Consider the following 288,358-nt stretch of genomic DNA (forward strand, 5'->3'; position numbering starts at 1 on the left):
CGTCTGCTTTTAAGACTTGCAAATTGCAAAGTTCTTGTCTATCTTCCTTTCATCAAATAATTTTATATGAACAATTATTTTTTTATGAACACATTAAACTGATATTACGTGCATGTAATTTTTCACTAAATTACGCTAATTTTTAAAGAACATCATACATCAAAGCAACATCTAAAACAAATTATATAGTGGTGATTTTTCGTAGCCTGTCATCGTTTTTCTACTTTTGCGCTTTTGAAATGCATTGAATAAAAGCCTCAAAATTTTTCCAAACAGCAGAAATACATTTAAAACTGCAGCAATCCATCTAGCTTCTGAAATACTCTCAAATCTTAAAACATTTCACTGTCAAATTTCGCCTGACATTTGAATTTTATTGCATTTTGAGGGATTGCTGACAGAGTGCGTACAGTTTATCAATAAGCGATTTGAAGTGGTTTACTTTTAAAGGAAAGTCTTTGCTTACTACATGTGACGGGCAGAGAGTTCTAACAAGTGATTAGCCCAATACTAAAGTAAAATTTGATAAATGATGCTTAAGTAGCATCTCTACATCATTCTGATGTAAAATAATAGCTTTCCTATTTATATCGAAATACTGCTACTCAGCGAAATTATAGGCAAATTTCATGTATAAAACACAATATTGCTTCCCAGAGTAAACACTCGCTATCAGAGACTCGGGGAACACCATGCCAGTAAATGATGTTAGAAGCGATAAAAAATTATGCATCAATATTGTGAACCCTACCCCATTATAATGGCACGTGCACACAACAAAGGAATATTCAATACTAAACGTTTTGCACTCTTTGGAAATAACTTAAACGTTTTGCACTCTTTGGAAATAACTTCTCATAGCGCGGTAGCCGGCGCCGGCAATGGGATATTAGCAAAAAAAAAAAAAAAAAAAAAAAAAAAAAAAAGACCGATTACCTAGATAGATTCAACAACTAGCATTCCATATGGCTTAGAGATAATTTATGTACATTTATCTTTCTCATTGATTACCAATTATGCCAGCGGTCTCTGTGGCATGTTTTGTCTCAAAGTAAGTCAGTCAAACTCATTATAAGTAAGTCGAACAACACTGTATTAATTGAAACTTAACAAGTTACATAAATATCCATAAACGTTTAGAATTACGTAGTTTAGTGGGAATTCCGTGAATTTACAATTTTTACTCTCTCAGATTACAGTTTTAAAATGTTGAGAATCTATTTAAATGATTAGTTTTAACGCACCCCTGCACCCGGCCTCCAGAAGCAAAGCACTGTTAGAATCTTCTCGAAGATCTCTTTTGTTGATTTCCTGTAGGTGTATGTTTCTCTATCATTTTCATTCCTGCAGTTGAAGAAATTCGATTTAACTATTGTAAGTTTTTTCTCGTTACTATGATTGTTTTTGCTTATTATTAATTTCATTTAACATTTGTTCTTTGGTGTGTTCTCTTTTTTAGGTGCTGCCATTGTTTACTACGATCTATATATTTACGCAAAAACTGACAGAGTGATTCTCGTTCTTCAATTGTCAATTACCGTTTCTATCTCCCTAACTGGATCTCAAGTAATGACAAAGAGGTTGCTAATGGAATCCAGCCCGTTATGGACTTCAGGGTAATGAGGCCACCGATTATTTGACTAAGAAGGAAGCTTCTGTCCTTTAGACATCACAACTTGGTTTCCCCTACAACTTCATAAAGACAATCGTTAAAAAAACCCAGAGACTCTTTTTGCCAAGAACTCTTAGCTAGAGATAGAACTAAGTCATCGTTTAGATAGAATTTTGAAGTATTCAAATAGCCTATAAAAATATGTCGCATTGTTCCGTTCGTCTTATATCTGGCCATGACTGCCTTCATAAGCACCTCAAAAGCATCAATATCGCGAACTCTCTTTGCCACTTATGTAATCTCGTGGAAGGCATAAACTTGTGACATCTCCGCAAATGCTCTGCCCCTCATTGCATTTTGATGTGAGAGCACTGCTGGATGGTGAGGAACGTCTGAGTTTATACATATCAGTTTTCACGTCTTTGTTTTGTATTTTGTTTATTGTTCAGCTGTCTTATAACGTGCCACTAGAAATAAAAAAAATGTCGCCATAGCTTGATAATATGTAAATGCTACTTAAGCTTATGATTGCAATGATGTTTAAATTGCATTTATAGGAATAGTGATGTTTAAGTTATAAAAAATGCTTCCATTTCAATATCAGAGAGCTTTTTTTATACTTTTCTTACTTTTGCATTTCACTTCGGTTTCTTTTAAACTTAAACTGAAACTGTAAAACACTATTAAAGGGTAAATAAAGAGGCGATAACTCTCATTGTTTTTACTGCATATACCTGATCTGAACTACTGTGTTTGACACCTACATTTCTAGTCCAGTAAAATATTTAATGTGTTATTTTTTACGAATAAAAAATAATTAATATGGACTTAAACTAAGATGCCAGTGTTTTTTTTTTCAAATGAGACAGTTATGGTTAAAATAGTTCTTTTCTTTTAAGAATGGGTTAGCAACTATTCAAAAAAATTATTATAGGCTGAAATATTCCCAAAAAGTGTAATTGTTTCCAAGTTTCATTAAGAGCAGAATATTTAGTAGTAATAAATAGAATACTTATCTTCTAGTATGTATTAATCTAACTTACGAAGAATTATCGTATGGCAATAGGTGCAAGTGTTGTTATTAAAAGTATGATTCGCACATGTGAGATTAAATTTCCTAATATGAAAGAAAAAAGTGTTTTTATGAGATTTGGGATTCATAAATTATTTTTGAATCAGAAACTTGATCAGCAATTGTATCCAGCTGATAAAAAGTTACAGCAATATTCGAACAATACCTGATTGGACAAAATTAAATAAATGACGATATTTCGATAGTTAGTGAATGCAAAACGTTTTTAAAAGTTTTTACATAATTACCTACCTTTCTTCCTTGAAAGTCTCTTAAAAGAAACCGATAAGCATGATGACTAGTTTTACGTAGACATATTAAATCTTGAAGGAATATATCAAGGCAGTTCGAATGCTCATATACTTTGATTCGTGCAAAGGTGAAACAAATAGAAAGTTTTTCACTAGTCTGGTTTTGAATTTCAAACCTTGGCTCATTATTACCACAGCTGCCATTCCTAACGATCATATCGAATATTATATATATCTTCTTTCGCATTTCCAAATACAAGTTTTGAAATCTTCCTAACTTCTTTTATCGCAAATTTTTTTTAAAATTTGAACGACTATGAAAAATTCTTTTACTCAACATATCTTCCTTTGCTGTACGCAATTATTCTGCTTTCAAGGAAACCTTTGACAAGGTAAATAATAAATACGTTTTGACTAATCTTTTTTCCTCTCCAAATGTCTTAGCCGACTTCAGCTTGGCCACCGTTAAGGCCAGAAATGTTAGTCACTTTATTATAGAGGTGATTATTATTATGGTCCTAACAAGTAGACCACCTCTGCCTCCTCTGAAGGGACGAGCAGTTACGACCATACCTTTTTGGGATTCGAACCCGGGCCTTTTGGTTTCTCAGGCAGCTTCCCTAACCACTGTACCATCTAGGCATCAGTTTTGACGAATCTTAAAACTACGAAAACTCGTATTGAGCCAACTGAGTGTACAATGGCCCTCAGAGTTTCTGAAGATGTTTCAGAGAAAAAAACGGTTTACATATTAGAACCCCTAGAATTTACAAAAGTAATATATTAAAGATGTTTTAGAAGAAAGTTAATGAGTTAAATAACAGTTACTAAGGTAAAAATTAGCAGATACATTGCCTCAGACTGCAGAACGAAAAGTATAAGAACAATCTTAATGTACGTATAGTGAGCACATTTCTGCATGTGTAAGATGAGTATATTTACAGGAAAGCATTTCAAAGCTAAACGAACACAGTCTAGCATCTGGACTAATACAGGATTTGTAATTATTTTGATTTGAGCCTAATCAAATTGTTATTAGTGCATGGGGGGTTTGTCCCTGAGGGACTATTGTTTTCGCTTCGCGATTTCGCATCGAATCACTCTGAATGTCCGTTTCACTTTCCCAACTGTTGCCACCAAATATTATATCCCTGTATTATATTTGAAGAAATTAAATAATGAAGAATATGCATAAATGTATGCATGTTTCTCGCATTGTAATAAACCAACGGTACCTCGCAGCGGTACCTAGAGCCATCCAATTTTGAATAATCCTACTGCGATTATGGGCATCTGGAAGTCCAAATTTGAAATTTGTTTTATTATCGATTTCAGATTTTGTAAACCTTTAAAGAATTTTTGATTAACAAACTCAAGGATGTCAAAGCGAGCAATGGCAACGTTGTACAGAAAACACAGTTTTATCTCCACCGCGTGAGACTGTGTATCGGAAATTCTAAAGATGTGCTCAATTTAAAATTATTTTGCGGTATTGCTCTTGAACTGAATTTTATGGTTTAGGAGCGAAGTGGGTTAAGTGCGTTCATGATATTTAATAATTAAAGGTAACACAGAAAATGCTACAAAAACGCCCCTTTGGTCGTAATTCAAAGTCTGAAATCTTTCAAAAAAAATGTTTTTTTTAAAATTTTTATTTTTAAAATTTATACCGTGTGGCAGAAAGCTAATATTATAAATTAAATTTCTATTAGCTGCAATATTGTATTAAAAAGTGAAAGCCTTGAACTATGGCAATCAAAGAATGAAATCCAAAAGATGTTTATTTTGAGCAAACTGGGCAGCAATTTCCAATTTGCTTTGTATCCTGAGTAGTCCTTACTAATGAGGTGAAGGCTGGAAAAGCTTAGAGGCCGCTTTCACTGGAAAGAGATGTTCGATCCTTTATTAATATAAATCGCGATACGCCGGGAAAGTTTCAGACTCTCCAATCGATACTCCCATTCCTATGTTCATTGGGAAGTATGATAGGCTTCCTTCCTGCCCGAAATCCCTGGGAAGCAATTCTTCGTTTAAGACTGCTTGATATTTTCGTGAACGATTTTGAAAAAGGAGACCGGGAATAAATGGATGCGCACGCACACCCTTGGGGCTGTTGCGTTTGAATGAAGAAGCACTTTAGAGCGATAGGGGAAGTTTTAGACCCTTTTAAATTTTCCCAGATAAAAGGAAATGAATGAGGTCTGTAAAGGTTAAGGCATTGTAAGTGCATTTTACTATCGATTGCTTATATTGACAACTTTAACTTTAGTAAATAAAACCGTACATAATAGCTAAAAAGTAAACTTTTAGCATTCCATAATTGTCTTTGGATTGTTATGGGAATACTAGGAAGACTATATAAATGCTCTGTTGCAAGATTTTTCAAACAAGCAGTTATCTGATTTGAAAACTGTGTCACATGCTCCTTATTTCTAGGCTACATTTGCACTCTAAAATATACGGAAAATTTGGTAAATTATGCTCCGAAGTTATTGTCGTACAAATAAATGTAATAAATGCAAAACCATATCTTCGCTGTTGACATATTGCGATAGTTTACTTTTAAAATAGGTAACAATTTCATTAACTTAATAAATTTCATGGATGTTGTGTCTTTCTTATTACTCGTACCAGAATGAAATCAATATACTGCATATTTCAAAAACGCAGTCCGAATAATATTTGAATGAAAAAGAGTGATGCACAAAAACACTTATAATACAAATACAAAATCTTAAATTTCACAATAATAGAGATATCTATTTTAGAAGATTGCTCACCTGCTTTACTAAAATAACGTGTAACCATTATGATGCAAATTGTTTTCGTCGTGAACCCTATGCATTAACGCTGAAACGTTTCTTTAAGTGAATTTTGAAATGAATTTTAAAACTATAGTGGAAACGCGCAAAACATTTTGCATTTATAATGTGGGAGCAATTTTTGACTTTGAAAACTTTCCTTGACTACCTAGCATTTCGTCTATTTTCGTCTTTCGAGGAAAAATACTGCAATATAGTATTTCGTCAGGTGGTGACGAAAGACGAAGTACTAGATTGTCCACTGTAGTATCTTGTAAAAGGAGCTGATATGGGAATCGCTCGTTACCCCTGAATGATAACGGAGAAAGAAAAGCACTGAAAGCTTCAATAAGAGTATCTTAGACATTATCTTTCGTATGAGTGAAACCTAAGATACCTGGTTTCGGCACGAAGATCTCAGGAATTGAAAACAGAGGATGTTTTGGAAGCTAGCATGAGCAACGACAAAATGATTTTGTGAGAACTGACAAATAAGCTTATATATATATATCAAGTGATAGGAGACTAGAAAAGTATAAAATCTTTGCGAAAGTCTACAAAACATTTTCTGCAACAAAGAAGAGGAACTCCATGTTAGAAAGCTGGGAAATATACTCTACTGAAAAGCAACCTGTTACAAACAGTAATGGAGAATATGTTACTGTTTGAAAGTAAATAAAAGTGTTTTGCAATAATAACAGAATTCTTTGATTGAATAAGAGAAAAGCCCTTGCATACACCTAACAAATTCTTAAAAAATTAATAACAAGCAATGAGGAGCAGAGTAACGGGACACCGTTTTCAATGTTTATTGAATAAAAGTTTATCTTAGAGATAGACCAGTGATTGATTTCTAGTATGTTATAAGGTATTTCTCCCACCTTCCTAGCATGCCTCGTGGTGTAGTGGTCAGCATGCTTGACGCGTATTCGAGAGGTCCGTGGTTCGAATCCCGGCGAGGGCATTGCTCATTTTTCATCTCTCCAGCTTCGACATAACCTAATAACTAATAACTCTACAATGTAATGTCTAAATTAAGAGTGGAATAAAAGAAGCTCAAAGTATTAATATAAGTAGTTGAATTCCTAGTCGCGTGTCTTTCGAGTGATAACAAGTAGAGAGCAACTATTTGACTTCATTAAGCCAACAGTATTATAGCCCTGTCAAACAATAGCAAATTCCAAATATCTCGATTATCCAACACTGTATATAGATACTTTAGAAAGAGATTTTGAAACATTCATAGGCCATTATGTTAATCTAGCTAATTAGTCAGTTGGTAACTTATTTAACTCTCAGTACACCTCAACGTACACCTGCCTCAGTACACCTACCGGAACACATATGTTCCAGAAAATATATGATCTCCGCTTTAAGCAGATATAGGACAAAACAGTCTAATTGATGCAAGTTTTGGAAAAGGAACAGTTTGTTTCCATGCCCCGCTACTTAAGCAGGAAATTTCATAATATAATTGTTCTAGTATTATAAAATTAAATAACATAAAAGTCTTTATATTAGAACCTTAAAAGAAAATTAAGTACTATTTACAGAATGTATGACAGGTACGCATTCTGTTTGAATAATAATAAAAAAAAGTTTAAGCTCTTTTGATATGAAGGACTAAGAAGTAAATTCGTTTCCTATGAAAATGAAATTTATTGCTTTCTAATTATACAACGAAAATTCCCAAATAAATTACAAATAAATGTAAATCCATATCTTCGCTGTTGACATATTGCGATATTTTTTTCACAAGTGTGCGAAAAAGGTTGTAGTAAAAGTATTGGTCACTTGTGCTAAGAAATGATGATAAATCATTATTCTCGTTTATTGTCTTTGTCGGATATAAAAAACAAAATTCTTGAAGCTTTTATTATTTGTTTCAAAAATGGAATTTATGAAGTAGTAATTTTCAGATGAGAGTAAGAATACATAAGATAAAATTATTTGCTTCAACATCTGTATTTAAACGATGTAATGAATCGATTTATTTATAGTTCATTTGTTTGATTTTAAAGGAAGTTCCCTGTACTGTTTAATTATTAAGTTTAATATTTTAAATTAGCCTAGGGGAAGACTAAATATATATTTTTAGTCAACTGTGTATAATCGATGGAAAGAATTTCACGGCGGAACCTTGTCGTAAATAAATCCAGATAATAATTAATTTAGTATATAAAGTGATACAACTTCGAAAATTCAGACAAACTTTGTTGTATAGATGAAAATTTCGTTGAGGCTAAATGTGATAATAATTACAAGCTTTAAAGAGCAAAGTATTTTAATGGGTTGTTTACTAAGGGTACTTACGCAAAATCCCGTCGACCATTTTTGCCTATTAAAGAAAAGACGCCAAACTACGCGATTTTTCGCCAAAAATGGAAAAGGTCTTCATCAAACACGCTGGATTTGGTGTAACCTTGATGACACGTTGTTAGTTATTATTCTTGAGTGAATTAAGTTAGTCTAACGCTTTAGTTATTCTTCAGCGAAATTTGGTAGGTGAAAAATTTCTGATTTTTTATTATTATTTGAGGCGAAAAAAAAGTATTTCGCGAGACTTATATTTTCTGGCGAAAATTAAAACCTAGCGAAAATAATTGCTTTTTTCAGTATATCTCCTTAATAAAAAATAATGGAAATTTTTAATGAAAAATTAAATATAAATAAATGATAATATAATAAATTTGAAAGAAAAATAATAGAATGTTTTTTCTTGTATTTAGTAAATGGGGGGTTTTTTGGTTTGGCGCTATTGGTGCTATCCCTTGTGGTTGACGGGACTTTCCTGAAGTACCTTACTAAGCTTTCTCAAACAAGAATAACTAATTTAACTATCCCTTGTATAGTTATTATGCATTCAGTCATACTGTAAAGTATGTTATTATATATCCTTAAGATGTAGTTGCAGAAATATGTTTATGTCGTGAATAAATTTTCCCAAATGTGATAGTAGATTAGGAATTCACCATCATATAAACCGCTATATTTTAAAGAAGTGTAAATCGGCTTTAAAAGACAGTTATTGATAGTAAAATGGTTATATTTTTTATGAGAAACAAATTGCTATTGCACTAATAGCTAAATATATGTTTCCTAAATTTTAAGTATTTATGAGTTTCAAGTATTTATATTTATTAGCAGCAATTCAATTATGGATGTTAAAAAATTAAGCAACTATTTGAACAAAAAGTGCAATTTATTGTTGTTTTAAAATCACTATAATTTCGACAGGATTCGAACCATAGATCTTCCAGTTGGTAACTGGATATATCACGAGTTACCCCACAAGAATACACCCAACGGAATATGATATTTTCCTTAGTAGCTTTAGAGCTACTAAGGAAAATATCATATTCCGTTGGGTTGTAGCTCTCTTGTAAAAAATATAAAATCTCAATACTTCGAAGAATTAGAAATCATGACAGAAATCATTTAAGTAAACAAAAGGAGATGGCGAACAATATTATTAGATAAAATTATAACTATATGTGTTACTAAATAAGTTCGTAAAAAGCATTGTAGCTTAATGTTGATCATAATGACGCATGCCATACATGGAATCGGAGTCAGATAACCAAATATGCTTTCTGAAAAGATCATCCAAGAACTACAACTATGAAAGAAGATTCTTGCTTGCATTGACAGTTACATTGACAGTCTTATTTACAATGCAAATCAGCGATTCAAATCCTATATTAAAACACAGGGATATAAAAATCGCTTTAAAAGGACAAAAAAGCTATAGTACTTTTAAAGCAAAAGACCTGTGTTGTGCCATGACATTTATGATGATATACCTTTCTGTCATCTAACCACTATCCGTCATTTGTGTCTACAAACCTTCAGTACATTATGATCACAGCATGTAACATGATCATTTAGCATGATCATTGCAAGTAACATGTATTATTATGGAAAATCAATTACGTAAATTATTCATATCTAGGAGCGTTTTTACTGTTTCACAATTGTATTTTCTTAATATTTCAGAAACAATATTTATAAATAAGAAAAATGAGACATTTGTGTAACTGAAGTGAACTTTAATTCATTATTTTAAAATAAAAATTATGCCACTTAAAAGCTGCTTGCGTAACAGAGAAAGTATGGTACTTACGTATTATCGCAACCAGGTTGGCGCTATTTGTAAGTTTGAGTAAAAAAGTATGAATAGAAAGAAAATGTACATTTATTATTTACAGATAATTTTTAATACAGTTTTTTATATTATTTTGTTTTAAAATATAAAATAGTGATTAAACCCTTCCGGTTTCGAATTTGAATAAGTTGCAGAATTATTTTTTCGGCGGAAATCTTTTGGCTATTGCTTTTAGCACTGATTGAAAACCGTATTCGCCATAACCATGTACACGTCGACTTACTTTTACTTAAAAAAAACATCCCAGAATTGCACAAAAATGGCATTGCGCACACTCTTGACTTTATCCATGTACACTGCTATTTTCTCATAAATTACAAAAATTTGCACGAAAATTTTGTAAATCTCCACATGCTCTTTTTACAAAACTACGTAGTATATGCTAATTCAGAAGTCAAACAACAAAAATCAGCGTTATACCTACAAAATTTTCACAGCTGCAAAACCGCAAATGAATCATTCATTTGCGGTTTTGCAGCTGAAGATGATGGTTCGGTAAAACCATCGAAACTAGTCCTGTGAAAATTTTGTAGGTATAACGCTGATTTTTGTTGTTTGACTTCTGAATTAGTATTTATTCGGCGTGTTTTTGTGTCTTAATTACGTAGTATATGGTTTTCTCCATGTGTAATAACGTGTATACGAGCCAGTTTCCCTTAGAAACTCCTCCACGAAGGCATCCCTCCTCTTAGGCAGATAGCCCTCGAGGCTTTGCCATAATCACACACACACACACACACACACACAAAACTACGTATAACACGTAGGGTTGCCGTAAGTAGGGTCGCCAAATTTGGCAATTTATGCGAATTTTGGCCTGGTTGCGTTAATAAGTAAGTACCGAAAGGATTATTGTGGATTTTAAAGGGTTTATCAAATTCCTTCTCAAAAACGAACCCATGTATCAATCACTCAAAATTTTATTACCCTTAAAGATACTCACGGAAACTCCCGTCGACCATTTCTGCCTATTAAAGAAAAGACGCCAAACTACGCAATATTTCGTCAAAAATGGAAAAGTGTTCTTCAAACACGCTAGGTTTGGTGTAACCTTGATTACACGTGTTAGTTATTATTCTGAGAGTTCGTGGTAGTTATTATTCATTTTTTATGAGAAATTAAATATAAATAAATGATAATGTAATAAATTTGAAAGCTAAATAAGAATAGAACGTTTTTTTATCGTATTTAGTAAATGGAGTTTTTTTGGTTTGGAGCAGTCTCTTGTGATCGACGGAATTTTGCGTAAGTACCCACTTAAATTATAAATTAAAGTTAAAAACTGATTATTTTTGTTTGGAAATACACTGCTATCTAAGAATAAAAAATAGATTTTAAAATATAGCAATTATGATAAATATGATTTAAACATAAAATTTAGCACAAATATATGTAACATAATCGTTTACTCTATTTTGCACTTCCTGTAAGCTTTGAAAATTAAACAAATTATGAAAAATGTTTTTTTAAAAAAATAATATGAATAATAAATTTATAGTACATATGATTACAAAAATTAAAATTTAATTAAAAATACATCCATTTATGGTGTAAATGTAAACTTTACAACTCCTTTCTATGTTATTAATTAATTTATCAGAACCTTGAGTTCATCTTATATGCTTTAGAATAAAAACGCCCAAGATTTATTCATCCCAATGCACATTGCTGGTAGCTGTAAACATGTATATATTTTTATGATGTGTTTTTGACAAGGATTATGGACTTTGTTAAAACTATGAAAAGTCGTTGACAAAGCTAAAGGACTTTGATTTTCTTTTATTCTTTCTGCACTTTTGCATTTTTATCTTATAATTATTACCACCGATTTACTGCGAACTTCGTTGGTTCAAGTTATGTGCATACTGTGAACTCAAAAATATTGACTTACAAGATTAATATTAGTGCTAGTATTTTTGACACAACTTATGGACTATGCAGAACACTCTGGTAAGGCTGGAAGGACATTGTTCTTAAAAGTTCACCCATTCAATCTAATTTATTTTAATAATATATTGTACTGTAAATGTGATCTCGTCATATATTTTGCTGAAATGACTCCTGCACTCATTCCTTAATTAAAGTTACGTGCACTACTGTGAACGCAAATGATTGTTACAAGATTAGTTTGGTACTTAGTGTTTTTGACACAGACTGTGTAAAACACTCTAGTAAAGCCGGAAGGACTTCATGAAATGCTGTTTACGAACTTTCGCTACTTGAAATAATTACCAAACAGACGCCGAAATCTTCATCTGTTGCTACTGCAATGCTTATCTCGCGAAAGAATGCTGATTGCTTACCTAATTCAAACTCACTTGCACAACTTGCTTGTTTGACTTTGCCATTACTGACTCTTTCTCCTTCGGGTGTGGTGCGTAGCATCTTGATTTTTATAACTACTGAGAAAAGGCTTTAGGGCGCATTTTGATTTACTGGCAAAAACTCAAAGTTGTTCATTTTAACAGCAGAGTTTTGGAACTTTGGAACTTTGCGGTTATACTGGCTTTCAGCAGGAAATTAATGTCCTTCTCTTGCCAGTTCCTGATGTGATCCCATGTGGGGCCTGACAGAGTAGAAACCTGAAAGAAATTTTCTCTCGTGGAGGTAGAAGTGTGCTGGAGAGAGAAAAAGAGAAAAAGAAGCACTTTGCTCCTGTACTGCTACATCTTGGATGGAATCCGCCTAGCAGGGGCCGGAGAAAGAAACTTCGGATGACCTGTGTAAGATAGCCCGAATACTAACTGTTCATTCGTCGGAGCCAGTTACGTGGGAGGTCACCCTCCCAGAAACTGACCCCGATCGATGCTGCTTGAAAACCAGAAAAGTGGAACTTAGAATTCTGAACTCAAGAGGTGGGCGGCAAATGGGCGGAGGTTTTTGTCTTCAGCCAGGATTTCGTAGATAAGAATGTCCGTGAAATTAGCGGGATTCACATTGATAATATTATTAAAAAAGTTGTTGTTTATTCTGCTGAGGTAGTCCTGAATGGTATCTATTTTCAAGTCGGAGTGGAGAGTCCTATTCCGAACATAGTAAGGAGCTTTTGTGATGATTCTTAGCACCTTATTTTGAAGCACTTGGAGTTTGCTAATTTCGTTTGCTTTGTAGTTTGCCCAGGCTGGGGAAGCATACGTGAGAATGGGTCGGATTACAGTTTCATAAATCCTCTTTTTCAGTCTGAGGGTGAGGTTTTCATTCTTTAGGAGAGGAAAAAGCCTGAAAATGATCCCGTGTGCTTTTCCGCTTACTCTAAGCATATGATCCTTCCAATTGTAGTTCTTGTTAAGGGTAACTCCCAGGTAATTAGCTTTATCAACTGTAGGGATGATTTTGCCAAAAAGTTTAACCTCAGTTCTGACCCTTTTCCTCTGTCTGCGATTTCGAATGAGTAGAATCTTGGACTTTTCTGGCTGAATGCACGTTTTCCAGCGACTGCACCACCCCTCAATAGCAGGGATTTTGGCCTGAATTCTTGACAAGGCATACTCTGGGTTTAGAGACTTGGTGGCTGCGAGAACATTTGTATCCTCGGAAAAGCAAGGGAAATCGTTGGTATAGATGATGTAAAAAAGCGGGCCTAAAATAGACCCTTGAGGAATACCTGCGTAAATATTTTTGACACATGAAGTTGCATTTCCAACTCCAACGGTGTAAGTTCTATTTTCAAGGAAGGACTTGATAATGAGTATCAGATTTCTGGGGAAACCGAGATGAATTAGCTTATAGATTAGCCCTGGATGCCAGACGCGGTCAAAAGCCTTTGCCATGTCTAGCATCAGGATAGCAACACTCATTCTGTTGTGCATAGCCGCGCCGATGAACTCCATGAGCCTGACTAACTGCGTTGTGGTCGAAAGTACTTTCCGGAAACCGTGCTGGTGATCAACGAGAAAGTCCAAGTTTTCTTGCATTCTGAGATAAATAATACGTTCCAGGATCTTGCTTATGGAGGACAGCAGGCTGATGGGTCTAAAGTTTGCCGGGTAATCCTGTGTTTTCCCTGGCTTAGGAATCATCAGGATGCTTGCTTGCTTCCAGAAAAGCGGGAAATAATTTTGATACAAACATGCATTGAGAATGCCTGTTAATTTGCATACGGTCTTAAAAGGCATGTTTTTCAGCATCTGGTTCGTGATCTTGTCCTTTCCTGGAGCTTTCTTTAATTTAAGTCCCTTAATAATGTTCTGCACTTCGTGCGGCGTGGTTAGTTTGATAGAAGGTTCCGTAGAAGGGGAGTGCAGCCATTGATCGTTAAGGTAATGAACTTGAATGTCCGAACTATGATCTGGGGGGAAGGAATTTGGAATGAACTGTTTAGAAAGGTGTTCCGCAAAAAGTTCCGCTTTGTCTTGATCAGAGTAAGCAAATCCGTTATCGCATTTAAGCGGTTTTCTGGCAGAGCAGGGGCGTTTTAGTGTCCTTGTATGACGCCAGATGGCGCCAGGTTCGTCGTTGATCTTTTCCATCTTATCCTGCCATAAGCTAGAACGATGGTCCTGAATCTTTTGCTTGATCTTCCTATTAAGCCTGTTAATTTGAGTTTTGATAGCAGGATCCCAGGTGAGATTAAATTCCTTTCGGAGATGATTTCGAAAGCAGATTATTTCACGAATATTGGCAGGAAGCGTGTGCTCATGTCTGATACGGTCAACCTCAGTCGTAGCTAGGGACTTAGCAGAATGCAGGTACGAAGTAAAGTCTGTTATAGCACGTTCAATATCCGTAGTGCTTTGTAACGAGTCACAATTAAAATCAGTGGTCATCAAAGTATTATGATAAAGATTCCAATCAGTATGCTTAATTGGCGGTAGGTTCTTAGCATTTTCCACTCCAAGGTAAGCAAGCACAGGTACATGATCAGAAGACATGTCACATGTTACCGTAATAGCCATTGGAATATTGAACGTCGTAATAAAAATATCCAGAATGTCAGGCCGATGGTTGAGTATATTTGGCCTATAGGTAGGCTCATCCGGCACATGCAGAAAGACAGGGTAATTACACACAAAATCATGCACTATGTGTCCATTATAATTCGAGTTGCGGCATCCCCAGTCGAGATGCTTGGCGTTTAAATCGCCACCTAGAAAGGTGGGGAAGTCTGAGTTAATAAGTCTATCCAGAATTTCAGCACTGAGCTTGTTCCCAGGGCGGTTATACATCGCACAGAAAGTGACATCCCCAATGTTGGGTAGATTCACCATCACTTTAACACTTTCCATTCCATCACAATTTTCTGCACTTATCAGATATGAATCAAATGTCCTTTTAACATAAATGAGCACTCCGCCACCACGGTGGTGGAGTCTGTCACTACGGTAGCTGAAATAATTGGCTATCCTTAAGGAGTGCGAAGGGTTAGCATGGGTTTCTGTAATTAAGCAGATGTCTACGTCATTTTGCTGGATAAATTCATGAAGTTCCGGGATCTTGGAAGTAACGTTCTGCGCGTTCCAGAGCAGGATCTTAACAGGAGAACTTTGCCGGGAGGTGGGATTATCCATGGTTGGGGGAAGCTGGCCTGACTGTGTCCTCTATCACAGAGGCGGTAGGAAGTGCCTTCGCTACATCAGCAAACATAGAGATGGCTGTTGTGAGCTTTTGAATTACCGCATTAGCTTCGTCGAGCTTTGCTTGAAGCTCACTGAGTTGTGGGAAGATTGCTTGTGGCGCCATCTGTGGGGGAGTAGCATTACTATTGTTGACTACTCTATCTGCATATGATATGCCTTTTTGCACAAAGGATGAGCGAGGCTTGGGGTAGAACGAACAACCTTTAAAACTGGCAGTATGAGGAAGTCCGCAATGACAGCACTTTGGTGGCACATCCTTGGGCTTGGTGCAGTCACGAGACTCATGCCCCTGACCACATTTGACACACCGTGGTGCGTGACGGCATTGACTTTGAGCGTGGTAAAAGTTTTGGCATCGGAAGCACTGCGTGATACCGCGTCTACCTCTGTATCTTTCAACTGTTATCTTTAGCCTCATAAGATACTTTAGATTATTAAAAATGTCCTTGGTTTTCTCATTCCTTTCTAGCAAGATCAGAAATAGAGGCATGGGGGCAATTTCAGGACCTTTTCGGCGAGACATTTGTACAACCTTTTTAACAGCGTATCCTTCTGCAATGAGAGCATCTTGGATATCCGTAACTGGGGTGTCAATCGGAAGGCTACGAATGACGACTTTGATGTTTTTGTCTTCAGCAAGCTGATATGAATGAAATTTAATCTTTTTGTCGTCAAGGAGGTCAGTGATGTTACGATAAGTCTCACTGGAATTTACTTTGATTTCAAATTCATCTACGGCTTTCATCTTTGCATTAAATTCACTGTAGCCGGAGTTATCCAATAGATCAGTAATATCCTTCCATTTCCAGTTTGAATCCTTAATGACAATCGGCGGAAGCTTCGAACTTCTTTTTGGAAACTTAAATTCTTCAGATACATGAGCATCACTTATTTGCCCAGCCGGGCACGTGACCTCATCTGTATTTCCAATAGGCCGCAACATGCTTTCCGTCAGGGACGTACTTGCAGCCGGCTTCTCGGAGGATTCACTAGATGGCGCCACTTTAGCGTGGCTACTGGTCGCTACTTTAGATGGGTTTGTGGAGGAGATTTCATTCGGCTTTTTGGATGAATCATCAGCTTTTGCAGCCCTCGGTTTCATCCTGCGTTTTACTGCAACATCGCCTTGGGTAGTTGAGTGAGTACTCCGTTCAGTACCATGGGTATGAGCTTTTTCGGGAGGAAGCTGAGTTAGCACATGGTATTTGTTTTTCAAATCCAATTCGGCTGACTTTTCAGGGCTGAGCGGCCGTTTAACACTGTGGCTGGGGGTAATCCATTCCATGCTTGAATCCACATCGTTAGAATGGTTAGACTCAGATTGAGAGGCCAAATCTCTTTCCGTGTTATTTATTATATCCATAAATCTGTTCAGGAATGCCAATTCAACTTGCTCATAGGGGGTCAGGCTATCATTCCTGGAAGTCAGTGCATGAAAGCGATCCACAATTTGCTGAATAATTGACATTTTCCAGATCAAGTCCAAGTCAAGAAAATTAGAGCTAGGCAAGAAATAGGGCACGCAAGGACCTTTTACAGTCCCCAGAACACAAGGTTCAACGGGAACAAACCTTCTGTATGTGCCAACAAGTGAAGAAATATGCGAGCAGTTAGCAGAGTAACGGCAATCAAGAGCGAGGAAAAAGTCGTAACCACGACACAATCAAAATCCAACCCCAACAGCAGAGTGATGATCAGTGATCCTTATTATGTCTTATATGCTTTCTTATCGAGCGTAATGAAGCTGACGACACTCTGCACGTAATCCATGCAAAAAGCTCATAGAACAAGTACGGAAATTTTGCCTACAGAAACGTTATAACGCATGAAGTTAGACATTCCCCTTTTTGTTGACAAGAAATTATCTCCAGTGAACTGAGACATTTTTGTGATTTTTCTTTTCAGGATCTCTGGGTTAGGCCACATTTTTCATAAAGATTTGCAGGACAACTAGGAACTGCTGTTCTTGAAACTGCAGAGTCACTAAAAGATTGATTATTTAATCTTTTAAGATCTCTCTACGGTACAACTCTGATATACGCCCTAATTTCACCAAATGTGACGATATGTGTTCTCGCTGGTTTTTGGTGCGATTGCGTGTTGTATGGCAAACCTGTTGACGTTGAAAAATCTTTCGCTGGAGTTCGTTGGTTCGCGTCATGCTCTGTGTCTGAGAAGCTAGGGGGAAAGATAAAATGGTGGAAGTTGTTGAATTGAAGTTCGTCAAAAAGAAATATCGTCGCGGCCATCCTGTTGAAGGGCAGTGGGTATTTGGAGGTGTGGAAAGAGGGTCTGGGAGATTATTTTTAGTGGCTGTGCATGATAGAAATAGGGATTTGTGATTATTTGTTATTTTATTGATTTGTGAACCATAGTATTAATTTTCTGGATAGTGTGTCTGGCTGTCATATAAATACGATAGTGATTACGTGGCGGCATGTTAAAGGCGGTATGAAAGTGGTATTTTTGCTGTTCGAGAAATCATTAATTCATGGTAAAGTGCATTTTATTTTATTCTTGTTCTTATTTTGTAGAATGTTATGTTCATTGTTTTTTCAATATGAATTTCTGTCGTTATTGTTGTTTTTTTTGAATGGTTTGACATTTATTTTAGTTATTTTGTTGATTAGTGCGTACCTTCTAAATTGTGCAATTCGTAGATGTTTTTTAAAGTTGAAACAGAACGCTGTATACATGGTATTCTTTGAAATTTATTATTGTTATGTTAATTTATTAAAGTGAGGTGTTCGTAGATTCGTTTGTTGCCTAAATTGTGCAATTCGTAGATTTTTTTTAAAGTTTAAACAGGATTCTGTGTACATGGTATTCTTTGAAATTTATTGTTGTTATGTTAATTTATTAAAGCGAGGTGTTCGTAGATTTGTTCGTTGCCTAGATTGTGCTATTCGTAGATTTTTTTTAAGTTAAAACATCGCTGTGTACATGGACTCTTGTCAAATAATTTTGGTTAGAAACTTTACGGTTTTTCTATATAAATTTTTTGTTTTTGGTTCGGATTTTTAGCTTAAATTGTGTGTTCAAAACGTGATTTTTGCATTCGCGAAAACCGTGTTTTTGGAGATATTTTAGGCTTAAAGTTCGAAATGTAGACAAAAAATTTAGATAGCAATATGGTACCGTGGAGTTTCTCGCCAAAAATGTTTGGCGAGAAATTTGGCGACTTGAGGGCGAATATCAGAGTAGTTCCATCTCTAATATTAATATTTAACTTTCTTCCTGTTTCAGACTGTGATTGGCATATTTTCACTTAGCCAATTACTCGCAATATTAGTAAATGAGATACAGTGCATAACAAAGTTTTAATATCTCCTGAGAGGATTTTGCAATCAAAGCTTATGTACTTGCAAAATTACTAGAACTCCACGGCTTTAGAATTAAACAACCAGTCTCTTCTTATTTGGTGATCATCTCCAGAAATGTGAATGATTTTTTAAATTTGGATTATTTACGAAAAACATTTCATGAATTATCTTATTGTTTCTTGTATAGAAGGGAAAGCTTATTGTTTCTTGTATAGAAGGGAAAGACCTGTTTATTATTTTCCATATCACAAAATATCAAAGTGATATTTTGTTAATTTGTAGCTAAATAAATGTGGAGAAAATGGTTCTTTCTTTGTTATTTTATTATTATCAGTTATAAGGAGATAGTACTCAGATTATTAATTCTAAGATTCTTAACAGCACTTTCAGAGCATTACAGTTGTTTTTCAACCATTGCTAGAATTCTTAGATTAAATGAAATTCAGATTCTTAATAAGAATTAAGAGCATTTTTGTTATTTATTTAAATATTTGTGATTGTTTGTTTGCATTTTTTTATATTTTTCAATTGTTGTGTATTTGTTTATATATTTATTAGAACATTTGTACTATAATTTTATGTTTATTGATTGCATTATTAGAGTTATTTTTAATTTACTGCCACTAAAAATATTTGCATTTGTTTAAAATGTTTCTGTTTTATTGCAAAATACGTCATCCTGGGCAGAAGATTGTTGGAGTTTTGAAAACAGCTTTGGACATCGGACACCACTAGTGGTTCTTCAGGCGTCAACCCCTAGTAGCTTTGACTTCTAGTTGGCGCTGTGCTTTGAGACTTTGGCTGGAAATAGAATAAGCGCTTTTGTGGTACTTAGATTAGTATCTAGATAAAACAAACGTAAAAATGTTATTTGCTATATGGAAGCATGCATAATAAAGTTGAAACTTAATAAACATAGATGAAGTAAATTCAATATCAAGAAATTTTATTCTTGCAATGAGGACTTGAAAATTATTTGCCAAGTTTAAATGAGCTAATACTATAATTATGAAAATGCGTTGAGAGTAAATAATAAGGGTTGAAGTAAGGTACTATAAAATCCTATTCCCGCTTTGGAGAATTCAAAACAAAGGTCCGAATACTTTGACATTTAAATCACAGTCTTTAGTTTAATATCTATTTCTTTGATGAGATTTATTAATTATCAGTATGGAGAAAAACGAGGTGTAACTTTAGTATAACAGTTTCCCGTGCTATGGTTGCGTATATTTGATGTATTAGAAACAAAGTCCATTTTCAAAATCAACTAATGTTTCTATTAGTTCAATTCCAAGTTGGATTTTGTCAACAAAGGATTTTGAATTTTTTTATGATTGCACGAGTGTTTTAGCTTTCGTACGCCATTCCGTCATTGGTACGTTGGTTTTTTCGGAGCTTGTAGTAAAAGTTTCTTTGCTGGTTGGAGTGCGTTCTTCACGAATTGCTTCAGTATTATTCCTTGCCGTAAAATTCTTCCATTTGGATCTTTTGTGGCTTTTGGCAGCGCAGGAAATTCTTTTTCATTTTTTATCTGGTATAGGATTGGGCTTATTTGGTGATGTTATTTTACTTTTTGGCTTATTCTGAGGATATTAAGGACAACCTTTATAAGTCGAAATGTGATTATCGCCACAAAGTGCGCATTTGCCTGGTCCCTGTTCTTTTATATGGGTGCATTCTCATGTTTTATGGTATTCCGCGCATTTCATGTGTCTATATTTGTTATAGCATGTCGCCTAGCTGTGTCCATATCTCTGGCATTGATGACACTGCGTTGGTCCTGGTTTAGATTTATCAATGCGAGTCATAGCCTTCCACTATGACTCGCATTGATAGGAGATATTGAATTTTGAAAATACGTTTTACTTCGGGTGTTCGTGGTACCTCAACCAGGAACATTGAAAGCGGAATAATATTACCCTCTTGGTACTTCGTTAGTTGTCTTATTTTCCCGAACGGGATATTGAGTGTTTTTAGCTTTCGTCTTCAATATCTGCTATTTCAGTATTAGTCAGCAGCTTTTTTATGACTACTTTAATTGGTTTTTCATATTTAAGCTCAAATGTATGGAAAGGAATTCCGAGTTTCTTTAAATGTTGGGTAACACTCCTGTAATCGTCGGCCTCTTAAACTTTTATGTTTAGATTTCCACTTTTCAAATCACATGTAGTAGGTTTTGCGCAGATCAGCTCAAGCTCTTTCTAAAGTTGTTTCCAATTAATTTCTCTCTCAGAGATAATGATGATGGGAGGTATTTTGTAAGCAGTTTTCCTTGGCTGAATGAATTTTGATGTATTAGTTTGCTCTTCCTTTATTAACCTGTCCCATATGATCATCGTCAGATAGAGATTCAGTTACAGAATTCGAATCGCTAGTTTTTCTCTTATGTGATTTCTTAGGAGTTTCCCAATCACGCTCATTATTATTATTAGGCTCTGGAGCGGTTCGTTTGACTTTTTGCCTTATTAAAGTTTTGCTACGGGAAAGTTTGTTAGCTTTCATTTCAAGTGTCGGTGTAATTTTTGTCGGTTGTAATGCCTTTTCTAATGTTCGTTTCGCGTTACACAAGTCCTGAAGAGTTTTGCTTTCGTCTTCATAAAGCTTTCTTTTCCGCTTCAATGCGATTAATTTGAGTGCAGCATTGAGCTAATATATTTGCTAATCCTTCAGTGGTTAGATTAGTCAATTCTATCTGACAGTTAGCCTCAGCCATAATCCTTAAACAATTCTTAATCCAGAAACCGTAAAAAGTAACATAGAGCTCTTACCTGAGCAGATGCCGAATTGCTACCACCAAGGTACCAGACTATATCCGCAGCAAGCTTTCAACATAGTCTCGGTTTTAGCTAAGAACGTTCTCATAAATTTGGCAAAAAATCGCCAAAGGTAGACAAGGTTTCTCGTCTGAAACACAGAAGGTTATTACATCAAAAACACATCTATAAGAAAAGCAAATGTACATACACACTGTATAGTGTCTATAATACACATTTCAAAAACTTCGAAATTAAAAATGCTAGTTCCGTGATTGCTATGAGAAACTTTAAGAAGTAATATGATCACTACATGCTACAGATTCCATAATAAAGAGTTTATTTCAATTAATTACCCATTTCTAAAGATTTGTTGCATATGTTTTCAAGAAATTACTTCATATTATTTTTATTACAACTCAAGTTTAATTCTAAAATTAAACTAATTATGGTTTCCTATATTTAGTTGTTTCTTAATTTATCAACGGAAATCTAATTCTGCTGTAACATCTCACCTAGAACAAGAGCATGCAGTTTTTCACTTTTTTATATTTTGATCTTTACTTTAGAACGTGCAAAATAAAAATTGTTTTTTGCATATTATTAATTAACAAGAAGTTCTGTTGTTGTTCAAAAATTATACTTGAAATATCTGCTTTTCACTGTTACGTATTAAATCACTTAATAATTTAAAATTGATTAAATGACTACAACTTCATTCACGAAAGCCATTTGGTTACAATTGGATTCCTTTCAAAAATTCAAAGAAGAAATTTCATTTTGCGTTCTCTAATGTTTACTATTTGTTGATGTATGTTACAGCTCAATATTTAAAAAAAAAAAAAAACCAAAGTTTTTAATTTTGACGCACAGAAACGGAAATCTGTCAACACATTTCAGAAATAAAATGCATCCTTTATCGACAGGATATATATTATTTGCATTTTCTGAAATATTTCTTGAGGTTTTGAAGTAAAATTCTTGAACATTTTTAATATATATTTCAAAATTGCTACTTTTGAATTTTCCGCCGAACATTTGCTATTAAAAGAAATTATTGATTAGCTTTTCGTGAAAGATTTTACAGTTAGTGAAGTACTTCAAAATGAATTTTCTAGAATTTTATTAATTCGATAAATTTTAAATTGTATTGGACTTTTTGTGGAAAGTTAATTCAGTGTCACTAACATTGTGAAAAAAATTATCACCGATAAATACGCTAATTTTCAGCAATTAAAGATCACAAAACACATAAAGTTTATTGGTTTAGTTTATTTAGTTATGGTAAAGCACTCGAGGGCTACCTGAATAAGAGTAGGGATACCTTTGTGAAAGGCTTTCTAAGGAAAACTGGCTCGTATACATCATACACATGTTGAAGGCCACGAAAACATCTATGCACCTTGCCTGTTCGCCGAGATTGGAGCCTCGGAACGAACTACCAGTGTTCAGCGACATTAACGTTCGGCCGCAGCTTATGTGCACCATGCAAATGGTGATTAAGATATTAAAGTCACAAAACACAGTTTTTCTTTTATTCTGTTACCGGGTTTTAAATTGGCTGACTGCATGAAGTTTCCATTGCTTTCTTCACGTTTAATTTAAATACGAGTCAACTGATTTTAGAAAGGCTTCCACGAATACATTCTTTCTCATAAGCAGAATGCGTTCTTTGCTATTTCTGACTAGATAAGCATATGTAGAGTTCTTAACATGCTCAGCCAAAGCAAATAACGCAATCTTATCTACTCAGATTTTAGTAGAAATACCTCAGACATAAAGTATAGTAACAGTAAGAGAGATTTGCATTTTAAAACAGTATTTAATGCACACTGGGAATACAATGTTCAGGATCTGCGTATTCCACCAGGGTTAACATTTCTGTATTCAGTACCAAATAACAATCTGAAAGCATCAGGAGAGGAAAAAATCGTGCACAACTTTCAAGTAATGTATTCTGCAGAAAAATATTATGCATTAAAATTCTTTTTAAAGATTGTTAATAGATGAAAGCTGCGTAAATCTTTAAGTTTCGTATTTTTGTAGTTTTAAAAAAATAATTATCCAATTTTCTACTTATATTTTGACGTAAGTTTTTATATTTGCAAATAAAAATCTTTTTTTTTTTTTTTTTTATTTATTTAAAATTTTTCTGATATCATTAGAAAGTCAAGTAACTTGAAGAATACCTTCCTAAATGGATCGGCGCTTTCGTGTAAGAGGTTATAAAACTTTGCGGTTATACTGGTTTTCAGCAGGCGATGTGTTAGCCTGCTCTTATCAGTTCCTTGGGCCCACCAGCGGCCGAGCGGTAAAGTCGCTGAACACTGGTAGTTCGGTCCGAGGTTCGAATCCCTCGAACGAGCTGGCTGCATGGGTGTTTTCATGGTTTTCCCCATGTGTAACGTGTATACGAGCCAGTTTCCCTTAGAAAGTCCTCCACGAAGGCATCCCTCCCTTTAGGCCAGATAGCCCTCGAGGCTTTGCCGTAATTAAATAACCTAACCTAACCAGTTCCTTGATGTATCCCAAGTTGAGCCTGACGATTGTGATTCCGTAAAGTGATTTGTTCTTGTAGAGGTACACAGCGGGGAAAAAAAGGGGGGCAATTCAACATTTCTCCGTTGTACTGGGCCGATTGACGAAATTCAAATTGCGTCTTCCATGTCGCAAAAGCGCGACTGAGAATATATATTAGATTTATATATACCATTGTTATAAAATAAGTATTTTGACACAAACTCGGACTTTTTCTGAAATGACCTGGCAATTTGTTTCCGTATTTTGAAGCAATCCAAATATCTAATGCAAGAAAAGTAAAGGAAAGGAAAACAGAACTTGTCTTAAACACACGAATGTTGCATTCATAAGGATAAATACTCTATGCTATATTTACGTCCTTACTTTTCAATAAACCATTTTCCTAATAAAAGTTATTCAAAAAGTTTAGAATGCCTGCGTCTGAATATGAAGAAACAAATTTGGTAAAAAGTTTCTTCCTAAACTAAACACGGCGTGTATTACTTTTCTTAGATCGTATATCAAGTCTAGGTTTACAATTTGTGCTCTTGTTACTATTTTTACTGTTTTATTATCTGGCAAGTTAAGATAGTTAAACCAATAGTCAAAACTAATAAATTCGTTTGACAGTGAAGATTATATTGATTTTTTAATTATATATAATAAAAATAAGGTGTTTCAGAAAGAAGTATGCAAATCTTCATTTCAGTAAGAACTAAATGATAAAAAGGGTCTTCTTTGTAGTGCCCGCAGCGGCATTGGTAGTTCAATAAAGTTCAAATCTCGGCGAACAGGGTGGGAGATTTTGTGGATGTCCTCATGTATATTATGAATAATGAGGCAGTGTCCTCCACGAAAGCATCAGTCCAATTACGCCGATAAGCCTCGAATGCTTGGCCATAACCTAAGTAATCTTCTATCTACATATAATAAAAGAAAGAGTCTGTCTGTGTGCGTGTCTTTCGTTAGCGCTGCGCGTAAGCTAATAGACCCACGGCTACAAAATTTGGTACATAGGTGCATCTACACAAGAGCCAGTGCACTTCGAAGCGATTTCTTCGAATTCGAATTTTTTTTTATTTCATGTTTTGTGACGAAATCGCTTCATTTTGAGACATAATGGGCTATAGGAAAGCGAGATTTTACTCTACACACTCCATTTTCACATCGTCATGAAACGTAGGCACTTAGCTATTTTACGAACTTAATATAAATTTCGTGTTTTAATAAATCGATTAAATACGAATTTATTTAACAAAGTGAGCTTAACACCTTTTCAACGGGATTTTTTCTAAAAACGTTTATTTTTAAAAATGTACTGTTTATTTTTCTTTGATTTTTGGGCACGTTAAACTTTCATCCTTGCGACTTTCCAAAAAGAATTTTGGAAAAATGATAATATTTTGTATTTTTAAAATTGTTTTTAAATGAAGCTTCCGAGTACACTTCTCACATCTCACATCTTTAAAAATGTGATTTTGGCAGCAATTTTCCTTTCTTATTGTTGTTGATAGATTTTTGATGAAATCGCATCATTTTGAATAGTTTCATTCTTTTAGAAATATGGGTTTGGCAACAATTTTTCATCGTATTTCTTATGTCATTGTTTTTAAGAAATTTATTTCATTGTCATTTTGTTATATATATAATACATTTTTATTGATTTTTTTGATAAAGTTGTTCTGCAGAGTAAAATTCTACGCGGAATTTTTTGCGTTTTGAGTTTCTTTCATGTTATGTTTTGCTTATTTCACTGTTTGTAAGATATGGAAAAGTTTTGCATGATTTTTTTTCTTCAACGAAAAGTTGATTAATTTTTTCATATGTAATATATTTTTTAAATTTTTTTCCCAGAAGTTTTCTGCAGAGTAAAATTCTGCGCAATTTTTAAATTTAACGTTTGGTGTTCCCTTCAGGCATTTTTACGGTACATTTAAAAGCCAGACGAAGGCTGGCAGCGTAGCTGCTAGTAAAATATAAAAATAATGTATTATCTGTCTGTTACTGCACATGTGGAATAAGACTGAAAGTTTTCAATACGGAGAGATTAATATGACTGCATCTGGTAATCCCACGCAATTGTAATAACCGAAATCAGTTCCTTGCAACAGGCTGTAGGATGTATTTTAAGTATTTTGAACAATATTGGTTACAATTTTCTGAAATGACCTTTTAGAATAGTTTGAAATAGTATTGTAATATAGTGCACACATACATGTTTCGCGAAACTTTGGAAGGTAAGCATCTAACGATTTTTTTCCATGAAAAGCGTTTCCAGTTATGATTTCAAAAAGAGGTCGTCAGGTAGCTGCTTAAGGCAGTTTTCATACTTGATGTTAAAAATACAAATATTTTATTCAAAGTAAACAATTTAAATTTATTTCGAGCTTTTGAAATAATTTTGTTTGTGTTTCGACAGGGTTACCAAATTAGTCACTCTTGATTTGTTGTCAAAATTGATAATACACTGATTACTTATGGGGATTTATAACTTGAGAAAAATCTAACTTAAAAATATCTTAATAATAGAGGAATGACATAAATTCCGAGTATTTTCTTTGCAAAATATGGAAAATAATGTACTTCTGATTAAACATAATTGATTTACTATAAGCCCAAAGAGGCAATTTGCTCAGAGGGGCTATTAATTTCGCTTTCAATTTTTGCGTTAGTTCACTATAAATGGCGATTCACTTTTAAAATTGTTGCCACCAAATATTAGAGCCCTTCATTGTATTTAAAGAAATTAAATAATGAAGAATTTGTATGAATGTATGTAGTATGTTTCTCGCACTGTGAAAAAACAACGGTACATATAGATATCAAATTCTGAATAATGTAGTCCTCCACTCCAATATGGGCACCTGGAAGCTCGAATTTGGAATTTATTTTATTATCTACTTCATATTTTGTAAAACTTTAACGAATGGTTGATTAACAAACTCAAGGATTTTAAAGCGGGCAATAGCAACACTGTACGGAAAAAAAAAAAAAAAAAAAAAAAAAAAAAATTATCTCTAACGCGGAGACTGTATATTATTGGAAATTCTAGAGATATGCTCTTTTTAAATAATTTGTGATATTGCTGTTGAATTGAAGTTTATGGTTTAAGTGCGAAGAACGTGACATTTAATTAATGAAGGTAACACAAAATCGTTAATGAAAACGCACCTTTGGGCGTGATATAAAAACTGAAAGCTTTCAATTTTGTTTTATTATTAAAGGAATTATTTTCAATCATTTATCGATGGATTGTCTAGTTAAGATTGACTGATTAACGGATCATATTCGTTCGAAGTTAGTCATTCATTCCTTCAAAACATGAAATTTTAATAGAATCCTAGTGAAGTTGCGGTTAACATATGGATTTTCTGCTAGCAATGCTCCATAAACATGGTAAAACTTTCTGTAGGTACCTGTAGAATTCTGCTGGTTACAGGAATGACATAAATTCCGAGTATTTTCTTTGCAAAATATGGAAAATAATGTACTTCTGATTAAACATAATTGATTTACTATAAGCCCAAAGAGGCAATTTGCTCAGAAGGGATATTAATTTCGCTTTCAATTTTTGCGTTAGTTCACTATAAATGGCGACTATAAATGACTGATGTTTAATGGTTTCTCTTAATGTTGTAAGTAGAATATTACTGATACTATTACAATCGATGCAGCGTTAATACAATCGAAACAATGCGGTGTTGGTACAATCGAAATCATGTGAATAATTATATGGGTTTAAGCATGGATTTTACTGACATCAGTAGACCTATTTCGCAAACAATGAAATAATGATGAAATTAACGCTGGCATTAGTAATGCAAAAGTCGTTGCATTAATATTGTTCACAGATTCTGTAAAATTTTTATTTACTCAATTACACAACAACAAAATTTCTAATGCTATCGATAGATGACCTTTTAAGCGATTTTAACGCATGAATATAACGATGATTAAGTTATAGATTCTTCAAGATAAATCATATACTGAATAAGAATAATGTCGGGAATATTCAGAAAATTATACTCGGGATATTTCGCTTCCGTTCACAAAATAAGTGACTTCCTTTCCTAATTAAAGCACAGTACAGTACACCTTTTAAGTACTATCTATTACTCGTAGGACTTAGAACTTTCCTCTTTAAAACATTATTTTTCACTTATCGATTTCATGAAGTGCTGAATGCTAGGTTTCTAACAAAACTAAATCAAACGATTGATAGCGAAAATATTTTTAAGCTGTGTTGACAATTTCATATTACGCCTGAAACTGAATAAATCATTTAAGAGCTTATCGATTAATTTCGGTTGGAAGCACTAAATAACTTTGAAAAGGATAATAAATTCTATAGGCGACCAATTCATCGTTATCGGTCTCATACCGACTATTAAATTTTATCTTGCAAATTCGAATTCATACATGCAATGAGTTGCATATGCAACATATGTATTCACAATCACAGAAATATACATTGACGAAATTGATCCGGGCTTTGTGGAGTAAATAAAATATTAGTACATTTTTCGTAGTACTTGATAGTAATTTCGTAGTACTAAATTGATAGTAATTCATCTTAAATAAGGCGTTTGAAAACTATGTGGTTTAAAGAAGTTATTTTATTAGATTCTCACAATTTAGTGCTTTCTAAGGAGCTCTTATTTTCATTATTTTATTAACTGAAAAATATGACGAAATTTTCTGGCAAAACACACCTCAGCCCATTCTTATCTTCAACATGCAGAGCTAATATTTAAAATATAAGAAGTAAATTTTCACCAAACATTTTATTTTGAAAGAAAACATTTACTTACTTTTATCTTAAAATATAACATGAACATCAATTGATTAACTAATTACCATTCATGAAAAGAACTTCAAATATATCAAGATGATATACGTGAAGCGCTATAATATATGCAAAAAACTTCGAGAAAGCTACCGTGCCTTTAAGTTCTTTTCAGAAATTTAGATTGCACTACATGCTACTCTAACTTTTATATCTGAGACAATGCAGTACTTCTGTTTTGGAATTTAAAATACTGTACTTACGTATTTTCCCTCTTTTTTACTATTTTTATCTTACGAAAATCAGGAGGGGAAAATTATGTTAATAATTTAATTTTCATAGGACGCAGTTGCATAAAGAACATAAAAATTGAAAAGTAGTCATGCATACCGGTAACTGTTAAAATATTACTTATTTAAAAGAAAGAATTCAGTAAGAATGCATAGCAGTGTTAGTACTGTAATATTTAATTAAATACTTTCATTTATGTCTACCTGTATTCTAAATCTTTCCAGCTCTTATTATTGTCCATTGCTACTCCCTAGTTTTCAGATCGCTTAATGCTCTGGAACCTGCTGTCTTGTACTGTCCGCTATAGCTGTCATGTCATTACCATCATCGCCGTTGTTATCACCTTTGTCCCCCTTAAATCTGTCTTGCCATGTGCAGTGAACTTCAGAACAATCAAGAGAATTAGCTATCCCTTTTTTCTCGAAACACTGCTCTATTATCGCTTCATCAGTCACAAACCTTGTGCTGAAAATCAATGAACGAATCAATTAGTAAGATGAAAACAATCACAACGTATACGAATTTCTTTTAAAATATTTGGTATAGATTAAACTTAGCATTTTGGTTTTATTTACCATACATTTATGTCGAATAAATAAGCTGTACCAAATGCATTGCAAATAAATTATTGCAAAATGTACCAAGAAGGAGAAATTCATCTGTGAAATTTTTATTTACTTCAACTAACAACAGTTAATGAGCGTTTTCTAATTGACTTATTGAATAATTCTAAGAAAATATGCTTTCTCTCCAGCATGTGTAAATTAGCTTATAACTGATTAGCAAGATCTTACTAATGAGAATCTTAAAATTTTATTGTATTATTATAAGGGAAGCAAGCTCATATTAATGTTATCCACAGGAAAAACCACGAAGATTTCGAGTAATTAGTTCTTGCATTGGGAGCCAAATTTGAAAGAAGAACCGATATTGAGCAGTCTAATTCCCTAGGCCTGTGGTCACCAGTGGCCGCATGCAGGGTACGAAGTAATTTTACACATTTTCCATAATTAGCATTTTTATGATAAAAATATTTAAAAAATTTAAAAGTTTTAATGACTTATAATCCAGATTTACATTATTTTCTTTACCAGGAACGAACGTCAGTAAACCTGAGGAAATAAACCATTTGCGAGTATATTTATGCGTGAAAGATTTTTTCCGTAGTTAAAATTGAAGTAAATAATATGAAGAAACAAAATTGCCCATGGGCATCTGTATTTCGTAACGAATATAGTTTCTAATAATTTTTCTCTAAGGTGTTCTATTTCTCGAATTTTAACAAATTTGAACACCAAAAAGCGTTACAGCTGACAGCTATAGTAAAAAATACAATATTATAATTATTTACATACAAATCTATGCCTATTTTTCTGTATGCATAGAATAAAACCGTAATAATTAAAAGAAAGAGGTTGTCATTATTTATTCTCATGTTTGTACCTGCTTGGTAAGTTTTTGTAATTTATTTATTTTAATTTTTTGAGCAAATGCCAGTCTAAAAGTTTAATATTTAGCTGTCAATACGTTTGAATTATAAGATATAACCAACAGAAATATTTTTCAGAAAATAACCTTTTTATTTAAGTAGAAATTTGTATTTTCTCTTTGCGTCATTATTATTACTACTTATGTATGTTTTGTTAAATATTTATGACACCAAATTTAAAATATTGCTTGAACATTTGCTTTGTTAAAAAATTCTGGTCCGTCACCTGCTTTCATATCCTGTATGCGGCCTGCGATCAATTTTAGACTACTGAACTTGGCTTCTGATATAACGTGTTACTGAACAAGTTTTTTATTTGTGAAGAGTAAACGAATTACATTTCAGTTTCACGGTGACTCTGATATTATTATAGATAAAAAGAATCAACACAAGTGAGACTTTATCTAGACTGGCTAACGTACAACGCTCTGTTTTGTAAGAGGATTGTTAAAAATGCGCCTCCTTTTGCTCTAGCTGCTTCTCTGAAATTGTGCTCTCTTTGTTGGTCTGGCTCTGGCCTGTTGCTCTGGCTGCTTCTCTGAAATTGTGCATGTTCATTTAATTCAGTAAAGATAATTAATGATGTAATTGATGAGATATACAACATTTATTTAAAACATTTTCTTTTTATGACGCTGAATTTTGAAATGTGACGTTCTGCTACATCATCTTCAATTCAACAGCTCTAGAAGAAATGCAATATCATGTAAAATATCTGAAATCCAAGGGGAAAAATAGCTATAGACCTTCCACCGCTTAAGTTTAGAGTTCTTTTGTTGCTTTAAAAAGTTTTCGAGAAAACAATGTCTGAAGTTGCAGATTCCTGTCGAAGCTTTTCTCATTGATCATTGACGTAGTCTTCCCTAAATCAGATAACAATCTGAGCTTCCCATAGTTATTAGTCTTTAGGTTCTGATACTGCGAAACTAGGATTTCCCACGTCTTCCTTAATGGATTGGGTTATATTTTTAAGATCATGGTGAATCAGAAAAGATGTATCTGTCAAAGGGAAAGGATACTTGGATGGAGGATGTTTCAAGGAAAACTGGGTCATATTAACGTTGCGCATGGGAGACACTGTAAACTACAGTCAGCCTATTCGCGAGGATCTGAACTTGAGTGGAACTATTAGTTTTCAGTGGTTTTTCCGCTATACCGTTGGCGACCTTTTCATTAGTGAATTAATATGATAAATGTAAAGTCTTTAAAACTGAGATATATGATTGTAAAGAATTGAGTGATAAATTATAGAATTACGAAATGTTTTCGAAAAGCGTAAGCATACTATATGTATGCCTTAGTTAAATAATCTAAAGATTCTGAATAAATGATACGATTTCAAAGATACTGAATAACTGATAACATTAAAAAAAGCCTTGACTCTTGATGAACTTCAGTAATTGTAATTTTTATCGTGCAGCATATACTGTAAAAGGGTTGAAATTCACAAAAAAAAATTAAGCTTAGTTACAGAAATGTAGAAATGTAAACGGTTACTATACAAATGTAATTAGTCTAAACAATACGAAGAGGATTAGTAATTCGTACATAGGGTTTCTGTTAGTTTTTACTCTGTATCAGGAACATTTTCAGGCATTTATTGAGGATAGAGATATAAAAAGTCTATATTATTTGAAAGCATCTGACACAGATTTCTGTTATTATAGCAAAAGTACATTTTAACGTAATACATTTTGACACATGACGAAGAATTTTTTCAGAATTTCTTTAAAGTTGGAGTACGATTGTTTTAATAGTTTAACTGTAATAATTCTATCATATATTTGTTTTCCTTTACAAAAATATTATATTTATTAAACTTCATATTAGCAACTAGAATATTACAAAGGAAGCAACTGTAACTTTTACGGACACACTATATGTCATTATACAATGACAAACATGTTCTATTTACATAATTCTTGCAGTAATATTAAACCAAAACGTCTCTAATCTTTACAAATATATTCATTTGGTATTTTAATGATTAAATGTTTCCCTTATGTAACTGTTCTTAGTAACACTGCAGATTAATTAACTATAATTTTCACAAAGTAGTTCTTGTGTACAAGTAAAATGCGCATATTATAATGATATAAATAGTCAATAGCCTTCCAGGTTCCATTCATTTGTTTAGAAAATGGTACAGACTCTGTTTTACACTTCCATCAGGAATATAAGCTTTAAATCGCGTTCTAATGGCATTATTAAGTACTCAGCAAAAATATACAGTTTGTTAAACGAAGTGAAAGGAAAGGAGCTTTGTTTAAGGAAAATCATTCAAGCATGGCTGATGCGTTATTAATTACGCATTATTGGTTGCCTAGTGACCGATATTTTTTGAAAGCGTGCGTAGAAATTTGTGGTTTGAAAAAATTTATTTTTAAAATTTTAAAATTAGCAGATAAGTTTTCGAAATTCGTTTTCAATTATTACTCGCTGCGGGCAATATTTGATACCGGTAACTTAATTATTTTAAATTTTCAGTAGCTGAGCTATACAATATCTAACTGATTGAACATTAATGCCTTTGAATTTAATTAATTTCAATATGTGATGTTATATTTCTAAGCTGTTTAATTTATGCTGATATGCAGGAAGACAGTTTCGCTTACATGACTGATTCAAATGATAATTTCTTTCTTCTTGGTAAGAATATCGATTGTATCAAAATTTAGGCTTATATGTTTGATTCTGTATGAAAGCGATAACAATTATTAGCTTGTATTTCTCCACGAATGCACATATGTGTTCTGCTAAATTCTGCATTAGAAGTTGTAGAGTCATTAGGTTAATTGGAAGCAGAAAAGATGAAAAATATGGAACCGCCTTCGCCGGGAATCGAACCACGGACTTCTGGAATCCGGCCCAGCGTGCTACCGTTACACCACGAAGGCACGCTAGGGAAGTGGGAGAAATACCTTATATACTCCCCTTTTTAAAGGGCGACTAGGGTTTTAGGGGACCTAGTCGCCAAATCCTGGTTGTTGCGTAGAATCACCATCCAGAACCCTTTTAGTTCGGGCGCCACTTGTAGAGTCATTAGGTTAATTGGAAGCAGAGAAGATGAAAAATATGCAACCGCCTTCGCCGGGAATCGAACCACGGACCTCTAGAATTCCCGTCCAGCGTGCTCCCGTTACACCACAAAGTCACGCCAGGGAAGTGGAAGAAATACCTTATAAAGTAAGCTAATGAGATCAAGTCACAGTTCAGTTTAATTCACATTTAGCGTTAACATTACTGATGAGTTTTCAATAATTAATCATCTTTATGCATTAACACTTGCTCTCCATATATCTCTTATACGTTAATTATATAACGTTCATCTGTTGGTTCTCAGCTGATACAACATAATAAGCTGCAGATAAAGACTTATTTATTTTATCCCTACTTTATACGTGCCTTCGTGGTGTAACGGTAGCACACTCGATACGTATTCGAAAGGTGCAGATCTGAGTACCGGCGAGGGCATTGCTCATTTTTCATGTACTCCAGCATCAAAATAATCTAATGAATCTGCAACCTTAACGATGTTTTATTGAACTACAAATAATACTACCATATTAACAGCAAATTCTTTATTTTTCAATTCTAGCAGTAAATTTGATTTTTTTAAAACAAAATTGTGGTTACTGAAAAGAAATCTAATACAGTGACAGTTTTCAAAAAAGATAACGCACTAATATGAAAAGCTCGTTGCATATCCTTTAATTACACAGATGAGAACAGAGTTATTTACAGCTTCGTATTTTTGCTACATTTATTTACTACTTCCTTTTTTACATTTGTTTATTACATTTTACAGTTTCGTATTTTTGCTACATTTATTTACTGCTTCCTTTTTTACATTTGTTTATTACATTTTATTTACTTAAAGAATCAAAACAAAAATAGCGAACTTTTTTATACGTTTTCAAGCCATAATTTAGACTTGAAACATCAGTAGGAAATATCAGTAATACACTGAAATTAAATTTATCCTAGAATTTTTTTACCTTAAGTTGTATAATTTTAGAATGGTAATTAATTATGACAGTAAAGATGTTTAGTTCGTCTTTAACTTCTAAAAGAACAGTTTAAATAAAAAGACGAAATTCGTAACAAATAAAAATCTGTGCTTTGGTGAATTAAAATGCATAAGATTTAAAACAATATGAAAAATAAAAATTAAGATTTTGCAGATAATGGTTTTCTTTCAATATGGCAAAGATCTTGCTATATTGAAAGTTCTCTATGCAATATGTCTATATACTCTTGCTTACGATAAGTGCAACACCATGAAGAAATTATGCCTATAAACTGAAATTTAACAAGAAATGCAAACCAGGATGTATATGCAAATGATCAGAATTCCAGAGTGGGAGCACATACCTAGGTTGAGCAGCTTTCTTTGAGACTGTGAAGTTTACTACATAAATAGAGGGCTGTAACTTAATATTATAGGCAGAGTTTCATTATCTGCCAGTGGTAAATATTTGACAAGATGTCTTTTTGCCTCATTGACGACAAGGGACGCAATATGAACAACTTACATCCTTTTGAACGAAAGCTAATGATCGGCCTGTAAGAAAGACGACGTTCCTTTCATTAAATCACAGCTCGTATGGGGCATAATGTCTTGTCAGTGACTGGTGCGTGGAAAAAATGGTTTGAAAAAAGCCGACAAGTTGCAAACATGATAGTAGATAAAAAATATTACGTTACCATGGCATGACAGACATCGCATCAGCACAGTGATGAACGGTGCAGCTTCATCTTGATAAATGGTACAATTTTGGTACGGAATGGTACGGAAGATTCCATTGTCTAGCTGAACAGTTTGCCAGTGTCTGCTGCACAGTGAATTGTGTACAAGCATTCCTTTTGCACAGGATTAACCTGACGCAAAACAATGAAGACTAAGGCTTCAGTGGATTTACTAGTATAGCAGTACAGATTTACTAGTATACTCCAATTGGCAACATATTACCTATTCCGATGAATCTTGCTTCAGTCTGGGAAACAAAAGTGGGGAAGTACGAAATAGGGCGCTATGAGAGTGAACGCCATCTTCTGGAATGCATTGACCAGCGTAATACTAGTCGATCGCAAAACATGATGGTTTAGGATATCATTTTGTATGATGCGCGATCTTCTCTACAAAAAACTGAAAATATTGTCATTAGCAACCACTATGTCAGGTAGGCTGTGGAGACCGAAGTCGTGTCCTTCATTCAACGCATTCTAAGAAGTGTATTTCGGCAGGACAATGTCCATCTACATGTTGCCAAAAAATGTTAAGACGTCTTCTCTTAACATATCAGATAACGTTTCTTCGACCTGTTTATTCACCAGACATATCACTTGCTAAACATCTTCGAGATTTCGTGGGCAGGGAAAGCACTTGTGAAACACGTTTGAAAACCAATCCTGATGAGTTTTGTGTACGGATAGAGCTGAGGTTTGGCATTAAACATTCTAAAATTACCCTGTAAATTTAAATTTCTTTGCATCGTTGCAGATAGTATGAGAAAAATATAACATTGTTTCTGACGATTACTCCATCACGTTACAACCTTTACATAATAGCATATTTGCTTAATTTTTCCAGTTACTTTTAGAACATTATCTGCTTTTGGATATTTTCAGATAAACACTACGTATAGCACAAAATAAAATTTTCTTTTACAAATCTCAAAGAAAGCTGCTTAAGGGTTTAAACTCATTATATAATACGTATTTTTATTGAAATACAATACCAAACCAAATATATTAATTAAATATAAATTTGTCTTGCAGATCTGAACAGATTGTTACCGACAGATTTTCTGATATTATCATTAAATATTTTAATATTTATATATATTTTAATATTTTAATAGGAATTTATATTATGAACTGAAATCTCAAAATACATAGAGATTAATAATTAATTAAAAAATAGAGATTTAATTAATTAAAAAAATAGAGATTAATTAAAAAAATAGAGATTTTATTTTAGAGTATAAATTTCTACTCCGATCTAAACGGAACATTACTTAACAGCTTTTTTTGCAAATTCAAATTATCATTAAATACTTTTAAAATGCATTTAACGATAATTTTAATAAGAGATACTTAACTTTCAATTTACCAACTTCAGATGAATTTAGTCTTAAGTAATAAATAAAATTTCAAAATTATATGATTATTTCTTTTTTAAAAAAAGATGACAAGAAAATTTTTAATATAAAAACAAATATGTAATATAAAAACTATGCAAAATATGTAATATATATTCTACGCAATGTAAAAATAAGACAGGAGAATTCTTCAGGAAATCAACTTTTCCTTTCGTTCATACATATTTCGCTATAATAAGTTAAATATTTTTAACTGATAATTAACGTACTGAATCTGCTCATTTTGTTGCTTTATATAGTCTTGTTCATTGTATTATTTGTAGTAAACAAGATTTAATTCAAAATAAGAAAGCTCCAGAATTTCAAAATGAGATGCTTAGGGCTATCTTTAGCCCAAAGGGGCAATTTGCCTAGAAGGGCTGATTAATTTCGTTTTGGCATTTTGCGTTGGTTCACTATAAACAGTGTTTTATTTTTCAAATTGTTTCCCCCAAATATTAGAGCCCTTCGTTATATTTAAAGAAATTAGATGATGACGAATCGACATGAAAGTATGAATACTTCTGGCATTGTGAAAAAACAACGGTACCTAGATCCATCAAATTTTGAATAACGTAGTCCTTCACCTAAATATCGGCACCTGGAAGCCCGAATTGAAATTTGTTTTATTGTCTATTTCACATTTTGTAAAGCATTTATGCGTTTTTGATTAACAAAGTCAACGATTTCAAAGCAAGCAATGGCAACACTGTACGAAAAGCAAAAACAGTTTTACTTCCAGCTCGCGAGACTGCGTATTGGAAATTCTTAAGATATGCTCTTTTTAAATTATTTTACAATACTGCTCTTGAATTGAAGTTTATGGTTTAAGTGCGAAGGACATGATATTTAATAAATAAAGGTAACACATGTTAAAAAAGCGCCCCTTAGCGCGTAATATAAAATCTGAAAGCTTTCAGATTTCTTTTATTATTTTCCTTTCTTTCTTTTTTTTTTTTCTTTTTTCTTTTTTTTTTTTTAGTTTGAGTATTTCTGACGATAAGTATTCAACCAGCTGAGATCGCAATGAGGCAGTGAATTTGTAAAAAAATTTATAGTTCTGGGTCTTCTGTTAAAGTTTGCACAGGAACTTATCAAAAGAAAATTTACGCGCATGGAAAACAACGTTACTGTTAATCCATCAGTGAAATTTTAAAAACCAAATGTCCCGAAGGAAAATGCCACATAAGCATTGTAAATTGTAACATAATTTGAAAAAAAAAAAAAACGTACTGTATATAATTTTAGTTTATGATTTGCTTTCTTTTTCTGTTTGAAGCGTTTGTTAAAATCTATGTACTCTACAAGAGAGAAACAGTTATTTTGAATTTGTGCTACTTATCGGAAACATGTAAAATGCCAAATCAAACCATGACTTTCAATGAATTACATTTACAGATCCTAGAGTAGAACATTTGAAGAGTTGTAAGACAACGTAGATTATTGAGTCTTTGATGACACATATTTAAAATAGTTTGAATTATCCAATATCATTTGTTGATTACTCTTCAAAAGCAACTGTTAATATTTGCATTGTTTCATGAATTTAATCAAGAAAGCGATTGTGATGTCTTCATAGTTCCGAATAAAATGGCTGGAACAAATCTACATATCCGAAGATGAAAGCAAATGCTAAATGGTAATTTAATATGAAAGTTGATGAGGAAGCTGTATTATGCATCTTGAGATTCTACTGTAAAATAAAGAGCTTGAGCGTTTACGCGGCTTGTCATGAAATTGTATTCCTGGAAATTTGTGCAAGGTTTCTGCCAATTAAAAAGAACGGTCTTGAATTTTCTTCAGCAATTGAATTACAATTAAAATGTGAATAATTTAGTGTTATATATTGTGTTCGAAGTACGATAATATTATGTGGCTTATTCGTTAGGCGAAAAGAAATAAAATGTTGCTGCTTTATGTCTATTCTGTTCAATAAAATATCCGCTTTGCTCAGGAGATATGGAACTTCAAGGCCCTTGATGCAATTTTCTGACAGATGAATAAAGGGATACCATGATATCATCGCTGGCCTCCACTATCGAGGAGATGAACAGAAGCCTATCACGATTGAATGCCTGCGAATGTCGACAGTATCGCTATTTGAAGGAAACAGCACAAACGTAGGAAAAATAAAAATAATTGGACGAACACGTAAGGAAGCGCTTCGGGAAAAACTTTCATATCTATCAGAAATTCTTTTGGTGAACTCGGTTAATGGATAAGCTGTTTCGGCGTAATGTGGAATGTAATCTTTGTAATAACTGCATAGTCCTAGAATGCTTTGCAATTGTTTCTTTGTTTGAGGTCTAGCTAATTTCTGGATAGTGTCCACTTTCTTTGGATCAGTACGATGACTGCCGGGACCGATGATATGTCCTAGATATTTAATGTGAGTTTTAGCAAAGGAGCATTTCTTGAGATTTACTGAAAACTTTAGTTCTAACAGTTTCGAAAAAATAATGTCAAGATGTACGAAATGTTCTTTCCAACTATTTGAATAAACTGTTATGTCATAGACGTAGGCTCGAGCGAAATCTTTGGATTTTGCAAGTGCTTGGTTCATCACTTTCTGAAATGTTGCAGCAGCGTTACGTAGCTCGAAAAGCCTGACTTTAAATTGATATTGAGTTCGATGTGTCTTAAAACATGCTAATTCTTGACTTTCTCTTTCTAATGGTATGGCCCAATAGCCTTTGAGTAAATCAATGGTGGATATCACGTTGGCTTTTCTAATGTGGAATAAGAGCTCTTTAGAATTTTCATAAGGAAGTCATCTGGTTTCGTAACTGCATTAAGAGATATAAAGTCAACGCAAAGGCGAAGATTACCGTCTTTTTTCCATGACTCATACAATAGGGTACGAAATTTCAGCGTTGGTTTCTTCAATCAGTCCCATTGACAACATTTCTTCGATTTGTTTATCTACTTGCGGCTTCAATGCTTCTGGAATTCGAGAAACATATGGCTTCTTTCTTTCAGTGTCATTTAATCTTATTTTATGTTCTCCTACTTTGGAAATTTATACCTTATTTATAAATAAATTGTCATATTTTCTTAACACGTTCATCATGTCATTTCTTTTATCATCACCTAAACGGGTTAAGTCTATTTCGATAAGATGAAAATGATCAGACCTGTCACTCACAGTGGGTGTGGGATGGACTTCTCCTAGTTCCTCCTTGTTCTCAAATATTACACCTACTGCCTGTACTTTTGGATTAAATTTTCTAATTTTATTTACGTGTTTTCTTCTTACTGTATCATCTGCCAGTTTGACTCTGTAAGAATCTGGATTACAGCGAGATACTATTTCTGCAGGTCCTGTCCATCTGGCATATAATTTATTACTGGAATCTGGAATCAGCAGATACACGATCTCAGGATTGAATTCTTTATATATCGCCCTTCGATTAGAATATCTTGCATACGCACCTTGTTTCAGTTCTGCCATTATGGATGCTTTCTTTGCTGCTATTTCTAAATTCCATTTTAGCTTCTGTAGATAATCAATCAACAGCGCTTTTACCCAATTTTATTAGTAGGGCAATTTCTCCTGACCATGACGATTTGAATACTGACAACGGACCTCTTTCCTGTCTTCCATACATTAATTTTTAAATGGTATTACTCCCACAGTACAATTTGGAATTTCGCGGTAAGCGAATAACAGGTATGGAATGTTAAGACACAATAACACGCCGAATAAATACTAATTCAGAAGTCAAACAACAAAAATCAGCGTTATATTTTCAAAATTTTCACAGGACTAGTTTCGATGATTTTTCTCGATGGTTACATCCTAATCTGCAAAACCGCAAATGAACAAGATAGGAAATAATGATTAGATAAGATAAGAAAACCTGAACAAGAATAAGAAAGTGGCGCCATCTGTTGATGAAAACAGAACTAAAACATAATTTCTTTAAAGGCCGAAGGCAAAGTTGGATTGGAATTAGGATCGTTAACTAGAACAGAAAGATTTTTTTAATGTGAAATTCCTCTTGAAAATCCAGTTCTCCAATGGAAGATGTTTTTTGAATAATTTTGGCAGCAGAAAAATTGAAAGTGTGATTTTCGGACCAAAAATGTTGAGCAACAGAAGACTTCTGTGTTTCCTTTTTTCTAACATATGCCTTATGTTCCTTGACGCGAAATTTTAAGGCTCTCTTAGTTTGGCCAATGTAAATTAAGCCACACTGGCAAGGAATCCTATAAATACCCTAGGAATTCATATCCGAAATGGGGTCCTTGAATATGGAACTCGGAATTTTATTGATGGGAGAATAAACGACCCGAAAGTTAAATTTCTAAAAAATATGTGTAACTTTATAGCTAATTGATGGAAAGAAGGGAATGACAACATAATGTTTATAATGTCCTAAAACAAGAGTGTGTTGAGATGAGAATTTATTAACTGCTTGATTAATAATGTTGAGTGAAAAGCCCCTGTCAATAGCTATTGCTTTTAAATAATTTAGTTCTTCATCAAGGGATAGTATGGAGGAGCAAACTTGAAGAGCATGGAAAACATAGGAATAAAATGAAGCTAACTTTTGTTTAGTCGGATGACATGATTTAAAGTGTGGTGGAAGGCAAACCGATGAAGGTTTACGGTAAACCGTAGTACTGAAGTTGGATGTGTTACGTGTGACCAGAATGTCGAGAAACGGAAGAGAATTGCAAGTCTCAAGTTCAAAAGTGAACTGAATAGCAGGATCAATAGAATTCATTGTTGAAAGAACTTTATTTAAATCATCTTTATTACCTTCAAACAAGGTAAAAGTATCGTCTACGTAACGGAACCATACCGGGAAGTTTAAAGTTTCAAAGAATTTTGATTCATAATAATGCGTGTACTAGATATCAGCCAGAATGGGACTGATGGGGCTTCCCATGACTAATCCCTCAGTTTGCTTGTAATATTTATTTTGGAAAACAAAATGTGTTTGTTTCAAACAGAGTTGAGTGAGAGAAACTAGCTCATCAATTTCGATGCAAGAGAAATGAAATTCGCGAAGTTTGGTTTCTACACATCTTCTAGGAGAAATGTTTTTAACCTTTTTTACAAACTCTATTGTTCTTTTATGGTGTAAATGTTATTGTCTTCTAGAGTTGAAAATCTTGAAACTAAATGTTTAGCTAATGGATACGAGGCAGTACCTAAATTTGATACAATAGAGCGGAAAGGAATACCACTTTTATGAATTTTGGGAAGCGCTACTTGCTTATTCTTGTTCAGGTTTTCTTAGCTTATCTAATCATTATTTCCTATATTCTTTATATGCGGTTTTTCAGCTAAGGATGGAGGTTCGGTAAAAACCATCGAAACTAGTCCAGTGAAAATTTTGAAAATATAACGCTGTTTTTTGTTGTTTGACTTCTGAATTAGATATGGAATGTGTTTGTTCCAATTTTCAGAGTCGTTTTGAATAACATGATGCAGCATACGTTTTAGAACTTCGTTATACGTTCAACTAATCCCGAACTTTGTAGATATCCTGGTGTTGCAAATCTAGGACTTGCTCTTAATCTGGAATGAAATTCTTGCGTTAATTTTGCAACAAAATTAGTGCTTTGGTCGCTAGCTATTACCCGACTTATGCCAGTTCTCATTGGCCACCTAGAATGTTGGTCGACTAAACATAGTACATACTTGTGTTTGCGTGCTGATGGAGGTTCAATTGGACCGGTTATATCTATATTCACTGTGTCAAACGGAAATTCAGGTTTCGGAACTGGTTTCGGAACTTTATGGGTATGCGATCGCTGATTCTTTCTCTACTTTGTAATTGACAGTCCGTGCTAGTTTTACAATACTCTTAAATATCTTGCGACTTGTTTGGCCAATAAAATGAATAACAAATCCTCTCTTTTGTTTTTCTCATCCTTAAATGATCTGTAAAAATAGATTCGCGAGCTAATTTTAAAATTTGTTCCCTTCTAACTTTAGGCACTACGAATTGAGTAACTTGTTCTCCGGAAATTCTTTCGGTATGATAAATCAAATCATCCATTAAAAATATTTATTTTTATTTCTTTGCGCGACTTTATAAATATTGCTTAATGTCTCACATTCCCTTTGCTGTTGTTTAAAATGTTGTTGACCCACATTTAATTTATCCTCACTTTCGTTTTCACGCTGAATGCAACTAAGTTTTGCTTTCCTTGTGTCATAAATAAATCAGCGCGGCTTTCATCTTCGAATTGCTCTGAGTTAAAGCTGCTCCTATATCGTTATGTATGAAATTATCATTATGAAATTTAACCTATTTGTACAATCCTAGATCTATTAATCACTTTCAGTAAATTTTAGAATCAATGAATTGTTTAAATAAAAACCTTAAACCACTCTTGAAAATATTTTATATTATTTTATGCATTAGATTAAGCTAAAATGTGACGAGACTGTAGCATTTTATATTATATTATAGAAGTAGGAGAAGAAGTAAAATGTAAGAAAGAAATGTTTGAAAATAAATCGTGTTCTTGCGTGGAGTCGAGCACAAGATTTGAGAGATCAAGTTCGGTACGGCAAAGTTTTCACCGCAAGAGCATTTAAAAGGAATATACTTGAAGTATTAAAAAAAATAATTTCTTTGACATATTTTCCTCGACATACCACGCCAATATAAAAAACATTTTCTCTAATTCTTTCAAGAAGTTAAGCCCATTTAATTCCCTGTAGGTTACTATCTCTGTCAGATATCTACGAAAGTAAAAAATATTTCTGAGACTCTAAATAATTATCTGTGACAACAATACAATACTGTTATCTAAGTTTAACACTTCCTAAAGTGAACGAGACCATGATATAAGTCCTAATGTAAGAATCAAAATATCGAGTTTTATTGAAACTAAAATGTTTTATATATCTGTTATTAAATAAAGAAAAATATATTTATGTATATATTTATGTTTATGCTATTGTGAGAAGACAGCGGAACCTTCAGCCACTAAATTTTAGCACACACGTATTTACATTTATTGTTTCATTTTCCAAAATATTATTCACGTATAAATTTCAGAAAATTAAATATGAAATCAATATTTCCCATAATGTTCGATACATTATTCGCCATTAATCCTAATTAATTCGCTATTTTATTAATATAACGGTATTAATAAACCACTGCACTCGAACTCTGCTTCCACGACTTTCTTTAAGGAAAATCGGATATTCGCTATCATTGACAGTCACTTTCTCCGAGACAACTGACTCCACAGAAGACAAAAATTACTGGGACGACGTGTGCTCCTCGTTCCACCACGTCTTTCCACGTGGTGGAAAAGTCTGTCTGGACCCCGCAAAATTGTCCTTGAATTTCACTGAATCCCTCAGGTGGTTCAGAATAACTATAATGTGCTCTCTTGTAGGGTAAATATTTCTTGTGGAGAGACATTGAATTCTAGAATGGACTGTAGAGAGAACACATGAGGAAATCTAGAAAAGTTTCGGTGGAAGAAAAAATCTTTCTATATAAGTTTTGTGCTTATGTAATTTAATGGAGGTTTGATTTATATGAGTACGTCAAAGACTCGAGAGCTGTGTGCGTAGGGGGATTTTCCTCGGAACGAACTACCAGTACATACTTGTGTTTGCGTGCTGATGGAGGTTCAATTGGACCGATTATATCTATATTCACTGTGTCAAACGGAAATTCAGGTTTCGGAACTGGAACTATGGGTATGCGATCGTTGATCAGCGACTATCAGCGACTTTACTGCTCAGCCGCTGGTGGGCTGTAATTTGATGGATTGCAAACTAAAATATAAGTGCTTCCATGGAAAGGCTATCGATAGAACTTAAGGGGACTCATACACCTTAAAACCCATAAGATGTTCGAATAGGTGACTGTCGCAAGAATTGGGATAACTTATTTATTTTAAAAGCAATTATTACCAACTTTTTACAGCTGACTACGTAATATAGCTGCTTTCTGAAATAGTAATCAGAAAGTTTGTGTTGCCACAAATATTTTTATAATTTAATCCGCTTTGTGACAACATTTTTCGTCATGTTTCCAACTTGCGCGCACAGTTTAAAACATTCTGTTTCATAATTTAATTCCAGATTTAATATATAGCTTTTATAACATTTAAAAACTAATGTGAACCTAAATTTCTAAAAATTTCATGTTAAATTTTTATTTTATTTGGAGTCGAGTTTATAAAATGTATTTTATTAAAAAAATTTGTAATGTTTCCGTCCATAAAAATTTTAAATACTAAAATATTCATCAGATTGTTGGTTCAGTTATAAAATAGTGCCCATAAAAAGAATTCCATCCAATTTCAAGTATGTACCATTAACCATTTTTAAAATATCATGCGCGCAAGATGGAAACATGGCGAAATATTTTGTCACAAAGAGGATTGAATTACAAAAATATTTGTGGCAACACAAACTTTCTGGTTACTAGTTTCCAAAGCATCTATATTATGTAGTCATCTGTAAAATGTTGGAAGTAATTGCTTTTAAAATAAATAAAATATCTCAATTCCTGCAACAGTCACATATTCGAAGATCATGAGGGGTTTTAAGGTGTATGAGTCCCCTTAAGGAATGTATTCATATAAAGGTATTTACGCTCAAAATTTTGATCAGATATGGTTCACAGATGAAAAAAAAACGCCTTTTGTTGTAAGTTTAGAAACTCATTTAAAAATTCCTCCCTAAAAAAGCACAAATCTTCAATCCGAGAAATACTTTAAAAATAAATCAAATGAAAAAGTCTAATTTAAACTTCACAAGCAATTACAACCCTCTTCTTTTAAGAATAAAAATAAAAATGAGGAAAATTGAGTATATCGGAAGTTAATTTAAAATTAATCTAAATACAAAGCTTTTATTACTTTTCAAAGAAAATGAAAAGTCTGGATAAGGGAATTAGCTTTTTCATAATATTCGAAATAAATTACAAGTTTCTAGAGTTTTTAAATTCTCTATCAAAATGAGTTTTTCTTCAGACTCAGCGCTACATAAAATCCCTTATTCTGAAAATGCAATTTGTCTATAAAGGCAATTTACGTAGCCTAAATCACACGATATATGAATAACAAAGAAGCTCATCTCAGTTCCCTCTTATGGCAGTCGGAAAAGAATGAATGATAATCTTATATTACACTTAATATGCTTTGAACTGAGGGTTAAATTTTGTTTAGAATTAAAACAGAGGATTAGTTTTATATGTTTAATGCTTTAACTGCTTTAAGCAGTTAAGAAATTAAATAGAAATATATGTCATTAATGCTGTTGGCAACAAAATATCGAATTAAATGTCTGCAAATGAGATTGTGTCATTATACTACGATTTATGGAATTCGGAAGCAGCAGCACTGATTAGTAGATGTTAAAAGTAGAGTTCATTAATAATAATTAATTTTAAATAATTAAAATTAATGACTCTCTTGTTTTGTAGTATGCATCTGAAATGTACAGTATAGCAATAAATTTAAATTAGAGATACCTTTTCTCATGCGTTTATTTCATAACACATGTTAGATTTATCTATGTCGAAGGCTCTCTGCTTGTTTGGGAATACCACTCCTAAGAAACTACTTTAGATTAATTCTATAGAAATTGTCTTTACACAAAATTATTAAGTAATTTGAAACATTTGCATTTAAACAGATGGGTTTGAGAAAAAAATAATTATTTCTCATCGAAACAGGGTTTCAAATATACAATTTACGTGACAAGAAATGTTAATAAGTTATTTATATTACTAAGTTATTAGAACTTTTAGACTTAGTTTACATAATTGATGATAGTTTGCTCCTAGGAATTTACACTCTTATTAGAAATCTTAGGATTTCGTGTAAGTGATGGTGGTGGTGACTTCATCTGTGGAGTCAGTTGTCTCGGAGAAAGTGACTGTCAATGATGGCGAATATCCGTTCACTTGTTGACACTAACATCAGAAGAAGATTATGAAATTCGTAGTGGCAAGGAATGCAAGATTGCACCTCTCGTTGGCAACAGTCTCGAACACTATACAGATGACAGTACGACCTCACTCAGTTCCACCCGCAATTTTGATGCAGAGAACTGCGAGGAGGAAGAGTCTGAGGGTCTCCCACCCTCGCCTTCCCTACCACTAACCTCTCGACAGGATTGTCGGCTCACGGCATGTTTGTAATGCCCCTATGCCGCACGGACACTATACATTTAGAAAAATTCATGCCTTTTCCGGGATTCGAACCCTTTGGTACCGCAGTAGGTACTCCTAACCACTATACCATCTGGGCGGCTGGCATAAGACAACAGAGAGAATTCCACCCCCCACAATGGCCGGCACTTGCATATAACAGCATTGGCCATTACTAAGGCCAGAAGTTTTGACCATTTTGTTGTGGAGGCATCTAATGTGTGGCCACTGTTGCCTCCTGTGAAGGGACAGACAATTTTAAATCTATGCATTCTCCAAGATTCGAACCCGTGCCCTTTGGTATCGTAGTCAGGCTCCTTAATCACTGTATCGGCACATGGAGACTATAGACCCAATTATCCTTGTATTATTATTTCATTGCCGGAAACCTAGGATCCCTGTATATAATTGACGATTGTTGACAGATGTTGAAATTAAAATATTTCTAGATTAATTGAATCTGTAATAGTAAACTATGATGCGTTCATAAGAACCAGAAAGGAAATTTTTAGAAAGAATTTATGGGTGAAATGGCTGGATCTTCAGCTACTATGTGCCTAGAGATAATGTCGTCTACAATAATAGAAAACTGCTGATAAGATCTTTAATAAAACAAAAGGCAAGCTCATTAATGTATTTTAACAAGAAGAAGGAACTTTGCAATAAATCATAGGTAATTTTTTTTGTACAGATGAATTTTATTTTAGATATACAGTGGATGGACAAAAATATGGAAACACCTTGTGAAATGCATGTTTGAAAAGAAAGATTGATTTTAATGAAATATGTAGGTGGCGCTGGCGATTTTGAGTACTGACGCCACCTATACAACTTCGTAAATGTGCTAAACAGTTCAGTTGTTGTCGGAGTACTGTTATGTGAGGTTGTCATTGCGTTATGTCAGAGTTAACAGACTTCGAACGTGGGCAAATTGTTGGAGCACATATGGTAGGTGCTTCCGTAAGCAAGGTAGCCGAGGTGTTTAGTGTTTCAAGAGGTACTGTATCGAAGATTTATTCCGCACATTTGAAAAGCGGAAAAACATCATCTGCTAAATCACAGCGTGGACGAAAGTGTGTCCTGTGTGATCGTGACAGACGATCATTAAGGGCAATTGTGACGAAAAATAAGAAGACCACAGCTGCAAAAGTTACTGCTGAAATGAATGTTGTGTTACCGAACCCTGTGAGTACCAAAACAATTAGAAGGGAGCTTCATAAACAGGGAATTGCTGGCCGTGCTGCAATTGAGAAGCCACTCATCAGTGATGCTAATGCCCGTAACAGGAAAAGGTGGTGTTTAATAGGTGGAAAAGGTGGTGTTCTGGACTATAGAGCAGTGGAAGCGAGTAATATGGTCTGACGAGTCTTCTTTCACATTGTTTCCCACTTCTGGCCGAGTTTACGTCTGGAGAACGCCATCTCAAGCCTATAATACAGACTGCTTGTTGCCAAGAGTGAAACATGGCGGGGGTTCTGTTATGGTTTGGGCAGCCATATCGTGGTTCTCTGCTAGCCCCATGATAACTGTGTCAGGGCACATGACTGCCAAGACTTATGTGAACATTTTGGCCGATCAAGTTCATCCCATGGTACAAACTTTGTTCCCCGATCGTGATGGTGTCTTCCAAGACGACAAAGTCCCTGTTCACACAGCTTACATTGTCCAGGACTGGTTTTCTGAGCACGAGGATGAGTTGTCCCATCTCCCCTGGCCACCACAGTCACCAGACCTGAATATTATCGAACCTTTGTGGTCTACATTGAAACGGAAAGTGCGTTTTCGTTATCCACCACCAACATCGTTATCTGAACTTGCCACCGTTTTGCAGGAAGAATGGTATAATATTCCCTTGGCAAACATACAGGAACTGTATTTATCCATTCCGAGAAGACTGCAAGCTGTTTTGGATGCCAACGGGTTTCCTACACCATATTAAGCAAAGAAATATGTTTTTTTAAAGGTGTTTCCATATTTTTGTCCAACCCCTGTAACTATCAGTAATAATTAAATAATATTAGTGCTGAAAGAAAACTATTTCCCTTTCAATAAATGAATACTACATGTAAATAATATGATAATTTTGGTTGTCTTTTTCTCAAACAAGTTTGTTTTGACTTCAGAGAAGGAAAATAGTATGCTAATCTATATTTATGTCCTATGACGTCTAAATGTTGCATATATTTTAATTTAAGTGTACACGTTTGATTTTAAAGAAAAGCTTAAGATATCTGTACTATCCAGATATTCTAGATTCTAGCGAAGCGAACATCATTGTGTTGTTTCTTTACCATCGTGTTTATTCTTATACCTCATAGTGTTGTTACCTCTTTACATGATCATAATAATTATAGTGGTGTGTTAGATGTGCTTCGTTTTGACATTGTGTATATACGAAGGAATGAGTCGTTTGGGAGGTCGAGTATTTACAACACCTGTAAGATCTTAATATGTAAAGTTGAAGATAAGTCGTTAATTAATATTACCAGCAGTTAAGTTTTAAAATTTATATTTCTAAAATAATAATTTAAAAATAATATTGTTCTTTCATCATTACGCCATGTATTCTACTTGTATTAAACATGTATTAATTTAATATGTGCAGAATTTCTTTGTGATAATAATATTAATTCTGTCGCTTTTGATAAAGTTTCTCTTTCATTTTATTTAATTTTTAGCACTTTTAATTAAACATTTGCCAACCAGCTGCCGAGCGGTAAAGTCGCTGAACACTGGTAGTTCGGTCCGAGGTTCGAATCCCGCGAACGGGCTGGCTGCATGGGTGTTTTCGTGGTTTTCCTCATGTGTAACGTGTATACGAGCCAGTTTCCCTTAGAAAGTCCTCCACGAAGGCATCCCTCCCTTTAGGCAGATAGCCCTAGTGTGCTTTGCCATAATTAAATACACACAAATACACATTAATTAAACATTTCTCAAGATATTGTTATAACTTTTTATGCACATTAAGAAATTACCACCCTCTATGAGGTAATTATTTTTAGTTATAAGCATTTTGGGATTTTCATTGCAGTTCACACTATATACATTAACATAATTAATAATATGACTGCGAATATATTTTATTGCTAACAGAATATACTTATTTCACAGTCTGAAATAAGTTTAGAAGAACGTTCTAAAGTAATATTGAGTCATTTTTTTAAAAGTAAAATCTATTATTTTTTATCCTTTAATTTATTAAATTATTATTTACATTCTGGTCCCAAACAATACTTATTTAAATATTACAAGAACTTCAAAATTTTGATAATAATTAGCATAATAATTGCTTCATGAATTTTTTATGCACTTATTAAAATTACATGTAATGCATACGTACTTACAAATTAAATAATATAAAGTCTGAATAAAATGTTTTGAAGAATCTGTATATTCTGAAAATTTTAATGATAATGAACCTAATGGAATACGTAACCCAAGCAGAGAACATTTTTACCTTTCCAGAGTTTGATATTTTATATGACAATAATCTTTAGGACTGTAAATTTATGAAATAATACAAAAATTGTTTATAAAAGTGCAATAAGAATAAAAATAGTAAAATCCTCGAGAAATTTAGAACAATAATCATGTAAGAACTCAAGAAACGGAACTTTCAAATGGAGCTTAAAGAGAAATATTATTCTAATTATTACACTCTTCCAGTAACTATAATCTGATATCTCTTAAAAGATTCAGGAAAAAAAAAATACTATGCACAATCCAAGAATAAATTCAAAACTTTTAAATTTTTTTACACAGAAAATACAAATATTAAAATTCTTATTTAGGTTTTCATTGAAATAATATCAATAAAGAAACTGATTTCAACTTTATCGTCAGTATTTATTGTGCGTAATCTGATTGCTAATTATAATATTATTAGCTAATTATCATATTTAGCAGATGTTGTTGTTTTCCTGACTTATTTCGCTTGTCTGACAGTAACATCAGAACAAGCTGACGAAATTCATCGCGTCACTGAGTGCAAGATTGCACTTGTCGTTGGCAAGAGCCTTGAGCACCACACATGAAACAGTATGACAAATTTGATTGACAGCAGCCTCCTGGAGGATGAATTTAAGCATCTCGTACTCCTCTTTCTCTACCACCAACCTTTCGAGAGGGCTTTTGGCTCCTCACATATTTAGAGTGCTCCCATGCAGCACGGATACTATATACATTTATAAGCGTCCATGCCTTATCCGGGATTCGAACCTGGGCCGTACGGTACGGCAGTCAGCCACGCTAACTACTATACAAGTTGGACGGCATTTAGCAGCTATTCCCAACGGTACTACTCACATGCCATGACAGCGAGAGATGGAATAGCAAAATGTAATCGCAAAGAAGACCACTGGCATAAATTTTACCACTCTTGGAAAACGCTGTGAAAACTCAAAAAGCAAGCAGTAAGTATGTAGCAAGAGAAACAGCACAATTCACAAATAAATTCTTTCTGAAGGTTAGCATGAGAAGAATAAAGATACCGCTCTTAATTTCACTATCAACCATTAATCATGGAAAAGTTCCAATTTTTTTTCAAAGATTTCTTATTCAAAATTAAGAAAAGGCTGCCTTTGAAACGGATGTACTCCACTATATATATATAACTGTCGTTTTTGGAAGAGAGAAGAATGTTCTTTCATAGGTCACTGACAAACATAAGTCCAAACATGATTCTTCAAATTACGTTTTGTATTAAAGGACTCAGAGGAATTATAATCTTATTATAGAAAACGAATTTAAGGTACTTTTCAATTTATATTAAATTTATATGTGAATTATACGTGATATGTTTGTATCATTGCTATCATTTCGTTACTTACCTCTCTTATATTTATATTCATAGTCGTATTTATCAGAAATATGTAAGCCTGTTGTGTTTTTATCAGGTATCTAAAACGTTCATGCCGCGGTTTTTAGTGAGGAATAATGACGTCGTAATTTCCCGCAAATGGATTTTATTTAGCAAAATAATCTTCTTCAGCTTTAATTGCATGTATCTTATGAGATGGTTAGTAACATTTGTAAACGTTCTTGTCCCTAGAGCCAAAAAAATATCCTGTGGCCTTGTGCAACATCATCTCGGTTTCGGAATTGTTACTCGCGCAATTATTATCCATGGACAAACCAGGCAATAGTCAAATGAAACAGTATTCGTGGAGTAAGGAGGATGAGGTAAAACTTGATCAAATCAAGCGAATTGATCACTTTCTCGGTCCTTTCGCCGTATGAGGTCTGGTGCTCTCTTGAAGACTGGTTATTCCTTTCTTATTGATTAGTGCTGGCTACTTCTGATGAAGTACAGCTGCAACCTTTTGCAGCTATGAGGAGCACACTTCAGCTGCGATGCTTTTGCCAATCTTTGGAATTCAAAGTGCGCAAACGAGCTACGATCCACCAAGCACTGAGTAGTAAGTTCTGTTGATATTTTGTTGGGAGCAAATGGCACAGAACCAGGGGACGACCAATATTACTTTCTTTTACGGTTATTATATAAGGCATATTTCTCGTCACAGGTCAATATCTGGTACATGAAGGGGACTTTCCTGTAGCCTGACAGCAATTAAGAGGAAATGGTGAGCCGGGAAAGTTTGCTTTCTTCGGCTGAAACATGAAGAACACGCTTATTGCGCTTTTATATCTTCTCAATGTTCTGCAGATGCAACCGAATGGTTTACTCAGACACTCAAAATTTTTGTACAAGTTCCTTGTACGTTTTATGTGGTTTACGCTTGATAACCTTCTTCAGTAGGGCTTCATTGATAGTGGATGGATGCACAATTCGAGGTTTGTCATGAACGCTCTCATCTCCCAATGCAAATTCACTGAATCATTTTTACGCTGTACTCTCGCTGATGGCTTTCCAAAAACGAAGCATATTTCCCGACTGAAATTTCAGCATAACTGCCCAGTTTTAACTCCTGAAATTAACAGAGCCGTAAACCATTCACCAAATCATCCTATGATTAATAGACCTAGACAAAAGAGCTTTCAATAAGATTTTTTCGTTAGCGTAGTAAAATATTGAAGGTACGTTAGCAAAACCCATCGCGAAATGCTAAAACCTTGCTGTTCAACCTATTCGTGAAAAAAACATGTTTACGGAAAAGTTTCTCTTACTGTGTTTTTGTGTTCGTAGGTTTCATTATATCATAAGCTTCAAGCTAAATGGAATCCTTAGTTGAGCATAACTCCTTCTTCAACTGATTTATAATTACGTTATAATGGATGGTACCCTATTTCTATATATTTTCAATCATTTCCAATAATAATAATAATAATAATAATAATAATAATAATAATAATAATAATAATAATAATAATAATAATAAGAAGAAGAAGAAGAAGAAGAAGAAGAAGAAGAGGAAGAGGAAGAGGAAGAAGAGGAAGAACGACAACATCAACAACGCCGACGGCAACGTCGACGACGGCAACGTCGACGACGGCAACGTCGACGACGGCAACGACGACGACGGCAACGTCGACGACGACAACGACGACGACGGCAACGTCGACGACGGCAACGTCGACGACGACAACGACGACGACGGCAACGTCGACGACGACAACGACGACGACGGCAACGACGACGACGACAACGACGACGACGGCAACGTCGACGACGACGACAACGACGACGACGACAACGACGACGACGACAACAGCAGCAGCAGCAGCAACAGCAACAGCAACAACAACAACAACAACATATATAATAACAAAATATATATATATAATAATAACAAAATATATATTATAATAATAATAACAATATATATATATATATATATATAATAACAAAATATATATATATAATAATAATATATATATATATAACAATAATAATAAAATATATATATATAACAATAATAATAAAATATATATATATATAACAATAATAATAAAATATATACTATAAAAACTTTATAGTATATATATATATACTATAATGTCTTTATAGTATATATATATACTATAAAGACATTATTTGACAATGATGCTAGTTAGGGATTGAAAGGAAAGGACTTAACCTCTTAAGTTGCTCAGCGAAAGGATTACGAAAGGTCACACGATTGCCTACCAGTCAGACATAGGCATTACTCTTTGTAAGCATGAATATACACTAATCGTCTAATCAAATTTGTTTAAGAGTGTTTTTTAAACTGAATTTTTATTAGCATTCCTTAACAATATTACTTAAAAATTTGCTACATGACTTTGCACACGTTGTGATTATTTTGATAATCATCCAAATGTAACCCATAAACGTGGCTCTACTGAAAATATTTTGGCTCCTGCTTGAAAAAGACCAAAGAATTTTCCACTGTTTGTTATATTATTATTATATTTCGTTATGTTATTTTGTTTAAATTTTATTTTATATTCCTCCTGTTAGTTAATTTACCATCATTATTGGTTTAATTATTATTTCTTGATTATATGTGCACACATACACACATATATACGTTATGTTTATATATATACATTTATCAATCAATATATATTCTTAGCTCACTTTCTTAATAGCTGAAACTGAAATTATATGGTATTCGGAAAATAAAAAGGAACAGAATAGTAGAGATTACAATCAGTCTCTATTTAATTTAAAATAAAGCTGTACTTTTATTATATTCATATCTTAAGGATGACTCGATATATGCCGATACTATCTGATTAGATTTAAATTGGGACTTCAAACGTAAACATCTTAAAATTAAGAAAAAAAGGAGGAGAAGAATGATACAAGACGAAGATAACATAATGATTCTGTGTCAATTAAACATCTCTTCTTTTCTTTGCTATTCTTTTAAGTTCTGTTTACTTAGGTCTTTCACAAAAGAAGTCGCATTTTATACGGATATTCTAATTAAAGAAAAGTAATTGTATTAAAAAAACATGTTTTTATGGCGCTTTAAAATTTGGAGTAAGTTCGTTTTATCAGTGTTTTTTAACTGAAGTGCTTTTTCATTTTCCTAACTGCACAAAATAACTAAATTTTGCCCTTTTTTCTACTTCTTTTCATCTTGAAGCTAAAAACAAAATAATAAAGCTGAAATCTGTTTTATTGCTTTCATAAAAAGTAATCATTAAAAGTGTACAAGTGGACTCTGAAGAGCAAATATTTAATAATGCAGAAGAATATAAATACGGCCCTGCGTGTGTGTTTAATGGTATTGAGAAGTTCCTCGCAGATAGATCGTGGAATTATTTTTCGAACTCATTAAAGTTCCACTTTCTCTTTTCGTGACGTTAAGATGCCTAGGTACAGCACGCACTGGCAGTTTTTTTCTCTTAACTTTTGCTGCTCAAGAGAGAACAGAGTTTGTATAAGATTATAAAAAAAAAAGCCGAAAGAGTACAGAGAAATTAATCATTAGAGATAAAACAAATCTTTTAAAATTTTATTAATACATTTTTTGCAATAACATACATTAATAAATATTTGCAGATTTTAGTTTCATTTATTATTAATTAAAAATACATCGACTGATAATTAAACATTAGTCTATAAATTATGAAATTGTATGATTTCTTATGCAGTTCAATTTAACAATTTTAATTTTCAACTTTAATTAGTTTTTTTTTCGTTTTGCTCCTACTTTTATCTTAAGGAAACAGTAGCCTAAAAGTAGGGAAAAGGAGATTTTATGATCTGAATATCGCTTCAAGTATCGGTAATGTAAGAAATAGTACGGATATGAAAAGACTGTACCTAACCCTTAAAAGACCCGAGCATATATGAACAGCCTATTGAGAATCCAGCCTACGTAACTTATTTAGCAGTGCCTAATACTAATATCCTAATAACAAAAGCATCGAAAAATAATTGTGTCAAAAATTTGTGGGCGTGAGAACCATGTATTGATTACCTCGTAGCAACAGAAGTAAGCTTATTTATGAAGGTGATTCATATGATATAGTTTGCAGGGTTTTGTGGCATACTCTTTTTAGCATACACCACTGATCTTCCTGCAGTTGTTCTTCATTTGTAATATGTACCCATTTAGGCACATTAACTATCCTGTTCATACTACTGCACAATATAAAATATACTTCACGCCACTTCCCAAGGACCCTTAAATTAAAGCTATTTCTTAATATGAGAAAATTTAGATAGAATTCAATGATGAGAAATCTGGTAATCGTGGTGGATGGATTAGATTGGTGGTGGATGGATTGATCAGTGGTAGAACAAGAAATATTCTGGAAAATAATGTAAATGAAACTCTTCATCTTTTTAAAACTGAATGCAACAAATTGAAACTGACAATAAGTGAAGAAAAATCAAAAGCTATAATTTTCCATAAAAAATCTCAAAAAAATCACTCGACTACCAAAATTTTCAATAGAAAATAATAGAATAAAAATAGTTCCAAAACTTAAATTTCTAGGCATAATCATTGACAAAAACCTCAACTGGATTGAACATCTCAAATATATCAGAACTAAAACACAAAAAATAGCAAACAACTTACGTTATGTCCAAGGACTAAATTGGGGACTAAATCCTCATATTCAAAAAATATTGTTCAATACAGTAATGACAAAAATAGTCTTATATGGTGCAGAAATTTGGGCGCAGCCTATGACTGTTCGGAAACAAAAACAACTGCAAGCCATACAACGTCGATTCCTTCTCCGGATCACAAAATGTTATAAAACAACATCAAATGCTGCCCTATGTGTACTTTCAAGAATAGCACCTCTTCATACTTTAGCACAAACTGAACACGCAAAAGCCACAGTTCTCAAATTAAAAAAATCCTGCATATTACATGATGAAATATTTAATCCAAACAATTTTGAAATTTCAGTCAATCCCTACAGAAGACATCCTGCCTCTAATCCTAAAATATATAGCACAGTAAAACCTCCAACCAATCATATATCTCCACCAATAATATATACAGATGGATCGAAAATGGACTTAGGAGTTGGCTGTGCATGTATAATACAAATTGATCAAACCCAGAAAATAACTCTCCAAAATCGTCTCTCTAAGGAAAATAGTATCTTCCAAGCAGAACTACACGCAATTCGAATGGCAATATCGATAACAATTTACAAAAAAATCAATATTTTCTCGGATAGTCAATCAGCAATACTAGCTCTACAAAATCTCAAACACACATCTGAAATAATTCAAGATATTTTTAACAAAAGTATCCAATATCCTCAAATATCACCAAACATTTATTGGATAAAGGCTCACGTCGGAGTTCTTGGTAACGAAGAAGCCGATTCAGCAGCCAAATCAGCTACTACCAACAATAATATCCCTTCAAGAAAAATCTCCTGGCCGAAATCATACCTCAAGAAATATCTACATAAAATCAGCCTCCAAATGTGGGAAGAAGAATGGACAACAATAAATACAGGAAGAGAATTACATCAAATAGCACCTCATGTAAATGATACATGTACAATGGTCAATGGTTATATAAACCGCTTTTTAACTGGACATGGGCCATTTCCTACATACTTCTTCAGATTCAACATCTCAAACTCTGAGCAATGTGTATGTGGAAATAAAGGTGATCCAATCCATTATATTACTCAGTGTCCCTTAACAAAGTCAACTCATATTAAATTCCCTGATTCAAACATCAATGCCTTCCTTCGTTTTGCAATTACCAACAAACATTTAAAAAATAAAATAGAAAATACAATGAAATATCTATCTTCAATAGGCAAAAATTTATGTGAGCACTAAAGTAATTAATGTCAAAACTCATTTTTGAAGCTGCAATTCATCTAAAACATTTCTTATCTAATTATCTTAAAAGCAAACCCTTGCAATAATACTGATATAGTAAAAAAAAAAAAAAGAAAAAGAAGAGGAATAAGATACAGATTCATATAATAAACTTTATCTCAAGGAACTATTATGAACTGTTATAAATTATGACTGTTAGCCTACTATTATTATACCTATTATAACTACTATAATTATATCTAATAGATATATCAATCAAAATATCGACATACTATTTATACTGTTGTATTATGTTATGTTATACTATGTGTTATATTATATTATGTACCATTTTGAATGTTACTTTAAAAATAAACCGAAGTGTAGTGGGACTATACCTACATTACTTATAGTAAACATTGGGTGTCCCACTACATTTCCACCTGAACCTGAACCTGGTGGATGGATTAATCAATCGATATACTAACAAGTCACTTCAGATATTGAAGAATAATCCGTTAAATGTGCTAAAAATTGTTTTGGTATCCTAAAATCATAAATAGTTTTTAACTCTCATTTTTCATAAATAAAATAAATGTAAAAAGCGAATAATACGTGATTAGACATAACTGAAAATATCTCATTTTCTAGATACTCCGATGAGAACATGCTTACGTATTCGGCCTTATTCTTCGGTAATCAGACAGATCAACCAGTCGAAATAAAACCAGTGGAAAAGAACTATTTGGCTTTAACCTAACTATATTTTATCGAAAGTTATCTAGTAGCGACGAGAACAACTTACAGGCAGTCGACTTCTAGCTGCAATGAGGATAAGTTCTTAATTATTATGTATCGGTAACTCTAATTTTAAATGTTAAGATTTCCGTTTCAGTGTATGTTCTGTTGCATATTTTCTTTGTAACTGTTTCTATGCTCAGTTAATAAATGCTTTTAGAGCTAATCGTCGTTTGTGTTTATAGAAGAACAGTTACATCAGGAAAATTTGGTTTGAATTAAATCTTCATTTTCTGTCCGCTCAGAAATATTTTAGTCTAATGTAGTAAAATACTATTGATCTGTTTTTGCTAATTTCTACATCGGTTTCAGGCATGATGCAATTTGAACTGCAGCGAATGTAACATGTTCAAGTACACCTTCATCGCAAAAGATCTTCAAACGCCAGCCAAGCTGAGCGGAGAAGGAATAAATTTCTCTGAGGCCAATCCAATCGATGCCGCTATTTTGCATTTATGCTCAGATTTTTGTTTTTGTCTTTAATGCTCAGAAGAATTGCTAGCGTTGATGGAGATTTGGATTTTGAAAGATTATTATGCTACCGCTCTAAATATGGGAATTATATAAAAGAGAAAAAAAATCTGAAAGCTTTCAGATTTTATATTACGCCCAAAGGGGCATTCCTTTCATTTACACACACATACACGTTACGAGAGCATTTGGGCTAAAAAAATTAAAAACAGCATATCTTTAGGATTTGTAATTCGCGCGCTGGAGATAAAAATGCTTTTTTACCGTGCAGTGTTGCCAGTGCCCACTTTCAAATCGTTGAGTTTGTTAATCAAAAATTCGTTAGATTTTAACAAAAATATGAAATAGACAATTAAACATATTTCAAATACGGGCTTTTAGATGCCCGTATTCGGATAAAGGATTACCTTATTCAAAATTTGACCGTTCTAGGTCTCGTTGATTGTTTTACAATGCAAGAATGAAAGAATACATTCATGCAGATTTTTCATTAATTTCTTTAAATATTGTACAGAACGATAATATTCGGTGGCAACAACTTGAAAAGTGAAACGGTCATTTATAGAGAACCGACGGAAAATGCCGTTTCGAGACTAATGGCCCTTCTGGCCTAACGCGTCATTTAGGCTAAAAAACTCTAATTTGGAAAAGAAATACAGTGATTGATCGGTTAACTAACATAATCTGTTACAAGACTAAGTTCGCTATCCGAATTGTTCGTTAACCGATCATCGATTTACTATATATTTTTTTTTTTTTTTTTGTGAAATCGATTATTTCGTTCTGGAGATCCTAAAAATTAAATTAAAAAAGAAATGTATAAGTTCTTAGTAAGTTTATTAAAAATAATATAATACATATATGCACATAGTCTTGCATATTAATCAGTCCTTTTCATTTTTTTTAATGGGGCGTAACACGTCATATGTCGAATGGAATTCGTCATTCAAGACTACGTATGGGACAGTGAATGAACGAGGGGGGTGCGCTTAAAATGAAATCAATTTCGGTTTTGAATGAAATCAAAACCCAAACTGATAGTCTATTTTGGCTATAAATATTCTATTGAAAAATAAACAATTTTCCAATATAGAAATTTGAAGTTTAAAAGGCAAGCAACATAATTTAAGAAAGATGAAAAACGATTTTTGGTGTTTTGGGTTCGGCAACCCTGCACATTATGCTCCAAGAGCCGAGAAGTGTTCGTTAGAATCCGTTTTAGTTCGTTATCCGAATATGTGTTCGTTGTCCGAACACAAAAATCTTTCTTGAAAGTGTTCGTTGTTCCATTTTTTCGCAGTCCGAACTGTTCGTTAGCCGATCACCCACTGTATACTGATTTATGTAGCAGAGGAATCAGAGATTTTTATTTTATTTTCAAATCGAAAATTATTTGCTTGACAAATAAGCAAAGTCTGTGTATTTGAATACCCTACAAATCGCCCTTGTAAATTTTGAGCGTCGGAATTAATTAATATGTTATTTTAATAGGATAGAGTGGTTTGGAATACCGTTCCCAATTTTTAGTAAAAAGTGTTCTTGCGAAAGCCTTCTAGCTTTTGTTCGTCGCAGCTCGGAGTGACCGCAATGGGAGTATCCTTTGTGAAATTGATTCTTTTTTTTCCCCGAACTTCGTTGAAGCTCATCGGCTTTGCCTTTATACACCTTTTTAAACTTAATAGGAGCAGAAAGCTTCCCTTTGAGAGACTTCCACTTGCCAAACAGAGCAACATCTAAAATTACTTTGGGAGGAAATCCGATCTAGGACAGCATAAAAGGAGATTGGTAAAGTTTGATTACTTTGCATTACATATGAATAAATCTGAAAGAAATCCTGTCTTGAGCCACAATCAGTGGTAATTTCTTCAGTGAGTAGGGGTTTTATTTCGTACGCGGTTTTTCACGTTCCTCCTAAGCTATTAAGCAGGAAATATTTTGACTAGATTAAATAATTAATAACCCTATTTTTTAATTATTTATCAATATTTTCGTAGCTTTTTTGGCAGCACACTTTAATGATTATTTAAACTACAAGTACCAAATTTATGTTTTTATTGTATTTGTTTCGAATATTATATAGATTGTACTTAAATGAATAATGGATTTTGAAAAATATGGCCGTTATTGCAGAAATTTTGTTACCACAGTTGTAGCTGAAGCCATAATCTGCTATCACCCTGTAAGGATCCTTTTAATTTTATAATTCATTATTTTATGTTTATTCCCTTTCCTATCAAATCTCGTTTCATTTCTCGTTCAAATTTCCAGCGCGCGCGAAATTCAAATTAGGTAGAATGAAGGAAGAGTTTGGAAGGTGAAATGAGAGCGTGTCCTACCTGTTTGAAGTCCACGTTGCTAATTTTTATTCTCTAACGATTAGAATTCTGTGGCGTTGAGTTATTCTTGCCATTAGGCGTGTTTTGGCCGGCTTCGATAAGAGCTAATTTGCGTGCTAATTAAACTGTGAAGTCTTTAGGCTAGAATTAAAATACATTAACCGAATGTTCGTCATGCATTATCATGCTAGTTCGTACATTATCTTTGATTTTGTGCCAAAAGTGTTGGCTTCTGTAAGCACGAGTTGATGCCATCTGTTAAACTTTATTTGAGTTAATATAAGGGTCCTTTACACACTTTTCCTGTCTTTGTGGTACTTACAAGGCATAGCGATAATTCACCACATGTCTTTTGGAGTTTTGGTCTAGTATATACAACTCTGTAACGTAATTAAAAAAGTATATTCCTATTAGAAATTAGTCGGCAGAATAAGATAGAGATCTTATAAGGAGTCAGGGTCAAGTCGAATAATAAGGCTTCTAACAATGCATAAAAAATCGATTTTTCATAAAAGCAGTCTCACAGACTGATATTACAGAAAATAGCATAGCATAAAATAGAGCAGTACTACGACATCGTAATAAGTACATCCTTATGTCAAGTATAAAATTTTCGTACGAGCTCGACAAAAAGATACGTTTGAAATTCTCTTACCATATAGAGCCGTTATTCTCACATTCACATGTGTATGTGAATATAAACTGTATTAAACTTTTTATTTTACAAATCTGTTTATAGTAAAAAGTGTTAATGTTTAAATTCATTTGATTTTAGACTTGGTTCTTGACATTTGTTATAACTGGCAGCTTGAGGAAATCAAAGGCATAATTAATTAACATTTGGAAAGTGGAAACTAGTTACAGTATAGCTTTCTACGAAATTTTTGAAATTCATAACCAGACATTTGCTAAAATCTTGTTACTTGTGTGGCATAAATGGCACTTTTATAGCATATGTGGCATAAACGGCAAGATAAATTTAAAAGAAAAGCCATGGTAAATGGACTGTTTTATTTGTAATATTTCCCTGCCCTCAACTATTCTGTCGACTTTTAGCCTTAACTTAACCACTTCTATCTTGTTCAGTTTCAGTGCAACTTGTTCATAAAGCTACATTTCAACTAAAACCCAGCGAAGGGCGTTGGCTACAAACTATAGCAGATACATTAGCGTGATTGCTGAATAAAAACATTTCCTTTTTGCTTGTTCTCACTTCCTTTTCATTTCTCTGTTTTCTACTCAAACAATTTTGAGTAATTAATATCCAGTTATACGATTCAGAAAATATACGTTTTTGCTCTGCACGCTTTTATAAAGTGACATATGTCTACGTTAAGTTTAGTGTGAGGTATTTTTCATGGAATTTGTTTGTTAGGCTTTTTCATTCTTATCGGAGCTTCATTTTTTATGTTGATCTTTCATTTCAGTAATATTTTTTGAGGAATCTGAAATTTTGCTTACTATGAAACTAATGCTTTGCATTGTGCGTAGTTACCTTATTTTCAATGGCCTCAAATTGCGTGTATTTTTTGATTCAAAATGCAAATGATAGTTAGCATTACGATTGTAATAAAGTAATTAGTTTGTGGTTATGTACATAACGGAAAGGTGATGAAACAAGGAGAAATGCTTCTAAAAGAAACGAGTACTTGAGTATATAAAGATCATTATTTCGTCCCAAGTTTCATTTTAGATAAACAAGTTGGTGGCACTAGCATTTCGGTTTTCCCCATACATGTCATCAATATGTACCAGATTCTCTCGGAAGGCTTTCCATAAAGACATACTAACTAAAGTTGACAAGCCCTACATGTTTGGTTATAATCAATCAATTATATATCAGTAGACATTTTTTTTCGTGATTCAAGAAATGGCAGTAACAGAAAAGTGGTATCTTGTAATAAGATAAATTAATGCTGATTCAGAATTTGGGGTGAAAACATAAGAAGCAGCAGAAGGAATGTAAATGCTGATTGGAGACAGCGATTCATTAACGCGAGGTCGAGAGATGAAAAGATGTACATACATGTACATATTTTTCTCGCATTAAATGAAAAATAGGAACAACCTAGAGCCACCAAATTCTGAACGCATAAGTCGTCCACTAGGACGTGTGCAGCTCAAAGCCCGAATTCCCGTTATTGTCTATTTCATATTTTTGCGAATTTAATGAGTTTTTGACTAACAAACTCAGTGATTCAAAAGCAATGTGTTACCACTGCTTTTAGCAGAACATCTTAATATTCAGCACTATAGTCTGTTATCGTTACTATCGTTCAAGACTCACTGCAGGTCTATGACAAGGTTAGTCTCTCATAACCGCTTATGAAACATTTTGGTGACTTCGAGTATCCCTCCATTGGGTTTAAGCCTTGGTTACTCGCACAGGGACTATTCCAATACAGTCCGCAGCCCTTCCTTATACAAGATATTTATTGGCTAATTTCGCTTTTGTGTAATTACTTCTACAGGCAGTTTGCTAATGACTGTTCCCTGCGACAGTATTGGGTAGTCAACGGTACCTGCACCATGAAGATGACGTTTATGACCCTGCGTTATGTGATTATTATGTGATTTCGATTTGCCTTTGAGAAATCTATCCGTCCCAGAAGCTTGCACACGCTGCATTGAAACATCCTGTATATTAAGTTTCATTTCCGCATTTATAGAGTACTAAATGTAGTATGACTGTTATGTAAAAATAGTGTGGTGGTTATTACAATGTAGTACAAACTTGGGGGAAATTCAACAAAAGGTTTTATACACTATATTTGCATTTAAGGCAGATATAACGACTAAAAGCAATTTACAGTAACACACGACATCAACAATAATTTTCCTTCAATCATTAGTACGTGCTTTAGTAATACCATGGTAGGAAAGAAAATTCCATAAAAAGATGCACTGAGTAACCTTATGAAATATTAAGCAGGTGTTTGAATACATTCGATTCACCTTCTAGACAGAATATAAGCCTGTATTTTTAAGGTTCTGGAAGTAAGAGGCATTAAATATTAAATGTGTTATCGCCGGGATTCGAAACGCGGATGTCCCATTTTAGTAGCTGGACAATCTTACTATTTACACTTGGAGAATATGAAAGGGGAAAGCCGTAACTCTTTACGTTCTTCCCTCTTAAAAGATGACTTAAGACAAACACAAGACTTGATAAAATTCCATATTTTTTACAGAAAAATGAGAATATTAATCGGTCTCATACCTGTGTGTGAAAGTGTCTCATACCTGTTGTGTGAAAGTGTTTTACACCCTTTCAAAACAAGTTATGATGTGGACAGAACATGACTTCCTTGTGCATCCTATTAAATTATACATGTGTACAGAAAAACTAAAACACCAAATACAGTTAAAAAAAATTACATTTTTTTTACAATTAAAATTACAGTTTGTACGCAAAAACAAGCATTGCGGCCGATGCACAGAAAGACAAAAATTCCGGTGCACAAAATTGAAAGTTTACTTTGGTCCCGCCCACCAGCGGCCGAGCGGTAAAATCGTTGAACACTGGTATTTCGGTTCGAGGTTCGAATCCCGCGAACGGGCTGGCTGCATGGGCGTTTTCGTGGTTTTCCCATGTGTAACGTGTATACGAGCCAGTTTCCCTTAGAAAGTCCTCCACGAAGGCATCCCTTCCCTTAGGCAGATAGCCCTGGTGAGCTTTGCCGTATTCACAATACACCAATACTTTGGTCCCACTGAGCGAAAAGGTACTGAAGTTGGTGCACTAACTGACTTAATTTACGGTTCTACTAAGAGTTTCAAATATAAGCAAATGGCCGCCTCATTAAGCCTAGCGCTAAATTTTAAATTGCTAATAATTCTAAAACTATTGCTTGCAACAAGAACACAAGAAAAATTTAATTCAATGATTTTTAAAGAAAAAAATATGCACAGTTTACCAACATATAGCTCACCAAGCCATGTAAGAGAATGCATAAATATACACATATATTTAGTGCTGCTGATTGCAACGGAAAATCAAGGCACGCAACTATATGTTATAGTAGTTCCATATATAAAATTTCAGCGTTCTATGGCTAAACGTTTTTAAGTTATTCGAGATACGTACATACCTACATATGTATGTAAGGCACCATGAAAAAATCCCTTCTGAATCCATTCTGCAATCCATTTTAGAAAAAATAGTCCTTTCTTCTATCCGTACGTACAATATGTGATGCAAACTAATCGTCTAAATGGATTTGACAGCGGTCAAAATGGATATTTTCGGTGAATTACTGTACCCAAAAGTTTTTGCAATTACAATACTTCTTTTCCATCGTATAAGGAAGTAAAACGCTCGCAGTTAAATGCTCTAAATACTCATTTCGAAGTAAAATTGAGTAATGTAAAGTTAAGCGAACTAGTGTAGAGTTTTTAAATATATTATTTCAGCGTAAGGTTGTGGGTTCAAGATGAATACGGTTTCTAAAAGGGAAGTTTAAAAGAGAGATATCATCTTATTTTTATGCTGATGACGTAGTTTAGTGGTAAAACAGTATGCGCCTTAAGCTCCTGTTGAATATTTTCATGCTGTAATAATCTAAATAAGAATGACAGAGGTAAATAAACCTAAAAAAAAACTAAAAATAAAAAGTTACTGACTTCCACAACCTTCGTTATGCAGCACGTAAATTACAGACTAAACATATTTAATTTGTATAAGACATTTGTTTTTACTTTTATGCTGCAATAGAGGACCCTTGCAATATGATGTCCGCCCTTCAGAAATCATAACGACATTTATTAAGTCCAAATTAAAAAAAAAAGTTTACAGAGTCACATCTAGATAAGGGATACAAAAAACTATTTTGGATACATATAACATTCTTGATTGCATAGATTTTTAAAAAAGTACTCAGAAGTAGAGAGCTACATAGATACAACACTGCTTTGGGTAAAACAAAACCAATAAAATTCAAGACTAACAATGTAATTTCCAAGCCTGCAGTTATACATCGCACTGACCTACTATTATACAACTATACACTTACTGTTATTCCGCACATTACTAAAACACATAATATGCATCACATTACTAAGAAGACAATTCTGTACATGACGCGGAACTGTAACATTAAAACTAATCAAAAGAAAATTTAAAAATAACCTTTTTGGGAACAATCACAGTGAAAATAAAGAAGATAATATATTGTAGCAGAGCTAGGTTGCTGAGTCAATTAAAAACATTAAATCCAACAATACATTTCTACATATTTACCAAGTTCTACAACCAAGAAAGTCTGGTTCAAGACTATTATTATACATCACGCTTACTTACCATTATAAAACATTAAACTAACTACTATACCCCACACTAATAGAAAACAAATTATATAACACACTTAATGGAATACTGTACATACACTGAAATAAAATAGTGAATACTGCGACTACGTATATCGAATAAAATTACCATGCTGTCAGCACATTGCTTATAAACCGCAGTGTCTTAAGCCGCTGCTAGGTGCATAGCAAGTAGTTAACTCGTTTCCTTTACAGTATTTCTTCTTTTCTAATAAAGAGTTTTCAAAACCTCAGCAACTATTTTCTGAAGAATGAATTTAAAAGTAAAGTAACAGGAGGATTAAAAGCAAATTAATTTGATAAGCGAAAGACAATTTTATATTAGAAATAAGATTGAGAGCGTTTACATAGAAGAATGGCTGTCAATTGACTACGAAACGAAATGAAATATCAGCAGGAAGTTTTGTATTAACAAATAATAACTGCACAAAATATTAACCACTCTGCATTAAGCATAACGCAGTGTGGTGTGTCATCAGTTGAGTTTTTTGTTAGTCCCAGTTTCATCTGTGTCAGAAAAGTCTCCTTCCTGCCTTTAGTTTTAAACTGCTGTTAGACTGGACAGCAGTTTATACTCAATACCTAATCCAAGTTAATCTCTTTAAGAAGTATTTGTCTCCAGAAACTTTACATAGTTTTGTTATATGATTCTACCTTTTTTTCTGTTTGGTACGTCTATGCAAAACACAGGGTCAAATTAAACTCACTTGCGATAGACATAAAATATTTTAGCTAAAACGCTGTCGTATAAAGTAATTCCGGGGAAAACGTTCGTAAGGTTTATCTTAAGTTTTTAACAGTTATCTTTAGTTAAAGCTACTTTCCTGTCCCTTCTAATTTCAGCTTACAATTTCCTGCCAGAGTATGTTTTTAGAATTGCGGTTAATGCAAATGAAGGAAGAGCGGTACTTCAGTCGAAGTTCCACTGACTTCATTAGAGAGCCAGAGAATTTTGATAGCTTCGGCTATATCCTTTCAGTTACGTATTAGTTAAGTTTGATTTCTTAGTACTTTTGTGTTCAAGCCCAAGTGGAGGCTTTCTGTACTCTCTAAGACAAGAGCCGATTGTAAATTCTTATTTGAGAAATAAAGGGTAATTAACCCTTCTTGGGTTTACGTTTCTGTTTCCTGAGCTAAAGCGAATATTCGCTTACCAGTTCTCGAGGTTCCACAAACATAGCTTATGAGAAGAGGTTCGAACCTTTTAAGTTTCCAGGTAAAGTTTCTCATTGCTCTGAGAGTCTGCTGATGAAATACCGACTTTATTACATACAGTACTAAATGATTATAATGCTACTTGATGCATTGAGTTTGGGGTAACTTCACGGGTAATATCTGCAACAGTGCGTAGTACGTTGCAGATAGAACGTGCAACAATTAATAAAATCCACACTAAGCGAGAATATGGAAAATGCTGTCTCAACATATATAAATACATTTAGATGCCTATATTCTGACTAACGTATAAATAATACTTGCTGTAGCTCATGCATTGTTCTGTTAACTTTAGACGTATTTGCAATAAAAGGCGAAATTTATGTGAAAAGAAAGGTCAAACTCTAATTGAAAATTTCAGAAAAAAATTATTTCATAAAATATATATACATACATCGCATGCGCGTACCAAGTAAATGAATAGACATAATAAAGTAACTCTGATTTACGTTTGCAAATGCACGTATTTTATGCATTTTATTGCTTTTTACTGGCATAATTTATTATTCTAAAAGACATAAAAATATCTTAAAGTATTTTATGTAATTTGTTTTCCTGTACTTATAACAATTGACTTTTTATGTATGAGACTGAAGTAATTCTGGATCCAGAATACTGTTTTGATGAGCAAATGCTAAAGTTTAAGTAATCTTAAATTCTTAGGTTCTTTTTAATATTTAAATTTAATATTTTACCGCTTTCAAAGTCTGTTTTTTTAAGTGGTATGAAAGAAGAAAAGATCAAAATAAGCTAAATGAAAAACTACGAACAACTAATTTAAACAATATAAAAATACAGGATCTAACCTAAAAGATACAAACAATTTAAATATGTATAAATGAAAAAAGTATTTGCTTTTACAAGGATATATTTTCGTGACATTTTGTAAGGAAGTCTAAGTTTACGTCTTATCTTTTTCATTTGATTTTATGATGCCAACGTCACGTAAACACTCATGATATCAAGTAAGCAGTGCAGCCGGTTATCAGGTAGAAAAGCCTTTCATGCACCTGAATGACAAAACAAATAGTGTTATTGTTGGTGTGGAGTGTATTTAGAACATGATATAAAGTATTTACTCCATCCTTTCCGCATACCTTCGTCGTGTATTTGGAAGCATAATCTACGCGTATTGGAAAAGTCCAGGGTTCGAGTCCACGCGATGGCATTACACATTTTTTCACATCTTCAGCATAAAAATGCCTAATGACTGTACAGTGATCCCGAACTAAGAGAGTGGTTGACATAATTCGTCACCACCAGGAGTTGGCGATTGAGTGCCCTAATCCTTAGTCGCCCTTTAAAAGAGGAAATATATAAGGTATTTTTCCCCTTCTTTCCGCATGCCTTCGTGGTGTTATTTAGGGCTAGGTCTCTAATCTCGGCGAGTGAACTGCATATTTTTGATATCTTCAACATCAAAAATACAATATAGTAGTCTAATCGACAATTGTATAAACAAAATTCTATCTCTGCCTTAGACTGGGTGTTTAACAGTCCATACCTTGGCTCTGACATGTTAATAATTAAGAAATCCGATTTTTAACACTCTCTGCCTACTTCTTATGGGGAAACAACAAGGATGAAGTTTTTGTTCCGCCCCTTCTCACAACGTTTGCACGGAATTTTACTTACCATTGCAACTGCTGCGAATACTTTTATAGAGAAGAAGGTTATTTGATGTAGCAAAGCACACGAGGCATATCTGCTTGAGGGCAGGGGGCCTGCTTCATGAAGGATGTTCTATGTTAGACCGTATGGTAATCATGATACATGTGAAGAAACCACAAGAACCAACAATGCATCCTGCGCATTCGTCTGAGATTGCGAGCCAGTCAAATTCCTAGCATTCAGCTGCCTAAACCAAAAGGCTGCCAACCAGCAGCTGAGCGTTTAACACGTTGAACGCGGCGCCGAATTCGCTGTCCTTTACGTTCAGCCGGCAGCGAGCTAAGCCGTATTTTTGTTTAGAATGTTTCAACACATTTCATTAAAACTAAATTTGATCACATTTCATTGAGACTATATTTATTTTTTAACTTTAATGCTGCCGGTCCCGCGGACCGACGCCAGCCAAACGAAAATTCCAGTGCCGGTCTCCAGGGACCGACGCTGGCTACACAGAAAGTTCACTGCCGGTCCCCAGGGACTGGCGCCGCACTCAGCGTGTTAAAAGCCGCTGAACCTTGTAGTTCAGTCTGTAAATTGAGTTATGGCAAATGGACTGGCTGCATGGCCGTTTTCGTGTTTTTCCCCATGTGTAACGTGGATGAGAACCCGTTTCCTTTTAAAAAGATCTCCACGAGGCATCCCTCCCTTTCCGTGTAGTACCCAAGGGCGAAGCACGTAATAAGTAAATACAAAAAACAAGAGCCTACTGGCGAGACTGGGCTGATACAGACAACTTGAGAACTTCTTCGGAAGAATTTGATTGTCGCATAGATATACCGTCGTACAAATGAGTCACACGTGGAGGATTTATTACTTTGTCATGTAAACCTATCGGCACATTTTTCTAACAATGTAAATATTTCAATTAAGCAGCCCAGCCTTAGGTTGGATCGACAACAAGACACTTAAGCTGCTATTTCAAAATATCCTTCGAAATTATGGAAAAATAACTTTTTAAAATCCCTAAATCAGTTACGTTTCATAGCTAAACTTGAGAAAAACCAGACACGTTAATGTATCAGAAATGCCTTCAATAAAAGTTATTTCAAATAAAATAAATATTTTTAATATAATTTATTGTGATAATATCATGTTAAAATTCTAAAGGATGAAGCCCCAGTCTAGACCCAGTATTACTGCAGAATCCTTAAATCAAAGAATTCGTTTCCGAAGGAAGGAATTTTTGTAATCATTAATGAATTAATTAATTTATTTTAGTAATTAACTTCAAGAACCGCGAAATAAATTATTCTGTGGCTTCTTCAATGATTTTAATTAAGTCCATTAATTTTGCTTAATGGAAATAAGTTTATGCTTCGATAGTAATCGATTTCTTCATTGGTTCAATTCTTCAATGTTTCGAAATTAACGAGTTTTAGATGACGTATCGAATTTTCTTGATTTCAGGCCATGCTGGCTTTACCTGTTAATTTGGCAGGAAAAGCGTAATTATAATAATTCAATTAAGAAGACAATAAGCTTAATTTTAGTTTGTTAGAATTTCAGGAAATTGGATAGATATACATTCAATTTACGCGGAATCCAGAAGTTCCGAGTTCCATTCATCCAGGTCGCTCGTTCTTCTTTTTAGCAAAAATATCTCTTTGTTAATCTATTTAAATGATTATATTTTCAGTTCACTTAAAGAATGGAAAATATTAGACAGAATAATAAATAAATTTTTAGAAGCTATTACATTATTCAGATAAACAATCTAACAAGTATAGTGACCTGCGAGGTTTAAAATTTAAAAGAAAGAAATTCGACTCGGATTCTTGAAACTATCTATATCTATTTTGAGTGTAATTAAATATAGAAACCTCTCCTCCTCTCGACAGTAAAAGCTTTTTGCTCTAAAATTGCTTTTTATTTGCTCAATTTTAAATTGCCCGAAACCAATGTCAAAAACCTGACCTAAATTTTATGACGTCTTCATAAAAAAATAAATGTAACCGCTTGCCTGCGGTATAATAACTATTAAATTTTAGCAGTAATAGATGGTTGATGTACTGAATTTTCTATATATCCTGTACCTCAACGTTACCTGAAGTTTAAATCATTTCTCTTTCCGTTTTGTGTAATACGTTATTTTCCAAGTATTGTTCATTTTAGTTTTGAATTATTTCTTATGTAATTAGTTTTAAACTTTTAACTCTTCTAAAGTCGTGATTGTAAAGCAGATTTGACACTACGTAGATGAAGCAAAGTTAATGTCTAACAGTGTATTTATTAGAAGTGGACTATTTTAAAGCGAATTTAAGGGGTGGTGTGGTATATTTAATTATGGCAAAGCACACTAGGGATATCTGCCTAAGCGGAGGGATGCCTTCGTGGAGGACTTGCTAAGGAAAACTGGCTTGTATACACGTTACACATGAGGAAAACCACGAAAATACCCATACAGCCAGCTTGTTCGCGGGATTCGAACTTCGAACCAAACTACCAGTGTTCAGCGACTTTACCGCTCGGCCATTGGTGGGCCACGAATTTAAGGGCTAGATATTTCAAGAAATTATTTTAACGAACCTTTATATTTTTGAAATGGGAGAATAAATTGTTAGATTTATGAAAATAATAAAGAAATGAAATAAAATGAATTTAGAAGCAGATATATTTTTATAATATTTCATTTTCTGTAAAGTTTTGTGATTATACGTAGAATAATTGGCTACTTTTGGAAAATCAGTGAACATTAATTTTAGCGAAAACAGTTTCTTATTAAGTGTAATATCTGACAGGCTTGAATTTGTACATCAAACATAGAGAATAAGAAAAATTAAATATGGTGATTAGAAAAATGTAAAGGCAGATTGCAGAGACAAAATTAACAAATTCTGTAATGGAATATGTGTGTTTTGTAATAGAATGTGCGCTCAGGGGATGCATAGAACTGCTGAGAGGAAGATAAAAGCATTCAGCTTGCGTAAATTGGCATTTCTCGTATGGATATGAAGCGGTGTATATTTTATCTGTAGGAGCAGTTACTGAAGAGAGGTACACTGAACGACTGTAGTGTACCTCGTTTGGGCAGCTGGTCCGTTTCTAGCAGAAGCCTTATATGTATCGTATCGATGATCGTAAATCATATCGGTGAGTTCTACTTTCGAGTAATGATGCATATCACTCGAAATCTGCACGGGTAATGATAATTCATTCCTGCAGAACACTTTTATCTGCCACCTAATAGCATCTTATACCATCTCAAGGTGATTTTTTGCATTACACGTTCCATTATAAGATCTGTTTGTTTTGGTCTCTCCTATATATCTTTAGGCCCACCTGCGGCCAAGCGGTGAAGTCCCTGTACACTGGTTATTCGGTCTGAGGTTCGAATCCCAGCTGGCTGCATAGGCGTTTTCGTGGTTTTCTCTATGTGTAACGTCTATACGAGCCAGTTTAGCTTAGAAAGTCATCCACATGGCACCCATCTTCTTAGGCAGATAGGCCTCGAGACTTTGTTGTAATTACGTAAACCAAGCCTTTACGTTTTTGTCAGATAATATGCCAGACGAGCCCATTGTATAAGACATTTAAAATGTGGAAAGGGCATTTGAAAATGAAACCTCTACTTTAAAATTTGTGCTAGTGATTTATATTTACTCCTAGCTAACTATTTCATTGTATTATATGTTTTATTATTGCTTTCAAATAGCTCTTCTGAGCGCAATTTTTTGAAAAAGTAAAAATTTTCCTCAAATTTAATTCCTGTAAAGGTGACTTACAAATAGCCTTAAAATAAAACTTGTTTTTCTAACGGTCAAATTAAGATGGTTTTGGGATGTGTTTAGTACTTTGACAAATGCTGAGATAATAGGAAATTGTCTTCCAAAAGTGAAGGACAGGTCAGTATCTATCAGTGCAACGTTTATTCGTGACAAATGCCGGAAAAAATTTCTATTTTAATAAAATCTGTGTACAGTTGTTTCATGAATTTATGCAAATTTCTTATTTGTATGAATTCTGATTTTTAAAGAACACGAATTCTTCAAAGTAAATTGAAGGAAAAAATAAATGAGAAACTTCGTTATTTTCGAATTACGAACAATGAAATTCAAAGATTCTCGTATCCCTTTATATATTTCTTATGAAAATTTATAAGCGGGTAATCTTTAAAAGGATAATAACATTTGCATGGGTTCCATAACAGATCTTTTCTCTCAGTTAGGTTGAAATATGCATCTTCTTAATTCTTTATTTCCTTTTAAAAAGCTGTTCGCTATAGTTCATTTAAAGAAGTGATGCGATATTTTGAAATAATTTGTCACAAATTTACAACAAATGTTTTTAAATATTTTGTTATCAGTTTTAGCAACAATGTTTTCTGAAATATTTTGCTACCTAAAATTATATATTACAGAAAGAACTCATTGTGTGTATACTCTGTGCTAATTTTAGGGATTTAAAAAATGCCATATATTTCCGTGTATAAGCCTAGAATCATTAATAAATTCTTTACTAATGATGTTTGGAGGTCCTTTCATCACGAGTTCGAAATGGCTTGCAAATAATTCGATTACATATACAAGTAATTGAAAAAAAATCTGAAAGGCTTCAGATTTTAAATTACGTCCAAAGGGGCGTTTTTTAACTTTTTGTGTGTTACCTTTATTAATTAAATATCATGTTCTTCGCCCTTAAAATATAAAATTAAGTTTAACAGAAATATCGCAAAACAATTTTAAAATGAGTGTATCTTTAGAATTTCCGATACAGAGTCTGACACCCTGGAAGTAATTTTTGTTTTTCGCACAGCGTTGCTATTGCTCGCTTTGAAATCGTTGAGTTTGTTAATCAAAAATTCGTTGAAGCGTTACAAAATACGAAATCGATAATAAAACAAATTTCAAATTCAACTAGGACTTCGACATGTCCATATTCTATGGAAGGTTACGTTATTCAAATTTTGATGGCTTTAGGTATCGTTGTTTTATCACAGTGCGAGAAATATACATACATTCATGCTGATTCTTGATTATTTAATTTTCTAAAAAAAATAATACAGGGCGATAATATTTGGTGGCAAAAATTTGAAAAGTGAAACATCGCTCATCGTGAATCGACGCAAAATATGCCAAAACCAAATCAATAGTCCTTCTGGGCAAATTTCCCCTTTGGACTAATAAAGTAATAATTAAAATATTTCATACAATAGAAATTAACTGAAAAACAGTATCTTTACTTTATTTAATCATAATATTTAATCAAATTTCTTATTCTACTGCTCGGAATTTTCTAGCCAATACTGGGAAACATTGTACTGCCACAGATAAGTTCAGGTGACATCGTTCTCCATTTCACCGTTATCATCATCGTCATTTGCTTTGTAGATAATGTTACCTTCAGTTCCGTCCGTAGCATGCAACATTTTTAAGCGACTGTTTTTAAGTGACTGTTCGTTTCTGTCCTATTTCTTGAAATATGAAAACTGGGTTCTCAAAAGTTCAGTTCATCTACAATTTATCTAAAATAGTACATCAGGAATAATAAAAGTGTAGACGCCTAAATAACGAAGTCTAATAAGCATATCGTATTGTCAAAAGTAGAAGCCATTAACTTTTGTAAATTTATCAAGAGCGCACCATAATTTTATTATTTATTTAGAGATTGAAATAAACGAGTATTCAAACACATGCAGCTAATTGACGGCTATATCAATTACAAAGCATTTGGTATATTTGTGATTTAATGGTAATTATTATTAACATGTATCCGTCAAAAATTAAGCACCTGGAATACATGACTTGTGTAAGCCTATGATACTTTCAAGAAGTAAATTGTTATTCATTGAGGCTCTTAAAAAAATACTGATTTAGTTTGTGAAGTATCCAGTAATTTTTATTTACTTTTGCCTATATTCCAATTCCATAAACGTCCTTATCTGGTCCTTATTATTTCAAAAGAGGCATTATTCCCAAATGAGATATTAGTCTCGAAAGGGCATATAGCGTTGAATCACTATAAACGACATATCACTTATCAAATTGTTGCCATCAATTGTTATCACTAAGTATTATAATTAAAGGAATTAAATAGTGAAGAATCTGCATGAATACATGCATGTTTCTCTTTCTGTGCAAAAACAACGGAACCTATATCCATCAGATTTTAAATAGCATAGTCCTCCACCCGAATGTTTGGAACCTGGAATCCCGAATTTGGAATTTGCTTTATTATCTATTTTATATTTTGTAAATTTTTAACGAGCTTTTTTATTGACAAACTCAACGATTTCAAAGCGAGCACTGGTAACATTCTACGGAGTGGAAAAAAAAAAAAAAAAAAAAAAAAAAAAAAAAAAAAAAAAAAAAAACTATCTCCAGCGTGCGAGACTCTCTATCGGAATTTCTGAAAATATGCTGCTTTTAAATATTTTGTGATTTTTGTTCTTGAATTTTACGTGACGTAAGCTCCAAGAAGGTGATATTTAATGAAAAATGAAATGACACAAAACGTTAATAATAATTAGACGGAGAAAATTTTGTAAAGCTATCTTAGTAAGAAAATTGTACATTGATAATATGAACTGAGAAAGGACTGAAACAAAATGTATGCCAACATATAGCGTTGCATTGGGAATTTCAAACGTATACTGCTGCGCTGCTTTTGAAATTTTGGTAATTTTGCTGTTGAGCTGTACGTAAGTACGAAGAAAATGATGCTTAATAATAAAGCCAGGGAAAAAAAGGAGGGTTAGTAGGAGTGAGGGTAACATCAGACTGGTAGACTGTGAGCTCAGCCAGAGCGTAAAAAAATTTAACTAACTCTTCTGGGCGACCGTTAGAATCTGAAACCTTTCAGACTTTATTTATTTATTTTTTGCGCAACCGTTGGTTATAGTCATATATTTCCATTTAAAAAGATATTTTAAACTATGCGAATTGTCATGGTTTTGCATTTTTAAAGTTTTAACACTTTGGCATTTAAAAGTCAATTTTGCAAATATTGCGAAATAACTATTTATACGATGTTGTGGTTGCTATAGTTACATTTAATAAGAGCATATATTCTTTCAAAAAAGTGAAATATGGCTCATTCGACCTTTGTACCATGAAAAATCTACCGAAGTATTTAAACTTCAGCTTTTTATTAAGGGCGTGGGATTTTTATGGATTTTTTACAAAGCTAAGAAATCGAATCCCCCCCCCGTCTACGACGGGCAGTTTAAAAATAAATTAGAACAATTCAAAGTTGATTGATTTTTCTTTTAATGTCATTCAATAAGATTATAATGCGATTTTCTGATGTGTAACAATCTTTTATTAATAAGTTATTTACGTATGGTATGCTGAAAGCGTTTTAAGTGAAATACTAATTTGTAATTTTCAAACGCTAAAAATACTTCAAATAATACTCACGTGGAAATTTATTATTTAAGGAACATAATCTAATAGTTATGCTAAAATCTTTATTAGACTAGAAATATTTTTTATTTTTCATTATCCCAAATAATCTTATGAGTTGGTTACGTGTCAACACTTGAAGTCTGCCTTCATTTTCTAGAATACGAATTATGCAAGTGAATAAGATCTCCTTTTGGAAAACAAAAGAATCGAATTCATAAAATATTTCCAAGACAGTCAGCATATGAACCCTTGTCAACTAATCTGTTAACATCAGATCACAGTTGAACTGTTAACATATACTAAACTGATACATTTTGCTCTTCAGGTACTCTATAAGGTATTTCTCCCACCTTTCTAGCGTGCCTTTGAGGTGTAGTGGTTCTGCACGCTGAGTCGGTATTCCAGAAGTCCGTGGTTTGATTCCCGGAGAAGGCGTTTGCTCATTTTTCATCTTGCCTGCTTCCAAAAAAATCCTAATGACTCTACAGTGGCGCTTGATCTAAAAGGGGTGTGGATGATGACTCTCCACACCCAGGATTTGGCGACTGGATTCCCTAAAAACTCCAGTCGCCCTTTAAAAGGGGGAGTACATAAGGTATTTCTCCCATCTTCCTAGCGTGCCTTCGTGGTGTAGTGGTTCTGCACGCTAGGTCGGTATTCCAGAGGTTTGTGGTTCGATTCTTGAGGAAAACATTTGCTCATTTTTCATCTTGCTTGCTTCCAAAATACCTTAATGTCTCTGCAACTCGACCCTGCAATTCAGATAGCATAGTCTGAAATTTTAAAAAATTAAATACCTTTTTAAATGTTTGCCCCATTGGACTCAGAGTTTTTAATTTGCATTTTCATTATAAGTATAAATTCTTACTAAATATAGGCACACAGGGACTATATTTAATATAAAGTTATATATGTATAAAGTTACACTTTTTTTAAACGCTATTTTTACAGAATTGATTTTTTTCAATTAAAAAATATTGCGTCATTTAAAATATTTTAATAAATGGATGTATTTGATTACGGCAAAGCACACGGGGGCTACTTGTCTAAAGGAAGGGATGCCTTCGTGAAGGACTTTCTTATGAAAATTGTATCTTATACACATGAATAAAATCAGGAAAATACCCACCATACAGCTAGCCCATTCACCGGGATTCGAACCCCAGGCAAAACTACCAGTCTTAAGTTTCTTTACCGCTCCGTCGCTGATGGGCACAGACTACATGAGCATTTGGGCTTGGTGTAAGTTTCAAACTTTTGTTTGCTGAAGCACATGGCCAAATACGTTATCAAAGTGAATCTGAAACTTGCTGGATATATCTGGGATATCTATAATTTATTACCAATAAACTTAACAACTGATTAAGAACCCAGAAAAGTTTGTAATTATTTCTGGCAAATAGTAAATGTTGGTAATTTCATTTGGCCGTTGCGACAAAAAATGTTAACTTAGAACAGACATATTTAACAATTGAATAAAACGTCCCAGTTAAACAAACTTGTCACTTGGTGTTACTTTACTTAACTGAGAATAATAGTGAAAAGAAAATTTAATTTTGAGCTTTCTTATAGTTTATTTCCTAGCTAATGAAATAAAATAGCAGAACCATAAAAATAAATAAGTGATTGAGTCAAAGCATTAAAAAAATTAATACGTCAGCTATCGAAAACATGAGGCGACAGCTAGACGTAATGCTTTTTCTTTCGTTTACGTTTCTTTTTTTTATGAAGAACTGCCATACAAAATTTATCTAGAAAGAAAGTCCATTCCGATATTTCTATCTATTCTAGGAATTTGAAATTTTCACTTCTGTGTAGGTTTATTTTATTGTAGCTAGTTTATTAAAATATTTCTTGATTAAGAAAACAGTGTATGAATACAATAATTATAATATTCTATTCAAATAAATCTTCAGATCTTTGTTTAGAAGATTGAGAAATATCGTTCAACAATTCTGTGCGATATATAAACCAAACCAATAAATAAATGGTGCAGTAGAATGTGTCATCTAAATTTCAGATATAATAAACAACTCCAACTATCCGTACTTCTTGTTCACTTCTACACAGATTCCATGAGTGCCTTAATGTCATTGAAAAATCACGCTCAATGTACTCATCCAGTTGCAATCAGAATCCTAAAGTTGAATCACTCTTTAAAAATTCGGGGATACCAGATTCTATATTCGTGGATCCCTGGACACGTTGCCATTAAGGGGAATGAATTGGCAGATATTGCAGCTAAAACTGCAACCACAATGTACAATCTTCAGATTCCACTAGCAGACATCAAAGAGTTTGTCAAAAGCAAAACCCTCAGCAAATGGCAGAAGCAATGGGATGACAGAGTATATAACAAGCTGAAAAATGTAAAACCCACCATTGGATACTGGTCATGTATGGCTAATAGAAAGGAAGATGTTCTCTTGACTCGACTGAGAATTGGCCATTGTCGCCTGACCCATGAGTATCTTCTGAAGGGAGAAGAGAATCCCAGCTGCCCAAACTGCAATGCAGATCTGACAGTCCATCATATCTTGGTGGAATGCCAGAGTTTTAATTACTTTCGCAAAAAAAATTTTAATTGTTCAGAACTGGACTAAAAAAATTTAATTGGAAAAGCACATCATCGTAATTTGTTTCTGTTTTTAAAAGATATTGGCTTTTATAATAGACTTTAATCTGTCTCTTACCTAAGCTGGAAGTTTTTACAAATGACTAATTGCATTGTTACCATTTGTCTGGCGCAGATAACCTTGACAGGTTTTGTGCCAAATTACAATAATCCAATCCAATCTTGTTCACTTTTCTAGGAGAAATGATATTATAATTGCGGTTAATTTATTTAGACTTAACTAATGAAACGTGTAATTGACTTAGCTAATGAGCGTTGTAATGTAAAAGGTGTATTTTTCAAAAAACTGAATTTAAATAAAATGTTCATGGTATGTATACTGGATCTATAATGTTTAGCAAATAGATGTGAGGTTAAGGCTACTGAACATTGGTATTTCGTCGCATGAAATCGGAATAGACACGCGCTTTTGCGATTTTCCCAGTGTAAATATAGTTCGACCGTCTCAAATGCCACCTTGGCTGGCCCTCTGCCAAAACACGTAGACTTGTCCAAAAGGGGTGCTATTGCTTGCTGCGATGTGAAAGGTCACGTGAAGACGCCCGGAAGGAGAGAATTTATATGCCCAAGGGAAAGAAAGTTCTATTCTTCCACCCTATTTTGAGAATAAATCGGTCCAAATGGTGCATGCGTGATTGCGCTCATGGTCGCGGATGAGGCGGTCGAACTATACCAACCAATTTTCCTTATAGCGTTTTCCACTATAACATTCTTTCCCTTGAGTAGATAGCTCCCTTGCCCTTTGCCGTAGACAAACAAGCAAGCAAATCAACAAATTTGTAGCTTTAATTAAAACATTCTACAATCGGACCATTTTCTTATTTACTGAATGAGGTACGCTGAATTGTAACAAGCACTATTTTTCTAAAAGCATCCTAACATAAAAGATGAAGTTAGGTCGATTCCTTCTTAAGGCAAAGTGGGTTATATAATATTGAGTATAAAAATGTAATATTTATTTATGTAGTTAATTATATTTATTTTTTAACTGGATTATCTTTGTTCAATAAAATTAACTTTTATTTACATAATACATATTTTCACACGAAAATTAATCTAATTTTTCGAATCTTTAAAAAAATTACGGACAGGCTTTGATTCCAGTTTGTCTAGATATTTGAAATCCTACTAAACAGTACTGATAATTAATTTAGTGGAAGAGTTGAAGTAAATCCTATGTATCCTTTACATTAATGCACATTTATATAAAACAGTTCTAATAACGTCTAGAGATATTACTAAGTATTCAAATCTGAATTATTTCTATAGATCAATTTGTACAGAAGATGTTCGCCCATTTTTAGACAATTTTCATTCTATTCACAAAAAGATTTTACCTAAAACTTTCCATTTGCAAGGTTCTGTTTGGTGACCCTTATTCTTCATTATCTTTCTACATCATAATTTCCAAGATAATAAAGCCTTTTGTAGTATCGAAAGAGGTATTTTATAACATTCCTCTTGAACAAATTTCCAAACGGCAAGGAAAGTTGTTCGTCGACGTTTGGTAACAATCCCGTTAACATCCAAGGATGGTATATCAAGAGACTTATCACGGACGTTGAATGAACAGGATGGCCTTGATACACGCTTCTTGTTCCATTTTTCCAGGAAATTAACAGTGGATTTGGAAGCGTGGCTACTTACGTTGTCTCAATGCAGTTCTTCTGATTGTGGCGCTGTGGGTGTCAAGTGAAGTTATTTCATACTTAAAAATTAGGTATAAAATAAATTGCTGATAATATGTGGAGTTTGCCTTAACATTTGTCTCCAGTCTCTTTATTTTTAATTTGCCGGTGTATGAAAAACCAGTAACAATCACAAATCCCTTTGAAAAGTTTTCTTTAGATTCTTTGAACCATGTTTTACGACTTTTTTCTCCTCTTTGATGATAATAACTGATATCATTTATATCAGTCATTTAGATATACCCATGATTAACCAAGTAACAACATTTTCCATTTTTCTCCCGATAAATGGTTCTCATAAAGGATTCTGCAGCGTATTCTACGTTAGGTGATACATCATGGAAAAAGATGATCCTCATTATGTTTCTTCACTTTTATAAAACTCAGATCAGCATCAATCACTTTGATTACAGTTGACACTGAACATTTTAATGGTTTTACAACTGTTTTCTTGGTAGATTTTTTGTTTAACATTAACGATCTTACCTTTTCAGTATTCAATTCATTCCGTTCTTTCCTTGGATATTTATTTAGAACAATTTTTTCCAGTTAAAGTCAAAAAAGTCAAATAAAAACGAAAGGGGAAATAAACGTCATTTGACTTTTTATTTCCCCTTCCTTGCTGATAATTCTACCTATCGTTGTTTTAGATATCGAAAATCCATGGCTTTCATAGCTTTTATTAATAATTAGCTATGAATAATTTTTTTCGGAAAGAGCACAAGCATAGTTCTGCATCCATGGCTTCTATGAAAAAATCATTTGGCATGAAAACAAAACTGTCAAGAAGCAGATGATAATTTATACTTTCAAAAATATAGTTTGAGTTAAAAAATTTCCAAGCTGACGTCTTTTTTATAGCAGAGCAAAATTGTCTAAAAATGTGTGAACAGCCTCAGTAATATCTCAGAAAGAAATTTTTGTTCTCTTCGCATATTTCCAAAAAATTTACATACATTCCTTTTTATAATTAATGTTTTATTTGGCAAAACACTGTTTTGGAATATACTCATTCATGTTTGGAAGTATTCCTGGTAGCGTTGCGCTCCTCCAACTTGCACGCAACCAAGAGGTGACTGTGAAAACTGGATAAAAGACAAAGTCTTGTTAAGGGTTTAAGTCCCTTTTTATTCAACGTAATAAATTACAAGTGCGTGCTCTTGACGCTCACAAACTGCGCCAACTCGGCGGTCAAATAAAAATAATAACCTGAAAAGAAACTAAAGACAAGACTCTAACTACGAGGCTCTCTAAAAGTAACTAACCTCACCGCGTTTTACAATACCGCTGCTAATTCAGCAAACTTGAAGATCACTTGAACGATTAACAATTCTTCCAGGCCAGCACACAGGCCGAAAAGCGGGGTTCTTCAATTTCTGGCTAACTACCTCCGCGCTCGTGAAGTAGGAACAGCACACCTTGAACTCGTTTCCTTTCTATTTAACTCAGAATACTTTCGCTGATAATTGGAATCCTTGCGCGTTCTACTAAAATTTACATACTCTGGCATTGGCAGTTCCAGGGGAAAGTAAGGCTTGACAGGAAAGGTAGTTTAAACTTAAAATAAATGTTAGTTAAAATAAATATAAACCCTACATTTGCCGCTGCCAGAATTTGGAAAACTTGGAAGCAGGTCCTACAAACGACCTGTTGTAAGTTTCTATAATTCTGAACTAACTCTCGAGAACCTCGTTTACACAAAAAAAATCTTATGTAACAAATTGTATACTAAAATTCTGTGTATACTTATAACTCTCTCTTCTTACAGCAACTTTTCCTGGACTTCATCAATCAATCTTGGTCATTTCCTTCCAGCATCTGGAAGGAATAAGTATCAGTATCTTTCTAAATACATTATAATTTACACTTTCTTGACACAATAAATTTTTTTTAACCGATTCGTTTTCATTAGTTATTGCTTAATTCACATTCATTCAATTTTTCAAGCATTATTTACCCTGGCTCTCCACCATGTGTGGTGTCAAACGGGAATATTCGTGTTTTAGTCTTACAACACTTCCCCTAAGCGCCATGATTTGTTAGAATTCAACGACCAAATATACACACCTTACTCGACATTCTACAACTCAATGAGCTACTTTAAAATTCTTAAAAATTCAAGTGTAGGTGGAAAACCCTACAAAACACATTCATTCTAACTTCCCCCTCATTCATCTTTAAACATGCAGGCTTTCGCTCTAAAGCATGACTTTATCTACAGTTTAATACTTAAATTTTGAATTTATTTCTTTTGAGCATTTTACTTTTAGCATCTAAAATTTTATGCTTCTAGACTAAATTCTACTTTTACATAACATTCAAGTATTTACGTACATTTACAAAATTTTAATACATATGATTTTTACAATTTACCATAAAATGAATAAGAGAAATAAATTTTTACTTTACTCATTCTTCGCCAAGCTGGCGGCACTGAAACTAAAATTCTTATTAATACAAGAATACGTTTTTTATCTTCGGCCAAATTTTGGCTTTAACATAACATAATTAGTCTTTCGACCAACAGAAAATGCTTGTTCTTAGCTTTTATACTTAAAGAAAATAATACTTTCGCCTTAGCTAAATAAAGTAAAACAAAACTAAGTCTCAACCGAGACATATTGACTTTCGTCAAAACATAGAACTTCGTACTTATGCATAACATTTCGGAAAAAGAGAGAAAAAAATTTTATAGAAGATTTTAACTTATCTTTGAGTTTTCGATGCTTGAAACTCCGTCATCCGTTTTTGGCAATATTGTTTCCAAGTTATAGGTTTCATGGACGTCACTCTTCTCCTTACTGACCTCCGAGTGTCGTCCACATTAGTTTTTCTTTTGCGTCCTCTGCATGCTGGCCTCTTGGCGGAGTAATCGTCTGGTTGTTGTAGTTTCCGTTTTTCCATGGGACGGCTGGTCTTGACGTCCTCCGGTCTGGAGTCCTTCTTGAATTCCTTCTGTTCCTGGTATTTTTGTTCCTCCTGTTGCCGTTTCAGTTTCCGGAACGGCGGCCTTGCCGGCACCTGACTCTCTGGCCCTGGGCACGTTCTCCTTGATGTATAATTTCTCCTGCGATCCGTTGTAGGTGGTGTTTTGCTCTTTACGCGGTGCATCTGTATTCTTGTTTTTCTTAAATGCTGGAGTTTGAAATTTTTTATTTTTTATTTTTGATACCGTCTTCCGGGTTGTAGAAGGGCTAGGTCTCTCTTCAGTTCTCTGCTTCTTGGGTGGTGGAACAGTTGTTGTTATCTCTGGACCTTCTACTTCGTTTAGACTTGAGTCCTGCAAGAAACTTTTAAGGATTTCAAAATCATTTGGATTATAGTATTTTTCACCTGGTCGGGACTTGCTTTACAGACCTCCCCTCTCTCGTTCTTAAGATATAATACGACACCTTTGATTTCCTGAATTACATATGGGCCTTCAAATTTTGGAGCTAGCTTTGCCGTAAAATTGTCTGGGGCACTTGATAAAAATTTCCGCTTCAGTACTTTATCCCCAACTTTAAAATCTGCTTCACGGCGTTTTCTATCATAATATGTTTTTTGCTTATTTTTTGCCGTATCTGAGCTTTTAAGCGCCTGATCAATCAGTTTTTGCACATCTTTCTGTTTAAACTCTTGCTCTCTTTATTGCACAAAGAATAATTTATCTAAAGGCGTAATTAACTTTCTGCCTAAAAATAATTCTGCTGGGGTTTTTCCCGTAGTATCGTGATTTGCCGTTCTTAAAGCATAAGCTAATTCATTTATGTAGCCATCCCAGCGCTTGTGATGTGTGCTCACGTAACTGCGAATTATTTTTACTATGTTTTTATTCACTCTTTCTGCTATGTGTGCCTGTGGTCTATACGGAACCATTTTGATATGGCGTATACCAAGTCCATTGCATATGTTTTCAAATATTTGACTAATGAATTGTTTTCCATTATCGCTAATGACTTTTATCGGTGCACCGTATTTTAAAATGTATCTGTGTAAGAATGCATCTGCGACTGTTTTGGCTGACGCGCGTTTAAGTGGAACAATTTCTGTCCGTTTTGAAAAATGATCTACTATTACTAAAAGAAAGCGATTTTTATTTAACTCGCTCTGGGGGAAGGGACCAAGAAGATCTATGCCTAAAATTTCATTCGGAAATGTAGCGCGAATGCTATTTAAGTACCCGGCCGGGCTGTAATTAATATCATTTATTAACTGACATTGTTTGCAGGACCTGACATACGCCGTTACTATTTTGTATAATTGCGGGAAATATACCGCCTCGCGTACCCTTTTTAAAGTCTTTCTGACCCCTAAATGGCCCGCTGTTTTCGCGTCGTGTAATTCCTTCAAAATGCTTAATCGAAGCGAGGCTGGGATGACTGGTTTGTACTCAAGGTTATCGTTTGTTGTTTTCGTATAAAATAATAAATTATCTATTATTTCATAGTTTTCTGCTCTATTTCTTATCGCATCGATATCTGTGTGCTCAAAGCTTTTGGGGTCTTTCAAATATGCATAGATATTCCCAAATTCAGGATCAGCTTTCAGTTCAGTGATAATCGTATCTCTAGAATCTAAATTTTTTAAAGTCAACACAGCGCATTTAAGTTCATTTCCTTCATCGTCCAGTTTTATACGAGAAAGTGCGTCAGCTACATTGTTTTCCTTACCCGGTTTATATTTTATTGTGATATTATATTCTTGGAGTTTTAAAGCCCATCTTATTAACCTGGGCGTTAGATTTTTCCCCGAGTAAAGTCTACCAACAGCCGCATGATCCGAAAAGACTGTTACTGGCGCTTTGCCGAAATAAACTCGAAATTTGTGTACAGCCATTAATACGGCTAATTTTCTCTTTCTGTAGCTGTATAATTCCTTTGTGTCTGATTCAATGTTTTACTAAAAAATGCCAGAGGATGGCTATTTTGCATAAGAACCGCATCCACCGCATAGTCTGACGCATCTGCTGCAATTTCCAGGTTTTCGTCCCCCTCCAGGAATTTTAAAACAGGGGCATTGATGAGCGCTTCTTTTAATCTTTCAAAAGCTGTGTTTGCTTCCGCTGTTCACGTAAATTTACCTTTCTTTCGATTACTAAGAGTGGTTCAACAATATTAGCGAAATCTTTTATGAAATACCGATAGTAAGAACATAACCCAAGGAAAGAAGAAAGTTTCTTGGCGGTGTTGGGCGGTGGGAAATTCTTGATGGCTTTTATTTTTGAATCTTGCGTTTCTATACCCTTTTGCAAAATTTTATAACCGAGATATTTAAGTTCTTTAGTTGCGAACTTGCATTTTGAGGCGTTAATTGTAAGACCGGCCTCTTTTAATAATTTAAAAACTTGTTCTAGATCATTAATGTGTTGTTCCAACGTACTACTCGTTATAATTATATCATCTAAATAAATTAAAGTTGATTTTCCTAGGACAGGCTTTAGAACAATGTCCATAGCTCTCTGGAATGTTGATGGGGCCCCACACAACCCAAGGGGCATGCGTAAAAATGCATAAGTGCCCGATTTTGTTATAAACGCTGTTTTATGTACGTCTTCGGGTCTCATAGCTATTTGATAGTAGCCAAAGTCCAAAGTAGACGTTAAGTCCAAAGTAGACATGTATCTTGTCGATTTGATCTGTCTAATGATTTCCTCTATAACCGGCAAAGGTAAAACTGGAAATTTAGTAATACTATTTAGTTTTCTGTTAGCGATAGCAAACCTCCAAGCCCTTTTATCCGAAGGAGGAAACTCGTTCTTTTTCCTACATAGTACGACTGGACTCGCGTACTCACTATTTATGGGCGTTATTATTTTATTCTTTAACATCTCCTGAATATGTTCTTCGATGATTACGTCTTTTTGTTTGTCGTACCGATAAGGTTTAGTCCTACAAGGTTTTTCGGCAGTTACTTGTATCTTATGCGTAACTATCTGACAATTTCCCGGTTTTTCTGAAAACAAATTAGCAAAATTACTCACCACTTGCTGGATGGCTTGCCTTTCATTGTAATTCAGATGGCTAAGGTCCACTTGCGGTGTCTCCACAGGTTCCACCACCCTCTGGTCCATCTCCAGCACCACGGAACTGTCTTGAAAATTCAATTTGGCCCTCGCGGCCCTTAAAAACTCCATACCTAAAATAAGAGAATTTTGCAGATTTTTCACTACAAAAATTAATACTTTGAGGCTTTAATCTTTTACCTATATGTTTAATGATAATTTCCCGATGCAGTGACATGTTTTTCCTTACGCCGCTATAATTTCCGTATTTTTGGTTTTAAATAATCGTACCCTATAAAAATTCTTTTTGAAGAAATTTTCGCTCATAAAATTCCTTTCTGCTCCTGTATCGATGAGGGCTTCTACTGGTACATCGCCAACCAGGACTTGTATAATTGGTAGATGTGAGTTTTTTACGATGACCGTATTTAAATGTCTTTTTGAGGGTTTTTTTAAAACTTCCGGGGTCTGGACCCTCCCTTTCACAGGCCCCTCTACTCGTTTAAACTTTCCTTTCAATCTGTGCCTTCTGAGTACGCGGATGTTTATTTTCGAATTTTCTTTTTGGGCCTTAACCTTCGAGTTTCGATGAGTTAGCTTGATAGCTCTTTCCTCCATATGAGCGATTTCCATTTCTGGTTTCCTCATTTGAAGATTTCCTTCGGGTACTTTGAGAATATGTTGCCCCTCTAGCTTTTTCCGCTATTCTGCGATTTTGAAACTTCGCCGCCAATTCGAAGATCTCCTGCAATGTGCTTGGGTTTCTAATTTCGAAGTAGTCTTGAACAGCGGGTAACAATCTTGGTAAGATTATTTCAATAATCTCCGCATCGGGTTTCTTCCCATACAGCATATCTGTCAGCTTAATTTTTCGTAGAATAAAGTCCGTCAAATCTTCTATATCCCGTTGATAGAAACTATATAGTTCGGCTTCCAGCCTTGCTCGATCTTTCACTATGGGGAAGGCCTTTACTAACGATTTTTTGAAATTTTCAAATGTATATGTCTGGCTTCCAAATTCCCCTAATAAAAATTTGCCTATATTTTTCCACCATAGCGCGGCCTGTCCTCTTAGTGCGGATGTGGCGATGGCAACTTTTTGTCTTTCAGGAACAGGGTAGAGCTGAAAGTGGTTTTCTAGACCTTCTAGAAATACCGCCACCGAATTTTTTCCGTCGAAATGGACGTTTGGCTTGATTGACGCTCTCAAAGTCTGGACCAGGTATCCAAATCCTTCCAATTGGCTTGTCATTTCTTGGTGTTGTCCAGCGGCTTCCATCGAATTTTCGGCCATTTCAGTTCGATAAGTGTTCGGGCGCCAATGTAGCGTTGCGCGCCTCCAACTTGCACGCAACCAAGAGGTGACTGTGAAAACTGGACAAAAGACAGAGTCTTGTTAAGGGTTTAAGTCCCTTTTTATTCAACGTAATAAATTACAAGTGCGTGCTCTTGACGCTCACAAACTGCGCCAACTCGGCGGTCAAATAAAAATAATAACCTGAAAAGAAACTAAAGACAAGACTCTAACTACGAGGCTCTCTAAAAGTAACTAACCTCACCGCGTTTTACAATACCGCTGCTAATTCAGCAAATTTGAAGATCACTTGAACGATTAACAATTCTTCCAGGCCAGCACACAGGCCGAAACGCGGGGTTCTTCAATTTCTGGCTAACTACCTCCGCGCTCGTGAAGTAAGAACAGCACACCTTGAACTCGTTTCCTTTCTATTTAACTCAGAATACTTCCGCTGGTAATTGGAATCCTTGCGCGTTCTACTAAAATTTACATACTCTGGCATTGGCAGTTCCAGGGGAAAGTAAGGCTTGACAGGAAAGGTAGTTTAAACTTAAAATAAATGTTAGTTAAAATAAATATAAACCCTACATCCTGTTTCAGTTTACAGTATCATTACTTCTATGCTTTTCTTTGGATTTTGTCTTTACTTTAGGATAATGTGTTAGTGTTTGTCACTGCTTTGGAAAATTGACTTATCGAACCTTTATAAACAGATAAGATGGAGTTCTATATAGATTATTTTGCCAACAAAACATTTCTCCAAAGCTCTGAAAATCATAAACATGTGGAAACAAATGTTCAAGCAGCTAATAATAAGCATTTAGGATTAGATAATATAAGCAATCGTAGGTTAACGCGGATTTTGAATAAGTCTCTCGATAGCTTGAGAGATTTGTTCAAAATCTAAGCCAACTTAAGGTTGGTTTTTGCTCTAATAAAAATTTAACGTAAATATTAATTAATCAATTATCTGTAACTTTCATAAAAGCACTTTCAATTTAAAAATATTTAATGCGAATGAGAAAGTTTTGCCATATAATTTAATAAGCTGACTTTCCAGCTCTATTTCGAGATCCTTAGCTCCGTAAGCTTTTTCTATACGCAACAGTTGCCTATAGACCTGAAATTAAAAACAATCGCAACTAAGTGGATTTTTAAAAATTATTATTTGTTACATTATTAAATTGAGAACAGCTTAGCAGCTTAACTATTCACAGTTTAGCAGCTTAATTATTCACAGTTTAGCAGCTTAACTATTCACAGTTTAGCAGCTTAACTATTCACAACTTAGCAGCTTCTTTGACTACTTATCTCTGAAGTCATCATGCATAATTTAACTAACTCTTAAGCACCAATTATTGACATTCATCTGTAACAGATAATCAGCTGCAAAGTACAGAAGATTTGTAGATCTTGATCAAGACTACTATTTAGACTATAACTACCTCTAATCTTCTTTGTGCCCTTTTTTACAGGATTTTATTATTTATGCAGTGAATAATTGCAGAATAAGTATAGTATTTAAAGTAAAATAGGATTTAAACACATAATTTAAATTGAAAATAAAATCATATTCTCTTGTCGATTACAGCAAACTCTCAAGGACATTTTGCCTACAGACAGGAATTATTTTTTGAAGGATATTTTTATGGTTTCCTTTGCCATTTATAAAGGATATGTATTAGACATTGCGTGTAATATACAAGCTCATATATTTAATGAAAATTTTTACTTATTCATTTGTATTTAATCAGAACCCCCCACTAGAATAACCGGAACATAGCAACAATATCCCCCTTCCACCAAAAGAAGAATGTAATGAATCCCTCTGAGATGGTTATGCACTGTTCCAGACTGATTCTAGTTTTCTGTTAAAACGATGGATACAATCTGCTTAGAGAAGATGACAATCGATGATAGTGATTATCCATTTTTAGTTTGAAAATAAGCATGAGTATTTGAAACACTATTGGAAATATGAATCATATATCCTGTTGTTACATTAATATTGGTGTGTTACACTTTAAGATCGGAAATGAAAAAAAAAATGACATCAGAAAGAGAAATGTGATGAACAAACTAAAAATGTGCTACATAATAGCCGTGAATTTAGCCTACATGATAATTTACAATGATGGACAAATGTGATGATGACACATGATGTGGATGGATTGAAAAGGAATAAAATTAAGGATCCACTAATGATGAAATACTACTTTAATTAAGAGCACTTTTGCAATTAGAGTAAGAAATTAAAGTTTAAATTTTTGATTTGTTTATTCCAAAAATATTAAAATTTTATAGGAAAGCTAGAAATTTTGTCGGCCCTCTTATGGCATATTTGATGTTTCAGTTAGTCCCTCAGTAATGGAGTGGAAAGACCTCTGAGTACTACTAGTTCGACCCATTTTCAAATTCCGGTGTTTGAGTTGTTTGCTGAGGCACTTTTGCAGTTTTCTTATATGTAAGGTTAATGTAAGCAGAAATTATCGCGGAAAACGTTCCTCGAAGGCACCATTCCTTTTAGGTAAGTAGTCCTAACATGTTTTCTCATAATTCAATAGCTGGGTTGAGGAAAAGCCGTTTAGAGAATAACTGTTAATATTTGTCAATTTAGTTACGTTTTCAGAAATACTGGCAACTTCAAAACATGGTCGCCTGTTACATAGAGATATTGTTCTGTTTTCTTGAAAGGAATGATGATTTAGCAGAAGTAAGATGATTTCCGTTATTCAGTTTATTCTAATTTTGAATTTTGTTGCAGCAAGCTGAGTGATCTGCAACAAGTGAATAATTTCACAAGCATAGACATGACGACATAAGTTTCAACACTAAGCATTGCGTGAATAAGACGTTATATTCTGTTACCCGTTACTGGCATTAGCAAATTGATCAGGCTTACTGAAGGACACCCGCATCGAAATGTCAATATTCTCGTGCTTCGAGGAACCCAATCCACTAATCCGGATGCCGTGAGGATCTGCAACGAATGTGAATGAATCGGAAGCAATTCGTCGTAATTGTAACTGTTTGCGTGACGCTACCTGAGCGCTAACAGACAGAATTAGGTATGCAGGTCACACATAGCCACTTGCAAAGATTAATGGCTTTATTTTGTTTTTGCTGGACACTTGTTGTATCATTCGTTTACTTAGACAGAGCACATATTGCACGAGAATCCTACACTACTGGTAATTATTATTTCTTTTCGTGTTGTATGATCCACACGTTTTCTGAAGCTAAACTTCACATATGAGTAACAAATGTACGACCTGATTGCAGATAACCTTTTATGCACGCAATTTAAAAATAACCAAACAGCGCCTTGGTGAATTCTTTATGTCATTAGGCATCACGCTTCCATTTATTACGGAAATAGCTCAATTTTCATTTCATTCTATTGTAATTGTACATGATACCCGAAGTAAGGACTTAAATGAGTATTTTTTATATATTAATAAGTTATATGACAACGAAAGTTTGATTTTTAATAATTTGATATAGTTCCACGTTTTCTATGTTCAAAACCAGTTTTAACTGGATATTTCTTTGAAAGCGGTTTAGCCCGTTTAGCTTTTAGGTAGCTTACAACTTCTGAAAATTGTAAATGTGGACTTTCCTTGTATTTATAATGTATAATCAGAATTTAATTTTTATATTGGATAAATGATCATATTCCATAAATGCTCAAATGAGATACCCAAATAAGCGCAATTATATACCTAATATTAGTATAATTCAGCTATCTGAAATTTTTAGCTTTTCAGGCTATAGAATTTAAAACCATTCAAATGCACTTCGGCTTGGAAGTAATAATTAAAAGGGATGGTGGGCTTTTTATTTTGCTTATTGGTTTTAACAAGGTATTTTTACGATTATAAATTAACCGTTTCCCTTTCATAAATTATATTTTATTGGCAATTACAACAATGGGACTTAAGTATTTTCACCTTGTTTATATCACTATTTTGGCTATATCCGTAGCTGTCAAGCATTATTATATTGTTACGAAATGTACAGGCGTGGTAAGATAGCTTCTCCGCAAAGCAGTTTTAGGGTTGCCATAAACAGCAAGGGAAGGCAGGGTTGCCACATTTGGCGAGAAACTGCCAATTTGGTGATATTTGGCGACAAAATTGGCGTATGCCATGGAAGGATGGAGAACCTTCTGGAACGAATTCTTACCGGTTTAGCCCAGAATGTTCTCGAACACCAATCAAAAGCTATATGCACCCTGCTGGTGACAGTTACTCAGTATCGAGTTGGTGTCTCGTCTAGCGAGTCAATTCCTGCGGAGTCGATGAGTTGACAGCCGGGCAGCGAGTGCCGAATGGGTCGCCGAGTGCACCGAAGGTGTCTCTTAGTGTATCGCGGTTAGTGCATCGTCGAGAGAGCGTGTTGAGCTCCGGAAACGACTGAACCGAAGAGTCGGGAGCCGTGCTCTGTGTGTCGTCAAGTGAATCGCAAGTTGTAGCATGGAGAGTCTCGAGAGTACGTGGAGTTCCGAGAACGACCAAGGAGAGTCGAAAGCTGTATTTTGGTGCTTTGCTGTAAAGCTGTCTCCACCGTGATAGCCTGATAACCTGAAGGCTGTGTCGCTGATCGTGTCAGCGTGTTTATAGTAGTTCATCGGCGACTGTAAAGCGTGTTTTGGAGCTCTCCTGACAATACTGGCAAATAAAGTGTGTTTCGACACTTCATCAAGTGTCGTCGTTATTCACTCCAAATCTACGAACCCCGTACGAACGTAAAGGAAAAAATAACGTAACAACTGGTGTCAGAAAAAAAGAAATAACGTAACAATATATTTTATATATTAATTATATATATTTAATGGGCTGCGCCAATGTCTTTAAATTATTTAAGTAAGTGGATAAAACTGTTTTCAGAAAGACTGTAGGGATTATTTTAATTTCCTAATAGTTATTCATAATTTTGAAACCCTTTCCTTTAAATTCTTATTTCTCACCTATAGCACCCTACCAGAATGAGCTTTCAGTATCGCATTTTATGCAAATGAGGTAGAACCAGTATTTAATGGGAAGTTCAGTCACTTCCAGAGAAGAGCTTAGAAGTTTTCAGAAGAGCGTGTTCTGCCTTCGGGCCACGTCGTTACTTTAACTATCTTACTACGTAGGATCTTAGTCTTACGTTCCTGTTAGTATTCGCCGGTGAGGTTTAACAGCTTCGGCTAAAGTTTAGTTAGTTAGTTAGAGTTAGTTTCTTTTCTTTTCTTTTTTTTTTTTTTTTACTTTTTTTTTTTTTCTATTTTAGGTTAAAGCCCAAGTGAAGGCTTTCAGTTGTATGTAAATCATACTTTTTTAGTAAGTAAAAAGGTATTTTAACCTTTTCTTGGACTTTGTTTCTGTAGCTGTAACAAGACCAGCGAATACTCTTCTCTAAGTTTCTAGTTGCCAAAGACATATAATTTAAATAGAACTTTATATACTTTCATGAACATTTTAAACTCAGTTTGTTGCACCAATGGGTTCTAAATATGTAACTGTACTAATAGCTGCTAACATAAAAATATGTAAATCATACGATATCCTTAGTTCTAAACTTATAAAAGATATTATATATGTTATACTGCGAAATTCACAGAGTAAGTACTTTTTATACCTAAAGACCTTAGATCAGAACTTCTATACCAGTTCTAATTAGAGACTTAGTAAGAAATTACCTTTAAAAATACCTCCATACCAGATATTACATTATTTATTTATATGATAGGAACAGAAGTTGTATGTGGTTACATTATGTAATACAAATACCTGCATATTTATTCGTAATTTTGAAAGTCGTTGAATTACTAGTGAAGAAGACTCAAGCATAAGAAGGGCGTTTTCACAGACAAAAATAGATATGGGTAAGAAAGATTAAAGAATAGAATGGTTGACGTTCATATGCAGTTTATCCATTTTGTGATTGATAAGAGGATATGATTTTTGTTGAGTAACGTATTTTATGTTTTTGAATTATGTAACAAATAATCACATGTCATCGCATTTTCTTTAGGTGCAAGGTATTTATTTGCATTAAACCCCAATTATGAAACTGAAATTTGAGGTTAATATTTGAAAGCTAAAGAAGTTCGTTAGCTGGAACCGTTTCAGAACGGTAGTACTAAGGTATAGGGGGCATTAATACAGAAAAAAGTATGCAGCACAATTTCAAATCGATAGGTAGATGCAGACTGAGGATTTGTTATGCATTCAGTATGTTATTTACGCATAACTTAATTATTTCACTTTGGAGTAACCTACTATCATGTTAAACTATCACAGAAGTAATCTTGTATTTTCATTGCGAAATGGAAAATCTAATTTCTTAAATTTAACACATGATCCAAATTTTAAGCTAAAGTTTATTATCAGTACTAAAGCAAAATATTGATACACATGTATTTAGGAAAGCTAGAAAAAGAGACATAGGCTTCTTTTCATTCAATAACTTCTTAATACAGCTATTTTCAGTAAAATACATGAAAGTGTAGTTACAGTACTAACCACATTTAAAAGCATTTTGTTTTAAAACACTTTTCTTGTTGAACACGTATTTTCAGGATATGGTTTGGTTTAGGTGATTACGGCAAAGCCTCGAGAGCTATCTGCCTAAGAGGAGGGATGTCTTCGTGAAGGACTTTCTAAGAAAAACTGCTACACATATATACACTACATATGAGGAAAATCACGAAAACGCTCATGCAGCTAGCCCGTTCGGGGGATTTGAAACTTGGACCGAACTAGCAGTGTTCAACGACTTTACCTCTTGGCCGTTGGTGGGCCTTTCATGATATGAATGGAATTTCCAGGATGTGAGTAAAATCTCACAATTGGTTTAGAAATTATTAATGGATCGTTAGATAATTAAATCTCTTTTGCATTCAAACTTTCAATATTTTTCGAAAGTGGAAAAAATATTAGTATGCGGCCAATGAAACATATGGATTAGAAAATATTGTAATGAAATGTCGGAAATAAATGTGCTTTTAATTGTGAATTTAATACCACAACTCGTGATGAGTGACATGCATTAAGTTTATTTGTTGCTGTGACTGACAGTAACATCAGAATCAATCTACGAGTTTTACAATGACGAAGAGTAGGATTGTGTCTGTCATTGACCTTGGAAACTTTAAAGGTTACAATATGACTTTATACGATATTTTCTGCTTTTTTTCCGAATGCCTTTGTTTTGTAACTGGAAGCATATTCGACTGGTCCAGGGTTCGAGTCCCATTGAATGCACTGCACATTTTTCTTGTCTCCAGCTTTAAAAAAAAACCCTAAAGATTCTACAAGTTTTTTAAGTTCCGTCCCAAGTTTGAATGAGAATCCCTTAAGAAACTTGCATGAGGATCTCCTGCTCCTTTCCTCCTACCAACATTCCATTCGAGAGGACTTCTGAATCGCTGTGTATTTTTAATGTTCCCATACCGCAGAGACGTTATACACTTACGAACATCCCAGCCTTCTCCGGAATTCGAGCCCTGCGATACGGAAACCAACAACGCTAACTAATGTGCAGGTGAAGGCGGATTAATTTTGCGTATGGTGCCCAAGATATCATGAGGGACGTAATACGTCAGGTTTCTGAAGACGTATGTATAAAATATTCAACCTTTCTATCTTCGATAGATTTAGTCAACCCATTTCTGTTATAATGCTCACAAATCAATAATATCTCAGGTTTCATTCAAAAAATTGTATGCGCTTATTTTACAACATGTTGGAGAGTTTAGATTTTTCTTTTTATAATTTTGCAAAAAAAAAACTAGCGCTTTGCCAATTTTTTCTAATTGAACATATTCTGTTAACGCACTTATAAATAGATAAAATTTATAGTGAAAACATTTTTTTCTTTTTGAATCAAAGAAATAAAGAACAATTGTAACATTTCGATAAAATAGCTGCAACAACACATTTCATGCAATGCTGCATAAATTTGATGTAATACGTACTTTTGTTCCAAAATTTATAAAGTTCTTTTATGGCAATATCACAGCTTGCTACGTTTCGTATTGAATTCGCACTTGGACTAAAGTTTTCATCAGAGGGAAACTAAGAATAAATTAAAGTAGTTTCTATATCTATTACTAGGTACTGGTGAATTAAATCGTACGAGAAACAATGAGAAATCTCTTAAGCTAGAGCTTGACGAAAGTGATCAATACAGACGAATCAATACAGACGAAAGTACAATTTAATACCACAACTCGTGATGAGTGACATGCATTAAGTTTATTTGTTGCTGTGACTGACAGTAACATCAGAATCAATCTACGAGTTTTACAATGACGAAGAGTAGGATTGTGTCTGTCATTGACCTTGGAAACTTTAAAGGTTACAATATACATTCACAGAATAAAGTATTAAAATTAAATCAAATCTGTAAGTAAAAAGGAAATAGATTGTTATATAAAAAAGAAAATTTAAGCCACTTTGTCTTTTTGATCATCAGGAGGGCTGTCATTTTAGTAATTATTCAATCTAGCCCAGTAAAGTCACTAGGTCCCTACTAGGGAAAGCAGAAAGAATGAGCAATATTTTACTTCATATAATATTCACGAAGCATTATGTAAAAGGGAAAATTTAATCCATTTGTTCTGTAGGTCATTACGCGACACTAGTTCCTATATGGCCAAACAGAAAGAACCAGTAATACTTCTTTAAGCTACGCGCTATAAAGCCAAAGTTTTGGAAACCATTTGCTTCATACCAAAGACATGTGAAATCTACAATAAAATTAAAGGTTGAACAAGACATCTGCACATGCAAAGAAATCAAAAGAAGTCGGCATTTCTGTAGAAGAAACATATTAAAGTCAGTGCTATATCTTCCATTCTTTAGTGATTTTAGCGAGTTGTGTTCTGGCGTTGTGCATGGCATTGATAGATAAAATGTATATCAGTAAATTACCGGTTGCACTGACTCATAAAAATCCGTAAAGGATGTCTGTGGAATGTAAATTCATCATATTAAACCTACATCTGGAATAGGTACTGAAGCTGTCATACAGGATAATCTTCGAGTAACCATATTTTACAGGCACTTAATAGGGGACAAATTAAGCCCCCTCACAGGCAAGGAAGAATTGCTACATACTAGTTACACAGGAAATATTAGGCATCGTCTGAGACGTTGAGGTGTCAGTGCTTTGTTGAAAGGACTGTTCCAGGAAGGTTTTGTGAGAATGAATAGAGGTGTGATTTCTAAAGCCCACTTCAATGCTGACTGTTTGAAGTGCCCTACGAATCGTAAAAGGCGAAAACATTATGTTTCGACTCCAAACTATGTGGCTCATACTAATAGGACTATGACGAGCAGTGCTGCTTTAAATATGCTATTTCTCATTACAGTGGTATGTCTAATTGTCATATTTCCATAGCCTCTAATGAGACTTACCAGAAAAGATGATCCGCACGCATTCAGCATTCCAGTAAGTTATCTTTTTTTAGCCCTTTGTACCATTGAAGTTGATGACGCCTATGGTAGAAATACAAAGAGGATCACAGTAACTGTGTAAGGATCTTAAGTTTTACTAACGTTTATTTTATTTTAAATCTTTACTATCACTTCTTATTTTCTACTTCCGGCCAGAATTATAAGCGTTAAGGTTTTTATGCAAAGTTTGTCTGGCGAACGCCAAGTATTTAAGTTGTGGTTTTTTGCCAAGCGAGAGAGAGGAAGCAGTGAGTCGAAGCAGGCCGCTTACCTTAGAAGTTACGCAGTTGCTTGTTGCCTTCCAGGCCAGAGGTTTTAATCCTCTGGATAAATTTTAAACGTATTGTAGTGTTCACAGTTCTCTGTACTACATACGCTTCCTGTTAATATAAGGCCAATCTTCCACGTTTATTATTCTAAAGTTAAATTAGAGTTTAGTTTTATTTTTATACTTTTACGTTTTGACCCCAAGTAGCGGGTCGGTGTATTCCGAAGTACGGAAGTCATTGTAAATAGAGAAAAATAAAGGGTTTTGTATACCCTTCTTGTGTATCCTGTTTACTTCCCACAGTTTTGAACATAGCTTTAGTAAGCTCTCTGTTCCGAGTCAGGTCCTTGCATGTTCCCGAAGAAGTCTAGAAGGAACATTGAACCTGATAGTGGTGCCCAACGAAGAAGAATAACCATGGCCGAGTTTCAAGAAGAACCTGTGCTGCCTGCAGAAACGGCTCAGAATCCAGAAATGCCAGCTGCCGCTCTGGAAGGATTTGGTTACATCGTCCAGACCATGCGCGCTTCGATGAAACCAGAAGCAACATTTAATGGAAACTCACCGGTAACCAGTTTTTTGGAAATTTGGATGACCACTTCATGCTCTACCCCGTGCACGAGTTTCAAAAAGTTACCTTAGCTACCAGCGCTTTGAGGGGCCAAGCGCTTAACTGGTTCAAATGTATAGGCAGAAGTCTCTTGGGCCAAGCAGGAAGTCCCACCTATACTTACGAAAATTTCAAGACTGCCCTACTAAAAGCCTTCCCTGTTGTAAGGGATCGTGCGAAATTAGAAACGGAACTTTTTAGTATATATCAACAAAGAATCGAAAACCTCTCAAGCTTTATTTTAAGAAAAATTCACGTCTTCAAGCTCTTGTATGGAAACCGTCCGGATCCTGAAATAATTCAAGTGATTTTGCCGAGGTTACTGCCCCAAGTGCAAGACTTTATTGAATTAAGAAATCCGACTACACTGGAAAATTTATTTGAGCTAGCAATCCAGTTTGAAAGTAGAAGAACGGCAGACGTTGAAAGAAGACGCCAATATCAACAGCGAAACCAATTTGGTACGCCAAGACTACAGCAAACTCAAGCACACGGCTACGGAGGCAAAGCGAATCAGTGGGCAAGGAAACCTAAGCATTCAAAAACAGCCGGCGAACGTCGACAGTTCAATAGCAATCCAGGAAAAAAGTCTCAAGGCCAGTGGAAAAAGAAGGAAAGCACGGAAACGAAAAAGGATTTAAACTAAATCGGATTTCTGCTGACGAGAGGGTGCGGAAATCCAAAGGCCACGAAAACCCCTCTTTCTACAAGTTAAATACAGTAATGGTGAAAAATCTGACTCTTCCGAAGATTGAAGTGTTGGTGAATAATATCCCAGCCACCGCATTCCTGGATACAGACGCGCGGTGTTCCTGTGTGGCAGAAGATTTTTTTAGGAAGTATTTTCGTAAATATCGCATATATAATTCGGATAATACGACAGTGTTAGCTGCGCAAGGAGAAAGATGTAAGTGCATAGGTAAATAGATGTAAGTGCATCCCGAGAAAGTGTAATAACCGAACTGGGTAAGGATCCTGAGTTTGGAAGCATTTATGAGTATTTAAAGGATCCTGAAAATTTTAGCCACCAAGATATTGTGGCGATAAGAAATAGGGCGGCCCATTACGAACTAATAGATGGTCTATTATTCTATACAAAAACTACGAATTCCAACAACGAATTTCGACCTGTTATCCCAGCTAGTCTTAGATTAAATATCCTGCAGGAGCTCCATGACAGCCCTTTAGCTTCTCATGCTGGTATTCGAAAAACTATCCAACGCGTACGCGACGCAGTCTACTTTCCTGAACTGCAAAAGTTAACAAGGGCGTATGTCCAGTCCTGCCCAACATGTCAAGCAGTTAATTATATTAATTTCCGCCCGGCCGGGTTTCTAAATAGTATTAAATCCGAATTTCCAAATGAAATAATTGGCATCGATTTATTGGGCCCTTTCCCCAAAAGTCAGTTAAATAAACGTCGCTATCTCCTTGTTATGGTTGATCATTTTAGTAAATGGACCGAAGTTGTTCCCTTAAAACGAGCCTCCGCGAAATTAGTTACTGATTCTATTTTAAATAAATATATTTTAAAAAACGGGGCGCCCCTAAAAGTTATATCGGATAATGGTCCTCAATTTGTAAGTAATATATTTGAAGACATGTGCCAAAAACTGGGCATACGTCATTTAAAAATGGTCCCGTATCGGCCGCAATCAAATATAGCGGAACGGGTCAATAGAAATATAGTGAAAATTATCCGTAGTTATGTTAAAAATTTTCATAAAAGCTGGGATAACTATGTCAATGAATTTGCTTTCGCCCTTAGGACCGCAAAACATGATACAACGGGCAAAACTCCTGAGTTATTTTTAGGCAGAAAGATTATAACGCCGTTAGATAAATTATTTTATGTGCAACAAAGAGCCCCAGAATTAAAAATAGGTGATATAGAAAAACTAATTAAGGAAGCAAAGAAGAATACGGAAGTAGCACAAAGAAAACAGAAGCTCTATTATGATTTGAAACGACGGGGAGTAACTTATAAAGTAGGGGATGAAGTTTTAAAAATTAAGCATTCACTTTCTTCAGCACCAGAAGATAAAACTGCCAAATTTTTTCCACGATTTGAAGGACCATATGTCATAGAAAAAATAACTCATGCTGTAGTAGTGTTAAAAGCCAGAAATGGTGAAACCTGCTCCGCAAACATTGATCAAATCAAACCCTACTTCGATCGTAATAAAATGCAAATATTTTCAGATCTTTTGCAGGATCCGGCACGGCAGATACCGCAGGCACAAGCTCCAGAGGTGGAAAAACGACAAGTACAAGGGCAAGCCATTAAGAGGCAGGAGCAAGTGAAAAGAAAATTTCCCCGCGGAAAAATTGAAGGTAGCAAGAAAAAGAAGCCGTTCCACCGTCCAGAAAAGAGAGTTCACGAACACGCCCAGAATGAAGAAAGGAGAAGGACGACGGTTGTGAAGAGAACCAGGAGAAATGACGGCAACTATAACCCGGCTCTAAAACGGAAGATCTACTCATCCGACAGGACTCTCCGCAGCAAATGTCGCCGAACTGCGGAAGGGCCATCAGCGGCGGAGGAAAAGTTACAAGGAAAATTTGAACGGCCAGCAACGAGGTCCAAGCAGGCACACGAAAGAAGTTTCCCGGTTCCGCCAAGACCAGCTGCCATCAAACGGCCAAGACCACAAGCAGAGGAGAAGAAGAAGGTATTCAAGGGTGACCGAACTGGTGAAAAAAGGAAGCTTCCAGAGGAAAGCACTGAAGGGCGAGCCCGTAGAAGAAGGAGGATAAATCAAACAACTATCTGCAATACCTTTAAGGACTGGGCCCAGAAAAGGATGTCCGAATATCACAAAGATAAGTAAAATTTTATGTTACTTTGCAAACTTAAGTTAATCTTTCATTCTTACTGCAAGTGGCAGATTTCAAGAAGTTTTACCTCATGCGAGGTCTACCTTTATCGCCAAAAGGGCGAGAAATGAGTTGTTACCGATTTTGGTATTATGTTTTTCAATTACTCGCGCGTAAAACTAAAGTTGATGTATAATAGCGTTGTGTAAAGACTTAAATATTGTAAAAGTTATTGTATAAATTTTATTTAAAACATTCTAGCGGGAAAAAATTTTAACAAGTTTAGTCTGAAAGACTTTTTTGAAATGTATTATTTCAATGTAGAAAGAATTGGCACTTGCTTTGAAAAGAATAGAAGTTAACAATGTACTACTAATGTATGTTTTCAAATGTGTAAAATTAACAGCATGTTGATATGTTCTTATATACAATGTGAACTGTTATTTTAAATCTTAAGAAATACCATGATATGGTAAAAGTGAATGTTAAAATTTTTTTATTCGTGTGACTGTAAAAAGACTAAATCATGATGAATATGTGTTAAAGGTTGAATGATGTAGTTAGGCTCTCTGACGCTACACTTCAGAGTTAGCCACTTTCAGAATAGTACCTCAGGGTTTAGAGTTGGAATTAGGGTGTGTTACGAGGTCTTGGCATGTTGAATTTTAACACGTTAGTGTTTTGATTGTAGGAGGAAGTGTGGAACACGTAGACAGAAACACATTCGTGTTTGGTGTTCTTTTACAACACATGTCAGAGAGCACGGGGAGAGATAATTAAAATAGTCATGAATGAAATAAGAATGTTAAGAGAAATATAATTATACATGTTACTTGCCATTTCATTGTGTAACATTTCATTAAACTAGTTTTCCTTCCAGATCTCTGGAAGGAACCAGAATTGAATAAAAGCTCCTGTTTAGATGCAGTACAGATGAAAAAAATTGTGTATCATGGGAGCTGCTATTGTAAAAACAAATTTCTTTCTTTTAAATTTCTAGTTTCTAGCGAAGTATGTTTGTAAAAGATTGGCCTCGCGTTAGATTCTAGAGCTAAAAGTTTTCAACAAGGTCGTTCTAGACCTCAGTTTCAAACTAATTAACTCTGGCGGGAAGTATGTAAGGATCTTAAGTTTTACTAACGTTTATTTTATTTAAAATCTTTACTATCACTTCTTATTTTCTACTTCCGGCCAGAATTATAAGCGTTAAGGTTTTTATGCAAAGTTTGTCTGGCGAACGCCAAGTATTTAAGTTGTGGCCTTTTGCCAAGCGAGAGAGAGGAAGCAGTGAGTCGAAGCAGGCCGCTTACCTTAGAAGTTACGCAGTTGCTTGTTGCCTTCCAGGCCAGAGGTTTTAATCCTCTGGATAAATTTTAAACGTATTGTAGTGTTCACAGTTCTCTGTACTACATACGCTTCCTGTTAATATAAGGCCAATCTTCCACGTTTATTATTCTAAAGTTAAATTAGAGTTTAGTTTTATTTTTATACTTTTACGTTTTGACCCCAAGTAGCGGGTCGGTGTATTCCGAAGTACGGAAGTCATTGTAAATAGAGAAAAATAAAGGGTTTTGTATACCCTTCTTGTGTATCCTGTTTACTTCCCACAGTTTTGAACATAGCTTTAGTAAGCTCTCTGTTCCGAGTCAGGTCCTTGCATGTTCCCGAAGAAGGTTAGAAGGAACATTGAACCTGATAACTGATGCTATGGAACTTTGTGTGAGCAAATGTTGGTGAACAGCACTGGCATACATCGCCTTGATCTTTTATTGTCTTTCGTTATTGTAATAATATTGCGTATGCTGTTGCACTACCCATTACAGGCATGCGTTATTGGAGGTTTGTCTTTCAGTTTCGATGTAACACTGGATTGGTAGACGTTTTAGATCTCTGCTTTCGACACATCAAACTCTCTCCAGTCTACCACTTTCACATAGCTGTTCTCGGGTTTTCACCTGATACGGTCAGCGATCTCATAAGAAACAATCTTTTCTTTCTTTTCATTAATTCGTCATCTTTCAATGTCCATCGACGTGTCACTTATGTTCCGCTTTGCTCTAAAGCGTATTTGCATACACTAGAGAAGATTAATACTATATAAGGCACTTATCCATTCATCGAGATTTCTTTTTTACAGTCCTTTTTCATATCCATCTGATTCGCTTTCAACCCAAATTTCGTGCTTGTCATATTTGCAGCTGAACATGTAATTACTTGTATTTCGCATGACATATTGCATTCCATCTAGCGTAGATCTTGTTGATCTGATAATATTTTGGTACTGCAGTTTCACTGATTATCCATAGACGAACACGAAAAGATTTTGGCGTCTAAAATACGTGCAACAAAACTGAGTCAAGTCAATCTATATAAGTAAATAAAAACTAATTTTATTTCAACTGGGTGCAAAAACAATTACTAAATGGAGCCGAATTTTAAGGACTAGTTTGTACGATTTTATAATTGAATAACATTTATACAAATTTCGACAACGTTATGTAACAATTACATTTATTCTTTGAGCTATGTAATAATTAACAAAATTATAATGCGAAGTAAGTTTGATTAATTTATACTCACTTTCTCTCTTGCAAGGCAGAAATTATGTGAAGTGCATATTACTAGAATTTAAGGTCTAAATGAGAACTTGAGATTATTAATTGAAACTTACTACCACCTGCGAATCTGAGAAGAATCCTCCACTTCTGCGTCGATACTTCCCAAGCACAGAAACTTTCGATCGATGGCCAAGCATCCATTGGGGAAGTTTATTAGCCTTTAATGAGAATGTGCCAGAACATTCAGAGAGGACTTCGAATGGAAGGCAAAATTGTTTAGAGGTGTTAATTGCTTCCCTTGAGTGCTCGGCAGAATATACCTCGAATGCTGATATCGTCTGGTGCACGTGGACGTGAAGTGATGTAAGGGCCTTCTGCAAATTCCTTTACTACTATCCCTAATGGTAAATTTCCCGATAGTGGATCCTCTGAAATATTGAATGATCGAATGTTTACCATAGTGAGAAAGAGTGCTAGATAGAGATTACAGCCGCACTTTTGATTAAGTCATTGCCATCACCTGTCACGTAGTATATAACTGTGATATTTTCTTTACTTCCGGTAAACCTGAGTTCGATTATTTAAGATTACGTAAATGGTAGTAGGTATGAGAAATAAAGAAATCTTCTAGGTTTCATAATCAGTTAAGCTATAAGTTGCAGGGTATTTATGTTGATTAACCGGCTATTTTATGTTCTGAAACTGTACTGTCACTTCTTCGTTTCCTACCAGAATCCAAAGTTACTCGAATGTATTTAAATGAAGGTTTGAGATTGTTTAGACAGAGCGTGTTACGCCTGCTGAAGACCACGTTGCTAGTTTGTTATACTAAAATAGTAACTGTTCCTGTCTTCGGGGTTATTTTATTCTTGCCGATAGTGCTTTCACGCCGGTATACGCTTAAGAGGCCACTTTCAGCGTTTAAATTGCTCTGCGTAATTTAGATTCACTTAGAATCAGTTTTCATATAAAATTCTATGTTGTGGTCACGTCATGATTACTGTCTTAATTTGTAAGCATTAGGTCTGTCTTCTGTTCAACATATTTAGTTTTAAATAAATAGTTCTCTTATATTAAAATGATCCATATTAGTTTGGACCATATTAAAATGGTCTATAAATGGTCCATATTAGTTTTTGACAGACATAGCGATAAGTCGCTTTACAGGCTAGTGAGGACTTGCGATAAGTTAAATTACGTAGAAGGCATATTCTCTTGAAGTCAATGAAAATGATGTGGAAAGAGAGCACTAAACAAATTAAAATTTTGTACCACGTTATTGTAATTAAATTGTGACTACAACATTCGTAATCAAGATTTGGATGGAAATAAAGAAATTTAAAAACGATACATTTTCAGCTGGAAAACCTACTCATCTGCATGGGTACAAAATTAAACTGCTGAAGGTCCATAATGCTTCTTTAAGCTTTAAAAACGATGAATATAGAACTAATTTCTTAACGTCCTTGTGAATATTGTTTTATTGTAAAATGCACAAGTTAATAATGTAATTTATTTTACATATGTATGGTTTTATAAATGTAGTATTTTTAGGTCTTTCATTAAATTGAGAATCAAACACAGGGCCCTTCGTCCGTTCTTGAAAAGATTGCTGATGTTTCGCTAAATCCGTTGCCATCTCTCTATTCTTTTCTTACCGCCTTTGTCCTTGAAGGACTATTGTTTTCGTTTTGCATTGAATCACTATAAATATCCGTTTCACTTTTCAAACTGTTGCCACAAAATGTTAGAGTCCTGCATTATATTTGAAGAAATTAAATGATGAGAAATTTGCATAAATGTATATATAGTATATTTTTCGCATTTTCATAAAACAACGGTACCTAGAGCCATCGAATTTTGAATGACATAATCCTCCTACGAATATGGGCATATGGAAGACCAACTTTGAAGTTTGGAATTTGTTTTATGATCGATTTCATATTTTGTAAAACTTTAACGAATTTTTGAGTAACAAACTCAAGAATTTCAAAGCGAGCCATGGCAACGTTGTACGGAAAAAATATTTTTATCTCCAGCGCGTAAGTGTCTGTATCGGAAATTCTAAAGATAGGCTCATTTTAAAATTATTTTGCGATATTGCTGTTGATGTGAATTTTACGGTTTAAGTGCGAAGAACGTGATATTTAATAAATAGAGGTAACAGAAAAAATGTTTCAGATTTTAAATTACGCCCCTTTGGACGTTATTTAAAATTTGAAACCTATCAGGTTTTTATATTTTATGAAAACAAATTTGCTTTCAAAAAATTGTTCTCCCCTCACAGTGTACATATGTATACATACCTAGGGATATTTTTCGAATCCAATTTGAATCGATTTTACAAAAAGTTTTGGAAAAAAGAGCCCATTATTGTGTCCGTACGAATAGACGTCATGAAAGTAAATGGTTCAAAGGGATTTGGGAACCGTCAAAAGACAAAATGGATATTTCCGTTGAAATATGTTATCAGAAAATTTTCGCTATTACAATACGGTGTTCCAACAAAAGCGCTGGACTTAATATGCTTAATAAATAACTTTTCTTTCAGAAAATGGGAAATATTTGAACCTGCACACAACAGGTGGCAATTCCGATTTGAGGATGAAGAATATGGCATATCTCCTCTACGACATCTTCCGCAGCACTGCACTCTCACGATGAAATTCATAAACGCTTTTTCACGTTATCTGCCTATCGAGATGGATGGCTAATGATTCTATCAATTTCTTCTTTATATTTTTACACCAGAGGAGCAATTTGACAAGAAGAACTATTAATTTCGTTTTCGCATTTTGCGTTGGTTCACTAGAAACGGCGTTCCACTTTTCAAAGTTTTGCCACCAAATATTCGAACCCTGCATTATATTTAAAGAAATTGAATAATGAAGAATTTTTCATGAACGTATGTATGTTTCTCGCACTATGAAAAAAAACAACGGCACCTAGAGACATCATATTTTGAATAACGTAGTCTTCCACTCGAATATGGGTATCTGGAAGCATAAATTTGGAATTTATTTTATTATATATTATATAATTTGTAAAACATTAGGGAATATTTGATTAACAAACTCAATGATTTCAAAGCGAAAACAAAACATTACGGAAAACAAAACATTTTTATCTCCAGCGCGCGAGACTGAGTATCGGAAATTCTAAAGATATACTCTTTTTAAATTATTATGTGATACTGCTGTTGATTTGTGTTTTATGGTTGAAGTGCTAAAAACATGATATTTAATAAATAACCGTGACATGCAAAAACAGTAAAAAACGCCGTTTCTGAAAGGTTACAGATTCTTTTTTTTGTTTCTATTTAAAATCGTATTCTTTGTGACTTGAAGTAAAACTGTGACGCAAAATAGCGATGTTTTCATCAGACCAACTCGATCGAGAACGTGGTGATTTCATATCTATGGTCAAACCCTTGACCTCAATTTCCTTTACTAGTCTAAGAACTTACTTATTAGATGCACTTTCATGAAGCTTTTTAACAATCTGTGACTAACCAATGTCATTTTTGCAATAAGTTTGCACAAACAAAACGTTTTGTTCTTTTGTGTAGAGTTCTGTGTCGACTAAGCTGCAACGAAACTATGAAAGGAACTGGAAATGTAAAAACCCTAATGTTATCAGTAAATTATAACCCTAATATTATAGTAAGAACCACTTTTCTATCTTCTAAGATGACAGCTGCAGAATGTGTATAAATCACACAGGAGAAGGGTTAAAAATACCTTTTATTAAATCTTTAAAATTCACAATGCGTCGACTTGACGCTAACACACTATGCCTCACTCGGGCGATCATTAAACAGCGTCTACTGTAAGTAATAAATTCAGCAGAGAAATTGATAAACTTTTCGTCGCAACTTAATTGGAGCTTATTTAAAAATATTCTATTGTTAATTTTTAAGTCAAGATATAATAACTTGATACTTTAATTATCTAACTTTCAAAAACACCTTTATCAGATCAAGCTAATATAAGTAAGGTCATCTTTTGTGTAACTCTTCCCTTTTATATCTAAAACACTTCCGAAATTCACTATTGTCATTAACGCGTTTTACACTAAGACTAAACGGGTACACATACACATATGATTCAGAAAAATGGAGGAAAGAGACTTAATAAATTAAAAGTCAGAAAAGAAGAGCTGTTTGCTTTGCTTCTAGGAATAAAATAGCTAAGAAAATAACTGCAGCAAAATTTCTTAAATTAATATTTATATACTCAAGGAGAAAAATGAATGAAAAAGCGGGGAAAATGAGTAAAAGAAGCCTAAACGACAAAACCTCCTTTTTTAAATATAAATAAATGTGAAGAGAGGGGAAAAGAAGCGTATTCATGGTATACTATTGGTCATCATCAGAAAGCAGCTGCAGTATTTTTTAAAAGTTCATGGAATAGGAACCCGATACTGTAAATAATTTTAGTAAAATTCATTTCTGTTAATGAATATTTGCAAAATTATTACCTTATTAGATTATCATGTTACCTAATTTTTGTCACAAAATTATTTAAATTTCACCCAGAAACTGAATCAGAAAAACGGTAGCCTACGTTATGCTCTGGCTACATCCTGATGACGACTAGCAACATAATCATAGCTATTTTTTGTCCATATATTTGGATTAATAGAAAACCTTTGCTATTAAGACTTCTTTTGCTTGTTTTCCTTGAAGTACATAAGTACCGATTTAAATAACTTGGGTATTTCCCACTTATATTTGGAAGCGTCAGTATTTAATTTTTTTTAACACATACAATTTTCCAGTGCACAATAAATGTACAACAGGGAGCTTACAAAAATAAGTTAACTAAGCATTATGCATGCATAAATAAAACGAATAAAAACAGATAACAGCAGTCTGGACTTCAGAAAAACAGATAAGTTCACTGGTCAAGTCAAGCCAAACTTTTTCAAATTGTTCCACAAGCATAATCTATGGCCATGGAAGGCTGGGCAGAGAAACATTGAATGCTCCTCATCTTGAGGCAGTTTTTTGAACACTCACATAAATTATTTGATTTTAGATTAAAACGCAGCTGGTAACTTGCAAATTTACTGTTACCAGATAAAAAATGACATATTTTAAAATTAATAAAGGGGAAGACTTTGAATGCAATCTACGATAAAGAGAAGGAAAGAACGTTTTAGTGTCCTCAGATAATAAAGGACTTCGGATAACTCTTTGGAATGGTAAATTTAAAGCATCTTTAGCTAAGAAATCAGCTCCTTCATTTTCATTGAATCCATGATGACCACTCATCGTTTCCCTCTATTTCTAAGCGAACTGACAGCTAATAGAGTTTTGGTTACTAATTTGTCGCTCCTGGTAATACTGTCCAAAAGGTGAAGCTAAAAAATTAATCAGAACATAGAAGGCACTTGAGAATGCTGTTCCATAATTCACAATGGTTTATATTTTAATTTGCTTTTATATTTTTTACAGTTTTATACTCATGAAAATTTGCGAAGGCCGAAATCTTTAAATTTGTGATTTTAATTTAGCAATTAAACACAAGCTGAACATCCAGAAACTTCTAACCGTATATTTATGTAAATTGTGTTACATTTAAGTCCCTTATATTTATTTCTTATAAGGCGATTCTATTCGCTTGAAATAAATGAAAGCTGACTAATTAGGCAGTTATCTAAGTTATGATAGTTATTCTTACATTCTGCATCACTATTCCATTTGCTATGTTAGACTTATTTATTTTTGTACACTCATTAATGTATATTATATACACTTATTAATGTACACATATTTATTTATTCAGCTAACTCTTGAAAAGCAGTAGTCATGAAACTATTAGTTTTCGCTTTTTTCGCATGATACGAGTTTGTTTTCAGCAGATTCAAAGAAATTGAATAAGTTTCGGAAAGAATTTAGAACGCATTTGTATCTAAGCTCCAACTGCAAAAACTTTAAATCTCATAGAAATCCGATCATGTTGACCAAATGAAACTTTTATTAAAGAGGATGGATAAGTTTTATCTGAGATCAGTGTCCCGGATTTCAAAGATTCCGAAACAGCCGTGGAATTTCAATCAAGGAGAAGGATTAGGGCTGAAAACGAAATGGAACTCTTTTGTTTGCGGGTAAGATTTTCCAGATTATGAAAGAAATTCTCTTATTTTCCGACACTTAAAAACTAGTGGCCATGACAAATCTCGTCTGCTGAATAAACTGTAACATGGATTGTTTACGAGAAAAAAAATTGGGATAACCATTTAGATTTTTGAAAACTTGTTTCCGAAATTTTAGGACATAATTCACAAAACGACGAGTTTAAATATTTGGACATATTAATAGAGCTTTTTATTCGATTTATCCATACCTTAATCGACTCTTGGAATAGTCTTTTGCTTGTTTTCGCGGTTTTCTGAAGTTCTGGAATACCTTCAAAATTGCCCTCTTCAAGGTGAAATTTGATTTTAAGAAACCAAAATAGTTTACAGGAGCCAAATCTGAGGAGTAAGAGGAATGATCGAAAGCTGTTACCCATTTGTTTGCAGAGATTTGCTCGGCGAAAGTTGCATGACACCATTGTCTCATTTTCATTCTTAGATTACTGAGTTTATGATGGTAGGTATTGCTTGCGTAAAATTGAAAAACAAAATTCATTTTTAAACTCACTCTGTAAGAGCGCGATACTTAAATGAAAATAAGTTGATATATGTAAGTAAATATTGCCACTAGTTAAGTTACAATTGCAATCGATTATCAAATGGTAACCTCAGCGAAGCTTTGCAAGCTTTATCTTAAATTTCATCTTCGGCCTTTTGATGCATGAATGATGTCTGCTGATATCCTATCGGTCAGCAATATTCAGGGAAGATTCATTCTTAGAACCATACAACTTTCTCCAACGATATATATTACACCTTCATTTTCAGTTACTTTATGGCAGTTTCAGTTCTTAGATTTTGAAGTTACTTTTTATTTTAAATGTATGGCCATTGTAATCGTATTAAACTCATTTCAAACGGAAGTTATATTTTATAAAAAAATGAGTGACTTACCTCATTAGCTTAGGTTTTTCCAAAACCTTAAAAAAATTACGTTATAAAATGTAGACAATTGTCCTATCTGTAAAAATCGAAAAATAAAGTTGATTTTTAAAAACTTGTGGAGTTTATCTAACAGCTAAATGTGTAGGAAGCTCGTGAACAGGTAAGCGAATATTCGCTTTAGTTCAGAACACAGAAACCTAAAACTCAAGGGTTAATTACCCTTTATTTCTCAAAATATGAATTTAACAGATGGTCCCTTTCTCAAGGAGTACAACAAAGCCTCCACTTGGGCTTGAACTCGAAGTAATAAGAACGTTTGGGCTCTTTTTTCCATTTACAGACACATATATGTTTCTAGAGCATTTGGGTTTACCCCGCATTGGGCTAAAAATGTTTAAAAACAGCATATCTTTAGAATTTCCGATAAACAGTCTCCTGCTCTGGAAATAAAAATGTTTTATTCTTTACAGTGATGCCATTACTCGTTTTGAAATCGATGAGTTTTTACTAAAAATTCATTAAAGTTTTACAGAATATGAAATAGATAATAGAACAAATTCTAAATGCGAGCTTTGAGGTGTCCATGTTCGGGTGGAGGACTACGTTATTCAAAATTTGATGACTCTAGGTACCGTTGTTTTTTCACTATGTCAGGAACATACATACTGCCATGTAGATACTTCATTATTTAGTTTCTTTAAGTATAATACACGGGGGTAATATTTGGTGGCAGCAATTTGAAAAGTGATTCGGACATTAAAAGTGGTTCGATGTAAAATACCGTATCGAGATTAGTAGCCCCCTTGGGAAAACGTTCATTTTGTATAATAAGATAATTTACTGCTTATAGTTTCATAAATAATCAAACATGGATGTTTATTTTAATTTATAAAACGTTCATTGTGTTAGAAGACATTGCGTTTTTATTACACCGGAAAAATGCCTAAAGGGAATACCAAACGTTAAATTTAAAAACTGCGCAGAATTTTAGTCTGCATAACAACTTTATATATATACGTATATATATAATAAAAAGAAATTAAAAAAAACTATATGACATGTAACAAAATTATAATGAAATAAGCAATATCCCTTAATACAAATGTCCTTAATACAAAATGTTTATCACTTAGTACAAAATGTTTATTATCCTAACATCCGTTAATACAAAATGTGTCCCTTAGTACAAAATGTTTATTATCCTAATAAATAAATTAACCAACTTCCCGTTGCAAAATCTTAAGAATTCAAATGGGATAAAGAAAATTAAGAACTCAGTTTCCTAAAAAAATCATGCAAAACTTTTTTTATAATTAAAATTATATATAATTAAAATATAAGATAAAAACATTACAATGAAATAAGCAATAAATCTCATATTTTCAAGAAAAAATCTCAGCAGTCCAGTATCCAAAAAGTGAATGAAAAACAATTGCCAAAAGCACATTTCTAAAAGAATGAAACTATCATCAGAAAGCAATAAACAATCAAAATTGTGATTTTTTGGATGACAAACCCCATTATATACAAACCCCATTTCCTTTAGTTAATAATAAAGAGAGAGAGGAAAGAAAAGGAAATTCTTTCTGTTGTGCCTGGCGAGAGACATGCGCTTCAGAATAAGAAGATTGCGATGTGCGTGTTGTGTGTCCAAAAATAAAATTAAAAAAAAAGCAGCATTTTATCTCATGTATTCAACAGTCGGTAACCCAGTATTTCAAAGCAATGAATGAAAAACTGTTGCCAAAGCCACATTTCTAAAAGACTGAAATTATTCAAAATGATGCGATAAAATCGAAAAGATAAAATAAAAGAAATCTGATTTGGAATTTTGAAAAACTCGCTTCGAGTTGCCCTGGCTCTTGTCTAGATGCACCTATGTACCACATTTCGTAGGCCTGTGTCTACTAGCTTACGCGCAGCACGAACAAAAGACACACACACTCTTTCTTTTATTATATGTAGAGATGTGTAGTTATAGAGTGAACATTATTATTAAACGCTATCTAACATTAAGCTATGCAATTCTGTTATTAATAAAGTATGCAAATTTTTCAAATTATTTTGAAATTTTAATAAATTTTACGCATAAACTTTATGCGCACGATTTATAAAAAAAATGTTCTTAAAATTAATGCGTACACCATATTAAATTATCAAAAGCTCATTATATGTTATCAAAGTAAAAACTTATTAGCGAAGCATTAAATGTTTGTCAAAATGCAATGAACATCCAATGAATGCCACAGTATTTGCCATATACGATGAAAGCCACAATTTAGCGATTGTGAAATATAACACTTTCGACAGGCCAAGTACATTTTAAACGTATGTGTGCGTTAAAGGCTGGTAGGGCGGTGTATCGATACAAATATAAGGCATTTGTTGTGTCATTAATCACATCTGCAAATGGCAAATTATTATTAGCAATTAACTCTTGTGGGAGTAGGATGTGTTGACTGGAGCTATTAAGCTTGCTATGAAAATCATTTATGTTATTAGATTCAATTACTGCAAAAGTCTCATCATCCAGAATTTCAGAGGGTACAATAGCTGGGAATTAGAGCGGGAGGCTTAGAGTTTAGACAGCATTCTCAAGAGCTTTCATTGTCAAATTGCCTGCAACTCTGAACACGGGTAAATACATAATCCATTAAACAAAGCATGGCTTAAATTAATATAACAGATATAATTACTGATGTCGCATCAGTTGCCGAAGCATACTGTAACAGAAATGCCATTTTCACGGATGAATCGTTTGAAGATCTCAGTTGAACAACAGCTTCATTTTAAAGAAACACTTTTCGGCGTCTTCTGTTTAAAAACAAATAGACGAATGAAGACATTTTTTATATATAGTTCCAATCAAAAAGAAGAAAATATGTAGTTTTAAAATATATTATCTTGTTTCTTAAAAACTGTAGATACTCAAAAGGAAATTAAAAGAATGTCGCAGCTTTATTGACGAAATCTGATCTACACTATGTCCAACTAGAAAATGATTCGTTTGTAAAGACCTAAAATAATAAAATTGCAACTATTTCCCACTAAGACAGCATTCAAAAAATTAAAAATAAGGTTAAAAAGTTTTAATCATTCCATTTCTAATAGCGAGCTTTTTTCTTGTAGTTTTTACTTCATTAAAAAAAGCATTACATTTTCTGTTTTAAAGAACTTCGAAATTAAGCTATGTATTCTTACTCGCAAATTTTTACTTTAGAAATACCATAGACGAAAGTAGCCTAAAATCTTATATTAATTTAAGAAGAAGACCATAAGTCTAAAATAAAGAGATAAAACCATTTTGAATGATACATTTTTCATACAATACAGATAAATTATCATTTCTATAAAAAGGTTAAAAAGCTTACTTTTGTATAAGATATTTCCGACCATTTTGTATGATGCATTTTTCATACAAGACAGATGAATTATCATTTCTATAAAAATTTTAAAAAGCTTACTTTTGTGTGCGATATTTTGGCTAAAATTCCATATGCGGGGTAAGTTGGCGCCAAACTATTTTGGCCTTCAAAATTTGGCAAATTGTTTAGGCGCACTAAATGAAAGTACTAAAGTGTGATTTTTAAACGTAAACAATATAGTAACTTTAAAGTTTTGCAGTAGTGAAACGCCGTTTTTTTACGTAAACAGAATAGTAAAATGAGATGATAAAATACTAGATGAGTAAAACAAAGTCCAACAGCCTTGCAAGTAAAAGCATACTCCTATATATATGTAATTCATCATAAAATAGTAGAATGAACAATTCTTGTAAATAATTATTGAGTAAATAAATGTATACACTTATCATATCAGAGTACTGCGAAGTCAGTTTTAAACGTAACAGAATAGCAAATTATGCGTATTCAGCATCATAAACTAACTAAAATATTCAAGTTACTATCGTCGTGGAATTCAACACACTAAACAACTTTCGTTCAAAGTTTTAAATATTCCACATTTTTCGATTGCCACATGCAAGAAACAAAACTTAAAAAAAATTAACTAAATAAAATTAAATGAAAATATTCATAAATTATAAACTTCATGTCATATGAAATCCAACATTCTCCCACCAACAACAGCTTAACCTTCTGCAAATATTTATATAAATATAATATTAAACATATATATAACAATAATATTAAACAGTACAACTTTTAAAAACAAATACAATATTTCAAAATTAAATTTAAAAATAAAATCTGCCTACACTAAATTCGCGCTCTTACAGTTACCGAAATAAATCTCTAGGTTTCCCACAAGAACACATACAGCCGGAAACCACAACCAAATTAATATCGTGCCAAATAAAAAACTCTCGCCAAGCTTGGCGTTCACCCCGATTATGGAATTTTAACCGATATTTTCGACAGTATATTATCATTTAAATATATTTTATTTTTGTTTTCCATCTCGGAATATTTAGTTAATAGGTTTAAACAATTACTTTTATAAACATCTTCGGCAAAAAGTTTAAGAAAATTTCTTTAAATGTTTAAACAAATTTTTGTAGTGTTAATTCTGTCATGTATTCTGTATTTTTTAGCTATTTTTAATAGAATTAATTAAAATTGTTTTATATTACCGTGCAATGCAGCACGAGACTTATTTGAAGAGAAAGCTACGTCGAAAAAATTAAAAATACAAGAGCACGCGCATTTAATAAATAGATATCACGTAATTAATTGTACGCTTTTGCTTTCCGGAAAAATCGAGAAAACAGGAAAATATTTTCGTGCTGATTAAAACGCGGGAGGAAAAGATCTGAGTTCAGTTGTTTTGTGAGTTGTTTAAAAAAACTGTTGTTGTTTACTGTAGCGCATTCGCGGCTAAATCGGATTAGCTTTCTCTACGTTTATCTATGTTTTGAATTGAGTTCTATTCAACGTTTTAGTAGCCTAAAATACAACTACTGCGAGATATTGCAATATTGTACTAATATCTCTGTGGAAATTTTAGCAATTTGTTTTTATTTGTTGTGATAAGAATAAATTTTATTCACTTTTTATCGGACTTCTGCATTCAATTTATTGCGAACCCGTACGCACGCAACAATACTTGACTAATAAAATTATTTGGTTTAATATTAAAACTAGCATTTTAATGAATAATATTTATTTATGATAGAAGGTGTAAGTTATTAAAAGTTTTGTTAATTCTGATTAAAATACTAAAATTGGCGATAACTTTAATTGAGAGATAATCATAAATAGATTTAATTATTTTGAAAGTAGAGATTTTTCTTTTATCAGGAAATATGATATTGCAGTTTTGAAGGGTAATATCGAAGGAATTCCCATTATTATCGCGAATGCTATTTTTATTAGTCCAAAGGCGCGTTAGCCTAGAAAGGGCTGTCAGCCTCGAAACGACATTTTGCGTCGTATCACTAAAAGCGTTGAATCACTTTTGAAATTGCTGCCACCAAATATTATCGTCCTGTATTATATTTAACGAAATTAAATAATGAATAATCTACATGAATGTATGCATGCTTCTCGCAATGTGGAAAAAAAACTTTATCTAGATCCATCAAATTTTGAATAACAATGTTCTCCACCAAGACAGTGGCATCTGGAAACCCGAATTTCGAATTTTGAATTTGTTTTGTTATCTATTTCACACTTTGCAAACTTTTAGCAGCGAATTGACGAATTCAAAACTGAACAAATTCAAAGTGAGCAATGGGAACTCTGTGCGGAATAAGACATTTTTATCTCCAGCGTACGAAACTGTCTATGGGATATTCTAAAGATATGTTGCTTTCAGATATGTTTAGCCCAAATGCTCTCGAAACAATGGGGTGTAAATAAAAAAATGTATGTGTGTGTACATGAAAAAAAAAACGGCCGCTTTGAGCAGAATATAAAATCTGAAAGCTTTTATATTTAGTTTTTTTTTTAGTCCAAAGGGATTTGAATCCCGAAGGACTATTAGTTTCGTTTTGGCATTTTGCGTCGGACTCATAAATGTCGGTTCACTTTTCAAACTGTTGCCACAAAATGTTAGAGTCCTGCATTATATTTGAAGAAATTAAATAATGAAAAATCTGCATAAATGTATGTATATTTCTCGTATTGTGATAAAACAACGGTACATAGAGTCATCGAATTTTGAATAACGTAATCCTCCAACGAATATGAGCATGTGGAAGACCAAATTTGAAATTTGAAATTTGTTTTATGATCGATTTCCTATTTTTTAAAACTTTGACGAATTTTTGATTAACAAACTCAAGTATTTCAAAGCGAGCAATGGCAACGTTGTGCAGAAAAAACATTTTTATCTCCAGCGCGTGAGTCTCTGTATCGGAAATTCTAAAGATATGCTCATTTTAAAATATTTTGCGATATTTTGCGATATTGCTGTTGCACTGGATCTTATGGTTTAAGTGCGAGGAACATGATATTTAATAAAGAAAGGTAACACACAAAATGTTAAAAAACGCCCCTTTGGACGTAATTTAAAATCTGAAACATTTCAGATTTTTTTTTTTTTATTTATTTATTTATTTTTAATTTACATTCTTACGACAAATTTCTTCGCATTTATTATTCCCATTCATTTAAAGTCGTTAACTGTAGTTTTGTTGTATATGCATCTAGATATATGTTAAAAATATTTATGAATATTCATGTTATTCATGAATTTAGAGTCTTTAATACAAAGGAAAGGGTTGCGGATAGCTGTAGATTAGTTTTTGTCCACGGCTGTGCAATTGATTTGGAAGTTTAATTTATTATTAAAGTAATTTTTGAAAAGCTACACATTTCTGACAATGTGTCCTTTTGATAATTCTGTAAATTTTACAATTTCAAGAAAATATTCAGTAGTGAAATGAGGCTTATATACATTAAGAAGAAGAGTTGCAAAACGATTTTCTGGAATGCAGCAACTAATGTTGTCTACTTTTTGTTCATGAATTACTTCGATGTTAGGTTTCTTATTTTTAAGATCTTATAGTTATTTTTTTATTCCTACCTGAAGAAATGAACTGTAAAATGTTTTGAGAAAATTTTCAAAATAAATATAAGTGAGGAGTTAGGATTATTAATATTACAGGCTATAAAACTAAATTTTATTGTTGTTTTATATTTGCTTTAAGCTTACATAAGCCAACTTTTATCTGTATTAACTACTACATCGTACTGCTGCTTATGGACGTTTAATCGGCTTTTAATTGGGTAGTTCAGAGAAATCACTCATATAAGCAGAAAATTCACATTTTTATGAAATCTGAATGGAAAACGTAATTTTTTTAAACCTTGTCAACACCGTACTCTCTTAAAATTAATATGTCAAGTGTAACTGTGAATTTGTATAAAAAAGTGCACAAAATTATTTTATATATTATTTTATGTAAAACTTTTATTAAATTAAATTAAATTATTAAACTATGCAGAATTATTAATTTAAATCAACTTAATGCAATACAGCAAGACATAATACAGTCGTGTAAAGAAAAATATGTCTTGACGGCTGTGATATCTGGCGACTGTTTGACGATCAACAGAGCATGCTTGGCGCAGGTAGCTCTTCTTCGAGAAGGGTTAATGTATTTATTAGGAGTTGCATGTTAGCCTCGGAAGAGGAAGGTAGTAGATTGTACTATGCGGTAGGAGCGACGTACTGCTCTGAGTAACTATTATATTATGCTTTGAATTATATATTTAATAAATGTTTGTTTCGTCTTGCTAAATGGTGCCTTATTAAACCACGAAGTCATCACAACACGCTCTCTTACGAGAAAACCAGAGAGGTTAGAAGCTTAGAGCGTTGAAAACGGAAGAGGCGTAAAGTTAAGCCTAACTAACGAAAGAAGTGTTCATTTGCAAAAGAGAGTAGAAACGTGAGAATTATTTAATCGAGAGTTTGAAAGGCTTGATTCTAAAGGAAAATAGAAGAAAATGTTCAAAAACGCAAAGAAAGAGGATTTAGTAACAGTTCTATTGGAAATTGGCGAAGAAGCATCCCCAGATTTGAAGCTGGTAGAACTGAAACACAAACTCCAGAATAGCAAGGAATACATCGAAGATGCTGATTTCGTGAAAGAAATTCTGATTACTACAGTGGAGAATAGAAAAAGAAAAGAAGAAATGGAAAGAATGCAAATGGAAGAAGAAAGAATAAGAACAGAAAGAGAACACGAAATAGAACTAGCGAAGATTCGAGCAACTCAAAATGAAGGAAGTAGAAGTCCAACACCTTTAATCCAAAACACAGAACGAGAAACCGAAATTTCACTGGACAAGCTGATCAAAGGAGTAGAAACACTGACTATACCAGTACCGAAGAGAGCAGAAGAATGGAATATATTTTTCGATTCTATCGAAAGAGCATTTAAGCACAAGAAGGTTCCTGAAGAATACAAATCAGAAATATTATTGAAATTAATTGGAGAAAAAGCTTCAAATGTTCTTGTTTATATAAAGGAGGAAGATCTGCAAAATTACGAAAAAGTGAAAACTCTTGTTCTGAAGGAATATCAACCTACTCCTCAAACCTGTTTAGAAAACTTCAGAAAAACTAAACGTTATTCCGGCGAAACGCATATCCAGTTCGCTTCAAGACTAACAGCTACATGGGACTATTACTGCAAGTCAAGAGAAGTAAAGGATTTCGAAACACTCAAGGAGTTAATTATTTCCGATAAATTATTCCAAGCATTAGATGAAGAAACAGCTGCACACGTCGCAATACGCCAAGGAAATAAATGGCTGAAGCCTCAAGAATTAGCTACAGAATGTGATATTTATTTCACGGCCAAAGGAAAATCTTTCGACGAAGTTCGAAATGGAATTAAGCGATCACCGAGATTCCTGGATACAACATGTGCACACGACAAATATATTCCACCACCCATGAGAAAAGAATATCCAAAACACGAAAGATTTCACGCGAGAAGAAAAGAATGTTATATTTGTGGAAATTATCAACACATCGCGAGAGATTGTCCAGACAAAAGAAGAAAGAACGAAACTGCAGTAAATAAGAAGGGAAAGGATGATTCCAAAACTCAAAAAAATTCAAACAGAACATCAAAAGAAGAAGCCATCGTAGCTAAAGTAGACTCATCCCATCTACGATCTGAATTCGCAGAACGCATCGTTCAACCACTGCAAAAAGTAGATATTTTTATTAACTCTGAGAAAATCGAAGCTATCGTAGACTCTGGAACGCAGATAACGATCGTACATTCATCGCTCATTCCAAATTTAGAGGAGAGAGAAGGAGGTAAAATATTGCTAACACCTGCTTTCGGACAACCAATTGAAGCAAAAGTTTGCCGTGTACCTATTTACCATAAAGATCATGGAAGCAATATATTTAATTTTGTGGATACATTAATTGCAGTGACTGATAAGCTAAATGTGCCTTGCCTAATAACTCCAGAAATATACGAACTGTTGATTAATCCTGCGGCAGAAGAACCAAACGCAGAAAGAAATAATTACGGAAGCGAAAACTTACAAACTTTATTCGCCAATGCACAGTCAAACGACAGCGTCGATTCCCCCCCGCTAATGCTTATGGAGGAGAAAAACGAAGAGGAGGAAGTCAAGAAGGCGAGTGTTTATGTAAACACAGACTTATCGTCTGCTGAACGCCTACGCGAAGAGCAAGTTAACTGTCCCTCGCTGAGAGAAGCATGGAAGCTAGCAATAGAAAAAAAAGGAAACTATTTATTTATTGATCATCTTTTACATCACCAAGAAAAAATATTAGGACAGAATGTTTTTCAGTTAGTGCTTCCACTTAGTAGAAGAGCACAAGTGTTGGAATTAGCACATAGTTCCATTTTCGGTGCACATCTTGGGATAAGAAAAACAAAGGAGCGAATACGATATTCATTTTATTGGCCTGGATTAGCACAAGATGTTGAAACCTTTTGTAAAACGTGCAAAGATTGTCAGTTGAAAAGTCCAGAAAAGCGATCTGACAAGATTCCCATCACACCGGTCAGAAGGCCAGGATTACCTTTCGAAACAGTTAACATCGACATTATTGGACCTATTGAACCTTCCTCTGCTAGGAAACATAAATATGTGTTATGTCTGGTAGATCAACATTCCCGATGGCCAGAAGCCATTCCACTGAGAAGCTTGACAGCAAAAGCCACTTGCGACGCGCTTTTGGAGATTTTCATGAGAACAGGAATCCCTAATAGAATAGCTAGTGACAACGGAAGTAACTTCGTTTCAAAATTAACTAAAGAATTCCAGAAAAGACTAGGTTCTCACCCTAGGTTCTCTACACCTGCTTACAGTGCTTCAAATGGATTAGTAGAAAGATGGAACAAGTCCTTCAAGCAAATGTTACATCATGTCATCAGGACTGATCCTTCGAATTGGGATAAGCACATCCCATACCTGCTCTTTGCATACAGAGAAGTACCAAACTGCACCACGGGTGTCTCACCATTTCAGCTGATGTATGGAAGACAACCAAGAGGTCCTTTAGCAGTACTGAAGTCTTCATGGTCAGGAGAAATACCTATACCACCTAATCTAAGTGAATCGGCAGTGGATTACTTACAACTTTTAAAAATAAGGTTAGAACAAGCAGCCGAACAAGCCAATTTAATTGCAAGTGATAAACAACAAAAATATGCTGAGTACTTTAATCGGAGATCAATACCAAAAAATTTCAAAATCGGAGAACAAGTTTATTTACTCATACCAGATTCAAATAACAAACTCTATGCACGATGGACTGGTCCAGGAGAAATCGTGAATCATTGCCCACCTCATTCCTATAAAGCAAAACTACCTGATGGAAAGATCAAACATGTTCATGCAAATAAAATTAGAAAATTCCAAGCTAGTGTCAATGCAGTTGGAGTGATATTTGAAAATGAAGAAGAATTTGGAGAAATTATAACTTTACCAGGAAAAGATCTCTCGACCCCCCTGGAAGATTTTAAAATAGATGCAAATCTGAATTTAGAAAATTTGAATCCGCAGCAGAGAAGAAAATTGATAGCTCTTATCAACAAACACCGAGCACTATTCACCGGAAAGCTGAAAATAGCTAAAGTTGAAGCTCATAAAATTAGATTAATACCCAATATGGAGAGGAAGAAACCTTACATTTATAGGATTCCTGAAGCATTGAAACCCAAGGTCGATGAATAAGTAGAAGAATTATTGAAATCGGGACTAATAGAAGAAAGTAATGCAGAAATAGCTCATCCAGTAGTTTGTGTAAGCAAAAAAAAAAAAAAAAAAAAATGGAGATATCAGATTGTGCTTAGATTATCGAGCTTTGAATGCAGTGACGAAGCCAGATGACTTTCCTATGCAAAATGCCATTGATTTAATGTACAGTATAGGAAGAGCCAACGTCATAACAACTTTAGATTTGCTGAAAGGATATTGGGCAATTCCCATGGAGGAACAAAGTAAAGAGTACACATCGTTCAAAACTCATCGAGGTCAATATCAGTTTAAAGTGCTACCTTTTGGATTAAGGAACGCAGCAGCAACTTTTCAGAGAGTAATGAATAACGCGCTGAAAGAATTTCAACAATTTTCAAGAGCCTATATTGATGACATAGCTATATTTTCCACGGATTTCGACACTCATCTCCAACATCTGGATAAAGTTTTTACCAAACTAGAGTCACTTGGATTTACTATCAATTCGAAGAAATGTTCGTTTGCAAAACCTCAAATTAAATATTTAGGACACATCATTGGATCAGGAAAACATCAACCAGATCCCGAGAAAATAGAGGCAATCAAGAAGCTGGAAACGCCGAAAACGAAAAGAGATCTTAAAAGTCTGTTAGGATTATGTAATTATTATCGCGATTATATCCCAGGGTATGCAGAGATCGCCTACCCACTCACAGAACTCACGAAAAATAAACAACCGGAAATACTCGAATGGAAAGAAATTCATGAGTCAACATTTCAACAACTGAAGGAACGATTAGCGATGTCAACGGAGCTGATCACCCCAACACTGCAGGATCCGTTTGTCATTCATTCTGATGCATCCCAAATCGGAATAGGTGCATGTTTGTCACAGCAAAGGGGAGAGAAGCAATTTCCCATCTGCTACGCGAGCAAGAAATTATCGAAACCTCAACAGAGCTGGCCGACTATAGAGCGTGAAGCTTACGCTATAGTACGGGCATTGAAAAAGTTTGAACCTTGGATATTCGGTTCATCAGTGAAAATTGTGACTGATCATAATCCTCTAGCCTTTATAGTGAGAAATGCTCCGCAATCGTCCAAATTACAACGATGGGCCATAGTTTTGCAGAAATATAATCTCGAAATAGAACATTGTCCTGGAAAAAAAACTGTCAAACGCGGATGCATTATCCAGACTTCCCACTTGTGAACTTTGAACATTAATTTACTGTTCATCTTCACGAACATTTTGTATAGTTAATAATTAGATAGTTTCTTTGCTTTTCATAATCATTTTACAATTTTGTGCAAATAAGATGTTTATGTAATTTGAAATAGATAGAGAAATTATTGGACAACAAATATTCGAGGTAAGTGGTAAATTTAGATATTTGTCTCCCAAGGATTTAAATCATGCTGCAGCATCATTAATTAAAAGGAATGTTAAGAATATAATTTTATATATATATAAGAAACTTAATAATTTTACTGTCATCATTGGAATAATACTAGGGTATATTTTAACATGTTTATAAAAGAAAATATCAACTTGGTTTCTTTGAATTAAGAATTGATAAATTGTTACAATAATAATAAGGTTCGGAACAAGTGAAGTTAAAAAATGATTTATCTATGTTTATATATAAAAATGTGTTATCTATGTTTATGTAGTAAATTGAGGTATGTCTATAGTAATTGAGATTTGAAAATTAGGAGAGAATGTATAAAAGTATATGTAGTTTTTTTTTTTTTTTCTTTTTCACGTTGATCGCAAACAGTTGCTAGATTTTAGTTTCCAGTAAATAATATCAACAACAATCTTACGACGGGGGAGTAATATCTGGCGACTGTTTGGCGATCAACAGAGCATGCTTCGCGCAGGTAGCTCTTGTTCGAGAAGGGTTAATGTATTTATTAGGAGTTGCATGTTAGCCTCGGAAGAGGAAGGTAGTAGATTGTACTATGCGGTAGGAGCGACGTACTGCTCTGAGTAACTATTATATTATGCTTTGAATTATATATTTAATAAATGTTTGTTTCGTCTTGCTAAATGGTGCCTTATTAAACCACGAAGTCATCACAACGGCGAACGGCCCGATGGCGAAACGACCGATGGCGAAACGGCCACGGCGAATAGTCCCATTCCAAGTACACTTCGCCTTTGATTCATATGGCAGTTTCTCAATATTATTTTTATTTTCTACCAAATAAAACTTATATTGAGTTTATTAAGAATTTGTTATTAATCGGGAGATTTATTGAATGTTATTTTGTAGTATGTGTATATTATATACCACAACAAAATAAACCTGAGAAATCAATATTTCCAGAAAAGTATCGCCTTAATAAATAGTTTTCTGTCTTTATCATATTCTCACTTTTGAAGTTGCACATTATAGTGTATCCTATGTTATCGTAACTTTAGACAATTTATTGATAATACTAGTCATCTGTTTAAAACCACTTACATCCCCATTGTTTTAAAGGATACATTTATGCATATTACAGTACCTAGAAATAAAAATTAAAAAGCAAAGATGCAAAACGAGCTATTTTTTAATCATAGGTTTAAAAAGATTCATGCATTGATAAGGAAGCATCCGCAGTTAAAATTCTCACTGCCAGGCCCTTAAAGGTTTCTCCTCAATTACATCTGTATAAGCCTTTAGCGGTAGTCTTACTTAAAAACTGTGCATCATGTTGCAAGATTTGTTATAGCAAGTTAGATGAAATCAATAACACTGCTGTACTGGCTGCATAGCTTATACAATACTGAATCATTACCCTCTTCATAAATTTTTGTGGCATTCAGAATTACGTTTATAGTTATATTGCAGGCTTTTGTACACTGCAGCCTTAATATATAACATGTGTTAAAAATTCAATTCGATGTCTGATATTTCCATTAAATAATCACAAACCACCGAGTTTACGACAATTCCAACAAGTTGCAATACTACTATTACATATTCAGGAAGATAAGGTTGCATCTAAAGAGGTTTGAAGCAGGTAGTCACAACATCTGCGTTCAGGACAGTACTATTGCCAGGACTGCTATTCCTTCTAATTGCATTTAGATAGGAGTAGGGAGCTTACTCAAACTATGCTCGTGTGTGTGCAGGACAAACAACATCAATAAGAAGGATTAACTTTACCCTTTATTTCTCACAGCGTTCAGTCGCTCCCGCACTTCGGGATACAAAGACCAGCACTTATGGTCTAAAATGTAGAAAATAAGGAAGAAACTAGCTTAGCTAAATAAGAACTAAGATGCTTTACAGAGACTAGTAACACGAAGACTAGCCTTTTGACACTGCGCATGTAGCGAGCGAAATGTAGAAACTACAATACGCCTTCAAATACAAGCAGGAACTAACTTCTATCCTTAAAGGAAGAATGAACTAACTCAGAAGCACGTGCGTGGTAAGTTAGCAAGAAGTCTGTCTGATCTCTTGACTAAAAGTCACTTCCTAAATACCTATACAGTTTGCAACCTCATTAGCATATAGAATTCTACTCGCGCTTGTTCTGGGCAGAAACGGAAAATAAGAGAGGATAGCAAAGTTTTAAAATAAAATAAACGTCAGTAAACCTTAAAATTGTTATGGTGAAATAAAATGGCACCAATAAGGTTTCCTACTCTGTTGACATAACACTTAAAATTTTTCAACTACAGTAACATACTAACATCAATAAGCCCTGTACATTTTGCGTTGTGTTTTCGGATTAACCCTGAAATCAATTTGAGAATGAGACGGGTGAAAATCATTGAGCACACACACAAAACGAAATAAATAAACATTGACTGAACTAGAAAAGTGAGCCTATTTATTAAAATTTTTAAGAGTTACTAGTCCAGTAATTTGTAAGCAATTAATATTCAATCAGTACTGTTAACATATTGATTATTACACAGTGCAGAATTAACTTAGTAAGCAAATCATATTCAAGCTGAACTGTAAAATATTGCTTTCTACAAAATGCATACCTCTACAGAGTAATATTACTTCTATCTTAGACTCAATAATATCAAACTATTATTGCTATTACATTCAGATAAATATGATTAGATAAAACTTTGGATAAATTAACAATACCCTCCCCGGGGAGAAAAAAAAAGAATAATTAACAAGTTATACATTCAAAAAAAAAAAAAAAAAACATTTCACACAGAGTAATCAATACCAATGTAATTCTGGTTATTGCACATAGTAACTTTCTATTTTCAAAAGAATGATTTAACCGGGTAATATGTTAATTAAAATCAGCTATTACCAAGCAATTTAATCCCTAAGAGGAGCAAAGAAGCTCAACTAATGACACCTTTACCAATCAATCTTCACCAAGAAAGAAATTCACAAGTTCAATTAAATAATTTAATGAAGAATAAATTTCCTTAACCAATCTGACTAATTTACATTCACAGTTTCAATTAACTAATTTAAATAATGATATATTTCCTTGGCCAATCTAATAATTTACTTTATGGACAACAAAATGATTTCATTAGAATTAGGTTAGTTTACTCAACTACAAAATTTTTAATTCAACTAATTAAGTTATTTCAATCACTATTAACTATTTTAATTGTTAGAATTACTTATTAGAAATGTCTAGTAAACTTTACTATAAGAATTGCCTATTATAAATTTTTCCTTTTTTTTTCTTTTTTAAATATCCGACCAACAAATAAAAGAAAACAAATAAAAGGAACTTATCTTATGAAATACAAGCTGCAGATGAACAGGAGGAGGAGAAATGCCCTCATATTTAAAAATTATCAAGATCCCAAGGAGGACGGCTGCTGAGCGTAGTAGCAAATGAGAAGAGTTCGTGGATGGATAGTTTTCCAAAAAGTCCGGCAATTTCCATTGATTTAAGAAGCACTACGGAGGTTCTCTTTGATGTCCAATCCAATATTGAAGTTAGCATTTTTGTCGTGGGACACCGGAGCTAGCGATGCAGAAGACTCTTGATGGCGGCAATTAATTCTTAAAGATTAGGAAGGTCGAAGCAGATGGAAACTATTCATGGAGGAGAGACTGAAATTTCTTCTTAACGGCACTAGAACTAGGCATCACTCTTCTTTGCATTTTCCTATTTTAATTATCTTTGAGTAACTTACATATTAAGGCACGGCAATGAGGAGCCTATAATTTAGTCGAGGTCATAATGCGTGCAATTAAGTCCCTCGTTCAAAACTCCAGGGCAAGAGGCCCGTAGATCCAAAGGCGGAAAAATGCATTTTCCGAGATGAAATTCTGCTGCCAACGAGACAGCGTCAGATGGTAAGTAGAAAGTGCAAAAAAGTGTAAAAAGTCAGCTCGTCCCCTAAAACAACCCGTTAAAAGGGAGAGCGCCGGACTACCAAGTTGGCGCAACCCATTTTTCGCCGAAAGTTGAAATAGTTGCAACCACAGCATACCCTCATGTTATCAAACTCGCCAAAACCACTATTTTGAAACCTCAACGGAAAATCTATGTCGCCAAACCCTCGCCAAATAACCACCACCTGCGACCGGGGGAGATTAGGAATTTCAACAACCCTGCAAGGGTCCCAACGAAAGAACGCTGAAAACTTGCAAAAAGTGACTTTTCAACCGGAAAGAAGGCATTTCATCCCCCTTTAACTAAATCACAAGCGAAACGAAGAAAAATCTACTCATTAAAGCTCATAACTGAAATGCAATTAAAGTTAGAAAAATGAAAGTTATGCCAAATTAAAGAGCTAATTTTTCTGCAACTAATGATATTAAATACTAAGAAATCAAATTAATTTTTGACATGAAAAACTGAGTTTATTACGTAGAAACAAAAATACTTATCCATTGTTTGCGTGTACAAGATTGAAGACGCAGTTCGCGTAAACTCGGAAAGCCACAATATATTACACTAGAATTAATAGGCCCAAAAAGAATATAACCAAACTTGTGTAGCTCAAATTTTGAATAATTACAAATTAAAATTTTGATTTTTATGAATCACTTAATTAAATTAAATTCGCTACACAACATCCCTCCGATGATCGTGAAAAAAATTTTTTTGGCGAAGCCAAAAAAATTTTAGGACCCACAGACAATGGAAAAGTTTTACATAAGTTACTAAATACGAAGAGGAAAAAAAATACATAATGGTACCACATGTTAATCACCAAACTAATAATCAACTCAAAACTAGTTGTCACGGAGAGCAGTGATAAAAAAAATTAAAATTCAATTACAAAGCACAAAGTTTAAATCAATTAAATTCAAAATCTAATTCCAACTCGAATAACCAATTAAACAGCAGCAGGAGTGAAGTGTCACAAAAAAAAATCCAATTGCAAAGCAAGTTAACAAAAGTACAGAAACCACAAAAAAAAAATCACAAGTGAGTGAAAATTACACCTTAACAAATCAGGCAACCAACAGTGACACAAAAAAAAAAAAATCCTAAAAAATTACACACTGAACTGAACCAGAAGCTGAAACAAACGGAGAACACCCCAGGAACGGAAAAGAGAACTTGACCAAAAAAATTAAGCCGAAAAAAAAACTAGAACGCATCTAGAAGCAAAAGGGGAAAAAATTTAGACAAACTTACTTGGAAACAAGGAAATTAAAATTCGGACCAGCCGAAAAAAATCCTTAAAAACAAAACACTATTGTGTCAAGAACTCGAAACCGAAACTAAAAGAAATTCACCAAATGCAGACAATTCCTAGAGCAAACCAGTTGTAAAATACTGAGAAAAACCTTTAACTAATCTTTTCAAGAAAACAAAACAAACACTCTTCAAAAAAAATCAAATTCATAACCCATTCAAACTCAAACCCAAAAAAAAAAAAAAAAAAAAAAAATCAAATTCTGAAAATAGCCAAAAAGAATTCAACAAAACAGAACTGAAGCAGGTTACACGCTGAATTTACATGTGAACAAGAAGGTGCCCAACAAAAGGTTTGCCACAATTTTTAAAGAAAACAATGCTGCCCCAATGTTCTCAAAGTCTAGATCCTGGAGAGTAATTAAAGAAGATGAAGAGTATGCATTGCACTCTAGGTAGCAATCGTAAGCATGACTACTTCACAACAAAACTACAAAACTGCAGGCACAAAAATGCAAAAGCAGACAAGAGGGAAGTGTTTACACAGAAAAATCTCAACTCAAAATCTCAAAATCCATAAATCTCACAAAACTGAATTCTATATTTCTCCTTAAACCACTTCAAAACAAAACTCCTTGAAATACACTAAGCCTCAAGAGCAATCACAAATTTTTCAGTAACCACACAGTATAACCAGAAACCAGAAAAGAAAAGTTTTTGAAAGACAACCAACTTGAAAACAGAAACTCAGTACAAACTCAGTGGAGTTAATCACTCTTAAAAATCTTAAAATCAAATCAAAATCTCCACAACGCTAAACTCACATAAGTAATTTCTAATACCACAAATTCAAGAGTAACTTCTCAAAACAAATTTCACTTCCACTAGTATCAATGTTTAAATTTCCAAACACATTTCACATCCACTTTTAAATTTACTGCAACACTGCAACAAGTTCAGCCAAAGAAAAAAAAATTAAATTCAAAATCAAAACAATAAGCTATTAAGCTCAAAAATTGACAAACCAAAAAAAATCACTGTTAAAACCAATGTTACACCACACACAAATAACCTCACTATGAATTAACCTTTAAAACTACTTGAAAAGCCAAAACTATGAGTAAGAATAATATCTTTTAACTACATTTCCAAAACTTCCAACAAAACCAACTCTACCTTTCCAAAAAAAAATCTTTTTTTTTTTTTTTTTCCAAAATTCACAACTCAAAAATTTTTGCTGTAAAATGCAAAACTCTCTAATTTACTGTGTTCACCCATTTCTCAGACAGCAATAAATGTTCACAAAATTCACAAACTAGGGTAGAATATTAATTACTCAAACTCATAAAAGCTAAACAAGAAACTTCACTCCGGCTGAAAATTAACTTCCAAAAAAAAATCAATCAATCCTTAAGTAAACAATCACTGGTCCCGCGCAACTTTACAAATCTAACCAAAATTATCTTTATCAAAGAAACAAACATTTCAGATTTTTCAACTTTTCAAAAATCCAAATTTTTTTTAACTCAATTCAATTAGGTACTGATTCCATGGAAAACAAATCCAATAACGCAAAAGTGTGAAACAGTAATCCTCAAAATCAATATGTAAACAAGCAATACAAAATTTTGCACAAAACAAAATACTTAACTAAACAGGTACTGCGTGAAAATGTTTGTGTTGGATACAATAGTTTTAAAGTCCAAATGTGTATCAGTAGTACATATCTGGTATGCAACCTCAAACCATAAGTATAAAATAAGCACAGTAATACGACCACTGTATAGGCCTGTCACTGTAACTAACTAACGAGTAGGGTTTCAGTAAAAAGCCTAGACATGTGGAAGAAAACTTTCACATAAATATGCAATAGTGCACATGACAATCACCAGTCTCAAGTCAAAATTAAGTTCCACTATAAGCGCAAGCCAAAAGTGATGCAAAAATAAACAGCACAACAAAAATTATTAAGTGCTAAAAATTTGGTTCGAAAGTTCACGGCACCAATCTGTTATGGAGAAATCATCATGGCACCAATATGTTATAGAGAAAAAATAACGGTACCAATAAAGTTATGGTTTCCTACTCTGTTGACATAACACTTAAAATTTTTCAACTACAGTAACATACTAACATCAATAAGCCCTGTACATTTTGCGTTGTGTTTTCGGATTAACCCTGAAATCAATTTGAGAATGAGACGGGTGAAAATCATTGAGCACACACACAAAACGAAATAAATAAACATTGACTGATCTAGAAAAGTGAGCCTATTTATTAAAATTTTTAAGAGTTACTAGTCCAGTAATTTGTAAGCAATTAATATTCAATCAGTACTGTTAACATATTGATTATTACACAGTGCAGAATTAACTTAGTAAGCAAATCATATTCAAGCTGAACTGTAAAATATTGCTTTCTACAAAATGCATACCTCTACAGAGTAATATTACTTCTATCTTAGACTCAATAATATCAAACTATTATTGCTATTACATTCAGATAAATATGATTAGATAAAACTTTGGATAAATTAACAATACCCTCCCCGGGGAGAAAAAAAAAGAATAATTAACAAGTTATACATTCAAAAAAAAAAAAAAAAACATTTCACACAGAGTAATCAATACCAATGTAATTCTGGTTATTGCACATAGTAACTTTCTATTTTCAAAAGAATGATTTAACCGGGTAATATGTTAATTAAAATCAGCTATTACCAAGCAATTTAATCCCTAAGAGGAGCAAAGAAGCTCAACTAATGACACCTTTACCAATCAATCTTCACCAAGAAAGAAATTCACAAGTTCAATTAAATAATTTAATGAAGAATAAATTTCCTTAACCAATCTGACTAATTTACATTCACAGTTTCAATTAACTAATTTAAATAATGATATATTTCCTTGGCCAATCTAATAATTTACTTTATGGACAACAAAATGATTTCATTAGAATTAGGTTAGTTTACTCAACTACAAAATTTTTAATTCAACTAATTAAGTTATTTCAATCACTATTAACTATTTTAATTGTTAGAATTACTTATTAGAAATGTCTAGTAAACTTTACTATAAGAATTGCCTATTATAAATTTTTCCTTTTTTTTTTTTTCTTTTTTAAATATCCGACCAACAAATAAAAGAAAACAAATAAAAGGAACTTATCTTATGAAATACAAGCTGCAGATGAACAGGAGGAGGAGAAATGCCCTCATATTTAAAAATTATCAAGATCCCAAGGAGGACGGCTGCTGAGCGTAGTAGCAAATGAGAAGAGTTCGTGGATGGATAGTTTTCCAAAAAGTCCGGCAATTTCCATTGATTTAAGAAGCACTACGGAGGTTCTCTTTGATGTCCAATCCAATATTGAAGTTAGCATTTTTGTCGTGGGACACCGGAGCTAGCGATGCAGAAGACTCTTGATGGCGGCAATTAATTCTTAAAGATTAGGAAGGTCGAAGCAGATGGAAACTATTCATGGAGGAGAGACTGAAATTTCTTCTTAACGGCACTAGAACTAGGCATCACTCTTCTTTGCATTTTCCTATTTTAATTATCTTTGAGTAACTTACATATTAAGGCACGGCAATGAGGAGCCTATAATTTAGTCGAGGTCATAATGCGTGCAATTAAGTCCCTCGTTCAAAACTCCAGGGCAAGAGGCCCGTAGATCCAAAGGCGGAAAAATGCATTTTCCGAGATGAAATTCTGCTGCCAACGAGACAGCGTCAGATGGTAAGTAGAAAGTGCAAAAAAGTGTAAAAAGTCAGCTCGTCCCCTAAAACAACCCGTTAAAAGGGAGAGCGCCGGACTACCAAGTTGGCGCAACCCATTTTTCGCCGAAAGTTGAAATAGTTGCAACCACAGCATACCCTCATGTTATCAAACTCGCCAAAACCACTATTTTGAAACCTCAACGGAAAATCTATGTCGCCAAACCCTCGCCAAATAACCACCACCTGCGACCGGGGGAGATTAGGAATTTCAACAACCCTGCAAGGGTCCCAACGAAAGAACGCTGAAAACTCGCAAAAAGTGACTTTTCAACCGGAAAGAAGGCATTTCATCCCCCTTTAACTAAATCACAAGCGAAACGAAGAAAAATCTACTCATTAAAGCTCATAACTGAAATGCAATTAAAGTTAGAAAAATGAAAGTTATGCCAAATTAAAGAGCTAATTTTTCTGCAACTAATGATATTAAATACTAAGAAATCAAATTAATTTTTGACATGAAAAACTGAGTTTATTACGTAGAAACAAAAATACTTATCCATTGTTTGCGTGTACAAGATTGAAGACGCAGTTCGCGTAAACTCGGAAAGCCAAAATATATTACACTAGAATTAATAGGCCCAAAAAGAATATAACCAAACTTGTGTAGCTCAAATTTTGAATAATTACAAATTAAAATTTTGATTTTTATGAATCACTTAATTAAATTAAATTCGCTACACAACAAAATCATTACATTATAACAAAATATGGCTGATAAAATTATAATATTGTTATGATTGATCGTAGTTTGTTCACGTTTCTCTTGCTGTTGATGCACTACTAAATTTGCAAGTACCTGTAGGATATCATTAAGTCATATTTTTATGTTTTCGAGCAGATTTGCGTTTAATTTTATAGTCGTAAATGACAAAAATAGATTAAAATCTACATTTTTAGCATTTACGACTTTTACATTTGAAAGTCTTCTTGTGTTTTACCCATAAGCGATCCAATACAAAGAAGAAAATTAAAAGTTTTTTAATGCGCGGTCTTTTTGCCACATTTTTTTCTTTCAAATTGTGCAAATTTCGAATACATTTTACAATATATTTATTGATAGACTCTCGCGTAAAAATCGACATGAGTAAAAATTACTTCTTGTGTCTGCATTTTACTGTACAACATTTTATGGACTACATTTTACTTTTTTTTCCATATTAGGGTCTACATTCTTTCATGGTATATATTTATATTTTTACTCCGCGTTATCTTTTTGGTGTAAATGATTTCGACTAAAGAGATCTCAGGAATAAAAAAAGCGATAATAATTTAGAATAAAAAGGATTAAAAGGTTTAACCTTTAAAATTAAGAACTATTCCATGTATTTCTTTATGCTTTAGTGAATTTTCATATTTATATTCAGAAAATTGTTACAGGTGTTGCAAAAAAGTTTTTTGTTAACACTACTCTAGAAACTAACTGTGAGGAAAATTGCACGGCAAAATCTGTGAAGTATTTTAATCTGTGAAAATGCGTCACAGATTAATTCACAGAATCTGTAAAATTACAAAAGTAATTCCTTCAGAGAACATACAGGTTTTTATTAATTATAGTTTTATATCATAATTTAATATGTATTTCCTATTTTTAATGACAGGAAACTTACGATTAAACTTATTTTCTTTAAATTTTATTTAATTATTTAATATATGTTTCATATTTTTATCGATGGGAAACTTATGAATGATCCAATTAAAATAAAATAAGAACTTTAAAACTCTAATCCTGGTAAATTAGCTTTAAGCTGCTTTCTTTCACTCTTTGGCTTTAATGTTGTTTTTGCAGCTTTTTCAATACTGAATTGCAGTGGAAAATCTTCTATTTTATAAAATGTTAACACAAACGTTTCGTTAAAGATTAAAGGAGTATTTTTTTTTGTTAATAATTGAAATATATAGATAATTTTAATTATCAGTGCATGTAATAAGAATATTATTCTCTTTCTTAGCATAATAAGTTTATAAAATACTTATTATTTTAATTCTACATTTAATCCCATATTATACGCATGGTTCTCCTTATTCCTTCGTTTACTAAATCCCGAAATAATTACATGGGATTCAAAATCTCTCTATTCAAGATTGCTTTATGATGACATTAAAAGACTTTATTTAAATTAAAAATTATATTGAGCAGATTTATTAAATGAACCACATATAATCGCACTTACATTTTATAAAAAAATGCACAATTTAATTATATATGTAATACCGGTTTTATGAGAAATAATTTAGCTGGCTTTTTTTCCTCTGTAAATAAATTACTTTCAAAAGCATAAATTAAACTAATAAAATGTGTACCTTAAAAACGCTTTCCATCACAATGCATCGGAAAATTTTACACTTTTGTTTCTTATTTCAGTGAACGAAGTTTTTATAGAGAGCTTTTTTGTAGCTTTTGTTTCTCATGGAGCTTTTGTTATAAGCTACATTTCTTGAGAAGGCTTTTATTTCTATTTCGTACATAATTGTACAATCACTTTCTCTCGAAGCCTGTTTCTTTTTTTTTAACGTTTGAAACAATAATTGTGCTTTTTATTGAAAGCTTCGTGAATAAGAGATTTGGTGAAATAAAGACAAAACTATGTATTGAATATTGAGATCCTTTATATAATAAATAATCACTAAAATCTTTAAATTATGATTAATTATGACTGAATACTCCAGTATGACAATTTGTACGTACGAGATTTCACTCCTGTTTATAACAACAAAGATATGATTTTACATTCTAAATCTTGAATTTGTCAGGGATTATTTCTTAAACTAAGAGGCTTATAATTTAAAATTGTTTTAGTCATTCTGCTTAAACCAACATAAACTTTTTATACTTAATTTTTTTAAATTTTAAAATTAAGATTTAAATTTTTTAAACTTTAACGGCGTTACTTCAGTGGCTTTTGGAGGTGACCAATTTGAAAGTAACCTTGAAATATCACCTAACAATTAAAATATTTTTTAAATTTATTTCTTTAAAGATCTTATCTCTTGTCTGGGTAACAGGTAAATTTCCTTGCTTTTAGTCCATGCAGGTTTAGGTTTGGTTTATGTAGATTAAGGCAAAGCACACTATAGCTATCTACCTAAGGGAAGAGATGCTTTCATGGAGGTTTCGTAGGTTCATTTATATTCATTGAAATGGTGGTCGCTTTTAGAAGCAGTCGTCTTATTGTAAAGGTTGCTTTCATAGGGTTCACTGTATATAGCATTTAACAGCTAGATACTATCGATCATATATATATATATATTAGTAAGTTAAAACTGCAAGCCTTTTGAGTTTAACACTTCGAAGTAGTTACGATTAAAATTTCAAAAACATAAAAAAGAATAAAAAGAATTGAACTTTATGAAAACAATGAAATGAAAACAGAAACTGAAATCTGATCTTGACGTACAAATACTTGAAACAATTTTAAGCTATGCACTTTTGATAGATCTTCATCTTAAGCGTTATTCTTTAAGAAATTAAAGGATATAGATATTAAATCTTGCATTTAAAATGAGTTATTCAAAATGGGAAGCTCAAATGAAAAAAATCTATCATATTATTTCACAGAAAATTAGCGTCACATTGAAAAATGCTCAATTATTTAATAAAGATAAGATTTAGTTATTCAAGTTCAACACCAAATACATCAACTAAAAAAAATAAATATCTCGAAAACTTTCCTTGGACGTTTTAGGCAATAATAACAAAAATCAAAGCAAGCCAGCTAGATCCCATGAGAAATACTCCACCACCATACCGTAATTTCTAGTAATGGATACCTCATAACAACATAGAGGGAGAATGCTACTTTGTCCTGTCTGTTACTTTGTAGTTGTCCCTGTTTGTTACTTTGAAGTTGTCCTTGTCTGTTACTTTGAAGTTGTCCTTGTCTGTTACTTTGTAGTTGTCCCTATCTGTTACTTTGTAGTTGTCCCTGTCTGTTACTTTGTAGTTGTTCCTGTCTGTTACTTTGTAGTTGTCCATGAATTTCATACCTTCTTTAGCCTTGCGAGAGGCTCAAGGAGGTTGGACATCTATTTCTACCTCAATTGAGGAAGAGCATCCGGGAGGGGCTGGGGTTCAAGAATCTGAAGTCCGTATAAGATTTATTTTGTAATGCTTCATTATTTTATTTCATCTAAATATATTGATCTAAGGTAGATTCATCTTAATATAAATACTTGAACTGTTAAATTTAATTAGTACCAAAAGTACGGGCTAAATTGTTGTTTAAAATTTTGTTAAAATAATTAATATTTAAAATATTTTTTATAAATATTATAGCAAAATATTTAAAAATGAAACTAATCTATAAAGTAAGTTATTAAGTTATGCATTTTATATATTAAAAAAATCATATTTCTGAAATCAATGCTAATCACATGTTAGCAATTATTTCACTGCTGAAATATGACTTTATCTATTATTTTTGAAGTAAGGACGAATTTATTTGAATTAATATGTTGACATAATATGAAACATTTTACCACATACAATGCAAAAAATACAATTTTCGCAAAGATATGATTGCGCGTGAAGATGTATTCATGGATAAAAATGGGGCGATTTTAAGAATTCCGAGAAAACGTCCAATGTTAAAAGACAATGCATATCCATGCATATTTAACGGCTGTCCAATATATGTGACGAAAAACTCACCGACGATCAGAAGAAATGACCAGCACTTGTCTAAAGTTCCATATTACTTCATTTTAAAGTTCCATTCAGCAGTCTTCTCTAGGTATAATCTAAAATTCTTCTCTCTCAAAGATCGTGCAATAGTACAGCAATAGAGAATTCACCAATACATATCATCTCACATAGCTAATGTTTGTAAGATATGGTGCTTATATAGTCCTGCAATTCAAAACATTTCAGAACTCGGTGCGCTGCTTTCGTTAATTGTTAGGCAGATTCAGCAATAGTTTTATTTCATACTCGACGTCGAATGTCATCTGTACAGCTTGTTCTGCAACGAAGAATTCCTAAAGATTACTTTGCATGTTTGGTTCCTATGTGCGTTTCATATAATTTTAAAATCCATTTGCATTAGGCTAGATTGTTCTGCTCTGGCTCTTTCCACTGCTAAAGCAGAAGTTAAACTCTGAATCTATAAATAAAGTTTTTATGTTCACGCCATTGTATTTTTTAATAATTCATGTATTAATAAACAGAGAGAAGTTATTTTATGAATTTTATAACATATTTAATAAAAATAAAATAATAATATTAAGTAACAAAACACGTCTGAAATTTCCTTAATTAGAATTAATATTTTTTGCCTTCAATTGAAAATAGGTTATTAACTATAAGCAAATACTTATGAAATTTCGCGATTCAAAATGTTTTTACCTCTCACTCAGAAGTATTTTCTGATAGGCATAATTTCAATAGTATGCCAAAAATTAATAAATTGATTTAATTTAAAAAATCACCATAAGACTTCTTTGCACGGATTATTAAAATATACTAAATTTTTCCTGCATTTCATTTAAACTTATTGAATTGATTTAAAACTACTTCGGCGATAACGCATAAATCACAAGAGAATAAATGGATTAAAATTCACTATATTTATTTACCATAGCGACACTCTGGAGCTAGGTTCACATAAAATATCTCATTCATTTTAAAACTCAGAAAGAAAAAAAAATATATCATCTGAACAATTATCTAACCGTTGGCACATGTTCTGTTCAAATAATAAAATAAATCTAAAACAATGTATAAAAGAAATTAGACACAATAAAAAAGAAATAGTTATTGTTGTGAAGTTTAGTTTCTTTAGATTGGCAACAAATCCATTATTCTACTAAGTTTCAAATGCAAACAAATATGGCTGCTATGGGAAAAAATTAGACTTAGTCGCACTTAAAGAACATTTAAATTGTTGATAATTCTACAAATATTGCATGCAGGTTAACTAAAGGCATAAGAACCTTAACCGAAAGATAAAACCAACATAATTAAGTCATTTTTAAAGCAAAAAATGCCTAATTTTTGGAGCCAACATATAAGAACTAAAAACTGAGCTCATGGAGCCTTATGACAGAGAGGGTATATATATATATATATATTAATTGAAAAAATCTCTTCTGAATCCATTTTAAATCAGTTTTACAATTCGTTTGGCGAGAAAGAGTCCTTTATTCTGTTCTTACGTACAGATGTCACGCAAAGACATCGTTAAATTGCAGTCGACAGCGGTTAAAATGGAAATTTTCGTTGATATATGATACCCGAAACTTTTCGCGTGTACAATACTTCCCTTTTACAAGGAAATAAGTATATTTAAGTAATAGTATATTTCGCTTTTGCTATTTTTATTTTATAAAGGCTGCATATTTAAAATTTGGTTTCCGCCTTTTATTATGCATTAGTATTGTTAAATATTTTGTATATTTTACGCATATGTTAAGCAATGGTTCGGTTCCTCCGTTTTTCACAGTTTCGGTTTACAGGAACGGCTGTCTTCGGAAAGTAGAAGGAACGTGATATACTATCTGTTATTATGAGGATAAATAGTTTATGCGAACAAGTTTTATTTATTTTACAAGCCTTTATGTGGTTTGCTGAAATTAAAGAAATCAACCAATCAGCAATTCTTAATTTTATTACTTTTATGATAATAAACAACTCTTATTGAAAACAGCGAACGGAATTTTAAGTAACTCATTTAGACAAATTTGAGATGTATATAGATGTAAACTACCTGCTTTCACTATAAAGTTGGATGTTTCAGTTTTGCATATTAACAGAGTCAGGTGTTTCAGTAATCTATGAGGATCACAGTTCCAGTGGGCGAAATGTACTGCTAAATTATAAGAGGCATCTGACAGCGATATTATTATCATAACTGCTTTAATATTTAAATCCCATCGTGTATTAAAAGTATTTAATTTTATTTAATTGCTTTTCTGACAAAATCTATCCAAGAATAACATTCTAATATAGGTTATACATTTTAAAATATATTTCAGGCTAAACGACATTCATAAAGAAGTTGTTTTAATTTTTAATTTCCAAAATACACGAGATAATCATAAATTTAGCTTTAGAAAGAGATGGAGAAGTTTCAGAAATTAAGATACAGGGAATTTTCTCTGATAGCATTAAGACGTTTATATTTTAGAAAGTATGTTCTAGCCAATATGTGATCTTCGGTTTAATATGTGGAAGAACGTGGAATAACAAATGACCATAATTGGATAATTTCCACTGCAATCAAGGCAGAAAACTTGTTCATCATGTTTCAATCTGAAACTTTCCGTCACAAAATGAACATGTCTGAAATATTAATCCGCTTCCCAACTTTAACACGAATGCCGCTTAATGACTTTTGCATATTTTAGATTGTTCTTTCCCCCCCTCTCTTCTCCTCTAGCAGGATTACATTTTAAGTTTTACATTCATGCCCCCTTTTCGGGATTCCTTTTGAAGTTATCCCGTGGCAGTTTTGAATAAAATAGTTTAAATTGTAAGATATATCGTTAGTTATTAAGAAAGATGACTATGGCACTGGTATTTTAACTGAAGCTTATCTAATAATCTCATTTCATTTATGAAGGATTAAGTAAGTTAGGCTGTGTAATCAAATTATGGAAAAGCACTTGAAGTTTGTGAAGGAAATGGATTTAAGTAAACTGGTGCAGATAAATCTTACGTTATCTTACTTTGCATGTATATACGGCAAGCCTCTGAAATATTCCTAATATTCTACAGGAGGAAAGCGGAGAAAGTTAAATTCAAATTTACAGTGGAAAGGCAATCTGAAGAAGGAAACGCAGAGCTCATTTTCTCGGACGCTGCGATGTACTGCTATGACGTAATAAATTTACTCCATTAAATTACAACATTTATTTCAGTCTCGCATTATTTCAGCCTAGCGCACAAATGCAAATTATTCAATCATTTAAAAGTATTCTCTAAATATGAATTTCTAGGCACTTACTAATATTATATTATATCACGTTTCACATAAATGTCCTTTTGTCGTAGCAAATGGGTCACTGTCTGAGATATTTCATTTAGACCTGCTGACACCTTAACAATTATCAGGTGAGTGATATTTGACTTAGGAAGATTTCAAGAATTTTGATACCTATTGAAATTTGATTTTGATGATTTGAATAATGTCTTCGATTTAGGGTAATTATTGGGACATCATTCTGTTTACAAAAGATCATATATACTTGCGTTACTCGTAAATTACTCATATTGCCCGGAAGATCTTAATTGTACTGAGAATTTAGCCATTTGATTGTCTTACAAAACTGAAATATTTACTTCTTTTTTTTAATCTCTTTGAGTTAAGCAAAATACATATATACACTAACTACCAATAAGTATTTGGACACCTGTCATAGAAAAGAAAAACTAACTTTGGCCACTGCCGATTTTGGGTACTTCAGATCGCTAGATATGTCGCTTAAGAATCGGCCACATTTGTGATACCCGATAATTATACCTTTCTCAAAATCAGAGAGCTCCGAACTGCGAGGCATCTTGCATGCGACTAAAGCTGATGCTGTTTCCTACACGATATATACTGGCGAAGTCCGTGACGTACCTTAGGACCGAAGATATCGTCATTTGCATAGGTGTCCAAATATTTATTGGTAGTCAGTGTATACACATATGTACGTATAAAATTGAGCTATAAAAAAAGAGATACAGTTCTAAATGTCTGCTTCTACTGGGCCGATTGACGAAATTAAGCGTGCGTTTCTCATTCAAAATCAATAGTTGGTAGAGCCTCCACGAGAGGTAATTACAGCGTGGACCCTCCGGGACATATTTTCCACACGTCTTTGTATGACAGCTAGTGGTATTTTCTTCCACTCGGCTTGGAGAAGACATAGAAGTTCCTTCAAAGATTTTGCACGGGTAGTGCACCCCTGAATTCGGCGATGCAACTCGTCCCAGAGGTTCTCTATAGGGTTCAGGTCTGGACTCTGGGCAGGCCAGTCCATTCGATGAACTCCATTGGCACCATACCAAGCCTTGGTTAACCTCGAAACATGACAACTGGCATTGTCGTCCTGAAAGTAACACGGGTCCAACCCGTAAAACTGCCACAACGTAGGAAGTACATTGTCATCCAAAATAGTGCCGTAGGCATGGCATCGGAGTTCAGCTTACCATGAATGAGGACCAAGGGTCCCAGCCCATACCAGGAGAAACACCCCCAGATCATAATTCCACCTCCGCTGAACTTGACTGTTGGCACAATGCATTCTGGCAGGAGACGTTCTCCAGGTAGACGCCAGACCCAGACCCTGCCATCCGAACGGTAAAGGGTGAACCTTGATTCGTCACTCCAAAGAACCCGTTTCCACTGATCTACGGTCCATTTTCGATGTGCTTTGCACCACATTAAACGAGCAGCGAGGTTGGACTTTGTGATCAAAGGCTTATGGGCAGCAGCACGACCATGAAAACCAAGCAGATGTGCTTCCGTACGGATGGTATTCATTGAAAGAATACTCGCAGATGCCTCTTGAAACTCCTCGCGGATGAGGGCCATCGGTTGGGTGCGGTTCTTCCGAATTTCTCTGGACAGCACTCGTCGGTCTCTATCTCCAAGTTTCGTTGGTCTGCCGACTCGGGACACATTCCGACAATCACCGCTCACCTTCCACTTCTTAATCACATAGGCCACTGCCGATTTTGGGTACTTCAGATCGCTAGATATGTCGCTTAAGAATCGGCCACATTTGTGATACCCGATAATTATACCTTTCTCAAAATCAGAGAGCTCCGAACTGCGAGGCATCTTGCATGCGACTAAAGCTGATGCTGTTTCCTACACGATATATACTGGCGGAGTCCGTGACGTACCTTAGGACCGCAGATATCGTCATTTGCATAGGTGTCCAAATACTTATTGGTAGTCAGTGTATACACATGTGTACGTATAAAATTGAGCTATAAAAAAAGAGGTACAGTTCTAAATTTCTCCTTCTACTGGGCCGATTGACGAAATTAAGCGTGCGTTTCTCATGGCTCGAAAGCGCGACTTAGGATAGGTATTGTTCTAATATAGGTATTTTGACAAAACATCGGACTTTTGCTGAAATGGCATGTCAGTTTTGTTTCATATTTCGATTCTACGACTCAAATTATGCCAAACTGCCAAGTGTTGTAAAACTCACGAGCATAGTTTTTAAAAAATTAGCTCTCAAAATTTTAACGCCTCGTTGTTATCTCTTATTATATATATATCTATATATTTATTAGTATATCTTTTTTATTAAACTGATTTCATTCCTTCTTTCAAATGTCGAATTCTTAATCCAAATAATTCTTCCAGAATTATTAATACAAACATAATTCGCACATTTTTGATGATTTACTTTCAAGATTTTGTATTTTTAAATATTTAGTCTAAAGGGGCTTTATCAGTGGAGGACTATTATTTTCGTTTTGCGATTTTGCGTTGAATCACTATATATATCCGTTTCACTTTTCAAACTGTTGCCACAAAATGTTATAGTCCTGCATTATATTTGAAGAAATTAAATAATGAGAAATCTGCATAAATGTATGTATATTTCTCGCATTGTGATAAAACAACGATTGTGATAAACTGTACATAGCGTCACCGAATTTTAAATGACGTAATCCTACTGCGAATATGGGCATGTGAAAGCCCAAATTTGAAATTTGGAATTTGTTTTATGATCAATTTCCTATTTTGTAAAACTTTAACGAATTTTTGAGAAACAAACTCAACAATTTGAAAGCGAGCAATGGCAACAATCTACGGGGAAAAAATCCTTTTTATCTCCAGCGCGCGGAGCGGTGTATCAAAAATTCTAAAGATAGGCTCATTTTAAAATTATTTTGCGACATTGCTATTGAACTGACATTTCTGGTTTAAGTGCGAAGAACATGATATTTATTAAATAAAGTTAAAAAACACAAAACGTTAAAAAACGCCTTAACGCCTCTTTGGACGTAATTTAAAATCTGAAACCTTTCAGATTTTTTTAATATATATTTTTAGAAAAGGTTTTGTATTGTAGCATGTAAAAATTTTAGTATCGTCTTAAATTAGATGCATTTCTAAACATACCTCTAAAAATAGCGTGTTTTATTAAAAATTTCCTAAGATATACTTGAATTTACATATTGGCGGGTTTTGAAATTTGGCATATTTCTTATAAGCGATAATAATGCCAAAGGTGGTAATTGCTTGAAAGTATGAATGAAGACCTTTTTTTCTTGTCGTATACAATGAAAAAAAAAGGAAAAAGAAACTAAGTTGCTATAAATTTAGAAGTTCGCCAAGTGAATTATTCTTGGCCCAAATTGAAAAAAAATGGGTCAAGAACAATTTAAAAATTTCTACATAAATTTCTCACCAAAAATTACAAAATTTAATATCTGGGCATAATTTGAGTCGTAGAATCGAAATATGGAAAAATATTGGCATGTTATTTTAAAAAAAAGTCTGATTTTGTGTCAAAATACCTATATTAGAACAATAATTTATTTACTATATAATATTGATTATATTATCTCCTAAGATTAATTAGAGTAGAATTATCTGAAAAGAGTGAATCCATACATAGTAAGTTCTATTTCGAAAGATGTTTTGAAGTAACTTGAATGTAAATTGTTAAAAATGTTTAACGGGGACTTGAATTAAATCATGAATAACAAAATTTCAATTGCAAAAGGAATAAATTAAAAGCAAGTAATTAAATTAAATGCAATTAATCATTGCCATTGATCGGAAATTTGTTGACTTTTCAAGGGGAACAAACCAATTCCCGTTCAATGAACAATAATTAGGAAATAAATACAAAGGTGTTTCGTCCTTTACTCGAACAATAAGGCAATGCCAAACCGGCAATTCAAGCTAGGCCAAACATTTCTGTGAATAGAAGGGATTAAGAACCAATGTAGAGAACCAAAGAACTCATTCCTATTAAGCATTTTAGCTAATTCAATTTTGAGAGAAAAGCAATTTCTGCAGTAAAATTGAGATTGCTCGAGTAACTGTCCCCCGACACCCCCGTGTTTATGCATTTTAGTTCAATATTATTTGTAAAAATTAAACATTGGAAATTGTCATTATGAAATAGAATTCAATGTAGTTGAAATAAACATTAGATAATTACAAAATATAAGAAAAATAATGCCTTCTTTGTAAAAACAAATCAAAAAATAAAAAATAAAATTTTAAAAAAAAATATATAATAAGAAAAGTGAATTTACATGAATATATAAAGGCCAGAAAAGCATTAATTAACTTACGTTCTTTCTAGTGGGGAGTGGGCAAAAGTGTTCTCTTCGCGTCTGACTCAGAAGGGTTGTGTTTCAGAAAATTCTGTAGCGGCAGCGGGGCTTTGAATTATATCAGTCGGTAAGACTTGTGTGAAGTAATTTATGGTAGTGAGAGGGACTAGAAATTCTTGAGGGACGTATGCTGTGGAGCTTTTACTTGAGTGAAATCGTCTGTTAAATTTTTTTTTTTTTTTGAAAACACTAGTGAATGGAAATTAATTAATTTCTGGCTAATTGTCGTGTCGTAACGATTAAGAAATTAAGAAAAGGAAGAAAGGAATTTTCTCTGTCAAAGAGCTATTTGACAGACTACAGATTATGAAATAGGCCCATTTTTTTAGTAACAGCATAAGTCTGAAGACAATTAGCTTTTTACATTATATACAACTTAGTAATTACACTATGTACAAATCCTTCAACTGACAGTCATCCAACTTATACCGCCTTCTCAGGTTTAGGAACAAATTATCATATACCTATCAGTTAAATGATTTAGAGTGAGTATTTAACGCTTGCTCTATTAAGGTAATGGTTAATAAATTGATTGGGTATTAGATTATTTTTGAGAATTTTAATAAGGAGCAAAATTTCTCGTTGTAGATCTATCGTGTCTTTGCAGATATTTTTAATTCGTTGTATTTGATTTATTATAGTATTGTTAATTACTTTTTTGGATATGTTGGAATTCCAATTTATTAATTTGTTAGCATTGAAATTGTAGTTTCTTGTTTTGTCAAAAAGTGAATTTTTTTTGTAGTTAATGATTTGAAGATCTAGATAGTCTATACTATTTTGTGAATTAATTAGTTTTATTCAGTGTAAGACAATTTGGATAAATCTCGGAGTGTTCAATTTTATTAAAATTATTAATTGTAATAAGGTCATCAATATATCTGTAAGTCTGCTTGTAGTAATTTAATTCTTGTGCTTGTGGTTGTAGATGTTTTTGAAAGTTAAATTTTTTGATAAATAAAAAGATATTACGGAGCGAGGTACTGGAATGTGAGCCCATTGGTAGACCTCTGACTTGTTTAAAAAGTTGATTTTGAAATTTGATGTAGTTATGAAAAAGTGTGCATTTTAGGTAGGTTTCCCATTTGTTAAGATTCATAATCGTGAGCATATCAGGGAAGAGTTTAGGCAGATCTAGTAGACTAGTATAGATTTCTTCTAGAGGAAGTAAGGTATATAAGTTTTCAAAGTCATAGCAGTTAATGTTTTGTATGTTAATTTTTTGAATGGTATTAATGACAGGAGTGTTATTATGGATGATCCAGCAATAGTTATGATTAGTGTTACAATCATTGAAAATAAATTTACAGATTTTTTAAGTTGAATTAAAAAATATTAGTCTACATTTTTCTTGTAATTATTAGTTCCATAGTTCCATTTGCTATAAATATGAATTTTAATGGTGTTTTATGGAATATGGGAAGTGCATATAGGTTAGTAAATCTGTTGTAGTTTGGATTTAAAGTAATATTTAGTTTTTTATGAAAAGTTTTAATTCTGTTTATTACAGATGTTTCTGTAAGGTTAGCTAATTGATAAGTAGTTACGTTTAAAAGTTCTTTATGAATAATTTCTGCGTAGAATTGTTTTCATATAATGCTAAAGTTATTATTTGCTTTATCTATTTTTGTAATAGTAAAAAGTTTTTTTAATTTTTTAATATGTGATGTCAGTTGCGACCAGTTCAATGTACTTTTAAACTTGAGGTGACTGATTTCGGTGGATATGCGTTGAAGAATTTTATCTTTCCATTTTAAAAAGGTATCTATAGGTTAAAATCAGTTGAGAGCTAAGCTTGCTTTAACTACAAATTCTTTGATGTTGTTTTCGAAAGTCTTGTAACAGTAATTTTTAGTTATGTTTCTGACTGGTCTAAATTTTGCACCATAACTCATTAGTGTTTTTAGTTGATGGTTTTGCATAATATTAAGGTTGCCAGTAATTATGTGCTGGTGATGAAAATCTACGTAAATACTATAACTAGGTGGCTTACAATGTCATTCTGCTGTTTCATCTATTTCATGGTGGTTAGTTAGCAAGTTGTTTAAGGTCCTTTGATATTTAAATGCAACTATTGGTATGGTATCTATAGGTTATGATTGTAAGTTTGTAATGATTGTAAAGTTTAGCTAGGAAGTAAACTTTACAATCATTGATGATGCTTGAGAATCGAATATAGTCAAACTGCGGATGCAGAAAATTGACTTTAAAATAAATTTTGCGTTGAGTTAGACAATTAGAAAGTCTAAATAAACAAAAATCGAGAACTATGTCTTTAATGATTTGTATTTCGTCGTAGCTTGAATGAATTTGTTTTAGTTTAAGAAGGAATTTATTAGTATAAGAGTGTAACCAGTTGAGAAGTTTCTTGGGGAAGTTTTCTGAGTCAAAAAAACATTTCAATTGTTTTTTTCAACGCAAGCGTATCCAAAGTGGCTAAAAATCTCGTATTTTTTTTTAATTTGCTTCCTCTTTTTCCTCTTTACGTTTTGTTGCTATAAAGCTTAAATTGGCTGAAAATGGAATTTTTAGAAGTATCTCTGTGACTATGTATATAAGTGTTAAGTCCATAGGGATAAAGTGAACGTTGTTTTAGTATATAGAGTGATTCCTGAAAAATTCGTGTTTTGTGATTGGGTATTATATCTAATATCTGAAGTTGAATAGAGTTGAAGTCATGGTGTTTAAAGTTCTCATTGAGTTGTGATGGTGTACTTATTTTAGTGCTATATTTTGTGCGTTGAATTTTTAATTTGAGCTCTATGGTTATTGATCCGAAAGTTAAGATTGTTTTTAGTCTGTCCTATATATTTAATATGTCAGGTGCCGCAGGTAATCATGTAAATACAGTTAAATGGTTGTCATAGAAACTGTTTTTTGGGGTTGCCTGTAGTCATGGCGTTAAATTTTCAAGTTTGTCATCTAGTGGAATGACATTTAATGATTTTAATTTGAGATAAACGAGCAAGATTTAAACGTAAGGAGGCTGCTAACCTTCAATACAGTAAAGGTTGTGTAGAAAAACTTTTAAACTTAAAAATTAAAAAAAATAAAAATAAAAGGTGGAGATAATATAGAATATAGTAAGTATATAATTCTAATACATATTCCAAGTCGCGATTTCGGTACATGAGAAACGCAATTTGAATTTCGTCGACCAGTAGAACGGGAGATATAGAACTGCCCCTTTTTATATATGATTTTAAATATAATACCCGAATAGTTTCCTGATTACAATATTTTATTTACTTCATATAAGGAACTCAAAAAGTGTATGAGTTTGTACTTATTATATGAGTACTTATTATATGCAGTGTGCAACGAAATGTTAAACCTAATTTCATTTGAATTATTTAACTTTCCTAAGTTGCAAACGAAATTTGTACTTCAACTAGATGTTACTTATTAAAATCATAGCAAATATAAACCTTCACTTTTTACAGGCTAAAAATACAACAATCGCTTGAAATATTTACAAAGGTCATAGTGAAGGGCTAGAATTCACCGAAACAACAGTATAGCTATCCAGTCGACAAGTGAAATAATTGAAAGTTACAGCACTAAACTTAGTGGCTAATATTTCCTCTTCGTTGACTTACACATCCTATTTAAATTCGCTCAATTTGTGTTCCTAGCATCATTGAGAGAAAATCCAAAAGATCACGAAAGGGTAGGAAAGATTCAACATAAGAAAAAGTCTGATTTGGACATTACATGACTTCCATGTACTGCCTTTTGAATTATACACAATTTTTTATGCATTTTATTTAAATTTATTTCCACAAATTTCATTAGAGATATATTTCTCATTCGATTAATTCAATTCTCACTTCGCGGAAGGCAAAAATGCAAAAAACTCAAACATCTTCATTAAAAATTGTAAAATACAGTAAAGCATAAAACACCAAATACAGTTAAAAACAGTTTTCACAATTAAAATTATACTTTGTACGCAAAAACAAGCAATTTGGCCAGCGAGAAAGCAAGGCAGATTTTTCGCTGCACAAAATTGAACACTTATTTTTGGTCTCACTCGGTAAAAAGACACTGAAGATGGAGAAACTGATTTAATTCACTGTTCTACTAAGCGTTTCGAATGTGAACAAATGACAGCTTCGTTAGGCTTAATAGCACTTAAACAACATTTAAATTGTTCATAATTCTACAACTATTGCATGCAGATAAACTATAACGTTTAAAGCAAAAAATGCATAATTTAACAATATATAAGAATAAAAAAATTTAGCTCACTAAGTCGGATAACAGAGTGGGTGTATATATATATATAAATGTGTGTGTGTGTGTGTGTGTGTAGGATCGGTACTTACTGTTCAAGAGTATGATGTCTGTGAACTCATTTCCGAGGTGGTTATCTAGAGGCTAATAAACTAGTCTGATTCAAAAATAACTTGAATATTTAATGAAACATGAATAGTTGTTGCAAACTATAAAATGATTACATGAGTGGAAGGAAGAAGATGAGATTATTTACAATAAAGTAACCGTCTTTTACATGCAAATGTCTTTCAATCGCGTCGTCGTCGTCTTAATCCGTAATCGTCTGTGTTCTCTTTGATTTGAAAAAGATTTGTTTTCGCAGCTTGCCGCGTCAACCGATTATTATAGACGATGCCATCTTACACACACATATATAAATATGCACAGAAGTATATATATATATTCTGTTGGTGCTGCCGATTGCAACCAAAAGGGAGCTGTTCAACTACATGTTATAACAGTCCCCAATGTACAAAAGTTTAACGTTCTGAGACTACTCGTTTTTGAGTAATGCGAGATACGTACATATATACTTACGTACAAACGTTACGAAAAAAAAAATCTCTTCTTAATCTATTGTAAATCTATTTTCCATCCGTTTTGGGAAAATGAGTTCTTTATTTTGCCCGTACGTACAAATGTCATGCAGAGAGATCCTTCCAATGGATTCCAGAACGGTCAAAATGGATATTTTCTTTGAAATATGATACCCAAAATTTTTCGCGACTACTTTTACAAGGAAGTAATAGCGTGTAAATTAAAAGAAAATTTTTAAGTATTCTCGCAGTAAAGCTTCATTATTGTTGAATTTAAATAAGATTTTGTAAAACTTTCTTAAGGCTTGAAACAATTACGAGAAAAACGTGAGTCTTTTCGTCAATCAGAATATAACTTTTATGTAGCTTCTAATTATAAAATTGTAATTAATCATATACAATTATTACATAACAGTTGTTTGCTTACAAAATCGTCATAGAAAAGATAATTTTAAACCCGAAATCCATACTAGAGAAATGTCCAAGTGAAAGATACTTATAAATTCACTTCTACCAGCTTCTGTTAGGTAATGTTGAACGTGAAACTAAGATAACAGCTTTACGATACCAATTAACAGGCATGTATTCTTCAAAGAATAGAATTTTGGCTTAGCATTAGTATAAATTCTCGATGAGTTGAACTTACCATGTGGCTTCAAATTTCCTATAATATCGGATTGTGATATGCAAATTATACGAAGACAGGGCTATAGAACTCCATTTCCTACACCGAAACTCTGAGTAGTTAGAGAGAGAGATGAGATTCTGTAGTACTTGAAGTGCAGCTTTTCAGGATAGCTATCAGAGTGGAATTAAAGCTTATAATGGTAAGCGATAATATCGTAATCCGTTGAGCCTAAGTGACTGGCATTAGAAAAGCGCGCTGAAGCCTACTATTTTCCGGAACTTTCGAGGACTCTAGATTAGGTGTTACTAAAGGACGAACTACTCAGAAGATCTAGTTAAATTAATAACCTCCTGAGCTGCATAATGCGGAATAAAATGTTAAGTTTGAATTAATGCTATTGCGTTAGACTAATGCAATGAACAGAATAAATATTGTTATTGATAATCCAGTTTTTTATTTCATCAGGTCTTCTAAATTTACAGAATTATGGAGCCTCATTGCTTATTTTCTTGAATTCATGGATTCTCGTAGAGTTTTGGGAATCATTCAGATTCTTAAACTGTCATTTTAAGAATGTAAAGTACTTATTTTGAAATTATGCTTAGGTTTTAAAATATGCATTAGTGCTACTGAAAAATATTTCTAATTGCATAGAAGTGTAGCAAACGCTACATGGTTATTTTCACCAACAGCAAATCTGGTTCATATTTCGTTTCTAAAAAATGTGTTCTCATATGATTTTTAATTCAAGATCTTCAGATATTACCATTTTGCAGCACTTAGAAATATAGTGAATAATAGCTATAGGAAAAGAATTTACTCCTTCTCGTGTTTCTTGTTATAAAAGAATATTTACTATGAACTTATGGATTAATATTATGTGTAACATCTTGAAAGGTGAAATGGTTGATATTTCTTAATAAATTGCCATAGACAGATCCAAAGTTAAAACAAATATCACACTGCATAAAATAATCTTTCAAGTTTACTTAATACATTAAGTTATAAATATATCCAGAAGTGGTCAATTCATCATATTTTAATATGGCCCACTTATAACCAGGTAAATAAGGCTTCAGAACACAGGTAGTTCGATCTTCAAATTCTCGGTACTGTACTGGTGTTTTCACATATATAACATGAATATGAATTAGTTTCCCTTATAATGCCCTCCACGAAGATATTTTTATCCCTAGAAAAGTAATCCTAGTACCTTTTGTGTTGAACGCTCTTGAAGGTATAATCTCAAAGGCTTTTTATGTTTACTTGTTTGCTTTAAACGTATTCAAGAAGGAAGGTTCTGAAATCACGCCAAGGGTCCTAAATGTCGAACCTCTGAAACTTCCTTTAAGGGGAATTCGTTACAAACAGCTCCTCTAAATGTTTTCGAGTATGTATCCAAGACCTCTAATTTCATACATGCATCCAAGACCCTTGACGAAGACGTATTCACTGATATACCGCTGAATATTTACAGAACCACCTAAAATTCACAGGCTGTATACGCAAAAACTTTCTACAGATAATTATATGTTTAGCGTAGAACTTTCAATAACGTGAAGAAAGATCCAATTCAACCATAGGGACTCAGCTTGAATGCTGTCTGTACATTGTCAAACGCAGACATCTTATGTTTAGAGTGAGCCAAATACAAATAACAGATGTTTTAAAATATTGAAAGGGAATTTTTGTTTTTGGCGAAATTCAGAATGCAGAGCAAATCTCGCCATATCATGTGCATACAGTAAATAAAGTCCTGTGCATACAACAAGTAAAAAGACAGTTGATTGTATTATCATTTACCTGTTTCTGTTTGATGCAAAAGCATAAAAGCATTAAAATGGTTTTCTATTGCATATGGCTGCTGTGAATGTCATCATTTTGAATAGCGAGATATTTTGTTTTCCTAAAGTATTTCTTCAGTCGGAAGAGGATATTTAGAGTACAGACAATACTTTTGCGGTAGCCTTTGGGACATTTCTGATTAAATTCATAAGAATTATATTAATCAATCGCCTTGTGTTTCCTAAAACTATTTAAATGCTTCTCATAGTATAAGCACAAAAAAATGGAAATTTACTCTCACTAATTGAGTTCACATTTACAGTAATCCTTGTAAGTGTTTAAATTCCAAAATTATACTGCACACTCATTATTAAATTGTTATGGTATTGGATTAAACATTTAAAATGACAATGTCTTTAATATATTTTCTCTATCTGTTTTTTTTTTTTTTTTTTTTTTTTTTTTTTGCTTAATTTCTTTAATACATCGTTCTAGATTTATTATAGTATTTGAATAGAACATGTGGCAACGATTAGATAATTCTTCAAATGATTTAAATTTTGTGGATTCTGACTTATTATGTGAACGAAATATAACGCTGTTAAATAAACCTAGCGCCACAGTGTCGCTATGGTAAACAAATATAGTGGATTTTAAAGAGTCCATTTTATTCTATTGTGGTTTATACGCTATCGACGTAGATTTTATTCAGTACAGTAAGTTTAAATGAAATGAAAGAAAATGCGTATAATTTAATATTCCGTACAAGGAAGTCATGTGTACACATCAGATTTTTTTTTTTTAAATTACCGAGTTGATTTGAATATTTTAATTTCCTGGTAATATATAAAGGTATTAATTAAGACTGAAAATTCCTTAGAGGATATTTACCAAAAACATTTTCAAATACGAAAACAAACAAACAAAAAACATATGTATATGCATACATATATATAAAGAGTGCGTTTTCTGCTTTCGTGATTTTTGATAAATACATTACTGATACGGACGAACAAGGCTTTAAAAGGTGATTCCTTAAAAGGTGAATTAAACTCTTTAAGTTTTATGAATGGCTTTAAACATTGACTAAAGATCTTAAGGTATTAGCAATATTTACGTAAGAGGAACGTCTAAAATTCTAGCCATTGCAGGTGGGTATTTTCAGAAGCTACCGAAATCCGATTTTCAGACATAGAATATAAGTTTGCAAAGGGTTTTGCAAAGAAAATGCCATTTTATATATTCGCCAGAATAGTAATTTTTATTTAATAATCCGGAAGCATCTTCTGCGACTTAGATAGTGAGATAGCTATTTTAGGCTGGTTTCCAAAAACTAAGGAAAAATCACAAAAATAGTGATAGCTCGCTCAAAAATAATCCGTATAAAATTTAAATATATATTAAAATGAGAATTGCTGAGTAAAACTGCAGTATGCAAATTAGTGGATCTGCAATTGAAATACGTCATCTGAGAGGAGCATAAAATTGCTTGTTTAAAAGCAACCTTGTAAATTTAGCTGTGATACTGAGATAACAAATCTGGGATAGCCAATTTGTAACAATGACCTCAAGGCATCATTAGCCGAAGAACTGAGATGGAGAGCTACTCTGAGACTAAAGGCAGGACAAAGTCAGACAGAAGTAGCCAGATGGTTAAATGTGAGTCCTTCTGTGGTCCATAAAATTTGGCAACAATTTCTAACGACAGATTCGACAAATAGAAGGTTCAGCGAAGTATGGCTAATCGCTACGGCGGGCGCTGATGCATATTTGTTGTTATGCGCAAGAAGGAGTAGAATCTCAACTCCGACTCAAGTCAGATCCTCCCTTGTTGCAGCCACTGGACGGTTGATGTCAACGTCAACCGTGCGTAGAAGGCTTCCCGAAGGAGGTCTGTACCGAGGCGACCAGCTATTTGAGCGCCGCTCACCTCACTTCAAAGAAGGGAACGTCAGCATGTTCATTGCAGATCTGATCAATGGTGTGCTTTACTCTTTGCACCTGAGTCCAGGTTTAGCTTCTAAAGCAATAATAGGCGTTATTTGATTTAGAGAGAGCCTGGAACCCGTTATCATTTATCAAACATCTGTGAAAGAGACACATACGGAGGAGGCAGTTTAGGGTGGTATCTCTTTGGATGGACGCACAGACCTCCATGTCTTTCTACGTGGAACTATGAATGCTCAGGCCTATAGAGGTGACATCCTGGATGCTTATGTGCATCCTTATGCCGGGGCAATAAGTGATAATTTCCTACTACAGGACGACATCGCTATACCGCACAGGGCTTGCATCATGGATGAATATCTAATCGTGATTATTAAGATCTGAAGTCTTCATCAGCAAACAATTCAGCGTATGGAGTGTCCAGCTCAATCACCGGAATTAAATCCTATTGAGCATGTTTGGGATGCTCTAGGAGGCTCTGAGTCCTCCCTCAGCAGACCCTATCCACGCTTGCAACTGCTTTTCAAGAGCACTCACTTTCTACGGAACTAATAGACTGCATAATTGACAGCATCGCATCGCTGTATGTGCTATATTGTTTCTAGGGTAGATAATACTCTGATGGTAATTTTCCTCTACCAAACTGATGCATCCGATTTGTTCATTTTATACATATGCAAATTTCTATAGCAGCATAGTTATCTGGTGAAGTCTTTTAATGTTTTTCTATCTTACTCTATGTTGTATTTTATGAATCAATTTCATTAAATTCTTGCATGTAACGTTTTGAATAAGCGTCATTTTTGTGATATTTACTGAATCAGTGATAACCTGTGTACTTACAGTACTTCTCAATATGTTTAGAATTTTTTGTAGGTACTCATTAATGTTGGTATTTCAGGGCATTCAATGCACCTTACTTGTACGGATGAATTACTACTCGAATTCAAGGAAGAAACTAGAAATTATAAATTTTGTCAAAATTCCTTGCTTTTACTTTTTTTATGAACGATAAAATGAAATAAGTTTTTTACCTATGTCGCATTTTTATTAAATGATGACTAGAAAAGATTTCGTGTAATAAAATAGGACCTAGTTGAACTACTCTATGCGCTTAGAAATTTGTTATTAAGATTTAACAAATCAGCTTTAATTTTTTCTTGTATCCGAATTTGTTAGTTTTTCTAATTTATAATCTACTATTTTTGTCAAACCTATGTCTATAAACCTAAAATGAAAGTACTAGAATGCAGTCCTTGAGCTGAATTAAATGATATGTTCAAGTCAGTTATTTAGAGTTTGGTGATTAGCAGTGAAGAAATAATTAGGCTTGAAAGAAAGCGAAAGTCTTTAAAGTGAGTGCATTTTACTTTAAACACATTTTTCCGTCCTTATAATTTGGTCTCTTTCAACTTGTTACGGTTTCAAATATGAATTCCGCTGGCCTTATTATTGTCATAACAGCAATTCTAGTTTACTTATAAAAGTCGTACTCAGCCAGATAACATTTTCGCATCGGTAACTTCTGAGATACAATTTCAATTTTAAGTAGAAATCATCGGAAGAAGGTTTGTCGCTCTCTATAGTCAGAGCTAGTGAGCACACACTCCTGCTTGAGAAATAAGTCCTTGATTTGTGGTTTAGTCGTATCCGCAAGCTTCGGAGCAGTTCTCGATTAATGTACAGCCTCTGGCAAAAGAGGAATATATAATTAACGTTACATTCAGCATCTTCACATTACGTCTAAGTTAGAAGAAGGGATAAGTCAGATCATATTCGATAGCCTGTAAAACTTTTAAATTAATTGATCGATTATAACGGCACCATTTCAAATATAAATTATCGGAAGTTGTTTGCCTTAGTTGTGATAAATCTTTTCTTAAATATGTAAAACTGAGTTATACTCCCAATTACGAAAGTTCGCTAACGCCACTTGTACGAAAGAGCACTTATATGACTATCTTGTTTCATTAATCGAAAGAAAGTTTCCGTAAAAATATAAACATACATAAACTCAAAGAAGATAAATATAGAAGGTGCACATAATTGGGAGTTTCTTGCGAACTGTACTTATACAAACACGAAGTGGTTAACCGGTCTTCTTTCACTTGCATACTGAAGTGTTCTATCTTACACCGAACCATGCTTCGAAGTTTCAGCTAAACATCATCATACCTTTTTCATTTGAGGAAATCTGTATCATACAGGTTTTAATTTTTATATATTAGTGCTATTTTGGGTTTCATGTATAATTGGATACATTTTTTGGAGATTATTTTCCGGACTTATAAGTTGAATTTTTGAGATGGTTTGATTTATATTTTCATATAAATTAATATCACATTCGTTTTACGATATTTTAGTTTAGGGAAAATTTCATGGGAGTTCTATTCTTTTAATAAACATGTTTAGCCTATGTGTGTCCTCCTAAATTACGGATTTAATTCCATGGAACTACATTTTAATGCTATAAACACTATGCATTCTTTTAGAATCTGATATACCATATTTAAGTAGTTATTGCTATTTTACACATACATAAAATTTTGCTGGACGCAGATTAGCTTTATTGTTTTAGTTTGCATTCTGTTACATGCCTATCTTTCTCTTTCTGCACTACTTCTAACATCGAAGGAGCCCTTAAATTAGAGGTACCCAATTATTACTAATTAGTAATGATGTGTTTGAAATGGCTACCTTACGGCGAGACATGTATTCAATAAATATACGGAATTTATACGGCTATACTCAGAGCTAGCGAGCACACACTAGAGGTGTGATTTCCCAAACGTCTTCTACAATTTCGCATAAATTTGTTAAGAACGCTGGTGGTGAAGGACGGGCTTACCTAGGATTTTGCAGAGGTCCCAAAAATGTTCAGTAGGATTCATACCGGGCTTTATGACACTTAAATGATAAAAGGGGATTAGTAGAATTCTTTTAAAGCCAAGGCACTCGAATCTGCGACAAGAATAGCTATCCTGTTCGTTCATTTAACTTTCATTCGGATGGCAGAAAAGTTTGAAGGGATGTTAAATAATCGTTCGGCAGATTTACGTACTTAAATGCAGTGAGCGTGCTTGGTAAAAATACCAGAGATCCAAAACATTGTCAAGAGGGAACAAGTGACCAGTACTGAAAATAGATATGATCTTGTAATGATAGAATCTGCCACGATGGATTCAAGACTTCATGAGGCTTGCGCATATTCTTAGCTTATCATCAGACTGATGCAGCGGGCGTCGAGACTCATCACTCAGTTCTACTCGCTTCCAGTCGTCATTGACACATTTACGACCATTTTATGAGTGAGAAATGATACGGTTGTGGGTCCTCGGCTTCTGAAGGCAGTACGATAAAGCGAGCATACAATCCATCTGCAAACTATACCACTAGACACTTCATTTAGTTGATTGGTTATCTGGCCTAAGGTTTGATGCTCCTGGCCACTTATAATACAGCTGAATTTCTGAAGATCACTATCATTGGCTGCTCTTCTTTTGCCGCTTATCCGATTACTCTTTTTGTTCCCGTTCTTTTATACACTCTAACACTATTGATAAACTATGGAATGAGAAAACAGGAATTCTCTCACAGTTGCTGAAATTTGCGGGTAATTACCCATGTTTCCAGCTCTTATTATTAGTCCTCGATCGAGGGCGCCTAAATCGCAAGTTTTTCCCATCACGCAAATTTTTCACAGTTTCTTAGAGCAAGCTACTCTTAGAACTACATCATTCGTACGGTAGCGTTTTACATGTGCAGAAAATGAAATAGCAGCTGTATGCTATTCGTATAAAGCTGTCGGCGCTTAATTTAATGGAACTTTAGTGCAGTTTCGAAAACTTTCTATGAGTTTGAAATGAAGCATCAATGGAATTATTTCTGTTTAAATTCCGGTTAACAGTAGAGCTTACAGATAAAATATTTGCAAGACTGAATTTCGTATTCGTACTAAAAAAAGTTACAAACTAAAACTATTTTTCAGTGAATGTTCATAATGAATTAGCTATCGCAAGGGTCAGTTAAAGTAAAGCAAATTTGATGGGCTCCGTTTCGAAGTCAAAAAGCAAGACGAAAGAGAATTCTACAAAATGGAAGCATACATTTTGGAAACTAATGTATTTGGGATTTTCCTGTATTTCTATTAGTTTCCCTTTGGTAATTTGATTTTCAGTAAGTTGTAGAGCTATTAGATTATTTTTGAAACAGGAAGAAGTGAAAAATAAGCAACGCCTTCTCCAGGAATCGAGCCACGGACATTTGGAATACGCCTTCAGCATGCAGACCACGAAGGCACTCTAAGAAGTCGGGAGAAATACCTTATATACTCCCCCTTTTAAAGAGCGACTGGGGATTTTAGGAAACCCATTAGCCAAATCCTGGGTGTGGAGAATCCATCCACCACCCTTTTAGTTCGACTGGAGATTTTAGGAAACTCAATCGCCAAATCCTGGGTGTGAAAAATCCATCCACCACCCTTTTAGTTCGGGCGCCACTGTAGAGCTTTTAGGTTATTTTTGGAAAGGGAAGAAGTGAAAAATGAGTAACGCCTTCGCGGGGAATCGAACCGCGAACCTCTGGAATACGCGCCCAGCATGCAAACCACTACACCACGAAGGCACGCTAAGAAGCCGGTAGAAGTATCTTATAAAGTGATGCTATTCTTCAGAAAATATGTTTTCGGTATATATTACTTGCTCAATGTATAATTCTTGTAACTTCCTTTTTGCTTTCTTCTTAAAGTTTCGAAGCAGTAGAAAAATTTAAATAATGCATGTAGTATACGTACGTAGTATACGTTAGTTTCACAGCTTAGCTGCCACCAATACTAAAGAAATTCTCTGTAACTTATTTAATATTTTTGTAGCAAACATAAAATTCAAACTTAACCTCATAAAAAAGAAACTCTTAAAATCTTCACAGCTATCTGTAGGGAGAAAAAATTTCAATATGTGCGAAACGAAGAGCATAAAACTTTGAGGCAGATGTGTTTTAGATTTCGTAAACTTAACGAAAACAAAGATGTCGACATGTTTTTGCCCTTGCTCTTCAGAATCGACCTGACAATTTCGATTGAAATTGAAAATACAAGAAGAAATAAAACATCATGATCGAGCGCTGAAACAATCAGAATTTCAGATTGGACAAAGAGTGTATATCCAATGGAAGGAAGCAAGTGATTAAGAAGCAAATATAAAATAAGAAACAAACAAAAAAAAAAAAAAAAAAAAAAAAAAAAACTTTTAATGTTATCTCATAAATATATCTATTTGTCAAAGTTTCTTTAAGAAAAATTTCCATATCTTAGTTTTATGGGCAATAAAATTATCCTTTGGGTCCCGAAATTAAATTACGTTCCACGAAGCAAAATTTATTTTCTTAGATCTCTATTAGCATGTTATTCTCTGGAAAACATAAAACGAATAAGTAAAGGGAAATAAGTTAATTTTAACTCATTAAAATTATGCGTTAATGATTCAATTTTTATTTCCTATGTTTAATGTACTGAAATTATTACAACATTCATCAGCTTGGTTTTTATTCAATTTCATGACAGAAACAGTGAAATACAATAATGAGACAGAAACTTAAAAGAACCATGTAGAATATTTAGAATAAAATTCAGTTAATTTGAATAAAGCAGAATGATTATAAATGTGCCAGAAATGCTTAGGATGAAAATGAGTGCCAGTCTCCAAATGCCGCTGCAATTTCAGAATTCAAGATGGCCAAGCTATTGCTATCCTTTAATTTTCTTTGATTCTGAATTCTTTGATATCCTTAATTTCCTTACATTTCTGGAGCTGCTACAAGCATCACAATGCCAGGTTTTTAGGGTTCTATTATTTTTACTAATTGTTATTTTAATTCGTTAGCCTTTTGTGTCCTTTCTGATTTCCCTCGCGTTTCCTTGCCAGTATGTAAATGTGAGTTAGGGCGAAAGAGAATGCATTTAAACTGAAGTAGCAAAAAGGTTAGTCAGAGCGTATTTTCGCTATTCAGTTCGCAGTTTCTATTGCTGCCAGCTGTTTGAATTTTGAATCTCGGCTTCGTATTCTTGCTGCTGAAATTTGTATTTCGCAGGTGTAGGTTCCTGAGTCAACCGGTTGGGTTAAATTAAATTGCGAAGTCTTTCACTACTAGTTATCTTTAAATTTAGCTCGTTACGCTGCCTTTAAGTTCCTCACAAGTGGCTGGTGACAGTGTAAGCATGTAAGGTTTGTAAATAATTGTGTTAAAAAAGGGTTTTTCACACCATTTACCTGTTTCGTGGCCGGTCTGGCAAAGCCATAAGGCGAGCTTGGGCTTGCCAGGAGGGTGAACCGCGCCATACCTACCTACTTTCCTACCCTTCCCCTTCTATATTCGTCTTCAAGTCTTTGAGAAAAGTCGCAACATATACTTTCCATTAAGTATAATTACAGTCTCTATTAGCAAAGAAGACTAGATCTTACAGGTTCAAATTCAAGAGCAAATAACCGGAAAAGTGTCTTCTAACGTTATGTTGTTTATGTTTAGATATAGACACGTGGAAAATCATGGAAAGAGCGTTTGGCCAGTGGTTGACTGAGAGCTCTGGATATTACCGGTGGCAGAAAGACATTTTATGAGTAACTCCATGTCATTTTGACTAATAACTGCCTCCAGGAAGCGTAATGGCAGACCGCACATTGAGTTGAACAGTGTTAAACGAATGTCGCATACTGCGCATGCCCAGAAAACAATTTAGCGTAATTACTATGTTGGCGCGATTTGAAAAGAAGATAAATACGGTATATGGTAGATGTACCGCCATCTGTTTGTAAACAAAACTGGCGTTTAAATCTTCGTAGAGTTTAATGTAAATGTAAATTAATTACTGTGTTAAAATACTATTTTTTGCTGTACTCTCAAACAACTAGACAGCTGAAATTATTGCGAAGTAATGTGAAGCAGTGTTTGCATTCAAAATGTAAAATATAATACCTATGAAATTCTGCACATTCCTTTGGAACTGTACAAATTTTCGTTCAGAAAAAGACTGAAATTTAGGATATATTAGTTGAAAATTTATTCATTATACTTTTAAGCAATAAAAACAATTCAGGATTTACCATACGTTCCATTCGTACATACATAAAGAAACACTGAGGAATATAACAAGTGCTTGCAAATAACACTGAAGAAATTTTACAATTCCTTAATGCTAGTTATTAAATTCTTTGAAATGAGAAAATAAAAGCGCGAATATACGCTAACAAACTAAGCGAGATATTCCAGTTTACAATTACTGAATTATAAAATGTAAACAAATTGCATTTAAATAACGAATTATTACGAACATATGTTAAAAAATATTAAATGCATATTGACAAATTACAATGAAAGATATATTAGAAAATCGGTATGGACGTTAAAATACTAACTAATAATCTAAGTTGCACAACATTTTACAGTTGTAAACATCCTTCGAACACACTCGACAGCCATGGTCATCACGAATAAGCTAGCGAAGGGTTGCTTAGTCGCCAATACCTCTCCCCGCGCCAAAGGTACACCATCAAGCATGCGCAGTAAGCGAAATTTGCTTAACATTGTTTAGCTCAATGTGCGGTCTGCCATTACGCCTCCAGGAACCTGCCGTCGTACCCTTATTACTCTTAAAACCAACCACAAGGGAAGACTCAACGATCAGCAGATTTTAAAAGTCGCAAAATGCACTATACAATTACAAACGTCGTACCAGCTCTGGAATTTAAACTCGATTTCGGATGATTGGTAAGCGGCATTGTTAATTACCATAGTGGTTGGGGTATTCATGGCGTTGTGTTGGGTAAAAAAATAATTAATAAGATGGCGTTTAAGGAATTTAGGAAGCAGAAAAAACATATACTTATAAAGTGAAAGAACTCAATTTCGTAATAAAGTAAACCTTATTTTTTTTTTTAAATTGATTAAATGTCAAATGAAGAAGAACCCTCTTCATCACAAACATAATTTCTTTACTCGAACTCCTTTTTTTAATTTCATGAATGTTTTATGAATAAAAACCGATATTAGCTATAAATGAATTTATAACTAATGTAATAAAATATATTTAAAAAAAAACAAAAAAAAAATCTGAAATGTTTCAGATTTTAAATTACGTCCAAAGGGGCGTTTTTTTAACGTTTTGAGTGTTACCTTTATTTATTAAATATCATGTTCTTTGCACTTAAACCATAAAATTCAGTTCAAGAGCAATATCGCAAAAGAATGTTAAATTAAGCATATCTTTAGAATTTCCGATATACACAGTCTCGCGAGCTGGAGATAAAAGTATTTTTTTTCTATATAACGTTGCCATTTCTCGCTTTTAAAGCATTGAGTTTGTAAATCAAAAATTCGTTAAAGTTTTACAAAATATAAAATCTATAATAAAACAAATTCCAAATTTGGGATTTCAGATGCCCATATTCGCAGTAGGATTTCGTCATTCAAAATTCGATGGCTCTATGTACCATTGTTTTATCACAATGCGAGAAATAGATAATCATTTATGCAGATTTTTCATTATTTAATTTCTTCAAATATAATGCAGGGCTCTAACATTTTGTGGCAAAAGTTTGAAAAGTGAACCGACGTTTATGAGTCCGACGCAAAATCGCAAAACGAAAACAATAGTCCTTCAGGGACAAAGCCCCTTTGGACTAATAATAAATGTTAGAAAAAAGGTAATATTTTCTGTTCCCAGTATTTACGGTTTAAGATGTTCTAGTTCGGGTAGAAGGTTTAAGATGTTCTAGTTCGCCACTGCTTCGCGTAGCGCTGAAATTTTTTGGCACGTATCTCTCGCGTTAAAAAAGGTGTTATTGTTTAAATAAGAACATCATCTCTGAAAGTAACTAAATTGCTGTATCTTAAAATTTATGCACTTATATACCATTGAAGATTCTAAGTATTTTAGAAGTCAACAAATTACTCCGTAAATTAGACAATGAAATTAGGTTGTCACATGGTCAACATTCATTACAACGACTGCTCAATATAGAAACCGTTCAATTATATTGATTCTAGTTCATGAGAATGGATTAAATTCACTTTCTGTGTGTGGCCACTCCTAATAACGACCCTTTTCTTTAGGGCGAGAGGGTCGCTATAACGATTATCGACTGCCTAAATTCTTCTAGCTCGAGACATTACGACAATTATATATTAAATTGAGTTTCCATTATTAATATTAAAAATTATATTAAATAATACTATGGTAAATATTATATATTATATTAAATATGATATATAGTTAACTATTATTACATTAAAAATTGAACTAAAATCAGAGTAAATTAAAATTAAACTAAATTTTACAGTTTAGAGACAGCCATTTTTAAATCGCATCAATTAAAGAATGTTTTAGTAGTATCTTCATGCAAATGACAGAATGTCTCGTGAGCAGTAATTTTCATTTCAAAAGTAAATAAAAATAAAAACTATTGCTATTAATCACTTCATAAATATTGTCAATTTTAGTATTAAATATTCCTTGTTATTGCAGAAAACACTGATTGAGTATTATCTGAATTAGGAACCTGAGTATTTCATGTTGACTACACAGTATTGAATCTTTTCCAGCGATTTAATAATTTATAATTTTGAAATGAAATTAGTGGAAAACGCTATGTCGTTTCGTCAAAATATTCCAGCCGAAGTAACGTCATCGATAACGAGAGTATATTGGATGATGGGATTGGGAATATTTAATTTCCTGAACTCTTTATTTTTCTTAACCATTACCAGTTTCAAAATTATAATTAACAAAATACATAATCAAACCTCAATATTTGCTTACATAAGGAAGCAGCGTTCACGCATAATCATTTCCGAAAATTGGATTTTCTGTAATTAAATTTTGATCAATCGCACCTCGGTTCGAGATAGTTAAATAGATCGCTACTTTTCTACGGATATCTGCCTTGCGTTGACAGGTGTGAGAAACTATAATATTTAATTAATGAATAAAACTTTAATTTAAAACGAACTATAGATAAAATGAGAAATCTAAACGTTTCTCATTTGTTCGCTTTCCATTGAAAATGAAAATTGGTAACCATTTGTTATGTACAACTGAAGAATAAGGAGCAAAACGATGAAACAAATCCTCTCTTGGCTTTACTAATAGGTAAAACAGTGATTGCGTCTTTGTTTAGGTTAAGAGTTTGTTAGTTTAGCTGGTTATGATAAACTGGGCGCAGATCAACTCCCTGATGGGAGAGATGCGTTTGTAAAGGACTTTCTAAGTCCTTACAAACGTTATATATATATATTTTAGTTGGATAAATTACTGTATTAGTTCGAATTTAAGCTGAAAATAAGATTTTGAAATTAAAAAAAAAAAAAAAAAAAAAAAAAAAAAAAAAAAAAAAGAAATAGCTTTGAATATGAGCCATATCCTAATTTTAGGCTTCAAGACTTTGGATGAAGACTGCGGTATTTCTAAAATTGGACAATATTTTGATAACATTTAATTTTTAAGTTTATTAAAAAAGTTAACCCTTCCTATACATTGTATAATAGAAATAAAATAACACGAGAAAAGTACGAAGCTTCAACAATTCAAGAATACTAGCTTCAGAAATGGAGGACATCTCTTAATTAATATTTTAATTTATCAATAATTTTTCATTAAGTTTGGTGCTGCATTTCATTTTTAAATGCCAAGTAAGCTTCCATGAATTGCGCTGAGTCGTCAAAACAGAAATTTAAGACAGAAAGAAGACATTTAAGATAGAACAAATGGTTTGATTGTAAATGAAACTCATATTAACCAGCTTATACTGATTAACTGGAGATTCAGCTTAGAAGGCGAGGCTCCGTAATTCTCTCCGCCAGTTTCAATAGTTAGTATATTGCTAGAAAACTTTCAGCTAATGAGTGATTAGTTCTGTTTTATTAGTTTGTGTTTCTTGAGAGTAGCTATTACAAAGGAACTCACAATTGTGGTGTTGCGACTAAACTCGCTAACTTGCAACGACATTCATCGCGGCAAGATTGCGCCTATCGTTGGCAAGAATCTTGGGCATCATACAAGTGATAGTACACTTTCTCAGTTCCGCCCTAAATTTTGAAGGAGAACACCCCGGGGGACGGGTCCGAGAGTCTTTTACTTCTCTTCTCTTTCCCTACCAGTAAGCTCTTGATACGACGTTTGGCTCGTCGCATATTGAGAACGCCCCCTGCCGCGCAGAAACTATTAAATTTACAAACGTCCACGCCTTCACAGGGATCCGAACCAGGACCCTTTGGTACAGCAGTCAGAGTCACTAAGCACTATCCCGGTTGGACGACACTCATAATTGTCCAAGAATTAGTTCTGCCTCAGTTCCAAACAATTTAAGAGTGTTATAAGTTTTCTATGCAATGAGAGAAGTACGTTGAGTTTTATTACCTTGTTGATATACAGCATAGCTTAATATATCGTATTTGATTATATGTACCTTTCACTTTGCTTTATTTTATAACATGATAAATGTATAATATTTATCAATAATTCATTCACATTGAATATTTTTAAAGTTTCTACCTATCAAATGAGATGTCTGTAAGCCAATTGTTAAGTCAAATGGCCTAACCTGCAATTGTTATTCCCGATGACGAGGCAAGTTAGCTTCGAATGAAGTTAGAGTGAAGAATAAATTCAAAGGAACCTCAAGGGACTTGAAGAAAATAGCACAAACTTCGCTTTATAAAATGCAAAAGTGAAAAAAAATTGTTAGAAGTAAAAATGCCTTAGCATTTATTCGAGAAATATGTATTTTTGTGCAATCATGAGATTTTTATGATGGAAAATTTAAAAATAATTTTCGGAAAGTTCTTCACATCTTGAAACCTTTAGTATAGAAATCATAAAAATATACTTTTTAAACTACAGAAATGACACATGTTTTGTTTGAGACAGAAAAGCTTGTAGCTTACGATGATCTAAAATATTAAGGTTTTTAATGACAAAATATCTGGGAGTGGAAAGATGTTAAAAATGCATCAAGTTTACTAAAAAAAAAAAAAGGGGGGGGGAGGGGGCGAATTCAAAATTCAAATTTCAGGCTTCCGATAAAAGTTACTACGAAAAAAACTCGCTTCGAGGCCTCAGAAATGCTTTGCTCAGAGCTTCCGTAATTAAGCTAAAGGATCGAAAAGTTTTCAAATGTTGCCCGTTTGCAGTTAAAAATTATCGTGAAGTCTCATATGGAACGTTTACATATATATCTTTGATATTAATTGAGGCATCTTTACAATTCAAGTGCCGATCGACTCAATATAATGCAAAAATAAATCACTTGCAAACGCAATAAATGGCAAGAAATTCTATTAAAGTAAAATATGCAATCAAAGTTTTACATAAAACGCATTAAATAAAAAGGTTTGAGTGTATATTTACATAAATTTTCAAAAAATATCAACCTACGTCGTTTACGAATTACCTTCTTTTTCACGAATGATCTTAGTTTCGCTAATTTATTTTTGACTCAAGTATGTTTGCTCATAGATTCATTTAAATTAAAAGGATAATAAAAAGGAAATCCCACATAACTAATCGACAGAAAAAAAAGGAGGGGGGAAAACTATCTTCTTCATGAACAAAAATTATCTTTAAATACTGTAGATGCCAGATTAATAGGATTAATACCGATAATACGTCCACAGCTAACCCAGAACCACGGTTATTTCGACAGCAGTTTAAAAAAATGCTGATGTGTGCACCACATGACTTCCTCGAACGAAATATTAAATTATACGTATTTTTTCATTTCATCTAAATTTATTTCCTCGAATTTCATTAGAGATATATTATTCATTCAATTAATTAAGTTCTTACTTTGCGGCAAGGCAAAAGTACATAAAACTTCAAAATATCTTTATTAAAAATTGAAAAATATAGAAAATACAAACCACCAAATACAGTTAAAACAATTAAAGAAAATTACAATTAAAATTAGCGTTCCTACGCAAAAACAAGCAATTCGGCCAGCAAGAAGGCAGATTCTTCGGTGCACAAAACTGAAAATTGACGTTTGGTCCCATTACGCATAAAGACACTCAAGGTAAAGTAACTTACTTAATTCAATATTCTGCTAAATTTCTAACGTAAACAAATATGGCTGCTTTGGTAAAAAAATTAGATTTACCCACACTAAAACAACTTCTAAATTGTTGATAATTCTATAACCATTGCATGCAGATTAAATAAAGGCATAAAACCTTAACCGGAAGATAAGAACAGCCTAATGCAATCATTTTTAAAGCAAAAAATGCGCAAATTACGGCATATAAGAATAAAGCAAACTGAGCTCAATAGGCCGAGTAACAGAGTGAGTATATATATATATATATTATATATACTTTTGTTGCCGCCGATTGCAACCAAAAACGGAGGTGCACGACTTCATATTATAGCAGTCCTATATACAAAATTTCAATGTTCTGAAGCTACTTGTTTTTAAATTATGCGAGATACATACATACATTTTTGAGTTAGCGAGATACGTACATACATACAAACGTACGTACGTACCTACGTAGAGACGTCACGAAAAAAAACTCTTCTGAATCCATTTTAAGTCAGTTTTTGAAGTCTTTTGGGGATAAATTCCTTTATTGAGTCCTTACGTACAGCTGTCACGCAAAAACGTCGTTAAATTGCATTAGATAGCGGTAAAAGTGGATACTTTCGTCGAAATATGATACCCACAATTTTCATGATTACAATACTTCCTTTATTTCGTATAAGGAATTAAAAAGGGAAGGAAAGTGGAATAAGCTATATTGTCATTAGTCGAAAATTCTTTAACCTCGTTTTTAAGCAGTTTAATTAAGTGTAAAACGTTTTAAAATAGTAAAGTCATGTTGATTACTCTTGCATTTCGACAAAGCTCAAGAGTAAGAAAAGACTAGCTGTTGTACACCCACTTGCTTTCTCGATTTACCAACTTATTTCAAAGATGTTTCAACAATGGTTATTTTTTCCATATTCTGTACAATTAACTTTTCCACTGTTCGGATAAACATAGTTCCTGAATATTGCGATATCATTTGTCATCACTGCTGCTGTGTCATGCATATTCCCTAAAAATTGGCTTCATTCTGATGGTTTGCGACAGTAATTTTTGCATTATCCGGCAATAAACTAATTTAACCTTTATTAGGCAAGGCTCGATTAATTTACAACCCGGTTAATAAGGAGTTGACTGTAGCATTAAATCGATGACCGCTACCTATTAAGAGATTTTTAGAATACCAGTGTTTTTATTTTAAGAGCACTTACTGACTTTTATTATTTTCTAGTTTAGCAAATCATAACTGCAAAAAGTATCAAAATATTATGAAATAATGAACAAAAATGGAGATTCAGTCTTTTGTTCAAGAAAATAGTAGAATTTTTATAAACTTAGACGGAATCGTAGGTTTCAGCAAAAACTAAATTTAAAATAGTCTTGTAGATACATTAGGTTATTTCGAAGCCGGAGAGAAGAAAAATGAGCAACCCCTTCGCCGGGAATCGAACAACGAACCTCTGAAATACGCGTCCAGCGTGATGACCACCGCACTATGAAGGCATGCTAAGAAGGTGGGAGAAATACCTTATATACTCCCCCTTTTAAAGGGCGACTGCAGTTTTAGGGGACCCAATCGCCAGATCCTTTTGGCGGAGAATCATTCACCACCTCTTTTAGTTTGGGTGCCAACTGTAGAGACATTAGGTGTTTTTGGAAACAGGAAAGATGAAAAATCAGCAACGTCTTCGCCGGGAATCGAACCACGGAGTTCTGGAATACGCGCCCAGCGCGCTGAACGCTACACTACGAAGGCATGCTAAGAAGGCGGGAGAAATACATTATAGTTTTATAAAATATTTATGAATACTATGTATCGATAGCAAATTATGATTTTATCTTAGATTATTCTCTTTTTCTAGAAAAGAAAAATTATTGTCTTCATTTGAGGACAGGTGTGCTTTTGATGATTATTCAATTCTTAGAACTAATTTTGGGAGAAAAAAGAAGGCAAGAATGTGAAATGCAGTAAAAGATGTGGTAAAATTCACAGTATTGAACAGATTTATTAAACTGCATTAGTATTTCCATAGATAAAAAAGAACTATTAAGGAGAAAAGGGGTAAGAAGGAATGTCCTTCTCTTTTCTTGAAGACAAACAAAAGTATGTGAAGCTGCAGAAATATACGTCATTCAGAACTTCCTTTGTCTCTGCTGGTTGGTCAACAGAGAGTGCCAGAAGGAAGTGAGCTAAAGTTTCTCTCTAGTTGGTTCCACAACAAACATTTTCCTCCTCAGTGTCTACTGAAGTTGACCCACTTTTCCTCCGAAAGAAGAAAACGAGTGCAACTTACATTACGGAGGTTAAAAAAGAGAACAGCTCCAATTCTGTCTGCAGGGAATGTTGTGTGATGAATGGGCGAAAAGGGTTTAATCTGGAACTATGAGACGTATGGGGTTTCAAAGTTGCTTAAAATTCTGAGTGGGGAGCGTGTAGTTGTGAAAAATTTCAGCGAGAGGTGTTGGCATGTTTCTGGAAGAGATACGTTAAGAATGTAGAAACTTGTGATCTGAATTTATATGGGAATTATTGATTTTCTTGTAATATAAGTTTTACTCTTTGAATTTAATGGCATTTGTGATTAAAAGTTTGGCATTTTCCTGGGGTATCATTAGCAACTTCTCTGTGCATGTAGTACCTATCTGTATATATAACGAATTGTTAATTATTTGGTATAATGTTAAGGAAGTTTTCATATGAGATTTAGGATTTGAATGAAAATTGGCAAATTGCTTCAATAACTTAAACTTTAGAGATGTTATGTTTTTCTAGAACCAGGAGACGTGAAAAAACGCGCAATGCCCTGACCGGGACTTGACCCTGGACCTCTCGAATAGCGCCAAGTGGGCTTCCGCTGCACCACGAAGACATATTTGAAGGAAGGAGAAAATATCTTATATAATCTCCTTTTTAAAGGGCCGAGTGGGGATTAAAAGATCAATCGCCAAATCCTGGTAGTGACTACTTATTGTCCACCACCTTTTAGTTCGGGCGCCACTGTGAAGTCATCAGTTTGTTTTGAAGCAGGAGATGTAAAAAAATGTGCAATAGCCTCGCCGGTCTCGAACCTGGACCTCTCGAAGCGAAGTGTGCTATCGTTACACCCCAGTAATTTGCATTTTCTTCATTATCTCCAAAGCACTTTAAATACTGCAGTTGACTAATTGTTTATATAGTTAAATTCATATATATGTTCCTTGAATATTTTAGAATCCAACGTGCTCTGCAGCTACTGGTTCGTAGATTTAAATTAAAGAGTTGGTATAGTAGAAGTTTTTCGAGTTGCTAGTAAATAAAGAATTATTTAACATTTCAATGTTTGGTTACAGGTGAAATTTGGATAAAGATACTTCGGCAGTAAATAATATTAAACAGTATTTTATTGTAATTGTAAATAATATAGCGAGTGTTTCAACCCTGAAGGTTCAGGTTCTTTTAATTTGTGATTAGTTTCAGTAAGCCATCAGAAAGAAGTTGCATTTTACATTCTTCAGTCTTCTATGGAATTTGAATTCAACATTAATTTTATTAAGGCTTATATAGGCTCTAAATGTGGTTAGCAGTTAACTTAACTAAATATAATCAGAATGCCCTTTATAAAGATAAGATAAACACGACCTGAGAAGGAGGTATGTTGTATTTGCTATACTTTGTAAAGAATGAGTTTAAAACACCCATCTATATATGATTTTTAGTTTTCACGCAGAATGTATTCTGTTTGAGATATTCTCATTATTGCTATACAGCACCACTGCGCGAGTGCGTGTATACATATATATGTGCGTATATATATATATACTCAGAGTGCGTGTATACATATATATGTATACACGCACTCTGAGAGATCTAGATAGAGTAAGTAACATTTCTTCTATGAAACCTTTTCTGAATTCATAACCGCTTGTGGATATATCTTAGGCCCTAAAATATGACAAAACAAATATCGTCAAATTTAAGGTAACGGGATTAGTTAAAATCAATTGGGAAAGAATTTACATTTATTTCCCGCGTAGCATACGCGTAAAGCTTAGAAGTTTACAGCGAAAAAGTAGGAGAAATGTTTTGCGGAAGCTTTGTAACTAGAAAAGTCCAAGAATGAACTTTCGAGAAAACTCTATTTCCGGATGATTGCATTACGTAAACAACACGATGCTGTTTTCTGAAATTAAATTTATTGCTTCCTTATTTAAAGTATTTTGAAAAGAATTCCTTCAACATCCTTAATCAGTGTTCGGAAAGATATCTATCCATCAACGCAAGGTTAAAGTACTCTTCAATTAAATAAGGACGAAAGTGAATGGCGAACACAATTTGAGCGGCAAACCGTTGCAAATTCAGTGAAATCCTTAATACGTCCAACAAAATTTGCAAAATTAAAATTTAGGATTATGAATTTTAACATGGAAAAAGTTTTTATATTGTAAAAGAGGATTACTAATTGTCAAATAATTAATAAGCAAAACAGAAAATATGAGTTCTATAAAGAAGAGATTCGATTTAAAATATGGCCATTGCAGTTTATTTTTCATTTTCTGATCGTTCATCATGTCATTTTTACTTCCTTGTACGAAGTAAAAAGGAAGTATTGTAATCGCGAAAAGCTTCAGGCTGCATATTTCAACGAAAATATCCACTTTGACCGCTTTCGAATGCAATTTAACGACGTTTTTGCTTGATATCTGTACGTAAGAACAGAATAAAAGACTCTTTTCCTCCAAAAACCTAAAAAAACTGCTTTAAAATGAATACTGAAGAGAATTTTTCGTGGCGTCTGTACGAACATATGTACGTACGTACGTATCTCGCATAACTCAAAACCGAGTAGCCTCAGAACGTTGAAATTTTGTATATAAGACTACTATAACATGCAGATGTGCACCTCGTATTTTGGTTTCAATCGGCTGCACCAAACGTATATAAATATATTTATAAATATATCCACTTTGTTACCCGGCTCAGTGATCTCAGTTTCTTTACTCTTATATGTTTGTAAATTGTACATTTTTTGCTTTAAAAATGATTTAATTATGTTGTTTTTATCTTCCGGTTAAGGATTTTATGCCTTTAGTAAATCTGTATACAATATTTTTAGAATTATCAACAATTTTAAAATTGTTTAAGTGCCGCTAAGCCTAATTTGATGGCGGCCATTGCTCTTGTTTACATTTGAAACAGCTGAGTAGCGGATTTGTTGCCAGTCTAGAGAAACTTAGCTTCGCAACAACAAAGATAACGCCTTCATTTATTATTTAAATCATGCTTAATCCTTTCTGGAATTTTTTCGAGAAAATAAGCGTTTAAGATTTACTTCGTAATTTTTAATACAGATATTTTGAGTTTTTATGTATTTTTGCCTTGTCGCGAAGTGAAAACTGAATTAATTGAATGAGAAATACTCAATCGTCTGTAAAAAACTGTTTCTGTTTTGTTTTGCTTACTTAATTTCTTTAATACATAGTTTTAGCTTTATTATAGTATTTGAATAGAACATGTGGCAACGATTAGATAATTCTTTAAATGATATAAATTTTGTGCATCTGAGTTATAATATGAACGAAATATAATACTGTTAAGTAAACCTAGCGCCCGAGTGTCGCTATGGTAAACAAAGTGGATTTTAAAGAATGCATTTATTCTATTGTGGTTTATGCGCTGTCGGCGAAGTAGGTTTAATTCAATCTAATAAGTTTAAATAAAATGCAAGAAAAATGCGTATAATTTAACATTCCGCACAAGGAAGTCATGTGGTGTACACATCATATTTTTTTAGAATTATGTATGTTGTAACATGTTCGTAAAACAAAAAATGAGCTAACGCATGCAGCAAACCGAGCATAATTGCCTGAATGCTGTTAATGCCATTGTAAGACTAGAAAGGAAGCAGAGTTATTTCAGATAAGTGGTGAGGTTTTAGTTCGCATTTTGAAAGTTGGCTTTCAAAATGATAATTATCTAATTAACATATCTATTTGGGTTAGGATATTAGGGAACGGTCTCCTATTTAATTATCTGTTTGACTTCCTTAGTTTATAAATCGTTTTGTTAACTATTCAGTCAGTTTTAAAAATTGAATTTGTCCTTTTATCTCATTTAATCAACTGGTTTCTAGTTGCCAAGTCCTTTATTTTTGAAAAAAAGTAAGTTTTCCATTTCAACTATAAGTCTTTATATTTGAAAATATATTTTACATTCTGCTTTTTCGGTCCCTAGTTTGCGAGATTTAAGTGCTATGAGTATTTGCGTAGCAAATTTTGTATTTGGGGAGGAGTAAAATGAAGTTGCGGAAACAATAATTTGAGATGCATAAGCTATAAGGTATTTCTCCCGCCTTCTTCGCATACCTTCGTGGTGTAGTGGTCTGCACACTGGGCGCGTATTCCAGAGGTCTGTGGTTCGATTCTGGCGAAGGCGATGCATATTTTTCATGTCTCCTGCTTCCGAAATAGCCTAATGTTTGTACAAAGCGAATTGCCTGGTTGAGAAACTAGCAGGGTTTATGGAACAGGAAGTTCTTAGCATTTGTTGACAGAATTTCAGCCTTGCAGTTGATACAAATATTGTTTGTAAAACTAAAACTAAAGTAATGAACCCTAATATTTTAATAAAATAACTTTATTTTTTTTAACTGCATGGTAAGCAGTGTACAGATAGACTTTAGTACGTTGTCCTTTGCAGTTGTAGCATCTAAGAGAGACTTATTTCTATTCTGTAGTACATAATTCCTTAAGAGTTACATAATTAGGAATTATATAATTTCCTCGGAACCCTGATATAATTTCTCAGCAATTAGGTCATTCTCCCACGCATGTACAACTAATAACTAGAAGATCCTTGGTACGAATTTCGGTGAAGCCAGAGCTGATTTTCCTTGTTTCTGACTCTGTAACATCTAATTTCTCTACAGGTAGCGATTAAACTAAAATGACATATTTACTAATTTGCTTTGTTTGACAATATAACCAATTAATATTTTAAATGCACCTCCAATGAGGATTCTCGTGGCCTCAAGGGAAATGCCAGCTCTATAGACATAACTGCTTACCAGTATACTGTTAGCCATTAGGTGTCACCTATAATAATCATAGACAAGTTTCTTGTCTGGAAATGGTTTTCTAAAAGCTTAATCAAAATTTGCATTGAACCAAAGAACTAGATACATGACTAGAACAGAAACACGCTAATGGGACAATCAAAATCATAAAAACAACCTTGTATTTAGCGGAAGTATATTGAAACACTCAATCGATTTCGAGGGCAGCTAAAGGTCCCTAACAGTAAAATATTCTCGAAAATGCCGGTTGATAGCACAAACTAGACTAGAAGAGAAACACGATAATGTGATAATCAAAATCATAAAAACAACCTTGTATTTAGCGTAAGTATATTGAAACACTGAATCGATTTCGAGGGCAGCTAAAGGTCCCTTGCTTGACATACACCCCGAGAAGTTGGCATATTTTACTGATACCATATGTGCGCGCAGGCTCGTCTGCTTCATGAACAGGTCTTCTTCTTCCATGTAACCTCTTATTTATCTTTATCAACCTATTGTAAGTAATGACTTAATAAATGTGTGTGTCCACAAAGCTGGGGTACTTATTCAAGACAACCCTTCATATATATGCAACATTTTTGATAGACCTATTATATATATCTTTTCCGCCTTCTTACGTACATCATTCGGAGGCCGTTAACTGTCTATGATTTGCTAATGTTCGCCGAACATCTTGGTAGTTATGCTGATTGTGAAGAAGTTTAAATAAGTAACCTAATTAATATTGCCTAAATAAAAGTTCTTTCTTTCTTTTTGATTGTTGTTAATGTGAATGATAACCTCCAACATTTAAAAGTGTCCACTTTTAGGCAAAAAATTCACGACTGCGCAAATTGTTAAGCAAAACGTAGCTTGGACTAGCATTAAAATCTCAAAAGATTATATAACCGCTGGGTATCTCTACGATATATCGAATATCGGAAGCCCAGGAAGACAAAGGGGAAATGTTTCGACACCAGAAGAGAAAAAAGTATAAGGGACGCAGAGATTGCAGTTACGCCGGAGAGATCGTAGTAGGTGTATCTATTATCACTTGAATGATGTCTTACCAAAAAAGCTGCTTATACTCGAACTTTGTGGTGACAAAGGCTTAGAAGAACTTTTACGATTTATTTTACGATGATTTATAATATTTTTCTAGGATAGGAGAAACTTCAGTGAGTATTTCATATAAATTGTCCGTTAAGCAACAGAAACTATTGTGGTTTAAGTATCTACATCATTAACGTTTAGAAAGAGATATTAGCAATTCACATTTATGCACTAGACTCTCATTTGAAATTTTGATTTTGAGCAATGGGTAATTATTTAAGATATATGTAAAATTATTCATGCTAGCTACAAAAGTAAAAGAATAATAAACTTGAATACAACTTAAATATTTTAGTATTGTAAATTTACTTTAAGGCATTACAAAGTTTCATATGATGACGCCAAAATATTAGAATTGAGTATTTTAAGTGGGGGACATATTAAAGAAAAGATATTTGTATTTGTGAAAAATTCAAGAAGAACTAGGAAGATGTAATGGAGTTCAAACCACTGTAAATATAGCCATAAGCAAACTTATAGTATTTCACAGAATTAGTAACTGTAGAACAGTTCATAGATATTTCCTTGAAAATACACGAATTTAGTCTGAAACTGTGCAATAAAAATATTCTACAGACTCAAATTATTTCTGTATTTTTTAAAATTTATTTATAAGGCATATCTAATAAACTTCTCCCAATTAGTCCCTTCCGAATTTAGTTTTAATTGTTATTCTATTAATTAGTTTTCTTTCTTATATAGGAAATTAGTAAATTCTAAATTTTTCTTGGATATTGCAAAAAACTCATTTCTAATCTACGCATAATTTTTAATGTTATATTACTCAGCAGCTATTTTATAAGCTTTAACATGAAAACAATTACTGCAGAGTAGCAGTTTACCTTGAAAATAAATTTTACTAGAAGGAAGAAACTACATTTCACTCTTGTGTGATGAGATAATATTTGAATTATGGGTTTATTTTCCCTTACGTTCATTATCTTACCTGGCGAGTTACTAATATTTTATGATCCTTAAATCAATTTTAAGCGGTGAACACATAAATTATATACGTGCAAATGTCGGAAGTACGGTGTAATAAATATGTCGCGATCGTTATTAATAAGTTTCAGTTTTTTGAAAACTGTTTAAAATGCGTCTTTTAGAGATTCTTCAAAGAAAGTTTTATCTCCCTTCGTAAAGCATTAATTTTAAGAGACTCTGGCTGAACACAATAAAGTTAATATAACGTTACGCTATCTAAGGCTCGTTAATGTGCAATCAAGTTATTCATAAATATTTTACTAGCCATCAACAGGCTAGTATTTCGGGAATGTTAATAAGTGAAACATCACCATGAGGTATATTAATAGAATATTGACCTTTAAAAATCACAATAATATTCATTTTGATCTTTTTGGATGTGTACTACGGAGGTGACTTTGAAGTTTTTGAGATACGCGCAGACGATAAGTAGCAGATATGAAAATATGAACTTTTTAGCTTAGCAGACGATTTTTTTATTGGTCAGTTGCAAGTAGTTTAGTGTAGAATAAATTTAGAGCAGAAGTCAAAATGGAGCTGACGTTATAAGGTATTTCTCCCGCTTTCCTACCGTGCCTTCCTGGTGTAGTGGTTCTGCACGCTGGGCCGGTATTCCAGAGGTCCGTGGTTCGATTCCCGGCGAAGGCGTTGCTATTTCTCATCTTTCCTGCTTCCAAAAATTCCTATTGTCTCTACAACGTGAGAATTTTATCGTGCTGTGATTTTAAAGTGAGATTAAATCAAGAAAATGCTTTCAACGTCCACAATTAGCATTTGGAAATGCATTGCCATTAAGTCCATCTCGTACTACTATATTCAGATAGTTTACAGAATTTTACAAAGATCGCAACTCTCTTCAAGATGAAGAACACGTAGGATGGTCATTGTTAGGAGTAAACCCCGATTACTCTAGCCTACCACACGGAAATCGTTACACCTACCAAATGATACAGAAGGAACTTAACATTTGATACGCTGTTATACATTAAATGATTCACGAAGAATTGCATATGAAAAACTAGTTTGCCGTTGGGTTTTTAACTTAGCAACAAAAAGAGGAGCGTATCAGAATCAGTAAAGAAACCTTTTAAGCTACCATCTTTCTAAGCTCGCAACTGGTGATGAAAAGTGCATACCATTTTTGGACTTCCCAACATGTCAAGACAATAAAACGTATGGATCTTTGAAGATGATCTCTCATCCACAATGGTAAAAAGAAAACGTGATATGAAAAAAAGCAATGTATGCCATTTTCTTCAGATGTACAGGACTGCTCAAAGCTATCAAACTGGAAGGGCAGAAGACAGTCGCAGCTAAAAGGTACGCCAATAAGTGCTTTCTAAGAATTCTTCAAGAAGTTTATAAGGTATTTCTCCCGCCTTTCTAGCGTTCCTTCGTGGCGTAGTAGTTCTGCACGCTGGGCCGGTATTCCAGAGGTCCGTAGTTCGATTCCCGGCGAAGGCTTTTGCTCATTTTTCATATTGCCTGCTTCCAAAAAATATCTAATGTCTCTACAAGTTGATTCATGCTCCCCCATGACAATGCATCTTCACATTCAGCAAGGTTCACAGTTGAGTTTCTTGAACAAAAAACGTCAAAGTGATAGAACATCCACCCTGTTCATCCAATCTAGGTATGTGTGAATTTTGGCTATTTTTAATTAAAAAATGAACTTATGTGAATGTCGCTTTCATTCCGAAGATGAGACTGATGAGGCTGTAAATGCTTTTCTTTCACCGATTCCAAGAAATGAATAGCTTAATGCATTTAATTGTTGGAAAATTCATCAACAGAAGAGCATTGGCTCTGAAAGAGACTTCTTTGAACACTCCTAAAATTTCGTAAGTATAAAAAATCTTATCTGTGTATAAAACATTTCAGAGTGCCTATAGTGTAACGTATTATTGTTAATATACACCAGTTTACAAATAATTGTTTTCTTCCTTCTTTGTTCTGAAATAAAATTTCTAATTTATTGCTTCCTATTATAATGTAAGGAAATTTGCAGATGTATGGATGTAAACCGGTATCCAAAATAAAGTAATAAACACATTTGTATTAATTAAAAACATTTAATTTCATATTTCTTGAAGCTTCACCCCATAAATCAACTTGCATGATCATTCAGCTGAAGAATTTCAAAAAAGAGATATCGAAAGTCTACAAATTGCCGTCCGTTGAAGTCAACTTTTCATACTTAAGTCTCGCAAGTTTCAGATTGAGGTTGTCCAATAATAAAACATCTTCAATAAAGTAAAAAATATCTAGGGAAAGTAACATCAGAAAGCAAAGGTAGATGTTCAAAATGAGGTTTCTTAAGAGTAAAGATCCTATCATCCAAACACAGGAACATGCATTGCCATTAAGTTTCTCTTACAGGACAGTTCCTTCCTAAGGTCACTGCTGTTTGTGGGCAAAGGATGGAATCTCACTACTGGACACAATTCCAGTGGGCTGTTTTGTATTCTGATGTGTGCAGGGTGATGCTGCACAAATTAATTCTATATACTTTTTTTGTCCAGAAAGCCAGTGGAAGGACATCTTATTTTCAATTTAAGGGAAAGAACTATGGTGACTGCCATAAGCATACATGTTAAACACTCATTTCAGATGAAGAGGGTATGACTAAAAGAAATTAAATATATAAGATTCTTGCATCCTGCAGAATACTCTTCTGATATGTAGTCAGATCCCATACATTTTTCGCGGATGATCCGTAGAGTTTGGCGATCTGATTCCGTAGATCCATAATCTGCTCTAGAATCCAGAAGATTTCTGGAGATCAAGAATCAGGGAGATGGTTATTTCTCAAATAAAATATCTAGTTAGTGGTCTGTATCTTAAATCTGTACAGCGTATGTGAGAACTAACTAAAAGGTCAAATTAACTAGTTAATTTTGTTCCAGGATCAGGTTTTGAGGAAAAATAGAATATCTTGCTATAAATTATTCTCAACGTCCTTGCGAACAGTATGAGGCTCATGAGAGATATGTGGCTATCCACGTCAGCACTTCCTGCATGTTCCTGGAATATATGTAGCCCATTATTTCTATCAAATTTATCAGGAACAGTTCGAGATACTTCGCAATTTGTTTTATCATCCAGATTTTAAATACCACTATTACCAGATTTTATATACCAAAGTGCATGATAGGAAATCCCGTTATCTAAAATGAGATGTTTAATCACGAATTGAGACTATTTAGCCTAATATTTATGATAAGATTTTATGAAGCTATTAATTTAAATAATGAATGAAAATATGACCCTTTATAATAATATCATAAAAAGTTTTATATAAGTTAAATAATGCTAACTGATTTTTACTTGATGAATACAGTGATCACGACGCAGACTTTTAATAAATACCTTTAATTGGCTTTATTTCTATGTCACATCTTTTTCATCAGAAGTTAAAATTTCTTCTGTGCTTTGTAATACCAACGACAGTAGAATCCAGTAAACTAATTTAGGAAAATAAGAGAGGAAATAAGAAAAATGCTAGAAATATAAAGCAGAGAGGCTTTTAGTGTAAATTCTGAATCAAAATTAGAATGGAGATTATGCAGATATCATTCATGCTTTGCTATATCGTAAACAAATATCCCAATCGAAAGAAAAGAGGGAGAAAATAATTGAAATATAAACTAATATATCACTTTTCATTTCTCTTAAATACACTTAACTGTATGATTTAACAGTCTATAGCGTTATTTTAATTGTTAAAAAATCACTGCGTTATTAGATTAAAAAGATGGTAAATGAATTAAAGTGATAAAATAAATTTTTAATTAAATTACTTCCTTTTATTTGCAGAGATGTATAAACGCAGAGAGAAACTGCAGATTTCTACAGACACACCCTACATCTCAGATTATGCTTCGTGTTTACTTTCTTGTACTTCTCGTTTCTTATTTTATCCTTATATGATGTACCTGGTAGTGCCGACAGCAATTTCATTAGCGTTTACATTTAGTAATGTCTTTCTTTACGCCGAGAGGAAACAAGATAATTAGTTTTGCTGAACTCTAAGAAAAACGATGTGTATCAAGTCTCTAGTATTATTTTACGTGAAAGCATACAGATTAATGTTTTCTAAAAATAATATTTGTTAATATCTAAAATTGCGCAGAAATTATAACCTCTTTCTATGTTTCCATTTTATTACAATATATTAAAGTACTCTGGTACTTCGGACTTTATTTTTGATATTCAGTGGTAACATGTGCAGTGTAATCAATGACAATAATGGTGTAATATTATATAGACAAACATTTAAATTTTTGCAGCTTGGATTTAACATTAAAGGTATAAAAAGCGTTATATTTTATATGAGTCTGTTATTATGTTGCATGTAGAAGTATGTTTAGCATTGGACAAATAAACGGATAACTCAGTAACAAGAGGAACAGCATTTCGGAAGCAAAATGTTCTTTCCTAGAAAAGAAATAAATGTATACATTAATTTATATTATATGTTTAACCCAATACTAAAATTAGCATGCCATTTATTGAGATATGTTAGCGTAATATAGTGACTAGCTCCAATACATCTCCAAGCTACGGATGCATGTGTTTCACAAATGACAAAATATTACCACACAGTTATAGAAATATATTCCGATTTAAGCTATAATACCACATTATAACCCTTTCTTTGTAGCAAGCATAAAGTCTTATTCTACGCACTAACTTATTAAGTATTTTGTAATTTTGTTCCTATAGAATGCTGAATAGTTCATTTGAAACATCACACAATAATGTATAGCGTAACAATGTATAATAATGTGTAGCTAAATGAACTGCCAGACTGATATGAATATACTTTCAAGCATTTTCTTGTTATTCCATAATATTGCTAGGATCGGGAGATTTCTTTGTTAGCAGTTGTGTTTACCAAACTTGAAGTGCGAGTAAACTCTTTCGATTAAACCATAAAAAGGCTCTAGTGTAGAATTGGCTGCCCCTTCGATGAGCGACAATTGTTCTTTTAAATTTTGGCGATGAAACCTCATTTCTGGTTACTATGATAGTTTTAGCTTCCTGATTTTTTTTTTTTAAATGAAAATAGGTTGATGTGTACATGTGCAAAAATAAGGCAGTGCTAGTTTGTGCAATCCTGGGATGTTTTTTAAGTGAAAAAAGATCGATGTGTACATGGACACAGAGTTTGTGCAATTCTTTGACTGCTTATTTTGGTTTTGTGTAGCGTCCATCTTGAAATCGTGCCGATCTTGGCCTTAAAAACAGAATCGCCAATAAACAAGGGGCACCCAATTTTAAACTTTTACTCATAATATTTCTATCGTTAAGCCGGTGAGTTCAAAAACCTTACGCCGGTAAAAACAGCGTTTTTTTAATCGCAGTACCTTACACATCAAATTAATACATATTTAGACTCATAAGTTAGCCTATTCTCATAAGTTAGTCATAGTCTATTCACCTGACCTTTACATGAAAGATATATGTTCTGGTAAGAGGTTTTCTGGTAAGAGGTAATGCGACCATTGAAAAAGTTGTTAACAGCTGCCATAAACCTTTCGAAAGCGGAATATTTCGATAGGACATTATAACAAGGGTCGTTTAAAAGTTTGGAAATATGCCGATAATGATATATCATGGTTTTCATTGTTTGTTTGCAAAGATATACCATGTAAGGCTTGCAATAATCATTTAGTTATTGAAAGCAGCTTTTTCGAAGATAGCCAAAGGTTTTCAGGTTTATTTCTTTAGACCATTTTGAAAATGAAGGACATCTTTACCAATAAGTCAGCTCAATCTAATATCTGAAAGATAATACGGCTAGGGAAATTTCGAACACCGACCGCGTTCACTTTTTTTGTTTTACTGCTCCTTTAAAAGGAAACCAGGTGCTCATTTTTCCATTAGCGTTGTTCTTTTCACTAAATAGTATGAGACTTTGTAATTCCTTTAATTCGAACTGTATCCTTGTAACTTCGAACTGTATATTTTGTAACTATGTTTGTACACCTATGGAGTTTCCAGATTATTTCTAGTACTAAAGAAAGTTCAACCTTTCGCACGAGCCTTCATTAATCTCTCAGAAATGTTGTATGCGTATCGATATCTCTGCAACTGTTGCTTTCAATGATTCGTCGATATTTTCTCGTCACTATGAAAAACTAGTAAATGGTAACACACACGTAAAATTAGATCTTTAGAAAACTGTATTCACGAGTAGGGTGCTTAAAAAAGCTTTAAAATCCAACGAAATAGGACGCATGACCTAGAACTCAGAGCTGTGAAAAATCATCTTGCGATTTCGTTTGAAATGAAATCTAAAATCGTATTTAAACAAATATTTAATTTCACTTTATGCCCATTTAGTTATGTTCATCTACTGGTGAAATATGACAAAAAATAATGATTTAAAATGAAGAAGCATACAAAAAATACTGTTTTATTGTGAGCTAAAAGTAGAAAAGAACTGTGAAATATTTTCTTTTGTGCCCAATCCATCACTGTTGTATTACCAATAGGCAAAGTTAAAAATAGTAAATGCTAGTAGTTTTGAGAGGCTTTGATTCCTTGAGTACTGTAGAATCTGTCACTTTTTAAATGAAAATTTATGTTAACGTTTTGTGAGTCTTCCTAAACTAGATTTCTGGCAACAAAATATGATGAAAGCACAATATTTCTCTTTATTTTCGATACATGTAATATAGTGAAAAACGTTTACCTAAAGAAATTCTTCCGCGAAAGCATCTTTTTGGAAGCATGTAACTTTTGAGCTCTTTTCTGTAAAAAATAATTTACCTAACCGCAGTCGAAACTGCACAGCCGAAAATGATGCGATTTTCGTATTTGTAATCTAATCACAAGCTAGTTTTCGTTAAAAGTTTTCCTCCTCTGACAGACATCAATAAATAATTTGCTACATGTAATAAAGTAATAAGCTACGCAAATTCGAAATAGTGGTTGAGATTTTTTTTTTCAGTTCTTTTCCTACCCTGAATGGAAGATGGTAAGTCACATATTTACTGTACCTTTGTTCTCAATATTTTTCTCTAATTTTCGGAGTTCTAATATATCATCTTCAGCTGTTTGTAGCTTTACGTTAATGTGCATCAAACATTTTAATATAGAAATCAGAAATTACGATATTGCATTTGCGCTATATTTACATTTGTGCTTCGGAGCCTCATAGAAAATTTTCGGATACGTACTTTTGTTCTGTACTTAAACATAGTTAATTACTGCCCAAAAAGGAAGAGATACAGAAAAGTAATCTTAGCCTTCACTTCCAACTATTGAAGTGGTTTATTGAGGATGTTTATTTACTTATAAAAATACCCGCTTTCCCTCAATGCATTTTCTTAGTCTCCATATGTAATTATTTTCAAAACTCATTAATTTGAAGTTAATGAGTTTTCGAACCAGTAATACGTTTCTACTTGTTGCTTTCAATATGAATGACGCTGCAAAAACATGAGTTATGAGAACAGCAACTGCAAAGCTGCTGTATCAAAATAAATTTCAAAATGATTTGAAATCATCAAGACTAAGGAAAACTGTTTCCCCAAAGACAGATACGCAGAATTAAAATGTGTATACCTGCGGTCCAATCAAATATAACAAACAGGAGCTATATAAATAACTACGAGTATTTATTTAACATTAACAATATTAAAAACCATGTTGGAGCAAATCTCTTTAGAAAATCTTAATTAAGAAGTTTACTTTGAAAACCGATAATGCATGCCAAAGAGATAGATGATTGTATGGACTTTATATTACGCCCAAACGGGATTTTTTTTTTTTTTTAATTTACAGACACATGCATGTTTCGAGAGTATTTGGGCTAACGTTACATTGTGCTAAAACATTTAGAAACAGCATATCTTTAGAATTTCCGATAGATAGTTTTACGCACTGACGATTAAAAATGTTTTATTCCCTACAGTGTTGCCACTGCTCTCTTTGAAATTGTTAAATGTTTTCCAAATTCGGGCTTCCAAGTGTTCATGTTTGAGTGGATAGAACTTTAAAATATGAATAACAGATCTCAACTACATTTCAAATACAAAATAATTAAGAAGCTTCTAGCTATTTCACAAGAGAAGGAAAACATCATATTTTGGAAATATCTAAAAAACTTAATTAATGATCCTTTAAATACAAAGTGTTTATAGAAACTTTAATAAAGCATCAACTGCAATAGATTACAGGTCAATAACAGGATTAAATGCAAGTTGACGTCATTTCAGAATCATTTTATTTGAGACGTATTTCAACTATTCTCCCACCAAACGCAGCTTATTGTAATAGGGAAGCAATTTTTTCTTTAGTATCCGACGAGAAAAGGGAATAGTTGTTCACTTCGCCGACTTTTCTTTCTGGGTAACTGAAAATGTGCTGTTAGACCAATAAGGTTAACTGTAACTCCCTTTTCTTTTAAACTTACTTACTTTTCACACAATTTGCAGAGTTCTCTCTCCAGTTCAGTTCCCATGGCGGAGAAAATTTTATCCAGCAATTTAGTTTCTGCTTAAAAAAATTGCTTTTATCTCTAAATGGATAAAAGAGGTTTCAAATGGCGTCGCAAATGTAAAATTTTACCCCGATCCCTTGAGTCAACAAACTTTTAGAGCCGTTAAAAACATCTGTTTGAAGTTTTACTTTCTTTATTTGAATTTATTCTGCTTTGGATGGCTACAGTGGAAGTTAAAAGTTTGGCCCTCTGCTTGCTTGTAACAAATTGATCAGTTTGAAGTCTTGTAAGTTTAAATTAATGAATGCTTCAGCCTCTTGGTTATTTAACTCATGACTAAGCTCACATGAGGGAGAGAAACTGTCTGCACAGTTGTACCTCAAAGAATATTTTTGATCAGCTTTAATACGAGTGGTTTTTTTAAAAAAAAGGATAATTTTTAGTCCTCCGAAATGTTTGAGTTGGAAAGAAAACAACCTACGATCCACCATGAAGTTTTCAAGAACTGGTAGTGTCTTAAGGTTAATAAAGCATTTATTTTTAGGATTACTTTGAGCATTTATTTAGATGTTGTAGAATTGAGTTTCCATGAAGTGAAGCTCATATAGGTCACACTGGCAACGACAGGGCGGACATTTTAGCTAAAGAAGCTGCAAATGGTAACTATTTAATGGAAACATATATTCCTGGTTCTAAGGAAGGTGGCCGTTCTACCAGACTTGTGCCATCTTAGAAGCTATAGTAATTAATAGTTAGATTAACTTCTGGAATGACTCGGATACAAATGAAGAATTTTTTGATTTTTTTGAAACAAAAATGAAAATAAGATTTTTATTCAACTGATTACAAGTCATGGTTGCTTTCCGTTTTATCTTTATAGATTCGGCATACAAGAAAATCATAATTTCTTTTTTGTAAAGTATTTTGAGATAACAAACATTTTTGTATGGATGTTGTCTAAATGCTTCGTTTCGCCAAGGCTTAAGATTGCCTATACGGAAGATTTATAAGAATAATCATAAGCCTGCTCGAGACATGATAAGATTAACAGTTCAAAAAGAGAAAGAATTGGAATTACAGTTTGAGTTCAAGTATTGATTATTCGAGATTTTGTTCTGAGTATTTGGTTTTATGTTACTTTTTATGTGTTGTCTTACTAAACCTTTATTTTTTTGTTAATTTATTTTGTTTCGTTATGTGAAGTCTTTCTGGATTTTACAGTTTTGTAACTTTGATTTGCTGTGGCATTTTTTATGTTTAGTTTATTTTGTTAATCGTTTAGTTTATTTTGTTAATCGTTTAGTTTATTTTGTTAATCGTTTAGTTTATTTTGTTAATCGTTTAGTTTACTTTGTTAACTTTTTTTGTTACTCGGGCTCAGAGTCTCGCTTTCCAGCAGCGGTAATTCGGTTTTAGGAAAAAAATCTACAGGAAAAAAGCCCACAGGAATAATGCTCACAGAATAAGAATAATTTTTTGGTGTATATTCTGTTTCATTTATCTTCCTTCCTCCTCTCTTTTTCCTAATTCCAAACGGCGTATTTGTTAATCTTATACAGCAACTAATTCCACACATAAGTTATACAGTTTTTGATATATATATATAGATGTTTTGGTAATTTAAATAACTTTTCCTTGAAAAATTCAAGTAGGTGTACGATGTTTAAATCGATTAATTACTGATTGATTAATGTAAGGATATTTCTACGTATCTTATTTATCAGTGGGTTTATTTCCATGTGAGCATATATCTATATGAGCTTTTTTCCATGTGAGCATGTTTCTAAGTGAGCAATTTTCCATGTGAGCTTTTTTCTATGTTTGCATCTTTCTGTGTGGGCGTTTTTCCTGTGAGCATTTATACCTGTGAGCATTATTCTGTGAACATTTTTCCTGTGGGCACTTTTCCAGTCACCCGGTAATTCATTTATACCTGTTCGTGTTAATTGTTTTAGGACGCTGCCGTGTCTCTGGATGCCGTCGTTTGTGGTTTGATTTGGGCGCACCTTTTTGAGTCATAAGATGAGCTTTGCTCCTTAGGCGGGTCGGGATGCATCCTAATATGACTGCCTTAAGGCTTTGAAACTTAAAATAAGGAAATGAGCACGTTTTCAGAAACTAAGTTTATGCCATTTTAATTGAATTTAATTAACAAGTTAGTAGTTAATTGTAATCTTTCCTTTTCCTGGTTTTGTCACGTACTCGCTCAGTTCAGAGACATATGCAGATTTCATGTGTGAACGGTATAGTATAAACTGAGGGAAAGAGTTTAATTGTTGTATAGTCCAGGACACTTACTTTTTGTTTTGTATGATTTAGCATTTACAGTTTGTAATGTAGGAAAAAATAAGTTTTATTTGTTTGTGCGTTGTGTATTCACAGTTAAGTTAAACTTAACTCGCATTATAGCTTAAAGACAGCAGTGAAGGATGAGAATTTGAGTTAGGTACACAATTTAGTTGAAATGCCCGTCTAGTGTTAAAAATGTGGTTCACAATTCATGGAGTTTGTCAAACAAGATAAATTTAGAAAATTTGTAATCTTATTTTTAATTAAAATGTATAATAATTAAAATTTGGTGAATATTTTCCATGAATGAAATGCATAGAAACAGCTAACAGAACCAAGTTTAAAGTGGGAGCATTACAAATGCTGCATTTTTGTTCATCTGTGCCATCACAGTAAGAGACGTAGAATGCTTTCTGTCCTGTTTTCCTTCTTAGCGTAGCACCATTGCTGTTGAAAGGCGTTTATCTGCGTGTTCGATGATGAACCTAGAATAAAATAGTACGAGAAAAGAAGGCTGTCCGTAGCTTCCTGCGACCTATATTAAAGCTAGTACTGGGCTTTCTGGAACTGTAACACTACTGCCGTAGCAGCAGGGATATTTGTAATATCTAATAAACAGCTTAACTTCGCAGCTTAATGTTAGCTGCCGAGAAAAATACAGGTATCTCTCCCAAGCGGCAGTCTATTATCAAGAATAACTTCTATGCGACACTTTAACATCACTCCCATCCTCAAAAATTGGATTCTTGACACTTAGGTAAGATGATCAACTTGTTCACGGAGCGCTGGAAATTGGCTTGACAGTTCAGAATTCAACCAAATTTAGCCCTGCCACCACACGTGTTTTATTACGAAGCTATTCTGGGAAAACTCCTCTAGAAAGCAAGACAGTCAGATTATATTCTAATTTAACATAATTCCAATGAAATGAAGCCAGAAAATCTAATATTTCCGATGTCCGGTTAACGGTGAAAGTTTTCTGATGAAAGTATCTAAATCGTGAATTACTTCATCAGAAGTATTCTCGAACCGCCTTAAGCTTGCCTGATTTATAGATGAAAGATCCAAGATGGTTTTTACTAACGATGTTGACTATTAACTTTCTGTCACCATATCGCTTACACAGTTTCGCCCAAGCTTCTCAATAGGTGTGTTCTGAAACAGGGGTACTATGTGTAATTAATTTTGTTGCACCTTTGATCAACAAACTTCTAAGTTTTTAATATTAGATAGTGATTGATTATTATGAACTGTTGATAGAAATACATCCTTAAATGAAGCCAAGTTTGATAATTTCCTTGAAAAGGCTTAATATTTCATCGCAAAATGCTAGACCACAAGAATCCACAAGCTTTACATCAATTTTTTGATTAGCACCAGAACATTCTGCTAATTTATCTAATGCGTTTTGATAAAGTGCTCTAACTGCGCAATCGCAGTGTTATCCTGACTAAACAAACAATCATATTTTTCTCTTAATGCTAACAGTAGTGCAACGAAGCAAAACCTGTGATTCCATAGGTGGAGTTCTGCTGCTCCGTCCATTTTTTACTGTCCCTACTATCCTCACTTAACAAAATAGTTATATTTTTCATACTAAGTCATAGCATTATGCCACTTTAATAGTAAGGAATAAATAATTTTTAAACAAATATTCATTAAATGCACTGTGCAACCTAGTTAACAATGCCTTAGCGCGGCCACAAAACCTTCTAACAATACTTTCATCCGTGCTATACGAAAAATAATTGGCAGTAAATTAACAAAATCTGCGAAACAAACTTGTCTGTAGTCCTATTTGACATTGCTGCTTTGGTGCCTTCTGTTCAGTCATGAACCTAGAATGAAACGACAAGTATGGAACGAAATTCTATAAATCAAACATAATATTTATTAAGCTTAAGAAATGTAACTTAAAACAAAAGAAATATAAAGGAGGTGGTCCTCAGCTATTGCGATCTACAGTAAAGCCAGTACTGGGTTTTCTGAGTAGAAGCAATATAGCTACAATAACGTGTCTAGTTTTACATCTAACGCGTCTAGTTAATAACGTGTCTGCTAGTTACTACTAGTAAATAGGTAAACTTTGCAGCTTGGGATTAGCTGCAGGGAAAAATTTAGGCGTCGCTCCGAAACGGCACTCCACTACCAGTTATACTACCAACAAACGGCACTGTTCTACCACGGTTATTACAGCCGAAAACATCGCGGGCGAAAACATCAAACGAAAACGAAACTTTTTACCACGATATTTTGACGACGAAGTTTTTAAACTGCGAAGTTTTTGAACCTATTTTCGATCACGATGTTTTGCACTACGATGTTTTAGAACTGCGATATTTTCTCTTTGGAATATTTTGTCCCGCGGTGTTTTGTACCACGACGTTTTCTCCTTGCGTTTATTTCCCCGCGATATTATCGACAGCTGAATATTTCTTTGTTATTGCGTAATTCATCTAAGCATTGCTGTATGAATCTGTGCTTAAGAAAGCGTTTTCAAACAGACTATGAAAAGAAGTCATAAAGTACAGAACATATACAGATTCGATTGCTAATTACGTGCAATAAAATGACGTGTCAATAAGAGATTCGCCTGCGGCTTATTAGTTATCCATTTAAAGTGTTCATGATTTTTTATTCTCTTGAGAAATAAAATCTTTTTAATACGGAAGAAAAGCTTAGAAATATATCAAAATATTGCAATCACGTTTCTTATAAAATGAATTCCATGTAAAACTGTTATAGTACTTTAAGAACGTCTAACACTGATGAAACAAGAAACGAGAAAGCTCTAAAAATTCAAACAGAAGACTGCATAGAGACTAGTGAATTTCCGAAACCTTGTAGCTTTCTGCATTCACACATGTCACATCAGATAAACTTAAAATTCAGCATGTATGTAGACTTCCTTCAAAAGTTATTAAATAAAAAACATCCTGCTACTGTGATGTATTATTTAAAGCTTTCATTCGGGTTGGAAAATCCATGCTGTATGCGGGACGATGTTGGGATGTTCGAAGAGTGGCAAACAAGTTTTCATTAAAAAAAGTGGACCACTGGGAGAAAATCTTCTTTTAGATTCAGAAAGGGAGCTTTACTGCGTTTTTAGTTTTCCGTATTCTTTGAATGATAACGCGAGTAACAACAGAAACTAAGTTTTTCTGAATTGAAAAATGAATAATGTGAATAAGAACCACCAGAGATGAGGTAATAAAGCTATCTACATCTTGATTTAGAGTTGAATGGTTCATGGAAATATGGTAGGCAATCAGGAAGAGGTTTCTGAAGAAACCGTTAATTATCATCAAAAAACATGATGAGTTTTCCTGAGATCCGATATGAAAACTAGAAATTTCGTTTTTATTGCCTCAAAATTTCAAAATTTTCTTCTTTCTGTAGCACATTTCACTACAAATATTATATCGTATTGCTTCAAAACTAGAAATCCGAGGCATGGGTAAAAATTTAATGCCCTCCGAATTACTTCTTGCTGTGGCTATTCATCTCATTAATGTGTCAACTTCTTTGGCGACGACTGTTCGATTTGTCCTTGCACGGCAGAAGCTCTTTATTCAATTTGCTGTTGGACGGTCGAAATTCTTACTTCAATTTGTTCACTCGCAGAAGAAACTCTTTCTTCAATGTGTCCAACTTTATTTTCAACCGCGTCTATTCGACCTTCCATAGCTTCAAATTTGTTTTCTATTATGCAAATAATTTCCTTTTTCATTTCTTCTTGACCTGCTTGAACCGTTTCATCTCCTCCTTAACGGATTCTTGACCAGCATCTATCTTTTCTTTCATTTCTTCTTTAAACGAGGCAAAGGCTGATATCAAATGCCTTAGTTGCTCTTCCATCGCTCTTGTTATTGGCATTCAAACCCCACTCCTGACACCAAAAATTGTTGCTTGGGTACGGGTTCGTTATGAATTGAATGCAGAAATCCGATGAAAAGTGAATAAAATTTATTATTATCAAAACAAATAAAACCTGAGATATTAGTACAATATTCCAATATCTCACAGTAGTTATCTTTTAAACTACTAAAATGTTCAACAGAACTTAATTTTAAACAGAGAAACGTAGAGAAAGCTAATCCGATTTCACAGCGAATTCGCTACAGTAAACAACAACTGTTCTCTAAACAAAACTCATAAAATGACTGAGCTGAGATGTTCTTTCTCTGGCATTTTATAAGCTTTTTAAATCAAGCACGGGAACATTCTGGTATTTTCTCGATTTTTCTCGAAAAGTAAAAGCGAGAAATTTTGAGATATCTATTTATTAAATGCGCGTGCACCTGTATTTTAAATTTTTTCGGCGTAGCTCTCTCTTCAAATCCGTTTGCGTGCAGCATTGCATGGTGAAAGGAAACAATTTAATAACAATTCTATAAAAATAGCAAACTAAATAAATTTTGCAGAAATTTAACTTTCGGCTCGTTTATTCTACCATCAATAAAATTCCGAGTTCCATGCTCAAGGACCCAATACTGGATAGGAATTCCTGGTGTATTTATAGGATTACTTGCTAGTGTGGTTTAATTTACATTGGCCAAACTAAGAGAGCCTTAAAATTTAGTGTCAAGAAACATGAGGCATATGTTAGAAAAAAGGAAGCACAGAAGTCTTCTGTTGCCCAACATTGTTGGTCCGAAAATCACACTTTTAATTTTTCTGCTGCCAGATTTATTCAAAAAACATCTTCCATTGGAGAATTGGATTTTCTAGAGGCATTTCACATTAAAAAAAATCTTTCTGTTCTAGTTAACTATCCTAATTCCAATCCATCTTTGCCTTCGGCCTTTAAAGAAATTATGTTTTAGTTCTGGTCTCATCAACAGATGGCGCCACTAACATATTTTCTTTCCAGGCTTTCTTGTCTTATCTGATCATTATATCCTATATCGTTCATTTACGCTTTTGCACCTGACGATGCTGGTTCGGTAAAACCATCGAAACTAGTTCTGTGAAAATTTGAAAATATAACGCTGATTTTTGTTGTTTGACTTCTGGATCTGCATTATAATGTTAGTAAATTATTAGCGAATAAGGAAATGATAGTTAAAAAAACTTTCGAAAAATAAACTAACTCTGACCTGAAAATATTGATGCACTTTATCACATCAGATGCAGCTGAACTCTGGTAAAAAAGAAACAAGTAGTGAGAAAATTCAGCACTGAAAAAACAAAATTCAGAAATCTGAGATATAAAGTCAGGTTTTTGTTAAAGACCGCCATATTACGAAAATCTCTATTAGCTGCAAGCTATGCTATTGATACGAGTTGCAAGATGCATACACACCTCTATAAGTCATCTATTGTGCATTTAAATTAAAATGACCATTACAGTCTTTTTCCGTCATATCAGAAAGCAAAATAAACTCGTCATACAAGGACAAGATAAGTTCTTGTCAATTACGCGACATCTTTGATTTTTTTAAAGTTAATATGGTATGTAGTTTATCATGAATCTGCAGAACAATCAGTGTGCTTTTTCATAATCATTGAAACATCTCTTTGCTGAAAAAAAGTTAGCTATTATGCTTTTTTATAATAATTTAGTAGTTTTTAATCAGAGCAGAATTATTAACAAAATATTTGCGTTTGAACTGAGGATTTAGTAATAGTTTCATTCGTATTTGTATTTAACAAACCTGATATCATATTTGTTTACCATATGCTCTCTTGAAATTTATAACACATGACAATTTGCTGTTGCACATGACTCTTTGCTATCCAAATACCTTGCCGATTTTATAGCAGTAAATTATCAGAACAGATTAATGTTCTGGTCATAACGTAACGAAACTAATCTTTATACATAAATGTACTTTTTGTGACAAATAAAACAGATATTGATTTAAGACCTATGATAGGATATTAAATTAAATAAACCTATGATAGGATTCTCAACTTTTTTGTCATTAAGGACATTCTAAAATATCTGTTGCACCGCGGGCACTATTTACGTTTTGAAGGTGAATTTATAGTATGATAGAATTAATAATACATGCACATATAAAAGACATCGGTCGCAGTTCGCTTTGTGCTGGTATCTGTGCTGGGCGCAATTTCTATTTCATTAAAAATGAGAAAAACTTTCACGTAGAATTTTATTGAAAACTAAAACATTTTTATTGTGATTGCACAGCGGCGGGCACACGTTAAACCATAGGTGGGCGCCAGGGTGCCCGAGGGCATAGGTTTGAGAACCCCTGCATTAAACTAAATAGAATTGAAACAAAAATTCAAAGCTTGAGAAAGGAAATTGGTAAACGCGAAAAATATCTTTTAATACATAATCCAAATAAATAATAATTCAAAATGTTAGAGTTTGGCACACAATGAGAAAATAATGTAATTCTGAGAAGAGTATTTAAATTGCTGGTAACAGGCTTAAATTGTCGCCATTTTTGTGGAATGTACACGAATGCCAAACTAATGTTAAGCGATATATGATTTCGTAGATTTAATAATTTTACAAAGCATTTTATATGTTTTCAAATGCAAATTAATCATCTAAGAGAAACATATTAGGTTAATTAACTGGTAAACTGCAAATGTAGTTTCGTGGTTTTCATCATGTATTAAAGCAGAGAAAAACCAGATTCTCTTAGAAAGTCCTCAAGAAGGCATTATTTAACTTAGGCAGAAGTCCTTCTCGTGTTTTGTCAAATAAATTAAAAAACAATTAGACTAACAGCTAGGTGATAAATCGTTCAGTTTACGAAAACTTAAGGCAAGCATTTTTACAATTGGAATTCTCCCACTGAATCAGAATGCATAAGTTAGGTGTCGAAGATTGCAATTCATTGCAAAAAGTACTTGTATTTTTCTGAGATATGGAGAGAAGTTTTATTTATATTTTATTTATATTTTTATTATATTTTTATCATGATTACTTACGAATCAATTGCATTATCAAAAAACCAGCATCGGAGGTAAATAAATTTTCAAAAGTTTGTAATTCACAAAATGTAGCTCAAATGCGTTTTCTTGCAATATTTTTTTCCTTAAATTTATTTCTCATGAATTATTCGTGAAGTTAGCTAAAAATATTCATTAATTTGGAAGTAAATGAGTTTTCAGGCAAATTCTATATTTCTTTTCCAGCACTTACTACGCAATATATAATCAAATTCTTTTTCATGTCCTCCATAAATTAATTTAGTCTTTATTTTTCGTTTGATGAAAAATTCTTTGGAAAGAATTCTCTTTTTAAATACGAACTTGCGTTTAATTTCCTGATGCTTTCTTCCCTGTGCATGAATTATTTCAAAAAATTGAGAAGCGCTTTTAGGAAAAATGGAAATCGTGTTTACTAGACGATGAAGTACTAAGTCTAGACAAATTTTGGCATTAGAGTGATATTAGACTTTATAAGATTATTTTCTAGAAAATCTAACACAGACGTTAGTAGATTGCATTTCGTAAGTACATCACTGGTCTTGGAATATTTTTGAACTTATTATGTATATATGAATATAGTATTGTCATCTCTATCTATGTCAGTCAGAAATTTTTCTCATAAAAAAGTCTGCTTATGTTTAAAGACATTCCACTATTAATTTTTATAATAATAACGCTGTTGCTGGCAAACCATTTTACCATAGATTAGGAATATAATAAAACAGATTGTTCATATACCAAACTGTCAAGTTTTGTTTTCCTCTTCTTATAAAATACTTGAATAGTCTATACAGCTTATTTAAAAGAATTAAAGACATCCCTTCTTAAAGATTTTCATTGTGAAAAACAGGTTTAAAATTTCCCTTCAGTGAATATATATGTTATGAGAATGGGAAAAAAGAAATTAAAAATCTTTTAATCAGATTCAATAATGTTCCATCGAATTTTATTTATATTTTTTAGTTCTAAACTTATCCGAAACGCTTCTTCAGGTGGTGAATTACATTTCTTTGAAACTTTTCACGAGTCACAAAAAGACGTCTCACAAATCAGCAACATGATGTACCTGCGGCTATAAAGCGAGAACAGCTGCATATGAACTTCTTCATAGATATCATAAGCTTGAAACAATCACAGAATTTATTAAAAGAACATAATAGAAATTCTTTTCTAAAGCTGTCCAATGCGACTATGCGAACTATTTCTAAGTCTTCAACTACGAAATACTCAATGAAGACCGCAACATAAGACCACTTGCTGCTCATACCTTCATGTGATGAGACTTCTGCATCTTCTCTTGCTTCTCAATTGGAGGCGGTAATTTCTTTCATTTTATCTGACAAAGGCAGTGCTGTACTCTAAGTTGTTTGGATTGCTAGTGTGATGTTGTAACAGTCGTTGTATATTGATTTTCTGCTGCATCGGTTGAACTTGTGTAGTTTTATAGTAGTATTGAACTTTGGCTGTTGCTGTATAGCATTTTGAACCATGTTTTGCATTTGTCTTTCTCTGAATTGTGAAGGTTCCGTTTGGATTTTCTTCATCTTGTCAAGTTCCGTTCACCTGCTAGATGCCTTTGGCCTTTTTCCTTTTGGTACCCCTTCATTTTTCCTTTCTCCGTTTTCTCATCCGAGATGTTTTCCATTTCCTGAATTCATTATGTCATGTGCCCTTGGGCTTAATTTAAGGAACCGGCAACGTTGCACCTGCAATAGCTCGGTAATATAGAACTGTCTAAGTCTAATGGCGACAAGTGTTAGCATTGTAAAAGACAGAGGGTTATCACGATTAGACCAATGGCATCATGTCTGAAAAAGTTCTTGGAATTTGACAAACGAATTAGAAATTATATTTAACGTATGTGTCCTTAAGAGAAATTCTCTGTTTAAGTCAAATTTCTATCACAGACTATATTTGGACATGAGTCAGTCCCGAAACAAAACGTATTTTACAGGTACAAAATCTAAGACTACTACTATTGCTGCAGTTGACAAAATGTAATGTCCTACACAGATGGGCTAACAGAATTTTTGCTGTGAAAGCCATTGAAAAACTATGGATTTGGGGTAGACTCAAAACATTTTAATCTCGGCTAAGCTGTTGGTAAATTCTGCAATAAGATAATAGCTCTAATGACGAAACAGCTCCTCTTTCTTTACCTCTTGAGAGAATTGATAAGATAATGGTGCCAAATGTTGTTATATTTATTGATTACCAGCCTACCATTAAGGAACTTACTTCGGTGTCCCTTGGTGATAAAAACAAATTTATGACTGGAGGAATTTTCTTGAATTTATTTTGAAAGCAGATAACGCTGTTTTTTTATTTTTAGGCAGTGGGTCTCCATCCATTGCACCTTTTTTGGAAATGACTTGCGGATGTCTTGGTCATGGTTACTTCTGACTTACCTCAATCACCTTTCCTTGTTAATTTTGCAATAGATAACATATTAATTATATCAGTTTATTTAGGTGAAGCCTTACTCAAAAACTGACTCGGAGAAGTTCCTGGGTTGTTTATTAAAAACTTAGATTTACTATAACCATCCTAGAGTTTTTGGTGTATTAAATTGTCGCCTTAGAACTGGTCATGATTATTTTAAAAATCCTGTGCTTCGGATGGGTTTGGTAAACTACCAAAGCATTCGTTGCGGGATTTGGCTGACGTTATTAGCTGTCATCTATACAATTTCCCTGATTTTAATGAAATTGAAAAGAGTAATTTTTCAGAACCAGTTAACTTTTTGTTTGTCCCTTGCTTTATTGGGCTGCTAAAAAGAGACTAATAGTTGAAAAGCCAAAATCAGGCGTTGGTTTAAAAAATTTCAAATCTATGAAACTTGTTTAATGACTTTTCAAACTTAGTTAAACCTACATTTTCAAGTGCTTGAAACTTGTTTTCCTTCTATTTTGAAATAATTTTTTAAACTTTTTGTTCAATAACGGGCGTAACGAAGTCATTGGTATTTAAGGAGAGAGTATCATAAGATTGTTCGCAGAATATTACTACTTGAATTAATAACTCACAGTTTGACAGATCTCACATTTACTTGAAATACGTATGAAGCAGGTTGAATTTTGTTTAATGTTAAAGAAACTATTACGTGATTATCTTTGCTAACAGTGAATTATTTTTTAAGTGAATTTAAATACCAAAATTCAAGCATTAGGCATTATTTTAAAACTGTAATATGAAACTTCGCTCATTGTTTTCTAATAAACAATTGCTGATGTATAAATATTGCAAATATTTCTATACGATTGTTATTCATTTTGCATAAAATCCGTTAGTTTCATACGGGTGGCAGTGAAAAATATCCGCAAAAGCTTTCTTTGTATAACATTTCCTTTAAAATAATTATTTACTGAAACAAAAATTCCTTGAATTTATCAAAAGAAGCTTTTTATCTTAGTCCTATCACAGCCAATATTAGTCGCTATATCACACGTGTTCTGTTATAAAGAATCCATGAGAAGTAATGTAAGAAAACATTAATCTATCGCTGGATTTTCTTTCAAGACAGATAAGCGTTATTTTCGTATATTTGGGGAAAGACGTTTTCAGAACATTTCAAGAGGAAAGACTTTACCAAATGGGGAAAGTTAATGAAATTGTTATTGATGCAAGCAGGTGGATCATGCACAAACTGAAGAAAATTGCTGAAAAGATGACAAAGTCAAACTACAGGGCGTGTCAACGGAAAATTCACTTTCTATTCCAGTGTCTTTTTATAGTTTTATTTTCTTTCCATAAAGATAAATTTACTAAAACACTGACAAAAATGCGAATTACTTTTAAATGGATTGAAAACCAAATCTTAAATTAGCTGTTAGTTAAAAGCATCTATTGAACAAGCTCCATTAACTTCTACTTTTGCAGGTGAAGACTTGTCGAACGAGGACAATGAGTAAATCACCAGCAGTAAGAAAATATACCGCTGCATATATAACACTATTGAAATTAATAGAATTACAATTAAATCTCGTTGATTCGAACTAAGTGAACAGGACTGCTTTGGGTAACCAATTTCTTTGGAAAACTCATGGCCAAGCTTATTTTTATAAAAAGTGAAAATTTTTCGTAACTTTCAATCTCGATAATAATGTCATTTTGAATATTTGTTAAATTAAATTGTCCTCAAAACTTTCTTTAAACGTTTTATACTTAAATCTTAAGCCAATTAAATTTATCTGTTCCTCGCAAATAATTTGTAATTTTTTTTCTGTCGAAATTACCTCTTTAAACGTTTTGTCCTATTGACAAAAAAGGAAAAACTGCAGAGGGAAGTATTATAATACTAAGGTATGAATGTCTGTAAACAAATATTAATTTTGAAATACGTCGAAAAAATAACTCTTCATAATATCACATTAACTGCAAATTAACACTTTAACCGGAAATAGTATTTACCTGCTATTTTCGAGTTTGAGAAAATCTCTTTGAAAACATTGTGACTATCAAGGATCATTATTAACAATTTTATAGAGTAGTCCCTATTTTGATTAACATAATCCATCGATGAATGTAAGTACTTGGAAATCGTCATATTATTCTCCACTAATTTTGCGTAATCTCTATATTGAGATAACTGTTTACACGATGAAGTGTGTGTAATTATCATTATATACAATTCATCGTCAGAATATCGAATTATATCTTCAGATCGAAACGAAACAATTAAAAATAGTTAGTTTAAAAAACTGGTAGCAATCGATTGCATAACTCATTTCATATGTTATTTTTCACAAATTCTTCATCTACGTCAGCGGTCTTTAAACTTCGTAGATTCGAGAAGCTCCTAAAACATTAATTTTCCTTCTTTAAATCTTTATCATACACAGAAATAAAACATGTCATATATCACACATATATAAATAAGTACTGAAAATATGTCAAATATATGAATGAAAGCATATAAAAATATTGAAAATATGTCACAATTTTTATCATACTCAGAAATAAAAATGTTAAACAAATACCTAAAATATATCAAATATATCAATGAAAATATATTAATCAATCTTTATCATACTCAGAAATAAAATTTTAAATAAATATTGAAAATATATCAATACTCAGCGTACTTCAAATGGAAATGAAAAAAAATATTATTGCATTAAATGCTCATAAAAATTGATTTTCTTTATGTTATTTTAGGAAATTGCAATAATAGGAATAAACACATTATTGAAATAATTATTATAGGTAGTTAATTTTGTGATACTAAAAATTGTCTCAGATTTTTATTTTGACTTATGGAATACCTAGAGGGATATTAGGATTCCAAAGTTCCTCGAATATAGTTTATAGACAGCTTACATTATCAAAACTTAGTTAAGCGTTAAAATAGAACATGAAATACTAAAAATAAATACTCCGTTTTTCATCCTGCGGGGGAAAAAGAATATTACAGTTCATTATCTAAATAATCACTGTAATGCATTTGCTGAAACAATAACATGAATATAAAATATTTCAAAACGCTTAAAAATATGAAGAATGTGGAAGACATTATCATCTTTTAACTTTCATGAAATGAAGGAAACGAAAATGACGCAAAGTAAAGATGAAATTGCCTTTTATTTATATGGTAAAAAAAAAAAAAAGAGTTTTGATTATTTCCAGGTCTTTAAAAACGGATATATTAATAGAAACACACATCTTATAATTCTAAATAAAGATATTATGAGCTTATAACTACTAAAAACGTGACAAAAACTGAAATAGTGTGACGGGAACAAGAAATTATTACAATTTATAGGAGTTAAAGAGAGGTTTGAGAATTGGCAGGTTTTCAAAAGTAGATAGATAAAAAAAATCTGAAAGCTTTCAGATTATATTACATCCAGAGGAGCGTTCTTTTAATTTATATATACATACACGTTTGGAGAGCACTTGGGCTGATGTTCCTTTGGGATAAAAATATTTAAAAACAGCCTAACTTCAGAATTTCCGATTGACAATCTCGCACTCTGGAGATGAAAATGTTTTTTTCCTTACACTATCGCATTGCTCGTCGAGTTTGTCAATCGAAAATTCGTTAAAGTCTTACAAAATTTGAAATACAGAATAAAATATTTAAAGACATCATATCTTTAGAATTTCGTATGGTCAGTCTTGCGGGCTCGAAGTAAAATGTTTTCTTGTATAGCTAGTTTCTTGCAGCTAGAATTTATGTATTGATTTTAATATCAATAAGCCGAGCTTGTTTCCCGAACAGTTAATCCTCTGACCGCAGATACAAAATTCATAGTAATGTAAAGAAAAAAAAAAGCTTTCAGATTTTATATTACGCTGAAAAGGGGCTTTTTTTTTAACGTTTCATATGTTACATTTATTTATTAAATATCATGTTCTTCGCACTTAAACCATAAAATTGAAATCAACAGTAATATCACAAAATATTTAAAAGAACACATCTTAAGAATTTCCGATGCCCAGTCTCGCACGCTGGAGATAAAAATGTTTTATTTCGTACACTGTTGCCATTGCTCGTTTTGAAATCGTTGAGTTTCTTAATCAAAGACTCATAACTGCCGTACAAAATATGAAATAGATAATAAAACAAATTCCAGTTTCGAAGTTTGGGCTTCCAGATGTGCGTACTAGGGTGGAGACGTATGTTATTCAAAATTTGACGGCTCTAGGAACCGTTGTTTTATCACAATGCGAGATTTGTACGTGATTATTTACGTAACTTTCAAAATGGAACCTATTTTTATGAGGAAAATTTTAGATTGCTGTAAAATGTTGAATAACTGTTCGGTATTGCATTTATGGCCATTAAACTTAGTAGCACTTGAATACTGTGGAAATTTACCATAAGCTTCCATTAATGCTGCGTTTTTGGAAGGGCTGCAATTTTTTTCCCCGTCTGGAGGTTTTTCACATAGTTTTAAGATCTCTTTCTTTAAAAGCCTTGTAATCCAAAGAATTGCTTTTCTGCTTAAAGTGGAGAAATGTCGGTGGAGTTTATAGTATCGTTTGTTAGATTTAAAATAAAATTTTGACATGTCTGATCTGAGAGATCCTTTATATGATGTTCTAATTTCAAAGACGTAGCGAGATGTATCATACATGGGGCCTGATTTGAATAATTATTTCACACTTTGTTTCAATCTCAGAAAGAACACAATCTTCTTCATTGTACTTACGGCCTACAACAAGAACATTATGTGCTAGGTTATTGAGTCGCCACATCATATTACGTTTAGCAGAGTGTTTATAGTCTTTCAGGAATTGTTTGAATACAAAGTTATTTCTAAATTATGCGTTTCGCATGCAGCCACTATTTCCTTGCTGTTGCACCTTTCTTTCAATAACCTTCATGCCAAAAGTAGCTGTAAAGCTCGGTAAGAAAATTTTTCTCAAGTCACAAATTGCGAAATTGTAGGTGGATAGTTTCGATTTATAATAAAATGACGAAATTTCTCCATATGTACTTTACTTGTAAATTAAAACTACTCCAGGTCGAGGTACCACGGAAACTTACTTGCATATCAAAATATGATACATGAAAAGAGGGATTAATGCAGTTTTATCAATTATCCACGTCTCTTCGTTTATATTAATTACATACCTTATTAACTCTCATACGACAATAAATATATTTTCGCTTTTCAAAACACTACAATAACTGTACATTTTTGACACGGATCTCAACAAAGTAAATTAAATCATTTAGGAACACCAGTACAACTCAAGAAATATCACCTCCTAACACCTGGCGTAAACTGAGAAGTATCAATATTGCAGCCAATGTACACGAGAAAACAAAGGATGCAATAGAAACACTACTGCTATATATTAGCGAGATAATGATATAAAATATGGGACAAGGCTTGCCTGGAAAAGAAAGCACTTTTACTACACTGGAGAAGATTATAACTTAAAATTCGCATTTGTTGAGTTGTGCCAGAGCTTATAAGCGGTATGTCGTCTGTACTGCGCAGTAAAGCAGCAATTTAAAATAGAGAAGAATCATACATAATTATCTTGCCCTCAGAGTATTGCTTGCTGTGACTTTTCGTGAGCATTTAGTCATAGAAAACCAAGCTTTACGCTATGTTTTGCGAGATGGTATTCTACCTCTGATTTAACTTTAGCTTGTGTTGGAAAATAGTTGTCTGCTCACATAGGTGGCGGAGTTCTTCTAATGTTAATTTTCGAAATTGTTTATTTACAAGGATAATCATTCTAAAAATTCTTCCAAATATTTAATATAATAATAATAAAGAAATTAAAAATAAATGTATTTTATAATATCAGTTATTGCTACTAGACAGGATTACAAATACATTCTCGTTATAAAAAAGTATCCTAATAGGTGTTTAGTTTTCGAATAAATTAAAGAGGGAAAATTCAGAGTAACTGAACTAAAAAGAATAAGTGAGAATTTAAGAAATACTAGCGACTCTGGTTTGGCTGGCAGCAGGTACACATTCATTAAAATTCTATGCACGGTTTATCCTTTTTTTTTCTGATTATATATAATAAATGTTCAGAATTTATTAATTTCGCAAATTTAGAAAATAAATCAACTAGTATTGATTCTTAAAGAAAATGGCTTTTACAGATCTATCTATTCGTTAAAGTGTTAGGCAAAAACCGGGGGCGAGTTATTTACAAATAGGTTAAATCGTGTTATAGAAACTAGTAACATATTTTCGAAATTTTCATTTCGTTTTGTGAGAGATTGATGTGAAGATCAGGCTCTGTATAAAAATACTAACTTAGTTATAAGACTAGTAATTACAGTTGTTGCACCAGGGAGGAAAGAAAATAGCGAAATTTTATTTATTATGTATATACAGTGCATTGAGATGAAGACTGTTAAACTTTTAGATGGTTTGTGGTATGCGGCGTGCAGAATTCAGTGTACGGGTCTGATATTTCTAACAGAATCAATGGCTGCAATCTGGTTGGAGATCAAGTCGAACTGAACTTGAATGACAATGTAAGTATTTAATTCCATGTGGCTTCAAGTCTATTACAGATTTCATCAGTCGTAGTGGCTAGCGAGTGATTGCTTGTCAATGTTCCTGTCAACCATGATCAGATATTTTCAATGGTTGGGATATCGGGAGAGTTTCCTGGCCAGAGCAACAGTCGAACAATAACCTCTGTATTGGGGAATGTCAGGAAAGCACGGGTAACATGCATCAACTGTTGAAAAGATGATGTCACGCAGGTCTTGAAAAAAAGATCACAACTACGAGCCTAAGCTTGCAAGAAATGCAACAGCGACTGTCCTGATTCCGGAGTATATGATCAAGAGGCGACTGGGATGGGTGTGCTCAGTGACCTACCATACCAGAATGGCAGGTGCTCGGCGCGTATTACAATGATGAATGCAAGTTTGTAATTTCCGTTCTTCTCTTGTGCCTCCACACACGGATGCTTCCATCATGATTCTATACCCAGAACTAAAATTCATTTGAAAAGACTACTTGGTACCACACCTGTGTCCAGTGTCGTCTTTCGTCGCATCACTGTCGGCACGTTGACTTCTGCTGCAACGTTAAGTGATGGCGCTGCCTTCATAGCCGTGCTGACAGTTGTACTGCAAATATAGTTTTACTATTTGTGCGGACATTTGCCATTTTGCACAAGAGCTAGGTTTCTGATTCAAGGTAGCTGATAAGGCTGTATGATTCCGCAAAGTCAAGAGGACAACATATCTGCCGTATCTCAGGGCCGTTAAGACCCTGCACTGCGTTCAGTATGCCCCTCCTGAACCCAAGGATTATATATTTGCATGAAAGTTCTAAGATCCCGACCAACAGGAGCAGAAATATCGTGGATGGATAAACCGCAGTCTCCATAGGCCATGATCCTGTCATGGTTGAATCCCGATAGATGCTGGTGATAGTTTCTTCTTACATGAGGCACAACCTTTACACAAGCAAACAACGTTCAAATACGATTTCCAAGTGACAAAACCGCTATGCAATCTTCTTCTTTATGCACAATATGAAGGGCATTACTCATACCGACTTTGTGTGCATGCGCTGGATGCTAATCGTTTGCTTATCTTAGGGTGTAGTGCTTTTCACGCACACTTGACTCTTGTTTCATGCTATCTTCATGGTGTAGCAGTTTTAATGGGCAGCCGTGTAGATACAATAAACAAATTAATAATGTGGCCTTGGTATCATTCGAAGTAAGGAGTACCTTTAATTTTGTCATATGATCATCCTTGATCTTTGCATTAAGAACTAGGTAGATTCCGAAAAACACGTATGAGGTCTTGTAGTTATTTTAGTGTTAGAATACTTATATATTTAGCAAAAATGGGTGAATAAACTTTAAACGTAAAGTTAAAAAAAGGATTACCACAGGTTTCCTGTAGTATCCCTCTGTGCTGTAGCTTTATCGAAAAACAAACTGATCAGTAAAATTAATGCACCAATTACGGAAAATATTTATTATGATGATAACATAGTGTTATGAAATTATAGTTCTTCACTATAAAGGACTGGATTTAGGTTTAGTAAGATTGAAATTATTCAGAATAATTAGTGTCATACAGAATGAATGAGATTTAATATTTAAGACAGTTGAGAGCATTTTGCCTTGTTTTCCCCTTGGGATGGCAAGTTAACCAGACCGTCTAGGTTGAAATTAAATAATCTTAAAATTAAAATTATTAACTTATTTAAATACTTAGGTGTAATTCTTGACGAGAATTTAAGCATCATAGAATATTTAACATATATACACAAAAGAACGGAAAGCATATGAGTTCTATATAGGAACATTTACAGGAGATACGTGACTAGCAGAAGTATTATCTCAATAACGCTGACATTTCATAAGGCCATCATGTATGGCATTGGAGCATAGGAGAAAGGGGAGAAATTAATTAGACGGACATTAGACACTTCGCAAGATGCTGATATTGTCTGCCCACGACATTTCTACATATCCATATTACCAGAGCCTTCCGGACTGACGTCATCTTCTTATAACGCCATCATGTATGGACATGGAGCATAGGGCTGCGGGTGGGGGAGAAACTAGTAAAACTTGAACAGAAATTAGGCACTTCACAGAGAAACTAGATGTTTCTTATTACCAGAGCCTTTCCGACTGTCTCAACTGAAGTTGGCCCATGTTCCATCTCTCATACTGCAATTTAAGTACTTTTGTAAGAAATTATTGACTTCCGATCATTGCCTACATAACAATGAGGTTACTAATTATACGACAGATAAAATATTAGACAGTGTGGAATATCTTTTCTATCTAGTAAAAAGGTATAGAATATATTTAGATAATTTATTTTCTTGCAACGGGTGAAATTGATAATTTTATTATCAGTTGTATGAAGACAGTGTTGACTGTGCATGTGTAGTTTATTTTTTTTACTTGGATATCGTTCATAAAGAAGGTTACGAACATAAACTCTTTATACGAAGCTGAACGTGCTGCAGTAGATTGTGCTTCTGAATGGATATGTATTCGTTTTAATGTTAAAATATACAACATATGTATACAGATGTATTGTCGGCAGTGTTGGCATTCTCCAACTCAGGTCATCTTCAACAAAAATAAATAAATAAATGACCTAAATAAAATGCATATTGCATTCAAATTAAGCTCATGTTGCATTTCATGGGAGAGCTTAAAGTCTGACTTAGGAGAGTGCACATGAGGATGGATATTTAATTAACTACATTCCAGGTTCAAAACGAAATGATTTAGCTCTAATGAAAAAAAAAAGAAATTATTGGAAGAAGGGATTAAATGTTGAAATTCTCTGGCAATAATAAAAAAATATTTGGTATTCTTACGAGTTCGTACGAATATGAAGATATATGACAGTATTGATTTACATAAAATTATTATTGGTAATGAGCATTTCCGAGCTAATTTAAAAAGGTTTTACGCCCAAGTTTAACGTTTGACATCTGTAATCTACATAAAAAGTGTCATATTGTTGAAGATGTCACATCCTTGAGTCCTTTTCTTTACCTCAGAGAGCTGGGAATTATGTCTTGATTGTAATGAAAATACAGTATCATATTTTAAAAAAAGCTTTAGTTTTTCATGATTAATCGTGAATATATTATTTAATAATAATAGAGATATAGTGGGGACAGTACAATTAATTTTATTTTTTTAATTGTATCTATGTGTTAAGTTTTATTCCTTTAGTTCTAAATATTATATGTATTAATTTTGGCTTTTTAATTTTAACCTTTAGTACTTAACTTTTTGGCTTTTCATTTTTTGAACGTTTAATGTTTTATCTTTTTTTATGGGGTTATTTAGCTTAAACCTACTGTCTTCCTGCAGTTTGTTTTCTTATGTTTTAAAATTATTAGGTAATTCAATTGGAGATGGTTTATAGACCTATGAAATAAATTTCTGTGATATGAAGTATTGCTGGCCTTTATTTCTTGTTGCATGAAGTAGCCACAATACGGTCTTATCGCTAAACATTCATTTTGATAAGTAGATAGGGATATCGCCATTAATTCACATTAAATATCCTTATTTTATCTCCCACATCTTAGTACTCTATCAAAAATCTTGTTAAAATAAATTTAGACTCCTATATTGTATAATAATATAGGAGTCTAAATTTATCTGGAAAAAGCCGTACATTTGTACAATCATCTTACAAAACAACCGTTGAACGATACATTAAATTTTCGCCTTCTCTTGGGTGGGGGAGGAATTCTTCGAATTATCTTATTAACTAAAAAAGAAGCACAACTTTGATCTTTCGTACAAAAGAAATTTTGTAAATTGGCAGCTCGCTAGTCATGCATTTGTACAATCATAGTAAAATCACGCGCTGAACAAATTAAATTATCGCCTTTTCTTGCGGTGAAAAAATTCTTTGATTTGTATTATTAATTATACAAGTGGTAGAATTTTGATGTTTCGTACGAAAGAAATTTTGCAAAGCGACAGTTCGTAGTCATACATTTGTACAATTATCGTACAAACAAGCGTTGAACATTAAATTTTCGCCTTTTCTTTAAATAAATTTTTCGCCTTTTTAAGGGAAAATAAGTTCTTTGATTTAACTTAATAACTAAGGAAAGGTACAATTTTGATCTCTCATACAAAAGGAAATTTTGAAAAGCGTTAGTTTGTATGAAGAGGGGTAACTGCATTTCACTGGAAATATTTCCTCTATATCAAGAGAAACACGTCAAAAAATTAGGAAAAGTAAAACAAAAAATTAGGAAAAGCAACAACCTTATGTTTGGCGTAGATTTTAATCAAGTTTGAAAAGAGGACTTGAGTCTTTTAAGTCTCTTGGATTTGAGACTACTTGAGTCTTGACTAAAATCTACTCCAAACGCAAGGTTATTGCTTTGCCTAATTATAGGTTCCTCTGTGTATTAAATATTTTAAATTCCATAATTATCATAAGCTTAATATTGAATTATATGAACTGTTTAAAATTAAATTCCAGGTAATCATTCATTTATATCTACAGCTAGATTGGAAGTAGAATTTTGTAGAAAATTAGGAAAAGTAAAACAAAAAATTAGGAAAAGCAACAACCTTATGTTTGGCGTAGATTTTAATCAAGTTTGAAAAGAGGACTTGAGTCTTTTAAGTCTCTTGGATTTGAGACTACTTGAGTCTTGACTAAAATCTACTCCAAACGCAAGGTTATTGCTTTGCCTAATTATAGGTTCCTCTGTGTATTAAATATTTTAAATTCCATAATTATCATAAGCTTAATATTGAATTATATGAACTGTTTAAAATTAAATTCCAGGTAATCATTCATTTATATCTACAGCTAGATTGGAAGTAGAATTTTGTAGAAAATTAGGAAAAGTAAAACAAAAAATTAGGAAAAGCAACAACCTTATGTTTGGCGTAGATTTTAATCAAGTTTGAAAAGAGGACTTGAGTCTTTTAAGTCTCTTGGATTTGAGACTACTTGAGTCTTGACTAAAATCTACTCCAAACGCAAGGTTATTGCTTTGCCTAATTATAGGTTCCTCTGTGTATTAAATATTTTAAATTCCATAATTATCATAAGCTTAATATTGAATTATATGAACTGTTTAAAATTAAATTCCAGGTAATCATTCATTTATATCTACAGCTAGATTGGAAGTAGAATTTTGTAGAAAATTAGGAAAAGTAAAACAAAAAATTAGGAAAAGCAACAACCTTATGTTTGGCGTAGATTTTAATCAAGTTTGAAAAGAGGACTTGAGTCTTTTAAGTCTCTTGGATTTGAGACTACTTGAGTCTTGACTAAAATCTACTCCAAACGCAAGGTTATTGCTTTGCCTAATTATAGGTTCCTCTGTGTATTAAATATTTTAAATTCCATAATTATCATAAGCTTAATATTGAATTATATGAACTGTTTAAAATTAAATTCCAGGTAATCATTCATTTATATCTACAGCTAGATTGGAAGTAGAATTTTGTAGAAAATTAGGAAAAGTAAAACAAAAAATTAGGAAAAGCAACAACCTTATGTTTGGCGTAGATTTTAATCAAGTTTGAAAAGAGGACTTGAGTCTTTTAAGTCTCTTGGATTTGAGACTACTTGAGTCTTGACTAAAATCTACTCCAAACGCAAGGTTATTGCTTTGCCTAATTATAGGTTCCTCTGTGTATTAAATATTTTAAATTCCATAATTATCATAAGCTTAATATTGAATTATATGAACTGTTTAAAATTAAATTCCAGGTAATCATTCATTTATCTCTACAGCTAGATTGGAAGTAGAATTTTGTAGAAAATTAAGATGAATGACCATATTACGCATATTACAGCCAACGTTTGACACCAATAAGCCCTAAATCTTTATATTAGTCACTTAAAACTGATTTATAGACTCATATACCTTCGCCTAGCGTTCAAATAAATCTATCGGAGTTTGAAAAATCGACCATAATCAACACGTTCTAGGCTATCGTGTATAAGAAATATTCTCATTCCTCTCAAAGTTTTCTTTATTTTTGTACGTTACCTACCAAAAACAACAAACAAGCAGAGAAGTAAAATTTATCAGTAACAATTCTCAGATACGGTTTTAACGAATTTGTCATGAATTAATTTTAATGAATTTTGAAGTATTTATCTGGAAAATTGCTAAAATGTTTAGTTGGAAGGAATTATCACTTTTTGATGTTAGAGATTTTTGTTTAGTTAAAAGGAATTATCTCATTTCTTTAACTAAGATGTTTGTTTAAAAGGAATTTTATTGTTGTTTAAATTACTTATTTATTGTAATCAATTAGTATTGAAGAAGAATCTAGTATATAAGTAAAATATTTTTAATCTTCAAATTTGGTTTTGCAAAAACATGAATCTTCCAGTTCCAGATTCCCATACTACCTATATTGTGCTACCAAAGGATTTGTGTAAATCTGACTTCTTTCAACAAGGAATAATATTCATAGACAACGGAGTGTAATCAGCGTGGAACATCATTACATAGAATTATTAGTACATGATAAAATTGTACAATTTGTTTATTTTTTATTATAATGCAAGAAATAGTTTTAAAGAAGAAAAAAAATCTGATGTGTACCCAACATGACTTCCTTGCACGGAATATTAAATTATACGTATTTTTTCTTGCATTTCATTTAAACTTATTGGATTGAATTAAATCTACTTCGCCGACAGCGCATAAACCACAATAAAATAAATGCATTCTTTAAAATTCACTCTAGTATTTGTTTACCATAGCGACACTCTGGCGCTAGATTCACTTAACAGTATTAATAATTATATAACAGTTAACCTTTATATAACGGAAACTAAGTTAACTGTTATAAAATCCAATAATTCTATAACAGTTAACTGATATATTTCATTCATATTGTAACTCATAATGCACAAAATTTATATCATTTAAAGAATAGAATTATCTAATCGTTGCCACATGTTCTATTCAAATACTATAATAAAGCTAGTATGATGTATAAAAGAAATTAAGCAAACAAAACAAAAAACGAAACAGTTTTTCACAGACAATTGAGTATTTCTCATTCAATTAATTCAGTTCTCAGTTCGCAACAAGGCAAAAATACATAAAATCTCAAAATATCTGTATTACAAATTACGAAGTAAATCTCAAACACTTATTTCCTCGAAAAAATTCCAGAAAGAATTAAGCATGATTTAATTGGCAATAATAAATGAAGGCGTTATCTTTGTTGTTGCGAAGCTAAGTTTCTCTAGATTGGCAACAAATTCACGATCCCGCTGTTTCAAATGTAAACAAGTAATGGACACCATCAAAAACATTTTTACGCTTGGATTTAAACAACAATATAATCGTTGATAAATCTAAAAATATTGCATACAGATTTACTAAAAGCATAAAAACCTCAACCGGAAGATAAGAACAACATAATTCAATCATTTTTAAAGCAAAAAATGTAAAATTTACAAACATATAAGAGTAAAGAAACTGAGATCACTGAGCCGGGTAACAGAGTGGATATATATATAAATATATTTATATACGTTTGGTGCTGCCGATTGCAACCAAAATACGAGGTGCACATCTACATGTTATATCAGTTCTATATACAAAATTTCAACGTCCTGAGGCTACTCGTTTTTGAGTTTTGCGAGATACGTACGTACGCACGTACGTACATACGTTCGTACAGACGCCACGAAAAATTCTCTTCAGAAATCATTTTAAAGCTGTTTTATAATTTTTTTGAAGGAAAAGAGTCTTTTATTCTGTCCTTACGTACAGATATCACGGAAAAACATCGTTAAATTGCATTCGATAGCGGTCAAAATGGATAATTTCGTTAAAATATGCTGCCTGAAACTTTTCGCGATTACAATACTTCCTTTTTACTTCGTACAAGGAAGTAAAAACCAATACTGTGTACATAAAATACTTCGTGGAAAGAAAGGAAGTAGGAGCTTAAAAATAAGTTTAAGTTGACCCCGAAAGACAAAGTAATAAATACTTTCTCAGAAAAACGTATTTTGCTTTACGTAAATATCTTTAATGAGGGAAATGGATATTTTTACATATTATTACATAAGATTATATATAACTGCATGTATTAAATTTTGATTAGCGAAACTTTCATTTCTGTAGAAGAACCGCATCTTGGCATTGAAGCATCATTTATTAATTATACCGATGATTTCAACGTAAAACGCATTATTTATGAGCAAGTTATTGCTTTTAGGTCATTGTTTCTGTTTACTGTAAGAAGCAATGTCCTTTGAAAGATAAATTACAAATATTTTGCAGAATGGAACGGTAATATCTAGATTAACAATTAACAATTTAAATTTAGAATTTACATTTTAGAACTAACAATTTAACTAGTCAAATGATTTTAAGAGCGAACGAGGATGTAATGCGGCGGCATACTTGTTCATTCCATCTCAAAACCCACTTTCTCTCTTTTTTTTTTTTTTTTTTTTGATGAGGGGAGAATTATTTTTTTTTCTGTTTCCCCAAATTTACAGTGAAACTGTCTTCCTTGAGAGATTGCAACAAAATAGGCTGTGGTGTGTTTTAACACAACACTTGAAAGTACTATACTGAACGAATTAACATTGCTAATAATTAATGAGTTACCAGTAAGCACTGAAATAAAATTGTATCCCGCCACTATTGCGATTGATTCTAGAAAGGGATTCGCAGGTTAAAAATTTTATGAACCATAAAACTGCGGATCGGAGATTTGGATCCGTTTTGATATGAACTATTAATAAATAATATATGAGAAATATTGGTGCTTTTAATTAAATAAATCTATTGGATTAAATAAATCTCAGTTTCTACCGGTCTCTATATAGAAAGATCCAAAGAAATTTCCTAATAATATATTCAGTTAGTTAAGAACTGATAGTTATGCAATTTTTAATAACCTCATTACTTTATTTACAAAATCAACTAGTTTGTTACTCGGATTAGGAAGAATAATTAATGTTTAGGACTGAAAGCCTATTAGCTTAGCTGCTAATTAGCAACTAATTATAACCCAAAATACTTAGTATTGTTCCTTTCTAACTTGAAGGAGCTTCGTATGCACCTTCGCCCATTGGAAAACACTTCAAAATTCTCTAGTCTTTGTAAATTGTGCCTCCTGAAATGTTTATAGAAGTTTTAGTCCAAAACTCCTTCATATTTGTAATTATTCTTAGAAAGAGAATTTCTCCTGGAAGTAGAAAGGAATTGCTTTGGTTATAATTGAACGCTACTAAGAATTGCATTATTATTAGGTAGCTTTTGTGTTTATGAACTATAAAGCAAGTTGATTGCCGATGACTGGAATACATCAAGGCTGTAATTTTTAGCCCAATTAAAATCCTGCGTCAGCTATCGTAAACCTGATTGGCTGATGTTTCCCTAACACTAATATATATATATATATGTGTGTGTAAAATACGTAAAATAAGTGTAATTAATTAGTTGTAAGAAGGCCCGTCTACACAAATCATATCGCTTATATTCTAAAGCATGTAATTACTGCTTTAGAATATAAGCGATATTATTTGTGTGTCTCCCTTCTCTTCTCTAAAATTGTGTCACAATTCTGATCTGTAAGAAAAGGCATTTACTAGGTTATCCTTATAGATGAACCCACCAGCAGCCTAGCGGTAAAGTTTCTGAACACTGGTAATTTAGACCGGGGTTCGAAATCCGGTTAACAGGCTGACTGCGTGGTTTTCCCATGTGTAACGAGCCAGTTTTCCTTAGAAAATCCTCCACGAAGGCATCCCTCCCCTTAGGCAGATAGCTCTCGAGCGCTTTCCCATAATTAAACAAACCAAGCTTTACAACTGAAATTTATACTTTTGCATTTATTTATTATGAACGAAGTAATATACTATACTAACACTGTATTTTATTAATACCATAGAAGGTAGTAATAAATACAGTGTATTTATATAATACCAAGTACATAATAATATATTTCAAGAATGCTTAGGTGGCAACCACCGACAGATCAGTAAAGTCGTTGAATACAGGTAGTTCAGTCCAAGGTTTGAATCTCGCGAACGGGCTGGCTGCATGGCGCTTTCGTGGTTTTCCCAAAGTGTGACGTGTGTACGACCCAGTTTCCCTTAGAGAGTCCTCCATGAAGGTATCCATTCCTTTAGGTAAATAGCCCTCGAGTGATTTCTCATAATCAGATAAACCAGCATTTCTTAGGGTTTTAAAACAGGCTTAAATCTCATCAATAGTAAATAAATCTACTAATCATTTTTTTTTTCTTTTTCTTTCATTTTGTTAAACTCTGAGAGTCTTAATAAGTACGCTATATTACGTTTGTATGTTGCGCATTATGCTATGTTGCGTTTGAGTTTAAGAAATATGTGTTATCATTGTGTTTATTTAAAATACATAATGTAATAATCAGTTCTGTTAAATTATATTTTTAAATTTTCTTTTCTACAGGCTAATTAAGATTCCATTTAATTTTTTGATTATGTTTTTTCCCTTCACCATTTTGCACGCTTTTGGTATTAAAAATAATAATATCATAGTGTAATATATGATGTGAATGCTGAACGAAAGTATGGGGTCATATATTATGAAGGGGGATGTTACAGGTGTACTGTAATTAAAAAGACTTATTAAAGGATATGCGAAAGAACAATGGTGGAGAGCCTCTTTTGCAACAGACAGTCTTAACTGTATGTACGTTTGTATAATTGCAACAAATTTAATAATAAATTAAACTGGAGAAGGTGTACATACGCGAGCATAGACTGTTCTACAGCCGTTAAAAATCTTTCTTTCTTACCTTGAAGGAATATAAATTCATGGAAAATGTCAATAGCTCTAACATCTTTGAATTCCTACATAGAAACAATGACAAAATAACCTCAGATAAAAACTCTAACCAAACTGCATTAGAAGAAATTTATCAGATTTGTATTTTTTTAAACTATCACATGAAAAAATAACGTAAACTATGTAGCTATGACCTTAAAAATTGCATTACGTGAAACTGTATAATAAAACAAGACGCTGTATTTTCAAATTTGCTGGTACTCTAATATCTTAGGTAAAGTTACCGCAAATACTATACTAATCAAGCCATCAAAATTGAAACAAAGTGTTGAAATACTCGTGACTGTCATAAAGAATAATTAAAATTATTTAAAATTATTATTTATCTGTTATTTAAAAGTATTGCAATTAATACTTTTAAATAACAGACTACTCTGTATATCTATTTCAAGAAACATTTCTTGCTGAAGTGAAGTTGTAGATTTAAAAGAATTGTGTTGCCACTGCACGAAATAAAATATTTTTATCTTTCAATCGGCAGTGTGTTCGCTTTCGGCAAATCTTAGGATATTTAATTTTAATTTGAAAATTATTCTGTTATTAAGTGTTAAACTAAGCGATTTAAAAATAATTAATATAGACTCATTTCAGTTACTATTAACTAATAACTGTACCAAAGGAATTACACTAACTGAATCATTTAAACTTAGTATACATTTTTTCGTTTTATGATAATTATTTTAGACGGCTGGCCATAAAAGCGGCTGGAATAAAAAAAATAATAAAAACTTAAGTAACACGGTATTTAGTGTTTTCGAAATATTAAGCAGGTAAATTAAAATATCTTACGCTTTTCGAAATAAGAGTTCTCGTTATTTGCAATAGTTCCTAGCAGTGGTATCTATAGTGGCACAGTTATTGCGCAAGTAGTAATTATTTTTAATTTTAAGTATATTTAGTCCAAAGGAGCAATTTGCCCAGAAGGACTATTAATTTCGTTTTGGCATTTTGCGTTGATCCACTACAAGCGTCGTTTGTTGCTACCAAATATTTTCGCCCTGTTTTATATTTAAGGAAATTAAATAATAAAGAATCTTCATAAATGTATTTGTGCTTCTCGCATTGTGATAAAACAACGGTACTTACAGCCATTTAATTTTGAATAACGTAATCCTCTTGCGAATATGGGCATCTGGAACACTGTCTGAAAAAAATAAATTTTATCTCTAGCGCGCGAGAATTTGTATCGGAAATTCTAAAAATATGCTCATTTTAAAATTATTTTTAGATACTGCTCTTGAACTGAATTTTACGGTTTAAATGCGAAGAACATGATATTTAATAAATAAAGGTACCACAGAAAATGTTAAAAAAGCGCCCTTGTGGATTTCAAATCTGAAACCTTTCAGACTTTTTGTTTTTTATATTTTTACACGTGTTTAGTTATTTTGTGAAATTAAACTTAACGTCTGTTAATATTTATATATGTATATCTTGTATGTTGAATGGGAACAAGTAGTTGTTCATACTTGATTTTGATTCTATTGCTTATGACATTCTACACTGCAACTCATTTGGATAGTTAAAATTGAAATGAGTAAATTTAGTTATCCGCTTGTGATTCTTTAAATTGTTCTTTTAAGCATTTATCTGCCAAGCATATAATCATTGAACTTTTAAACATATTTCTTTCAATTAGACACTTAAGTATTATCTAGAAAGAAGAGTATTTCCATTTTTTGCAGATCACAAAATATTAAATATTCGCATTTCGTCAAAATCTTGACAATGCAGTACTTAGACTAGTCCACCAGCTTCCCTATACCTCCCAAGTTTTGACATATTAAATTTGTAAAATTAGAAATAACATTGAAGCCAATAAATTGTCCAGGTTAAATGTAATTTCTTCAATATATTATGATAAAATAGGTGATGAACAGACTGAAGATTAAGTATTGAAAAGTTTGCAAAAATACTGCTTCTGTGAATTGAAAGTGTTCTCTACTTTCGAGGAAATATGTGTGACGTGATACATCAAACTAAAAATATTCTTCCAGTTATTACTTTCACTTCCAGAAAACACATATTCAAAGAATTCATAATTTATCACATCTAGAAAGAAAGTTGACTCTAAAACTAATGACGTCAAAATGCCTTAGCCAAACATTAGGAAAGATGCACACTGTGGAGCGAACTTGCATCCCTTGCTAAACAGCTAAAATCAAGCGTCATGTGAAAGAAAAATGGGTGAGCTTGAAATACTGTCAGGACGATTTTTTGTAATCCATATCGAGTTCACAGAGCTACTTTCCTTATCCCAAAAGAATATTTACTGTCTTACTATCACTGACAGATTTTCGAAATGGATGGAAGCAACTGCTTTAGATAATATTTAAGGTAATAGTGTAGCAGTACTCTTTAACAGCAACTGGATGAGTACTTTGGAACACCAAACAAACTCGTTAGCGATCGTGGATCCCAAGTTAAATATGAAATTTACGAAATTTTTCCAAAATTTGTGGTCCCCGTATTACACGGGGGGGGTTAGGCCGTACCACCCCCGTGTAATAGCAATGTTGAAAGCTTTCAAAGAACATTAAAACAGCAATAAAAGTCCAAAACAACCTATCTTTTAATGAGACCTTACCAACAGTATGGTTGGGATTGCGTACTGGACTTCAAGCAGATACCAATCATTCTACTTCGCAACTAGTTTATGTCCAGAGTCTGAGAGAGATTTTAGCGAACCAAGTATCGAACAGACAGTATGGAAGACTTTTGCTGATAATCTATTGAAACATATGGAAGTCTCTAGACCCAGACAGATTCGTAAACATTCATCTCAACAGATTGTTTGTACATTTACACCTTTCTCATGTTTTTACGAAATTTGATAGGGTTGAACCATCTCTTAAACTTTCTTAGTCATTATCCGCAAAGGTAAATATTTTACTATTAGGATAAAAGGAAAACATGTCAATTTATTCCTCTATCTCTTGGAACTAGTTTATATTTTACTGCAGGAGAATTTTCAATCTATACAACCTAACCACAACAAATTGCAAAGACCGGACAAATCTAAATGTGGATAAAAACGTTCTTGTACAGGTAGAACTATACGCTTACCTATCATATTCAGAGATTGTATTTAAATATTTATAAAATTGGCTTAATTATCTGATAATATCTTAACATTGCAATGCTCATCATTGCCTGATTTTCAACATTCATACCGTAGTAACTGGTGGGAGTAGTATTTCAGTTATTATACGAGTAATAAATATTAAATATTAGTTGTGTAATAACTAAGCCACTGCAATACTTTCCCACCAGTAATAACTGAGTGCATATATTTTTGCACTGTTTCATCTTTTTTGTGAAACTAACTTGATATTTATATTTCTTTTATTTTGAATGGCAACAAATATTTGTTCATGAGGGTGTGAGTTTGGATTTTGGTTCTATTGTATAATTCAAAGCTTATTTTCATAGCTAAAAATAAAAGCAGTAAATTTAGATATCCGCTTGTGGTTCTTTAATTTGTAATAAAAGTTGAACTGCTTTAATTAACGGCTACACATTTTTTGTCAAGTCCTACAGATAATGACTCCTTGATAGTGTAATAAGGTTTTTCTCTCGCCTTCTTAGCGTGCCTTCGTGGTGTGGTGGTCTGCACACTGGGCGCGTATTCCAGAGGTCCATGGTTCGATTCCCTGTGAAGGCATTGCTCATTTTTCAGGTCTCCTGCTTCTAAAAAATACCTAATGTCTCTACAGTGTAATGTAACGTACCAGTAACACAAATTTGGAATCCACAGATGGTAGACATTCATCTCTATAGCGACCACTTCCGACGAAGAACATAATTTTCTGTAATTGTTTGTGTTTGTCTTAGAAATAATTTTTTCGCCTGTAGAATATAAACAGTGTTAAGGGACATGGTTTCTGTGACTGCTTCGGAGGTATTTGACTTTATAAATTTGAAGAATATATTTAATTATCGATAGCATTAATCTAATTTAATATACCTTTTTATACAGAAGTTCCAGTAAACTAAAATTATACTTTAATTGTATTGCTGTGGAAGAACAAAGCAAATTTTTTTTAACATGTGAGGAAGTCGCAAATCAGCAAAATACCTCACAGTCGCCAAGCTAAGGCTGAAGCAGTAATCGACGATTAGGAGCACAATTCCATTGCATGTCTCTGAAGAATTGAAATGATCGAGTGATGGCTGCAGCGGAGCCGATATTTACAGGTTGTTGCCCTTGTACTTCTGAAACCTAGGTGGGGGAACCTCATTTTTGGGGCTTTGAAAATACGTTTTCCTAAAGTTTCGAGAATATGGCTGAGTTCGCAACACATTTTGCCAATTTAGCAATTCAAATTATTCAGGTACTTAATGAAGGTTTCTGCCCATATCTTCTACCGTTTGTTATAATTACACTCATGTCCATAAATTAAGGATAATGCAAAATCCGGCAAAGGAAGAATTAGACACAAAACAAATTTGAGTTATTTGTAAAGCTTATTTATTAAACCAAAGGTAAAGAGAGAAAAAAAAAGATGCTATATGTTTGATACTATTAAAAAAATTAGCGATTTTTTCTCCATGGTGCAAATTAAAAAAAAAAAAAAAAAAAAAAAAAAAAAAAAAAAACTATTTACAAAAAACCAATATTACATGGTTGGTATGATTGTTAACACATTGTATGTCTCTCAGGCGATGCAATACAGTCCGTACAACGCCTAGGCATGGTGAATATCAAATTATCGATCTGATATTGGGGGATATTACACCACTCAAAAAGCAATGCTCTCCGAAGTTACGGTAGACATGTAGGAGGAGGTTGACGGGTTGCAACTCGTCGGCCAAGCATATCCCACACGTGCTCTACTGGATTCAAGTCCGGTGAGAATGCTGGCCAGTCCATACGGGTGATATCCTCCGATTGAAGGCATTCTCTTACGATGTTTGCACGGTGAGGATGGGCGTTGTCATCCATAAACACATATTGTGCCCATGGCGGCCCGAAAGAAAGGTACATTTTAATCCAGAATGACGTCCCGATAGATTTGGCTTGTCATGGTTCCAATTTTAACATGCAGGTCAGTTCTGGAACCCAGAATAATTCCACCCCAAAAGAGCACTCCTGCACCACCGTAACGGTGTCGTTCAATCATGTTTTCTTGTCTTTCTTTCTCTCCATATGAAAGTCCGGCGAGAATCAGACTGCAAGCTAAACCTGGACTCGTCGGAAAACATCACCCAAGCCCACTGTTGCGGTGTCCACAATGCATGCTCTCTACTCCAGGCTACCGCAGGCGAAAGTGAGTTGCAGTTAGTAGAACGCATCTGACAGGTCTACGAGCATATAGACCAATCTGCCCTAAGCGTCTGTACACGGTCTGCTTTGAAATTGTCGTACCAGTGGCTGAAGAGAGCTGACGAGACAGGTCTGAGGCTGTGCTCCGCCTGAGGCTGAGGTCTGAGGCTGTTTCTTTTGGCAGTAACTGCCAAATACCGGTCCTCATTCGGCGTTGTAACTCTGGGGCGACCTGTGCTGTAACGTCTACTCACATTACCATCATCTTGGAATCGTTGCCAAAGCCTGGAGATGACACTCTGGGCAATTCCAAGTTCGTCTGATACTTCCAGTTGGGTACCCCCATTCCAGACGGCCGATAATTCTACCACGTAAAAAATCATCCAAATGCGTCCTTTGTGTCATAACTATTCGGTTATTGCAGTGAAATGCTTATAAAGCGCCTGCGAACAATTTTGCTTCTTTGCCTGTATTCCTTATATATCACTCTCTTACACTCTCGTCATTGTGACGTACCATCGGTGTCATCAGATAAAGTTGAATTAATCAAAAAGATATAATAAAATCTTTATTCAAAATGAAGTAAATAAGTATGCAAATAAATACAAATCATGCAAAACACTATAAGCATGTATAAAATCCAAACTACAATCAAACAAGCATTAATATTTACAGGTGTTCAAAACGATGTACGGAATATCCTTTGCGTCATATTGGTTATTAATATCAGCCTTTCATTACATTCCTATTTCCGAGAATGGAAAACAATATATAAATTACTTTTACGAAGTTTTAGAGCTAAGTTTCAAGTATTAAATCTAAAATAGAGAGAAATTTACCTGTAGGTGGCAAATACAGTAAAGAATCTGAAAAATGCACTGAAAGAAGCATTTCTTAATTAGCTATACAATAGAACTCCAATTATCCCAAAACTGGGAGCGGACACCATTCGGATAATTGGAAGTTTTCCTAAGAAAGGTTCTACATACACTTTAATTAATTACTGCATGTACTGTGTGTTGAAAATAGAAAAAAATATATCTTTAAAGATAATGAGGTTTTAATTAATTAAAATGAAAAGGTTTTACATAGATGTTATATAGCGTACCGTACAGTACTTATAATTGCTGAAAGTCATTGCTTGCTCAACATCTGGGTCAAGTGAGATAAGTCATAACAACACAATAGCAAATGAATAAACTAAGCATGAAGCTAATCATCTTATATTTAACTCAAATATGACGCTATGAGAATTGATTACTTGTGAGGTCTCATGCAAGACTTTATGTTCCATGCAGTAACACATCTACCAAGACAACAAATTATTTATATACGATATTGTAATGTAACCTAAAGCTATAGTCCGAAAATCTTGGAAAAATCTCACTAAGGTAGTTTCTAAAGCTAAAAAACAACACTTTAAAGGTTTGATGCGGAGATTGCAGGGTTAGACTTTAATCTGTTAGATGCTTTTGTTTACTTAATATATGTAAAAATTTTGAATAAAATTTAATTTTGATAAACCATTATTTATTCTTATATTTTCACAACCAGCATGGTAAAATAGTTTCAGAATACGCCTTCGTAAAAGGTTAATCAGGAATTTAAATATCTGTTTCGTATTGCTTATATAGTAGCTATGTCTTCCTGAAAATATGATACATTTGCGACTAAGCCTGCATATTGAAATTCATTCTTTGTAACAACATAAAAAAACACGCCTATAATACTACCATCTCCGCTTTCTTTTCTCTTCAGTGTCAGGTTTTTTTACATCTACAAAATATGCAGATCAACAAAGATCTTTTAACAGCAGCTTTGAGAGAACAGAAATGAAGAGACTGTGACGTCACCATGAACAGCTTATTATCGTGCTTTCTCTGGCTTCTGCCTGCGGCACTGACAATTCAGTTTTGCTGAGGTAGTATTCTTGGAAGAAAGTGGGTGAGACGATAAAAAAAGATTTTTCGTTTTTGAGAATCGTTCATATAGCTAGATTCAACAACAAAAGGGGATGTAACATAAAATTTTTCGAGAGCTGCTTTCGAAACCTATAGTTATATGTTTTTGTCATTCTACAGAACCACTTAATAAAACAGTAAGGAAATTTTTTAAAAACTGTACCCTTATATGTTCATTGACATGTATTTGAATTGCTATGTGGACAAACAAATAATTTCGCATCGAGATTCATTAATCCATTTAACGAAAAAGGTACGTTAAATTTATCGCTGAATTTCTCTTAGTGAATCTGACCGAAAATAGTAGCACCAATTGAAAATTGCGATAAATATTATTTATCAATTTGAGTGACTTGCATCATAAATACTTCCTTCACTTCGAAAAATGAGGCAAACAAGATTCAAGCAAACATTAGTAATACTAATATGCTCTGAAAAATAAAATAAAATTTCTAAAATAATACTAGAAATTTATATAAAACAGGAAAACAATATATTGGCTATAAAATATATCAATAACAATATATCGCCAGGGGGTTACATAAAAACTCAAAATATCTGTATTAAAAATTACGAAGTAAATCATATTCCCTCGAAAAAATTCCAGAAAGGATTAAGCATGATTTAAATAATAAATGAAGGCGTTACCTTTGTTGTTGCGAAGCTAAGTTTCTCTAGATCGGCAACAAATCCGCTACTCAGCTGTTTCAAATGTAAATAAGAGCAATGGCCGCCATCAAATTAGGCTTACCGGCACTTAAACAATTTTAAAATTGCTGATAATTCTAAAAATATTGCATACATATTTACTAAAGGCATAAAAACCTTAACCGGAAGATAACAACAACAAAATTCAGTCATTTTTAAAGCAAAAAATGTACAATTTACAAACATATAAGAGTAAAGAAACTGAGATCACTGAGCCGGGTAACAGAGTGGATATATATATATATATATATAAATATATTTATATACGTTTGGTCCGGCCGATTGCAACCAAAATACGAGGTGCACATCTACATGTTATAGCAGTTCTATATACAAAATTTCAACAAGCTGAAAATGTCATGAAGCAATAATAAAACACTGAAATGAATTTCAGTGCAATTGTCGTACCGATCTAGAAAGAAAGAAATAAAATTTCGGATTATTAATCAGAGTTTCAACTAGTATCTTTGTTAGACTATTTATGGTATTATTTCAAATTTGGTTAATTCTTATAACCTAATTATTAATAATGTGAAAGAATTCCAGTTAGTAAATTCAATAGTTTTAAAATGGCAACAGGACTATTTTATTAGAAGTTTTCTACATTAATATCCAAATAATTCACGTTATTAAAATATACGCAGTAATAATGTTTAATTTTAAGCAGTTAGGGTATATTATCTCTAGTTCAGTTTGTATAAAATATGAAATGGAATGATTTCAATTATGTCAAAGTATGAAATGAGGGAAATTTATCATGTGGATAAGGATAAAATTAATTATTTTGCAAAGTATCTTTTAATGATGCAATTTTCATATAAAGGCTGTAGGGATATTAAGTTTTTTTTAAGCAGGAGACATGAAAAATGTACTATGCCTTCACCGGAACTCGAACCTGGACCTCTCGAATACGCTCCGAGTATGCAGTGTACACCACGAAGGCATGCTTCAAGGAAGGAGAAAATACCTTATATACTCACTCTTTTAAAGGGCGACTGGAGATTAAGGGACCCATTCGCCAAATCCTGGTGACTACGAATTACTATCCACGACATTTTAGTTCGGGCGCCATCTGTATAGATGTTATTTTTTTTTTACAGCACGAAGGCATGCTGGAAGAAGGGAGAAAATATTTTATAAGGTTTTTGGTGGGCTTTGCAAGCAATACGGTTTTCAGTTCTTTTCAATTCTAATTGCAAAATGCTTCCGAAACAATACAAAAAAAATTGTCGCTGTATTTTCGATAGCGGAGAGTATGAAATTTCCTTTTAATGCTTTGCAACATTGATTACCTTGAAAATAATTTTCTTGCAATTATTGTCTTTCGAAATTTAATTCTGGGTCTATTTAAGAGAAGTCATAAAATTAAATCTGTAAACCTAGCAAGCTTAGCTTTATGTAAGTATCACATATAGGTTGATATGGATGTGTATTTTGTGTATTCATGTCATCCTAATTCCACTTATTTCAGACTAATACAATAGATTAATACCTTTGCGTATTTTGTCATTTAACAATTAAACATAATTTAATCAGCAAGGCTTTAAACTTTGTTAGGGTTCTGACTTCAAGAGTTAATGCAAGCGTAGTAACGTAAAATAGAGTTTTAATATTTTTGTTATTGAATTAGTAATCAATTATGACATTATTTCCCTCTCTAATAAATCGTACAACAGAATGCTTTCTGCAGTTGTTTACATTTGTGGATGCAGATGTCTTCTTTTAGCTTATTCTGAAAATGTCATAATACTTCACTTATGATAAAGCTGAAATTTTCTCGTCAGCAAGACATAATAAAGTTTGTGGGAAATGCCATGTAGCGAATCAACAATGCCTGTCACTTATATCTTGTCACAAAATAAAGACACTCATTTGCCGTTCTTCTCTTCTTGCCCCTTGATTGCAAACACCTCTTTTGTGACATGTCCAAACACCAAAGGCGCGACGCTGTCACATGAACATGATGAATGTCCCTTCTTAATATCTGCTCGAGACGCCAGGGGGCGGGGTGTGCAAAAAGTGAGAGGCTGAGAGGTTGTTTGGAAAAGTTTAAGATCTAACAGTCCTTGCTGAAGGAAAAGAATCTGGTGGTTTATTTCGCAGATGTGGGAAAGTTGTAGATGCGGGTAATTAGATATATTCCTTTCTTCTGTGCAGCTGTCTCTGGTAATCGTAAGATTCAGGCCTATCACATTACGAGTTTTAGAGTTGGTAAATTACTATGAATCAAGCGAAAAGGGAGGCGTCATTATCTAGTTTCGCTTTTAAGAAATGTCATTCGTAATCATGATCAGTCACGCAAATATTTATTGAACTTGCTGAAGTTCTCATTCATTTACTTATAAATAAAAAATCTGATGTGTACACCACATAACTTCCTTGTGCGGAATATTAAATTATACGCATTTTTTCTTGCATTTCATTTAAACTTATTAGACTGAATTAAACCTACTTCGCCGACAGAGCATAAACCACACTTAAAACAAAATTCACTTTGTTTACTATAGCGACACTCTGGTGCTAGGTTTAATTAACAGTATTATATTTCGTTCATATTATAACTCAGAATGCACAGAATTTATATCATTTAAAGAATTATCTAATCATTGCTACAAGTTCTATTCAAATACTATAATAAAGCTAGAACGATGTATAAAAGAAATTAAGCAAACAAAACAAAAAAGATCCCGTTTTTAACAGACGATTGAGTATTTCTCATTCATTTAATTCCGTTTTCACTTCGCGACAAGGCAAAAGTACATAAAAACTCAAAATGTCTGTATTAAAAATTACGAAGTAAATTTTAAACGCTTATTTCCTCAAAATTCCAGAAAGGATTAAGCATGATTTAAATAATAAATGAAGACGTTATCTTTGTTGTTGGGAAGCTAAGTTTCTCTAGATTGGCAACAAATCCGCTATCCTGCTGTTTCAAATGTAAACAAGAGCAATGGTTGCCATCAAAAACATTATTAGGCTTAGCGGCACTTAAACAACTGTAAAATTGTTGATAATTCTAAAAATATTGCATACAAATTTACTAAAGGCGTAAAAACCTTAACCGGAAGATAAGAACAACATAATTCAATCATTTTTAAAGCAAAAAATGTACAATTTAGAAACATATAAGAGTAAAGAAACTGAGATCACTGAGCCGGGTAACAGAGTGGATATATATATATAAATATATTTATATACGTTTGGTGGGGCCGATTGCAACCAAAATACGAGGTTACATGTTATAGCAGTCCTATATACAAAATTTCAACGTTCTGAGGCTACACGTTTCATTAAACTGTACTTCTGTTATTGCTTTGGCTATGGCTAATGTTGATATTTCCTTTTATGCCTTCCAACAGAATTTTTTAATTCATTCAATATATATATATAAATCTTATAAGAATACTAGGATTGTTAAAAGTTTCCTATTTCTTAAACCATTGCAGGAAAATAAATGAAAATTAGGTATGTGACTTAGGTTTGTGCCTCGAGTGTTATGAGTGCTATGGGTTCCGTCTTAAATATGGCTCAATGTTCCAAAGTAGAGGTGAATTAGATCAAGCTATAATTATCAATTATCTCAAACTGTAGTAGTGCAATTGGCGCTTTTTCTTTACTTTGCACTGAATCTTACATTATTTATTATTTCACTCTTTACTATAACTTCTTTCCGTATTTCTAGCCAGAAGGCAAATTATTTATAAATGAGGACTTTTTTCTGTGTGTGGGGGGGAGGAGGAATTAGACAGAGCCTGTTTCTGGCATTTCAGCGGTCTTCGTGGTTAGTTTCCGGCCAACTCTAATAGTTGTAATTATTTGCCTTTGCAATTTTTCGATGCCGACACTTTAATTCTGATGCTCCGGTTGAATTAGTCGGCCAGTTGTAATCTCTAATCCTTAAAATATGTAGTCCTCGACTACTGTTCAGCGTTTGTTTAAAAGTGTACTGTTCGAATTATTTGCATCACTACGATCTGTGGTTATATTGTAGCACAAGACAGTGCCTGTATGTTCTAAATTCGTTTGAATAAAAAGGTTATTTTGGCTTTCTCAAAACTTTGTTCTCGGACATAACGATAATTTACTTCATGATTGTTAGAATTAAAGACTAAACTAGCATTATCAGATCAAGTTTAATCCTATAACGTATTATACGTTATTCGTTTCGCATGTGAAAGTGACATGAAAAGATAGATCATGCTTTGCTATTGCTTCGTTCCAGGTGATCTAGCTTGGAAATGACAGACCAGAAACGAAATGATATTGCTTGTTGAAGTGTTTAATGAGCTCTCGTGTTTCTGCTATGTTTAAATATCTTCACACCAAGCAAGTTAAATTTATTCTAATTGCCACAGCCAACCTACTATGAAATAAGTGAAACTGAATTACAGAATGCCCAGCATTGCATTAAAAATCGCAAAACTTCAATAAAAAGGCATTAACAAGTCTATTTGTTAGCTACAATCATGTTGAAGAATCAGAACTACATATGGAATAGATGTCATTGGAAATCTGCATCAATTTAAGTTAACTTATATGGACAAGTCACTCAAACAAGTGGTTGAGTAACAGAGATCTCGACAGACGGCTGTTATCTGTAGTGCAAGAAATCTATACCAACATATATTCCTATAGAGATTTGCCTTTGATGAAGAGCGTTCTTTTTGTGTGTGTTAATGGTGAAACTAGAAAACAAAGCAATGGTTTTAATCTACGTTGAACAAACCTCAAGCCAGCTGTTCTTTACTCTATAATCATAGCATAGAGATTTTGATTTATTAATCCATCTGTAATTGTATATTTAGCAGACAAGAGTTGAAATTTCCTGAATTCTACTCTTCTTATGCACATTTAATTTTGATACGTTGTAAAAAATACATTTGTGTAAAATCGTGATGCAAACTAGAATAGCACATATGCCATCAAGTAGTGAGCTTCTGCAAAATATAGACAGCTAAATAGAATCGCATGCAAGGCAAAATGGCTATTTTACTTAACAAAAGAATTTTTTGTCTTTTTGATAATCTGAGACGTATGGGAGATATCGGAAATTAGCAAACTTCACAAAGGCTTCCGAAGCTTAATCTTGGCCATACATGAGTACATCTAAGCCTAAATTTTGGATTTCGAATTTTACATTTTTATTTCATTTCTGTACAAATATAATAAATTTCTGATTAACAAACTCAGCGATAAAAGAGAGACGTGTAACACTGTTCAGAATATAATATTTTTATCTCTTGTGCGTGAAACTGTTGCCATTCAGTAAAATGTAGGATACCTACCTTTCAGATTTTCAGTTTTAGTCAAGAAACGCGGCAATAAAACAATGTTTTGCCCCTGCCGTCGGATATAAAGTTCATTTACTTTTCTCATGCTAGCGTCTTGACATTGAGTAAAATATCAGATATTTAATTTTCAGATTTAATCTCGAAGACCTCTGAGTAGCAGATTGAGAGATTTTTTAAGCAATTATCATAGTTCATGAAAATATGTTTTCTATATTTTAATGTGATTGATTTAATAAAAAGGCATTACATTCATGATGTGTCTAATCAGAAATATTCTTTTGTTTAAAAATTTACACTAGATGGACTCATAAAAGTCATTATATTGTTTTTTCTTTTTATAATAGCTACTTTATTCAGCTGGTTACGCGAGAGGCTAGTTTTTAAAGAAATAATATAAAGAATATAAAAATATGCATGGCAAACTTCTAACACTAAACCGGGAAGTTTAAATATTTTTGTTGGTTTTTTTAACATTTTTCATTGAATTTTATGTGGCATAAGTACGAAGAATGTGATATGTAATGAATAGAGTTAGAAACATTAAAAATTAATAATTAAAAGACAACAAAAATGTTTTGAAAGTCATCTTAATAAGAAAATAGTACACCGATATGACAAACTGAGAAAAGATTGAAAAAGATAGAAAAATGTGTGCCAAATGCACTGCATTGGGAATTCTAAACAAATTCTACTATACTGCTTTCAAAAATGTTGTTATTTTGCTGTTGAATTGTATATGACGTAAGTATGAAGAAAGCGATATTTAATGATAAAGCTAAAGACACAAAAGTTGTGTTAGCAGGAGTGACTTTAACAGCTATGTGCATCAAGAGCAGAAAAGAGCTTAAAGGACCAACTGGTGAGGTGTTAAAATCTGATTCCTCTGAGATTAAAAAAATAAGGTACTCTTCTGTTATAGGGACCAGATTCAGAAATGTCTATATGTATGCACATGTGTATGTGTATATACGTGTGCTTATACACACATATACATACATACATATATACATGAACGAATACATCCATGCATATAAAAGCGTACAATTCTGCATCCGGTCTTGATAACAGAAGAGTATCAAAAATGATTTTTACTTTTATTTATTTATTTTCTTATGAAGGAGACAAGCATTGTGCTAGTTTTGTGATTTGTCGCATAACCTGTACTTAACATGTACACCCAGAGCAGTGTACCACTCTTGGCAAACACTAAGGTTATTGCTTGGATTCATTCTATTTGTTACTCTGAAACCACGTTCCCTTCTTTTTGAAATATGAAATTTTTATTAAGGTAGTAATTTATTACTACCTTAATAAAAGACAGAGAGAGACTCTCTTTATTAAGACAGAGAGATACTCTCTTTATTAAGACAGAGAGAGACTATCTTTATTAAGACAAAGAGAGACTTTCTTTATTAAGACAGAGAGAGTCTCTCTTTTTGTCTTAATCTCTTTGGTAGAATAAACTAGTGAGCTCTAGAAAGAATACAGGGGAATAATCCTCTTGGCTTAAAGTGCAGAGGGATAAGGTTAGAGGAAGTATATAAATACACTTTTATTTGAACACGAAGAAATAACAATGACCCGACTTGAGTTTAGACAAACCAAACACTTCTGGCGTAACATAAATACGAAATGTTGAACTAATTCAAATGTGATAGATTGGCCTACGACTCGCAGGTTAATTTAAACGCGCGGGAAAGGCTCTACGTTTTAGAAAACAGACGCGACAGGGCAAATGGCTAGAAGCACTCAACACCACAGAATCAAATCTCTAATAGTCACAGTGCAACGTGGTCTGAATTAGGTAAAACATGCTCTAAAATTAACTTGCATAACCTTCGCTTAAATAGCATTTCTTTTTCTCTCAATATGAGTAAAAGCTCTCATTTAAATTCTGGCAGGATAATTGTGGGTGAAAGGAGGGGTGACAGGAAAGCACCAAAGTTTAAAGTTAACTATTAGTTAAAAAGAAATAGATAAAGGATCACAATGGCTTGCTAACTTTATTAGTATCGTGACATTCTGACAATTTAAAAATAAGTTTGCCAACAAAAAGTTTTATTTGTTTATTTAAAATTTTAATGCATGCTTTATCAAAACCTAGAAATTACCTAAACAAATTTGCTGTCGCCCATCAGCATTTTAAAATATTGCTCCAGTATGATAGGTATCGTTCATAAAATCGTCTTCAAGACTGAGTGAAATCATCTGTTATGACAGCATGTAATGTTGCCGATATACCCTGCGATTCTCAAATATGCAGCTTGGTAAGCGGTTGCGATGCTTTAGACACTTTTTTCATTCATTTCTACGGTTTTTTCTGCAAAAACATCGTTCTCTAAGTGTTTTGTTGACAGTGAGTTTGAGAGTAATTATTTCCTGTCTGTCAGATGCAATACGTCACTGAGTAAATATTTATTTTTATATGACAGTATTTATTACAGAATTTAGTTTTTCAAGTTCTTGACAGTATTTAGTTTTTCAAATGAAGTAAATCAGAATATATGTTAAAAAAGGTAAATTTCGAAAACAAAATTAAAGAGAAGAGATTAAAAAGATATATTTCGAAACGTTAACAATATACCATATCATTAACATTTCGATATGTAACTAGTGTAACTAGTGAAATCGGTATACTTTTAGGAGATCGAAAATTTGCTTAATCAGCCTATTATTCTCCACCTTTGATATATTTATAAATGCACAGAATAAGAACACGTATTTGCTTTTATATAGAAATCGTAGTAGATGTGATAGTATCCTATCATAAGTCAATGGATCCCTAGCCGATGACCGTACAAATAGTAAATTTCTAGAATCCTTAGGTTTACTGAAGGAGGAAAAATGAAACATGCGCAAGGGCATAGTCGGAATGTGAACTGCGAACATTCCGACAGTTAACCGTACAAGCTTTCTTTTCATTTTTCCAAAGGAAGAAGGGAAAAAATACCTTACATTCTCCCCCATTTCAAGAACAGTTAGGTCCCAATCTCCAAATCCATGTGGTGACCAATTATAGTCGTCGCATTTTTAGTTCACCTGCTACTTGTAGAATGATTAATTTTATTTCAGAGCAGAAAACAAAAAGTGCAGAATGCTCTCAACAGTATTCAGACTCCGGATCTCGCAGCATATAGATGGACAGGCTTCCAAATACCCAATGAAGACGCACGGTAAGGAGAGAAAAAATAACCTTACAAATGAACGCTTCGTATAATTTCCTAATTTATCTTTCATATGAAAAAATCAGTGCATATTATAAATGCGTTCCAGACATTTTAGGTCTAATTACACACGCTTCCTACATAGATATTAAATGTTTAGACAAAGAAATTATTATTTTGAACAACATGATGCTGCCTTGCTTTACGTTAACAAATCGTTACAATACTATTGAAATGAGACTGTAAGTTTGATCAGTCTTAATTACTAAAAATCATAAGGAAAATGAAGTGACATTTAATACGTATTCAGGCAACAACGAGAAAGAATATTTTAACAAATAGAATTAAAATATTTATGTATTGAACGATAAATATTTATAAAGAAATAGGAGCGCATTCATATTAGATGCATTCGAAAACTATATCGATAAACATTGTTTCATATTTAAATAAAACATTCAGTAGATGAATTAAAATGGAATTTCTGTTATCGGAATTAAATAAATAAGTACTTCAATATAGAAATCTAGATACAAGGACTTTAGGAAAGCATTGATTTTACTTGTTGGAGGATATTAATTCAAAATGAAAGACAAGAAAATTAAAATAAGCAAGTGCTGTATGTTTCCAGTATAACGTAATGTGACATATTAATTTTAGGAATTTATCTAAACACGCTTCAAGACTTGTTCATCTCTGAAATAATGACAAAAAATCACAAATGACATTATTGCAGCTATCCATTTGCATGCTATTGATTTAAAAATAATTATGGTAAATACTTCTTACTTATTGCACAAAATAATAAACAAAATTATAAATAGTTTTCCGAATTTGGCATAATTGAAAACCCTTTTCAATATTTACAAAATTATTACCACAATTTGCCAGAAATGTTAGTCACTATCAGAAATTTTGAGTAAACATAAGCAACACGTAATATTTCTACGAGTGTCGAAAAAAATAGTTTTATCCTTAGCCCCACCCAAGAATTTAAAACGGTATTCTTTAGATTATTGGTAAATCATTTTATAGGAAAAACACATTTAAATTTAGTTTTATGTAAGTATATTCAAGGAACAGAAAAGTACATGGAATGCCCTTTCAAATTAGAAACTTAAGTTGTTTTTCAAGTTTTTAAGTCTTTCACTATTATAAAATACGTGAGCGACTTATCGCTGTGTCTGACATTACATCAGAGACAACAGAAGGGTGTAAAAGACCTTTTTATTAATCCAAAGGAAGTTTAACAGATGGCACCAACTCGTGGTTACAGAAGCTAGCTTTAAATCGGAGATAATAGTATCAAACTAACGTAAATGAAATTTAAGCCTAACCTAACGGCTTCACAGTTTAATTATCATGCAAATTGGCTCTGACCGGGGTCAGCGCAAACAAGCCAAATGGCAAGAACAACTCCATGCCGCAGGATTCGAATTACTGGAAAATCAAAGTTAGCAACGTGGTCTTCAATCAGACAGAACACGCTCTGATTTCACCTTGCAAAACCTTCCTTTAAATACTTCGTTCTTTCTACCTAATTCGAATATCTCGCTTGCTGGTAATTCTGGCAGGGAAATGAAACGAGACTTCATAGGAAAGGGAGTTAACATAAAACAAAGGATTATAAAATTAAAATGAACCTTGCAGGTTTCGAAGTGAAATAAGATTATTATTAACATTGTGTAAGAATGGTTTGTAATCTTAAATATCAAATATAAATCATTTAGCTAAGCTGTTTGAAAAGATTTGAATGACGTTATAGTGACTACTAGATTTTTCTGAACGAAAAGTGCAGAAAAAGGTACTCTCACGGACAATAGAACTAATTGTTAGCTTGGTATGCTAAACACTAAACTAATTTGCTGCCGTTTGAGCATGTATATTTTCTGGAGAAATGGCTTAACATGTTACATACATGCCAGAACATTCTGGCAGAATGTGATAATTAATTGTGCAATATTGTTGCGGAAATCTTGTGAAAATCAGTGCTCAACACCTAATATTAAATAGCTTTTCTTCTCATATGAATGACTTAAGAGTCACGATAAAATATAATTGCAAATAATAAAATATGATTTAATTTTCTTCCAGAAAATAAAGCAGATATATTTAATTCAGTTGTACAGATTTTTAAGTCTGAAGTTTCAATAATGAACTTGTGGAAATAATAATCAGTCATATTCTTCCTTTTCCTTAAATCTCCAGGATCTGAACATTAACATGCTCCTCAAGGAAAACTAACATATTCCAAAAATGTTACCCCCGATACTTGAATTTTGCATTTTGATACTCTCTTTAATGAAGGTAATATTTTTTAAGGTTTATTGTCTTATAATTTTGAGAGTGTAACCTTATAGTTTCCGGAAATTACTCCTATAATGTCTAATATTTTGGTTAAATAAGGAAATTAATAACAGTTCTGATAGGTTCTCATAATGACATCTAATTTTGACAAATTTTAATAACATCTTATAATTCTGATATAAATTAAAACTTCTAGGCCATTTATTTTGCTGCCGTTTAAGCGTATATGCTTCAGAAGCCATTTATGTTATTCTATAGTTCTGATTACAAGTTTCACATCCAGCTAAAATTATGTCGACAGATGTTTTTTCCAAGTAAATTTCAGCAAGGAAAACTTGCGTTTTGATTACACGTTTCAGATTCAGCTAAAATTATGTGGATATATGTTTTTTTAGGTAAATTTCAGCAAGGAAAACTTGCTTTCCCGTTTTGAAGATCATTTTAAAATATGATAAAAAGTAACATGTTATAAAACCAGGCAAAGATGTTGATAAAATAAGTTGTACAGTAGATAACGCAGGTGACAGCAAGGAGTTGGGAAACAGCTTAAACAGTCAGTAATGCAACTAATCCACGTGCTGTTCAGTTTTGCTTGTTTGAAAATATAAAGTCAAATCGAATATTAGTATCATGTACGCCACTATAAGCCTTACAAACGTATTAAAATTAGATGACAATGTTGACGTTATTATAATACTAGAAAGAAATAATAAAACAAAGATAAAGCCTGGACATGATAGAATATTTGATTAAAAAGGGCTCATTTCAGATTTTCAAAGAAACAGTATACTGTATTTAGTTTAAAAAGAAAAACTGGTATCTCACACACGCACACGAAGTTACCTTCCTGGACATTTACCAAAAGGTGGTAGTTTTGTAGCCTCTGTACGTTCCGTTGTTTAAAAATAGTGGACTGTAAATTGACTTGATATTACTTCAGTATACAACCCAAAAAACCTCAGACTCATAACGTTGACCGAAACTTCTTTATTGACTTTCAAAGAGTAACTTAGTTGAGGAACGGCGAAGACCACACAAACTCCGACTTCAGTGGCGGCTTACCAACACAAACTCAGAAGAACCTCTGCCTAGTTGAAACTCCAGTAATTCACAGCAACCTCAAAGCTCTAAACGCGAGCTTTAAAAACCTAACAAATTTGCGTCTGCGCCGCTCCTCGGTACAAAGAAAGAAATACAATTTGCATAACATCGAACATACCCCCAGCCTTGAAGTCCCAAGGGGGTTCAAACAATAAATTTAAACTGTTGAACTGCAAAAACTTGAAAAATAAAAATTAAAGTCTCTAAATCAAGAATTAAATGGCAAAGCGCATAGCTTTGCTATAGGTCGTTTTATTTCACCATTAGACGTGCGTAAACTCACCACTTGAACTTTCTCATCCAGACCAGGATACACTTTAATAATTCTACCTAATTTCCAACGTAGAGGAGGTAGATTTTCGTTCTTAATAAGAACCATATCACCAATCTTCAGGTCTTGTTGTACCTTGCACCACTTGGGTCTCTGCTGCAATCTAGATAAATACTCACTGCTCCAACGATTCCAGAAATGTTGAAATAACCTTTGCAAGTTCCTCCAACGGTCACTGCAGCTCATGGTTTCTTGAATTTGGTCAGATTCTGGAATAGCGCTTAAAGCCGCTCCGGTTAAAACGTGTCCTGGTGTTATCGCCTCCAAGTCGCTACAATCACTTGAAGCTGGTACTAAAGGCCTAGAATTAAGACAGGATTAAATTTGGGTTATTAATGTCAAAAATTCCTCGTATGTTAAAGTAAGTGTTCCTAAACATCTTTTTAAGTGATGTTTCATAGACTTGATACCCGCTTCCCAAAGCCCTCCAAAATGAAGGGCAGAGGGAGGATTAAACAACCATTTAATATTTTCTGAAGAAATATAACCCTGTAGCTGTTCATCACGTTGAACAATATAAAAGGCTTTCCTTAATTCTTTATTAGCTCCTATAAAATTCGTTGCACAATCACTGTGAATTTCACACGGTTTGCCTCTACGAGCTATAAACCGCTTAAGTGTCGCGAGGAATGATTTTGTTGAAAGATCTCCAACTAATTCTAAGTGTATTGCTCTTGTAGTAAAACAAATAAATAGACATACGTAACACTTAAAGATTTTGACTCCTCTACCCGGACGATATTTAACATTAAATGGTCCTGCTAAATCAATCCCTACGCGAGAAAAAGCTCTATTTTGAGTAACTCTTGAAGCGGGTAAATCTGCCATTAGCTGAGTTGCAGTTTGCGCTCTAACTCTACGGCAGATAACACATTGGTTTATATACTTTCTTATAATATCTCTAGCACTCACAATCCAAAATCTATGTCGTATGACAGAAGTGAGTAGCTGCGTACCTGCGGGAAGATACGTGTCATGATAATGCTTAATAATTAACCGCGTAACATTGTGATTCTTAGGTAAAATCATAGGATGTTTCTGATTGTTTGAAACTGTAGAGTTTCTGAGCCTTCCGCCTACACGCATTATTCCCGCGGAATCCAAGAAAGGACTTAAAGATAGTAATTTACTTGATGTCTTCAAGGGTTTACCAGATTCTAAACAGAATAATTCTTCTGGAAATTCGGCTCTTTGCACAATCCTAACAATCATAGAAGTAACTTCACAGAATTCTTCAGTAGATAAATAACCCTTTATTCGCTCTGTAGGTAACTTACTACAATTATTTCTGAATCTTAAACACCACGCTAACACTCGACATAACTTTAACCATGACGAAAATCTTGAAAACGCACTAGGCTCTTCAAATTTGGAAATATTTGAACTGAAACTCTTTTTCAATTCCTTCAACATAACCTCACTGTCTAATTCTACACTTGAATTTTTCTGTACATGAATTACGGATTCGTTTAACCACTGCGGTCCCTTCATCCATAACTCACATTGTAGGAATTCTGATGGAATAAAACCTCTGGTCCCACAGTCTGCAGGATTTTCTTTCCCAGCAACATAATTCCATTGAATACCTGGAACAGCTTCCTGGATTTTTGCAACTCTATTTGCCACAAAAGGTAGCCAACGGCGAGGTTCGGACGAAACCCATGCCAATGTAACCCGCGAGTCGGTCCATGCGTAAATATTGCTAATAGGCAGTTCTATGCATAATAATACTGCATCTAATAGGTTGGTTAAAAGTAACGCAGCACACAACTCTAGTCTTGGAAGAGACTGGGTTTTTAAGGGCGCTACTCTGGTTTTCGATGTCAGAAGGATGACTTTGACTGACGAATCAAGGTCGATTGTACGGAGATAGATGACTGCACAATAAGCCTTTTCTGAAGCGTCGCAGAAAGGATGGATATCTATCACTACTGCCTTCGGACTCAAGACATACCTCGGAAATTGTAAGCTTGAAAGTAAGGGCAATTCTAGATAGAAACGCTTCCATTTCCTACTTATTCTCTTATCAACGAGTTCATCCCAACCCAGCTGTAAGTTCTATAACTCTTGTAATAATATTTTCGCGTATATTATTGTTGGCGCTAACCATCCCATTGGATCAAAGATTTTGGCTACTTCTGATAAAATAGTCCTCTTAGTAAACTCTTTATCACTTATGCATACCGAAAAATAAAACGTATCACTAGAGTTGTTCCAATTAATTCCCAATATTTTTACTTTCTTGTCACTGTTTATTTCAAGAGAAATACTGGATTCTCGTAAGCACTCGGGAATATTCTCTAAAATAGCTGAACTGTTTGAAATCCACTTCCTTAAGCGAAATCCACCCCTTTTCATCATTTCATTCAACTGCTGAACTAGAACATTCGCTTCCTCTTCATTTTGTGCCCCTGAAAGCAAATCATCAACATAAAAATCACGAAGGGCAATTTTTGATGCTAAAGGAAATCTCACTTGTTCATCTAATGCAAGTTGTTTCATTACTCTAGTAGACAAATATGGCGCACAGGCAGTCCCATATGTAACTGCCACTAATCTAAATCTACTCAAGGGCTCACTAGGACTATCCCTCCAAAGCATTCGTTGCCAATTTGTATCTTCTGGGTGGACACGAATTTGTCTGAACATCTTATCTACATCGTCATATACTGCAATTTTGTGAGTTCTAAACCGTAGAAGAATTGAAAACAGCTCTTGCTGAACTCTTGGCCCAACCATCAAAATATCATTCAATGAAAGACCCGATGTCGTTTTAGCTGAAGCATCGAAAACAACTCGAAGTTTAGTCGTAGTACTTGATTACTTTAATACGGCATGATGAGGCATGTAATACGTAGAGTCAATAAGAATCTCTTCCTCAGGCACTCCCTCCATATGTCTCAGCTCAACGTATTCCCTCGTGAAATCCTTATACTGTTCATATATCTGAGGCCTTTTTAGAAGTGAATTTTCTAAAGATTGGAATCTACGCATAGCTAATTGTCTGGAATCTCCAAGCTGAGAAGGCGGAGAGTGAAACGGTAATTTCACAGTATATACCCCACTTTCCTCTCTCGTATATGTAGATTTGAAATAATCTTCACATGCTCTCTCCGATTTAGTAAGCATGTCAAACGTAGGTACAGCATCCAATTTCCAAACGTCAGACAGCATCTGATCAGTTTTCACTTGTATATTATTAACATAGATAGTAAGATTAATTTCTGTTGAATTATTCACACTACCTGAAATAATCCATCCTAGTTCAGAACGAGAAGCTACCGGTTTACCTTCTTCGCATTTAATTATTTCTCCCTTTAAAAGAGGTAAGGCAATATCTACGCCTAAAAGTATATCAACAGGCCCACTTTTGTAAAATGTTGGGTCTGCTAACATTAAATCTTTATATTCCTCAACGTACTTCTTATCCAATGTAAAATGCGGCAAAGTTCCAATAATTCTATTGATGATAGATACTGGTGTTTTAAATGACACTTTCGCCGGAAAATGCGGAACGAAGTTTATTTCCGTAATCTCATTAGTTTTCGTATCCAAAGACCCTAAACATGAAATAAAAACTTTGGCATTTCTTCTTGCTAACCCTAGCCTTTGTACACAATCTTCTGAAATCAGGCTTGCTTGACTGCCAGGGTCAAGGAGGGCTCTACACAATTGGTATTCACCCGATGAATCTAACACTTTAATAACAGCCGTACATAATAAATCTTCACTCTGAAAATTAAAGTCTGAAACACAAGATTTAATTACTGGACTAGAACTTGCGATATTCTCCCCTAACCCAGCCGATTGAGCGCGAGGTTCTGGCCCAGGGAAAAATGGCTTAGCCGTCACTGATAATTCATTCGAACTGTTCGAAACTCCTTTAAGTGCCTTTGGTTCATTTTGAACTCTTTCGAAATGCAGTAGTGTGTGATGATTTTTAAAGCACTTTTTACATTTATGTGTACTTCTACACTCGAAAGATTTATGGTTTGAAACCAAACAATTAAAACAAACATTATTTCTCTTGACAAAATTAACGCGTTCCTGAACATTCAGATTTAAAAACTTATTACATTTAAAAACTGAATGATCGGCTTTACAATACGTACACTGCGCGCGAATCTCTGAAGCCAATGAAGTTAAGTCTTTTGTAACTTGTTTTTTAACACCTTGCCTTTTACCTGCTTGCAAGGTTCTGGCATGAGATTTCAAGAACTCTAGCAGATTATTAAGTGTTGGTATTTCCTCACTCTTTAATGTTCTTTCCCACCATCCTCTCGTCGAAGAATCCAATTTAAACTGTACTATTAACATTAAAATAGTATCCGCGAATTGCTCCACATTGAATCCTAGATTTTCAAACGAACATACACACTCTCTTACAGTGTCTACTAACGCTAATATCTGACTAGGAATTTCAGATTGTAAATTTGATAAATACAAGATTTTCTTTAATAACGATGAAAGTAATTTTCTCTTATGCGAAAATCTTTGACACAATAAATGCCACGTTATTTCGAAATTCCTGTCACAAATAGTTAAAGCTTGAACAATCCACAAAGCATCTCCTTTTAAAGAACCCTTTAAATATTGTAGCTTTTGTGCACCTGATAAACGGTCATTATCCACTATCGCCGTTTTAAATAAATCCAAAAATGATAACCATTCTTCAGTACTGCCACTAAATACAGGAAGAGTTAGCTTAGGTAAGCGTATACTCGCTATTTCACAAGATTTAGTTTCCACACTAATGTCTTTAACATTCTTAACTCTGGTTAGCATTAAATTTAACTCATCAACAGTATCTTGTATGACCTGTTGTTCTTCTATAAATACATCAATATCTTTTTCTTCACACACTACAAATATGTTACTAAAAATATCCGAAAGTTCGATCATTAAATCATTTAATCTAGATTTAAAAAGTTCTAACTGATCAACATCAGCAGAATCGTAAGTCACTGTAATTTTCTCTTTCAGTTTACTTAACTTAGCTTTAGCTATACGCTTTTTAGTCTTAAGCGTTGTAAATTCCATTATCTAATAAGAAAGATAAAAAAACACACTGACTCACCAAATTTACTGCGACTCCGTAGCTGGCGGACCATAAAACATGTACGTTCCGTTGTTTAAAAATAGTGGACTGTAAATTGACTTGATATTACTTCAGTATACAACCCAAAAAACCTCAGACTCATAACGTTGACCGAAACTTCTTTATTGACTTTCAAAGAGTAAGTTAGTTGAGGAACGGCGAAGACTTCAGTGGCGGCTTACCAGCACAAACTCAGAACCTCTGCCTAGTTGAAACTCCAGTAATTCACAGCAACCTCAAAGCTCTAAACGCGAGCTTTAAAAACCTAACAAATTTGCGTCTGCGCCGCTCTTCGGTACAAAGAAAGAAATACAATTTGCATAACATCGAACAGCCTCATTAGGACTTTTGACGTAGGAAACACGAAAAATTAGCAATGCCCTTGCCGGGACTCTGACCTGGACCTCTTGAATACGCGCCGAGTGTGTTACCCTTATAACACGAAGGCCTGCAGAAAAAATGAAGAAAATACTTTCTATACTCCCCGTTTTGAAGAGCGACTGGGGTTTAGGGGATCGAATCGCCAAATCTTGGTAACCATTATATCTATCACCTTTTAATTCGGGCACCCCTTTCGAGTCATTAGGTTTCTGTTGAAGCAGGAGACATGAGAAACGAGCAGTGCCAACTACTGCACTCGAACCTGGACCTCTCGGATACGCGCCGAGTGTGCTATCGTTACACCATGAAAGCATTCAGTAAGGAGGGAGAAAATACCTTATAGTTTAAAGTTTCTAGTAATGTCGAATTTAATTTTTTTGCCTCAATGACTTTCAGAATTTATTAATGAGTGTGGTGCTACGTTCACATTAAAAGAATGAATTACTAATGAATTCATTTAAAATGTCTATTTTAAATCCCCTTTTTCCTATGGATATAGTAAAACTATGCACTTCTGTTACTGAATTCCATTTAGATGGTAAACCGTTGGTTTTTAGTACGATAAAAAATTATTTGTAATATTTTAAGTAAACTGATATATGTGGATTCATAAGTCTTTCTTTTAAAGTTCAGGTATATATCATGATTAGGACAGTTAAATGCTTTAATGTATTTATTTGAATTATAAGCTTATCAATATGAAATGTTAATAGTTTTCTCCCATAGTTTCAGATTTCTTCACTATTTTAAGCTATTCATACTTTTACACAAAATGTACGGAATTGATGAAATTAATTAATTTAGTTTTTCCTTTTTGTGAAGAATGCGCATATTGATCTAAAAGACAATAAAAGATAAATAATTTTATATTTCAATGAAACTGGAAAGCATAATGAGGCAAATAAGATAAACAGGAAACTGTAGAACTAAAAAAAATGTCATATAAATAGTTTAATAGCAATTATGCCTATCAGACAGCTTTGTACCTGGATTACATTTGAACTGTCATATGATACTACTGTCATATATACATACTGTCATATATACTGGCATTATTTCAATCATTTTATAAAATAACATTATTCCCACATTAGAAAGGAAACAGACACTGGATATTATAACAATATTGTAAGATGCGGAAATACAGTGAAACAGACTCTGGATATTATAACGAAAGGAAACAGATACTGGATATTATGACAACATGGTTACGTACAATATTGTAGGCAACCATGTTGTATTTTGCTTTTTTTTAAATGATTGTATAAACTGAAATAATAAGTCATCGTTAATAGTAAAAAAGGCCATACAGACCTCGGAACACGGGATTTTTTTTAGTTTCTATAGAAAACTGTCTGAAGTCTTGTGCATACACATTGCCTGAAAAGTCTCTGTTTGTGTGATAAAGTATTTTACAACAGCATGTATTAATGATTTCTGTATAAATAGTTTTTCTGTCATTAATTTGCCATCAAGAAATACTACATAATGATTGCTACATCAAACATTTATTATTAGGTATTTTGCGTCTTTTTGTAGATGAATTGCTACCCATCCAACTCACATATAACTAAAATCACTACAGCTTAAAATTTGTTTGGAGACTAGGAAAACAGGGACATAAGGCATTTCTGTGTTAATTGTTTTATTTTAAATACAAAAACTTCTTGGAATAATACGTTTCAACGGCCTTCTGAATAATGAATTGCCTTCAGTTTCAGGAACGTTATTACGTTTTTTTATCAGGGTTTTAGTATATTTTTGAAAAAGCAAAATTTCGAATTATCAGAAAAGATATAAAAAATTATTATCACTTATAAAAAAACCAAAGAGAAACAATTACTTATTTCAGGGAAAAATTCAATATAAATTTCATACCAATATTGTAAGATTATTGAGGAAGCACATAGTTCTATAAATCGGAGCGCTTTCATAACAGTGCCCTGGCATTGCGGTTCCAAACCCATGTCCCCCCCCCTTGTATGTCCCCTCTTATTAGCAAAGACAGAAATCTTCATAACGTTGCGTGGCATAAGGAAGAGCACAGCAATTTAAGATCAGTTTGTTGAGACATTAGGGTTTTTTGGAAGCAGAAAAGATGCAAACTATGGAACCACGGATCTCTGGAATACGTGGTCAGCGTACAGACCACTACACAACAAAGGCATGCCTTATAGGTTTCTCCCTTGAAATTGATCGTATAATCTGAATTTGAAACTTAACTGGCATGAAGGTGCTGAACCGTTCGTCATTGAGAACAGTTTTTCAGGTTCTGCTTCTAGACAGAAGACTTGGGTTTTCAGTAACTTTATTTTCGCCGAAGTGACAAGCTACTATACACATAACTGGCGATACGGATGCATATAGTTCCTATGTCTTAATCATATCTTTCTTTCATGGATCCGGCATGAACATAGGTAATAAATAAAACAATATCTTATACTAAATCTTCAATATTCTATCTAGTATTCAATTTTACAGGTTGTGCTTCTTGAAAGAGGACTCGTGTATTTCAATAACTTTATTTTCGCCGAAATGGCAAACTACTATGCACATGAGGGGAAGAATCGGATGTGTATAATTTCTATTTTATTAATCATATTTTTCTTTCGTGAATCTGGCATGAACACAAAGAATTTTAATAAAAATGTCTTACACAATTCTTCAGTATCTTATTAAGTATTCAATTTTCCATACGTTCTATCTAATAGTTTAAGTACTCTTTCTTCGGCTATTAATATTTTGGTAGCTTTTCTTCGGCTACCAATTTTTAAAATTTTTTTTTCAGCTACCAATGCACACACTGATTTCAAATACAAACTAAAAAACACTTTTACCGTTAGTAATGGAATGTTCCAACCCCCCTCCTGCATTTAATGTTTACTTATTTCTTAATATCTCCCAATTTCTTTAGCATCGCAAATGATAACCTCTATAAAAAAATAGAAACTTGCTTCCCAGAATTCTTCAGAAAATTTCCTCTCTGTGTATGAGAAAGAAGGAATCCGAAAGAAAATTATCTTATAACATATTTATAATAAATAAAAATAGATGACTATGAATTAATAATTACAAATTAATTCATAATTTTAATAAACATACATACCTGTAAAGCAAAGCCAAAAATATTCAAATATTTTCCCACTGATCCATGAAAATTATTTTATGACATTTAATTAATTAATGAGTTATCTGTAGGTAATTAATTAATCAGTATTTGAATCCAAAATCAGACTTGGACAGAAATGCATAAAGCAGAGAACACTGGAAGAATGCTGGAATGGCATAATAATGCCGAATATAAATTTCAAAGAGAAATTAATCTTAAGTTCTTGCACGCTCTTTTATGCCGCGGCATCATTCTGAACTTTCTTTCTTTTACAAGAGAAGTTTTTATTCATTGTATGCATAATTATTTTATTTTCGGTTTCTTTTTTTAAAAAAAAAAAAAAAAAAAAAAAAAAAAAAAAAAAAGTTCAGCATCTCTTACTTTTACTGTAAATTGGTTTCTTAGCAACTGCCTTACGTCCGCGGATAAAACAACCTACGCTTTACAAATAAAATCAGCTCGCTGGCAGATCCAAGCCATCAATGAAAACAAGCAATCTTACTTCAAGAAAGCAAATTGTGTTTTCTCGAAAGATGCAAGGGTTGACGGCATGTAGCTTAAATCCCACGGATTCTTTGAAGAATTCGCTTGTCTGATGAAATTCGTTTTTGTTTAAGTGACCACTCAGGAAATTGTGCCTAATGTATAGTGCGTGGTTGTACACCGCATTCTGTTTTCAAAGGGGTTTCTTTTTCATGAATTCGATTTAATGCAGTTTAGAAAAGGATAGAAAGATCCTAATTTGCAGATGATTTATTTTTGATCTAACAGAATTCTTTCTATAACAGTTTGGAAATTACTTCTAAGAAAATACTCGTTTTAAAAATATTTTTAGAATTTTCCTTTATAATAAAACTGCCGTGTGGGAGCAGTATTAACAGCAGTAAAATGATAATTCTGAATTCTGGAAATTAACATTCGCTGCATTCGATTATAGTAGAAAAATATTTATTTCGTTTTTCATGTTCACGTTTTATTTTTCAGAAGACTTAATTCAGTATTCATTCAATTAAGAAAAAGCCGAAAAAATAGCCTATTATGTTTAAATACTACTAAAGTATTATACTATTACTTCTGTACTACTATACCTCCTTTCTGCATACCCCGAAGGCATGCAGAAAGGAGGTAATTTTTGGCTGCCCTGCTTGGTGAACTCAATCACATTACAGGCTCACTCCCCCTTTGGGCACATCGTGGAGGTTCAACCTCCACTATTACCCCTCCAGAGAAGCGGCGCACCACCTGGAAAAATCTCCAGGCAGCACTGGTAGTCAATTGCTAGCTGCCAGTCGCATGGGCGAGCCCGTCGCAGAAGGCTGTTTACCCAGGAAAACCCCACAGGCAGAAAGGAGGTATTTTATCCCTCCTTTCTGCATGCTTCGGGGTAAAACGGTAGCACACTCTGAGCGTATTCGAGAAGTCTAGGTTCGAGTTCCGGTGAGGGCATTGCTCATTTTTTATGTGCTCCTGCTTCAAAATAACATAATGACTTTACACTATGACATAGAATTTAGTAGTCCAGAATTATCATATTGTTACAGATTTGGTATTTAAATAGACAATGCTAGTAGAATTATAAATTAAATTGTTTTATTCCCCGTGAAGAGTAGCGCGTGACGAATATTATGAGAAAGCTAAGACGCAAAAAGTTAAAAATACGATAGCGCGTGCATTTAACATTTAATAAATAAATATCTCTTTTTGATTTCAAGAAAATACCAGAAAATTCTCGCGCTTTGAAAAAGCTTATGAAAAACTCTCAATTCGTTACAAAATGCAATGGATTATATTTTCCCTTGGTTAAGTGAATGGAAAATTAAAATTATAGAAAGTAAATCAACTACAATTTATTTTCAAAAGAACCCTAGAAGACATCTCAATAGTATTATCATTAATAACATTCCAATTCCCAATGAAAAATGCATCAAGTATTTAGTAGTTTATCTCGACCAAAAGCTCACATACAAAGGTCACATTAAAAATACATGCGAAAAAGCTAATCAACCAACAGAAAGTATTTATGCGCTCATAAGAAAAAATTCTAAACTTAGTCTACCAACAAAAAGGGTAATTTATCTTCAGGCAATACGTCCCATTCTTCTGTATGCATCTTCAGCTTGGGCTGCTACTGCAAGAAAATCACCGCACAAAAATTCAAAAGATTCAAAACAAGGCAATTCGAATAATTACAATTGCACCCTGGTTTGTGCGGAATAGCACCTTACACAACGCCTTGAAAATTAAACCAACAGATGCAAAAATTTTTAAATTATCTCATTACTTCTTTGCGAAGTGCTACAATCATCCTGAAAATATTATTAAAAAACTCGGAAATTATGATTACAGAGTAGAACAACGCCACAAAAGACCCCGTACTATTCACCACAATAGTCGGTGGTAATTGTAGATATATTTTCATTCTTTACTTATTTAGCCAAGTTTTATTTTATTATTATTATTACTTTTCATCTTACTGCATTACTTTACAAAGTGCTATGGTCTTTGTCCCTGCCAAAGCAGGTATAGACTTTGGTATGTATATAGTTTTATTCTTGTGAATCGTTTTCTACTGTGACAAACTATTCTATTTCATCATATAATCATTTGACAATAATTGCTTGATTTTTTTTTTCAAAAATGCCTCACAATGCAACCTGCAAGAGGTGACGCCACCGGAGCGTCAGCATATTAAGAAGCTTTTCATTTTCAAAAATAGATGGAGTCACATGAGCACCTTCGTATCTTCTAAGTTTACTTATCTCTCAACAGATGTGGCACTGGAGCCTCCTTTAAAAATCTCTGAATTCTAGCACAATATGTGTACAAGTACTTCCCATTATAGTTGATTCAACTCCCTTGATGCTCAAGATTTAGAAAAGTCAAGAATAATATATTGGTAAAGGCTGCAATAGGCCGATTGCCTCTTACCCGATGTTAAGAAGGAAGACATAAGAAATCTCAATTCTTTGCTAATTAGTTAGTTGTTGTTTTAGGAGTATGTTTAGAAAACTGCTCTTGTTGACTGTGCCGAATTCGTGGATTAGCTTTCTCTAGCTGTTTTGAATTAAGGTCTGTTGAACGTTTGAGTAGTTAAAAGATAACTGCTGTGAGATATTGTAATACTGTACGAATGTCTGAGAAAAGTTAAGCATTGTGTTTTATTTGTTGTGATAATAATAAATTTTCTTCATTTTTCATTGGACTTGTGCATTCAATTCATAACGAACCCGTACGCATGCAACAATACATTTTGTTTTAAATATGATATACATTTAACTGAAAAATAGTATTAGATTTTAATTATATTTTAATAATATAATTTGTTTTAAAACAAGTTAATATCTGCACTGAAGTTTCACATCATTAACAAAAATTGTGCATCTGATTGGAAGAAAAACATGCAATGTAGAACGAAAATTTAAACTAAAACAGTCAACTTTGGAACGGTGTAGATTTTAAGTAAAACTCTATTTATGTCAAGGATAATGAAACTAAGGTCACTTTGTTTTAGGAGAATAGAAAATTAAATGAATATTAATATAATTCATGGTTCTGGTTGCCTATTATATTTGTAAGTGTCTATTTCGTGTAATATATGGATCCTATAAATGTGACTCGATCGACATTTGAATTTTAAACGTAGCTCAGCTAGAACTAGAGATATGGTCAAAAACTCTTTTATGAGGTTTAGAGATAAGTTTTATAGCTATGTTGGCGACAATTGGCGATCTTTCGCCAACTTGTCTGTATTACGGACATTTCCCGAAAACGCGTTTTAAAATACCCTCACGCAAATGTTTCTTAGTGAAATTCTAGGGCATCTTTAGAAATATCAGCTGCGTCGGAGTTGACAGTCAGTGACTTCACAGCACTGTTATTCACAGCAGTGTCTTCCAAAGATTTGTAGAAAACACATTCATTAGCAGCAAATATTCTCAATCGATTCAAGAAATATTCTCAATCGCTTCGCTTCTCCCACCCCTGTTTTGAAAAGCATGAAAATGTCATTGATAATGTAAACCACTTTTCTAAAGAAGGGGGTAGACAAAATATTACCTATTATACCTTTAGGGTTTTGAAGAAAACAAAAAAAAATGATCTTATATTTGTCGATTGAAAATTACGTAAATATTTCTAGCAATATTCCTCGTAATTTTTTAAGTACTTCAGCTTGTAGTTTCCCACTGAGAATGCAAATGAAATTTTAAAAGACATTTAAACAATATCTTTCATAATAACGAATAGTTATCTGTTTTAATTGAGTTTAATTAAATAATGTAACTTAATTCTTCTGATGTTATTTCTCTTAAAACTTTATTGTGCAAAAGTCTATATAATGTATTTATAATATTGTTCAATTTTTCTGGAGAAAAGGAAGAAGCTTAAAGAAATATTTCCTATACGTTTACATAAATTTCGTTTCATATTAAATTATTAAACTCAACAAATTAACGTGATAAGATTTATTTAAAATGACGTAATCTTAAAATAATAAGCTTAACAGAAAACAGTCTATTATTCAGCATTCAGTGCTTAAGCTTGCGATTTCTTATTTCCGATTTTCTTTCTTGCCCTTTTCGTAAGTATAGAAATTTATTTCTGTTAAATAGGAATTCGATCGTATTTGACATAAACTACATAGCGGACTCTGAGATAGAGAAATAGAGCATTTAGTAGCAACGTTTGTCCTCTCCTGCGATCATTTGTGCCCTTGCTTTGCGTGTCAAATGAATTAGTAGCTATGAAGCAGAAACAGCTGCAGCGGATAAGTCACCTATTCGCCATTAACCATCAAATACTACTCATACGTCTGAGCAATAAATGCACATTGAAAAGAAAGATAAGATTAGAAAAGAGTAAGCATTACAAATCTATAAAACAAAATATTTTATTTATTTACTCTGACAAAGTAAACCTTTTGAAGTATATTATTATTTTACATCAAGGTATAATCCATATGTTTCAAAATACCATCCTATATGTTACTGTATAATATGGGATATTTGAATGTAAATGATTTGAATGATGAGATTGTGTGGTAGTTGGAATAAAAGGATACATTTTAAAATATAAGAGGTAAATGTTTTTACTGAAAAAATATTCTATTTGTAATACTTGTTTATAAACAACATTTTTCATTTTTTATCCGGGGAACATATGTACAAATTTTCGAAGTTCCTACTCCAGAGCAAGCTACGTATAGCTGACCGTGAGAAAAGCAGGAGTCTTTGTGGTTGATGCCCCAATATTTTAAAGTTTGTTCTTGTGCTTTGTTAATTTTAGAACTATAAGCTAATTTGATTGGAAATTGCAGTCTTTATATCTTAATGGCAGTTCAGTAGATATCAGTGGTATTTTGGGAATAAATATTGTGTGTCTTTTGCCATTTCTAGTCATAAATTCCGTTTCGATGATGTTATTCGATAGCTGTTTAACGACCATCCTTATTCCATTACATAGTTTTGGTGAGTTGAGATTTCTAAGTAGTACGATCGGAGATCCAATTTTCAGTCGAAGGCAATGTATTGGCATTCCTGGTACTTGCAAAGAGTTTAAATTTTCTGTAAGGGATTTAACACTATCTTCAACGTTTACCATTGTGTCAATTGCTTTGTATATTCCCTTTTCACTGGGAATTTTCTTTTAAATTTTAAAGTTTATATCATCGACAATATTACTTTTAGTTGCAAATATTGGCCTTTGAAAGAAACATTCCGAATGGATATAGTTTTGAACAATGTTTGAATAAATTTGGTCGATCAGTTCGTTTTCAGTAGTGGCTATGTTGCAGAAATCACTGTTGAGTTCAATGAGGTTGGTCGTCTGGTCAGTAGGATATGTGCCTTCGTCTACTTGCAAACGTTTTTGAGCAAAATGTGCTTAGTTCAACTCTCATATTTTTTGTTAGTCGCAGTATTTGTATGTGTGGGCAAAGATGTGATTTTATTAAGCATGCATTGATTTCATCTGCTGGTGTTGACTTGAGAATAACTGTAAGTGTTTGTCGAAAAATCGAAGAGTATGTGTAGAACTCCTCCCATCACTTCAGAATTTCCTCGCAAGTCTTGTGGTGTTCTCTCCAGAGCTTCGAGTGATTTTTAGGTACCATTGTGCATTCGTTCGAGAAGATAAGTTTAGCTTGTTTTAAAAGTTCACTCCGTCAAAATGCTTTTGAAATTTTACATACCGAGAGTTGTTCTTTGGATGTATTCAACGGTAGCTGTAGGCTGGAATAGGTACTTCGTTCTCCTTCCATAAGTATAACAGCAATGCTGGATGATGCCAGTGTAAGTGCGCTGTGTTATTTAGCCCGTATTCTCATAGGGTGATATTTTCATGGGTTGCTTGCGTTCGCAGTTTTTTGTTATATGATTTTGTTCCCAATTCGTTTATTTCGTTGTTATTCGATGTTTGTGCTTCTCAAGGTACTCATTCACCTCCGTTGGGAACGTAAACGTACTTCGCGCTCTTCTACAGTTTCGTTTTTTAGCTGTTCTTTTTGTTTCCACCGTCTTGCTTCAGAAGTGGCAAAATTTCCTTCTCATTTATGTTTGGGCGTTCCATAAAATATAAATCAAACCAACTTTTTATTAAGAAATACACTAAGCACACTTTACACACTTTTCATACTTTACTTTCGATTTAATATTCAGTCACTGCATCACTTTGATTACTCACACTTCACTGTTTGTTCTTAATCGCTCACAGCATTTCACTGATAAGAAACAGACGTTCGAAACTAGGATGGATCTTGCTTTATATACCCGTACCAATGGGTAGCCCCACCCATAAAAAAAGGCTTTGAATGGTCCACAATGCTCCAGAACATTCTACAACGCTTGAGACTATTCTGGAATGTTCCACAATGATCTGAGATGTTCCGAATGTTCCAGACTATTCTACAGCATTCCATAATATTCCAGAATGTTCCGGGCTGTACTGGAATATTGTGGAATGCTATCTAATGTTCTGGATTGCTCTAGAAATTTCCTAAGGGCGAAACATTCAGTCCTTATATCTCCAAAAGCACGCCGTTCAGTTAAAAACGGGAACCTTCTTCTTGGACGGGGCATACCAGATCGTATAACTTTTCTGATTGTACCGAGACTCGTTGAACTTTTGCACCACGCACCTTGTACAATTACTTTTGTAATACATATAAATTATTAGTACAAGATAATTTAGTAATTAAAATTTTAGTTATCTTTATGTAGTCTTTCAAAATTGGTTCTTGCTTATAAATTGAATTTTCTTGAGATAGTTTACACTACGAGTTGTAACATAATTGTTTTAGAATGGTATACGATAATATTTGATAGATAAATAAATCTATTTTGAATTATCAATTAAACATATCTTGCTCTCTGCGTATCCTGGAGATCTCAAATGCGAAAGTACTATTCAAAGACGAGCAACTTAAATCTAAATATTGGCAGTAAAGAAATCGATCAATAATAAATTGCTATTCCTTACCTGTACGATTTCTAGTTATCTTAAAGTTTCCCAGTAGTGAGAAAAAAGAACGACGATGTATTGACAAACAGAAAATCATTAAGTATATCAAAAATTTCAAAATGTGAAGTAAATTTGATATTAAAAAAAAGAAGTCGATTCTTTATTTCAGATAATCAGCACGCAAATGTATATTTATTTCAAATTTAGCTTTCAAAATTTATATCAGAAATATATTTTGCAGCTTATAAACATGTGACAGACCAAAAAACATTTGAATGCTTTAACGGATTATAATTCAGTAATTTGACATCTGCGATCTGAAAAATCTTGAGTTGCACTTTGCTGTGATGCCATAAAATATTATTTGTGAAACGATATTTCTTTGCTGTCTCAAAGTACTTCCTTTAATTCATCTACGAACAACGGTTTGATGTTAAGAACTCTTTCAGAAAACAACAGCTTCCATTAAAGTTGAAATCAATAATGGTGAAATATCATTAAATTAAAGTTGTATTCTTTTATGCTATTTACCAAAGTGTAAGGGACAGGTCGGTTTGTGCTTTCAAAAGGCACTTACGCGTATTGCTTGAAGAACAATTTAATTTGCGTGGACAATGATAGCGCTTCTTTTGCACTTTGTCTTATCGCGTTTCCTATATAGAGAATTGTTTATCAAATAGAAGATTTCTAGCAAGCCAATTATTTTTCTGACCACTTTTTAACGTTTCGGGTTTCTAGTTCATACTCATAAATTTCTCAGTGATCTACCACATGAAATTTTCATTTTATCAGAGTATTATGATATTTGTCTGAATTTCATACATTTATAAATGAACTGATAATGCAGTTAATTAAAATGCAATATTTCAAAAGTTCACAACCAATGCAATATTTCGAATGCTCTTATTATGATGAAATTATGGAACTGTATAAGCGGAAATTTAAAATGAGAGATGTTGGTCTCTAATTTTAAATCAAAAGTTAAAAATTGAAAATCTTAGAAATAAAATAATGTAGAAAAGAGAGGTATGTTCGAAAACTACGATCATTGCGTTAAGCAAATATTCTAATTAGGATATACTACGTTAAAACACCTCTCAGAAAATTTAAATTACTTCTTTTGAAAAAAAATGTAAATGATACGAAAAAGGAAGAGGAAAATTTCCTTTGCATCTTCATATGTATAGTACAAGCATAATATTCACATGTGCATTAAGAAAACAAAATACTCACGCGTCTCGTTTCTATTACGATATTGAGTTTATTGAATAAGCGTGGACACAAAACTGGGGGTAACTCGAGTTAGCCTGTACATGTTCTTTTCGTTATGTTTATTCTTTACAAGACTTTTACTACGTATATGAATCATATTGTCGGACAATTTTGTTGAAATAATTTCGCACCTCCTTTTGAACTTAGCAATAAAATGATTAGATAGTGATCCTTCTTTATAATAAAATAATTTGTTCTCTGGTAATCTGTCTTTTTCTATCATAATTATAATACAAATATTCACGGGATATCTCTGGGAGTTCGTAAGCACAAAAAATCCGTGCAGTTACACTTATTTAAATAGTTAAATTAAACTTTATGAAGTATTTTCTCCTTTCTTTCTGCATGCCTTCGTTGTGTAACTGAAATCACACTCGAATTTTATTCGAGACGTCCAAGGTTCAAGTTTCGGCAAGGGCACTGAACATTTTTCATGTCTCCCGCTTTAAAAAAAATACAAGTGGCGCCCGAACTAAAATAGGGAGGATGATAATTTGTCACCACTAAGTTTAAGCAATTGAGTCTCCTACTTCCCAGTTGCCCTTTAAAAGGAGTGTAAGGTATTTCCTCCTTATCCCCGTTTTCTGCATGCATTCGTGGTGTATTTGGAAACACACCCAACGCATATTCGAGAGGTACAGGATTCGAACCCCGGCGAGGACACTGCACATATCACGCCTCCTGCTTCAAAAAAACAGCGTGACTCTACAGCTTGCATATACTGAACATGAGAAATAATATTTGTAACGCATTAAAAATCATTCAGTCTTTTCTTTTTGCCTTGAACTGGTGTAATGGTAAAAACATCTAACTAGGTAACAAGCCGTAGTTTTGATGGCTGAATTTTAACAGTTCATAAGAAACCTAATCAGCCTTCATATTCCCTACTAATTAATGAATTTTACACAAAGGTAAATTGTAATTGACTTACTTGAGACACCTTTTACGTCTGATATCTAATATAAATAAGATTCTAAGGATTTGATACTTACGTAATGAAGTGTTTATTGTTACTACTCCATTGCGCCGTGAGTGCTACTCTGAGCACCAGGACATGTGAATTGTTGACACCCGCTACAGTCCGATGATCTATTCTGTCTGTTTACGCTATTTTCACTTTCCTTTCTTTATTTTCACATACGCACAATTTAATTCTTCTTTGTCCGTTATCACGATGTACGCATCGTAGGTTTTCTAATAGCGCCGACAAAGTATGGAAAACTTAGGAATTAACACTATCTAACGTACTTTGAGTTGAATGTACCGCCGTCTATTTAGTGTTATCCGGAATCTTATTTATCCAACGTGCATCAACACAGTGCTTTCTCTCTCACTCGGTCAACGGTCTCTTCTCATGTCCTCCAACGACTGCTACACAATAAATACAAGACACTTCATGTCTCTAGAAATGTTTTGACCCACAGTTTAGTTCCTTTTATTTCAATACACACTGAGCGTTCAATCCACCAGGGCATGATTTCGGCTTTGCATATCATACACTCACTGTATCTTCGCCTAAATTGACGCCATTCTGAAATCACAAAATCGTTTCCAATTACGTTCGTTCTTTTATCATTCAGAGTTGAGAGATAAATGTTGTAATTTTCAGACTTCATTTCATTAAAAAGACTCTGTTCGTTGCAAAGTTGTAGTCAATTTAAATGTGGAAATGACTTTCGGGATCTTGGTAAATTAAATACTTCAGAAAAACTTTGAATATAAAATATAACGCAGTGTTTCAAACAACATACTGGCCATAGAATCAGTATTTAACTCATTACACATCAAACATCTACATAAATGTAAAACAGAAAATTGTAATTATTTCCAACATTCATTTCTCTATGACACTTTAAGGTACTCAAGACATTCGGTAACACATTTATAAGAAGAATTTTAATGTTTCGATTGCAGAAATAACATTTAAATAGGGAACGTAAATCTCTAGAAAGTACAACACAGAAAATTAAATTTCAGAGCTTTTTTATTATCGGAAGCATTTTTGTAAGACTCATTCAAATGAGAATTAACGTAATCTTATTAAAATCGCTTCTTCTTTCTTTCTATCTGAAACTATCTCAGTTCCCATTATTTTTTTATTTTAGGCAAGTCTGCTGTGCAAATCTCATTAGATTTAATACCCAAGTCACTCAACCTTTAATTAAAGCTCCATTTACTTGATTTTATAGTTCTCTTGGGAATAAAAACATATAAAAGAATTCAAATCAGAAGCAAAGCAAATGTTTACCATAGCCTCCGCCATAGAGTACTCTAATCTCAGTTATATAGATTAGGAATTCTTCCCTTTCTGGAAAGGAAAGTGAATGAATAAAGAGACAGAAAACTTGAAATAACAGCAACAACAAAAACAAACAAAAAATAAAAATAAAAGGATTCACTGCTTTTAATGCATCTTTGAGCAAAATGCAAAACCGTAAGATTTTAAATCAATTTAGTTAATGCAGTCATTTCAAGACTTTTATGGTTTCATAAAAATTTTAATCAATACCAATTCATTAATTAAAAATAATTTCCTTGTTTTCTAGACGAATATTTTAGCTTATTATATTATGAATAGTCAGTAGTTCATAAATAACATGGTTCTTCCTTAACATTAAAAATCAAATACATTAAAACATTAGTTAAAAAAAGAAAATCTGAAAGGTTTCGGATTTTAAATTACCTCCAAGGTTTTTAACATTTGTTAAATATCATGTTCTTCGCCCTTAAACCATAAAATTCAGTTCAAGAGTAATATCGTAAAATAATTTTAAATTGAGCATATCTTTAGAATTTCCGATACACAGTCTCACGCGTTGGAGATAAAAATATATTTTTCTGAACAATGTTGCCATTGCTCACTTTGAAATCCTTGAATTGGTTAATCAAAAATTCGTTAAACTAAACTAAAACTAAACTGAGTGGCGTAACAGCGCTAATGGTCCAACGCCTGCAGTGCCAAAAATTCGTTAAAGTTTTACAAAATATTAAATCAATAATAAAACAAGTTCCAAATTTCAAATTTGGGCTTCCACATGCTCATATTGGCAGTAGGATTGCGTCATTCAACATTTGACGGCTCTGGGTACCGTTGTTTTATCACAACACGAGAAACATACATACATTTATGCAGATTCTTCATTATTTAATTTCTTCATATATAATACAGGGCGATTATATTTGGTGGCAACAGCTTGAAAAGTGAAACGGACATTCAGAGTGATTTGACGCAAAATCGCAAAACGAAAACAATAGTCCCTCAGGGACGAAACCATTATGGAATAAAAATGTTGAAAATGCATTGAAATACATTTTATTATTTTACATGCACTAAAGGTGACCTAATTTTGTAATTGTAAAACTTGTTTTTGTAATTGTTTTTAACTGTATTTGGTGTTTTATCATCATTTCTGTGTGCATTGTAAGCTCGTATGCACGCGACAATACATTGTTTGTCGTACTATGGCACAATCTGCTTTGTGAGTATGACTCTTTAGATATGATACTATTAAAATTCCAAATTAAGCTGAAAGTGAGAGAGTGATAGATGATAAAGTTAGCCAACGGTCAGAGAGAGAAACGTATTTATCGGTAGGATCCTATTTTATTGTAAATGCTCATGTAACAGAAGTCATCCTTTAAGGGAATGATATTTCTTTCATTATAATAGCTTTCATTTCTTGATTTCGAAGCTTATAAGTGATATTTAACGCTCTTCATGCACTATTACTGTGTTAAATATTTAATTTCAAATTCCAATTCATTTTTCTTCCATAACGAAGAAAAAAGGACATATGATCTTGCAATTAATGATAGCATACCGATTATTATTGCAATAAAGTGAGCCAATATATTTATCTCTACGATTTTAATCTTTCTCGATAAAAACAAGGTTTTTACTAAGATATATGCTGTTCGAGCTGCAGATTTTATTTTAATTTAATTTTTGTTCCAGTTTTATTTATGAATGTTACTTAATCGCATTCTTAGCTCGTGTTCAATAATAAAGAAATAAAACGAATGGTACAGTAAAAGAAAAGACCACAAAAAGTGATCTAGTTTGATATAAAAAACGTTTTGATGGAGAAAGTTCGACATAAAGAGAACCGGTGCAGTAAACACCCGTTTATGAGAAATAAATGGTGCGGAGTTATTTCATGTAGTAATGCTTCCCGTCTAGACGCATGCTACCTATTTCTTATAGTTAAAAGTAGAAATACCTATAACGTAGTTAAAGCACGAATTCCAGTCATCTGAACTCCTTCAGTTATCGAGAATTCAAGTTATCCCTTTTGCTTTTTCCCTTTTGTAAAAGTTACTTTAGTATTAATATATTTACGTATTCTCAAGTTATAATGTATTTATCCCACCTTCTTAGCATGCTTTTGTGGTGTAATGGTCAGCACACTCGACACGTATTCGAAAGGTTCGTGGTTCGAGTCCCGGTGAGGGCACTGCTCATTTTTTATTTTAAAAAATACCTAATGTATCTACAGTGGCGCCCGAAATAAAAGGTAGTGAATGATGATTCTTCACCAACAGGATTTGGCAGTTGAGTCTCCTAATCCGCAGTCGACCTTTAAAAGGGGGAGTATATAAGGTATTTCTTCCGTCTTCTTAGCATGCCTTCATGGTGTAGTGGTCAGCACGCTCGATGCGTATCAGGGAGGTCCGTGGTTCGAGTCCCGAATAGGGCATTGCTCATTCTTCATTAAAAAAATACCTAATATCTCTACAAAGCTTCATCTTAAAATTAATAAAACAAAAGACTATTTTATTACTATTTTAAAACTAATTGCGTTATTTGCTAAAGATTACATTTTTTTATGATGGTAAAGAAATAATGCTTGCCGACAGTGAATTCCAGCAGTTTGATATTGAAATAAATAAAAGAAATCCAATATAATAAATCAAAGAAATGAGCAAAGCTTTATCTCTGAGTGTAATTCTGTTGTAAGTTAGCCCGAATTTAGCTTTCCTATTACGGTTCCGAGTACAGTAGAAGTTGTAGTGTTTGATCGAAAGAAAACAGGTGGGTTTCAGAAGAGTTTTGTTTTCTATTTTTCTGACAGGAATGCATTATTAACCTCATTGCTCTGCAGTAAATTTTTGGAAGCTTCTGGAGAACCTAAATTCAAAAGAAATTGCAGCCAGAAATAACTTTTCTCTTATTTATGTTAACTATGACGTTAAATACTTTCCTTTATTTACTAAAACAATTAGAACTGACCTTACGTTTACCTTACTTAGTTGAAGAGAAATAAATGTGTACTTTTTTCACAAATAAAATATAATTACTTTTGTTAATTTTGCATGGGAAAAATAATGTTACATTATGTGTTCACCTTCAAGGACTACTTAAATAAACAGTTGGTTTCACTATGATATTTTATTTGATAGATAAATCTATTTTATATTTAGAAAAAATAATAAAATAATTTACTTGCTTGATTTTATGGAATGGAATTTGGAATATTCAGTTATGGCAAAGCACACGAGGGCTATCTGCCTAAAGGGAGGGATACCTTTCGTGGAGGACTTTCTAAGGGAAACTGGCTCGTATACACATTACACATGGGGAAAACCACGAAAACGCCCATGCAGCCAGCCCGTTCGCGGGATTGCTTAATTTTATGTAAAAGTGACTACATTTTTTATATTAAACTGGTGTGCAAAAATTAAGGACGAAGTCGAAAAATTAGCATATCAGCTGAACGAAGAGGCAGAGCGGACAGAAAGACCAATCAGGAGATTAAGTAAGGTGATGTACGGTAGCACATGCGCAGATATGCAGGTAGACGTTATGGAGGAGTGTCTGAGTAGTATAAAGCATGTTGTCGGTGTAAGATCAGTATTTCTGGCAAAGAGATTGCACGCCGTATAGCAGTTAAAATCACACCGAGTTGCTGCCTCAGCGAGAAATGGCAAATAATCAATCTGTTAGACGACATCTGGATCCTTTTACCCGAGGTCGATTCATTGGGAAGTTGGAGGAAGGCTGCAGTGTGACAAGTGTGGCTGCAGAGTTCAGAATTGCTCACAGTATCGTTTCACGACTTTGGAGACAATTTCAAAATACAGGAATAGCTATCCGGGGGTTTAGTAGTGGTCTTCCACGAGGAACCACACCCGCAGATGACCGGTATATTGCCTTACAGGCCAGAAGAAACAGGCGGCAGACATCGGGAGAAATCGCTAGACACACGACACAGGCGACTGGACGACCGATATCGCGTTTTACCGTGGTCAGAAGACTGCACGGTGGTGGTGTGTTTGCACGACGCCCTGTACGGTGTGTACCTCTAACGTCTGCCCATCGGAGAAGGCGTTCTCTGTGGTGCCGGGAACACCGGAATTGGAGAGACAATGAATGGGGACGAGTACTCTTTACAGATAAGAGCAGATTCAGTCTGAGTAACGATTTTCATTGCATACTCATCTGGAGAGAGCGGGGAAGCCGTAATCATCCCTCGAACATCATTTAAAGAGACAGGTATGGAGGTGGCGGTGTTCTCGTTTGGGGAGGCATCATGCTTGGTAGTCGTACAGACCTTCACATCTTCGACGCAGGTTCAGTCAACGGGACCCGTTATTGTAACGAGATTCTTCTTCCATATGTGCGTCTTTTTAGAGGCGCTATGGGTCCGCAGTTCCTTTTCATGGACGACAATGCACCATGTCATCGCACAGTAGCTGCCGAACAGCTCTTAGAGAGTGAGGATATTGAACGTATGGATTGGTCGGCACGATCTCCGGATCTCAATCACATCGAGCATGTATGAGATTTTCTAGGCAGACGCTTGGCAGCTCGTACATTACCACCAGTAATAATTCCGGAGCTTCGATTGGCGCTGCAAGACAAATGGGCAGCAATGCCTCAAGAACTCATTGACACCCTCATTCTCAGCATGGGCAGACGCTGTGAAACCTGCCTAGCAGTCAGGGGAGATCATATCCCCTATTAAAGACCGGATGTTTCTTGCTGGACACCCATAACAGGGATGTGTCGGCCTTCAGTCGCATTGCGCTCCATGCTACTTTTTCAATAAAGCTTCTTTTTATCCCTCTGATTTCTCTTTTAGTAAGTGTTGCTTACATTACTCATGTCCTTACGTATTGGGGATCTTACGGTATTAAATGTGTTGATTTAGAAAGCTTTTGTACAAAGTTATATTGAAAAAACCGTCTCGTTCTTAATTTTTGCACACCAGTGTATATTATGGAAATAAAATATTTCAATTGAAATATTTTGAACTCTGCAATCTTTTATCAAAATAAAGTAAAATTAAAATTTGAAAAGTGAAGTCTCTGTTTCACTTTTCAAATTGTTGCCGACAAATATTATCACCCTGTGATATATTTAATGAAATTAAATAATGAAGTATCTGCATGCATGTATGCTTATTATTAACTAAAGAATTAAGAATACAGAGAAACAAAACAAGAGCATTCTATAGGAAAATGAAAAAAGCCTCCCTTAAAGAACTGAAAGATAAATTTTACATTATATACTCACAACAAAAAGCAATGTATAAAAATGATACTATCAGCTAAAAATAAATGCTGGATAGATTATTGTACCCAAAACACAGAAAGATATGGAAATATTTACAAGATCTGTATGAACAAATTTTTTAAACCAACCCAAATCTCCATCACTTCAAACCTCAATCAATCTCAACATCAAGATCAAGATACAACTTTAATAACTCTTTCTAATATCACGAAACAAGTTTTTCTGCAAGTCTCCTCTCAAGAAGATACTGCTGAACAATCGTACATCAGAAATAATAATACAGCTCCAGATACAATGGATGACTTTCCCTTTACATTAAAGGAAATCTCTAATATAATAAAAAATTTAGCAAGAAATAAAGCACCAGGACCAGATGGAATATCTAACCAAATAGTCCAACTTATTCATTCTATTGATCTAACTCTTTTCTTAGATCTCAGTAATAAGTGCCTACAATTAAACACATTTCCTTCTCATTTCAAAACTGATCAAGTCATTTTGTTTAGCAAACCAAGCGCAGATGTAAATACTCCAAAATCATACAGACCAATCAACTTATTACCGGCAATAGGAAATGTCTTAGAAAGAATAATAGCAAATCGTCTACGACATCATCTAACAAAAGTAGAATTTATCAGCAATAATCAATTTGGATTCATCCCGAATAAATCGACAACGAATGCCATAGATTCAGCTTTAAAACAAATTCATATCAATAACTCCAATAATCTGCATTTTGCTTTTATTTGCTTGGATCTAACCAAAGCTTTTGACTCATTATCGTGGCCATCTGTACTTGAAGCATTAAGAAAAGCAAATTGTCCAAAAAATATATTTAACTTACTTCAAGATTATCTATGCGAAAGAAAAAGTTTTATAATGTACGACAATAAGATCATAGAATATGCTCAACAAAGAGGTTGTCCACAAGGTTCCTGCCTTAGTGCTGACCTTTGGAACCTTACGTTTAACTCAATAACATCTTTCAAATGGACAAACCATACACAAAGTGTTGCTTTTGCTAACGACGCAGCTTTTGTGATCAGTGGTAGAACAAGAAATATTCTGGAAAATAATGTAAATGAAACTCTTCATCTTTTTAAAACTGAATGCAACAAATTGAAACTGACAATAAGTGAAGAAAAATCAAAAGCTATAATTTTCCATAAAAAATCTCAAAAAATCACTCGACTACCAAAATTTTCAATAGAAAATAATAGAACAAAAATAGTTCCAAAACTTAAATTTCTAGGCATAATCATTGACAAAAACCTCAACTGGTTTGAACATCTCAAATATATCAGAACTAAAACACAAAAAATAGCAAACAACTTACGTTATGTCCAAGGACTAAATTGGGGACTAAATCCTCATATTCAAAAAATATTGCTCAATACAGTAATAACAAAAATAGTATTATATGGTGAAGAAATTTGGGCGTAGCCTATGACTGTTCGGAAACAAAAACAACTGCAAGCCATACAACGTCCATTACTTCTCCGGATCACAAAATGTTATAAAACAACATCAAATGCTGCCCTATGTGTACTTTCAGGAATAGCACCTCTTCATACTTTAGCACAAACTGAACATGCAAAAGCCACAGTTCTCAAATTAAAAAAATCCTGCATATTACATGATGAAATATTTAATCCAAACAATTTTGAAATTTCAGTCAACCCCTACAGAAGACATCCTGCCTCTAATCCTAAAATATATAGCACAATAAAACCTCCAACCAGTCATATATCTCCACCAATAATATATACAGATGGATCGAAAATAGACTTAACAGTTGGCTGTGCATGTATAATACAAATAGATCAAACCCAGAAAATAACTCTCCAAAATCGACTCGCCAAGGAAAATAGTATCTTCCAAGCAGAATTACACGCAATTCGAATGGCAATAGAATACTCAATTGATAACAATTTACAAAAAATCAATATTTTCTCAGATAGTCAATCAGCAATACTAGCTCTACAAAATCCCAAACACACATCTGAAATAATCCAAGATATTTTTAACAAAATTATCCAATATCCTCAAATATCACGATACATTTATTGGATAAAGGCTCACGTCGGAGTTCTTGGTAACGAAGAAGCCGATTCAGCAGCCAAATCAGCTACTACCAACAATAATATCCCTTCAAGAAAAATCTCCTGGCCGAAATCATACCTCAAGATATATCTACATAAAAATCAGCTTCCAAATGTGGGAAGAAGAATGGACAACAATAAATATAGGAAGGCAATTACATCAAATAGCACCTCATGTAAATGATATATGTACAATGGTCAGTGGTTATATAAACCGCTTTTTAACTGGACATGGGCCATTTCCTACATACTTCTTCAGATTCAACATCTCAAACTCTGAGCAATGTGTATGTGGAAATAAAGGTGATCCAATCCATTATATTACTCAGTGTCCCTTAACAAAGTCAACTCATATTAAATTCCCTGATTCAAACATCAATGCCTTCCTTCGTTTTGCAATTACCAACAAACATTTAAAAAATAAAATAGAAAATACAATGAAATATCTATCTTCAATAGGCAAAAATTTATGTGAGCACTAAAGTAATTAATGTCAAAACTCATTTTTGAAGCTGCAATTCATCTAAAACATTTCTTATCTAATTATCTTAAAAGCAAACCCTTGCAATAATACTGATATAGTAAAAAAAAAGAAAAAGAAGAGGAATAAGATACAGATTCATATAATAAACTTTATCTCAAGGAACTATTATGAACTGTTATAAATTATGACTGTTAGCCTACTATTATTATACCTATTATAACTTCTATAATTATATCTAATAGATATGATATCAATTAAAATATCGATATACTATTTATACTGCTATATTATGTGTTATATTATACTATGCATGTTTTTTGAATATTAACTTTAAAAATAAACCGAAGTGTAGTGGGACTATACCTACATTACTTATAGTAAACATTGGGTGTCCCACTACATTTCCACCTGAACCTGAACCTGTCTGTTTCATATTTTGTAAAACATTAATGAATTTTTGATTAACAAACTTAACGATTTCCTGGCGAGGAATGGCAACACTGTACTGAAGAAAACAATTTTATCTACAGCGCACAAGAAAGGTTATCGGAAATTCTAACATATGCTATTTTAAAATATTATTCAAAATTGGATGGCTCTATGTACCGTTGTTTTATCACAATGCGAGAAACATACATACATCTATGCAGATTTTTCATTATTTAATTTCTTTAAATATAATACAGCGCTCTAATATTTAATGGCAACAATATAAAAAGTGAATCAACGCAAAATGCCAAAACGAAAGTAATAGTCCTTCTGGGCAAATTGCCTCTTTGAACTAACAATAAATAAAAAACTATAAAACAATAATTACAAATTAAAACTTGTTAAATATACTTATTCTATAAATTGTTTCATGAAGTAATACGTTTTATTTGTCTAAAGGGCTTTGAGTTCCGAAGGACCTTTTACATTCGTTTTCGGACTACTATAAATGTCGGTTCACTTTTCAAACTGTTGCCATAAAATGTTACTGTCCTGCATTATATTTGAAGAAATTAAATAATGAAAAAGCTGCATAAATCTATGTTTATTTCTCGCATTGTTATAAAACAAAGGTAAACAGAGCCATCGAATTTTGAATGACTAATCCTACTGCGAATATGGGCATCTGGAAGTTCAAATTTGAAATTTAGAATTTGTTTTATTATCGATTTCATATTTCGTAATACTTAACGAATTTTTGAATAACAAACTCAAAAATTTAAAAGCGAGCAGTGGCAACACTCTACATGGGGGAACCTTTTTTTTTTCTCCAGCGCGTCGAACTGTGTATCGGAAATTCTAAAGATAGGCTCAATTTAAAATTATTTTGCGACATTGTTATTGAACTAAATTTTATGGTTTACATGTAAAGAACATGATATTTAATAAATAAATGTAACGCACAAAACGTTAAAAACGCCCCTTTGGACGTAATTTAAAATCTGAAAAATTTAAGATTTTTTTCAATTTTATTTTTAATAATTTATCTTTTTAAATATGTTTGCAGAATTACTATATTCAATATTTTCATTTTTCGATATATTCCACAACGAGAAACCCTTTGTTTTCAGCAGTGCACAATTTTAGGCTAATAATCCACTATATTTAGTAAATTGGCATTACGCAACTCCCAAACTAGTTGGGTTATCCAACTTCTGCTGTATAATGTTTCACCAACGTTTTGGAACTAACTGACTTTAAATTTCCCTTATGCATGAATTTGAGTTGTGCGTTATACAAACAAGTAGCCAAATGAAATTCTGCTCTGTTTGTATTTTTGATTTGTAGTTTCAAATATATACAGTATCTCACAAAACTGATGGGACACTTGTGCTTTACAAAAGGAAACTGTAGTAAAATAAATTAAAAAAGCATGTAAAAATGTTTTGTCGGTGTGTTTCATACTTAAATTTAGTAACAATTATTACATAACATACATTTTCTCAAAATATTAAAATATTAATTTAATAAAAATACAATTGTTTAGAAAGGAGCAAAAAATGGCTCACATAAGTGATGGGACACCATTAGATACTACTAACGTACTACAATAAAAATATTTTTTGGGGTTTTTATTTTTACTCGAAAGCAATTGGCAATAATTTATAAAATCGTCTTCAGTATTTCTCTCCAGTTTGTTTTGGAATTTTTGGGTTTTTTTAGCTTTGTGCAGCCATAAATGCTAAACGAAAAGAAACTTTGCCTGAAATTCGAAAATTAGTTATTAATTTGCATATTGAACGTGGAAAATCTATTAGAGAAACTGCTGAAACAGTTAACTTGAGTCTTTCAATATCAATAAACGATATAAAAAGAATCATATGATTCAGGATAAAAGAAGACCTGGCCGACCATCAAAGCTATCCAATGGAATAAAGAGAATTATCGTTCGAAATATTAAACAAAATCCAAGAATGAGTGCTCCTAAGTTTGCTGCTGATTTACAAGCATTATATGGAGTAATTGTTAATCCTGAGACTATTAGAAGAGTAATTCGATCTGCTGGATATCACGGTAGAGCAGCCAGGAAAAAATTCTTCGTAAGTGAAAATAATAGAAAACTCACACTGGCTTTCGCAAAATCCAACATAAATAAGAATTCTGATTACTGGAATGAAGTTATATTTACTGATGAGAGTAAATTTAATATGTTTGGTTCTGACGGTAGAATCTTGGTGTGTAGAAAACCCAGGGAAGAATATCGCAAACAGAACTTGCTGCCAACAGTAAAACATGGTGGAGGAGGAGTTATGGTATGGGGGTATATGTCGTCCGATGGAGTTGGCAATCTTGTTTTTATTGACAGTATAATGGATCAGTACAAGTATATTGACATTTTAAATCAAAATTTGAAATCTTCACGAAAATTGAACCTTCATAACGATTTTAAATTCTACCAGGACAATGACCCCAAGCATACTGCTTTGAACGTTAGACTCTGGCTGCTGTATAACTATCCTGAAATAATAAAAACACCACCTCAATCTCCAGACTTAAACGCCATAGAGAATATTTGGCAAGAATTGGAATCAAGAATTCGCAAACACACCATTTCTTCAAAAAAACAATTTAAATCGGCGCTTCAAGAAAAATGGGGTAAAATTGCTCCAGAAATCACAAAAAAATTAGTCGAATCCATCCCAAGAAGATTAAATCACGTTTTAAAAGTAAAAGGAAATCCAACAAAATATTAAAACCTTTTAAAAAGTAAAATTTTTGATGGAAAATTAAGTGTCCGATCACTTATGTGAGCCATTTTTTGCTCCGTTCTAAACAATTGTATTTTTATTAAATTAATATTTTAATATTTTGAGAAAATGTATGTTATGTAATAATTGTTACTACATTTAAGTATGAAACACACCAACAAAAAATTTTTACATTTTTTAAAATTTATTTTACGACAGTTTCCTTTTGTAAAGCACAAGTGTCCCATCAGTTTTGTGAGACACTGTACATTTATTTGTCACTCCCAGAAATTACTCTCTGTAGAAGTAACATAAGTAATTAATAAAGTTACTACAATATTTAGTAAACTGTTCCACTTCTGATTCTTTTGAAGAGCATATCTAACTTTTTTCTGCAGTTATAGAAGAAAATAAAAATTCATCAATCAGAATAGGCCGATGTGTTTGTCACCTGGGACCAAGCGATATGCTTTTCGCTTCCAACAAAGGCAGGTGACAGAGGCAACTCTATTTCCAGACACGCCCGAATGACAAGCAGAATACACTGACTGCAGTGAACGGAAGAAGCGTGTCTGGAGACGCAACTATGGAAGTCTTATCTCAGTCACGGTTATGGAAGCGGAAAGAATTCTGTCGGCTATTTTTTTTGAAAGTGATAAACAGAATTTTTCAAAAATTAAGATAAGGACTGCTGACGATCTGAATTTGCGAAATATATCATTTGTTACTAATTTTGTTCATTTTATTATTTTTTAATGATTTATCAGGGGGAAAGTGATGTATGCAAAACTAGAGTAGGATTATTTTTTTTTATATTTTACATTCTAGTCCTTAATGTGGGAATTATTTTATGTAGAATAAAGGCTTTAAATTAAGACATAATTTTATCCTGTAAATAGAATAATCATTTCCTTTCCTCATTTCGTCAAATGGTATCATCATTTGCCTATGTTCTTCCGTATGATTATATATATTAACAAACACGAGTGGAATCATTTTACATCCCATGAGGAGATTGTTGCCAGTGATTACCCAAAGTTACGTTTTCAGAAGGTTGTTTATGTCACTCACATGCCTTTATTTTACATCGAATATTATAAACATTACTTAAACACTCAAGAATATAGATCACGTTTTGGAAATAAACAAGTTAATTCTAGGCTGAGATAAGAAAATTAAAACAGACATCATACAAAACGAATCTGAAAGGTTGCAGATTTTAAATTATGACCAAAGGGGCGTTTTTTATAAGTTTTGTGTGTTACCTTTATTTATTCTATCATGTTCTCCTCACTTAAACCATGAAATTCAGTTCAAGAGCAATATCGCAAAACTCTTTTAAATTGAGCTTATCTTTGTAGAGTCATTAGGACTTTTTGGATGCCCTAATGACATCCAGAGAGATGAAAATTTAGCAACCACCTTCGCCGGGAATCGAACCACGGACCTCTGGAATACCGGCCCAGCGTGCTATCGTTACACCACGAATGCACGCTAGGGAAGTGGGAGAATTACCTTATATACTTTCCTTTTTAAAGGGCAACGAGGGTTTCAGGGGACCTAGTCGCCAAATACTAGATACGGAGAATCATCATCCACAACTCTTTTAGTTCGGGCGCCACTTGTAGAGTCATTAGGATTATTTGGAAGCCAGAGAGATGAAAAATTAGCAACCGCCTTCGCCGGGAATCGAACCACGGACCTCAGGAATACCATGCTACCGTTACACCACAAAGGCACGCTAGGAAAGTGGGAGAACTACCATATATCTTTAGAATTTCCAATACACAGTCTCACGCGCTGGAGATAAAAATTACGTTGGTCAACGTTGCAATTACTCGCCTTGAAATCCTTGAGTTTGTTAATCAATAATTCGTTAAAGTTTTACAACGTATGAAACCGATAATAAAACAAATTTCAAATTTGGTCTTCCACATGCCTATATTCGCAGTAGGATTACGTCATTCAAAATTCTTTGGCTCTTTGTACCGTTGTTTCAGCACAATGCGAGAAATATACATGCATTTATGCAGATTTTTCAGTATTTAATTTCTTCAAATATAATGCAAAAGTCTTAACATTTGGTGGCAACAGTTAGAAAAGTGCAACGGACATTTATAGTGAACCAACGCAAAATGGCAAAACGAAAACAATAGTCCTTCAGGGACAAAGCCCCCTTTGGACTAATAATAAAGTTTCCATCCAGAAGTCGTATATTTTAATAATTTATGCTAACTTCATCAAAACTAAAAATCTATTCAACTTCAGATTTTTACTTAAAACGACAACTTAGTTTTTTTATTAAATTACTGAAATTCTAGAAAATCTGTTCGTTTTCTGACGCTATACACCCATGATTGGCAGGAAATGTAAAACAAATGTGAATTAGTAAAAGCTTCGCTAAGATAAGACTCGGAGTATTAAAACAATGTTTATTCGACTGCATTTGCGCTTGACTAACTCGTTTGATCTCATTAAATTATAACAGATAGAGTGAGCCATAATAATCAATCACATTGTGTCATCTGGTCATGCACTTCAGTTAATGGGTTCGTTAATGGTGTATAGTCATTGGAAGTCTCTGATGCAGTAAATGAAGACAGCAGACTGCTAACATAGTTGAAAATTTAACTTTTGACACCGTCTGCTATCTAAGGAGAGAACATTACACTCTTTTAACATCTGTTACATATTCTCTTCGATTCATTAAACACTTCTATTTAGAATTTCGTCGTCTTAAAAGCTAACTCAAAATAGGAAACTATTTTTCCTCTTTGAAGTGCTCAGAATGAATCACTCACTCAAGGAAGAATTTCCATTTCACTTATTAATTTCATCTAGATGTGAAATTAAGGACTGCTTACCTATTAACACTGAAGAAGAGATTATTTTATAGAGCAAAAAGTTTCGTATAGGTAAAATATGAAAATATTGCAAATTTATATTTTGTCGGAGTGTTTATTAATTCTTGAAAAGTATAACACTCCACTGTCAATTAATGAAATCTAGTGAACCATTTAAAAACAAACAGATGCTTAATAAGATTCTGATAAATTTCTATTCTACAAGATTATGACTTGCGTAAAAACCTATTCAATCTGTGAAACCTATTCATCTTCGATCTGTGAAACCTATTCTGCTTTTTCATTGATTATTTCCATAAAGCATGTGAACATTTTATAAAAATTAACTATTTAGTATACATTTGGGAATAACTAAATGAAGATTTCACAAAAAGTTTTGCTTTCTAATTATGTTATCTGTACACCATCATCTAGATTCATTAAAGCAAAATGTTATATCTATAATCATCTGCATTAAAATCATTATTGCAGTAGTCGTTAGTAAAACATAGATTGTATATACCTGCATATTTCTGTTTAAATTCATAAACAGAAATAAATAAAATAAGAATAAAAAACAAACGTAAATGTCTGAAAGCTTTCAGACTTTATATTACGCCTTAAGGGGCGTTATTTTCACGGATAATTCTAAACGGGATTTGAAAAGTGATACAGACATTCAAAGTCATTCGACGAGAAATACCATTATACATTGTAACGTCTTGTTACGCTGCCTACCGCCTTGCTACGCTACCAACATAATGCCATTAAAAAATATAAAGAAAACTCGCCCATAAGGTATCCGTGCTTGAAGATGCAGGCGTTATTAATGTTAACGGAACGCTTTGAAACCGTTGAGTTTTTTAATCAAATAATCGTTAAAAGTTTACAAAATATGAAATATATAATAAAACAAATTCCATATTTAGGCTTCCATATGCCCATATTCGAGTGGAGGACTACGTTATTCAGAATTTGATGTCTCTAGCTGCATCACTTTTATAGTGAACCAATGGAAAGTACGAAAACGAATAGCCTTTCTGGGCTAACGACCTTTAGGCTAATAAGTAAATTTTATATTTTTGTTACATTTATAAAATATAAAAATTTTAAAACAAATCTGAAGCTTTCTGACTTTACATTACGCACAAGGGTGTATTTTCTTTTAACGTTTTGTGTGTTACCATTATCATGTTCTTTGCACTTAAAACATAAAATTCAATTTCGACAGCAATATCACAAAATAATTTTAAAATGGGCATATCTTTAGAATTTCCGATACACAGTCTCGCGCGCTGGAGATAAAAATGTTTTTTGTTTTTTCGTACAGTGTTGTCATTGCTGGCTTTGAAATCATTGAGCTTGTTAATCAAAAATTTGTTAAATTTTTAAAGTGTTACAAAATGTGAAATCAATAATCATGAAATTGAAAATCAGATAATGAAACTGGAATTTAAATGATGGAGCTGATATGCAACTAATATCTAACGCTACAAAATTTTATTTGTACACGTATTAACTAAATAGGTTTTGAATGTACTTGGAACAGGAAGCTTAATAGAGTTGAAAGAAATACAAGTTATAAGATATTTCTTCCGCCTTCTTCGCATGCCTTCGTAGTGCGGTGGTCTGCACGATGGGCGCTTATTCCAGAGGTCCGAGGTTCGATTCTCGGCGAAGGCGTTCCTAATTTTTCATCTTGGCTGCTTCCAAAAGTATCCTAATGACTCTACATTGGCCCCCGAACTAAAAGGGTGTTGGATGATGATTATATTTACTGCAGTTCAAGAACAATGAATACTTTTTATTTTCATTTTATCGTACATAGTGTTTAATTCACTCATCTTGACTTATCCGATTATTTGCCTATTTATAGTTTTTAGAGAGTTTTATTTTTTAGAGAACATTATTAAATTTTAAATGAACAAGGAGCTTAAATACAAATATTGAAACAGAAAAACAGAGTATGTAGCTGTTACGAACTGATATTTATTCAATTTGAGTTTTTTTTTTTTTTGCATTATTTGTTTGTTTCGTTTTAAACAGAACATTTTCTGTGCGGGCAGTCCATATATTGGACATATTTCTGCCAATCTTCTTGAATAATAATGACTTTAATTCTTTCCATAAATGTTATTAGCATTTCGTGACATAAATCCTTAACATTTCAAACTTTTCCATGTTATTTTATGTGATAAATAACTCATTAAAACGTTTTTCCAGAAGCATTTAATTCAATAATTGACATTACATATCATACTTTTTTTTACATTTAATCCATTAATATAATAAAAAGATCATAGTAAGGAAAGTAATCTAGTTGTAGCGCTTATTCCCGTTACAAATACGTGTACGTAGAGTAGTAAAATGTATTTATGAAGGATACACCATTAAATTCTACCAGCTGCTTATTTATTGACGCAATAACCGTCTTGCGACCGCCGTGTATTGCAGTAAAATTGAGGTTTTGCAGACTTATCTTGATACGCTCGAGAGTTACGTTAAAATTTAAGTCCTACTTAAAAATGGGCAGATCTTTATAACCCATTATATTTTGTAAAACATATTTATACTAGCGAAGTACCAGATGCAGGAAGTTTGATTGAGAATAATGTAACAACAGAGCGAACGATACCGCTGTAATCCTCCTCTGATAACGATGCAAAAAATACGATTCATAGTCATACATTTTTCACTCTGATGCGATATAGAAATGACATAAAAATTGCGATATAAAAATAAGCTTATTCTCTCTTATAATATCAGCAACAATGGCGCGCAGTTTTTAATGATTTTCGTCTTTCTAATCAAATGGTCTAAAAGCTCAGGCTCCATCCAATATTTCACCTATATACAATTTTAGTCGATTAAATATGACAAAAAAATTTATCGTAGTTAATCAGAAATCAATAACGCTAAAAAACAAGCGGACATTCTTCCTTATATATACATATTTTGTAAAACATACGAATTTTTTGTTAACCTTTACCCCTTTGCGGCACAGTGTGTCTGGTCTGGACACACCTAAAAATTTCCTTCTGTACGCACAGAAAAATTGAATAAAAAAGGATTTATAGGTTACTATAGGTTACTCTGAACCTTCTGTATTTATAGTAGATGGCAGCTCAACACAATCCAGTTCATATATTTTAAACATGTTTAGTTTTTTAAGACCTTAACTTTTCAAAGAAATCTTCCAGATTTTTTTAGGGTATAAAAGGAATTGTTTGAAAAGAAATATCTATGTTATTATTTTGGCTGTATGCTAATCTCCTTATTCTATATTAGTTTAAAATTTTGACCTTGAAATCTTGCCTAAAATCAAACGGCGAACCCTAGGTGTGCTCAGACCGGGCTCACCGATCATCTAGGACAACTGAGAGTCTGTATTCTTTATTTCTCCGCATCTCATCGGTCAGTTGTCAGAGCTTCGAAAAGAGTGCTCGCTTCAGCACTCTTTTCGAAGCTCTATTCAATCAGTGTGCCACTTTGGGCACACCCACAGAATTAGAACGATAAGTGCTATCTTCACAAAATTTTAATAAAGCATTTTTATCTCCAATGCGTGTGACTGTTGCCACTCGAAAAAATGAGTGCAAAAAATTAATGTTTTCGGAAGTTTAATTACTATTTCGGCTGACTAAAGTCGTTCAAAGATGGGAATAGACAAAATGGTTTCCTACGAAATTTTGGAATCGGAAATAATGTATTTAATGTTTCGAAATGCTATTTTTATTTTGTCGTAAAACTTAAAATTTTTTATTAACGAATTCTAGGATTTGAAAGCGAGCAGTGGCAACAAATTTCAAAATAAAACAGATTTTCAACTCCAGCTTGCGCGACTGTTGCCACTGGGAAAAATGAGGTCTCAAATTATCGTTTTTCCGAGTTTTTAATTAATATCTCTAATTTTAGCTATTTTTTTTTCTGAAAAAAGTCATCATCGATCTTTTCCAGAACCCAGAAAAGAAATGTAGAAAGTTTGGTGACGATAGCTATAGTAGTGACTGAGTTATCAGAGCACAAACAAACATACTTTCTTCTTTATATATATAGGTAAACTAAAGAAGAATGGTTAACTATTGTTTAAGGGAAATGCTATGAAAATTAGAAGTGCTCTGCTTGATGTGTAGTATTAATTAAACATAATTTAAGCCATTTTAATCTAAAAACATTTCTATCATGCTTTCGTTTTCATCCTAGCATCCGTCCTTGTCTTAATATTATGTCATACTGCAGTGTTGCTCATATCCATCTAATGCAAGAAAGGATTTGACTATTGTTTTTAATAATAAATATATGGATTTCCTTACAGTTATATACTGCTAATATCTTCATTGCTGTGTCTGTAGTATTGAAGCTCTTTATGGAACACTTTTTGATCGCACAGAAATTCACGTGCTTAAAATATTGAAATGAGGAAATGGCAATAAATGCTTTTCTATATTCATCTAAACATTTATACATTCACGTGAGATCTTCTCAAGTTGAATATAAAGATTTACATAAAGACTCCTCTTTTCCTATATTGTTGCAAGTTTGAATTTTGAAATTATTTCTGAAATTTTCTACTTTTTATGTATATTATTTGACCTGAATTTTTAAGATATTTTTCTTCGGTAGAATATGGTGAATTTAAGCTATTTTCTAAAAGTTTCCATCTTGGTATTGCGTTTGCTCTTTTTCTTTTTTCGTTAAGCAGTGTCAAGTGCCTTAACGCGGATGTATTATAATTAAAATTTATAAGATTGTGCTTTTCTTACATTTCTTTATTTGCTTAATTTTACCTTTTTCAGACGAATTACCATCTTTCATATCTAAACAAAATCATGCACCAACCTTCAATTAGGAGAGTCTAAGATATATAACTCAACTGAAATTTTATATGACACTAACTGCAATTTACAAACTAACACTCAAAATCATCGCAATCTATGAATTAAGTTTTGCAGAGTTTTAATTGACACAAAATTTTAAATTACCAGAAAATAATAAAAAACTAGGCCTTCGAGGTTCTACTTTCCTTTAGAATTTCTGCCAAACCCTAAATAGTAAACTAATAGATAAGATGTAATCATAAAATATCTGTAGAACATCAGATAGGAAGTATGTGGCTAAAAGAAGGAGGAATGGTCAAGACAACAGATAATAGGTGGCCAATCTTGTATATTCATTAAATACTAGTTTTACTAGCTATTTGAACTTCATTTCATTTACACTCTGGTTAAATTCGGAAGAAAAAGAGTAAATATATGAACATAAAATAACGAGTTAATTAAGGAATCCTTACATTATGCCTATAATTTTATTTAGAGCATTTCCACTTCTATCTTTAGTTACATTTTTCTTGAATGTCTGAATATAATATGAATGAACTTCTAAAATAGAGATTGTTATATGCAGGATGTTACAGATTGTTATATGCAGGATGTTAGGCTTAAATATTTGTTGAAAGGAATTACCATATTTTAAAATTTAGTTTAATTGGCATAGAATCTTCCAGGCGCAAAATATTTAGAAAATATTTTACTTATGCAACAGGAGTTACACTTTCGTCGGATGAGTACTTTAACACAGGGCAGAAAAAATAACAGTAAAATATTTTTTTTCCTAAAAAAGGGAAAAAAGGGCTTATATCTAACGTCCTCGAAGTAAATAATGTGTTGTTTCTAAATATATACCAAACTAAGGTTTTGCATTCTTTGAAATTTCACATATCTTTCATTTGATATGCACGAGTAGTTTTGGTATTTAATAGATACTGAGAGGAAAATTTCAAGATACTGAGAGGAAAAGTAATCAAAGTACGATCTTGTTAAAGATTACTGTTTCAAAATATGAAAAATGTTGATTTTTCCCGAATTACTGAGCTATTACTTACTGTTTTTCTGTACGTGATCCTTTAAACATCCGCTTGAATCGTAACATGCCGCTAACGAGAATTATGTGAGGATGCTCCTTCGCTGAAATTACTTTGTTTCTGTATTTCTGTTTGTTAAGTTTAAATGAGGTAATCGTTTCCTGTTACACGCGATCCACGTAACTGATCTAGTGATCTAGTACTACAACAAAACTCTTCGAGACTGCCATACAGTGAAACAAGCAGTAATCCATACACGCGTGGATATTATGGTAAAATGGCATAAGAAACTGCTACTAGAAATAAAAAAAAATACTATTTCATGTTCAAAGCAATCAACGTGATTTTATAGTGGTACATTTCGCTTTTTTTAGCAGCTAAATAAAAAGCATGCATTTAAGTAAATGAAAGAAATTTGTTTATTGAAATCTACTACGTATAGTTGTAAAAGAGTTCAGATAGTAGGAATCAGTGATAATTTTTACAGATTTGCGGATTTAGTTTCAAAGTTTAACTGCAAGAACAACAGGTTTAACAGGGAACCTTCAAAATTAATGTTTAACTCTGTAACAGGTACCGCTGATTCTCCCTCTTTTGCTTCTTCTTACTAATCCCTCTGATCTGAATCATGTCAGATTCAGAAGTTCATTCGTCTTCGTAGCTTCCAACACGAAATTAGGTTTGTTCATCAGATCTTCACCCACCAGGACAACACAACTGAGTAGACGTTGTACAGTAGTTTCATGGCTTTTATATTTGGCGTGTGGGAAACATTTTAGTACCACGGGAATATCTGAGGGTCCTTAAATGTCCTGAAGTGAACCGGAGCCAGAGCCGTTTGGTCTTTCCCTGTCACTCTTGAAACCAGGACCTGTTCTACGATACCAGGAGTGTGTTGGTAACTGTCTCCCAGGATTGCTAATTGAAGCCTTTCTTCTCGAGCGCAGTTCAAGGAAGTCAAAGATTCAGCATATAACCTGATGCATGGAAGTACCCTCCTGTGCTAGTCTATCAGCTATATCATTATATTTTAGATTTACACTAGATAGTATCTATTGTAGATGGAGGACAGAAGAATAGGGCAAGGTCTTGAGTTTTGCAATTCCTCTCGCGTCTCAAATATGTCTTTAGTTATCTAGGTATTGGATTACACTTCTGTTGCCCTTAAGGATCTAGGTTTCCCCGGATAAACGTCGCTCTAAAACATAGTCCAAAGTTATACCAATAGCAATCATTTCAGAGATGAAAAAAGTACGGAAATGGGTATTTCTGCGTTTAAGAGATATTTCTTCCACTCTAAATTTAACAAACGCCCACCTACGAGTGTGTCCATGTTCATTCTTACTGCAGTCTTATATATTAGAAATGCCTCAACAGGTATTCTCTTAATCACTTCTAGAGTAGCCTATCTTAAGTATTCAGGATGTTTATTCTATTTATCTGAATTTCCTTATAATTTTTATTCGGCATGTTATTTTCACTTTAATAGTACTTATAATATTAACTCTAAATCGTAATATGCAATAAAATAATTGCCCAAAGAAATGTAATAAAGTGAACAGAACTTCTTGTTTGCCAATAATTCACATTTGTGATAGATTGGTTAGTATGATGGACCATGAGATTTGTGCCCCAATTTTTCTCGCCAAGTCCGTATTATAAAATAAAATTGCTAACTAACCTTTTGGATAATTCTTGAACCAATTTGTATACTTAGAGCTTCAGAAGACAGAGTAATGTTGTCTATTATAAAGGCCAGCCAAATCTGACTCTAGGTTAGAATAAACTCAAGAATTATTTTCTTGGGAAATGATTCTTACGTCAGCTATTTTGCGTAACTTCTGAAGCAAGTGTGGTGTTTCTGAAAGGAAAAAAAACTGAAACAAAATAACAGTTAAGAAAGCTAAGTAAACTTCCGAAAGCAAGGCATTTGGGCCTGTTGTAAAACGCTGGTAATGGTGATCCGGAGCTACAGCCAATTCATTTGAAATTTTACAAACAGGAAATGACATACAAATACGCGCCCAGCGTGCAGACCACCACACCACGAAGGCATGGCAAGAAGACGGAAGAAATACCTTATAAGCTAACTATTAAAAAAATATAGTTTTTATTAATTTTTGATTTAATAAAGAAATCTTGCTCCATCTCTAACAAACAATGAATCTGAAGCAAAATAACAATTATAAAAGCTAAGTAAACTTCCGAAAAGCAAGGTATTTGGATCTGTTGTAACGCGCTGGCAATGTCGATTCGGTGTTATATTTGGCATTTTGAAAAGAGGAAATATTGGACAAAATACCATTTAACAAAATTTAGCTAATTATTATTAAAAAACTCCACATGCTATCTCTGTAGTGCCTTTCTTTGTAAATATTCTTTAAGACTTTGTAAATCTTATCTTTAATAATGTCTTAAAACATTTTAATGAATTAGTTAAATTTTTTAATCTTAAATGCTTTTTTGAAATGTGTAGTTTGAATTCCCTTCACTCATAAAGAAAGCTCTAAAGCTGTTTTTAAATATTTAAGCAAAGCAAATTCGATTTAATTTATTTTGCCTTAAGTCCACAATACTTTCTTTTATTCTAATTCAAAAAGGTAATCACTACTACGGTGTATCTTCTAACATTTTAACATTTGTTTCGGTTAGACTTCTAAAGCTCTCAAACTTTTTGCTTCGCGCTCCAGAAACTGAATTAAATTTTTAATAGTCTTATTTTCAATTTGTTTCTTTGGACATTTTGTTGAAAAGTTTTCTGCTTAAGCCACAGAAACTTTTTCTCGCTGTTTTTAAATCCCAGAAAAAGGAACTCAAGCAGAAAAAAACAAATATTTTGTTGAAGAATATGTTATCATAAGATTTGAAGAACTTGAAAGACTTTTCAAAGGTAGAAAAATTCGTTTCTAAGCGTTTGGATCGAGCACGTTATTTGTTACAGATATAACAACAATTTTTATTAAATCAGAAATAAATAAAAACATTTATTTAGTTTGTAATACAAATAGTAAAAATAGAGAGATCAAAGAAGTGCTTTCAGATTTTGTTAAAATGTTTTGAAGTTGTTTCTTATGTTTACATATTAAGTACTTACTGATAGCCTAATATGATTTAAATTAAACCTGAGCTAGTAGGAGAGATTATTTTATTTTCATATTATATTGTGTTATTTATAGAAAAGTTTTGAGCTTTCAGGTGAAAGAGAATAGTGTTAAAATGTATTTTCAAAATATCAGAGCCTTTGTAATTGGATTTACTTTTATTTTTCCATAAATAGTTTTTTAACATATTTTTCAGAAACAGAAATCTATATTCATCGTATATGTTACCTTTGCTTATTTTATTATTTATTTTCGAGCATTAGCGTTTCATTTTGTTATATAAATCTATTGCAGAAAAATTTCTTATGCTGTTGGGAATTCATTATTTAACTGACGTATTGCACAAAACTTCTTTATAACAGTACACACCGTATTCCATCCACCTTTATTTCCGCAACCGTTGGTCATAAACATAAGTAAAGTAACATTTACTCATGTTTATGACCACGTAAAGTAATATTATATACATTCCTCCGCTTCCTATACTTTGTAAATGCCCACCAGCGGCCGAGTGGTAAAATCGCTAAACACTGGTAGTTCGGTCCGAGGTTCGAACCCCGCGAACGGGCTGGCTGCATGGGTGTTTTCGTGGTTTTCCCCATATATAACGTGTACAGGAACCAAGTTCCCTTTGAAAGTCCTCCACGAAGGCATCCCTCCCCTTAGGCAGATAGCCCTAGTGTGCTTTGCCGTAATTAAGTACACCACCACACCACCCATACTTTGTAAGGTATTTACTCCCTCCTTCCAGCATGCCTTCATAAAGTAACGATAGCACACTCGGCTCGTATTCGAGGGGTACAGTTTCGAGTCCTGGCTAGGGCATTGCTCATTTTTCATGTTTCTTACGTTTCTTACTTAAAAACTCTAACGTGGCGCCCGAACTAAAAGGCGGTGGATAATAATTCGTCACCACCAGAATTTGGCGATTGGGTTCTCTAATTCTCAGTCGTCCTTTAAAAGGGGTTAGCATATAAGGTATTTTTTCCCTCCTTCCAGCATGCGTTCGTGGTGTAACGACAGCAAACTCGGCGCGTATTCGAGAGCTCCAGCTCCGAGTTCAAGCAAGAGTATTGCTCATTTTTCATATCTCTTACTTCAAAAATAACCTAATGACTCTACAATTTATGTTTATGAAAATATTATACTCCTTGTAAAAAGTGAAACACAAAAATGTCAATTCCTGTGCAACCAAAAATAGACCAAAAATATTTTAATTCCAAAATTGCCATTTCTGACGTCATTTTCAATTTGCATTGAAGAGACAGTTAATAAATAAAGCAGGATCATTCGAGATTTAATTTCCCCATTAAATGCCATTCAGTAGTATTCTTGTTTGATTTACTAATATCTTCCTTTACAATTATGTTACATTTGATATGTCAAAAGAATTTTCACGCAGGTAATTTATAAGGCTTCGAAATTTAATGTCAAAAAACACTAATTTTTCCGTGGAGTTTTATTACTTTGTAAAGTTATTATTTTCCACGGCATTTTAACTTCTCCTTTCCGTATTCCTCACGAGAATGCAAATGTGATAGCCACTATTTAAACTGAGATTTTTTTAGATTTTAAGACAGGGCATGTTTCTGGCTGCGCTTGTACACTATGTTTAGTTCCTGCCAGCTCTGATAGTTGTAGTTATTTGGCTATGCGTTAAATCGTTGCCGACACCTTAATGTTGACGCTACGGTTAGAAATACTGAGCCAGCTTTGAGTTAATTTTTAATTCCGTAGTCTTTGAAAACTCTTTGATGTTTGACTTGTGTTGGCTGTTCTGTTTCGTTACCTCACCACGAGCTGTGGCCGATATTATTAGCACAAGAAAGCTCATTTATGTTTTAATTTCCATTTAAGTAAAATGTGTAACGTGTATACGAGCCAGTTTCCCTTAGAAAGTCCTCCACAAAGACATCCCTCCCTTTAGGCAGATAGCCCTAGTGTGCTTTGCCGGTTACAGCCGAAAACATCGCGGCAAAAACATCGCGGACGAAAACGTCGCGGAGAAAACAACGCAAGGCGAAAACGTCGTGCTACAAAACATCGTGGGAGAAAACATCGCAAAGAGAAAACATCGCAGTTCTAAAACATCGTGGTACAAAACATCGTCGTCGAAAATAAAGCGGTTCAAAAACTTCGCAGTTTAAAAACATCGCCGTCGAAAATATAGTGGTAAAAAATAAAGTATCTACAAATTATCGCATGACGATAACATAGCAGACATGCTTTTTTCAGGCTTTAATAACTGTAAATGGATATTCCCATAATGATTTGTGAGAGCAAGTGATGTAAGGAAGGATAATTTTTACTTTCACATTTTTTTATTAACTGATAAATTTTTGCTGAAAAAATAAGAAGGAAACTTAAGCATAGAAAATTAAATGCAACTTAATAGATTGTAATTTTTATGAAAAATTACCTGTAAAATCTTTATAAAAATTATTTATTAATGGTCTTTGTTAGTTAACTATGTCGATTTAAAATTCTATTAAGTGCTATAAGTTGCATTAATTTTCTATGCTTAAGTTTTCTTATTTTCTCAGCAAAAATTTAATATTTAATAAAAAATATGAAAGTAAAAATTATCCTTCTTTACATCTGCGCTCACAAATCATTATGGGAATATCCATTTACAGTTATTAAAGCCTGAAAAAAGCATGTCTGCGATGTTATCGTCATGCGATGATTTGTAGATACTTTATTTTTTACCACGATATTTTCGACGACGATGTTTTTAAACTGCGAAGTTTTTGAACCGCTTTATTTTCGACGACGATGTTTTGTACCACGATGTTTTAGAACTGCGATGTTTTCTCTTTGCGATGTGTTCTCCCACGATGTTTTGTAGCACGACGTTTTCGCCTTGCGTTGTTTTCTCCGCGACGTTTTCGTCCGCGATGTTTTTGCCGCGATGTTATCGGCGGACACTGCTTTGCCGTAATTAAATACACCAAACACCATTTAAGTAAAAAATGTTATTAAAACAATTCATTAATTTTAGTTACGTCATAACTCACTTTATGTCTGTTATGGATTTTTGGACTAATCAGCCTTTTCAGATCAAGGAAAATCCCATAACTTTGGAATTATAATCGGATAATCTTGAAAGAGTTATTAAAGTGCAAATATTTTTCATTTTAAGTTAATATAAATAGTTTTAGCTTTCAGCGTGCCAGTACTGATGCCTGCCATTGTTTTCTAGAACAGCGTTTCTCAACCCGATTTACTCATAGGACCGGTAAAACATTTATTTCAGTATTTTATCGCGGAACGGTAAATTTGGTATTTGGACTGTTGGCATATCTAACATACACAAAACCGGGCAATTTAAGCAATTGGAAGGAACGGCGAATAGTGCTTGTGGACCGGAGATTGAGAAACATTGTTATAGAAAACGAATTCTGTAAAATTCTATGAAATGGATCTCCTTTTGAAAAAAAATATTATCATTTAAACTTATCAATGTTTTTCGCAATAATCTGCGTAGAAATATTACCCACGTAAGCTCTTAATCAGTAAGATTTTTTATAACAGATATTTTATTTTTAGTTATTACAAATGCAATCATTTCTCTCTTCAATTTATATCAATCAATTGCCGTTGAAAATGATTCCCGATTTCTATATTATATTCTATCTCGGTAAATTTTTACGGGAGTCAAATGTTTTGTGTTTTATTTTTTAGAAGGTGTACAAATTTTTTCTGAACATAAGTATAGGGATCGGAGAAATTTGTAAAACTTTAGATGTCGTGAATTTATGAAATTGATTTCTTTAAATATAAAAATGACCAAACATGAAATTTTTTTCAACATGAATTCATTAATTAAACGTAAATTAAATGATTCAAACATGAATTCATGAATCATGAAAACACTTTTGCAATTGGAAATAAATGTCTACTACTAACGTCGCGAAAATGAAGATCAGACAATGTCGTTTATGAAAACGATGTGTAATACAAGTACCTTTTTTTAAACTGACGATGTTTAGCAAAGAACATAGATAATATCATTTATGAAATAATAAAATAATTAAAGTAATTCAGTAATGAAATCACAATTTACAAGCGTCGTTTGTGAAAGTTTTTAGATTTTATCTATGTGTGTCGATAAAACTGAATTCTTCCACATCACACCAAATAATCAAACTGTGAAATCACTGCGGTAAATCACACACGCTTTTGATTTTGAGAAAATAAGCAATTACAACTTCTGAGCAATAACTCTTACATACTTGTTTCAAGGAATATGCACTTCTTTTTTTAAAACAACATAAAGAATTAAAACATAACTCAAGTTTTGGAAAAATAGTATATATGCAGTATCATACTAATTCAGAAGTCAAACAACAAAAATCAGCGTTATACCTACAAAATTTTCACAGGACTAGTTTCGATGGTTTTACCGAACCATCATCTTCAGCTGTAAAACCGCAAATGAACAAGATAGGAAATAATGATTAGATAAGATAAGAAAGTCTGAACAAGAATAAGCAAGTGGCGCCATCTGTTGGCGAAACCAGAACTAAAACATAATTTCTCTAAAAGCCGAAGGCAAATTTGGATTGGAATTAGGATCGTTAACTAGAACAGAAAGATTTTTATGAATGTGAAATGCCTCTAGAAAATCCAGTTCTCCAATGGAAGATGTTTTTTGAATAATTTTGGCAGCAGAAAAATTGAAAGTGTGATTTTCGGACCAGCAATGTTGAGCAACAGAAGACTTCTGTGTTTTCTTTTTTCTAACATATGCCTCATGTTCTTTGACGCGAAATTTTAAGGCTCTCTTAGTTTGGCCAATGTAAATTAAACCACACTGGCAAGGAATCCTATAAATACCCCAGGAATTCATATCCGGAATGGGGTCCTTGAGTATAGAAGTTGGAATTTTATTGATGGGAGAATAAACAACCCGAAAGTTAAATTTCTGCAAAATATGTGCAACTTTATAGCTAATTGATGGAAAGAAGGGATTGACAACAGAATTTTTATAATCTCCTAAAATACGAGTGTGGCTTTTAGTGTGTTCAGATGAGAATTTTTTAACTGCTTGATTAATAATGCTGGGTGAAAAGCCCCTGTCAATAGCTATTGCTTTTAAATAATTTAGTTCTTCATCAAGGGCTAGTTTGGAGGAGCAAACTTGAAGAGCACGGAAAACATAGGAATAAAATGAAGCTAACTTTTGTTTAGTCGGATGACATGATTTAAAGTGTGGTGGAAGGCAAACCGATGAAGGTTTACGGTAAACTGTAGTACTGAAGTTGGATGTGTTACGTGTGACCAGAATGTCGAGAAACGGAAGAGAATTGCAAGTCTCAAGTTCAAAAGTGAACTGAATAGCAGGATCAATAGAATTCATTGTTGAAGGAACTCTATTTAAATCATCTTTATTACCTTCAAACAGGGTAAAAGTATCGTCTACGTAGCGGAACCATGCCGGGAAGTTTAAAGTTTCAAACAATTTTGATTCATAATAATGCATGTAGATATCAGCCAGGATGGGACTGAGGGGGCTTCCCATGGCTAATCCCTCAGTTTGCTTGTAATATTTATTTTGGAAAACAAAATGTGTTTGTTTCAAACAGAGTTGAGTGAGAGAAATTAGCTCCTCAATTTCGATGCAAGAGAAATGAAATTCGCGAAGTCTGGTTTCTAGACATCCTAATGCACCCTCCACTAGGACATTGGTGAATAATGATTTTACATCAAAAGAAACCATGAGTAAATTACTAGGAGAAATGTTTTTAACCTTTTCCCCATTCCGGATATGAATTCCTGGGGTATTTATAGGATTCCTTGCCAGTGTGGTTTAATTTACATTGGCCAATCTAAGAGAGTCTTAAAATTTCGCGTCAAAGAACATGAGGCATATGTTAGAAAAAAGGAAACACAGAAGTCTTCTGTTGCTCAACATTGCTGGTCCGAAAATCACACTTTCAATTTTTCTGCTGCCAAAATTATTCAAAAAACATCTTCCATTGGAGAACTGGATTTTCTAGAGGCATTTCACATTCATAAAAATCTTTCTGTTCTAGTTAACGATCCTAATTCCAATCCAAATTTGCCTTCGGCTTTTAGAGAAATTATGTTTTAGTTCTGGTTTCGCCAACAGATGGCGCCACTTGCTTATTCTTGTTCATACTTTCTTATCTTATCTAATCATTATTTCCTATCTTGTTCATTTGCGGTTTTACAGCTGAAGATGATGGTTCGGTAAAACCATCGAAACTAGTCCTGTGAAAATTTTGTAGGTACAACGCTGATTTTTGTTGTTTGACTTCTGGATTAGTATTTATTCGGCGTGTTATTGTGTCTTAATTATAGAAGCCCCAAACAGGCTTACATTTTGCTTTCTTTTTTGAACGTGGTGTGGCCGCCATTTTGTGATTGTAGGAGTTTCGGTGAGTACATTTTTGCAATTTTCAAGTTATGTTTATGTTTTGTACATTTGGATATTGTGCTTTGCTTGTCTGATTTCATGCATTTTGCTTACAAACGTTTTGTTTTCTATTCATTTCACTGAGGGATTTTTCTGCTGTTTTGTGTGTACTTTACCATTGCTCAGTTAATTTAGTTTGATTTTCTGCATTGCTTATCATGCCTTCATCCGTTAATCGTTTCACTAAATTACGCCTGAAACGGCAAAAATTCCTGAATTATCTTGACTTTTTACTTAAATGTAAATTTAAAAAATTGATCCCCAATTTTATTCAAATCAAATCTAATCAAAAACCTTCGAGTCGCGTTTCAAGAATTCTGTTAAATTGCAAGCTTGCCTTACTTCGGTCCGTGATAAGGGATACACGTCAACAATTGTCCAAAATTGAACATGAACTCTATAAGTTTCATCTGGAACTCCCTAAAGCATATCCAAAATTCACTGCCCTTGAACAAAAGTCTTGGTCTAGAACGGAGAATGCAGTTAACCGTCATGAAAACACCCTTGCAGTTAAATTCGAAAAACTTCTTTTACAGTCTTCCAGTTCAAGTAGTTCAAAAAATCTTCCCATTGTAAACATCAAGCCAATAGTTAATATTTCTAATGTTAGTCTTTCAGAAGAACAAAAGAGAATTCTAAAATATAATTTTAACTTCTCACAAACCTGTAAACCCTCGATTCCAAAGATTTTGGCTCCTATCGAAAAAGCTTTCAAGTTCAGTAAAGTTTCAGATTCACAGAAAGAAATGATTAGGCATCTTATCGCTCATAATGTGAAATTCAATAATAAACCTTTGAAACCAAATCTAACTGCGAGAGAAAGAGCTACAACGCGCGAAATTCATTCTAAGCCGGATATTATCATTTCAAAGGCCGACAAAGGTGGCCAGATAGTCGTCATGGATAAGAACACTTACATCGATGGTGTCACTAAACTCTTAAACGAAGGACCATATAATCCGATCCCTAAAGATGCTTCACCTTCGGACTTATCCAAAATAAAAACTGCGATCAAATCTTCGCAAATCATTTCAAGCAACTTAAAACATTCGCTTATCCCATCTGTTGCGAATTGTGCCAGATTATATGCTCTTCCCAAAATTCATAAAAGTGGTATTCCTTTCCGCCCTATTGTATCAAATTTAGGTACTGCCTCGTATCCTTTAGCTAAATATTTAGTTTCTACATTTTCCACTCTATTAGACAATAACATTTACACCATAAAAAATTCAATAGAGTTTGTAAAAAAGGTTAAAAACATTTCTCTTAATAATTTACTCATGGTTTCTTTTGATGTAAAATCATTATTCACCAATGTCCCAGTGGAGGGAGCATTAAGATGTCTAGAAACCAGACTTCGCGAATTTCATTTCTCTTGCATCGAAATTGAGGAGCTAATTTCTCTCACTCAACTCTGTTTGAAACAAACACATTTTGTTTTCCAAAATAAATATTACAAGCAAACTGAGGGATTAGCCATGGGAAGCCCCCTCAGTCCCATCCTGGCTGATATCTACATGCATTATTATGAATCAAAATTGTTTGAAACTTTAAACTTCCCGGCATGGTTCCGCTACGTAGACGATACTTTTACCCTGTTTGAAGGTAATAAAGATGATTTAAATAGAGTTCCTTCAACAATGAATTCTATTGATCCTGCTATTCAGTTCACTTTTGAACTTGAGACTTGCAATTCTCTTCCGTTTCTCGACATTCTGGTCACACGTAACACATCCAACTTCAGTACTACAGTTTACCGTAAACCTTCATCGGTTTGCCTTCCACCACACTTTAAATCATGTCATCCGACTAAACAAAAGTTAGCTTCATTTTATTCCTATGTTTTCCGTGCTCTTCAAGTTTGCTCCTCCAAACTAGCCCTTGATGAAGAACTAAATTATTTAAAAGCAATAGCTATTGACAGGGGCTTTTCACCCAACATTATTAATCAAGCAGTTAAAAAATTCTCATCTGAACACACTAAAAGCCACATTCTTATTTTAGGAGATTATAAAAATTCTGTTGTCATTCCCTTCTTTCCATCAATTAGCACAATAAAGTTGCACATATTTTGCAGAAATTTAACTTTCGGGTTGTTTATTGTCCCATCAATAAAATTCCAACTTCTATACTCAAGGACCCCATTCCGGATATGAATTCCTGGGGTATTTATAGGATTCCTTGCCAGTGTGGTTTAATTTACATTGGCCAAACTAAGAGAGCCTTAAAATTTCGCGTCAAAGAACATGAGGCATATGTTAGAAAAAAGGAAACACAGAAGTCTTCTGTTGCTCAACATTGCTGGTCCGAAAATCACACTTTCAATTTTTCTGCTGCCAAAATTATTCAAAAAACATCTTCCATTGGAGAACTGGATTTTCTAGAGGCATTTCACATTCATAAAAATCTTTCTGTTCTAGTTAACGATCCTAATTCCAATCCAAATTTGCCTTCGGCTTTTAGAGAAATTATGTTTTAGTTCTGGTTTCGCCAACAGATGGCGCCACTTGCTTATTCTTGTTCAGACTTTCTTATCTTATCTAATCATTATTTCCTATCTTGTTCATTTGCGGTTTTACAGCTGAAGATGATGGTTCGGTAAAACCATCGAAACTAGTCCTGTGAAAATTTTGTAGGTATAACGCTGATTTTTGTTGTTTGACTTCTGGATTAGTATTTATTCGGCGTGTTATTGTGTCTTAATTATGCAGTATCATGTTTTGGTATAGTGCAGATGGTATAAATCTTAGGAATCTGACTGCAATTCAATGGAAAGTGAAATGAAATACCGGTATATTCCGGTATGTAATACGTTAATGCGCATTGTGAAGACAAAATACAAGATCGAAATAATGGATTTTAAAAAAGATGAACGTACAAAAATTAGATTTTCACATGTTCCTAAATACTGTTTATTCAAAAGAAATAACATACCTTAGAAGATAAAAATCTTCATTATTCGGTTGATATGAAACGTACGTTTATATTCAACTTCTGTTATATGTTCAGGTACATCGTGTAATGCTGTTTCATCTTGCCAATTACTGATACATGAATAAATAATAATCTTTCGTTCCGTCTAGATTGTTAGATATACTACATACTTTTAAATGCCTTTCGCATTATATCGAGTTTAATTTCATTCTAAGCATTTATTATCCACCCACACACTATTTCTATACTGAAATGACAAATTTCTCTTTCTTTCGTAAATGATTTATCACCTTATACCATCCACGTATTCCAATGCCATTGCAAATTTTGAATAGTTTATTGATATACACATCTAAAGCTGGACTAGTAGCTTTAACCCGCCTGGGTTAACTGCTCACACTCTTTAAACAATTTCATCCTATTATCCGTCTCTTTAAGGCAACAGGGCGCTTTTTGAAAACATTTTTGATCCCCAATTTCACACCATTTACGTCCATTCATCTTTTCTCGTGATCCTGAATGAAAACATAATTTGGAAATTGTATTTCGGAATGGTCTTATAATAAAAATAACCCTGGGTTTTAATTTTGTACCGGCCGCTAAGCAGAAATCACTACAGTAAGATTAGATTTTTCGTGTCCTGTTGTTTTATATGAACCATTTTTGTTTCTTTCACATAAACTGCTTTATTTCTCATCGGATCAAACATTACTGGAGTTTCATCCATATTTCCAATATGTGGTAGAAAATATTTTTTTTTTTTTGCCTTCGTAGGTTAATAACTTACTTTTGGAAACTTATCAATTTGTTGTCCAAATCTTGCGGAAGCTTTTGCGAAACTGTTTTTTTTTTTTTTTTTTTTTTTTGCAAAGAAATAAATTATACGGCGACATAACTCGACTACAGCAGTTCAAAGTTGCTTTAAAAGATTTTCACTTTAATTTGGGTTCTTTTTCCTCACTTTAAGTCAAATACATGTGACCTAAATTCAATAATTCACGGAATAATGTAGGAGGTAGAGAGATAAAAATTGACATATATGCTCGAAATAGCATGGGGATTTGTTGAAAGAAAAAAGTGCAAAAAAAGGCCAACATACGTCAGTGGTGCCGCATGAGAATCATATATAAAATGAGCTGTAGTGAGAAAAGGAATCGGTCCCTTCATGACTTTGTCATTTTTCTATCCTAGCCTCCGGGTGTTGGTCACGGTGTGATGTGAATTTATCACATCATTCGTGATCAGACTCCTTTTCTTCGAGGAAATGCGTGGTTCTACTTTTCAAATTGTCAATATGAGGGGTACGAGTTGGCGCTGATATGTTACAGAAGCGCATCCTCCCGAGGTTGGTTGATAAATACCTGTTCTAACGTATGACTTTTATGCAGGAGAGCGCCCCATTCCAAATTGCTACACGTGTGAAAGATCTCTTGCACACATCATTTGGTATAGATCGCGTGTTGAGCCGCTACTTCCGTCATGATTGGCCTCTTAGATCCCCAGATCTAATACCATGTGATTATTGGTTGTGGGTTTATCTGAAACCGAAAGTCTACCGTGATCGTACCACCTCATTAGGGATGCTAAAAGACAATACTTGAAGGCAATTTTACACCATATCTACAGATATGCTCTACAGTGCTGTTCACAACATTGTCCCTCGACTACAGGCATTGTTGATGAATGACGGCTTGTTATAAAGAACATAGTCTTTGCTAAAAATCAATTCTTATGCTAATTGTTGTTTTTGTTAACATATGAAGCGCCATCTGTTGACCATTTTACGCACTTCTTTTGTTTTTAATAAACCCCATGGCATTTTAAGCATAAGTGCTCCAGTTTTTACCTCTATGCTTACATTATTCAGTAAATTATTAAATTTTCAAGTGTTAACGGACTTTTGGGTCACCTGTACATAAACGTACGATGTTTCTCTTGTTACAATTAATACAATCTGACGAATATCTAGGACCCAGTTTACAACATTATCTCCTAGGATAGGCCATTTCGTTACTTCTTTACGCAAAACGTATTTCTTAACTGACAACTTAATTGTTGTAATTACACTTTTCTTCCTCTCCGGTATGGAGGTTTTACCAGCACTAAAACTCCTTGCTGCAGCAGGACTTCCATTTTCTTTTGCAAGCTGAATGACTTTGCATTTAAAACCAGTATTGTGTTTGCTTCGTTTGGCAGAAGACATATTTACTACTAAAAGGAACACTAAATCTTTTGTATTTCAACTAAAGCTTTCAAGGTTCAACTTCAAAATCATGGCTTCATATGATTAGAAAAATGGAAAACATTTGACTCCTATTCCGTGCATTCAATTCGGGTGGGAAGTGCACTCTTACCACAAATTTGTCGCCATTTTCTCAAAATCCTTTTCGCAAAATTTTGAGAAAATGGTAACATAAGAATAACATTCTTCTGCACTGAATACAGCCCACGCTATTCGCAGAATTATGTATTCTCAGTCATTTCTATCACACACATACTAGTTCCTTTATCGTTTGCCAATTTAGTATACCATTGTTCGAAAGCCTTGGAAAACTCTTCGAATGAAAGACTTTAGAATATAAGAGTATCGCACATGTATCTTTCACTCTTTGTAAAGAAACGGGAGCGCGTTGTACGGCGAATGCAGCTAAAAATTAAAAAAATGTAGCTTGAAATTACAGGTGAGCGTTATACACCTGAATATACTATACATATAT

This window comes from Stegodyphus dumicola, chromosome 8 (assembly GCF_044657685.1).
Source record: "Stegodyphus dumicola isolate Sdum_Otavi_A_Nest chromosome 8, ASM4465768v1".
Taxonomy (NCBI): Eukaryota; Metazoa; Arthropoda; class Arachnida; order Araneae; family Eresidae; genus Stegodyphus; species Stegodyphus dumicola.